Source organism: Lampetra fluviatilis, chromosome 13 (assembly GCF_964198595.1).
Source record: "Lampetra fluviatilis chromosome 13, kcLamFluv1.1, whole genome shotgun sequence".
Taxonomy (NCBI): Eukaryota; Metazoa; Chordata; class Hyperoartia; order Petromyzontiformes; family Petromyzontidae; genus Lampetra; species Lampetra fluviatilis.
In genome coordinates this window covers 7,397,022-7,648,497 of record NC_136287.1, presented here as the reverse complement: position 1 = coordinate 7,648,497, position 251,476 = coordinate 7,397,022, and the positions used below count along the sequence as shown (strand labels likewise).

General features: G+C 46.4%; 12 protein-coding genes across 27 annotated transcripts; 6 read left to right on the top strand and 6 right to left on the bottom strand.

Moving 5' to 3' along the window:
* Positions 1-2,112: 2,112 nt before the first annotated feature.
* Positions 2,113-9,757, bottom strand: PTAR1 (protein prenyltransferase alpha subunit repeat containing 1). 2 transcript variants are annotated; one of them, XM_078862209.1, is made up of 7 exons: positions 9,626-9,757; positions 7,195-7,364; positions 6,813-6,879; positions 6,004-6,108; positions 5,590-5,809; positions 5,133-5,446; positions 2,113-4,615 (listed from the first exon to the last, which is right to left on the bottom strand). In XM_078862209.1, exons 1-7 carry the CDS (start codon positions 9,715-9,717, stop codon positions 4,246-4,248), a joined length of 1,338 nt encoding a protein of 445 aa, XP_078718335.1. In that variant the 5' UTR covers positions 9,718-9,757; the 3' UTR covers positions 2,113-4,245. The 2 variants fall into 2 exon arrangements, with proteins under 2 accessions (XP_078718335.1, XP_078718336.1); XM_078862210.1 differs by having other exon boundaries at positions 4,477-4,615; positions 5,133-5,369.
* A 683-nt stretch (positions 9,758-10,440) lies between these two features.
* Positions 10,441-26,721, top strand: FAN1 (FANCD2 and FANCI associated nuclease 1). Of its 2 annotated transcripts, none has more exons than XM_078862208.1 (14): positions 10,441-11,197; positions 11,709-13,072; positions 13,259-13,399; positions 13,874-14,081; positions 14,527-14,760; positions 15,848-15,979; positions 16,729-16,837; positions 17,984-18,103; positions 21,287-21,451; positions 21,722-21,923; positions 22,129-22,232; positions 23,236-23,430; positions 24,934-25,062; positions 25,527-26,721. In XM_078862208.1, the coding sequence occupies exons 1-14, from the start codon at positions 11,190-11,192 to the stop codon at positions 25,665-25,667; spliced, it is 3,252 nt and encodes a 1,083-aa protein (XP_078718334.1). In that variant the 5' UTR covers positions 10,441-11,189; the 3' UTR covers positions 25,668-26,721. The 2 variants fall into 2 exon arrangements, with proteins under 2 accessions (XP_078718334.1, XP_078718333.1); XM_078862207.1 differs by having other exon boundaries at positions 11,706-13,072.
* A 171-nt stretch (positions 26,722-26,892) lies between these two features.
* BTBD2 (BTB domain containing 2) lies at positions 26,893-41,665 on the bottom strand. Of its 2 annotated transcripts, none has more exons than XM_078862204.1 (8): positions 41,042-41,665; positions 37,282-37,438; positions 36,336-36,441; positions 33,929-34,126; positions 32,976-33,168; positions 32,121-32,208; positions 31,392-31,538; positions 26,893-30,077 (listed from the first exon to the last, which is right to left on the bottom strand). In XM_078862204.1, the coding sequence occupies exons 1-8, from the start codon at positions 41,617-41,619 to the stop codon at positions 29,889-29,891; spliced, it is 1,656 nt and encodes a 551-aa protein (XP_078718330.1). In that variant the 5' UTR covers positions 41,620-41,665; the 3' UTR covers positions 26,893-29,888. The 2 variants fall into 2 exon arrangements, with proteins under 2 accessions (XP_078718330.1, XP_078718332.1); XM_078862206.1 differs by having other exon boundaries at positions 26,893-30,050; positions 41,042-41,664.
* Positions 41,666-60,025: 18,360 nt separating this feature from the next.
* LOC144935493 (uncharacterized) lies at positions 60,026-79,490 on the top strand. The gene is made up of 7 exons (XM_078862199.1): positions 60,026-61,351; positions 63,669-63,719; positions 68,113-68,841; positions 70,482-70,580; positions 73,570-73,701; positions 76,405-76,473; positions 78,350-79,490. Exons 1-7 carry the CDS (start codon positions 60,593-60,595, stop codon positions 78,425-78,427), a joined length of 1,917 nt encoding a protein of 638 aa, XP_078718325.1. The 5' UTR covers positions 60,026-60,592; the 3' UTR covers positions 78,428-79,490.
* A 137-nt stretch (positions 79,491-79,627) lies between these two features.
* Positions 79,628-101,691, bottom strand: LOC144935494 (calcium and integrin-binding family member 2-like). 4 transcript variants are annotated; one of them, XM_078862203.1, is made up of 7 exons: positions 101,083-101,106; positions 100,350-100,803; positions 97,124-97,158; positions 87,327-87,438; positions 84,126-84,273; positions 81,988-82,183; positions 79,628-80,393 (listed from the first exon to the last, which is right to left on the bottom strand). In XM_078862203.1, the coding sequence occupies exons 2-7, from the start codon at positions 100,398-100,400 to the stop codon at positions 80,372-80,374; spliced, it is 564 nt and encodes a 187-aa protein (XP_078718329.1). In that variant the 5' UTR covers positions 100,401-100,803; positions 101,083-101,106; the 3' UTR covers positions 79,628-80,371. The 4 variants fall into 4 exon arrangements, with proteins under 4 accessions (XP_078718329.1, XP_078718327.1, XP_078718328.1 ...); XM_078862201.1 differs by lacking the exons at positions 79,628-80,393; positions 101,083-101,106 and adding an exon at positions 101,643-101,691 and having other exon boundaries at positions 81,821-82,183; positions 100,350-100,747; XM_078862202.1 differs by lacking the exons at positions 79,628-80,393; positions 101,083-101,106 and adding an exon at positions 101,356-101,383 and having other exon boundaries at positions 81,821-82,183; positions 100,350-100,747.
* Positions 101,692-106,010: 4,319 nt separating this feature from the next.
* On the top strand, positions 106,011-129,795 carry LOC144935324 (isocitrate dehydrogenase [NAD] subunit alpha, mitochondrial-like). 2 transcript variants are annotated; one of them, XM_078861884.1, is made up of 12 exons: positions 106,011-106,144; positions 107,522-107,629; positions 109,617-109,688; positions 112,854-112,937; positions 114,170-114,284; positions 115,566-115,753; positions 119,035-119,168; positions 123,359-123,461; positions 124,355-124,419; positions 124,900-124,984; positions 126,211-126,363; positions 129,016-129,795. In XM_078861884.1, the coding sequence occupies exons 1-12, from the start codon at positions 106,109-106,111 to the stop codon at positions 129,094-129,096; spliced, it is 1,224 nt and encodes a 407-aa protein (XP_078718010.1). In that variant the 5' UTR covers positions 106,011-106,108; the 3' UTR covers positions 129,097-129,795. The 2 variants fall into 2 exon arrangements, with proteins under 2 accessions (XP_078718010.1, XP_078718011.1); XM_078861885.1 differs by lacking the exon at positions 107,522-107,629 and having other exon boundaries at positions 129,016-129,791.
* Positions 129,796-132,002: 2,207 nt separating this feature from the next.
* Positions 132,003-135,766, top strand: MSMP (microseminoprotein, prostate associated). Of its 2 annotated transcripts, XM_078862198.1 has the most exons (4): positions 132,003-132,408; positions 132,586-132,684; positions 134,266-134,377; positions 135,380-135,766. In XM_078862198.1, the coding sequence occupies exons 2-4, from the start codon at positions 132,594-132,596 to the stop codon at positions 135,606-135,608; spliced, it is 432 nt and encodes a 143-aa protein (XP_078718324.1). In that variant the 5' UTR covers positions 132,003-132,408; positions 132,586-132,593; the 3' UTR covers positions 135,609-135,766. The 2 variants fall into 2 exon arrangements, with proteins under 2 accessions (XP_078718324.1, XP_078718323.1); XM_078862197.1 differs by lacking the exon at positions 132,003-132,408 and having other exon boundaries at positions 132,461-132,684.
* Positions 135,767-136,886: 1,120 nt separating this feature from the next.
* On the bottom strand, positions 136,887-164,236 carry LOC144935491 (RAB6A-GEF complex partner protein 2-like). 4 transcript variants are annotated; one of them, XM_078862193.1, is made up of 8 exons: positions 163,901-164,236; positions 160,477-160,609; positions 158,541-158,689; positions 147,970-148,053; positions 146,495-146,650; positions 144,469-144,672; positions 142,752-143,057; positions 136,887-140,897 (listed from the first exon to the last, which is right to left on the bottom strand). In XM_078862193.1, exons 2-8 carry the CDS (start codon positions 160,590-160,592, stop codon positions 140,668-140,670), a joined length of 1,245 nt encoding a protein of 414 aa, XP_078718319.1. In that variant the 5' UTR covers positions 160,593-160,609; positions 163,901-164,236; the 3' UTR covers positions 136,887-140,667. The 4 variants fall into 4 exon arrangements, with proteins under 4 accessions (XP_078718319.1, XP_078718321.1, XP_078718320.1 ...); XM_078862195.1 differs by lacking the exon at positions 163,901-164,236 and having other exon boundaries at positions 160,503-160,592; XM_078862194.1 differs by lacking the exon at positions 163,901-164,236 and having other exon boundaries at positions 160,472-160,559.
* Positions 163,695-191,784, top strand: GBA2 (glucosylceramidase beta 2). 3 transcript variants are annotated; one of them, XM_078862190.1, is made up of 18 exons: positions 163,695-163,960; positions 169,407-169,678; positions 170,336-170,427; positions 171,485-171,600; positions 172,601-172,819; positions 173,527-173,775; positions 175,805-175,907; positions 176,707-176,860; positions 177,794-177,919; positions 178,905-179,104; positions 180,264-180,368; positions 181,807-181,914; positions 182,815-182,966; positions 185,539-185,645; positions 186,212-186,354; positions 186,804-186,919; positions 188,332-188,523; positions 190,212-191,784. In XM_078862190.1, exons 2-18 carry the CDS (start codon positions 169,467-169,469, stop codon positions 190,410-190,412), a joined length of 2,595 nt encoding a protein of 864 aa, XP_078718316.1. In that variant the 5' UTR covers positions 163,695-163,960; positions 169,407-169,466; the 3' UTR covers positions 190,413-191,784. The 3 variants fall into 3 exon arrangements, 2 of the variants coding, with proteins under 2 accessions (XP_078718316.1, XP_078718315.1); XR_013637311.1 differs by lacking the exon at positions 163,695-163,960 and having other exon boundaries at positions 169,386-169,678; positions 190,212-190,500; positions 190,950-191,784; XM_078862189.1 differs by lacking the exon at positions 163,695-163,960 and having other exon boundaries at positions 169,386-169,678.
* Positions 191,785-193,536: 1,752 nt separating this feature from the next.
* CIART (circadian associated repressor of transcription) lies at positions 193,537-206,853 on the bottom strand. Of its 2 annotated transcripts, none has more exons than XM_078862191.1 (6): positions 206,659-206,853; positions 202,205-203,189; positions 197,637-197,712; positions 195,703-195,781; positions 195,076-195,175; positions 193,537-194,496 (listed from the first exon to the last, which is right to left on the bottom strand). In XM_078862191.1, exons 2-6 carry the CDS (start codon positions 202,442-202,444, stop codon positions 193,561-193,563), a joined length of 1,431 nt encoding a protein of 476 aa, XP_078718317.1. In that variant the 5' UTR covers positions 202,445-203,189; positions 206,659-206,853; the 3' UTR covers positions 193,537-193,560. The 2 variants fall into 2 exon arrangements, with proteins under 2 accessions (XP_078718317.1, XP_078718318.1); XM_078862192.1 differs by having other exon boundaries at positions 193,537-194,385.
* A 9,858-nt stretch (positions 206,854-216,711) lies between these two features.
* Positions 216,712-232,950, bottom strand: TAF1C (TATA-box binding protein associated factor, RNA polymerase I subunit C). Of its 2 annotated transcripts, none has more exons than XM_078862188.1 (15): positions 232,725-232,950; positions 231,383-231,615; positions 229,355-229,448; positions 228,565-228,665; positions 228,066-228,155; positions 227,777-227,826; positions 227,079-227,302; positions 225,590-225,724; positions 223,937-224,060; positions 223,018-223,089; positions 222,137-222,272; positions 221,177-221,305; positions 220,519-220,723; positions 219,570-219,707; positions 216,712-218,732 (listed from the first exon to the last, which is right to left on the bottom strand). In XM_078862188.1, the coding sequence occupies exons 2-15, from the start codon at positions 231,575-231,577 to the stop codon at positions 217,060-217,062; spliced, it is 3,366 nt and encodes a 1,121-aa protein (XP_078718314.1). In that variant the 5' UTR covers positions 231,578-231,615; positions 232,725-232,950; the 3' UTR covers positions 216,712-217,059. The 2 variants fall into 2 exon arrangements, with proteins under 2 accessions (XP_078718314.1, XP_078718313.1); XM_078862187.1 differs by lacking the exon at positions 232,725-232,950 and adding an exon at positions 232,315-232,567.
* Positions 232,951-233,656: 706 nt separating this feature from the next.
* Positions 233,657-240,156, top strand: LOC144935323 (putative HIT-like protein Synpcc7942_1390). The gene is made up of 5 exons (XM_078861883.1): positions 233,657-233,899; positions 236,626-236,784; positions 238,159-238,263; positions 238,888-238,960; positions 239,815-240,156. The coding sequence occupies exons 1-5, from the start codon at positions 233,804-233,806 to the stop codon at positions 239,904-239,906; spliced, it is 525 nt and encodes a 174-aa protein (XP_078718009.1). The 5' UTR covers positions 233,657-233,803; the 3' UTR covers positions 239,907-240,156.
* Positions 240,157-251,476: the final 11,320 nt, after the last annotated feature.

The window sequence follows — 251,476 nt, the reverse complement described above, 5'->3', positions numbered from 1 at the left end:
CAAACAGTGGACGTCAATCCGGGTTTTGTGTGTGCGAGTCAACACAATAACATCGGAATGACATTTCAATGCGACTGAATCTCATTAAGACTGCTTTTTAAAAAAAGTTATTCATTCAATCCCCCATTCATTTATTCGCGCAGTTTGAGAACGTGGTGCGCATTCGTGATCACCCATCTCAACAAACACGATACAAACAGCACAAACAGGACAAATATTTACAGCAGTACGCATTTGTCCCAGGTCCAATGTCCGCATGCTATACGAATACCTTGTGCACCATTTCAAAATCATCAACAATAACACGTATTGTAAATGTCACGTCAACCTTACTTGGGGGACGTTGTTATGCAGCTTGGCTCTTTGTTTTGTTTCGTGGGCGGCCACGAGACTTGAGCTCGCAGGGGCCAAGAATGCATCAATAGGATGTCGCAAACACCAATGGGCACCCACATACATCCACGCACACTATATATATAGCACCGCCCTTGCGGAACGCATTGCTAAAGTTGGTGCTTTCGTTTTCGAATCCTGTGTGGCTGGAAAGCCAATACAGTTAATCGATTCAGAAATGGAGGTTGGCGTGGTCTTTTGATTCTATTCTTACCGTGCCCTTTACTGCTGGCGAACCAGAATGCTAATTAGCTATCAAGGGCCCTACCTATAACACGTATTAAAATACCTGTATATGATATTACGAGGAAATGTACAATGTTGTATGAAACGCAAATGAGTTGGTAAACATTGCTTGAAGCAAAAGTTTTACGAGAATTAATATTGGTATAATATTGTTGTCGTTCCTTAAGCGTTGTTGGTGATAAGTCGTTCGTTCAGTCCTAGAAGTGAATGAAACCAGGTTGGTGTGTAAATTATAGGTCTCAAAACTGTACGAAATACGTAAAATGCGACTTGCAGAATTTGGATCCAGTGTTCATGATCCATATGGTCTACAGATGCCGGAAGACCGCTTTCAAATAACCAAACACCGCACACTCTTGGTCCGTCACGCGCAGTGACATCACCTATTGCGGCATTGCCAGCGGCCAAGCCGTTAGCGTGTCGTTCCGCCTGACAAAACAACCGATTTCACGTTCAGTAATTTCTTTAAACTTTCACACGAATACGTGCGCGAGCCAGCCACAAGATAACAACGCACGGGAGTAAGTGGCATTCGGACACGTTTGGACAACCGGCGGTTGGCAACAGGTTACACTCATTGCATTGGTTTGGCGAATTATCACGTGTAGGCTTAACGCATCACAATGCCACTCATGAATCGAGTCACATCGATCAATCCCTGAATAGCATCGGACTGTAGCAGTCCTTTGTGTACAGCGACACCCACTGGTGAATGCCTAAACAAACAGTAGTTACTTCGTGTTTCGAGGTCATATCCCCGTGTTGGCATTTTAAACATGAAGGGCCAGCCATCAGCATGTTGATTAAATTTCATCTGGACACAGATTAGCCGAAAAAAAGCGTTCAAGCCGCCAAAAGCAGTGCCCGTATTCGCGATATTAACCGTGTCACCCACTGCTATGGGTAGGTTTAGAAGTAATTTAGCACGCAAAAAATGCACCACCTTAACCATTAATACTGCGTTACGGAAGATCATTGGATATCAGCACCGTAATCCTTGATGAATAACTGGAATTGGCAGCTCTGACAGCTGTAATTTTTTATGCTTTCCATCAATATTTGAAAGTGTTAATACATTAGCTGTCCGTCTGTAAATGCTCTCATGAAGGCCCTATATCAATATCGTACCTGAAAGTTATGCTCTGATTAGGGAGTTTCCCGACAGAAAACCTTCCAAATTGATAAAAGCAAAGCCCCAAAACCAACGCCAAAATAACTATTTGCAAATATACAAATACGTTTTCTCCCAAAGGCGACCCAACAGCATCAGTACTGCAAATACCTGGGAACACGTTTGAAAGTAATACATGCTTTGTTCCGTGTTTGGTTTAAAAATAGAATGTACTTTATTACCTGCATTTATGAAACAGGACATATCTTGTTTCACCAAATAAGCAATGAGTGTCCAACTGGTATTTTAACGTGTAAATTTGACTGCACAATTAACACAAGCATCTACTTAACACCCACAAGGCACAGACGAGTTTTTCTTTTTATTCCAGGCAGTGTTCATGTAAGTAGAAGTGATTGACGTGGTTTCAATAAAAGCAATGGATTCAGAGTTGCATACATTTATTGATGATAAATAATCTACGGACCACATCCAACCATACTTGTGAGTGCAGCATCGTAGTTTATACCGGTTCTAATCGAGTGAAGTAGAGATTCAGCAGCTGGTAAATTTCAAACGTAAGCATCGATAGTCTGCAGTGAACTTGCACTTCTCTTGCGTCTTCCGTTTGGGAGTTGTGAAAAACTTTTTACATGAGGAAAAACATTAAAATTAAGTGTTTTGCAAATGTATCTTCGGCAGTCCTACGGCTATATATTCCGGGTATTGATGCAGCAACGGCGCGTTTGTGTCAGAACATCTAGCAGGCAAAATGGTTGATGGGCATAATTGTAATCATATAACACGTGCTTTTCAATGCAGCTCTAACAAGAAATGTTTTGTAAATGAAGAATGCGAGCAAACACTTGTGACAAACAGGGAAATGTTGCATGCGACAGGCTCCACATTTCAGATCTGGTAAGCGTTGAAGCCTGCCGAGGATGTTCTTCACTAACCATGACCTGTTTGCCAATAGCAGGTAATTTTACATTTGCAAGTGTTGATTTGAGGCAGCCCTTTCAAAAGCCCCATCAGACTTTACTGCCTGTACGGCATGGTTTTCAAACATGGAACACGATTTCATACAAGTACATACATTTGCACGTGTCAAAAGCCTGGACCAAAAGATGTTAATATTATGACAAGATAATTAAGTCAAGATTCTAATTACATCTCCTTAAATATGCGCATGGTCAATGAAGAACGAAATCCAACGATTTGAAATTGTACAAACAGGCCACCCATCAGTGACTATTGTTAGACTGCTGCGGTTAAGCTACATATACAATAGTTCACAACTACTAAAGTGTGCATTTATTTCCTTGACAGTAGTGTCTTGAATCACGAACACAGGAAGACAGTCCAAGGAGGTAGCTAAACTCCACTATTGGGTCGAACTGCCCAATCTCACTCTCCACGGCCATGCAACAAAAAAATAAATGAACTCCTGACACCTCTTTTGCATATTCTGACAGATTTCTGACAGTTGTCTATTCTAATCTTCCAACGCGAACCACATCCTTCAATTAAAATAAAACATGAAAGAATTAAACCAAAGCTGTTCGGTTGGATGTTTTTTAGATTGAGAACCAAGTAAATCTGTCCCCAGTAAGAGCTATAGCAGGTCAAATTTGTCGATGGAGACATCAATACAAATCGAAAACACGAGACCATATCCTCCAATGCCATTTAATTGCATCAACTGTTCAGTGTTCTACAGTTGTGCTGATCAGTATGGATACCTCTTTTGCAAATTTATATATATCCTGATCATACAGCCAATTCAAGCGCAAATACCAATTTTAATTAGATGTTGTACATTCGTTAAAAGGATGAGCTGATGCTATTAAATATATTTTTACCTTTTTTTAATCAAAGATGGTAACCCAGGACTTGAATAAAGGGTCTCAAGAGATGCTGGCTTGCAACTCGTGACTGGGCATTAATCTCTCCTAATCTCATTTACCGGAGATGAGATTTTAAAATCTCACACCTGCACTAACGGCACACCACACACTCCCACAGCACGTACACTTGTTATGTAAACATACAAATAACTTTACGTGAAAACATGACGCTGTGCGCATTTAAACCTAAACCTGTAAATAATTAATTTTAACACGAAGCACAATTTTCTGGATAGTACAATACTATACATCGTGGTATTTTGAATAACTTTAACATTCAGAAATATGCCCAATTGGGGTAATAAGGAGTAACAAACCACATGCAAAAAGTGCTGATGAAATATATCTGCGGCACACAGATGGAGTTAAAAATGTGCCCAACTGACCTGATATTAATACGGACGTGTAACAACGTTAAAATGGAAGCCGTGCCACATTATATCATATCCTGTAAAAAACAAAGTGCACTGCGGGTGCTGAAAATATGCTTGTGTACCGTATGTTTTACATTCTGTTTAGGATTGTGGTGTTGTTTCTATCTACTCAGCAGCCAGTTTAAACCCCAGTTCCCGCACGGGACTGTAAGCATTACTGCTCGCCGACAGACTCGAGCCACCTGGTGTAGGCAGCAGCAGAGCGAGCCTGCAACGAGCCCGGCGACTCCGCCAGGGCCCGCGCCGCAAACGACGCCTCGTCCTGCAAGCTGTACGGCCTCGGCTCGGCCTTCAGACGCTTCGAGCCCTGCCCGTTGGCGCGCCCGCGAGTGTGCGAAGCGCTCGGCGACCCGCCGTTTGCCACACTGCCGCTGCCATCGCCTGCGCCATCCTTGGCGTTTTCACTGTGGCTGCCGGTGCCTTCGTGTTGAGCGCCGCGTGTTTTATCCGGCACCCGCGTACCGCTGGGGCTGGACGACCCACCCTTGCCGTCATTCCGGTGCCACAGATGATACAAGAACCTCCTGCAAATAAAAAAAAAATACGTAGCACATCAACAGTGGGTAAGCTACGTTCATGTCATGTAGCGTCAACAGTCTTGAAGCTCTTGGCACGTGGAACAAAACGTCAGACGTCTTGCCGAAAAACACACAGTACGACTTGATAACACATCGTAGAACTACGATGCAATCTTTGCGCAGTATAACAACCGACCAATTCACGTCTACTGTGAAGACAAAATTGCCCAGAATGAGCCGATAGTCATATTTCTATGCAGGGTTGTGCTCAAATGGGCCATCACCAAACACAATGGTGTTCACAAGGTTATATGGTGGACAGGAGAAGGGACTGCTGCAAAAAAACCCCCTTGCTGTACTACACTCCACGCTTCCAAATACAGTACACGCAGACAGCAGGATGGAGTATCATCAAAAAGACCCACATGGCATGAGAAGGCCCTCATCTACCAGTAATGTACATCAATTGTGAGCGCGTAGATATTCAATAAAGGACCCTGTTCTAAGGAACTCCCTAAAGTACCTGTGAGACCACAGCGTCTCATGGCCAGGGTAAGCAAGGATGAGGTCGGTGCAGAGGTCGAATTCTCGATGGAGCAGCGTCGTCAGGGCCACCGTGTCGCTTTGCGGACCAGATTCTGCCAGGGCGGCCCCTGGGCCCTCGCCGTCCTGCTGCGCCGTCTCTGACAAGGGGCTCACACGGGTGGGGTCCCCGGCGCTGGAGGTGGCGGCGGCGGCCAGCGAGTTCAGCAGGAACTGCCTGTAGTGAAAGCCGCTGTGATCCGAGACGTGCGTCCGTACCCAGGGCTCGGTGGCAGCGAGCTCAGTGAGCAGCGCCTGCTCAGTTACAAATGGAGCAAAGTTCACGGAATATTTTTACAACGAAAATTATTGCTGCCGAGCAGAGTGCTTGTTTGATAATATGCCAAGTTCTATTTGCCGCAAGTGCTAAAAGTGTGCAAGAGGTGGACGGCTCCTACCTTCACACTGCAGCGAGCCACGTTCTGCAGGACCCATATTCGGTGGGACCAGGCGTTGTAGTTGCTAGGGTAGCGCTCGGCGGCAGCGCGGCACACGCTCATCTCCCCCTGCACCAAGTGCCACACAGCCTCCGCTCGCGCCGCCGCAAACTCATCGCCGTCATCTGCAGATGCTCGTGCCCGCTCCTGAGAGTTCAGCAATCTCTGTAATACCCATCGCCTGCCGGGAGAATTGTAACAATGCAGCGCAGTGAGGCGAGGCAGCTGTCGACGCACACCGTCAGCATGCAAGAAATGACAAGGCGGTTTTTGGATTGGTATTCCCGAGCAGCGGTTAAGATGCTTGAGTTTACGATCGACTGGAAACGGAAATGTGCCGTCTGACGTTCACTGATCAATGTAAGCACGGCTAACCTGTGTATCCAGGTCTCCGGGCTCTTTGGGAATTTGGTGAGGGCTAGGCTGCCCAGACGAAGATCCTTCCTGGGCTCCAAGAGATTGGCTGCGATGAGTTCCTTTCTGAAAATACAGTATGTGGGGTTGAATTAGACATATGCATCACAAGGGGAGCATTACACCAAAGGCAACGCATTACTATGGGAAAAAAATCACACGGCTGTGCCTGGAATGACTATCAAGACTGTACATGTTCAGTGTGGCTAAAAAGTCCATAATAACATCACTCTTCTTGGCCCAATTACTAAAAAGTATTTTCCATTTCATCATGACATTATTTTAATTCCAATATATTCCTTCCAATAAAATATTACTACAATTTTGCACCTTTTAAAACATTATGGCACACACATCACAAAAATGTTTGAGTGCACATAAAACCGTGCTGTCTTACAATAAAAAGCAAAGCAGTCCGAAACTCACAATAACTCTTAATTTTGGAGCTTTCGTGACTGCAGGAATTATTCTTTGGTTATTTTGGTAAAGTCACGTATAAAGATAAAATAATAAATTAAATAATAGCATACGACGTTTCGATTGCAACACAAGCAATCATCATCAGGTATCATGAAATAGCAACATAAAATCTAACCAGAAAACTATAGACAGATTTTATGTTGCTATTTCATTATACCTGATGATGATTGCTTGTGTTGCAATCGAAACGTCGTATGCTATTATTTAATTTATTATTTTATCTTTATACGTGACCTCACAATAACTGTCTATTACACATTCATTGATTGGTTATCACTGAGTGTCCTCACCGTACATTCCATGCTGTAGTGCAGTCAGGATTAAGAAGCAGCAGCGTGTGAGTCAGTTCAGCGAGGCCTACGGAGGATACACAGGAAGATGTAAAAGCATTATGAGCAGCCCAACAGAGGAAATGGTAAAAACGAAACTCATATTAGAGTTGGGGGAAAATACCTATACATGGGAATCTGCGAGAGCCACACTCCGCACCTCCGATGAGCACGGTTGGCTATATACGGTGCAAAATAAGTTCAACATACATACATTCACCTCGAGGCAAATTCAGTTGTTTGCAATTGCTCAACAAAAACAGCTTAGAACAGCATATGGAAACCAAAAACAGTACTCTACGAGGGAAAAGCTCCACGGCTGAGCATGGGACACGCTGCTTACCGTCTTGATCTGGCCAAATCTTGCGCTGACGGAAGTGCACAAGTTGCCCGTGCACATGGGGCACCAAGAGCTTGATGCACCAGCTCTCCAGGCCCAGCTTGCTGCCCACCAGCACAACGGGACTGCGGTTGTAGCGAGCCTCCGAAACGGGGATCACGCCAATCTCATCACTGGAGTGGCGGCGGTGGCGGCGGAGAAAAATACGAGGAATCACACACAAGCACAGAAAGGGCGATTGAGCATATTTAATGTTGGAAATCCTCCATATCAGAATATCACATGCAGGCACCCCTACACATGTTTTAGTGTTGTAAACTGTGCTGTTAGTGAGCCCCTATTAAGGCTAGCAAATGTTTTAGCAGTCCGATGTTACCATGCCGCCTCGGCTACGAGACATGTAAATATTTATCTGTAAAAAATATTAATAAGCCTAAAATAAAATATTCAAATTGTGGGTGGAATAATCTATTATTCATAATGTATACTACCTGTTTGAAAATTGTATATTTAGGCTAATGGAAGGAATGAGACAAAAATATCATACATATATGAGAAAATTTAAACATGCCAAAACATTCCTTAATTTTGATCATCACATGCAGACATGTAACATAGACATGTTACTTAAAATTTAGAAATCCCTGGTTTGTAAGTGTCCACAATTCCCACAAATTAACGTATATTATCAATACCCACCCTTGATTGACAACTGCAATATACAACTAATTCGTGCTTTACTGACTCAAGTATATTCAATAAAAAAAAATACCACCTCTGATGCAACCATGGTCCAAATTTGCTAAATCAGAAATTACTAGCAACGGCTAATTAGCAAAAACGATTTTCCCTGTGGGGGTTGACATCCCTGTAAACAAGACATACGCATCTCAGCAGGTCTATAAAACTCAAAACATGCGTTAAATCACGTAATGCCTCTTAGTTGTTACAAATTATGGGGTTGTTTATCTAAATTATTTTTTAAACATAGAGTTTACAACATTGGCTGATATCTTTGAGCAGTTGTGCCTTCTACATAACATGTAGATGCAGTGTTTAAAATAATAAAATAATCTTTGGAATATGACCTAAATGACATGGGCAATGGCAAAACATGCACAAACGGCTACTGATGCGCCATTCATTTAAGCCCTAACACATCCTGTGACATGGCCAAAATTACATTTACGGTGTAAGCACAGTGCGATTATTTCTGAGTCGATAAAAACTACTTGGCGGCACCAATGTGTTTACTTGTAAAATAAAAATAAATGTTTAACCACAAAACCCACGCATATGAACGGTTTTCTGCAATGCTTCCCAACATGCGTTTGTCGAGAATATCGGACAGCGACTCTGCGGAAACCTTTGATCAATTGAACCGGATTTCTCTAAGTCCCTACCTAATATATCACGCTTACTAATGAGCCTTTGTCTGTCGAATTCTCACCTGGTTAAACAATTAACGTTACCTAAAATTTAAATGCCATGACATGGGCCCATCAAGAGAGTCGTGTGCCGCCACCACTTTAGGCGAGGAGTTCGTGCATACACCCATCCGACCTGAGTTAGAAAGCGTTGGCAGTGTTAACTATAAAACCATTTCAAATTGTCATTTTAGTCCTACTCAAGCCGGAGGGCCTACACACCTGCGATGGCATTCCACGTTCTCATGGCAGGGCCAATTTTTATATCAAATCTTCTGGATTTGCTACGCTGTCGCGAATCGCTCTTCGGTCTCGTTATTACATTTCCACGGTGGGCAACCTCTTTTGACCGCAAATCCGTCACCAGTCTCAAGCCCATCTAACTGTGGAAAAGAGCTTCACGGCTCATCGGATTCCTCCAGCTGAAATATTCTGATATTCGCGGTGAACATGTTTCTTGTTAGTCGTTGGTCATGCTGCGACAATGCAACGTCAGACGCAGCATCGCAGCACAGAAAGGCGTACGAGTGAAACCCGCACACACCAGGCGAGTTACGTAACAATGAGAGAATTAAAACAAAGAGTAAAAATAACTGTGGACACGACCCAAGTAGATGGGGCGCCCACGCCTAAGAGCGTCGATTCCACTACTCGCGACTGCCGCACGAAATAGGAATCGATTTCTTACACAACATTGCATTTGAATAAATGCACAATCCACGGTGGTTAAACGCTCTTCACGTACCGTGCCAACCACAATTACCACAGCGCAACATGCACGAACCGATCAAAACTCTTATCGAAACACGAAACCATTCAACGTAAACAAAAAAAAAGAGTCGTAGGAATCGATTCTCGTCGGCTTAACAAAACTACCCGGTTCCAGGGAATCGATACAAACCCAGACCCTATCATCATCACAAGCGCCACGAACGACCACCACGCGACATCAACAGCGACCACGCACGCGATTAAGTGAGGGGGGAAGGCGCGGGAGAGAGACGCACATGGCCGGGTTCTTGCGGAAAGCGTTGCCGATGTCTTTGAGGATTCTCCGCACCAAGTCGCGCGCCTCCGCCTCCTCCTCCGCCCCCGCCATCTTCACAGGCCGCTCGTGAAGTGAACCGCCGGGCCGTGACGTCACCGCGAGTGGGCGGTGATTGGGGGGGGCGTGGTCTCGTCAAAATATGGGCGGGGCTCCCTTCGTCCGAGTGGGCGGGGATTATGTAGAGTGGGCCGGGGGGACTCTTCGGCGAAGTGAGCGGGGGCCCAAGTATAGTGGGCGGGGCCAACCTGTGTAGTGGGCGTGGCCACAAGTATAGTGGGCGGGGCCCACACGTATAGTGGGCGGGGCCCAATGAAAGTAGGCGTGGTCTCATGTGAGTGGGCGGGGCCTCGATGAAATCATATTTTGTGAGTGATTCAAAATATGTATTTACTTTATGTTTAAGTGATTTGTTTACCCTTCATATACTCTGCACTCCTAAACGTGTTTTTGTATTGTTTGTTGTTGTAAAGTTCTGACCCCGTGCGCCTACTGGACATGTGTGAAAATATCTTTATAGCTCATCGGATTTCTACAGTTATAAAAATATACATTTATATACTTTTTCAATTCTGATTTGTTTAAACACCAGCGCAGTGTAACTCACTCGAACTCTTGACGCTGCTGGTGACGTCTCCGCTGTGGGCGGGAGGGTGGGGGCGTGGTGGTGGAGGGGGGGGTGACATGACGTCATAGCCAGCAGCGGCACGCGGCATCATCAGCGCGCGACGTGAAACTCGCGCCAAAAATTACCGGCATCAGAAGCAGTCGGAACGCAGCACCACCTCATCATCATCAGCAGCACTGCTCTGTCTCATCATCATCAGCACTGCCTTATCAGCATCAGCACTGTCTCATCATCAGTACTGTCTCATCATCAGCACTGCTCTGTCTCATCATTATCATCAGCACTGCTCGGTCTCATCATCAGCACTGCTCTGTATCATCAGCAGCACGCGCCAATCAATCATCAGTACTGATCTACATAATCATCAGCAACACGCGCTGTAATACGATACAAGCAGACTGCGAGTGAATCACCGATCAGCGCTCAAGCCGCGATCAGCATGTCACTCATCAGCGCGCCGCAATCAATGATGGGCACGCGGCAATGAACAAGATAATCATCATCAGCACTGCTCTATCATCATCAGCACTCTGTCTCATCATCAGCACTGCTCTGTCTCATCATAAGCAGCACTCCCCTGTCTCATCATCATCAGCACTCTGTGTCATCAGCACTGCTCTGTGTCATCATCATCAGCACTTCTCTGTATCATCATCAGCACTGCTCTGTGTCATCATCAGCACTTCCCTGTCTCATCAGCACTTCCCTGTCTGATCATCAGCACTGCTCTGTGTCATCATCAGCAGCACTGCTCTGTGTCATCAGCAGCACTGCTCTGTATCATCATCAGCAGCTCCGTCTCATCATCAGCACTGCCCTGTCTCATCATCATCAGCTGTAGGCGACCTCGCCAGCAGCTGGAGTTGGGATCCCCACGCCGTCTCGGCCAGACACGGCGATGCCAAAGTACGCTGCCGGGTTAAAAGCGCTACGTTTGTCTTGAGCAAGGGCTGTTGTTTTTGTTTAACATCTGTAGTGTCAGCAAGCCACCGGCCCACGCACCCCGTCTCGCATGCCCTGCCAACCCTTACCGTGTTTACCCCGTAGTCTTGTACAGGGAAATTGAGTTTTCAGGTCCATACGGCGTTACAGCCGTTTCAATACGGGCAAAATATTTTTTTGGTCTTTATTTGTTTGTGTTTCTCCCTTGTGATGGGACTTTGTAGTAGGAATGAACGTGGAGATTTATAAGGGCACGGGGTGACCAGTAAGGTCTGAATTGGTCTGTAATAAGGCACTGATAAGGTGTTGACAGGCATGGGATGGCAGTGACCACCGTTGCACAAACGGTGTCATCGTAGTCCATAACAAAGGGGATGGGGGGGGGGTAGATCGCGTAAATATAAATGTGTCAACAACAAATCTAGTGGCGACTGCACAGATTGACCATGCTGTCATTGCTAATGTCGCTCAGCAGAGGAAAGAAGCGCAAAGCCGCTGGAACTTCGTCACAGGCTGGATCCATACTCGCCTTCTTCCGACCCCGCTCGCCTCCCAAGCAGTTGTGCCAGTCCTCGGGCTCCGAACAAAGCCCGAACAGAGGGGGCAACGGTGGGGAAAGCACTGGACGAAAGACCAAGCGAGCCAGGAATGATAACCATGCTGTGGCAAGGTCGCCAAATCACCAAAGACATGAGGATGATGAGTTACAGAATCCGGATTTGGAGTCCTGCAGATTTGCGACGCACAAGAAGCCTGGAACCGCAGAGCGAGGCAATGGCAGTGTGCAGGAAACACACACCGTGCCACTTGCTGTAAAGCCACATATGAGTCCATACTTCAAGCGGACAGAGGCTGGGCACGAGAGAGAAGAGAGCCAAGGAGCTGCCCATAGGAGGAGTCTGTCCTCCAAGCTGTCTCGGACATTCCTGAGAAGTGGAAGCTCGTCAAAAAGAAGTGTTTGTATGAGGCTGTTTGATGATGATGATGATGGAGATGTTGATGCTGGCAAATGGATGGGAGAGACTGAGGTGGAGCCTGGAGGTCAGCCAAGTGGATCACAGAAAGAAAACGTGAAGGTGGCAGTCGTATGCCATAGGGAGCAATCCCTGGGATCTGGAAAAAGAAGTGACCCCGAAGATGCCTGCATTGACTTGACGGCATCAGAACTTGAATGCAAAATAATGAAGCAGTCGTCCAAACTCAGACGTAGTACAAGGAAGACGATCAATCGCTTCAAAGAAACACTGCCTCCTCAGGGTAAAGAAGTGACTGCTCTTGGCTCGCTAGCTAATATACCTGGAAAAGATGCGTCCGAGCCCGACGAGCTTAGGGAGCCACTGCAAAATTCAGAGACAAAACAAGAAAGTGGGAGAGGAGAGGCAGGCTCGGCAGCCAAGATTACGCAAGTGACAAATAACAAGGGCATCGCGGATGATTGCAAATTAGTACGCACACCCTCTTTGAGGAAGCAGCCTTCGGCAACAGCTCCTTTGGGTACGAAGGCATCGCGAGTGTCATGTGAAACCGGGCCCGGTGTCACAAACTTGCCCAAGGCCACCAATGGCAATAAAGCGAATCAGACATCGAATGAACGTCGATCTCGGCCGTCCGTTGAGAAGGCAGCCCACACGTGGGGAGAGGAGGAGCCTGAGGAGGGCGAGCTGGGCGAGGATGACAGCGAGGACGACGGTGTGTCTGCAGACGTGGGGGATGGGCGCCCCGATTTATACCTCGAGAACTTCCTGACGGTGCTCCGCACCGTGATGAGTCACGAACACGACCGGGTGCTCTTCAACAACGAAGACATGGCCATCATCGACAAATTCCATTCCCTCTCAGGTGTCGTAACGCCCTGCGTCACACGCGAGGTTAATCGTTTTCTTGGGTAAATCTTGAGAAATATTTTAAATAATGTGATTGGGTGCTTCCGCAAGATTGTTATTGCAGCTTCGTGATTGTGCTATATGGTACGGTTTGTAACAACCTAGTTCTTTAAGGCTATACGGGGGATCTTTGTTGTTGCAGAAGCTGCCCAGAAGTTGTACGTGCGTCTGTTCCAGAGGAAGGTGCGCTGGCTGCCCACGGTCACACTCAAGTACGCGCGCATCGCGGCCGACCTCACGGCTGCCCTGGACGAGCTGATAAGCTCGGAGCTCCTGCAGTCCGGTCAGTGCCCTGCAAACCAGGATCCTGCGTCCAGATCGCACATGACCGAGCCACGTGGCATTCAGATTCATTCATAGAGAATGCGGTGTGCGTCATAATAATAGTTGATAAGACTTTAAGTACAAATTGTATTGCACCATTCTAATCGCGGCAAGGCTATGGTGAGGGCGCTGTGTTTCACAGACGTATAATCTGCCAGTAGGTAGTAATGTTGCGATGTGGTTTTACCCAATTAAGTAATTTGTGAGTATTTTTTTCTAAAATGGACCATGACGCTGGCACACGTGGCCTACTCTTAAATGGATTGTGTAGAATGGATGAATAAATTTGGGTTAGCAACAACTTAGGGAGGTTTACATCTAGAAGTGGATAGATCATGGCTAATAATGATGATTTTGCTACTAGGCAATCATTGGTGCAATAATTAATGACTGAGCACCGAAATTAATTGTTACTTTTAATCCTGTTTGACAGAATCTGAGCTGACGGACGTAAGTGAAGCTCTGTCCGTGCTGCCGGCACCTGAGTTGAGGTTGGTGGCGCGGTCCTTTCACGTTGCCGTCGCCGGTGGCGTCCACAGACAGCAGCTGGTGGAGGCACTAGCACGACTCGCACGCCAGCGCTCCGTCCTCAGCCTCATGGGCGCACGTGGCACGGACGCCAACCCGGCCGTTCTGCGCAGGTTCCTGCCCCAACAACGACTCACCACTCTAACATTTTACAACGGACCCGTGCCGGGGCTGTGCCGAGCTAGCCTGGCACGGTTCGGGAGGTGCTAGGTTGTTTTGCTACAGCAGAAGCCGAACCGTGCCGCTGATGTCACACGCAAAAGAAAAGGAGTCGAGTCACATGTGTAGATTACGCACTGACTGACGTCACACGCACTGAGTGTGTCATTAGCCTCGTCCCAGGCCCTCCTTGCCCCCAAAACAGATCCAATCACACACCTTCCTTTAAAAATATGAACTCCTCCATTTCACCTACATGTGAACGCTTGTTCTACTTGTTGTGCAGCGTCTTGAGATGCAGTTGCATTCAGACGATTGCACAAAACCCAAACTGTGATTGTACACGTTTTTTGGCGAGTGTTGTTTTCACGCGTTGCGTCCCTTGTGTGCGATCGCCAGGGCCCGCGAGCGGCTGGGCCGCTGCGTGCGTGTGCGCCGGGCCCTGCGGGCCGTGTTCTCGCGCGCGATGCTCCTCTTCTCGCCGGCCGAGTCCCCGGACGAGGAGGACGCGGCGAGCGGCGGCCAGGGCTCGCTGCTCACCGTGCTCATGGTCGGCATGGCGCGTCTGCGCTTCCCGGCGTACACCGTGCGCCGCCAGACCCACATCTTCCCCAGCCGCGACGCCCTCCTCAGGCACGGCTCGGTCACAGTCGGTCACTGCATTATTATTATTGCTATGCTAAACACCACAAAATCTCGAGAGTTTAAACTAAACAAAGGGGATTTGGTTATTGAATGGAATTATGGTGTCTTGTTTAATCAGAGATCAGTTGTTGACCATGCAGTAGCTTTAAGGTCGAGCAGAAGGAAGCAATGACGAGGCATGGTAGTGTTAATGGCATTGATTAAGAAAATTGCATTGATTATGGTAATCAATTCCATTTTCTTAAAGGCCTTTTCTCCTGATTAATTTTGTTACGTGTTTTGGGAGTGTGGGGGGGGGGTTGTATCCGTGGTTAAATCATGAGCCTGTCTGCTTATATTAGGTTTTAGAATTGCGTGAGTTCCTTGCTTTAAGTGCAGTGCATCGCCTGGCGACCTCTGAGTGAAACGCGCTTTATACGTGTAAATTATTATTAATTGCAATGATCACCAATCCACTGTGAAAGCAGATTAGTTGTGATCAGCAGGCCGAGTATGCAGGCTGCATTATTAGAGGCTCGTCCTGGAAAAAACTTGATAATCTTCATTTACATTGAGATACCCCAAACCAGCCTCATTGGCAGAATTTACAATCCACTTTCGATCGAGACTCATTTTTATTGCATCATCTTCACAAATCTGGCTGTAAAATTAACTTTTTGCATCCACTTAACCTGCATACTCTGAACAAAGCCTAGTTTTCAGACAACGGAATTTTGTGGGTCATCAAGTTTTTAAGGATACCCCTCATTTGTCTGGGAATAAAGGGTGACCACCATGCATATAACAGGTGGCCATAGAGCTGCAGGACTATGTGGTGGGCAGTAGAGGGCAGAGGAGAGTGCAATATTTATTGTTTTATATTTCTGTGGTCCCACATCTTCTGTCTGCCTTTGCCAACCTGCACTGACCAGTGTAGAAGCGATCAAATAACCCCCACAACGCGCACGATGTGGGGAGGCCCTCTAGTAAAGCCATGTCAGTCTGCGTGTGGCTCCATTGCCCTTGCTGCATCAGAATCTATCACACGTGTGCTGCCGCTCTTTCACTCTTATTTGGCCGTTGCCCCTGGTCACAGGTATGAGACCGCCTCGCATAGCCTCAACGAGATGGATCATGCGATGAGCAGCAACAAACTGGAGGATGCATGCAGCCTGTACCGCACCGCCCATGCAATCTGGGACGAGATGAAGCGGAGCTTGGATTTCAGGTAGGGTGTCAATGCCAGCCGGCTGGCGGCTGAGTTTTGCCTGCGGGGATGAGCAACTGCCAGATCCCCGGTTCACAAACATATATCCAAATCATCATCACGTCTAATTCACTCTCCACTGAACAATGCTCTTAAAAACTACTCTTTAGGGATAGACGTTGCGAGTGCTGCTTACCCTATTTTCACCACCAGTGAGTCACTGGGTTACGATTCCAGATCCTGATTAAAATTATTAACCGATAATTTTTGTCTCATGTATTTTTATTTTTAAAATGTTGTGGTCACGTTCGGACACTTTTGTGTGCTCTATTAACCTCAACATTATCATCATCATCATCCATGGTCAATCAACTTCTAGATGAAAGCCTCCCCAAGCCACCACTGTTGTCTAAATATAGCAAGAAAAATTCCATTTAATTTTGTATAAATCGTAAGTAATTGATTCTCCCTAGCGTGATTCGGTGCACATATCATTAGTGATATAATCAATAATATTCGATGCATTGTTGCTGATACCACAGTGATATTCTCTGTCAAATGGTTTTCATGTCTTTGCGAACTACTGCATCTCTTGCAAGAGCTGAAATTTGGAACTGGTTTTATGTTTCCTCCATGTAAATGTGTGCCCTGCACAAAACACAACTGCCAACGCTGCTACGCGGCTTCTCTTTCGGGAGCCGTTTAATCGGCTCCCCTGATTTCCATTTTGCGTTCGCTTAGACGCTTGTTCTCATTTCTGTGGGCGGCAGTCACGAGGAGGCGCTGCCCTTGCACCTGCGCTGCATGTCGGCCGGCTGGGCCTACACACGCATGATGTCACGTGGGGTGGAGATCCTGCAGCGACTGCAGCTCTACTCGGTGTGTGTGTGGACCCCACCCTCTCCCCAGAGCTCCCACTGAGGCGGCAGCCACACCACCCTCCCTTACCACTGCAACAGGGATGGGCCGGACACTACCCACAACAGCTTCATTTCATACGGTCCCAAGCCACATCAGGCAAAGTGCTTGACCCGCAAATTATATATTTCAATCACTAATTGAGTACTGGTGATATGATCAGGCAAACCAGGGTGCGCCGGGTGGGATGTGAGCAGGATGGAAGAAGGCTGGTTATTGAGACAGGCATTGGAATAGTCTCCATGAGTCCGGCGACAAAGGAGAAGACCTAAGAACAGATCGTGGGCTGCTGTCGGGGGAGATCTTGGAGGTGCATATCTCGTGTTGCAGCATCTGCACCATCTGGCAAAGGGTAGAGAGCATCGGCAAGGTTTGGTGGCACCAACGGCTTTGGCCATGATGACATCTCGAGCTTGAATCGAATACTAGAGAGGAATATATTTGACTTAGCAACACTGTTTTAAATGTGAGCACTCTCAGTCACTACTGTTTTTGCAAAGGGCCTCTTTATGCTCGGGTGACATGCTCATTATTTATTTATTATTATTTGATAATGCTGCGTATGTGTGTTAGTGTGTGACCTGCTAAAAACGGATTTAAAAAATCCTATTCAGCCCCCCAGGAATTGAAAGGCCCTCCACCCCTGCTCTAAAATGTTGTCATTTGTTTCCATGAACGCTGGCACACAGACAAAAATCACAGCTTACCACGAGGTCACGCAGCCCATGGGAAATTATTACTGTAAATGAGAAACAGCATTTTAACCAAGATGAAGACAGGTGTAAGCCAATAACCAAATAACTTTGAATGTGCCCGACATGATCAGGGTGGGGCCTGGGTAGTGCTGAGGTGGGTGACCAACATACATAAACAGATGGTTTATTGCAACTATGAGTGCCAAATAGCATCATTGGTGGTTTAAGCAAGAACAGCAATGGTTAATCAAGATTTTGGGAAACAGTATCTTTAGTATCTCTTTCCCCGGCTGCTATGAACAGGGAGGCATTACAATGAAGAGACGGAGATCTCTTCGTCTATCTGGATTTTGCAGGGAGCACGTTTGACAGACGTAAAACAAATCAATCCTGCGGTGCTGCATGCTAACAGGAGGCGGTCGAGCAGCTGCACTCGCTGTTGTCGCAGCAGACGTACTGCATTCAGCGCCGTGGATCCTGGTGGGACCGCCTGGCACTGAACCTGCAGCACCACCTCAAAGACACGCCAAAAGTACGTAAGCGTTACCTCGCCAGGGAGGCTCGATGTTCGTCTGGCTTACTGTGATTTGTCGGTCACACTATGCAACCTGTTTGAGGTCGTCTCCCCTGCAGATTCGTATTGACTATCCATGCGGAAAGTTCTTGAATTTTATTATGATTCTCACTCTGTGATGCATCCATGAAATTGTGCAGCTAGGAATTTATGACTGAAAATTATTTGTGTAGTTTCCATTTTTGCCAATGGAGGAAATGAGCAATAGTGAGACAGATGTGATAAACATTATAGCGATAACTTGACTTTTTTCCACTTGACTTTCGTCGCTTCGCTCTTTAGACCGTTTTCAATTATGACCACATTTCAAATTTCGTCCACGCGGATTTCCTTTTGCGTCCGATTCCATCCCAAACCTTCCACGACGTTCGCACCACGCGCCGTCTTTTTCGTTCAGTCTTTGAATAGAAGTCGTTCAGTGAGCATTTATTATATTTGTCTTTATTCATATATTATGAATATTGTACTTATTTCCGTGATTATACTGTAAACAATTCATAGTTATTTTTGCGAAAACAGTATAATACTACAGTGTTCATAGTTATTTTCGTGATTATAAAACACGTGTACAGTATTCATACTGTGCTTATTTTTGTGATTAATGTCAAATACTTATTTTTGTGCTTTAATATATTCATAATAATGGGTCCTAAGTGTGGTTATAGTAAAGCTAAAATAACCCATGAGGTTCTCAATTTGCAAGAAAAGCTTGACATAGTAAAACTTAATAAGCAAGGCTAAATAAAGGCTCTGCTTTAGCATTCGTCCATTTTTGACATTCGTAGATGCTCTGGTCCCTAACCAGACGAAAGTGCGAGGTATTCCTGTTGAAACATGAAAAAAATGATAAAATATTAATATAATAAAACAATACAATTGTGTACCCCTCATGACAATTTAATCTTGGGAAATTAATCATCACCATAATAATTTTCATCAATCTCAAGGCACTAAAAGAGTTTTGACTTTAAAACCCCACGCATGGCAAACACACAAATCCAAAAGCACATCATCACAATCGGCATCAAGTATAAATGCGTCCTGCATTGGAAGCATTCCCTTGATAAGATATCACCTTCGTATGGAACTGTCCTGCAATGTTTGTGTAAATCACAAACACAAAAACAACACACCCTGCAAGTCAGCGCTCCGCACACACTCTCGTCTCAGATTTCATTAACCACCTGCAGGCTGCTCTTCAATAAATGTAAGGGTATAATAGCGCTTGGTTGCGGAATGTAGGAGTAGTATTTTTTTATATTTGTTTAGCAATTCCACACAGGGCAGTTGGGTGTATTGTTACCTTAGGCAAACCTGACAGTGCAAATAGAAATTATGCCCAAATGTTACGTGGTGCTGGTTGCCCAGAATCCAATTAATTTTCTGCTTGTTTTACACGCTGTGGTTTTCTAAAACATGACTTATTTAATACAAATACACATTTTTTTCCCCGCTGGGCTTTTAGTTATTAAGGTTTCCATTTACACACTCAGCAGAGGAAGTGAATATCAAAGTGTTGAGTCGCGAAACGGCACAGACGCCTTGGTGTTGGAACAGTACACATTGGGTATATTTTAAATACAATTTAATTTGGAAATCTAACGAATCAGCACTTTGTTGATTTAATGTATTGCTACAATCAAAGTAGAGCTGATGTAAATAAAAGTTTGCATGTGGAGGTTTTGAATGCTGCTGAATCCAATGTGATAGCATACACAACAAAAATAATAGCATTTACGAAACAATTTCTAATTTTGGACAACCCAGTTTTTTGGGAGTGGTTTTAAACCTTTTCATTTTAAAATATAATCCTGTGAATGTTTGCAACTTAAGAGCTTTCTGCTTTAGCCAATAAAAAGCGAAGCCCACTTCCAGTTACTGTGTTTAACATAACCTGCGTATAAATTTACCAAATCATCTGGAATATGCTCGATGTCATGAGATCTTGGAAGCCAAGCAGAATCGAACCTGAATAGCGCTTGGATGGATGACTACCCTGGATAGACCAGGTGGTCATAAGATTTGTGGAGCTCCAACGATGGGCAGTAGAGGTTAGTGCACCAAAATGTACTGCTCTACTCAGGGACTCTACTTACGAACATTCCACTTACAAACTTTCAGAGATACGAACAAACTGCTCGTATCTTCTTGGTTCTTTCGGTAAAGTCACGTAGAACCCAGCTTAAATATACGCTGCGAAGCTTGGTGGTGTTCATTCAGACGCTGTCTTTCCGACAGACCTGTTCTTCACCTGAGGACGGCTGCTTGCGTTGTGGCCGAAACGTCGTGAGAATTGTATTTTATTATGTTTTATTTTTATTATTTTATTATTTCCCTTCTACGTGACTTTACCGAAAGAACCAAGAAGATGATTCCCTGCAGTCACGAAAGCTTTAAATCGAAAATTAAACTGCCCGTATGTCCAGTTGCTTGTTCGAACCGAGAGTCGTAATTTTAACCACCGCGCAATAGATGGCGGTGGTGACATCTACATCTGCAGGACATGAACCAATGGCATATATAGCAAATTATACAACTTTTAAAGCCATTACCCATGTTTATTGTACATGCCATACCACGTTTGGAATCGACAGGAGTAAAGTTGGACTTACAAACAAATCGACTTACAAACAGACCTCTGGAACCTAACTCGTTCATAAGTTAAGGAGAATTATGTTTTTTCACATCTGTGCTCCCTGCCTTCACCAACCTGCACTGATCAAGACGTGGTTAAATAACCATCACTAAACGCACATGCCTGAGGATGTCCTCATTGAGCAGTTTATTGATGAAAGGGCTGTACACATTGATAAAATGGTCCTTACCAACAGAGATGAGCAATGCTCCTCGCTCCGGTGAGCAGGTAGACAATAACTGACGCAAAATACAAGTAACTAATTTGCCTGTAACGGAGCTTTTCTGCAAAAAATAAACATTTATTAGTAGCACCGGAAAAATAAAAAGGAACATTTTGGGCAATGGCCCCACTTCACATCAGAGATATGCTTGTGCACCGCTGCTAATGGAATATCACAATTTTTCTTAAATTTTCCCCAAACCATGCTGTTGGCACAAGCACCTCTGCTGTGCCATCGCACTCATACATGAGCCCGACTGACGTGTCCCGTCTGTCGCGCGCAGGCCATTGAGGCCATCCGGCGGGGGCTGACGGACCCGTACGTGCGCACGGGACAGAGGCTTGCGCTGCACCAGCGCGCCGTGCGTATCCGCGAGTCCCCGAGCTGCAAGGCTCTGCGCCACCTGCTGCGGGACCTTCCCACCGTCGAGTACGACGAGGCGCCCAAAGTGAGGACGCGCTCGCAGCGCCACCGAGTTGCCGCACTCCGCAAGTTGGCTCCCTTGGCATGGCACCCGAGTGGCGGTTATTGTTTTGCTGGTTTTGTATTGTCGAGCAGTAAAAGAGATGATTTCTCATTCGTTCAATCATATCTATAGAATTGTATCTCCCTTGGACATTCGCTGACCCAAGCTTGAGGTGTGTGACTCGCAGAGCAATTAACACGATGTCACGACACGTGACGGCCATGTGCCTCTTGATTCTTCGCTCCGTGGCAGGTGACGATCCGTGGCAAGGCCTGTCCCCAGACGGGCATGGGCAAGTCGGTATTCTTGCGGGAGGAAGAGGAAGAAGCCATGGAGGTGGAGGTTGCGGGTGGGAGCAGAGACGGAGTGGGCGCCACCACCACCACCACCACGATCATGTGCTCTGTGGAGGAACTGGCCCTCGCCCACTACCGCTCACAGGACTTTGATCAAGGTGTGAGCTTGCGCTCATGATAAGCAGTGTAACAATGTTATTCTCCATGGAGACCCACTGGGTGTTTGGCGATTGTATCCATATCTATCAATGGACACACAACGAGTTCCATTTCTCTCAATGGAGACAACGAGTGTAGGGTCGGTGTGTCCACTATTCTCAATGGAGACCTAGCGAGCGTTGTGTGTGTGTGTGTGTGGAACAGGGCTGCACGGCGAGGGTGCCACGTTCTGCACGCTGTTTGGCCTGCTGCTGTGGGACGTCATTTTCTCGGGCACTGTCCCTGACGTATTCCTCAACCCCTACCAGGTGTGAGCGTCAAAGTCGAAGTGGCACATTGCACAAATATCCAGCACAGGTGGAGAATGCAGCAGAGTATGTGTGTGCACCTGGGACAGTTATTAAAAGGACTGGCATCAAAATGATGAAATTAAGAGGCGGATGAAAAAACGTTGGTCTGCTTTTGGAAAGTTGAACTTGATCATGAAACACATATCAATGTGCCTAAAGAAGAGAGTTTTTAATTGGCGGGTATTACCGTCTAGTGATATGGATCAGATACATGGGCATCCATGATTTTATTTTACAAAAACTGAAAAGTGGGAGACATAGATTAAAACACACATGCAGGTTTAGGACATAATTTTGACTGTAAGGAAGTGGGCTTGGGTAGGACACGCCACTAGAAGGGCTGATGGCCGCTGGAAATGATGAGTGAGGAAGTAGCAGCTAAGAGAGAGAATGTGCTGGAGAGGATATGCAGCCATGAAGTCAGCTCATGTGGATACCCGGTGAATTGTCAAATCACAGGACTGTGAAAACCAACAACCGCTTGGGGAGGCCTTCATCCAGAAATGGATTGATCTTAACGATGGCTGATGACCCTCCAATAAAAATAATAATTTAATGTGCATCATGAGGCCTCCTTTGCCAGTACAAAAATATAATAATAGGGTTTTTCCCCTTTTTTCTGGCGACAAAACTGAAACCTTTAACAAGGAATCATGTTTACATTACTTGATGTGAATGCTACCAGAAGCCTACTGAGGTGGAGTTGGGTGGCGATTGATGACCATGTCATCACTCATCGTTGCCACGTCATGCTGGCTAGTTTACAACATTTTGGATGCCCAGCGTTTACTCTTTCAGAATAGCTGCCGATTAATCGGTTTGGAAAAATAATTTATTATCCTTTAAGTATAATTAATAGACTAAACTTTTTTCCTGGAGCACTCGGTGCTCTGGGTTGGTAAAGCCCAATGTGGATAAGAGAACTCCCCATAAATCTCTTGTGTGCGGCGTGGCGGGAAAGGGCTTCCCACTGGACTTGTACACGGACGGCTTCTACGAGAACCGGCACGAGCTGCTGGACGAGCGGCTGGCACAGCTACGCGGGGCGACGGGCGCAGAGCTGCAGGAGTTCGTGGTGGCAGCGTGGACAGCCCACGAGGGAGAGGCGTGCGGCCTCGTCTCGTGGGAGCGCCTCATGACCCTCAGCCAGGCCACGGTAACGCGTCGCGAGCAGCCCCATGGAGGGCCTGTCGTGCGCTCAAGCCAATTCACGAGGATGGCGTCACAGCTGTGCGATAGAACGCCACCAGCGAAGGCGTACAATCACCTCTCGGTTATCTGGGCTAATGGAGGTGGGATAGCCCGGATAAAATGAAAATGCAGATAATGCAAAACGTGTAAATGAGGCTATAGAAGTGTATTGTTTATATACGTAGAATCGATTTATTTTCCAAGTTTGCGGTAATGTCGGGACTATTACTGAACCTCCACGAGCAAGGAGCAGCGAATGAGAACGAATACGAGAACCATCGTACGCTTCATCTGCAAACATGATGGCCACGGGTTATTGACTTAACTGAGGTTTTGGAGACTGTGAAGTCTGGCACTAGAACAACCGCCGATTACATAACACTATGAAACACAATTTTTGTTCTTGGGTAGTGTTATTTCGTAATTGCTTATGCCAAAAAAGTACAGACAATGGCTATTATTCCCCGCAAACTTTGCTTTTGTGACCAGGACAGTGATATTTTGAAATGTACCTATTTTCAATGCAAATTTGTGTCTTTTCGTTCACATTAAGTCAGAAAAAAACAACATATGAATCAAAATTTGCATGTATATATACTAAAGTAATACAAAAATAACGACAAAAGATTTAGAATTGAGTAGTTTTTCGAGATTGTTCCTCCCCACAGAAAACTCGGTCTGCTATGGACAGTCCCGCCTGTGGTAGTGCACCTTGGTGTCTAAATCTTTTGTCGTAATTTGTGTTACTTTTGCATAAATACATGTTAATTTTGATTCATGTTGTTTTTTTCTGACTTTGTGAACGATAAAACACAAATTTGCCCGTTTTCATTATTGAAAATAGGAAAATTTCAAAATATCACTGTCCTGGTCACAAAAGCAAAGTTTGTGGGGAATAATAGCCATTGTCTGTACTTTTTTGGCATAAGCAATTACGAAATAACACTTACTACCCAGGAACAAAAAACGAATATGTTAGTGTCATCATCACGTGCCACCTTGGCAATTTGTGTGTAATTACATAAGATGCAGGCAAGCTTCTGTTTCATTGGCAAATAAAATAAATGAAAACATTTGGCTCCGTCAGGCCAAAGGCTTTCTGTATCAATGTTTTACAGCAGCATCCCTTTAAAGTGGCAATGTCTGGACCAGTTTTAACTTTCCAAGTCTCATCAGCTGGGCATAGCTTACCTCGGCCGCCCATTCTTTTGGGGTTGATAGAAACAGCACTGCTGTGGAAGTTAAGTGGTTGTCCCAAGGGAAGTCTTGTCCCTGCCATAAGAACGTGACATTTCCACCACTAGTGCTATCAGGAAACGAGTGCTGCACCAATTTCCAATGGGAACCCGAAACATCACTTCATTATAGTTCTATTGTATTCAAAACTGAAATTCATAACTTTCAACATTAACACAGGTGGGTTTACTGCATGTTCCGATTTTGAGCAATCCGGTCTACTGTTGTGCAGAGCCTAGTGGCGAGCCTGGGCGGGCGTCTCCTGGCTGGTGTTTGTGAGCGTCTTGCCAAGAACCTGCGACACAACCGTGGTGGCCTCCCAGACCTGGTGGTGTGGAGCAGCCAAACCCTGCAGTGCAAGGTGAGAGGTCCTCGCTGGGAGCTGCAGTCACCGCATCACCAGTTCACCAAAAGCTCTCCGGCATGGTTTTGGGTTATCGGGTGTTGCTCCACATGCCGGTAGCTTCTTCAGAATCGTCAAGTAACTTGAGAACACGGTTTGATCACAGGTGGAAAGAATCCATACTCAAGCCAAAATCAAGTGGCAGCTCAGTAGTCCGACAGGGTATTATCTTCCAAGCTACCCAGCCACCTATCTCATGTATGCATTACACTGAACGTGTACACTTGCTTGTATCATAGACACCAAGTACAGGCCCAAAGACCCAAAGTGCCAAGCGGCCAGCAACAAACAGCACTACATTACCCGTTTTAGCACTGTGGTCACTAACATTTCTTTACCCGAATAACATACAGGCAACTTTAGGATCAGCACCACCTTGACAGTTGTATTTCCTCTTTTCCCCTTGCCCACCCTGTGTGCAGCTGGTGGAGGTGAAGGGGCCCAGTGATCGGTTGTCGCAGAAGCAGCTCCTGTGGCTGCACGAGCTCATGCAGCTGGGCGCACAGGTGGAAGTGTGCCACGTAACCGCATATGGAGCCAGGGCTGCCAGACTTGAAAACTAACGTGGCCTTAGACGATTTCTCATACCTTGTTCCCATTCGTATTGGGAACCAACCTGTGCTGACCCAGGAATATCTCAATCTGTGGCCATCCTGCTATTTATGTCTGTGTTCCATGAACTCACTCCCACTGCTCCACCTCGCATCTCCCCCCAGGAAGTTGACCTAAGTGACATCACAATACACTCTTTGCTTCCGTGATGACCCCGTGAAATCACTGTGTTCCATGGTTGGGCAACTCGGTTCTGATCCCAATTAAGATCGGTGTGGCATGAGCATGCCTGTTGCAGAAATGCGAGCTCTTGGGGCAAGCCTGTCCGCATGTGGTTCCTGTAGTCTATGCAAATGAGGTATTGGTGGTCTCTGCTTTGGAGTGTTCCCTTTGGTGCCAGCTGTATCTTGATTTTTAAGTCCGGTGCCTTGAACAGACTTACACCCATCATAAACGAACTTCGTCCTCAACATTTAGCGACCAATGATCCACCATTCCACGTCTTAGCACAAGATGTGTGCAACGTACATTAAATTACACCTGAATGTAGATTTGCACGTCTATATTCAGGTAAGACTGGATCATGAGGACTTGCCTGTACATGATAAAATAATGGGTTTCTTCCAGGTGGTTGCCTTTACAGCAAGATCAATTTGGCTTATTCATTTTTTTACAAAAAAAAATAAATTCAGCTTAGTATAGGTCAGAGTAATAATACAGGAGTGATTTTACTGCCAGTGAACAAGCAACACATAATCTGCAAATTGCAAGGGTTACATTTCAGAATAGATGCACTACCTCTAAGATCATGTTTGCGCCTCTCGTATGGAGTTTAATTCAACATCCAAAAATATTCTTATACAGTGCCATGAGAAGTGTTAACTGTGCAACCCTTGTGTTTTACTATTCAAGCTCAGGGTGAACAAAACATTTCAAGCGCAATTTAACCTGTGTGGGTTATTAAATGTTGATCCAACTCTAATTTTGCATTTGACACGCTGTGCTTTCAGACTAATTATGCTTTTTTTGAGTGCAAAATTGTCAAATCGTGAATGTAAAAATAAGTCGAATAAATGCACTAAAATTATTCTGGTTTTGTCATGTTGATTTTTTGGCGAACTTGGAACTGAAAACGCAAGCCATGTGGTAAACCAGTGCACGTTAAGACTTTCCTCAAAGGCTACGTTGGTGACATACTGCACACGTTGAGTCCGTGCGCTTAGAACTGCATGGATATTTCCTTGTTACATTCTTTATTATATTTGGGATACAGGTTGTCCAAAAAGCCCAAAGCAGCGACAAAATAAAAACAACACAACAGCAACAACGGCGAAAAGACAGTGATAGGATGTCTTCCATTTCTATGATGGAACTAATCAAGCGGAGCGGTTAAAGTGCGAACACAAGTCACAGCACTTGCATACAGCGAGTCCGTCTTGTCATTTGGGAGCCGAGGTGGATTTCAGTTTACCGCATGCAAAGCTTTCATTTGTCACCCCAGAGGAAATAACCAGACACATTGGTAATGTTTTTTATGGTTCTTTTTTTCAATTTTTCTTGTTTTATCAGTTTCTGCCTTTACTGTACAACTCGGGGAGAAAACAAATCAAGCAAAGCATTATACATCACCTTTATCAGTAAAGTGCAGACACGCAAATTTTCTTACATTTTACATATATAATTTCAAGCTTTGTTTGACAACCATTCATGTATTATTTTTTATTATGATCACGTGATAGCTGAAATCAGATGCATTTAACCTACCATCGAAGTTGACATACAGCTGAGTAAATTTTCACTTGTCATCTTATTCCATTCGTGATAATGGGGCTTCCATATTTAATGAAAATCTATAACGAAATGTAAATCAACTGCATGTCGTGCATTAACAATGATGGCCGTGGCCATTAAATAGGTGCGGCTGCGGTACATACAAGCTGGGCTGATGTTCAAGCATAAAAACAAAATAGTACAAAGGCCTGAAAACGCTTAAACAGTCCACAAAGGACTGCAACTGTGCGACACGAAAGCGGCAGGTTATGCGCAAAATGTTAAACCATCGCATCCTCCTAAAACTATTGCTTTCACCAATTTCCTAACCCTACCCTGCTTTTTTGCCATAAAAACGTGCTCCAACATTCCAATCACATTTCTACTTACGAACACAGAAGAAAGCAACATTATATGTACAGGGTCTTTCAAACTGCTAATAAATGTAATTAGAAACTAATTCGCAAATATAGTTGGGCACGAGAACTTATCGCGAGTTTGCAGCTAGTTAAGCCTCTCTTTATAAATCACTGACATTTGGTTGAAAACTTCACAATTAACATCTGCTCAAGCCTTTAATGGACCGCTGTCACTGCACTTTTCCACATGCAAAACTGAACGTCATTAACACGACTGCCGTAATGTGTTGAAGGCAACGCAGCCAACACCTCGTGTGTAATTTTTCATTTTTGTAATGTTTTTACCAACCAAACTGATAAGCACTGTCCATTGATGTGTGATCACAATGACACTGTCCAGGTTTTAGAAAGACCCCAAACTTGCAAACATCTGTTAACACTACGGTTAAAATAGCTTGATTCATAATTAAACTTTTGCAGTTTTAAATAAAATTCTACAGATTTTGCAATGCGGTTTTGTCATCACTCAATCCAGCGGAAATCAGTTATATATTTAAGAGACAACAAATGCAAGAATGAAAATTAAGCTCCATCATCAGAATTAATACTGGCCTTACGTTAAACATCTGCACATTAAACATCTGCACATATTTACTTAACAGCATGGCTGTCTTTTTTTGCTTAAAGAAGGCAGTCCCATTTTAATTAGTTCATTGTACATATAAAACATTTAGGAATAATAATGAATTGTGTGGCTACTTTGGCAGAAGCTTGCACTAATTTTTGCAAGTCCAGTCGTATTTACTGCAATTCAATTGCAAGCAAATTGTGGGTAAAATGTGACAGCGCTTTAACAACCTTCGACTGCAATTATAAAAACAAACTGCTACATTACACGCTTCTTAGAAGACTCGCACCTCAGGATTCCTTTTCATGTTAATTGACAACTCATCGCCTCGCCAAACACTGCTCCATTCCTCCCTACCAGTAACTACTGATGAATTCAAAAATAAACTAAACTCACTAACAGAGCTAAGAGAACACGCCATGAATCTATTACACAGGAAATGGTGCACCCTTGGCAGCAGAGCTCTTCAGTTTCGTAACCCTGTATATGATTGTACGTCATGAGGTATTCCAGATTTACTGCTCTTCGACATTTTCCCAGCGTTAAAACCAGTGTGGGTGGTTGTCGCGGTGACTTGCCACCGAGTGATCCCTTGCTGCGAGCCCAACGCGCGTTCTGACCAGTGTGTAGATTCTGCGCCCCCGATTTGCGCAGGCGCTCCAAGCTACGCACTGCTGCCACATTAAAAAGTCAAGTCAAGTGCAAGAACTTAGAACACCAAGTGCTACGTGAATATTACAGTTTTGGACTGTGGGGGCAGGAATGCACTTCTGCGTGTGATCGCTCAGTGCTGCTCGCACTCACCAGGTACAGGCATTCTAGTGAACCTGCAGCAACCTACCGGCAGCGTTTTGAGAGTGGCAATGTGACAAAGCTGTAGTTGGCGCACTATTTGAGACCTATTACATTGATCGGCGTGGAACAGTGGGCCAAGTACCCTCCACAAAGGGTCTCTAGAGCTCCCCTTAATGGAGGCCCTTCCACCAGCAGCGGCGTGAGTGAGAAATTCTAGCGCTGCACCTTAACCTTTATATTGATCAGAAGACCGGTATAATGCAGAAAGCCACAAAGTCCTCGGTTGGATTTCACGGACGGAACGGTAGCATGTCACAACTCCCCACTCAAAACTCATGAAAAAGCCTCCGCACAAAACTACCGCTTGGAAAATCAGGTAGCGTTTCTACATACGTTAAAGCTCAGCCAGGTTGTCTTGACGCCTGCAACATTGGGAGTTCGTCCGTAATGGCTACCCCGAAGGTCTTCCTGCCTAAAGATCCCTCTCTGGAAGAGGTGGGGGGGGGGGGAATACCGGAAGCGAGAACCTTGGGCTCTTGCACCAATTGGCCGTCCGGCATTAACGACAAACATGGCGATGGAAAATAAACGAATCGTGCTCCGGTCAGAAATATTGAAAAACAACGTAAAGACGACGACCGAGCCAGCAGTAGGATTTTTTTTCTTCCCCCGTTTGGCCTTTACGTGTAGAAGATGATCTCTGGGATCTGACCGTCCTCCACCGACGTGCCATTGTTGTTGCCCGCCGCGTAGCAGAACGTGAAGCAGGTCTTGCAGCCCGTAGTGGGGGACTCGTGGATCACCTTGCGGAGTCCCTTGGTGCCGTAGTGCGAGTCCGGACCCTGAAATATCCACAATGCCATGCAAGCCTCAATAGAGTGCATACATATGCAAAGCAACAGACCGTGCATATATTAGCAGCGAGACCAGATTAAAATGGTTAAGGTGAGGGGCTCATTCTGCCTTTCATAGCAGCAAAGCGGCACACTAATTTCACCTTCATTAGGGGCCATGCCTACAGTAATAGCCCTGCTTTGCTCACCCACAGTGGTGCCCAGAGCTGTGATAAAAGCTAACGCACAGTGCGATAAGCCCATCCACATCTGTCTCGTTACCAAAGTGCAGCGCCAACAGCGAGCACATGCTGCTGCTCATGAATGCATTCACGGGATTTTTTTTTTATCAAAGGAAAATGAACAAATTAATAATCCGGTAACAATTTCCTCACCTGTACATAAAAAAATCCTTAGAACTATGGTATTTTTCTCATTGGTAATCTATGAGTGATCTACGAGGATTAGGGCTTGTTTTATAATGACGAAGGTTAGGAAAAAATTAATTTACCCTCTAATGGTGGTGGATTATTAGTTAAATTGTACATGTGTAGTGGGTTCCACAGAGGCACACACTTCAACTTGGAGGCAACACGTTTACTCTACAATCCCAACAGGGTACAGACACAGGTGGTAACTACCACTATTAACTAGACCACAACGGGGTAACTACATAACCAGGTCAGGTCAGTGACACGGACTGCCCCACGATGCCGAACGTGACGACCGAAGAGCGAAGAGACGTAGCACCACGGGTTGATTTCAGAAGACAGCCCGGATCGGCTTTCGGGACCTCCCTTTTATGCCCCTCAGCGTGGCCTGGCTCCGCCCTCGGCCACGCCCCCTTTCATCCAACTCGAAGGTTCTGGGCCATACATCTTGTGTCCCTCTCGCCACCTTTTGGCCCCCTTCATTATCCTGTCCTGGTCACGTGCCCTCTCGGGTTCACCTAGACTGTCACGTCCTCAACTGCCCTTTCTCTGTCACCAGAATCATGCCCCTAGGGCCCCCTTACATGTCATACATACTCTGGTGCCAGAGAGAGGCTCTAACACGCACAGTTCCACTCTGCTCTCAGTAGCAAGCGCTAAACGCCGTAGTGACTGAATATACGTTACTACACATGTATCACACCGTACGTAGCCAACCGAGAATATTAAACCTTTTGCTCTGTAGTAAAACTTAAAAGCTTACGTTTGCTTAACATATTCTAACATGTTAAGCATAATGCCAGAGACGAAGCGTGCACGTAAGCAACAGCAGAAAAAAGCAGCTCCCCTACTGCTCAAACTGTCTATCAAAGCAGCCGATAATAAATCACGGAATACAGATGAATCGCAGCAGCCATACCTTAAGGGTGGCACAGGCCGTATAGTTGACGTTGGGCAGGATCTCTATGGGTTCCTTGAACATGACACGAAAGGTGTTGGCGGAGCCATCGCAGCTGAAACCTGTGTCGTTCTGCCCCAGAACGGTGTTGCTCTCCGTGTGCAGCATCTGTGAAGGTCCACAGGATTGCATCACCAATGGCATAGCTATCAAGGGTGTAGGCAGTGCAAATAAACCAGGCCCCACTGGCCAAAGAAGCTTAGGTGCAAGATGACCAAGTGTCGGTATTTGCAGATTGTTGGGACTATTGATGATAAAGTTCTGTGGTCAGGTGGGTGTTTGGACGCACCAAGACGCCTTGGCCTACATCGTTGGACATGCGCGAGCGTGTGTGAAGTGCGCCAATGGCAAACGGACACGCGAGGGGAAAGGGGACTGATAAAACATGGGGCCTCAATTCATTCCTTTCACCAGGGCCCATGACAACCATACTACACTACTCGTCACCACCTCTGCGAGCCGCTCAGAAAAAGTCCTTGGAAATCACAACACAATCTACATTTGTTGAGCAAATATTACTTAACATGTAAAAAACTACATCTTACAATACTTTTTTTGTTTACCTGTAGAGATGTCAGATAAGGGGCCGTTTTGAAATTCTACGATACCTCAGTCACAACTGCCCGAGCTCTTGCGTTTAAATTGACATGGGTGTCTGTGTCGATTTTAAAGTGGCTCAAAGGCACCCACCTGGATGTTTACTTGGTAGTCTGTGGGGCCGTGGATGGAGCCATAGAGGCCAAATCCAACGACAAACACTCGCCTGTTCATGGTAAACCTGTAAAAGAAAGGGCACACTTGGTCTCTAGGAGCCCCTTTTTGACAAATTATTCATCATTTGCTGTGTGTAAGTTGGTGAAAGGCAAAAGCTAACCAAGGAAATTTGCAATTGTGCAGCGGTACAGTGGGAAATTTTGAAATAGTTTCATATACTTCATTATTACTAGAGGGGATCAATCTGCTGGGTTTCAATAATTTTAAAGCCATTACAGCTGAAATTTACAGAATCTGGGCTCTCATTTCGACTCAAGCTTTTTGTTGCCATTGTGGCACTTGTATTATCATCCTTAGTGGACTAAATATTTTATTAGAAATAATCAATTCGTACATGCATGGGGGCATGTAGTTGCGTAGTGGTTAGCACATTACTCTAAACCGGCGACTTTAAGTTCGATTCCCGGCTAGAGGAAACCTCATTTAAAGACTCGTACGGACCAGCGTGAAGCATGGTCAAACAACCCCCATGACCAACAGGGCATGGGGAGACCTTCACCCAACAGTGGATTAACAAGACAAAAAGCTGTAATTTAAGATTATTACAAACATGGTTTGATGCATGTATCGTACATGTATTATTTCTAAACAGATTAAGCTAATGATTCATCCCCACTACGATTTGATGAATCACCACGATTTGATTACAAAAATTATCTTTTGTTTCATTTGTACAATCTCGTCTGTATTGTTTTGTCTCATTGTACCAGTGTCCACCCCATGAGAATTGTTAACATTTGGATATCATTTGCACACCCAGTTAGCAGTCACCTTATACGGTCGCTGGTGCCACTATAGCCCCAGCGGCTCTCCACCTGCTGGAAGCGATTGATGGAGCACTCCTTCCCACGCAGGCAGCAGCGCGGCCGGTCGATATAATCAACGCGTGGTTTGGGGTTCACCGTGAAGTGCAGGAAAAGGCTCACCACTTCACGATCGGTGAGGATCCCCGACTGTGCCGGGCCTGCGTGTCAAGGTCGACAGTTAAACAAGGCCAAGGTCTTTGAGATCGCAACATGTGGAAATCATTCCCTTTTTTCCCGCAAGATCGCACAGTTGCTGTTCATTCGAAATGGACTTTCAAGGTCTGCTGTTATAGAGTACGCTTAAATATGGAATTAGGTCTCCCTTTTCGTCGCCAACCTCTGGATGCCACTCCCAGATGCCTGCCTCAGGAACCTAGCCTCCAAACTCAATTATGTACATATCACGCTCATCTAAACTTCCTTTTCTCAATTACCTCGACAATGTTGTCTATTAAATGTAACAATACTGAAGTTTACTACATTATATTATTAACATAATTTTTCTGTTACTTCTCTGTTAAAAGAATCCTTTTCAGTTATGAAAAAATCTTACACATTGCCCAATCAGGCATGCCGTCACTCAGTCTAAAGTTAGCAATGCTGTAAGGCTACACATGTACAAGTTTGATCGGTAAATTTATCTCCTAATTTGAGGAACCACAGCGGAACTGAAAGTCACTTTAAAGCAGGCACACAATCGGCGAAGTAATCGGACTAGGTGTGAAGATTTCCCATACAAGGCATCTTTGTGACCCGGATGAAAGCCTCCCCCTATGCTATGCTCCCCAAAACACATTTTAGTCGGGTAATGTTATGGTTTTTGGGATTAAGGAAAACCCAGACTAGAAAATCTCAATTTCCCTCGCACAAACCACAAATAGCTGACAGCGAGCAAAGAGACAATGAAAGTGGTTATACCAGCAGCGAACTCCTCAATTGTCATGATGGGGAAACGGATAAGGTTGAGGGCTTTTCCCAGCGCCTGCCGCTTGTTCTCGGGCGTGGAAGGCAGCTGCTGCCGCTGGCACTCCGCCTCCGACCAGCGCACAACAGCGCTGAAGAGCCGGCTCTCCCGCAGCCCCAGCGTGTCCCTCTCCAGCACGGCCACCAGGGTATCTGCACGGGGCGGCAGGTGATGTCCTTCCAGTGTGATTGACGCACTTGGCCTTAGTGGCTGCAGCCTGGGCCTCGGAATGCGAGGGGCCCGAAAATATATATATATATGGTGTTGAAATGGCTGAAATGCAATACACTAGCACTGTGATACATCCCAAGGGTAATTTGGTAATTAAAGTTATAGCATCACGATAAATATTACGGCCAGTCATATGCTTAAGTTAATAGTTTTGTTCGTTTTAACTTCAAATTAGCTTTACAAATCATATATCACATGCTTCGCTTGTTTGGTACATGCTGTGAAATCTTCTCCAAGATTATGGAACTATCTTTCATTGGATGTCCAGTCAGAAAAATCTATGCCTAGTTTCAATTCTGTCCTGAAAATGTAGTATTTTCCATCAGGAATGCTGATTCGGAATATGGTTTATAATGATTATTGACTATCTAGGCGAAATATCAAGGGTTGTGATAAAGAGTTACTGGTTTATTCTGGGTTAATTTGCATTGTGAACAGTTTAGTGCAAGCTGGAAGATGTCTAAATGATGTCCATTACTGTAAGGTGCTTCAGAGTTGTAAATATTTAGAGTAAACGTGATTTATTCTTATTATAAACCTATTTGTGCAACTGGTAGTTTTAATTTGAAAGGGATAATGGGCAGCTATGGTTGACACACATTTAATATATGCACACATTAAAATAAGATAACATTTGAAATAATTGAAGGTCCAAATAAAATCTCTTCACCATTGCTTAATATGTTTGTAGAGAAGTGTTGCAAAGTGTTCAATGCATTACTGACCCAGTTTGAGTGTTGATGATTGTATTCAGCTACGTTTTTTTGTTTTCATGTCAATTTAGATTTTTTAAATGAAGCACTTACATTTTTAAATACATATATTCGTAAATGTCAAATAATAATCATGGCTAAATTAAGCTAATACTCCGATAGCAGCTGTAATGTTTCACCCCATTAATCATGCCAGAACAAACCATGCAGAGCAGCACGGTCACTTCCTACACATCACAAAGTCCAATGTGGCAAGATTTCATTACGCTGAATCGTCAAAAATAGGCAAACGATCACGTAAATATAACTGTACTGCTCTTTCATGACGAATACATTTGGCACTCTAAATTATGTGCAGAATACTTCTTTCAGCACTTGCTCTCCGGCAGGGTTTAATGCACCTGCACTACTTTCATTCAGTTCCCTTGGGCTGAAAACAGTTTTTTGCAAAATTCAAGATGAATGCATGACAAAAAAAAAACTGCATTCCAAATTCAATATGGCTCAGATTTGCATTTAAGTTATGCCTGACATATTTATATACTGTGCGATTTAGCGTCTTAACATTTTTCCTATTTGCATACATAAGCAGAAATGTGCACATTATCAATTTATGACAATGATGCATCTGTTCTTGACTCGACCTTGTTCATTAAACACAACCGTTCAGGCATTTTTTTTACCTAATTTGGTGGAAAAAATAGAAAATGGGTATCATCAAAACCATTTACAAGGACGGAATTGCTACTTTGAGATTGTACAAAATGAGCAGTAAAATAAGATACGCTGTCATCAAGGTTATTTACACCATTCGACTATATTTTGCAATCCTGATTGAAAGAATAAAGGTGCAAACAAATGGAAGAGGTTTGAACACCTCACAGATTTGAGGAGTAATTTTAACAAACCGTGAAAATAAATTGCACAAAAAAGGCTGCAAAGCTGAACTTAAAATAGGCAGGGGGAGGGAGGCCTTCATGCAGCAGCGGATGAACACTTTGCTAATGATTTATTTGTTATTACACTTGTTTACCCAGGCAAGCCTGGGTCTAAGGTTTTTTTTAAGGAGGATCCTGCCATGTTTTCGTAGTAAGGAGCAGCTAAGTGTAATCCAAATGCAGTAAATTGAAAATAATGTTTCTGCAATGGAATGTTTGGCCAATACCAGTTACATTGTATCGGATTTTGTTTAGCTATGGGAGGAAACTGGAGAAAACTCATGGAAAACAGCAGGGGGATAACAAACTCCACACAGAAAGGTTCCTAGATTGGGAATTGAACCCCAGACCCTTCTTGCTGCAAGGTGTAAGTGTTATCACTGCACCACCTTGCTACCCCAGGATGATGATGATGAAGTATGTTGAAAAGCACGCACATGTTTAGATTGAGCACAAGTGTACCTTTCCATAATACTTACCCTGATCAATATCTGTAAATCCTTCAGCATGTATAGCATCCGTCGTGTTTTTGTCGATATTTTCCAGACAGAGACTGGCCAGCTGAGGCTCATCAAACAGCCGGGCCTGCCATGATGCACACGCAAGGAACATTACAAGTGGGAATTCCCACTCATTTCGCACAGGTCCAGCAGGGTTGTTGTTTCAGAAAACTCTGAGATCAATCGATGGTTAACGCCGGGGATCAAGCATCACTTGCCCTCTGCAAGCTTAATAAGTGCTTCAGTAACAGCACAAACAGAACTCACTAGATCAGTCTAACTCAACTGCGATTAAACACTTTTCCAGGACCATAACAAAAAACACCTCAATCCAACACGTGATAAAAAATATCGAGCAGGCGGTAGCTGCATATGTATTGTGCTAAAGATGTGCGTAGGTGATTATGAAGACATCAACCCCACATTCTAGTGCGATTTATCCAAGGTGGTCGGATGGCTCAGAGGTCATGGCAACGAGTAGGCACTGCTGATATTCAAGGTTGAAATATAGCAGCCACCTGTGATTAAAAAAGGTTCTCAAGTTTCGTGAGATGGTTTCAGCTGGGTCACCAATAACGGCACAAACAAACACAACAAATGAAACATGGTTCTGCCCTTAATTCGGCTAAATTCCAGCTCTGAAAAAGAAAATATAGGTTTGACTGCAACGTGGCAAACATGACACTCAAACGGCAGAGTGGATGGAAAAGTGCTGCCCCCTAATGTGGACAAGAGGTCAATTTAAGGCATTTCAAATTGCCATTTTCTAATACGGGGGGGGGGGGGGGGGGAGAATCACACACTGTTCTACGTGAGATTTGATTACATTATTCATCTCATTCATGACACCAATAGCACGACTGGGATAAAATTGTGGAAAGGGAACATTTTGTGTTGCTTTCAGTGATGGGAAAGCATGGGGCACCTGCGTGAGAAGCATGAACGCGTTGTCTGCACGGAGGTTCTTCTTGAGGAATTCCACGCAGTGTGCCTCTAACGCAGGAACCGCATACTTCTTGGCCGTGTACAGAGTTGTCATGACAGTTTCGGGCCCGATCTGCACCTCGTCCGAGTATAGGAACCTTCCGGAGCAACACAAAACAAAACGGCACCGGGTGATTCCCAAAGAGCATGGCCAAATCTTCACTTTTTTCTTGGCAAGTGAAGAAGCAGCCTCTTGCTTTTACAAGGTTGACCTGGCAACAAAGAGCAATGGTAGCCAAGCACACCGAACACTTTAAAAGCCACCATCCCCCATTCAAAATAACCGCAACGGCACTAAATAAGGGTGTGGCCAAGCCCAGAGAGTTGCATGATGTGCCACACACGTAACAGCGCCCAAGTGTTTTCAGCCACATTCTCAAATATGCAATGTGCACGCCGAGTGAAATAAAGTACCCCGTTCTTGCCATGCCTATGGGCACGTTTCAATACTGAAAATGGAGGCTAGCTTCTCACCTCCCGCAATCACTATCTTTTTAGTAAGGGATACATTTTATTCCGCAACCAAACACCTGGTTATATTTTCAATTGTGCCAATTTCAGACATCTCATGATGAAATGGCCACATGGTGTGGTCACACGTTGTGTGGCCAAACCATGTGGTGTGGCCATTTCATCATTTCGGTAAATAAGACCCAGACATACAATTTACTACATCATGGCTATGGGCTAAGGCGCTGTTGTAAAAGACCACTGCCCTGCTATTGTCATATCAGAATTTCATTTTCTTCACATATGATAGATGGAGCAGCCCAACTACATGGCCGTACTAGTGACATGCACGGTGTATTGGTGTACAGTCCTTAAGGCTGAAACATTATTTTAAATTACAACAGTTGTGAATCTACAATATAGTGTCATATAACTGTTAGCATACTAAATTAAAACGTAATGAATAAAATAATTAACTAGAAGATGAAACCGTATTGAAGGTTGCCAAAAATCTAAGCCAACTTACTGGAACATTTTACTTGTTCTTGATATGGAGATTATAAATAAGCAACCATTGTATTAAATACTGTTAACAAGTGATGTTGACAAGTGATGCAATGAAAAGGACTTTTTTTATTCACCAGAATGAAAAGGATATTTTTTAGTTTTTCCAATATTTTTTAGTTTTTCAACTAAAAAAATATCCTTATTTTTTTTTTACTATGCAGCACTGCATGCTGGCACTTGACAGACATCCAACGAACACACACACCACGGCCATTTACGCTGGAAGCTTTCATCTCTTCTGTACTCTTTCTCCACAGAGCCTTTCTGCGACTGCTCCAGTCTGCCCTGCAGCAGCCCTGAATTATTTTCCTTACTGCGAAGCGTCCTACAATATATATGGAATTATTCATTAAATTATTTCGTTTTGGTATTACCATAATAAAAATATAAAACAAATTCTATTTTTTTTCTCTCCCCGTGGTGTCCGTCCAATTAAGGGAAACAATGAAACTTGATTTGTCTCCTATTTGACAAAATTTAACTTAATGTAATCATTTTGATTTGTGCTACTTTATTTAATTTGAGGGTAAATATGAATTATATTTAATTACGTGTAATTGCTTTCCAAATTAAATGTGCTATTTTGGATTCAACGGCCACTTAATTCCATTCCAATACAACTGTCATAATGTTACATGCAATGTGTTTGGTGGACCAGCTTAAAAGGCTAGGGGTCATCGCGCTCACCGGTGGGTCAGCTTGCTCTGTCGGCGGTTTTATTCCTGCAAGCGCCTGATAATTTTTTTGTGGCATTACTGAAGCACGTCATCAGCTGTATGGTGACATTAAAGACCCCGTCTCAACACCGTTACCTAAAGCACCGTAATAGTGGAACGCAAAAACCCCAAATATGTATCAAATGTAACTGCAACATTTGGGTAACTACAGTTACTCAATTGTATGTATGCATGTAGAACTTCTTTCGCACCGTACGTAGCTAACCGTGCTAATGCAAATACATTTTAGGGGACCTTCTCTGAAATAATGGACAAATAATACATTGTTATACTGAATCTTTTCAAGGAACATACTGTAGATGATAGACTGTATCCTAACCAAGCCTGCCAACATGCAATACTACACAAGCCCTTCATCTGGTCTTCTTTAATGCATGTGCAAACAACTAAAGACCACGCTAAGTGTGCTACATTTGGAGTGCTATGTACCGAGGGAAAAAAAGAGCATCATGCACACCACATTTAGGAAGCATGCTGAGGTTGGATTGGATTAATATATCAGCTATCCACCACAAAACAGAGAAACGGTTTACACCAGCTGCTACGAATAATCAACTGATAATAAATCATATTATTTTAGAGAGGGCAGCATAGTCCCACTTGAAATTACTTAATTAAAATATAAAAAATAGAGTCATATAACTCCGGTGTATCGAACCCCGAGATGTATTTCCAAGTAACAAAAATAAGCGAAGTGTGAAAATAACGGTTTGCCTCGGGGCACGAAATAAGTTGCATGTCAAGCAAGCAGCTTGTGTGGCCAAATCCACCCCTTAGTGGCGAAACCTGGCAGACGCCCCCAGAACACCTATTAGACACCCTGCACCTGATTGTCTAGAGATACCATCTTCTCAACGATGGGTTTCTGCGTGTATTTCGCTCCTGACGCGGCAGACAACGGATGGAACAATTGATATCCCTTAAAGAAAGCCCAATCAGAAAATAAATGAGAACTCCTTTCAAACTAATGCATTACACGGTGGATGCGCAAGCTGTCAACTCAATATTTTTCTCTTCTTTCTGCAAAATAAAAGCCGATCGTGACAATGACCATTTTGCTGTTATCTGCCACTAGAATGCTGCTAACACGCTCGCGAAATTACATTTTTCCATTGCTCCATGCACGATTGCACACACGTGTGTGTGCGGTGCTAAAAGAGTGCAGTAAATTCTGAGAACAAAAGGCATCAATTACTATTTAGCACCTACTCGGTGCTCGCACGGCTGTAAAATGGTCCAACCCTTTCAAGAAGAAGCATGCGAAAATGCAAAGTAAAACTGCAATGCGAGCCACATTGTGTTATGCTAAAGTCAACAACTGCGTTGGGGATTGATGATGAAAGGCGATGCGCGCACCTGCAATCAATCACTTCAAGATCCTCCCCATCGCATTGCCATTGTTTGCACTGTCCCTACACTCCGCAAAAGCCATTTACACGATTAAACAGTCGCTCATCTCAAAGCAAAGGGAGGTTTTAAACAAAAAGAACCAATAATGAAAATACAATTCAAAAAATAAAATCTACGCGGTCTGGATGCGTGGCGGGGAGGGGGCCGCCGGCTGGGCCGAGTGCCTCGCGCCCCGGCCGAGCCAACCAGGAAAGCCCGAAGGCTTCCCCCCGTGCTTGGCCTCAATCAGTAGCCCGCGTTCAGCATGGAAGCCGTAACAACGGTAGACCACGACGGTAATCCTCAACCAACCTAAGGTGTTGGAGCGCCCAACAAAACCAGAATGAGCGTTTCGTTTACAACTTTCACGCTGCGACGCACACGGGGGTGGGGGGGGGGGGCACCAAATCGTCCGCGATCCGAGTCGCCGAAGCCGGCAAGGCGGCTAGGAAACTGCGGTGGCTCCGCACACGGCTAGGCCGCAGAGACAAAAGCGATGGCGACCGAAGAAGATAAACCCCGACCCCAAATGCGAGGAGACAACCACGAGCAGCTCACTTGAGCAGCGAGAGGAAAGCGGCAGGCTCCACGTCGGGCAGCTCGATCTCCGACGAGGTGGTGGCCATGCCGCCGTTGAACATCGCGTCGAAGACGGCGCTACCCACGGAGAGCACGAACTTGTGCGCGGGGATGCGCTGCGAGCCGAGCCCCTTGCCCACGAGGAAGTGCACGTCGCTCAGCACCTCGTTGTTGAACATGAAGGCGAAGCGCTCCTTCACCGTCGTCTTCGTGGCCTGCCAGTTATACACGGGCTCCCTGTAAATGCCCGAGGCCGCGGCCGCGGCTGCTGCTGCGGCAGCAGCGGCGGCGGCTGCGGCTGCAGCGACTGCGGCTGCCGCTCCTCCTCCTCCTGCTGCTGCTGCTCCTCCAAGAACTCCGAGACCTCCTCCTGCTCCTGCAGCTGCTGCTGCTCCACCACCACCAGCAGCAGCAGCGACACCACCAGCACCACCGCCTCCTCCTCCTCCTACGCCGCCGCCGCCGGGAGCGGCAGCCACGGCCGCCAGCGCGGCCGCTACCCCCGCAGCGCCCGGCGCTGCTGCTGCTGCTCCGACGGCCGGGCCGCCCGCCGCCATGTCCCCTCTGTCCTCCTCCTCCTGCTGCTGCTGCCTCCTCCTCCTCCCTGTCCCCTCCTCCTGTCTTTGTCTCCTCCTCTACCCCTCCTGCTCCTCCTCCTGCTAAATTCCCTCCTGCCCCTCCTCCTCCTCTACCCCTCCTGCTCCTCCTCCTCCATCCCTCCTCCTCCCCCTCCTCCTCCATCCCTCCTGCTCCTCCTCCTCTACCCCTCCTGCTCCTCCTCCTCTACCCCTCCTGCTCCTCCTCCTCCATCCCTCCTCCTCCCCCTCCTCCTCCATCCCTCCTGCCCCTCCTCCTCTACCCCTCCTGCTCCTCCTCCTCTACCCCTCCTGCCCCTCCTCCTCTACCCCTCCTGCTCCTCCTCCATCCCTCCTCCCCCTCCTCCTCTACCCCTCCTGCTCCTCCTCCATCCCTCCTCCCCCTCCTCCTCTATCCCTCCTGCTCCTCCTCCTCTACCCCTCCTGCCCCTCCTCCTCCATCCCTCCTCCTCTACCCCTCCTGCCCCTCCTCCTCTACCCCTCCTGCCCCTCCTCCTCCATCCCTCCTCCTCTATCCCTCCTGCTCCTCCTCCTCTACCCCTCCTGCCCCTCCTCCTCCATCCCTCCTCCTCTACCCCTCCTGCCCCTCCTCCTCCATCCCTCCTCCTCTACCCCTCCTGCCCCTCCTCCTCTACCCCTCCTGCCCCTCCTCCTCCATCCCTCCTCCTCTACCCCTCCTGCTCCTCCTCCTCTACCCCTCCTGCTCCTCCTCCTCCATCCCTCCTCCCCCTCCTCCTCTACCCCTCCTGCTCCTCCTCCTCCATCCCTCCTCCCCCTCCTCCTCTACCCCTCCTGCTCCTCCTCCATCCCTCCTGCTCCTCCTCCTCCTCTACCCCTCCTGCCCCTCCTCCTCTACCCCTCCTGCTCCTCCTCCATCCCTCCTCCCCCTCCTCCTCTATCCCTCCTGCTCCTCCTCCTCTACCCCTCCTGCCCCTCCTCCTCCATCCCTCCTCCTCTACCCCTCCTGCCCCTCCTCCTCTACCCCTCCTGCCCCTCCTCCTCCATCCCTCCTCCTCTACCCCTCCTGCCCCTCCTCCTCTACCCCTCCTGCCCCTCCTCCTCCATCCCTCCTCCTCCATCCCTCCTGCTCCTCCTCCTCTACCCCTCCTGCTCCTCCTCCTCCATCCCTCCTCCTCTACCCCTCCTGCCCCTCCTCCTCCATCCCTCCTGCTCCTCCTCCCTCACTCCCGCCCCCCTAAGTTTCCTCCCTCTGCATCGCTTCGTATCATCCTTCAGACCTCCACACCCTCCCCCTACCCTCCTTTGTCTACTCCCTCCACCTTCCCCTTTAGTCCCAGGGGTAGGTAATCTGCGGCTCTTTTAAGGACCATCTTCTACCAACATGCATGGCGGCTCTTGAAATATTGACGGGTTTTTTTTTTACCGAATTTGGAGGAAATGGCTGTTATTTTGGTTGCGAACCCCTGCCATATTATTCCATTCCCGTCAACCCCTCATCAGTGCCTACCTTATTACAGACCAATTCAGATCTTATTGGTCACCCCGTGCCCTTAAAAGTATCAACGTTCATCCCATAAAGTCCCATCACATGGGAGAAACACAAACAGACAAAAAATGTTTACCCGTATTGAAACGGCTGTACGCCATATGGACCTGAAACCCCAATTTCCCTGTACAAGAATACGGGTAAACTGTATGGGTTGACAGGTACTGTGTATTATCACACTGTCTTTTGCTATCATCCTCACTCCCTCTTCCCCCCCATCCTCCCTTCTCTTCCTCTGCTCCCTACTTTTCCCTGTCTCTCCCTCCTCCCTTAGTCCTCCCTTCTCATTCTCTTCTCGTAGCCCATGAGCCCAGAGTGGATATTTCACTTGTTGGGACCACCTCGGGTGGCATACATTTATAGTGGTCAATTTTTTTATGTGGCCAAAGCAGCGAATGATATAATAACCGTTTGAGATGAGTGGGCTATCAAATAATTCACTCTTATTAGCCCATCAACATTTAATCTGTACATATAAAGACATTACGCTTCTAGGGACAAATAACACTTCTTTTCTTTTCTCTGCGGTCACTGCGGAAGGATCTGTCAGTCAGATCGGTCTGTTTAGCCATGAATGCTTCTGCATTAAAAATGCCATAGTTGCATTAAAAATGCCATAGTTGAAAATATATACAGTGAGGGGAAAAAGTATTTGATCCCCTGCTGATTTTGTACGTTTGCCCACTGACAAATAAATGATCAGTCTATAATTTTAATGCTAGGTTTATTTGAACAGTGAGAGACAGAACAACAACAACAAAATCCAGAAAAACGCATGTCAAAAATGTTATAAATTGATTTGCATTTTAATGAGGGAAATAAGTATTTGACCCCCTCTCAATCAGAAAGATTTCTGGCTCCCAGGTGTCCTTTATACAGGTAACAAGCTGAGATTTGGAGCACTCCCTTTAAGAGTGTGCTCCTAATCTCAGCTCGTTACCTGTATAAAAGACACCTGTTTACAGAAGCAATCAATCAATCAGATTCCAAACTCTCCACCATGGCCAAGACCAAAGAGCTCTCCAAGGATGTCAGGGACAAGATTGTAGACCTACACAAGGCTAGAATGGGCTACAAGACCATCGCCAAGCAGCTTGGTGAGAAGGTGACAACAGTTGGTGCGATTATTCGCAAATGGAAGAAACACAAAATAACTGTCAATCTCCCTCGGCCTGGGGCTCCATGCAAGATCTCACCTCGTGGAGTTGCAATGATCATGAGAACGGTGAGGAATCAGCCCAGAACTACACGCGAGGATCTTGTCAATGGTCTCAAGGCAGCTGGGACCATAGTTGTGGTCAGATGAGACCAAAATGGAGCTCTTTGGCATCAACTCAACTCACCGTGTTTGGAGGAGGAGTGACCCCAAGAACACCATCCCCACCGTCAAACATGGAGGTGGAAACATTATGCTTTGGGGGTGTTTTTCAGCTAAGGGGACAGGACAACTTGACCGCATCAAAGGGACGATGGACGAGGCCATGTACCGTCAAATCTTGGGTGAGAACCTCCTTCCCTCAGCCAGGGCATTGAAAATGGGTCGTGGATGGGTATTCCAGCATGACAATGACAGATGCGGATACTTGATGCACAAATGGAGAATTAAAAACTCTCCAGTGTGCGACTGTGGTCATCCAGAACAGACTATACAACATATAACTATGCAATGCCCGATCCACAAATACGAAGGAGATATTACAGCGATACATTCCGCTGCTCCTGACGCGGTTATCTGGCTTGACCACCTGAATGTGAAATTGCCATACGAAAGAAACCGCCATACGAATGAAAAAAAAATAGACTGTTATTCTGATTTATATGTAGTGACATCGCGTGATGTCACTGTGTAATGCCGGCCCTAGAGAGGCACGGCGTGCGGTGTATTCACATCGCGGACACCACGAGGATGTGGGTGCAGTACCGGCCCTAGAGGGGCTCGGTGAGTGCTGATCGATAGCGCTGGATGGCACCACGTTGGGGTGTGGGAGTGCCGGCCATGGAAATGGGGTTACTAAGGACCGTGGCATTCTGGTAGACCCCAGAGGACACGTGACCGGTTAAGTCTACATAGGGGCTCCAAGTGGGGGCTAGGGGTGGTCACGTGTCAGGGTCGAGATCCTGCTCGAGGATTCTGGAAGGTGGTCGTGGGTGAGGGCGGAGCCAGCCACACCGCAGAGGGACCGGCACTGTTGTTCATCCTGAAGTAACCTTCGTCTACGTTCTACGTCCTACAGAGTCTCCAACACGTGGACCTGGACCCAAGCTGTGGTCCGGTCCGTTGTAGCTAGTTACGATGAGAATAGTGTAGTTAGCCTGGTGGTCACCAGCATAGGTCGTTATTCTGTTAAGGATCAGTTACCCCGTGTGATGGTGTTAATAAATGTGTTGCCTCCAAAGAGTGCGTCTGCAACTCAGTTGAACTCACTACAGATACAATTTAGTTGCATACCTTAACTTAATAACTTAACACAACCAGAATAATTAGCATGAGGGTGAGTGGGCAGCGTCTCGTTCTTTTCTCTGCCTCTTCACGCGTAATCTCGTCGGTGCTGAATCGTGAAGAATCCGGCAACATCCAATCCCAGGTCGGCTTTTGCTACCTTTGCCTGGTTAAAATCCAAAATGCCGATGCAATATTAGTCACGAGGTTTCGTTCTACGCGAGAACACATCACCTCGTGACAGTAACACTTCCAAGTGTAAGAGCATCCCGGTTGAGAATGTGTTACAATGACACAGCCACATCTCATTGCCAGGTGAACGGATTATGGGCACATACTTTTCTAGATAGTTCACTCTTCCAGTTCTCAATGCATTATTACAGGAATCCAAAGATCCATGCTTCAATTATAATCTGCAAATTAATGTTATTTACAGATTACCCTGGTTCTTGGCTCTTCCTGAAGTCTGAATTTTTTACCGCTGAATGGAATCGCGTGTCTAATTCATCCCATAATGTGCGGCATGCCACGTTAGTGTGGTTTTTACATATTACGTGACTATTCTCTGCGGTGTTGTACGAATTACGGGATCTGCCATATGGTCTGAACATTTCGCTTAAAGCATCCCACTCTCTTCTGTATCATCCTCATGCATCATATTTCACGTGGATATTTTCTCTGATGATGTCCTCTTTTCTGCTTGTGTTTTGCTCTCTTTCCTAGATCATCTTTTCTCTGACACCATCTCTCTGCTTTTTGCATCCTCATCCTGGTGTTGTCTTTTGTCATGAATTGCAGTTCGACTTGTATCGTTCTCTCCTCTCGATACTGCATCATCTAACTCTCACACCATCTCTCTGCTTTTTAAATCAGCCTCCTGTTGCTTTCTCTTCTCTTTTCCGAATCTGCCACTCAATCCTTCTTTCTTTGACACCATCTCTCTGCGTTTTGCATCAGCCTTATACTTTCTCCTCTTCACCTTCTCCCCTGCATCAGCCCCAGGCATCATATATCACCCTGCTACTCTTAAGTCTAATTTATCTGACAAACTACAAATTAACTTGCCATATTGTCTATACCACACCCCATTGCCCATGCAACATCTTAAGTTAGTTGTCTTCTCTCTATGGTGCCACTCATACGTAACTCCACTTCTTCTCTTGTTTCCTTCATATTTGCTACTCATCTATTCCTCTGTCCTCCTCTCACCGTCATCCTAATCTTTGACTCCATATATCTGTTACATGCATTTTTCCCAGCTCACCTCCATTTCGCAACCTGCTGACGGGTCTACCCATTTTTACTGCTGGGTTTGAAAAAATAATGGGGCTTTAAGAAACGTGAACATTGTTTCAAATTGTGAGCCAGAATAAACGGAGACCTCTGCATGGTCACACTCATAAATTGTGTGATTCATAAAAACAGAGCTTATGACAGTACATTATTACACACGATGTACCTGTATTAAAGGGATGTATGTACCTGCATCAAAATGATATACAGTACTTATCCGTGTCAAAATGAAATATGTACCTGTGTCAAAAGTTTATACAAGTTCAGGTATCCCTACAGTGCAAACGTAACGCCTCCACATCACCTTAGCAGTCATTACAACATGCCTATCTGTTTTGGTGAGTTCCCTGAAAAGGTTATTCTTATTTAAAAATTGTATTGAATCGTTGTAATATTTGTTCTTTATTATTGTTGTATTGTTAAAAGTGATACGGACGTATATTTTAAAGTTAGGAGTAGACTTTGGATAACTGTCCGAAACACATCTCTATGTTTTGTATTACATTAATGGGAGAAGCCATTCCGGTTTAAAAAACGTAATTTACGCTTGTTGTTTGAAGACCGCATCCCTTTCGTAAATTGAGAGATACCTGTAAGTACATGCATACAAATCGTATTTGTAGCTGAATAAAAAAAACACATGTACGTATGTACCTGCATCAAAAGGAAATGTGTACCTATACCATAAAGGGTGCGTACCTGCATCAAAATTATATAAACACACCTGTATGAAAAGGATACATGTATAAGTACCCGTATCAAAAGGATACGTGTCAAAATGGTATATGTACCTGCATAAAAAAATGATAAAATCTACCGTACATACATATATCAAATGATATTTAACTGCATTAAAAGATACGTGATATATGTACCAAGATCAAAATAATATTGGACGTGCGCGTGCATGAAATTGATATTTGTACATGCACTTAAATGATACGATCTGCCTCAAAAGGATACCGACGGCTGTCCACTCAACCGTATAACGTGGCACATGGTCGACCGTACGTGTATCTGTATGTTGAACTTCTTTCGCACCGTACGCAGCCAACCGTGCTAATCGGAGGTGCGATCGACAGCTTTCGCGCTCCCTCTAGTGGAGGCCCATCAGCAGTGCGAGTGAGATCCTGCAGGGCTCTGTCTCTCTTTGCAGGACCTACGGACGAGGTATTAAACGAGACGGAGCGATATCCAACCTCTCTGCGAGTGAAGTTGCGACCGCGCGAGCGTCGTCAGTGACGTCCGCACGCGTCACGGACCTGCTTGTGACGTCACAGAACGTTCAAAGGCGTGGTTATGGAGCCCTTGTCGTTATCTCTTTCAATGCCATTTTAAAAGTCCAATTGAGGGAACAATGAGATGCTACAAGGGGCCGTATATAAATGACGTCACGTGATTTTGGACGATTTTTGACCCCCCACCCTTCGTCACACGGCGTCACAAAAAGTCAGACCCCCCCCCCTCTCAAATATGACGTCACAAAGCTCTGCCCCCCCCCCAAAATAAAACATGCTTCAAATCGCTTTAAACTATTGTCACTGTAGTGCGTATTTAATGTGGCGCTGCACTCTGATGATGTAGGAGAAAACATTTCTTAAAAGGTATATTTAATTAAGTAGAACGTGTTGGCTACATTTATTTAAAGTTGCGCATTTTGATGTGACGTCACATTTCTACCCCCCCTCGTCACACATCGTCACAAATGTCTGACCCCCGCCCTAGGTACGTGACGTCATTTATGGACGGCCCCTTATCTCTTTCAATGCCATTTAAAAAGTCCAATTGAGGGAACAATGAGATGTTACAATCACCCGACACGGAATAATCACAATTAAGTAAAAGCTAAGCTTTGTACATTCATCAGCAGGGCCGTCCATAGGGGGGTGCGGGGCCCTGGGGCAAATCCCACCGTGTGGGCCTCCCGACGCCTTCAAACTACACCGACAGTTTTACACCCGACACCGTGAGGTCGAAGCGCGGCCACACACCCCCTCCCCCAAGCGCGGGGCCCGGGGCGGTCGCTCTGTTCATCAGTCACCGGGCTGAGAGGATCGACTTCACTGCGCTAGAGAAACCGGTTCAATCGCGGGCGGCTGAAACCGCTTTAATCGTCACCGCTTGGGGGCAGCAACCTGGCGAAATTAACCCCTTGAGCTTTCTCGCCCACGTGCCTGCTATCGTCTGATTGGTCACCGCCATAGACACACCTTCAATACGCGAGATCTGATTGGCTAAACTTCCCGTTTGGCCCCGCCTCCTTTTAACCGCCACGCCTCAAATTTTTTAAAGCGATGACGTCACAGACAATTACGTGCAAAATAAATTTATTTTTTCTAATTAAAGTAAAACATTTTTTTTATCGGCGATGTAATCCGTTCAATCACTGCCAATGTTTTACATAAAAACAATGTTTGACCTCAAGTGTTAAAGCTAAACATGACGTCATCGGAAGTGACGTAATGACACCGAATGTACTGTACTTTTAAATTGTACAGTGCGAAATTCTCACTTGTTAAAGCATTCACATTGTTCTCGTAAATAAAACGAATGCGAATGTTGTATAGCCACGATTAGGAAAAAAAACATCTTACCACGCGAATGGATAGGAGCCGGTTGTACATGTTAAGCTTGTAATTTATTTAAATGTAATCGCCACGTGTGACACGTGTGTTGACCTTCTTTCGCACCGTACGTCCGTATTTGATTTAAAGCTTTCGTGACTTCAGGGATTCATATTATTGGTTCTTTCGGTAAAGTCACGTAGAAGGGAAATAATAAAAATATAGAACATTTTCTTGCTGTTTTTCAAAATTTTCAAATTTTCTTGCTGTGGATTTCACACCTGATGATGATTGATTGTGTTGCAGTCGAAACGTCGTGAGAATTTTTATTGTTTTATATTTTATTATTTCCCTTCTACGTGACTTTACCGAAAGAACCAAGAATACGTGTATTGTTGATCTTTAACGCGGATACATATTTACATCTCATTAACTCGCAGCTTGATATGAAATAAGGAATGTTAAGTAATTCGATATTTTCAATTAAGCCGATTAAAATGCAATCAGGTTCATTAAGATTCGGCTTATTACCGTGATGAGTTTAATTAGGTCTGGGCTTAACAGGGAATCACATTCTTAAAGCTCGAATTAACATGGCATCAGATTAAATAAACCAGATATACTGTGAAATTAGTGATTTTAATTCAGAGTATTACTAGTTTAACATTACCCAGCAATTCTATGTGGCCTTTGTTACTTTGTTAATGTTATAACAGAAATGTTCCACATTTGACACATCTGAAATGTGTAGTGCCTTGTAACGTTATGAACTTATACATTTAAAACGTACTATACATTTTCAGGTCATACTTGCAAAGTCTACAGTGTAAATTGAGATGTGATTACTAAAATGAATCCGTTTCATGAAGGAAACAAAGAAACATCCACAAGAGAACAATCGGCTCATCAGATGTTGGTTCTTTTGGTAAAGTCACGTAGAAGGGAAACAGCAAAATAACAAATATAAAACATTTTTATTTTATATTTATGTTATTTTGTTCTACGTGACTTTACCGAACGAACCAAGAATATGAATCCCTGCAGTCACGAAAGCTTTAAATAAAAAAATCAGATGTTGTCAGTGTGCAAACCTGGTTGATGTTAAGCGCGTCCTGGATGCCCCTAACGTGCAATGCAATAACATCACTCAACATTTGCCAATGCAAACAATTGAATACCATCCCCAATTTGTGGAATTCAGTGCTTGCTAATTAGGTTACACCGAAATCAACCCTTTCCAACAATACTTTATAATAAAAAATTTACCCGTAAAAACAAAGTTTTTCACTATAAATCCTTTATATGCGTGGCGGCTAGAGTCCTCTCGTCCTCTGGCTTGAGATGGCTGCCACCTATGGGTCAGATGATTGCCTGCCACCATTAAGCAATTGGTAATTAAATATAATTTATTTTTTCCTAAAATGTTGAAAATTTTGGAAAAAAAATTTTCACGAAAATAAATTGTCACGCACGACGAGTCTGTGTGCAAAATGTCAGCTCGATTGGATCACGGGAAGTGGGTTAAAAAACGATTGAAAGATTTGCACGGTCGTAAGCGCGCAAGCAAGTAAGCAAGTGAACTTAACATAAAGGATTTAATAAATTACGCGAGGGATGTGTGATAGGCACTTTAGGGCTGAATGTAATTGGTGGTGGAAGTCTTTTGAGTGGTGCCTATGCGTGTCGCGTTCATTCGGCCGCTTCGGCTGATTTGCGGTAACTTAGGAACTCACAGGTTACCCTACAGAAGCAGAACACCTCTCGATTTAAACCACAGTACTGTGTGAGAATAGGGTTTACCCTTTTTTCTGGCAACAAAACAGGTGTTTAAGATTTCGATTTAAAGCTTTCGTGACTGCAGGGATTCATCTTCTTGGTTCTTTCGGTAAAGTCACGTTAAAGGGAAAAAAATATGTTTTATAAAATAAAAAAATAAAACATAATAAAATAAGCAATTAATGGTTTATTTTATTTATTTTATTATTTCCCTTCTACGTGACTTTACCGAAAGAACCAAGAAGAGGTGTCTAAGATGTTAAAACACCAAACTGAAACCTTTTTTACAAGGAATCATGTCTGCATTAACCACAATAATTGTGGTCAGGATGCAAACAAAAAACACTCTGATACTAAATGCATTGTTTTTGAAACTGGTCCACACCAGAGACAGCTTTCTTTGAGCCTCGTCTCAAAACGGTGTTAGACCTGAGGACGCCAAAAGGCGTACACAGCACAAAGACAATGGCACTATCAGAGTAATGAGAGCTCGGGGTGAGCAGCTACATCATGGGACCTCCCTTGCCAGTGCCAAAATATGATAATAGATTTTCCCCTTTTTCTGGCAACAAAACAGGTGTTAAGATCTTCTTGGTTCTTTCGGTAAAGTCACGTAGAAGGGAAGTAATAAAATAATAAAAATAAAACATAATAAAATAATTTATTATGTTTTATTTTTCTTATTTTATTTATTATGTTTTATTTTTCTTATTTTATTACTTCCCTATTATTATTTTATTACTTCCCTTCTACGTGACTTTACCGAAAGAACCAAGAAGATGAATCTCTGCAATCACGAAAGCTTTAAATCGAAATTTAGGTGTTAAGATGTTAAAACACCAAACTGAAACCTTTTTACAACAAATTGCCGTTTTAACAGCTTAACACCTGTTTTGTTGCCCAGAAAAAAGGGGAAAACCTATTCTCATATTTTGGTACAGGCAAAGGAGGTCCCATGATGACACAGACTGCACTTTACATTTCACCGTCGTCCCGCTTGGCTGCCAGTTTCCCCCCCCGCCGCCTCCCACCGGGTTCCAGGCTCGTCTAGACTCCCCCCCTCCTCCCCCCCAGACGCTCAGCGTTCCGCATGCACAAATCTCTGGTGAATTTTGGTCTCTCGCCTCACTGGCCCCATCTGGAAGCCACCCTCCAGAGGACCTTTTTAGCCAGAACAATGGCCCTCCAGCTTGTCTCAATGCGGTGGCCAGAAACAGACTGCTGCACGGTTACTGTGCACAATGGTTAGCAGTGGTTTTATTTTACCATTATGTCAGTACGGCTTACATACTTAACGTGAGCCTGTATTAGACATATATCTTGACATTATGACCCGGTCGACACAAGCCAGGGTTTTGTTTTCCCCCCTCCCCCCTTATAGTTGAAGGCAGATTCGTGTTGGTTAGGAAAGGACGTTGGTTTGTATAAACAATAGATGTACTGTACCGTGCCACCCTCTAAAATAGCTTGCCCAAGGCTGACATCTAGCGGCCAAAAATAAAAACGTGGATGTTGATGGCTTGGCCAGTGAGTGCACAAGCACGATGACAAAACAAACGACTCATTTCGTCAATAACACTGATCTGGAAATAAGGTCTTTTACACGACACGTCCCGTATTATATACGTTTTCCTTTGTAGGCCAGCGACGACGAATAATTTGAGTTGGTTTTGTTATCAAGTGGAACATCCGTGTCACAGCAACGCAATGATAAAAAAAATAAGCCCAACCCAACGTGGTTTATGAATTTCGTTTCAAGAAATGTCAAGTGCATACATGCCTGGCAAAGGTAAACAACCGAGTAATGATTGCAGAGCCTTTTATGGGAGACCCACCTAATTTTCGACCACGAACTGTGCTTGCACAATAATAATGGCTTTGTTTTAAGTAGTACTCAGACGTAAATGTACGAGGCACACATTGACTGTACAACCTTTTTTGCCAATCTACTGCTGGATGAGGGCCTCCCAATGTTGCGCGGGTCAGGAGGGTTATTTTAGACCACATTTCACGCTCTGTGAAAGCATAGGAGCATAGCAGTACAACACTTGGCGTTTGTTACACTTTACAATGCTGCTTGCTCATCACGTAGTCTGGCAGCTGGCTCGATCAACCTGTCGTTCTTGGTGGTCGCCCTTCCAAGTGCTGTACTATTCGAAATTCCTAGTGATTTGGTAATCGGCTGAATGTACACATCGCGGGTGTTCATATCTATAATGGCCTGGCTCAACTTCACGCATGAAGCGTGCTTGTGAATTGAATATAAGACAGGGGCATCTGTACAGGTACAGTAAAACTATTTTATTATTATTATAGAGCAAACAATATGAATGTACAAAAAACAGCCAAGGTGTTAAAAATGTTGATTGCACAGTCTACACATATCATTGATACCTTGATTTCCAATGGAGAAATGGCTCTATGAATGTAATCACTGCGTATTGTTTGGCCGATGATGACAAGTCTGCGATAGTTTCACGGTCAACTTTCCCGGGACACATTTTAACTACGTACAGAAATAAGTCACCAGCAGAACAATTCGTGTTCGCAGTCAAGAGTTGCTGCTGTTAACGATGGGGATCATTTGCGCAACAGCAAACGTGGCTATAGGCGCACAGTCGGCGTTCAACCTCCCCCATGCTTCCAGTGGTCCTTGATTAGTGAATGTCTACGCAAAAGAACAATGAGTGCTTAATTGAAAATCTTGTGATGGGGAATGTCTACGCAAAAGAACAATGAGTGCTTAATTGAAAATCTTGTGATGGCGAGTTGTTGAGACATTACCCACCCACAACCCCTTGCCAAACATAATCACATCTCGTCTCCTTCTTGATTGCAACGTGTGATTTGGAGAACAAAGGTTACCCGGGTGATTCTCGACGAAGGGCGACCTGTGGAAGAGAGGTCTGGCATGGGTGCGGAGGGATGGAAGAGGGGTGGGTGGGGTGGTGCGAGCAAATGAAGTCACATGGCCAACTCATGCAATATTTAAAATAAAATATTCTGGCTTTTCACTCCACGTATGCAGAGGAGAGGGCTTGCTTGTGTCAGTGTCCACGTGCCCAATGTAATGCTCATCAGCTCTGCAAAGCAATCCCGAAATATATGTTTTCAAGACGCTGGGTCCTTGCTCTTGTCGGTATTTTCCAACTAATATAAAATGTTGAACACGTACACGGGGGCATTCAGTGACAATTAGCCACGAACTCCGACTTGGATAATAAAAAATACACGTTTAATTAAGCACGGATCTTTTTTTTCGCCGTCATTTCTATTCTTGAGTGTGCATGCGTGTAATTTATCTCTCTATCTCTCTCTCCAACCGGCTCACCTCTTTTTAATCTATCAGTGGCAGAAACCAAAAAATGCCGCACAGACACACCCCACCACGTCTACTTGTATGAAATTATTCCGCAGAGCGAATCGACTGGGGACGGTGATGGGGGAGGTGGAGGGAGGCTGGCTGGGATGGGAGCCAAGGGGAGGGAGCTCCGAGGGTGAGACAGACTCCCACCATCTCCACCATCTCCCTGTCCACTCGTCCACTCATCCACCCCATCCGTGGATGTGCAATTTTTTCTGCGTAGATTCCCACCCCACACACACACTCCTCCTACCACCCCCCCCCTCTCTTCCTTTCAGCCCCAGACAGTGTTGGGGTCATAGCATAACAGTGTTTCAATCACATCCCTTACAAAATACCAGTCCTTAGCAGAGCACTTGAGACCAAGACCCCTTCGTGTAAGGGAATACGACCTTTCTTATAGCAATTTCACTCTGCCTCTCTCTCTCACGTGCGCACATATAAATATGTAATACGCGTTGAACAACTGCACTGCACCCAAACATTGCATAAATCCGTTCAATCTCACCACGCAGCAATCTATATCCGCCCTTACATACAGTGCGTAAAGAGCACCCATCCATGCACATCCTCGTCTGCACGCGCTGCATGTTAATCAAATCTTTATTTCATCAATGGCTTTGTCTCTCGCGCGTGGAATAAAAAAAAATCCTGTGCACGACACCGATGCGTTGTATATGCATGTGTCTGCGTGTGTCTGTGTGTGTGTGCGATGATCATGATGGGAATGATGATGATGGCTGTGTATGCAAATATATTTCCTTTATCCCTTCTCGTAATGCAACGTGTGGTTCGGACGAAAGCACACAAGAACACAACCACACCACCAACCACTCCTAACAACCACCACCACCCCCATTCCTTGCGCCTCGTGTTTACCTGATACCCAATCGGCATTCGACGCACGCGCGCACACGGATGGGAGCGCACTCATTGTCCACACACACACATCACACACCTTATTGACACACGTACACACGCAGACACGTGAACGTACTCGTTAGCCTACACACACACATAGAGAGAGAGACAGACACGTGCACACAGAATGCATACGACACGCGCGTGCACACGCGCACCACAAACACGTGCGCAGGATGAGAGGCGCACACACGCGCGTTAGACACAATCACAACAACAGCAGATTGCCACTAAGTGGTTGTGCCAGGCTAGGTGCATTTTGCAGCAACGTGAAGTCTGGAAGGCTCGCTGCTGGCTGGAGGTCACGGGACAGACCCAGGTGCTATGGATTGAGCGACTGAGATGACTTGCAGATGCACCACCTGTGCCAACTTACTGCGTTTTATCCGCTCGGTGCTGCGCTCGTTGTTGTGAGCGTTGCTATTATGCCCTCCGTCGTTGTTGGAGGGAGGCTGATTCCAAATGCCCAGTAGCGTCCTTCACGAGCCTTCTCCACAGAAGCCGATCTTGACGTCGCTGGTTCCAGTCATTAGAAAATCGACTCAGCTCCACATTATTCTGTATCGCATTAGCACATCTCTTCTCTAGCCCGTGTCCACTTAGCCCCTCTATTTGGCCAAACAGAAGCTGATTTGGCATGCGGTGGCTCGGCATACGGGCTACTTGACCCAGACAAAGCAGCCTCGCCCGCCAGAAGACCTCAATGATGGGACTGTGTCCAGATCTCTCAAGGATCTGCGAGCTCCTCACACAATCCAGTCTGGTTAAACCCAGGATAGAGTGTTGGCGGACCAGCTTGAATGTTTCAAAACGGCGCAGATGCATCTTCAAAAGGGTACACATTTCGCAAGCATATAGAATGGAGGATATAACTGTGGCCGAGAAGACCTGGAGCTTCGTGTGGAGTGATAGACCAAATAGTTTCCACACAGCGCTACGCAGCGAATAAAAATACACTCAACTGATTCGGAGTGAGACCTCTGCTTCCAAACCGGAGCCATACACATACTGGCCAGGTACGGAAACGTCGACAAATGCTCCATCACTCATGAGGAGTGGAGGAGGTGGAATGTTTGATGACATAAAATACCCAGGCAGGTGCTTTGTTTTTGTGAGACTGATGGCAAGGCCCTATATAGTAGCACGCTCCAGGTTCTTCACCACAATATTCAACTCCTCAGTGACGAGAAAATACTATATCATCAGCATACATAACATGGTTGACCAATCGGGTGTCATCCCTTGATCGCACCAGGGCATCGATCAGCCTCCTATTGTATCTGTAGCAGATGGAAATTTATCTGGTGCAACCATGGAAAGCCTCTCATGGAAAGCGTCTCCAACGACATGGTCAAAGATGTTAAATAGTATAGGGGACAAATGACATCCCTGTCACACCTTAAAGTGAACAGAAAATTACTCCAACTCCCTGTCATGCAGCATTACTCGGACTTGCTCACCATCGTGAAGGTCCTTAATAATTGTGAGCAGAGAGTCAGGGACCCCAAAAGCACAAGAATAACCTAGCGCCCAAGTCGATTGATGGTATCATAGGCCTTGACCAGGTCATTACAGCAAAGATGTAGGTCCTGTTGAAATTTCCCACATCTCTGCTGTAGCAGACAGCCAGGGAATATGGCATCCATGCAGTACTGTCCTGGTCTGAAACCATATTTGGCTTCTACAAGCCGCTCCTCAGCATGTCTGGCAAGGCAATGTTGAATAATCTTTGTAGTATTTTTCCCAGCACACTGATGAAGATGCCCCGATAGTTGTTGCAATTAGTGCTGCCCCCCTTCTTAAAAATGGGACCCACCATGGCATCCTTGCAATCTTTCGGAACCCGTCCTGTGTACCAGATGGTGGTAATAATGTCATATAGAGCAGCCTGCACACAAATGCCATACTCCCTGAGCAGTTCGCTTGAGAGACCGTCTATTCCCAACGCTTTACCTGGTCTCAGGCTCTGGATCGCCTTTCACACTTCCTCAACAGATGGCACGTCAGCCAGCTACTCACAGGAAGGGGCTACTTTTTTCAGTATTTGGGGCACAGCAACCTCATAAGGGTCAACCTCACTATGCCCCATGATATCTGAGCTGAGTAGGTTTTCCCTACTCAAAAACCTCACAGAAATGTTCAGAAAACCTGCAAACATTTTTTGGGGTCATATATCGGATCCCTGTTTTTCCCCTGAAGGATGGTAATAGGTGTAACTCTAAAAAATCATTTTTTGATGGAATTAAAATGTGATGTGTGATTGCGTGCTACTAAGGCAGTTTACATTTTCTCAGTAACCCGCAACCACCACTCATCCTTTCAGACCATGGCTTTCCGAACATCTGAGCGAAGGCTGCGATACGCCTTCTTTTTCAGCCAGGATCTCTGGCAAGGTCTGGACCGTGTACCCAATGTAGCCATTTAAACTTGCATGAGCCACTCCTGTACCTCACCCATTTTCCCTCGGTATCAGTGGGGGGACGATGCCAATCCTAGCTGCAAGTGATGAAAAAAGTATCGCTTGCCAAGTCCAGGCTATTGTGGGTTTGAATGGGGTCCTAGGTGGACACCCATCGTCCCAGTGGAAATATGGCACGTGGATCTTACAGATGACAAGCCGATGGTCAGTGCGGAGATCAACTCCACAGTAGGTTCTGGTGTCAAGGACATGGGCTCGAATTTGCTGCTGTCACTATATAGTCCAGCAGATGTTCTTGCTTGGACCTGGTGTGCATCCATGATGTTGTGTGGATGCGCCAATGCCAGGGCAGCATTTTGGTGATTATAAGACCATGGACTGCACAGAAGTCTAGCACCCACCATCCGTTGTTATTGAGCCCAAGTCTAGCCCATGTCTTCCAAACACCCCGACCTGCATGATAACCCACTCGAGCATTGAAATCACCCTATAAGGCATCTGATTCATCAGCCTTCCATAAACTAATGTTCATCTTCAGTGGGGGCATGGCCAGAATATATCAAAAAGGCCATACAGCTATACTATATGCGCAAACATATATACTTATACATACACGTAAATACTGGTATATAGCTGCACACAAAGACAAAGATCCCCCGTATAGCTTCAACAAACTGTTGAGGAAAGTGCTGTTTGTAAGCACCTATGAAGGCTGGCACGAGGGGGTGGGTGGCCAGAACCACGCCCAGGTTTCTTTGTCTCTCTCGTGGCGATGTTTACACATGGCACCATGTACTTATTTAAGGCTACGTCGACCTAGGGGAGGCCCGGGACTGGTTCAGATAATTGTCACTGGTGTCCCCCGTGAGCGAGGATCGAACTCGGGACGCCGGGTCCGTAGCGTAGCGCGCTAACCGCTACACCACCACTCCCCACACACACACAGTTTGACATACGCGCACACACACACACAGCTAGACATACACACACACAGCTAGATACACTACACACACTACACACACACACAGCTAGACACACACACTACACACACACAGACACACACGCGGCTACACACACACAGCTACAGACACACACCACACACACAGCTAGACACACACACACAGTTACACACACACTACACACACAGACACACACACACGCGGCTACACACACACACACACAGCTACACACATACACTACACACACACAGCTAGACGTACCCACACACACAGCTACACACACACAGCTACACACACACACGGCTACACACACACAGACACACACAGCTACACACACTACACACACACACTACACACACAGCTAGACACACACACACAGTTACACACACACTACACACACACACTACACACACAGCTACACACAGACACACACAGACACACACACAGCTACACACACAGCTAGACACACACAGCTAGACACACACAGCTACACACACGGCTACACACACACAGACACACACTACACACACAGCTACACACACATACAGCTAGACATGCACACACACACTACACACACAGCTAGACACACAAACACACACACTACACACACAGCTAGACACACACACACACAGACACACACACGCGGCTACGCACACAGCTAGACACACACACACAGACACACACACAGACACTACACACACAGAGACACACACACACTACACACACACTACACACACAGACACACACACTACACACACACTACACACACACACTACACACACACACTACACACACACACAGACACACACACACTACACACAGACACACACACACTATACACACACACTACACACACTACACACACACACTACACACACACACTACACACACTACACACACACACAGACACACACACAGACACACACACAGACACACACACGACACACACACACTACACACACACACTACACACACACAGACACACACACTACACACACACAGACACACTACACACACATACTACACACACACACTACACACACACACTACACCTACACACACACACTACACACACACACTATACACACACACACTGACACACACACTACACACACACACGCGGCTACGCACGCGGCGAGACGGACACGCGCACGCGCACGGCGGCAGCAGCGCGCGCGCGCGCGAGGGGAGCGAGGGGAGCGCACGAGCCCGCGCGCACATTCCGAGAGTCGCCGAGGAAACGAGGTCACAAGTCTACAAGTCTCCCGTCGCAGGCTGCCCTCACAGTCTGCCGTCACAGTCTGCCGTCACAAGGCATTGATTTATGATACAGCGGCGACTGGGCGACGTCGTCGTCATCATCATCATCACCATCGTCGTCATTATCATCTTGTACCACCACTAAGCAGCATCACCACCATCATCATCATTATCATCTCGTACCACCACCACTAAGCAGCAGCATCATCATCATATTGTACCACTACTAAGCAGCAGCAGCAGCATCACCACCATCATCATTATCATATTGTACCACCACTAAGCAGCAGCGGCATCAGCATCATCATCACCACCACCATCATCATTATCATCTTGTACCACCACTAAGCAGCATCACCACCACCATCATCATTATCATCTTGTACCACCACTAAGCAGCAGCAGCAGCATCAGCATCGTCGTCGTCGTTAATGGATGTGCGCGGCAGCGAGGGGGCAGGAGGAGTCGGAGGAGGAGGCGGCCGCGGATTCGCAGCCGCCGAGTCTCGTGGCGCGCACGCGGCGGGCTCCGAGCAGCTGGAATCGCGCCATCTCCTCCGCGGCCAGAGCGAGGACGGTGGTGGAGGAGGAGGAGGAGGTGGTGTTGTTGTTGGTTGTGGTGCTGGACAAGGAGGCATGGTTTCTCCACAGTCGTCGGGTGCGCTGGCGCCGCCGCCGCCGTCCTCTTCGTCGTCGTCATCGTCGTCATCTCGCCCTGACAATGACCACGATCCTTACTCGGAACAGCATCAGCAGTACTCGTACCAGCAGTACCAGCCGTACCCGTACGCCCACCCCTATCACCACCAGCAGCAGCAGCAACAACAGCAACAGCAGCAGCAGCATTATCCCTACCCTCGAGTTCCAGGTGCGGATAAGGAACCCGGCATTTGCTGTAGCACCACCACATCAGCTGCTGGCGGCTACATGCAGGGCGAGCGGCGTGCTGATGAAGGTTTGTGCAACAAGGCAAGTCCACACCATCACCACCACCACCAACAGCAGCATCATCAGCAGCAGCAGCATCACCATCAGCAGCAGCAGCATCAGCAACAACATCAGCACCAGCAGCATCAGCAGCAACAACAACAGCAGCAACAGCAGCAGCAGCAGCAAGGTCGGCCTCGTTTGCTGGTAAAGAGGCGTTTGGAGAATGTGAAGGTGTCTCCACCAGCTTTCCTGCCGGGAGATGTGAGTCCCACGCCTTCGATTGCACCCCCCCCAACTCCTGCGATGAGTAGGGGGGTTCTCATTTTCTTCTTGGTTCTTTCGGTAAAGTCACATAGAATGGAAATAATAAAATAATGAAAATAAAACATAAAATAATTCTCACGACGTTTCGGCCACAACGCAAGCAGCCGTCCTCAGGTGACGAACAGGTATGTCAGAAAGACATTGTTCATGGGTGGTGGTTATAAGTAGTTTCGTGTCTGAACAAAGCTGTGAACAAAAAAAATCCCACGACGAAATCCAGCACAGGTGACGGGCAATCGACGTTAACCCTCCTCCCCTTCCTCTTCCCCCTATAGAGTCCATCATATTTTCACCCGTGCGTGCCCTCCAGGTTTCCTACAGGCAAATCGTGATTGTTATTTGTTGAAACGGAACTGTGAAAACAGCCCAAATGCAGGATGCTCCTGGAAAGAATCGTAAGGCTCATTTGAGTTTGTCGTGGGCAAATCAAAGGCATTGGTATTTGATCCAGGCGATGCCTTCAGTCAGCAGTGGATCGATAATGGATGATTTATTATTATTATTTGATGCAGACCCCTCACCGTAAATTTGGCATTCACACTCTCCTGTATAGCATAACAAAAAACCATTGCTTTGCTGTTCCTCTAGCTTTACCAATACCCATAAACCAGGTTTTAACATTAGCATTTGCGCTAAACCTTGCCGAACCTATGCCTAACTCTGTTAGCCCTAAAGCCTTAATATTACACAAACCCCAGCCATAATCTGTCCCTAACTCCATTCTTAACCCGACAGCGTTAACTAAAACCACAGCCCAAACTATGGGCTAAATATAACCTAATTATCATATGCAAATATTGTATTGTATTCGAATTATTAATTATGGCCCAACCTACCTCTAACCTGACTAACCCCCCCAAACCCTGATGCTTAATTCACGGTCGGCTGGAATTGTTTGCAATAATGAGCCTTTTAATTCTGGTGAAGCCCCAGATGGAGGTTCGCAGGAGGGAGAGAGGACGTGGAGGGGAGTGGGAATCACCCCCCTCCACCACCACCTCCCCCCCCCAGTGCTTTACAATGCACAGGGAACATTTTTGGAGCTGGTTTGTAGGAGACTGGGGTCAGGGGGTGCCACTCACGCCGTGCCTGGCTGCACACGAGGCATCTGGTCCCATTGCAAATCGGTTCTGACTGGGAATATAAAATGTATTATGAAAGTGGTAAGAATGCATACAGTACAGATTTTGGTCCATCGCAATGTTGGTTGGTAACATCACAAATGCAAATTCATCTGTGCACGGACCCGAAGGACAATGCCATGACGTGTTTACAATTTGGTTTTCACTTCAGACAAAAATAATAAAAAACACCACCCAAGACAACATAACAGGGCCCCAAAATTGATGGTCCGAGGAGCGGTGGGGCAGTAGTTACGGCACTGCACTATCAACCTCGGTTTGATTCCAGGCCACGGCTAACATCAGTAACGAGTGGCATCTGAACCGGTCCGGCTACCTTCCCCACACCCATCCCCACCTCTCTCCTTCCCTAATCCACACTGACCAGCTTGGGGAAGCATGATCAAACATCACCCACCCACAAGCCTTCATGCAGCAGTAGATTGACAAAGGACTCAATAATTATTGTTATCGTGGTGTATATATATGCCACTGTTATACATTGTAATGCACAGCCCCCCTTAGTCGATGCAATTTATTTTCTTGCGTATGGCCGTAAATATATTCAGGAGCTAAATACCAATCTTAAGGTTTGTGTGCCACGAGAGGGCTTCAGGAGTGAGTTCGTGTATGTGGATGGTAGAGCATAGATAGGCATGCACATTTTTTGCAGTTCACACGCTAACAATACACACATTGTGTGTGTGCATGCATTGCTGTATCTGTGAGAGCGTTTCGGCAATATGCACGCATGTGCCTTGCTTTGCAAACCGCATTTTTGCCGTATAATTGCATGGAAAACGATGTGCACAATGTACATTTGCGTATATATGCATATAAAGGCTAAATATAAGTTGCACATTGTGTGAACGCATGGTATTCCCGCACACATTTGTGTTGTCATTACACACTGTATGTGTACGTTTCTCGCATGCGCGAGTGTGTTCATGATGTTCAGCATATCTAAACCAAACCAGCTGTGTGCGTGTGTGTTGACTTGCGCACATGGCAAATGTCTCGCTCTTCAGATCCGTAGCATGCAGTTTATTATGCATTATGAATGATTTTGTTTACAAATTGTCACCGTTTGCCACAGTGGTTCCACTTCTTCTATTCTCGTTGTTTCTACACAGCCCTACTCATTTGAAGATGAACCTCTCCTCAAGAATGGCGTGGTTACACAGGTGAGATTGAAAATATAAGGCAGTGCATTTAAAATATTGAGACAGTATTCACTGGAATCCGTCTGTGAAATGTCGCTGTTCAGTCTTCCACCCCCCCATCTTGCCCTTTCCTTGTCTACCATCCCTATGGCACATCGGAATGCCTTTTTATTTTTTTCCCAAGGCACCTTCTTGCAGACATTTCTAATTCTACTATTTAATTACTTAATTGTGCAATTATAGATATGTAGGCATAGAACTGGTTTACAGGAACATATGACTACCTTGTGATTTCACATCTATGGTGCACACTACACTGTGCATTGTCTGGTTTTCAATGCCATGCGATCCCAATGCTGACATTACGTTACATATATTAATGTGCCTTCAGCGGCTTCTACAAGACGTGTACCGTCGCCAATAGCTGATTGTGGAATAGCATGCACACATTGAATACGGAGGGCCTCTCTCCCATTTTTCAGTCTGGAGATTTTTCTGATTGAATGTCCCGGGTTGAGATACCAATGTTTTAAGAGCAGTATTTAACGTAATGTCAGGGCAGGACAGGCGTCGCTACTTAAAGAGCGTGGATCCTCTGGGTGCGATCGGTGTAGCGGCGGTTGACCACAATTTCGAAATCGTTCAATAAAATGTCTTGGGCTATCCGAAACTTTTTCCTTGCTGCCGAAAAGGCATGTAGGGGTTTACTGCACATTGTACCAGGTGCATTCCTTGCAGTGGTGCAACAACGTTTAAGCACGTGTCACCAAATCTCATTTGCTGTAAGTGTAGCCCTGCCTATCTTAATGGCCTATCTCGTGGCTTCCTGATAAAGGAATTCATTCATTTGTCTTATCTGGAAGTAATTATTCGAAATTCAAATGCTCGCCATTGAACGTTTTTCCTTACAGTTGTTAAATCTTGGTCTACGTATTGGATGTATGCAATTGCGCTGTTAAGCCCGCTTCATGGTTATTTACAGCGAGGATATTTTCTCAGGCCCCCTCTCACTCGAGAGTTTCAGCAGCCTTTATTTCTAACCAGTTGAGCGTCCAATAAGACAGCAGATATCTTGCAAGAGAGACCACATGAAATGCAAAATAATACACATGTGCTGGCCGTTGACTTATTTCGGGATCTCATGCACAGTGGCATCCGCTGCGGCAAGGAATGCCGTGCACTCCATTTGCAGCTTTCTCACGTGCGGCACATTGTAAAACCGAGTTTGGCCTTCAACCAAAGCGCCTTGCTCTCAGTAGGTAGCAAGCTTATTGCACAGACCACCCATTGACCCACAAAAAAAAATGCATATCCAACCAGAATATCTGTTAACGTTCCTGGCTTATTCACGCAAAATGTTGAACCAAAATTTAGAAGTGTATTTTTTTGGTCCTTAGACTTGAAAACTGATCAGTTTTAATAACTCACATTCGTACTCATTTTAACATTGTCTCCAAATATATGCAGGTTCTGTGAAGAGGTAATGAAAAATAGGCAGTCCTAATTGCAACTGCTTTTCTCAAATTCCCAGAGATTTCTCATTCTTCTGGGTCGGTGATTCAAGCGAACACCACAGCTACGTATAAGCTAATCTGTCCGTGGTGGCTGCTTAAAAAAAGTGACATTACAAATGTGGTGGGCCAGTTTCTTTTCTCGGGGTTTTTGTTTATTTCACCCTGTGAAAGTGCACACTGAATGTGACCGAGCGGACAGTGGGGTTCACTTACTCGGATCTTTTAAGTAAACAGTGCAACCATGGTCATAGCGACAACGGAGGTTCAGGGCAACAACAGCGGCGGTGGGAGCCTCTGGGAAGCTCCCAAGAGCCTTCCCCGGGGCCTAATCCGCCCTCCTTTATTCACGCCAGCATGTGTGCTGACCCCCCACGAGAGATACTGCCCTTTGGCTCGGCAGAACTGGATCGACAACTTTCTGGATTCCGTTAGTTTTTTTGTTCAGTTTTTTTTGTAGGTACTTATATATATATTTTTGTTAATGTGTTTTTTTTTTGGTCCCGGACTTCTTGTATTTTTTTGAAGATATGCATTTATATTAATTGCATCGGGGGGTGGGTGGGGTGGGTGGGGGAATAATATAATTGGCAGGCCATTGTGAACATGTCTTCACGGCTACAGCGGGGGGGGGGGTGGCTTGGAGCAGAAAATATCAGTTGACAAAACTGCATGTTCGTAATTATAGCATACACACAGCTTCAAAACACACATCACCCATCTCCATGAATGGGAGTGTTTTGGAACGCTGTTTGCTGCCTTTGAAATAAATGAAATGTGGCCAGGAGTGTTCCATTTGCCCTTCCCCCCCAATGTCTGTGCATGCGTGTGGTTGTGTAGTTGTGCACTACGAACCCGGCAACCCGAGTTTCATTCCCGCTCACAGCCAATACCATTGACGATTATCTGAACTGGTCTTGGGCCTCCCCTAGGGCATGGTGTTGGCCACCCACCCCTTGATGTGCCGTGCCAGCCTTCAAAAGTATCTTAAGGCTATACAGGGGATCTTTGTCTTTGTTGGGAACAGTGGTACAGTAATGCCCCGATTTGCGTCTCCCCTTTTTATGCTATTTCGCAAATATGTCGTCACTTTATTAACACCACTTCTTGATTTGCGTTGCCTCAACCCAAATTTTGCATCGCTGACAGCTTCATCCATCTTTTCTCGTATCCGTCACCTCAGCCTTCCCCTCAGCCTTCACCTCCACCTACCCTGTGATTTACATCGCGTCGATAATTGTCGTCGCACCTTTCAGGATCGCATCTTCGCCGTAAACCGGGGTATTACTGTCTAGTGGTCAACGCAATTACATCGCGATGATGGTTATCTAGGCTTAAATTCTTGCTATGAAGTGCATCATTAGCAATTACGATCTGAATCTGGTCTGGGCCTCTTCTAGGTTCACTTGGCTTAAAATGAATACCTGGGGCGGTGCGGTTTACATCAGCATTTGGAGACACAAAAGTGGTTCGGTGTGCATAGTTTTGAACACGCCACTCCCTCATTTGCCACACTGGCCTTATTGGGTACTCCCTAGCAGCAGTTTCTCTGACTGGGCATGTAACAAATCAACCTCTACACCTGTGGTGATTTGATGAATTGTCATAATTCATGGTCACAAGTTACTTCAATAGTATTTTTTTATCTCCTACTGCCACTTGATTTTCTGCCACCTATTTTCTGGACTGTTCTGCCTTATTAATGGCATTTAGACTTAAGGTAATTAGCACATACTTAGCATGCAATTTTCATGCAATTTGCGTATTTTGTGGTCTTTATATGTACGATTCAATACACATATTGTGAGCGTACGAATCATTTTTAACCAATCAATCGTCACATTCCCAATGACAAGATATTTTACCGGTAACTGTGGGATGCTTGCTGTCTGGGTGTGGTGACGTGGCCCAGTGGTAGCACTTTCTTTGCTTGTCACAAAGGTTCATCGTTCAAATCCAGCAGCTGCCCTGGTTAACACTGCGGGGTACATTCACCAAAAAATACGTGCCTTCTGCTTCACAGCGGATGTCAAGACCCCGTGACGTCATTCGCAAAAGGAGGCAATCTTGTGCCCAATATGCCAAATTTGAAAATAAATTCCACAAAATACTCGATTGGAATGTATGTGGAAATCATCGGCTCACACTGCCAACATTGGCAGGACCCTAAAAAAAAAAGTCATGAGACTTGGTAAATTTGCTATATATAAAAAAAAAACTTCATAATAAATAATGACATTTTTTCGGTTAGGAATAGCAGTGGGGCAGAACACTGAAATTGGTCGAGGTATGACGGGCATAGTTCAGCCAGCTTTTGAACAGGGAGGAACCAATGGACTCGGTAGAATTATGAAAGTACATCAGACAGTAGAAGGAAGTTTCTTTGTTTAAGCAAGTTATGAATAAATGGAGAGAGTTGGGTCAGTACCAGCAGGAGGAAAGTCAACTGAAGTGGAAGAGGACTTTGTTTACTTGGGCAGTGATGGCCATAACACAGCGATGGCTGCGAGAAGGTGGTCAAAAACCGAATTCCTTTGAGCACGACAGGTGTTCTATCAGCTATGGGAAACCACTTTGGAAGAAAAAAAAAGTGTGAATAAAAATGGTATTTGAGGCATGTGTGATACCTGTTTTATTGTATGGATTGGAGAACTGGACTCTCTTAAGCAGCTTAAGATTACGTTTTTGGAATTTGAGCACAGGTGGATGCTTGGAATTTCATGGCAAGACAGAATAAGCAATGCAGAAGTCTGGAAGACAACATGCAGGTAGGTGTTGATAAGGCCAAAAGACTGCGCTGGGTAGGACATGTGTGATGGATAAGGAGGACTGGACTGAATGTAGAAAGCGCTTTTGCCATGATCCATGGTGACATTTTGGTCATATCTTTATTCACTACTCAGAGCTACACGACCCCCGTGGGATCAGGCGACATGCTGTGGAACCGTGGCAAGGACGACAGCGAGCGTCTCTTCCAGCGCTACCCGAGCGCTAAGAAGCAGTGGGGCAGCACGCCGGCCAAGGGCAAGCGCGGACGCAAGGCCGGCTCCTCGCCCAAGCCGTACGCGCCCAGCCCTGGCCGACAGGGCCCAAAGCCCCTCGGGGCCGAAGGGGACGGGCTGAGCGAGTCGCCTCCGTCTGCGGGGCAGCAGGGGGGCAGTTTCCGCGGCGGTGGTGGCGGAGGCGGTGGTGGCGATGGGAGTGATGAGCCACGGGCTCGGAGCGAAGCACAGGCCGATGAGGCGGCCATGGCAGCCGCAGTGGCTGCTGCGGCAGCGGCCGGAAGCCCCGGAGCGGTGGGGTCAGAGTTCGACCTTGGCTCAAGCAACGGCGGGGCCGCTGCGCTGCCCATGCCGCTGCCGACCAATATGGCAGCGTCGCTCGTGCACCTAAACCGGCTGGTGAATCGCATGCTGCCGCCGCTGTCGCCCTACAGCGCCGGCTCCTACGCAGCGGGGGGGCCCAGCACAGTCGGAGGCGTGGGCGCCGGCGTGGGGCCCGGAGTAGGGCCAGGTGTTGGTCCGGCCGGAGCCGGATTGTTTCTGCCGGGTGACGCGGGGCTTGGTGGACAAGGCTCGGCGCAGCAAGCGCTGTACGCGCACCAGCAGCCGCTCAACGGATTCGCCTACCAGGTGACGGTTCCCGCCCTTGTGCACCGTGCCAGAGCTGAACACTCGCGTGATTCTGGGCGTGTGGGATTGATCTGGTGCATATTTTTGCAAAAGTTTTTACCGTGGATGTGATCATGACGGGTTAATTGGACAGCATGGGATGGTGCATCGATTCACCAATTAAATATAAATTCTTACGCTCAGGATACATGCATCGTATCGTGCATGTTAACGCTTTACGATTTGTGATTTATGCAAATTATTTCAATGATATACTATGGTTATGTTTTGGCTAATGGAGCCAAAAAGACTATACAAATGGGACAGAAAAATGAACTGATGGTAAAGAGGAGACAAAATATAATTGATTCTTGGAACCAGATCTGGAGTCGGTTATAATTATAATTACAGCACCAATCATAATTACATTGTGATTGCAATTCATTATGAATGACACAATTTAAATTGACCGCACGTGTTCTTGAAACAAATGACAACTTCACATCGTGAACCGCTGCACGGACGACATCACTGTATTAGCCATGAGGCCTCCCAAATCTATGTCGTGATTATCACGACAATGACAAGGCCTCCCAAATAATTGCCATGATTTTGGCGGAGGCCTCGCTGTTAATATAGTCCATGGGACCAGACCGCATTTTTTCTGTTCGTCATTATCACATGAAGTGGCTAAATAGAGCTTTGGTGTTTGGTAGAAGTAAGTAAAAATATAATATCATATTTGTAATGTATTCAAGGCAATAATATAAAAAGGTTACCTCACACCATCACTTTTATTTGATTGGCTGATATTTATAATTTGTCCAAATTTCTCCAAATTTCTGTGCTGGTCCATTGGTTTATAGAGTAACGCAAATGAACAGAGTGCTTCGGCAGTGATGCACGAGCGTAAATACGATTAAACCATTTACATTTAAGACAGAATAATATAATGGCCTCATATATCGGACTATTGTCTCTATGCTCTGAAGAAGGACCATTACCTAAAACTTGACTTAAATCTTTCGCGACTGCAGGAATTCATATTCAATGATCGAAACGTCGTAGTTTTTGTTATTTTATTTGAACCTATCTACGTGACTTTACCGAAAGACCCAAAGAATATTACCTAAAACATCAACCTATTATAATCTTTTTCTGTTATGAGGCAGTGTTAATTATGAGAATGCTGTTTGTGTTTTGGGGTTTTTATTTTATATGGAGAGTGCATTCTCCCATGGGAAATTAACAAAGCCTCACCAGGTGATTTAATTCCTTTGGAACTGGAATGTTGCAGACACTTGCGGTTCAAGAAATTGCTTAAACATGTGGTGACTATCTCCTTGATTAGGGATTAAGGTCATGTGCTCCTCCACTTAAACACTGTCGTTCTTGATTCAAGCCTCTGCATGGGAAGCTCTGGCAACCAACCCCAAAAAACTCATAACAATTAAAATTAACAAAAGAATTAGTAATTCCCAGACTATTACAATGCATGATTAAAGCCCCACCACAATTGTAAAAAAAAAATGGAATACATTTCTTTTGAACATTTTAAATCAATATACAGCTAACAAAGTGAAACTAAAATAGTATAAAAATTGGAAAGAAGAAAAAAATTCTCGGAAATGTCAGTGAATTATTGATTTCCTTGCCTGCAGGGCCTGTACGGGTACGGAAGCCCCCTTTACCAGGGCAGCCACAAGGAGATGGTCCCTCAGCCCTCTGTCGACTCCCCTCTTTGCTTCAGCAACGAAGTGGTGAGTAATTGGCTGTTCAGCATTGAGCATGCGTGCATCTTTGTGTGTGTGTGTGTCTGTTGCATGGAGCAGTGGGGTAGTTGTAAGTGCATGATGAACATGCCAATCTGAATTTGTTTCCTGGCATTAGGAAATATACATTAGTGGCGAGCGAAATGTGAACTGGTCCTGGATTCTCCCTTAAAGGATACCGGGTGGGGTGTGTAAGCATCAGAGCTAAAAAGACAAAGGTAGCGCAATGCTGGTGCTGTTCGCACAAGCCCCTCGTGGGCAGTGGCATATTTAATAGCTCTTTGCTAGCAGCACTTGCTCCAACAGTGTATGTAGGCTACGTGGGTGATCGATATCATTGTAATGGTTCATGGTAACCCGGGTATGAATCCTGACCATTTGCAACATTAGTGACATAAGGAATTTGAACCCGTCCTGGGTTTATCCTTCGCCAACTCATTGTTGTTAAATGGGCATCTGGCTGGATCTGGTGCAGGTCATGCTTATCACCTCATGTGGTATGCTGCCCTTTAGAAGATACTCGGATAAACAGCACTTTGCTCAACAGTCTATACAGATATAAGTAGGATCTTTGTGTGTCTACTACAAGATTTAAAGAAGAATATCTCACCAGTTTTGGATTTGTGATTTTATTGGGATGAGTGGTCCAGCATTAGAAGTGGATCAACTGTGATGTACGTTCAAATTTGTCGGAATGTCACACACTCTTTAACGTAACTTTGTTTTTAAATTCAATTCATGATCTAAGTCACACCTGTGAGTGGTATGCAACGGTAATTAAACAAAACACAAAAGGAGCCGCTGGCTCCACAGATTGAGAGGAGCTTTGGTTACGTCTTCGTCTCGTGATCAGAGCAGCTGGAACATGCCCCAGAAGATTGGGCGGTGAGGTGGCCTATTGGTAGCGCGTTCGTCGCTTGTTGCAAAGGTTCATGGTTAGAATCCAGTGGGCCACCCCTTATTATTACTGCGGGGTGTATTAGCCATAATGATATTAATTGTGGTGAATCGCTGTGATGATTGGAGTTTGAAAAAACCCTTGGTCTATAGAAACTCGCTTTCATCGCGCTGGCCGATGCACAAAGACACAGGCAAACGCAGGGCGTGTTTTAAGTCACGGAGGATTTTTTTTGTGTTTTAAATACGTTGCTGTGTATTTACGGATGATGCGCGTCAGTGCGTTGGCGGGTGCAGTCGCGGGGGGCTGCGTGGGGTCGTGTGCCATTAACAGGGTGGTGGCAGGGGTTTTTTTTGTTGTTGTTGAAATATTTAAAGTAGAAGGGTCTTCCAAGCAGCCAAACCCGTTGCGTAATGTGCTGCCCCAAGTCAGGCCGGTGCCTGCTCCTGTGATTGAGGTCACTGGTGGCGAACCACCTTCACATCACGCCCGTTTAACGAAGCCTGGATTCAATTCGTACCGACTGCATAGATCACGGTTTTTCTCACTGGCTTTGTCCAGAGCTTTGTGTTTTTTGTCCTGTTGTGGGGAGGGGAAAAAAATTGGGGGAAAAAGGTCACATCGTGCCTATCGTCGTAACGAACGCGTTGGGCTCACGTGATGCTTCATCTGCACGCACACACACACCACAGAAATGATGTAATAATGCAGAAGTGGACGAGGCAGCACATTGTGTGCTATTTAACACATTGGAGTTGAACGATCAATGTATTGGGATCCCGGCTGCATTGCACGTCCTTTCGAGCAGGACTAATCCATGTCTGTCAATCGCCACGCGGAGCCGTGCTGCGGCAAGGCAGGGGGGACTGCACACCACAACGGCCCTCCGCCGCTCCCTTCCCGACGCCATGACATGCGGGAAAATTATCTGGCCTGCGCACACGTGATGCCGAGATGCTGCGATGAATGTAAAAATTGTGTAAAAAAAATATCCGTTCGTGGTTGAACCGATTGAAGTGGGCCGCGGGTGTGACGTGGCGCTCGTGTGGTCCACATGGGCAGAGTGGCCGCTTGAGCCTTCTGTGTGGATCACGACTGAAACTGCGGGGAGCGTCACTGGGCTTCTGTTAATTGTGAGAAATAACTTTGCATCAAAAATGTTGCTTGGATTACATGAGCAAAATTTAATCGTTTCCACTTTCATGGCCAATACTTGCACTGTGCGACATGTACATTTTTATTTGTCCTTTAAAATTTTACAAGAAACGGTATTTATTGAGCAAGAAAAATGAATTGGAAACTCAGAAATCGTAATTGTGAGTGCCGGCAGTTGACTGCACACTAAAAAATATTGTATAATTGTATTGAATTTAATTTACAGTTTCGCTTATCTCAGTGTAATGCCTTTGGGATAGCTAAACTAGCAGTCGTCATGTCATGGAGCACACTAAACACGGGGCATGTATGAGTGCATCTCGCATTCCATGCGGGAGGCTTTTTGAATCAACTCTTAAATGGTGTTCCAGTGGGATACCCAGCCAATAATCACTCTGGGTTCTATAAAATTAGTACCAATTTGTGCTCATTGTACAGCCTGGTCTCCACCATCGTAACGTGTGATTTCCATCACTATGCAAGGACCACAAACATATGCAAATAAGCAACTGCAATCCTTATTTATTACTAGGTGAGAGCCCATTGAAACTGCAAATCTGTTTTCCAAAGGAGACCTGGGTTACATTAAGCATATAGATTCAAATAGTGTTTCAGTCCATTGGATCCCCCGATAAATATTATCCAGCAACATTTGTTTAAGGATACAAACTCCTAACTGGTTTCAACCTCGTGGATCTTATCAGCAGTGTCAGGCTTTTTAAACAAATGCGGTTGGTTACCTGACGTTATTTGCAAGAGCACTCCACACAAACAATCCGACGCAGCAGCAACATCCTATTGCAATGGGGGATGAGCTCTGCCCAATGCTCGTGTACGCAGAGGAGCACGTCAATGGCTCCTGCCTGAGCATTGCTTCTCGCTGTCTTCCACCTGGCTGTGCTCTCTGCTGGTGGCATGGCACAGCTGAAGCACTACCAGGCGGGCGGGCGCGAGGACGACGTGGCGCGGTTCGCCGGCGTGCCCTGCCAGGGCCGCGAGTGGCTCCACACGCCGGAGCTGGGACCTGAGCGTGACCTGCAGGCACAGATCGGAAAGGCAAGGACTACCATCGCAATCTCCGATCCGGTCGCTCGTCCTCTCCCTCTCTCCCTTACGAACACGCACACCTTCCCTCGCGTATCTCTACCCCCTCCCTCCCTCCCCTCCCTCCTTTCCCTCCACATCTCTCAGATGCACGCAAACCCTTGGGATGGTTCAATTCAATCACGGGCTGACATGGTCTTTAAGTTTACACTGTTGCCACTTGGCTGCATTGCACTGCGAGGTAGATTGTTTCTGTAATGCTGTGTGTGTGTGTATATATTTTTGGTCAGGTTATTTTGCTCGTTATCGCTGCCAGTGTGAACCTCCGAAAGCTGCGATCTGGTTAATTTTCATGCCATCTGCAAGCGATTGCATACGTGTGCGGCGGCCCCTTTGTCAATCAGCCTCTGGGCAAGGGCCACGCTGCACCGTGCGGCCCGTGGGGGGTTATTTGACCACCCTTTGCCACGCTGGCGTCAGTGCGCTTTGATGAAGGCGGGCGGCATAGATGTCGGAGTGTGGTGCAGTACAGCGATTGATTTTGCTGCTCAGCCCTGTGTTGACATCGTAGCCCCCCCCCCCCGCCCCAGGCAATTGGGACGGTTTTAATTTCCGGCTTGTACAAACCGGCACCTGGGACGGCGAGGTCATTGTGTGCAGGCGGGTAAGCTCTTACCTATTGTTGCGGCCACTCGGCCTGAAAGCATGAATTAATGATTTGTAGGGGGGGGGGACAGTATAGTCTTGCATTGTATTCAGTCATTCCATCGATTATTTAACATTTTGGTTCAAACGAGCTGCTGCAGTTAGTCGGGAATAATGTAGAATGTATTTTAATACAGGATGTGTGTGTAATGTTTGTATTTTTCTAATCGGTAAGGCATTCCTGGTTTTCTGTTCAGGAGCTAAATGGCACGAGACTGCTTCATTAGAATGTTTGTGTAGTTTTGCTATTCCTCATTTTTATAGTGCAGGCTATCGTGGTTTACTATGTGGTCCATAGCTGGTAATTGCACCGATATAAAAAATGTAGGCACTTTGCCAGATTGACAAAGCATTAGAAAATATTAAGGGTTGTAGTAAAGTTTGCTTGGGCAGAACACGTCATTCGGAGGCGATTGCCGGTGGTCGAGACTAAAGATGGAGTGTCGGGCAAAGGAAGAAACCCTCACCTGAGGGAAATCCACCACAGAGATGCAGAAATGGCATGAGCTCATGTGCAGGAACTAGATGGATTGTTGCATCGTAGGACCTTGAGGGATGGGAACACCTCGGGGAGGCCTCAGTCTATCGGTGGATTGATTATAGCTGATGGTGATGTGTGTCTGTGTGGGTTCACTACATACCTAATATGCCCGCTCCCCCCCCCAACCTAATCAGGATTAAATGAGCTGTCACGATTCACATGAATAGTTTGACCAAAGAATACACATGTTTGAACTTACGGGGGTAGGTCAGATGGGCCCATGACATACAGCATTAAGGAATCGGAAAACACACAATTTTACGCAATTCATTGCACGTAATGTGAAGCTTAAAATAGTAACCCATGAAATGATGTGTCAATCCTCCGTTGAATGACAGTAATTGTCCAATGGAAATATTCTAACCCTGCAGTAGGAATGTGAAATTGCCACGACTGGCTCATTGCCAAGGATGAACCAGGCGAATTGCCTGTTAGTGAATTTATTGATTCCATGCAGCAGCTGTGTGAATTTCTCACTCCAGATTTCTTGATATTGACTTTTTGCTAATAGAAAGTGCAGCGGGTAGGGCTTGTGCTGTTTGCCAAATGTGCGTACGTATGCTGAACCTCTTTGGCACCATACTGTGCTAATCAGAGGTTACGGGGTAAGTACAAAAACTAAACACAAAAAACTGTTCATCTTGGTTCTTTCGGTAAAGTCACGTAGAAGGGAAGTAATAAAATAATAAAAATAAAACATAAAATAATTCTCACGACGTTTTGGCCACAACGCAAGCAGCCGTCACCTGAGGACGGCTGCTTGCGTTGTGGCCGAAACGTCGTGAGAATTATTTTATTATGTTTTATTTTTATTATTTTATTACTTCCCTTCTATGTGACTTTACCGAAAGAACCAAGAAGATGAATCCCTGCAGTCACGAAAGCTTTAAATCGAAACAAAAAACTGTTCTAAAGAAATGAGTTTTCAATCTTGATTTCAAAGTGCATAGCTTCAGTGGCTTCCTAATATCTGAAGGAAGAGCATTCCAGATGGCTACAGAAGCGCATATGAAAGCGCGCGATGTAGTGAACGTTTTTTGTTCGATGGCTAGCCAAAAGCCGCTGCGAGGATGACTGGAGTTCGCATGATGGTTTATGCTCCTTGACGAGATCAACAAGGTGTTGTGGTTCATTTTTGGCAAGCGCTTTGTGTGTAATGAGTGCGATCTTATGTATTTGTCTGGAAACCGGAAGCCAATGCAGCTTGACGAGCACTGGACGGAGATGGTCAGATCTTGCAGTACCCATCACGACATGTGCCAAAGAGTTTTGTACACACTGCAGCTCGGTAATGTTTTTCCCAGACATCCCGTAGAGTAGTCAGTTGCAATAATTGAGCCTCGTCGATACTATGCTACACGGCACCATGTTGGCTAAATCGCCGACAATCCTGTGCTCTACCACCCATGGCAGATTTGTGCCAGGATGGTGCCATCATGTATGTAACGAAAAATAAACTTGACTTGCAGATGAAGGACGTGCAGCCCACAGTGATGCCACTTTCCCAGGATCAGCAGCTGCCATACTACATGCCACAGGTGAGGAGGCACCTTCCTGGGCTTCGTCTGTGGATTTTTTAATTCAAGGCATGGAAGAGGCTCCTTGGTACAGAGTATGCAATGTAATTCTATGCCTGATGACTCTGGTAAGGAAATAGCTTTTTGGCGTGGGATTGGAGGGTTGTAGGTGGCGAGATATCATTATACACTAATTCATATCCGCAAGCAGCATTTTCAATATATGCATCAACTAAAATCTGTCTGTTTAATGAGCTGGAGGACCTAACATGGGTTTTTTCAACATTACTTGAGTTTCGTTGCACTCTACTATGTGTTGGTTAAAAATGGTGCTGCACATTTCCCATTTTGCCATAATTGGTAAAATGTTTGACAGCCTTGATAATCGAAATATCTAGTTCTGGTTTTTGCGCATAAAATTTATTCTTTTTCATTGTTACGATTTCGGTGAGAATAGAAAAATATAAAGCCGATTGAAACATTGGCGCAAACTCATCAGTGAACATTAAACAAATCGGCAAAACTCAAAGGTAACACACGTTAACAAACTGACAACAGTTAACCCTTTTTAACATGTTGCAAACGATGTTTTTGTTTTCTTGTGACGCTGCTGCAGTGATTAAAGTCTATACCAGTGGCTTATGAGAGCCACACTTGGTTCCCGATCAGCTCAATCGCGGCTCGATAGAAATGCGGCTCTTTTGTAAACAAATAAGCAGACAACATCTCTCCTTCGCATAACTGTTCCTTTTATACTTCCCATCAACCACAATGACTTCTGGGAGTGCATCATTTTTGGCGGCATTGGTTCAATGCAAGCAAACTCTGGACTGGTTTTTGACATGCAGTGTCTTGTCAGCAGTCAGGCTTGCTTCAACCAATGCTGGTGAACGGCCAGATGTTTATAGACAAGGACTCTGTTATGTTCTTTGAAACCCGAGAAATCTGCAGAAGCAGGGGCAGTCTTGAGGCACTCGTCCCTGGTAGCAGAGTGAAACATGAGTACTCCTGGGGCGCTCCTGCAGATTTCTAGATTCAAAACTCCACATCCAACGAGCACAAGTGAACCGGCCATGGGCCCCACCCCCATCCTCCTAATGCCCCCCACTACCACTCTCTGCTACGGAGTAATTTAGCCCTCCGCTTGTGAAATGGTGGTGCTGCTGCCTATGGTCTCTAAACGAATTCACGGAGTGAAAATGCCACCCACAAACTATCCCCACTGTCCACCACCAGCACTCTGGTGTTGATGTTCTTTACAAAATGGTAGAAAACCCATTTTTTTCAAATTCCGTAAAAAAAACTATTTCAAGTGCTGCAATGCACGTGAATACGGGACGGTCCTTAATAAATGACGTCACGAAGCAGTCCTTCAAGAGCCTCGTGCGGCTCCAGAGCTGCAGGTTTGCCGACCACTGTTCTACACTGAGGATTATTCTGAAGATATTGATTTGCCATGCTCATTTCTGTAATACTTTCAAAGGTAAATTGTAAAGGAGCATCCTTGAATTTTTTGTTTGTGCCGCTTGAAGGGCCTCCACTAGAGGGAGGGAACTCTAGAGAGCCCCTCTCGAGGATATATTTGGCCTACTCTTCCACACTGGCGAGATGTTTTGGAAGAGTTGGGAGTACCCACACCTTACCCCACCAGACACGGGGTTTTTTCTCAGCCACATGAATCAAAACTCGAGCCAAAGATGGTGCGTGCATTTAAATTGCCAGTGTAGTTTATTTTTTTTGCTCAGGGTGCAACAATAGCAGCCAAGTTTGTATAATAACCGCGTAAAATACTACCAAAAATCCTTTGTTTATAGACGTTTTTTGTTAAATGTGCGTGCAGTTTTTTTCTAAGACATGTGTTTGTATTTTTTTCCTTCCCTCTCCTCTCTGCCCAAAGGGTAAAGTTCAAGGGTCGGAGGTGAAGACGGGATGGCTGGAGAATGACCTCGTGTCTCCCAGCATGTTTGGGTTCTAAGCGAGCCGTGACGTTGCGCTAGAATAATAGAATTAAAAACCTCTGCATGAAATGCTCCAAAGTTAAGAAGTAAAAACGTAATCAAGAAAAATGTGTACAGGAGGTAAAACAAATACCAATAAAAAAAATTACCCAGACCGATCATTGGCATGGCTGTTAAAGGTCGTGCTTTTTAAGAAAAATGTTAGTACTTTCATTTGTTTTTGTACAATTATTTTTTGAGATGTGACATTTTTTGTTTACGTCTCTTACCACACTACCTGAAAGTATTATTTGTAAGCGTGGTTTTTTACATTACAGTTATGTGCAGAGTCACCGATTCGTTGGCGCAGTGAGAAAACTCTTCATGGGTATAACGATGACGACGACCACGACGGGAGCTTTGCGTTTAAAGTAAACATTGGGGTCACGAGTCAGTGCCGTGCGCCGGATCATGCGAGCGCGGCTGCACTTTCCTCGCAACCTCGCCCACCTCATTTCTAGACGATGAAGCCATTTTTTTTAGCAACTCACGAAACAAGTACATGCCGCCCGTGAAACCTTCCCTCCCCTCTCTCCGTTCCAGTGGATGGTTGTTGGGCTCATGTGTGTGTTTTTTTAAGTTATGTTAGATATTTGTTTTGTCCTTTTTAAAAAAAAAGCTTAGGAACCACTTCCATTAGACACTCGCCCTAAGCCCTGACAGCTCTCGCGTTGTTCTCATCTAACGCGCGGTAACTGTTTTTAAAAGCGTTTGTGTAGCTGTGTTGGGTGTACGCTTTATTTTTTAACAAAATAATGATTTTTCTGTCCGTGTAAGTTAAGCCTGTATAGTAGATGGTTCCGCGGTTAGTAAAAAAAAATTAGATTAAAAAAAAATTAAAAATTAAGCGATACAAATTGTTTTCTTGTGTATCCGTGCTGGCAGCCTATTTTTGTATCGTGAAATAGCCGAGGTCTTTGAGTTTGGTGCACGTGTGTGTTTTGACTTTGTATCCAATAATATTGTACGTGCACAGGGTCGCCTGTATTTCAGCCTTGCAAGGTATGTTCAACATGCCAACGTGTACATGAAAATGCGAAACCACATTCAAATAAAATCTGTGTTAAGGGCCAATTCCATAAACGGAGAAACATGACTGTGTGTGCGTGTGTTTGGTTTTGGGCCTCCCTTAGGTAGACTCAGCCTTAAATGAGTGTCTCGTGTGCTGCAGTGTGTAAACATTGGCACTTGGGGATACAAAGATGGGCGGATCATAGCGCTGACCACCACCACCCCCTCGTGCGCTGCGCCGGCCTTCATATACATATGTGCCTGTTTGGTTTGCCAAAGGATGGCTCTGATTGCATAACAAATTGCTAAGGATGAAACATTACGATATTAAAAGTGATTATCATTATAAACATTGTAGCATAAATGTCCACGTAGCCCTTGGTGATTTACATACTCTCAGAGGTCTTTATGGGCAGTGTAAAAAAAGAATATTAATTGATTATGCCTGCTTGAGTTTTGAAGGGACGTGAAATGGATTTGGGGTCATTCGGGAACCAATCCCGATGGTGTTTTTACAAGCTTTGCACGCTACAAATAGGCCAAAAGCTCATTATAAAAGATAAAATCTGAAATAATCCACTCGTCACAAAGCACGATTATAAAAATACACCTTGCACGCGAGCACGCAGACGTAGCCCTTTTTCAACGATTTGCTCCTTGCTTTTTTTTGCACGGTATTTTCTGTTTCCCCCCCCCCCTTTTTTTTGTAAAGCTGCACAGTTCCATGTGATCAGACGGGACGGGCGGGCGGGCGGGCGGGGTTAACAATCGCAAATCGCAATTAAGTGTCCTCCACGCTGAGTTCTGGCGCAGCAGGTGAGATGAGTCCAGAGCGTCGCCCCACTCCTGCGCTCAAGCTTGTTGCTGCTGCTGCTGCTCTTGGGGTTCTTTCCCCCCGATCTCGCTCACAGTCATATTCTGATGTGAAAAGTGCTGCAAAGGAAGCGATACATCCTCACGTAAGTGACCACGAAGCTCAACTCCAAACAACAAGCATGCGCACGTGGTACCGTACGCACCTTTGTAAAAAATAAAAAATGAAAGCTATAAGTGCAGCCCTGCGATTGCTCTTGTCAGTGATGTTGGAAGGGCCTCCACTGGAGCGAGCTGTCGAGAGCCCCTCTAGAGTCTAGAGGGTGCCTTGGCCGACTCTTTTATGCTGGGCAGTCATCCTGGAAGAGGTACCTGTGCTTTAGCTCCCCACGTGCTTGCCGGCCGATTAACAGTGGGTGGGACAGAGGCAGGGGAGGTTTAAGAAACTTGATATATTGTTCAATGGCCACGCCGGGAGATCGAACCCGGTGACTTTTCGATTGGAAGTCCAGTGAGTTAACCATTACATCGTGGCATCGTCTACCTTTGTCGTGCGTCATTTAATACAACCTTTTTAATGTAAACGTAAACAATATAGTCCAGAAAAATCTACGACTGTCTGGTTGATAAATATAAATCTAGCATTTTTGATACCAACGAAGGTCTGCAGGATGTTGCACAGGATTTTTAAAAAATGTTATTTCAATAACCTTTCATCCTCGGGCCCCTGCAGGGGACACGCCAATTTAAAAACCACCTTAAAATATTTGCAGCAAGTGGACACATATGTCTTGGGATGCCATTCGTTACAAATGGAAATTTTCTTTCCCTCGATAAACCATCCATCGTTACAGCTATGAAACACGTTCAACCATGTCGCCCTATCTTTTGCTACATCTTGACAGCAGACTGCCTACAGAATTAATACCATCATCACCTGCATAGTCCCGATTGCTATCTTCCGATGGCCTTTCGTAAATTACCGTATTTAGGGTAAGATTACCGGTGTAGAACTGCTGACGGATGGGCGACACTGGCTTACAAACGTTCCCCCATATATTAACCACAATGCAGTGGTTGATATGTTGACAATCGCGATTCTAATCCAAGAACAAATAATACGATTTTCAAGGACCTGGAGTGTACCAGCAATCATACTCGGATAATCCCACCTTTAATATCAATTACTTTGTTCTTCCATTGGTGGTAAACAATTAATATTACAATAACACTTCAGTGTCGTGCAGCTTCGCAGAGTAATGTGTTTAGCCTTTTATCAATTCCGTTAGGAATGGTCTCCCCATGCTTTTCAGTCATGGGGGTTGTCTATCCATACTTTGCTACACTGGGAAGTGCGGATTGGTGCAGAGGAATCACAGAACCGGTTCAAATATCACTCGATATATGAATCGAACAGGACCGCTACATCAAAGCGGTGAACAAAACTGTAAATTTCAATGTATAAATGGCAGTAATACGAACAGAGATGCAACGGCATTAACTACCATATAACCTGAAGGGTTTATCATCGTGCAACAATCCTGCGTTTTAGCCATTATAAAGCCGTTTAAAACGAAAATAATAATAATCCTGAAGGCCCGGGCTAAAGCCTCTAATGCCCCGGTGTAAATCCGCAAAGGTGTCCGCACACACCGCACGCGCGTGCGGTGTGACGACCGCCGAGATGCTGGGTTCCATAATCCGCGCGAGCAACCTGAGGAACTCGGGCGCCCGTGAGATCATGTTCTCGAAGTCGGCGTACGACAGCTTGTTGTCGCAGTCGAGGTCGGCCTCCTCCACCACCTTGTCGCAGACGAGCGTCACCTCCTCCTCCGCCAACTCGTCGCGCGTCAGCTTGTTCAGCGTCACCACCAGGTCCTCCTTGCAGATGAAGCCGTCTGCGTTGAAGTCTGCTTTGGGGAGAAGGAGGCGCTGTCAAGGGGCACACGTCCCATCGTGCGCCCGATTCGATCGGGCAGCTTGGTGGGGGGGGGGTGTGACCGTTGCGTGCGTAACGTCTCGCAGGACGGACTACTCTTGAAACTTCGAATATGAAAAAGCCCCAACCTGCCCAGCGACTGTCGCTCACGTAATCACGCTGTGCTCTGTCCAATTTACCGGAGTTAATATACCTGGCCGCGGCGAAAACATCAGCGGCGAGCGACGTCCGAACCAGTCTTAGGGGCCCCTCTCCCCTTCAACCCACAATGACCAGCATTGTGAAGTATGGTCAAACAACCCCCGTGACTCGCATGGCATGGGGATGCCTTTATGCAGTTGTGGCTTGATAAAGGGCTGTTTAATTTTTAGTTTCAACATGAACCCGTATCTATGCATTAGCTATAGATTGTAACCGGCACTCACAGCCCAATGTCCTCTATGAACTCGGTGGCATTGCCTTGCATGGGAGATATGGTTGTTAAGCCATTAGCACGGTACTAATCCAGGGGTCCTGTTACAAATATAAACAATTATGGGTTATCTTAAAACTATTAATTAACTTTATAATCAGGCATGTATGTATGTTGAACTTATTTCGCACCGTACGTAGCCAACCGTGCTAATCGTAGGTGGGGGTAAGCACCCGCCAAGAACACACGAGATCTGAGTTAAAATAAACACGTTTAAAAATAAAATAAAGAAGATAATTTGAATTAAAACACACATAATACCGACACATTTAGAAAACGTAAACACTGATTAAGAATGCAGCGATCGTACGGATTGGAAATCGGTGTTGTTGAGAGACGTCGGCAAATCTTTGAGCGTGACGAGGATAAATCTGCGGTCGTTAGGATCGCTGTGCGGAGGAGAGGGACGCGTCGCGAAGCTCCGAGCCTTCGGCCCGAGGCCATCGGCTCCGTGGCCGAGAATCGCGCGAACGCGCGGAGTCTCTTGAAATTCTCCGCGTGTCGCCAGCGAACGGTTAATATGGATAAATGTGATAATTGTGGCAGGAAAAAATCCCCGAATTAGAAATGCCCTGCGGAGAGCACTGTCTATCACGCGGCTCCGGCGCATATTTTATACGCAAAAAAAAATGCAATATTCATATAAAATAATTGTGTACGTATATTTTCCATCTATAAATCTTAGACGTCGCGACGTGTGTCCATCCATCATTCCTTCATCCATCGACAAAACACTGATGTCTTTCATAGTCTGTTGATTTACCTGTCTCTAGATTTCTGTTAAATCGTCTATCGATAACAATAATTTAGTCACGTATTATTTTGCTGTGTGCAATATTCCATGTAAGGTGCATGTATTCATTAACACGCCTTTATCGTCACACGTTGTATTTGGGGCCACACAAAAATAAAAATGACTGCTGTGATGTCTGGATTGAAATCCATTGTAATGATATTGCCATGATGTCACTGAAATGCTATAACGGCGGGTTTAACTGTAAATTTCAAGTATATATATACACACATTTCTTAATCATTAACGACAAGGCCCGAGAGCATTGTACATGCATTCTGGTGGTCACATGACATGCATGCAAGGCATACGGATGGGAGTGGTGCCTTCTCGCTATGTGTGAGCAGCACACCTCTGCCTGTTGTTATTTCTGGTAATGAAGCTTCAAACTGCTGCTATCCAATTCAGGTCACGCCCTCTAAAAAGAAAAAAAATCTCCCATTTTGGAAAAGGGAATATTTTAGTTGCTGATTTCTCGTGCAATTGCTTATCCTCGAACGATTTCGGGTTCTCTAGCAATGAGCAAAATGGCAAAGCATCTTTCAGTGAATTAACGGCATTATGATAACAGCAGGGGTGCCTGATTATCCCAGCCGTGGGACCGGCGTGAGACACGATAGGATCGTGGGGCTGGAATCAAACGCCCACCATAGATCTTGAAGGCGTAGTAGGCCTTCAGCTCGCGGGGCGCCATCTCACTGAACACGGAGAACATGTCGACAAAATCGTTGAAGCTCAAGTTCCCCGAGCCGTCCTCGCTGAACACCTCGACGATCCGCTGCTTGAACGGATTCTCCTGTTGGTCACACGCGAGAGAGAGAAGGCGGTTGGGTCAGTTTCACTTCTGTCTTCTCCATTCATTCTCTTCCCTACCATTAATCATCTCTCATCCATTCGTGTCCTGTCACCGAGTTAAACTATCTTTTCAATACAATTTTGCAAAGGCAGAGAGGCAAATTCTGAAGCAATATTGACCGTTGATATTTTTTTTATTTGGCAGAGTGTGATAATCTGGATTGTTTTTACATGCTAATGTAAATCGAATGGTAATGCATTTTAAAATATTGACCAAATCACCCAGAATGCACCCAACCTCACAAGATGTCGGAGGTTAAGTATGGATGAGCTCGGATAATGTTTGGATGAGTGACCACTATTCATGAATGGTGCTATAGTCTGCAGGGCTACGTGGTGGACAGCCAAGGGCAGTGCAACAACATATATAGTTGAACAGTAATTATCAGCTCCCATGTCTATGCTCCCCAACCTTTACAACCCACATTTACCAGTATGGTGAAGTCGGGTCAAATAACTCCCATGATCTGCCTAGCATAAGGAGGGCCTCATGAAGTCGTGGACTCCCAAATGGAAATTACACGTGCATATATTAATATATACAGTATTTCAATTTGGCAATAAAACCAACAGATTTTCTTTTGAGAACTATTTTTTTAAAAAATTATGCTTAAACTATCTTCTTGGTTCTTTCGGTAAAGTCACTTTACAGAAAGAACCAAGAAGATGAATCCCTGCAGTCACGAAAGCTTTAAATCGAAATATGCATAAACTAATTTGATATTTTGTTGTGCACACATTGGTGATTGAGCTAAGACCATCAGCTCGTTACACTTGGAAGCCTGCTTTACTGACTGGTGGTTGTAGCCCAGATTTTAACTCAGGATCTCAGCGGTGGCAACTTAATGCTGGAAGCCTCTTGCCTCGTAGTTTTCCTTCTTATTCCACATCTCACCGATATCGCGGCATCCCACGTTTTCAATTAACGTTCGCCGACAGAGTTTTCAATGGCACATTCGTTCACCCTGTGTTTCTCAGAAACGATAATGCTAGCCAGCTGCAGACCTGCCGTTGAAAGGAAAAAAACACAGAGACTCTTCTAACCTTCACCGTAACCTTTCCACAGGGGTACCCACTGGGCTAAAGCGAGGGCAATCCATTACGAGTCACACTCGGGTCCGCCGGAGAAATGCGGGCGCTAAGTTCACGCCCTGCGATGCCCTCCCGTCGTCGCTGCCACCACCGTCCTTGTCAAAGCAACCGTCTCTCGACGTTTACACCGAAAATGCCGACGAGAGAAATTCTCGCAATGAAAACAAACGCCCTTGTTTACAGTCAAGCGAGAAGACAATTGGTTGTAACATTTGGAAAGAGTGCAAATGGGAATTTAGGTTAAAACTAATGCAAAGGAACGTACAATTTAATTACGTCCGTCGGTGAAATAAAAAAAAAGACCTCCATTCAGGCTGCGACGTGTGTACGATGTAAAGGCCATGGGTGAGCGTGGCACGGCGTGCCTGTGGAAATGACCTTGTCACTGAGTCTACGACCGCATTTGCGTTTCAATCCATCAGTCACACACGCCACTCCCCCCACGTGTGTGGATCGTTGCCACCAAATCAGCCTGAATGCATCTGATCTGAATGTGCCGAATATTCACTGATGCTAAGCATGGTTTAGCCTAGTTAGTACTAGTATGGGAGACTGCCTGGCAATGCTAGGTAGCGTAGCCGTGGCATGTAAGTCCGGTCAGGAAATACAGCAATGGATTGCTGAATCTGTCTCTGCGGACCTCTGAGTGTTACACCCTCATATGTTTGTTGGGTGTTCTTCCAAGTACCCTGTTTTTTCACCCTAAATAAAGCCAAATGCTCATTCATGGAATCAGCCAAATTTCCCCGTGCAGGCATCGTCAAGAAGAGTCTTGATGCTTTCTTGGGCAAAGACAGGGAATAATTAGAATATATTTAATTGCATTACTCACATTTAATTTAATGTATCTAAACTTAATGAAAGTAGGTTTTTTGCAATAAAATGTAGTAGTCACTTGGCTACATTTCCATTTTATGACCACTTAACAGCCCAATCATTAACAACACCTGGTATTCCCAGGCAGTTTCCCATCCAGTTGTGAACCAATCTCCCACCTGCTTAGCTTATGCCATGTATACATTCATCCGAATAAGAAACGTCGTTTGCATGTCAGTCACAGCACTTTTATCGTAGAGAGTCGAGTCAGGGCTCATTCTGACAAGAAGTAACCAAACATCTATGGCATTGATGATGAGCTACGCATGACCTTTGACATTTGTCCGAGGTAAACATTTTACCTAATTTTGCAATTATGCCACCACTAGAGGGCAGCGGTGACTGGGTGGTGGCGTGAGTGGACAGACACTAAGGAGGCCGAAGGTCACTCAAACAAAATGTGGATTTGGGTAGCCCCGATGTCAAATGTGACCAGATGGTGGAAGATTACGCCGGATAAAGCTTCAGGTCACTCATGCAATACAGTTTTATGAATGTTCGTAATTTCGAAAAATGCTCATCCTGCCCAGAGGACAGGCTGCTGCTCACGGTGAAAACAAACATCGCTGCCGCCGAAGATGTCCCCCGATTTGTTCCCACCAGCAAACACTTCTTCTTGGTTCTTTCGGTAAAGTCACGTGACAAGTTACGTGACAAGTCACGCGACTTTACCGAAAGAACCAAGAAGATGAATCCCTGCAGTCACGAAAGCTTTAAATCGAAATTCAGCAAACACTTGTTCCGATTTGAGGTTAACGTTATGGGCTAGGGTAACTTTGTTTACAATAAATAAGGGGAGGTACAAATATTCACGTTCCCCAAATAGTGGTTCCCGTGGGGAACAACAAATTATTGTTTCTCAAGGAACAAGTATTTCTGGGGAAACATCTATCCTCTGACCACCTGCTCGGGAATAGAGATACGCGGGGATGCGAAAAACAACAACAACAACAATAAAAACAACAACAACAACAAGACCCGGGTCGCGTTGGGGTCACAGTGCACGGCCGCCGTGCCGCTGATCACCTTGAGCTCGGGCATGTTGCATATGAGCTGCGGCGGGAGTTTGATGTCCGGCTCCTTGGTGTAGTCCATGGGCACCAGCTGAGGCGCCAGCTCGTGGTACCGGGCGTGCAGCCTGCGGCGAGACACACGGAGACGCGTGGGGATTGCGAACTCTCTCGTTACACAATGATCACTGCATCGAAGCTGGACCAGCATTGAAGTGAGAAAAAATGTTGCACGTAGAAGAAGATCTGTTGCAGGCAGTGATGAGAAGGAACTGGCACTATTTGGACATATATGTCGGATGGACAACAACAGGAACATTTAAAAGTGTGTTCTTCGGAAATATGTAAGGAACTGGAAAGAGAGGCATACCTAATAGAGAAGGCTTGACGACATAACAGATTGGTGCCAGAAACATTTGCACTACTTGAGCATATTGGCACAAGAAAGTGAAAAGTGGTATGGGCTATCTGTCCATGGATCGTGATGTTGATTCTCGTTTTTGTTAATTAGTTTTCCGAACGAAATCACTGTCACTTCTAGATTTGAAGCTTTCGTGACTGTAAAGTCACGTAGGTAGAAAATCTAATCGTAGCCTCCCAGTCCACAGCCCGCCCACACACTCACCATGCCTCCCTCCCTCTATCCCCCGCGACTATATAATTCTTCGTCACAGCCATCTCTTAGACACACTTAAGCGGTTGCACTTTCGCTACGTTGTCCCCAGCTGAAGAAGGGCGCTGGTGTTGCGCCCGAAACGTCGTGATTTTATTAAGTTGTTTTCATTTATTTTATTTTTTACCTACGTGACTTTACCGAAAAAAACATAGAGTAGTACTCTCACTTGCCGTCTATGACGACGTGAAGATGATCACGTGCATTTGGTGGTCCAGAGCCAGTGGTGAAAATGTCCACGTCGCTATAGCAGAGACCAGTCCATTCGTAGGACAACGGCTGTGGACTTCCTACACTGTGGTTTAATTGCATGTGAGACCTGCAGCCCACGTGCTCAAGTAAATGCATTCATTGAGTTGATTTCACCACGCAGAACGATGTGCATTGTGTGTACAAAAGCGATGCGCCTTATGCAAGCCATGAGCTAAAAAAAACCGCACGTGTGACCGTTTTATCGTTTCAACCGCCGACTCATGAAGATGAGAAAACAAGTAAACCCGTAAAAACTAAGTTTTTCACTAGAAATCCTTTATATGCGTGGCGGCTAGAGTTTTCTCGTCCTCTGGCTTGAGATGGCTGCCACCTATGGGTCAGATGATTGTCTGCCAGTATTAAACAATTGGTAATTAAATATTTAATTTGTTTTCCCTAAAAAATTTTGGGAATTTTTTTTCACGAACATTAATTGTCTCGCACAACGAGTCTGTGTGGAAAATGTCAGCTCGATTGGATCACGGGAAGTGGGTTAAAAAACGACCGAAAGATTTGCATGGTCGTAAGCAAGCAAGCAAGCACGCAAGCAAGCAAGCACGCAAGCAAGCAAGCAAGCGAACTTAATATAAAGGATTTAAAAAAACACGTTCCCACCAGGCATCAGTGAAACAAAGAGACAACTGTGGACCGGTTTCATTATTCTTAGGGCTCATTAGCACAGTGATCAATGTGCACTGCTGGCATATGCCTCTGGGAGCCTCATATATGGAGAGGGTTGTATCATTTACACTGTGCGAATCCCATTCTGTTGTGATGGGTGTCTCGTCATTTACAGATTTGAATTATTCGTGATGGTGGCAAGAGTCCATTGAGGTAATTTCTTAAATCAATGTATTTGCGTTATCTATGTAGGTAAGTGAGAACCTTTTGAGATAATTTGATAGGCATTGTGTATTCTATAAAATTAAAAATATGAACAGGGGAGAGAATGTCCCAGTAAATGTTTACTTTTAATCACTGAATAAACAGGTGAAAGTCCATTGAGATGTCGGGTTTTATAAGTTGCAAATCCATAGAGATTCATCATTGATTAATTTAACAGGTGAGACCCATGTAGAACATATTGTACGCATTCTTTACTGGTGGGGTGAGCCACTTGTGGACATATTAGAGGTGTTCTAGAAGGAATGACATTATGAAAATTGGAATTCAGATATATGCTTATAAATTACAAAAATATCAACACCATTTTTCTATTTGGGCCCCGAAACATTATTGCGCAGAGGTTGATTGGTTTCACTCACAGGGCAGGCTCACAGCCTAAAGTGCTCCATTGCCCCAAGTCTCGCGCTAAGCACTTACAAATACGCGACGATCCCCATCCTCGATGAACCAAGTACTTCGCCTTGCATGGGGTCTGATGCTGGAGCCCATATGAAGTGTACAAAGCCCACCGAATGTTACGAAATAATAATTTTTTTTTTAACGCCTCTGTCAATCCACTGCTGGATAGAGACCTTCCCCACGCCTTTCGGTCAAGGGGGTGGGGTGTGCGGGTGGTTGTTGGGCCACAGTTAACCGCGCAACTCGGTATTGGCTGGCGAAAGGACGGATTATCTCCATATATATCTCCGTATATATAAAAGGCAAAGTTGTGAATATGTGTGTCTGTTCAAAATGTTTAGCGTACTTCCCGGCATGCAACGAACTGGAAATTTGCCATTTGGGTACTTTCCAGACTGTACACCATGCACAAATGATAAAAATACACTTTTGCTTTTGGGGCGAGAGCTCAATAATGCATTTATTTTTTGCACGGCAAGTGAGCTGTGACGTCACATCTGTCACGTGACCCGCGCACGTGGAAGCGTAACGCGTTGTAGTGTAGCGGATAGCGCTACGCTGCGCTACGAACCCGGCGACCCGAGTTCGATTCCCGCTCACGGCCACCACCGGTAACGATTATTTCAACCGCTCCTGGGCCCTCCCCTAGGTCGACTCAGCCTCAAACGAGTAACTGCTGTGGTGTGTGAACATCGCCACTGGGGAGACAAAGGCGGCCCGGGCGTGGTGGATCCAAGTCCCGGGCGAAGCCGGGTAGTACAGCTAGTAACTAATAAACGACGCGCCCCGTTGCAATACTGATCTTGGGGTGGGTGAGACCCGGCCGTGTTTTTGCGACTTCGTTCTGAATGAGCGCTCCAGGATTGCCGCTGCGCCCCAATAGATTGTGTGCACCGTCGCGAGCCCTCCCTGCCACGCGCGCCTCGCTCACCGAGCAACGAGAATTAGGACAGCGTTAAATCAAAAGCCCATTTTCAGCGGCGCATCCTCGCTGGGTCATCAGAGGTCAGGTCGAACACGGTCGGTACACGGGCGATTAAGGCGGACGCGCAGGTTCGCCTGGTGCAAAGATTTGGAGGGCAGAAATGGCTTGCTGGCTCACTCGCTATACCTCTCATTCATTCACTCACTCACTCACCAACTGGCTTGGTCATTCACTCACTCGCACATTCACATGCACACACTTTCACTCACTCGCACGTTTAACCTCACTCATCCGCCCGACTATTTACACAGACACTCCTTCACTCACTTATTCATCACACACTCGGTCACCTACTCAAACATTCACCCACTCACTCTTCATTCACCCACTCACTCATCTACACATTTTCCCACACAGTCATTCGGTCGCTCACTCACTCACACATTTAGCTAGGTAATAATGAGATAATTAATTGGTTTACTTATTAATTCAAGCATTCTTATTCATCCACTCACATACCTGGGCACACATGTGAATGTATACGCAGATGCGGATACATTGAGAACGAACGGCTTTTGTGTTGTCAACCTTGGGTTCAAACAAAGAATATACAATCTTGATTTGAAGCTTTCATGACTGCAGAAATCCATACTCTGGTTCTTTCGGTAAAGTCACGTAGGTATAAAATAAAATCAATCACGACGTTTCGGGCAGCAGGCCATGCTTTCCCACCTGATGACGGACGCTTGTGTTGCGCCCGAAACGTCGTGATTTATTTGATTAGATGTTATACCTACGTGACTTTACCAAAATAACCAAAGAGTAAAGAATATCCAGCAAAACATTCCCAGTGAAAAATACAAAAATAAAATAGTGAAAACCCCCCCCCCCGTTACTAAACAACGTCCCTCATAAAAAAAAGATAATGAACGCGAATTAACTTGCCCAGTCAGGCTGGGTCTGAATATGGGGCTGCCTCCACTCCACTTTGGGTTGGGATGTGAACTCGAGGGCTCATGCTCTAGAGCCTCGTCATGCAACAAACCGAGCCACATCTCTGCCTTAATAAGAGTGGCCCGACTCCACTCTCTAAAAACGATTAGGAGAGCTTTGTGTTTAGTAGTAATAGGTTTTTACCCTTTGAACTGGAAAAAACTGACACCTTTATACAAGGGATCATGTTTGCAATAACCACAACACAAGCAGTCAAAATGCAAAAAAAATAACCAACTTTGATAATGATAACGCCTTTTGGCGTCATCTTGTCCAACACCAATGGAGACTAGACTCTAAGAAAAGCTGTCTCGGGTGTGGACCAATCAACTTCAAGGACAGTGCATATCATTATCATCATCAGAGTTGTTTCTTTTTGTTTGCATTTTGACTGCTTGTGTTGTGGTTATTGCAAACATGATCCCTTGTATAAAGGTGTCAGTTTTTGTACCAGTTGAAAGGGTAAAAACCTATTACTATATTTTGCCACTGGTAAAGAACGTCTCATAGTGTATAAGCTTTGTGTTTGTTGCGGCGCGGTCTGGCGCGGGGAAATGAAGTAATTATCGCATTAATAGCGTCCACAGACCGTCGCGGCCGCGGCTGCGTCAGCGTTTCTTGGGACATTTTGCACAAAATTGCGAGGATGCCTTAATCAAGCGACGGCGGTAATAAAAGGAAAATTGAACGTTAGTCATTGCCCAGAGCTCCTGGCTGACAGCCTCTCGTCAGGAGCGCTTCAGCATCGTAAGCCGTAATTATTGGCACAGATCGTCCGTTCGAATGCTTACATTTTTCTCTGTGCTGTGTTTTCGGGCTGTTCCGTGTGTTGTTCGGCATGATGTCGTCCGACGTTTTGGTGCACGTGCTGACAGCTTCTTCAGGAAGTGAATTTAACATTTACATATTCTCACCTGATATGTAGCAGTTGTAAGGTGCGGGCAAATAATACTCAGTACTTATTGCTATGCCCGGGAAATATTATCTCTGTCCTTGCGTGTGTCCGTCAGTTCGAAGGCACTTCACTTTGTTTTTTCACGAAAACTAACGAAAACTCGAAACCAATAACCGTGAAACTAACCACACAGCTCACCAAGATCAACTTTCAGATCTGTACCATTTTGAGGAAAGATCGGCAATTCGGCACTCTTCACGAAGAGTTTTTTAACATGCATTAGATAGTGTGCACGTTGGCGAGCCATCAAACAAAGACGGTCACTGCATCGCGCACTTTCAGATGCGCTTCTGCGGCCGTCTGGAAAGCTCTTCCTTCCGAAACTAGGAAACCACTGGGGCTATGCAATTTAAAATATAGGTTGAAAAATACTTTTCTTTCGAACTGCTTTTTGTGTTTAGTTTGTTGTCCTTTCCCCGCACCTCCGATCAGCACGGTTGGCTACGTACGGTGCGAAAGACGTTCAGCGTGCATAAATACATGCCTACAGGAAACAGAGGCTCACTTTAAAAAAAGCCAGCATACCAGTCGATTATCTTCAAACCTGCCTCTATTTTATTTGCCACACGACGGAGTTTCTCACCGACCGGAGCTGACATTTGTCTGATTATATTATCAGATGCTGCTGGTCAAGAGAGCCACACTCAGGTCTTCATCGATACGAACATTTCACCTACAGGGTGGGAGGTAAGTCCGTAACCTCCCGTCTTTAAAATCTTATTGTTGCTCGTAGAGGCAAGGGTTGAGAACAAAACTTCGCGTCCACCCTGCGCTTATTCTGTGGACACGTGCGGGGGAGAGCAGCTAACGAGAAACAGGACAACGTGTTTTTGGCAATGAGAGAGGAGGGTGGGGGGGGGGCATGGCTGGCTGGCTGGCTGGGGAATGATGTAATGAGAATGGCTGAAATCCAACACGCGTCTGTAACATATCATTCCACCTTCATTTACCTCCACGCTGAGCTCACTTACAGCCCTGCCAGACTGAGCGACGTCGCCGTGTCTGTGATTATTGTGGCTGGTATTACTTTGTAGCGTTTGTCCAGGAAAGCATCAAAGTTTTAGCGGGTTTTTTCTTCCATCATCAGAACGATCCTGCTCTGGGCGTTTAGTCGTCTTTGAGTCACGTTTGTTGCCACGTGAAAATCGGTGTAACCGAGACAACCTCAGATCTACGAGGGGATAACACTCACATTTGAATCCGCCCTGCAGATAGGTCCGCAGCCTACTTGCTGTACTGCCAGTAAATATGGAACGTTATACCAAGGTTGATCCAACGGCTCTAACCACATGCCAACGTCGCGTGCTGACTGGGCTGTAACCGACTGAAGCTCAACCATCTCCACTGGCACTTAACTGCGTTTCGCACAATAAAGTAAGACACTATGGGTGTCCCACACAGGCCAAAGCTGCTGTTTGTGGGCATGCACATGATGCGCCACGCGTGTGCATCACGATGAGGGCGAGAAGGGGGTGACGAGCGCATAGACAATGCCCTGAGCCCCACAGCTTTGACCACGCTCTTGCGGCGTGCTCCTTGTGGCGCACAGGGACAGCTGCCACTTGGGAGTCCCCTTGGCTAGGCTGCAGAAGGCCTTGGAATATTCGAGATGAGATTGTGATGCAAAAGGCACTTTGAGTGGCCGAGGCATCGAAGCGAGCGCCCTAAAAATACGAACCCTCACCCGTTGCCCCTACGAGGGTGGCTGTCGCGGCAATTATTCGCATAAAGGTGTCTTCGGCCACCTCAGCTGTGCGTGTGTGTCTGTATGATGGTGAACTTCTTTCGCACCGTACGTGGCCAACCGCGCTAATCGGAGGTGCGGCTGGCGCACGGCTTTGCACGGAGCGCCAGACCGCACAGCGTGTTCGACCCGCCCTGGTGTCGCATTTGACCGGCGCTGCCACGGGGATTTGTGCAAACGAACAGCGAGCGGAGTGCGATGCCCTCATCGGAAATTTGACCCCGCCGCTGCTGCTGCTGCTGTCGTCGCTGAATAATTTAAACTCGCGGAAATGATAGCGGCCGCCGCTTATTCAGCACGCGCCGGAGAAGAAAGAATTGCATACACGCCGAGAGAGGATTTCTGAACGTCGGACAGGTAAGGCTTTCAGTGTTGTCGGAGGAGTCGCGTCGAATGAACGTGGATTCAACTGCTTGGTCGCCTTTGTCTTAGCGAGTTTTTCGCCCTCTGTGATTGAGGGTGAGGTTTGTGGGAACCCCGTATATACCGCGGCAGTAGAAAAATGTTCTCGCTTTTTGAGAGTCAACAATGCGTGACTTTGGTTTTGCTTCGTCAGATTCGATTGATTTTTGTTGTTGTTTTCAATTCGTGTTTTGACAGACGGAGGCTGAGACATTCCCTAGCCAAAATCGTTGTCGTAATATCGTGGTCACACTCTGATGGGGGATATGACTCGGCCCGTCTAAACGACTCTAAAAGCATATTTATTTTTTCTTTGAAAAAAAAATAATCAAAGCCCGGGTATTATGTCTGCACAATCACCCTCCCAGTTGTGTTGTTCTGTCGTGTTTAAGGCCTAACACGGAATTATTACACACGGGACGGAGACCAGGAATTATTAGTTACGAGGTTTTTTTTGGCGTCAAAGTGTGCAATTGCAAAAATCAATTTTGGTGAAAATGTCTCACATTGAGGCGGTCTGCAAGGACAAACCCTCGCTTAAGCCCCCCAGGCATCCTCCCCGAGTCACCCGGATCGGCTATCTCCACGTGGATTGAAAAGCATCGGAGAGCAACATTTGCAGTGATCCGTGGATTGTGCTTTCAATCTCGGGGTTTGTTTATGGATTTCCCGAATGCGTCGACGAGTGCTGAAGGAGGCTGAAGGGGGCTGGAAGGGGGTGAGCCCCCTCCCCCCCCCCCCCATTGTTTTGCAAATGTTCATAGTCAAGTAAAACTAATGTTGGTTGGAGGGTGCTCGACAAAATGCAACAAAAAGATGACGATTAACCAAGGAAGCTATGCGCGTCGCAGCCTTTCCTTACACGAGCCAGAGCAGAATGCACGATCGCTGAGCGTTCACCACTTGTTTAAAATGAGTTTATCGTTGATGATGTTGTCGTTCTCTCCCTCCCCCTCCATCAGGCGACAGCCAGATTTGTATAGAATCCTCCTGTTTCGTTTCTTAAATCGAGTGGTAGATGTGATGACAACATTTGTGAGCAACTTCAATTTGAGTACGACGCGAAACGTCGTACTCAGCTTGTAAGTGTTGTGGCTTGTCTCTCCAACACACCGGTGTTGCTGTGCTAGTAACGAATTGGCAAGTTCTGTTTACGCGACAAACCTTACTAATTGGCGGTGTTGGGTGGTGGCGGGTTTAACGACACATTTATATATTTACGCGATCTAACCCAACAAAAAACTGTATTATGGATGCTATTAGTCGCGGAAGCCTGTGTGTTAAACTTTGATCACTGTATGTATCTACATGTTACATTCGTGTACACTGTTCATAGACGATGTAATATGCAGCCTTTTTTGTCAATGCTGCTGCTGGATGAAAGCCCTCCCAACCATGTGGTCATGAGGGTTATTTGACCATACTTCGCCACACATTGGTCAGTGCGAGTTGGTAGGAGGGGGTGATCAGGACTGGTTTAGATATCACTCACCACTGATGATAGCCGTGACCGGTAATCAGGTTGAGTGGTTCAAAGGGCAATGCTCAGACCACTGTGCCACCACTCCAGATAATCCACAAGTTGTAAATCATTGATTCTCACATCCACAGTTCAATACAAGTGGCATGAGCTTAGTAAACTATATTCTGCAGCGAATCGATTACGTCTCGTTTTTACCCAGCTTTACAGATGTGTCAAAGTTACCACCTAATGGGTATCACAAACGTACATATGAGTCACTGCAAATGAGAAACATGTCCCCTAAAGATAAAGGTACAGCCCTGCAATTGCTTGCTCACGCCACTTGCTGTCGGAAGGGATCCCGCTCGAGGGAGCTCTAAAGAGCCCCTCTTGAAGGTGTTTGGCTTCTACACTGCCCACACTTGTGGGAATGCATGCACGTTGAACTTCCTTTGCACCGCACGTGGCCAACCGTGCTAATCGGAGGTGCGGGGGAAGGACAATAAACGAGACACAAACGGCAGTTCTAAAGAAATTAGTTTGCAACCTAGATGACTAAGAGTGCATAGCTCCAGTGGCTTCCTATTATCGGAAGGAAGAGCATTCCAGACGGCCGCAGAATGGCATTTGAAGGCACGCGATGCAGTCACCGTCTTTATTGGATGGTTCGCCAAAAGCCACTGCGAGGATGACCGGAGTTCGCGTGATGGTTCATGCGTGATGATCAACAAGGTATTGCGGTCCATTTTTGGCAAGAAGCACTTTGTGTATAACGAGTGCGACTTTTTAAAAGGTGGGAAGAGGTGGGAAAATCCACGCTTCATCCCACCACACTCGACCTTCCAATTCACCAACTGGTGCACGCACCGGTGCAGCATCGGACGCCGTTGTGCACGACGGGACCTGCCTGCACTCTACTACAGACAGCGTTTAAAGCCCACGTCTACAGGAGCAGTGATAGTTATCTTCACAGGTGTGGACACCGCCTGCCGTTAATGAAGCCACCACGTTGGTGGGCTTGAGAGATGGACGTGAGGTTACGATGGGTGGAGGAGGTGCGGCGGGGGGGGGGGGGTGTCTTTCCCACGAATTGGGCACTCACCTGAGAATTTCCTTTCTTGTGAAAAACGTACAGTCCTGCCGACACAAAGAACGGCGAGAGAACGGTTCAGACATTAGCCAGCAGCGTCGCGATGGCGCGTGGGCATCGACGCGCACAGGCGAAAACAAAAAGAAAGAGTCCGATGTTAACAATTTGCAAAGCGAAACCAAGTGCATTGGAGAGGATTCACGTGCGCCTCAGAAATGCAACTACGCAGGGAACTACAGATGACAGTGACTGCCAAAAAACGCCTCGCGTGATTCGTTGTTATGCTGTGATATTCGACGCTTTATATATATATATATTTTTATTGCACTTTGTTCTATTTAAATTTAAATTTATAATGTTTTATCAGATGAGTGCTCTTTGATTATTTTGCAAGGATACGCGAGCGACCTGACACTGTACAGTAGTTATGTAATGGGAATCAGGCCTATCATTATTGAATGACCACTTTTATATTTCACTCAGATAAGTGAGATTTGGTGCCTTGGCGCTGCCATTGATTTGCCCAGGAAGCCTCGCTCAGTCTGAAGACTTTTCCACGTGGGTTCGGCATGAGAATGGTTGGCCAATTCCATTCGTGAGTGTTCGTCTTCATGTGGAGGGAAACCGGAGGGAAGTCTGGACAATATCCACACATCCAAGGGGTGACGCTCAGCACTACCATCTTCTGGATGACTCGCAGCCCCCAAGCTTCCAACAGCTGGAAAGCCCTGGCGGTCACCCATCCGAGTTCTAACCAGGCTCAACCCCCTGCTTAGCTTCCCAGATTCGGAATATCCTCCACGCCTTAGCCGTGTGTTGCGATGGGTGGTGTAGCAGAGTCGCTGCTGTGTGGTACCCGGTGCTTCCAGACCCTGTTAGGGGTTGTTGCTATCTCATCCGCTCTTTGATCCGTGGAAGGTACCTCTGAGCAGAGGTGGGACAAAGTCATTGTTATGCAAGTCCAAGTCGAGTCGCAAGTCATCAAATTCATGACTCGAGTCTGACTCGAGTCCAAGTCACATGACTCGAGTCCACATCTCATAGGTGGGACAAAGTCATTGTTATGCAAGTCCAAGTCGAGTCGCAAGTCATCAAATTCATGACTCGAGTCTGACTCGAGTCCAAGTCACATGACTCGAGTCCACACCTCTGCCTCTGAGCATTACGACTTTTAAGAGGCAACGTCCTTTGCCTGACGATGGTATTTTGGTTCATCCCATAATGCAGAAATCTGTTTAAAACCCTCTGATATGTCTCAAATCATCTTCATATCTCCACATAAAACAATAAAATGTGTTTTTATCCCACCAGCCGAATGGCTGGACTCCTGGACTATTTCTATCCAGCAGCATTAGTTAAAACAGCAGAGGAAAACACTGCCAGTTTGCAAAATGTTATTGGCAAAAGTACTTCCTCTAAATGGCAGGGCCCTGAAATGGAGATTAACGTAATAATGGAGTTTAATGAATTTACTTATGTTCGCTCCATGACAGCATTTAGAAAGTTTTTAGTTTACTAAAAGTGAGATAATTCACACCAGTTTTGGCATAAATACTTAACATGAACACAGACGCTGTCTCCCCGACAGACCTGGTCTTCACCTGAGGACGGCTGCTTGCGTTGTGGCCGAAACGTCGTGATAATTATTTTATTATGTTTTATTTTTATTATTTTATTAATTCCCTTCTACGTGACTTTACCGAAAGAACCAAGAAGATGAACACACGCACAGACAAAAATCATTCATCTATGATCATAGAACAACGGCATGTGTCAGCAGGAAAATGGTCTTTTAAATGCTGCTGCGTTGTCTGGTGCTATTATTGATCAGGTTGCACTCTGCTGATGAGATTCAAAAGGTTGAAACCAGTTGGGGTTTGTCAAATGCTGCATTACAACTTGTTTCACCACCAGAAATCCAATAGGCTGACGGTTTTTGTGTATATGTAAGTACGGTACTGTACAGCTCTTTTGTCAATCCACTGCTCAATGAGGTCTGCCCCAGACCATGCAGGTCGTGGAGGTGATATCACCATAGCTCACCACACTGCTCAGTGCCACGTTGGTTAAGACAAATAGATGTGTGAGCATAGAAACATAGTGCCGCACAACAATTGAACACGACCTATCCCCGCACACGAGAACACCTGTTGGTGACTGCCCAACCAATAACTATCCATGCTCATCCCTGCTTATAGCTGCCGAAATCTGACGAGATTGCGTGAATTGCGGGTGATATGGTCATTGGAGTTCGCCAATGTATTTAAACGCGAATCAAAAGTCTGTGCAGGGACACGAGGGGCCTTTGCTGTGAATTGGCGACTCGGAAACGGAATTTCACCTTAACCGCCGCATCACAACTACACCGCAAAGTGGCAGCGTACTGGAGAGATTCACATTATTCACCACGCCGTGCCAAATAAGAATTGCACGAGCGAATTCACTCTCATGTACTCGATAACGTAGGCAAAAAAAAAAAATCCGTCAAGCAATTCAACGCAACTGCGGTGGGAGCCCCGTTTTATTGGTGTGACCTGCAGAGCGAGCGTTCTGTTTAGGGTTGACCAGTGCGGGTGGGTTTTTTTGCGCAGCTGTTTTGTGTGACGGTGTTGATCGACGTGATTGGGACAATTGGGACGTTTTCCTTTCATGGCCGTAACGAGATGCGACAATACGAATGAGAATAGAACATTGGGTTGGCAAGAGTGATCCACGGTGTGATGCATGCGGATGGTGCTGATCGTGATGACGGTGTAGTGCTCTGTGTTGACGACGGTGATGATGATGATGGTGGTGGTCAGAGATGGATGATAATGACCATGGCAAAGGATAATGGTAAAAGTGTCAGGATTGTGCCTGCTGTTGTTTTTGCTGCCGCTGACGATGTGTCCATAGTGCGCCAAAAGATAATGCTCGTGATCATTGTCAGCGTCATTGTCGTGATGATCACGATCATCATCACAATCATAATCATAATCAATTCATAGTAAAAACATTTTGGGTTAAGTTCGCGTGAATATAAATGTGTCGTTAACCCATCACCACCCGACCCAGACAATTCGTAAGGTTTATCACGTGAACACAACTAGTCGCTACTTCAGCACTCCGAGTGTGTATCGGCGAGGAAACCCACAACATTTACAATGTGACCATCACCACAATCAGCATCGACATGACAACGACGCTCGAATAGTGAGCGGGGCTATCGCGATCACCTGCCGGGGGGGGGGGAGCTCACCTGGTAGGCGTCTAGTTGCTCCTCGGTAAAGATCGTCTGCTTGTTTCCCATGCCCGCCCCTCCTCGCTTGCGCGGCCCCGCACTCGGGCAGGGGACATCACACGGACGAATTCGGCGCCCCCCGGGGTAGAGGGGACAGCGGTGGCGGCAACCACGGTGGCGACAGACGTCGGCGAAAATGGAACGGGTTGCTGCTGCTGTGGCTGCTGTTGCTGCTGTTGTTGTTGCTGCTGCTGTTGCTGCTGTTGCTGCTGCTGCTACGGCGACGGCGGTTGGATAAGCCCACCGTAGCGAAAGCCGCTACCCCATCACGCAGGGCGAGAGGGACGCGGCGCGCTCCGGGGCGAGCACTCGGGACACCTGAGCCGGTCCACGCCGCCCGCGCCTCCTTCACGCTCCTGCGCCGCGCACAGCAGAGATGAAGTTACACCGGCGTCGTCTCCTCCTCCTCCTCCTCCTTCATTATTTATACCGCGGAACAAAACAGAAAGAAGGCGCCTTTGATGTTATGTAAGTCTATATTTATTGCGATGCGCAACAGGAACGACGAGAGCAACACGAGCGCGCGCGTGCATAACAACAACAACAACAACAAAACAACCCATCACAAAACGACTATCGTAGGCAACAACAAAAACCTCCCCCCCCCCCCCCCAATAAAAAACAACAACATTTCCTTCCGCGAAACTTTGGAGTTGAGTTGACGCGGTTGGTTGGGACTGCTGTTACGCACGTCGTTGTTGCGAAACGATCCGGGTTCACTGCCCGCTCCGCGGCGCCCTGAGCTCCCGCATTGCGCTGCTGCTGCGGCTGCACGAATCGTGCGGTGCCCCGCGCAGCGAAACTGTTGCGCTCCAAAGATCGCCACCCCCTCCCCACACACACACCGCGCCCGTCCACCCACCCACCCCGCTCCTTCCCCCATGGTGTGTGCGCAGCGTGGTGGATCCCACACACCAACGCAATGCTCACCCACCCCCCCACCCCTGATCCATCCCTCCCTTACCTGCCTTCTTCATACAGCCATGGCCCCCGCCCCCTTCCCTCTAGATGTTCTGCAATCACCGCCGGAATGAGACACGATCCCCTTTTTACGCTTGAAAGACCACGCTCGTTCATCTTAGCCGCACACGCGTCTACGCACGCGCACACACACGCGCACACACACGCGCGCACACACACACGCGCGCACACACGCACGCGCACACACGCACGCGCACACACAACAACAGCAGCCATTCGCCACAAAGTGGCGGTGACGCATCCACAGCGATTGTGTCAGGCTATGTGCACCTCGAGGCCACGTGAAGTGTGCAAGGCTCGCTGCTGGCAGGAGGAGGTCACGGGAGAGCCCCAGGTGCCATGGAGTGAGCAACAGAGATGGCTTGCAGGTGCACCACCTGTGCCAACTTGCTGCGTTTTATTCGCCCGGTGCTCCGCTCGTTGTTGTGAGCGTCGCTCCTCAGCCCTCCGTTGTTGTTGGAGGGCAATTTCCCCCAACTGCACACACACATGTGCGCACGCACTCGTGCACGCACTCACACACACAAAGATAAATATCTCCCTACTGCGTGACCAGACTGTTGGGACAAGTGCAATTAGCGAGCATCTGTGAAGACCAGCACGGCACACGAGGGGTTGGGTGGCCAGCACCACTGCCGCCCGCTTTTATCTACTACATAGTGGCGATGCTTTTGGACACATCGCACGAGGTACTTATTTGAGGCTGAGCATACCTTGGGGAGGTCCAGGACTGGTTCAGATAATCGAACTCGTGGCGCCAGGTTCGCAGCGCAGCGTGCTCACCGCTTTCTTATCGCTGCCCACGCAGACACACACGTGCACGCACACGTACGTGCCTCTACACAAGCACACATGAACAGGCAATCGCATGAACAAACACACATGCACATGCATGCAGAAGTGCATTATACGCGCGCATAGATGCGCACGCATCGCTGATGCAAAATGTACGCACGCTGGCAAACGAACGCACGCAGACACACTTGTGTGCACGCACACTCGGTCACGTGCGGGCAAAATTCACTCTCTCGCGAGTAGCCATGTGCTCGAGTGCATAGGCAAACTTCCAGACACGTGCAAACATGAGCACTCACACGCACGCAAGTGGACACAATCTCGAATGTACACAACCTCGCACAAGCTTACAGAGAGAAGACAAAGAGACGCCCCGCGTAGCCTTTGTAGACTGACTTCTGGGGCAAGAATTGTTCGTGAGCGTCTGTCAAGGTCTGTACGGTGCACGGAGGTTGGTGCGACCAGCAACGAGCACGTCCGCCTTTGTCTCCCCAGTGCTGATGATGGTGTCGCACACCGCACGGGGTGCTTACACGAAATTCTGAGCCAAAAAAAAAACTCAGAAGAGGAGAGTCCAGAACAGATCGAGATATCACTGGCGACTGGCGTGAGCCGTGGGGCCGGGGGAATCGAACTCAGGTCGGCGTGTTCGTAGCGCATTGCGCTAACCCCTGCGCCACCGCTCCCCGCGCGTACACGGCGCAATCTCTGCTCGAAGGCGAGCGCGCCTGTAGGCAATCAACGGGCACGCGACGACAGAATACCAAGCGAAGAAGTGATGAGCGAGATCGAGTTGCCTGTGCGTCCTAACTCATCGCACGTCGGAATATAATGAGCGTGGCCGAGGCTGTAATGTGCGTACGTGTATGTGTGTTGAATTTCTTTGGCGCCGTACGTAGCCAACCGTGCTATCAATCGGAGGTGCGGAGGCGGGATAGTCAATGGGATGGGTGACCACCGGTGCATCGATAGGGCAGCGGTGTTCGAGACAATGGGGCTACGTTGTGAGCAACGGAGGATAGCCCAGGCTAAACTCCACTGTTGTAGTGTACGTCCGTGCTCCCACGTCGATGTGCTCCGCGTCGTCGCCATCTCGAGCTGTCCTGCGCGCTGCTGAAGCGTGGTCAAGGAACCCTCACGCGGCGGTGGAAGAACCACGGATGGCCACGCACGTGTTCGTGAGTGAGAGCCGTACACGGTGGGGCCGCGGTGCTCTACACAACATCGCCGCCTGCTCTCAAGTGGCATCATGCCCGTGCGTTCTGCAGTGCGGCTATTGAGACTCTGCGATGGCAAATGTGTGGTTGAACTTTGTTCGCGCCGTACGTTGCCAACCGTGCCAATCGGAGGTGCGTGGCCTTGCAATTGCTTGTCCACTCGACCGCTGGCGGAAGCGCCTCCACGAGAGGGAGCTGTAGAGAGCCCCAATGGAGGATGCTTTTGGCCAACTCTTTCACGATGGCCAACGCGACCTGGAAGAGATGGCAGTCACCAAGCACGTTACCCTGCCACACGTGACCTGCGCGCCGATGGGACTCAATTGCGGTGAAGCCATTTATAGTTCTGGGTGGACATTGTTCTCAAGTGCCCTGCCGGGAGATGGAACCGGCCACCTCTGGATTGCAAGTTGGGTGAACTAACCATGACCTCACGGCCAGTATCGTAGCCTATATATTGTTCGGTACAGTGTTAGTCACATGGGGCGGTGGTGCAGCGGTTAGCGCACTGTGCTGTGAGGTGTGAACTCGGCGGACCTGTGTTCGATTCCTGCCCAGGGCTTACGAACACCTGGCGGCGAGTGATGTCTGAACCCGGCACGAGCTTCCCCCATTCTCCCCACCACTCATGGGCCCGCTCTGACCAGTGTGGTGAAGTATGGTCAAACGGCACGCACGAGAGACGCGGCGTGGGAAAGCCTTCATCCGGCAGTGGATTGAGAATGGCCTGTAAAGTGGCCTCGTTCTTTTTCTGTCTCTAAATATTCTGTGTGCCATTTATGTCCATGTTGGCTAATTTGCAAATATGAACTCTGTGTGGTGGGCGGACAGATTTCGTCAACGAATTATACACACCGTAACACTCATTAGATTAATGGGTGGGGGTGGCCACGTTTAAAAGTCACTTAGACTTGTGAGCATCATCATACACATACAGCTCGTGTTGTCAGCCCACTGCTGGTAGATGCATATTTGACCACACTTCACGCTGGTCAGTGCAGTTTTGCCCTCTACTGTCCACAACGCTGATTACGCCTGTGCTTTGCGCGTGGTGGTGACCCATCTAAGCACACTATTCAATTAACACAAACACGCAACACATTCGTCAATAACACTGTCGCCTTAAAAGGAAGATATACAATAGGTGACGTTTCGGTCTCGATCTTATCAGAGCAATGGCAAGACTAGGCGCCTTCCCGGCGATTTGCTCATTGACAAGTGAGCATAAATGAAGAAAATGTATCATCACCACCACGTCGTTTATTTATAACAGAAGCGAGCGAGCCCATTGAGACCACGAGTTTTATGTTCAAAGTAGACCCGGATCAAAACACATGACGGCAACGCATGTGACTGCGGATTGTGATCTACGGCAACATCACCACCACCCCCTGAACGTGCCAGATCTCGTGGGATCTCAGAAAGCCAAGCTGGTTTGACCCTGCTTGGTCCTGTGCTTGCTCGGGAGATTCGCCTGGGCACACAGGAAGCAGGTGTCGTAGGCTCGGTCTGCCGCGTGGCCAGGAGATGGCGGTACTGAAATTCGAATTGAATCTAAATGTTGGCCGAGTGTTTTTATTTTGCGTTTTATCCCCTCGAGTGCGCGGTAGGGGTTTTCCGTGCAATGTCTTCTCACACGAAGCCACTCATTGACATCTCAATGCAGGACCTTCCTGAAAAAAACCCCAGAGTAATGAGACTTTGCTGGGTTAATAAGCAAGGCTTTCCTGGGTAAATAAAGGACATTACTATGGTCATCCAATCAATCCTTAGTTCCTCTTCCCCACGCTCCCCATTTAGAGGCAACTCATCTGGGTAGCTAGGGAAGCACTCAAGTCAACGAGGTCACCACGGACAATGCCATTGATGCTTGTTTGACCATACTTCACCACGCTGGTCAGTGCTCCTCGGGATCGATTCAGATATCACTTGCCACTGACGTTAGATGTGGCCGGGAATCGAACCCGCGTCTCCGGGTTTATTGCACAGAGCACCAGCCGTGACGCCGCCACCGCCCTACGCTCGTGTGTGTCTGTGCCTGTGTGTGTAGGTCGACTCGGCCTCAAATGAGTAGCTGGTGCGGAGTGTAAACACCGCCACTTAGGGAGACAAAGGCGGCCGGGCGTGGTGCTGACCACCGGCCCCCTCGTGTGCTGCTGCTCCCTATAACAGCACTTGCCCCTATCGCCTGTCACAGACTCTACGGCGCGATTGTTGATTTTGTATGTCTATTTAATGTATGTACTGTATATGCACGTGAGACATTGCATGTTTGCATGTATGTAGAGCTTCATTTCAGCCGGAGCTGCCCTGGGCTGAGCTCCGGCAAAAAATATCCCTCCCCAACTGACTGTCGTGACTCCAAACAATATCGCCACGAGAAGTTGTCCCGCAGTGCGTTCACCGCCCCTCTCTGTGAACCCGCCCATTCATTCCTTTAATCCGACCCATTCATTCATTCTTTCTTTTCATCCGCGCAACCCTCCCGCTACTACCGCCACCAACCACACTCATTCCTCTGCCTGCCGAGACCGCTTTGACCAGAGCGGATCTCACTCACTCACTCCTCCTCCAATCGAGCCGGGGCCGCCGTAACTCCAAAGGGGTGGGTGGGCGGGCGGGGGGTGTGAAAGCCACACACACAGACACGCGCACAACACACGCACGTACACAGGCGATTCATCATCACTTGGGTGCGCTCGAAGCTGGGACGATATAGCCGGCATGGCAACGCGTGTAATTTTCAGGAAGCTAAGCCAGGTAAGATACAAACACAGCCATCATCGTCATCATCGATACGCTCGCGAGAGACCTGGCAGCTCGCTGGCCGGGGCTTAGATCGCAATTTGTAATTATTCCTGGACACAGATCCGTGAAATATCGACGTGCATCGTAATTGTTTATCGCGCGCGCGTTGTTGCTCGTGTGTGTGTGTGTGTTCCGTGCCGGCTCCGCTTCGCAGGTTACACAACAGCGTGCCGCGTGACTCACGTGCAATGGAGCTACAGTGTCCACGTGCGTCCCAGCTAAATCCGGAGAATTTCCGCGTGCGTCGGCAGCTAATCCGTGCCCCCAAATGGGGATTACTCAGAACGATGCCCTCGTTTCGGTCAGACGCAGACGTTGATGCATGCCCAGACGAGCGGGGACGAACCCGTCGTCGTGCGTGTTGAATGGGCGAATTCACTCTTCTTTGGGAAGGTCAATGTATTCACAATTGTCATGAATTCATTGTTAATTCCACCACCGCTTTTGTGAATTGGCGAGTGGAGAAAATTGGCATTTGAGTTCGAAGCATGCGGCAGTGACTAATGAAATAATGAAATAGACTTCCGCAAAATGTTACTTTTTCCGCGCCAGTCTCGCCAATCTCTCGGCTTTTGAGAGGCCGTTCATTCATTCATGCGCCTGGCATTTCGGCGTTGGTGGTTTAACGCGCGGCGCTTTCGACCCAGTCACCCGAGTTCTGTTCCCGGCCAAAGTTTTCATCACTGGATCTCTGAACCTCTTCTGGGCCTCTCTTCACCCACTCGCACTGGCAAGTGCGTTGAAGTTGCGATCAAAGCGACGACACCGCGTGGGGAAGGCTTCCATCCAGCGGTGGATTGATATGGGAACTGGAACTGCGTTGCGCAGCGGCACTCGTTTCAGCAGGCAAGCTGTAGGGGTGGTGTTGAACCTTCAGGGTCCCAGTAGTCCGCCTTGTTAGACGACTGCTGCTGGGTTGCCACTGTGCATGACGAGGCCGCTCATTATATACAAGACTGGGCAACTAGTCCACGTAAAAAAAGTAATATATATTTAAATTCGCATACCGTATGTACGTTGCTGTTGGGTATTATGAGTAAATAATTCTCCATAACAACGCTAATGAGTTTGTATACAATATTGATTTTTTTTTTGTGTTGAACAGGGCATCGCACTTTTTGATGGAGTGTGCCTGCCAACAACAAAACACCAGTTCTCGGCATTTGTTCAAACAAACCGGACTGCTGGTGAGACCCACAAGGTCGAAAACGGTCCAGTTGTTGACTCGCTTAAACGAATTCTGCAGGATAATATTGTTCTGGAAAAGCCAGTTAGTCACTGGACTAAAATATGTTTGTATACGTGTGTTCGTGTCTGGACTCTGTATAGAAACTGCGTGGCTTTGCGGCCACGTGGTTGAACAATGCGCGGTATCCGTGGGTACGAAGACCTTCCCCCCCCATCACCCCCCATGGTTCACCATTAAGATCAGCAGAGGTGATTCATTGGTTACCCTTTATTATGCAATGGGATTATCACCTACCGGGATTGGCAAACGCACCCCCAACTTTTACTTTACAACAGAGGCGGAAACATGCGTCTTAGAATGTGTTCCCTCCACGATAGAGGATCAATAATCTCCTTGGTTCTTTCGGTAAAGTCACGTAGAAGGGAAGTAATAAAATAATAAAATAATAAAAATAAAACATAATAAAATATTTTATTATGTTTTATTTTTATTATTTTATTACTTCCCTTCTACGTGACTTTACCGAAAGAACCAAGAAGATGAATCCCTGCAGTCACGAAAGCTTTAAATCAAAAAGGATCAATAATAACAATGATTAACAGTAGTCCTGTGTAGAACCACTGTTGTATGAGGGCCTCCCCATGAGGGTTGATTGGCCATACTTCACCACGCTGGTCAGTGCGGGTTGTGTAAAGGGGACGGGCCAGTTCGGATATCACGCGCCACTGAAGCCAGTTAATATACATGACATTACAGAGACTCGTATAGTACGGTATGCAAACCATAATGAGGGTTTATCTTTGTTAAAATATGACACATGCGTATCACGTTCGCATACACGCTTGGTGGCACGTTTGTTAAGGAAATTAATAATACAGTATTCGATCATTTACTTCAAGAAAAAGGTCAAACTGGCAGATAGCATTTTTAAGGAACTGTAGTTTGTGAAGGTTGCAGACAACTTGAGTGCGAGTTGTGGGTTGTTCAGACTGGTTGACAAATGGCAGAGGCGGGTACAGCAGCACCGTGGCTGCGTGCTGGTGTATCTGACGTTCACCTCGCTCACTTATCCCATAAGCACCCGGGTCTGTCCCGTGACCTGTCAAGGCGAGCCTTCGACAATCCACGTGGCCTCAAATCACACCTTGTTTGGCGCAAGCTCTTTGCGGTGACACGCTGTTTTATTGGTTTCATTGCCACACTCTCATTTTATTTTTTGGTGATCCCCCCAAGTCACTCTTGCAAGTGAGACTCTCATCCTGGTCTCTGGAGTTCTCAGCTGGTCAATCAAATTTGAAGTTGATGCCACCGTCACTGAGTGGCGGATGCCGGCTGTTGTTGTTGTTGTTGTGTCGACTCGTCTGAGTGTGTGTTTGCATTGTTTATTAAGACTAGGTCTAAGAAGCTGTCCATAAATGACGTCACGCACCTGGGGGGGGGGGGGTCAGACATTTGTGACGATGTGTGACGAGGGGGAGGGGGGGTTGAGAAATGTGACGTCACATCAAAATGCGCAACTTTAAATAAATATAGACAACACGTTCTACTTAATTAAATAGACTTTTTAATAAATGTATTCTCCTACAACATCAGAGTGCAGCGCCACATTAAATACGTACTACAATGACAATAGTTTAAAGTGATTTGAAGCATGTTTTATTTTTTGCGGGGGGGGGGGGGCAGAACTTTGTGACGTCATATTTGAGGGGGGGGGTCTGACTTTTTGTGACGCCGTGTGACGAAAGGGGGGGGGGGTCAAACATCGTCCAAAATCGCGTGACGTCATTTATGGACGGCCCCTAAGTCTATGCGTGTATACGATTATGTATGAGAGTGTCTGTGTCTAAGAGTGTGTCTGTGTCTAAGAGTGTGTCTGTGTGTGTGTGACGAGTGGCCACAACTAACATCAGCGATGAATGAATATCTGAAACGGTCTTGGGTTTTCCCTAAGTAGACTCGGCCTTAAATGAGTGCCTGGTGCTGTGTTTAAATGTCAGCAATGGGGGCACATTGGCAGCCGGGCATGGTTTACGGCCACACCACTCCCTCATCGGTGCGCCGTGTCGCACCTCCATAGCTGACAGCACATGCCCCAAAAGTCTGTGTCGGCTACACGGGGGATATTTGTCTTTTGTGTGCACCGATGTGTCTGCGTGGTTCTCTAAGTGATTGTGCTGGACTGGCCCAGGCCGCCGTGACTGCGGTTGACCATGAACACTGTGCCTACCTGTGCAGGTGACGCGACTCCCGGCAGCGACGATTCAGCTCCAGCACCGACCCTGCGGCGAGCGGGCCTATAGCCAACAGGTGAGGGAGGCACTTACGCGCGCACACACACACACACAGCGCGTGTGCTGTGTGTGTGTGTGTGCCGTGCAAGTCTCGGCGTTCCCCCTACAGTCACCGGAGACATCAATACACATTCACCCATGGAAACTTATACTCCCACCTTCCCTGGAATATATATCATTAATTAGTGCTATCTTCTTGCTTCTTTCGGTAAAGGCACGTAGAAGGGAAATAATAAAATAAAAAAGGTTCGATTTTTATTATTTCCCTTCTACGTGACTTTACCGAAAGAACCAAGAAGATGAATCCCTGCAGTCACGAAAGCTTTAAATCGAAATTTAATTAGTTCTTGTAATAATGATGCATTTGGAGTGATTTGTCAATGCGCCGCTGGATGAAGGCCTCCCCCACGCTGTGCCGGTCCTGCGAGCGACGGTGAAAAGTGTGAAACCCAATGTCCGTTCGGACATCACTCGCCACCTGATGTTAGCCTTGGTTGGGAATCAAACTCGTTGGCCGGGTCATCAGCGCAGTCTGCTAACCCCTGTTCTCCATCGCTCTGTAATCTGAATTTATGCACCTCGAGATATGAAGATACAATCGGACGACACGATCACAAAGCAAAACAGATGGTGCAGGTGTGCTACACGCCACACGCAGGCAGGGATAATTGAGGAGACGCGTGTGTTAATGTCATCTTAGTCGAGTCAATGACAACCAATGGAAGTTTAGTCAAGTCGGAGTCTGTGGATTTCTTGTAGTCCTTCTCTGAGTCGAGTCAACTAAAGCAGTCAAACATTAATCCACCGTTAGCTATTACATGTCCATGTGAGGAGTGCGCAATCCATCTCCCCCCATTATTATCAAGTCAATCATTCAGTGAACCCAGTGGCAATTATTTGCTTCTTCTACTTCAGTGCACTGCTTCCTTTAATAACATTAGGGAATTATCTTTGTCTGCATCCCAACCGCGAAGTTGATTTTGTTGCATCCTACGAGGCCTTTGGTGGGCGGCAGTCATAGTCATTGTCCCCTCCGATTAACACGTTTGGCTACGTACGGTGCGAAAGAAGTTCAACATACATCACACTTGATGATTTTTGTCCGCTCTTTGTCATCATTGACAAAAATTTAATGAACGTCTTGAATAACAAACATTTCCGTCACAGCACACACAGCACACACACAGCACGCACGCACACACACAGCACACACACACAGCACACACACAGCACACACACAGCACACACACACAGCACACACACAGCACACACACAGCACACACACAGCACACACACAGCACACACACAGCACACACACACAGCACACACACAGAACGCACACAGCACACACAAACGGCCACAGTCATTGTGACCTAACTGTTGAGACCAGGCATATTCCAGGTGATTTGGTCATAGGCTTTCATGGACGTGGATAAGAGTATGATAAACAAATGGACAACAGCCATTTTGTCACCAAAAATGTAACATCATATACACGCATCGGGCAAAAGGCCTTTCAAACAAATGTGATCCAGTGGCATTGATATAATCAGGCAAACCCAGAACCAGTTTCAGCTTTCCTGTTCATGTAAGAACATCAAGCAATCGAGGAAGCATTTGTTTAAAAGGCCAGACATTGCCCGTGAAACTCAAAGAAGTCGAAACCGGTCCAGAGTTGTTATGCTTGAACAAATGCTGCTGAAATCTTTAATCCGAAGGCCCATAGGCCCGACGCAGACCAATGTTAATCCATCGTTTCAACACCCTCCAGCCAATTTGTCCCCCATTCAATCACGCTAATTTGGCGCACCCACAGCACTATGCCTCTCGTAATCTGTGGCTGCCCTTCAGTGCTGAAAGAAACCGTCCGGCGTGTCCACGCATATTGGTCTCCATGGGAATAAAAGGTCAATGGCAACGAGAGAAATAAGGGCAATTGGGACACCACAAAGGGCACGTGGAAGTCAGCGACGGTGGGATTGAGGAGGACACTCGGGGTCGCGAGAGGGCGCGCCGCTTGGCCCGGCTGCACGTGACATTCCAGTAGCACGCGGGCGCCGGTTGCATCTGGACGGGAACCGTGAGCCCTGCAGGGTCGTGGCTGCTGGCTCCGGCGACGCGACCTGCGGTGTGTGGAGCCTCGATGACGCCGATGGACGGTTGTTTGCGGGTCTGCAAAAGCCACCGTAGGCAATTATGATAGGCGATTTTCTGGTTCCGATAAGAGGCGAATTCTGGGGCAGGGCAGTGATGCTCGTGATGAACATGGGGGCCGAACGCAGTGTCCCGTAAATAGTTTGTGCATTTATTGAAATGTGCAGCCCTTTGTCAATCCACTGATTGGATGAAAGCCTCACCACAACCCTCGTGTCACGTTGGTGGTTCGGGTTGTTTGACCGTAGTTCACCAAAGCGAGCCTTGGTGAAGGGCAGGGAGCCCGGATGTCGCTCGCCACTGGTGTTAGCCGTGGCCAGGATTTAAATTAATTAAAAGTTCAGGCCGTTGGATTTGTAGCCCAGTGCACTGCTTGCTGTGCCAACGCTTTTCTGCCAGCGCATTGTTATACAGATTCATGTAGAAGGTGAAGGTTCTTGCCTATACAAAATCTGACACGGCTGGAGGCCTGGCTCGGCCGATGAGAGTCAGAAGGTCATAATCGATCAATCATTTGCTGAATAACATTGGTGTGGAAGGCCAAAAGGTATATGGACAAACATATATTGAATGTAAAGTGGAAGAGACACAGTATGTGTTAAGTAAGCAGGGGCACAGTGGTAAGCGTGCTGTACGATGAAGCCCGATTTCTGTCCAAAGCTAACGTCAAGGGCTCCTCTTCACCATCTCGTACTGAGCAGTGTGGTGAAGTATGGCGAAACAACCCCCATGGCCGATGTGGCGTGGGGATGCCTTCATCTAACCAAATGTGAGCCCGGTTCTATACGTGTTAGATTTAACGCCTGATAAGTATACCGTGATTGACTTAAGCTTAGTTGCGGTTAATTGTCAATCATTGCTTAGTTTTTAACATCATTCAGTGTTGCTAACCACTACGCTATCATTCCCCACATGCACACGCAGAGACAAAGAGACCATGCAAACGCACACACGCACACACGCACACCGCCCCGAGTTTTTCTTTGCTGAGAGTGACGGTGGCGTGCGTCTCTCTGCCGCTGTCAAGGTGCGGACGGTGACGCTTATTCCCGGGGATGGCATCGGACCCGAGATCTCCGACTCCATCGTCAAAGTCTTCGAGGCTGCAAACGTGCGTGACCTCAAGGGATTATCGAGCCTGTGAAGGCCGGGGCGGCTCAAGCGTCAGGCCACTGAGCCGGCAACGTGATGATTCTTCTTGGTTCTTTCGGTAAAGTCACGTAGAAGGGAAATAATAAAATAATAAAAATATAATATAATAAAATAATTATCACGACGTTTCGGCCACAACGCAAGCAGCCGTCCTCTTGCGTTGTGGCCGAAACGTCGTGAGAATTGTATTTTATTATGTTTTATTGTTATTATTTTATTATTTCCCTTCTACGTGACTTTACCGAAAGAACCAAGAAGATGAATCCCTGCAGTCACGAAAGCTTTAAATCTAAACGTGATGATTGGCTAATTCGAATCTCGGCTTTCGCCACCCGTGATTAAAACGTGCTCTCAAGTGGTTGGTCTCAGCCTGCTCACCAATGACTGCGCACAAAAATATAAATCACGTGTTGAGTTGCACTTCATTTGGCTAATTTCCAGCTCTGAGAATTAAAAATGTTAATTTCGATGACATGTGACTGAGATTTCTAAAAAACAAGGCGTGTGGGATAAAAAAGTAACTTTAAGGAATGTCAGAAGGAATTTTGTGATGCCACCTTCCACGGGCTGTTCTCGAACACCGGGTGATGCGCTGCTCTGTAAGAGTTGAGAGTAGATTCCTCATCTTGTGGCATTACACCGTTCGGACATTTTTAATGAAGTGATCTTTAAAGTTGTTCACATTGACTTTCTGAAATATTAAAATCTTTACTCGAACTGGGCAATAAACATTTAATACCTCTCCCCACTCAAGTTTATCCATAGGATAACCACCGTTGACATCCCAATAATCGGTACTCCCTTTACCAACCGTGGAGAGATGATGGGCTAACTTCACACCAGGATTTTGACTCTTGTACCTTACAGTTGTGGTGCTGGGTGCATGCCATACCTATAATATTTTTGCTACATTTCTAGAGTCGGTAACAATTACATCAAAATGGCACTAACTTACATTCATAACTTATTTTTCTTTAACCGGATGAGAACTCAAGAGGCGAGTATAGTGTCAATTGTAAAAAATGACCTGGAATGCTGAGCATGGGTTAAACATACAGGAAGCGATGACAACGGTGTCACGCAATGACACATGAACATAGAGCAAAAGCAAAGCGCGTTCCTTCCCCGTGCATTCCTGCGGTGTTGCCGCGGAAGGCGTTGCCACTGAACTGCGTGCGGCTCCTCCCACAGGCCCCGATCCAATGGGAGGAGCGGCAGGTGACGGCCATCAGAGGGCATTCTGGGAATTGGATGATCCCCAGCGATGCCAAGGAGTCCATGGACCGGAATCTCATCGGACTCAAAGGTGCGTGGCCACGGGAGCGACTCAGGTCTCCCTTGTGCTTCACGGCCTGGTCCCCAGCAGCAGCAGAAGGGGCCCTCTTTGGCAGTGGTTTTTTTCGTGGTTATTTTTGCATTTTGATAGTGAATTGTATTGCCTGGAGAAAATCTGTGCTTGAGAGGCACTCGAATTCAAATTCTACACAGATACACCTCATAGCCAAAGTAGGGCATTCAATAATTGAGTCATTGATTAAAATATATTTTAGTGTTCACGATGCTTATGTTGTATCGTGTGTTTAATAATTATCTTTTAGTTTCAATGAATATATCTTGTACGTGACTGGTTCATGGAAAACTTGCATCTACTACAAAATTTTTTTATGTTGCACAAGAACAAAAAAACAAACAATTTCCTTACATTTTTCCCAATTTTCTTCTGATTGTTTCAAATTCAAAGGTAATTTGTTAAATCAGATGACAACTCAAGAGACCATGATGGTCTCAATTTGCAAGAGTTACCTGGATCACCAAAATGACCAAAAGGAAATCAAATGAAATAAAGTACGGCAATGAAGAAAATATAAATCAGAGCAAAAACAACTGTGTTACTTGAGAACAATATTTGCTATTGACATCATGCCATGAGACAATCTGTCACAGGGCAGTACATCAAACCATGTTGGAGGACAGCCAGTCGGATGAGCTATCAAAAACATCGCTGAGGTCCCTGCAAGTCACCTTGTTTATCCACACACCAAGGGGTGCAATTTGCCACATGCCTTCCACAGAGAGAAATGTTTATCACATGGCTTTTATTTTTATTTTCAGCACAGAATTTTATTCCATAACTTCGTGGGAAATCTAATTTAAAGTGATGAGTTTTTTTTTTCTTCTACAGCCACCGGTGACTGGACTGAGACCATCAACTTGCTAAATTTGAGAACTTGGTTTGATACCAGATGTCTTCTGGAATTGGAACTCATAATCTCATCGGTGTCAGCTCAATGCCCTGGCCACCTGACCCATCCAGCCACCTATGAGTAATCAATTGTTGAATGGAATCATGATCCCGAATAATGAAAATGGAATTGCAGATGAGATGGCATGGGGGCGGGGGCGGGAACGAATCATCTCTTTGTCTGAGCGAGTTCTGCAGTGAACTCAAGACGAAAATCTTCTGTAAAGCTTACAAAGCATAATCATAGTAGTTTCACGATAGCCTTTGCGCTATAAGAACAGTGCAAATAGAAGAAAAACAAGCATTTTTTTCCAACTATTATTTAATTGTGCCCCCCTCTCTCAGGTCCGCTGAAGACGCCCATCGCCGCGGGCCATCCCTCCATGAACCTGCTGCTGCGCAAGACCTTTGACCTCTACGCCAACGTGCGCCCGTGCGCGTCTATCGAGGGCTACAAGACCCTGTACAGCGACGTGGACCTGGTGACGATCCGCGAGAACACGGAGGGCGAGTACAGCGGCATCGAACACGTGGTGTGTGACGCGACCACCACACTCCCCGCACGGCGCACTGCCACAACAACGCAGCCCATACCCCATTCCGCACCCAAACTCGCCCTTCACCAACCCACACCTCCACACGCCGCACTCAATGCGCCACCGACCTCGTGACAGCATCCGTCTCAGTTGGCTGTCGTTGTCCAGAGGCGGAACGCAGCCACCTTCCTGTGATGGAAGCCATGTGACCCTTGAGAAGAGCCCTCCAGCTGACGCGTGAGCGAGCAGTTGCGGGGCTGCACTTTCACCCTTAAGTATCTTCTCATGAAGGAAACCAGTTTGTTCACAGAACAATCACTGTTGATTACACTGGCAATTTACTCATATCCAGGGTAATGTGAAGAACGCTCTTGCCACATCCTATTATGCACATTTATCCGCCGAAAAAAATACTCCTGCTTTCCACACAGTTATCTACGGATGAAATCGGATTCTATAATTACTTCCTGATGACTCAGGAAGTGGCAGCACCTCCGATTAGCACGGTTGGCTACGCACGGTGCGAAAGAAGTTCAACATACATACATGCGACTCCTCTTATCCGCAGAATAATACAGATAATAGGATGAGTTTGGTGCTTCTGGGAGACCCCTTTGAGATGCCTCTCATGTTAAACACGGAGAAGAGGATGAACCTGTCCACTCTCCCAGGCGACTCCTATTGTCTGCCAAACAATGCGGATAATCGGAAAAATCCATCCGTGGTTAATAGGACGTTTTTCTCATTTATTGAGGGCACAGATAATATGGGCCTTGGAGAAGAGGTGTTCTCTGTATCGTTAGCTCAAAGCGATACTACTACACTGACCACAGAGGGATGATTTGCCGAGTCAGTTCAACAGGTTGTCGAACTTCTTGATTCTTTCGGTAAAGTCACGTAGAAGTGAAATAATACAAATAAAACATAATTCAATAATAATCACGACGTTTCGGCCACAACGCAAGCAGCTGTCCTCAGGTGAAGAACAGGTCTGTCGGGAAGACAGCGTCTGAATGTCTTCCCGACAGACCTGTTCTTCACCTGAGGACGGCTGCTTGCGTTGTGGCCGAAACGTCGTGAGAATTATCTTATTATGTTTTATTTTTATTATTTTATTATTTCCCTTCTACGTGACTTTACCGAAAGAACCAAGAAGATGAATCCCTGCAGTCACGAAAGCTTTAAATCGAAATTTAGGTTGTCGAACCTTAATGGGAGGGGGACGCTCTTCCACAGCACATCCCAGCCTCCTTGCATCCGGCTCCTTGCAGATTAAGGCCATGTCCCTGGAGAAAACTCACTCAGTACGAGAGGAGATTGTTCTGTCGTAGTGGACGTCGGTCTGTGACTCTCTGTACTGCCAACGTGAGCTCCGTATGAACCAATCATAAAACGGATTCGTGCATTTCTAGTAGCAAAATATGGTAATTCCAGACAACACAATACATTTATGACGGATGGGTGCACACAATGTATTTATATATTTACCGTGTCACTATGGATACGCACGTACAGTGTATAACATATGTAAGTGCGAATTCTTTGCAGGACCCTCCTGAAAGCGAAAAGCTCTGGGAGGCTGCCCTGGGTAAACGAGCAAAATAAATAAAACGAATTATGTTCATAGAGAATATGCATCATAATAAATCACAGCCCTTCGTCAGTCGACTGCCGGATGAAGTACTATACTCTTAGTTTTTTCAGTAAAGTCACGTAGGTAAAAAATACAATTACAAATAATGAAAGTAATAATAGAAATAAAATAATAAAAATCACAACGTTTCGGAGGCAACACAAGTCTCCGTCATCAGGTGGGACCGTCACAGCTAGATTTGCTGTATCGAGTGAGGCAGGGATTCCAAGATGCAAGTTCTTAAATACAAGTTAAGGGGGAGGAGGGGGGGAGGAGCTTATCAGAATGTGGTAGCCAATGAATGGAACGTATTGGGAGGGGGGGCGGGACTTAAAGAGAACACGAGGTGTACGTGGACGTGTTTATGCACAAGCCCCTGTTGGTGCACATGATAACGTATTGGAAGGGGGGGGGGCTAAAAGAGAACACGAGGTGTACGTGTACGTGTACCTGTTTGTGTGCAAGCCCCTGTTGGTGCACATGATAGAAGATAAAGTATTCCCCACGCCGTGTCAGCCATGGGGCTTGTTTGGCCATACTTGACCACGCTGGACAATGCTGGGTTAAGTGACGGGCGGAGGGGTGCCCAAGACTGGTTCAGACATCACTCTCTGCCAAGACTCCGAACTCAGGTCGCCGGGTTCGTTACACAATGTGTACATGGCCCCACACCCCAATCACCGTGGACGTGTGCACGCAGACTCTGTGGCTATTGAGCTTGAGGCAGTGCGAGGCCTCGGCTCAGGTTACTACCTGTGCAGTTTTTGTCACAGGACATCCTCCGCTTTCTCTTTGTGGTGGCTGTCTTGGAGAATACATAACTCTTCCCGAGGCATTCAAAGTCACGGCCTTTGTCAGTGGCGTAAAAATTGCGCCACTCAAAAGGATGCATTTAAACGGAGTTCTCTCCTCAGCTGGTGTTGTGAGATATTCTTCTTCTTCCCATGATGTGTCCAAGTGTTTTTTTGTTTGCCTAGGAGGTGGCAACCCTGCCAGCCAATGAAATGCAGAAGTAGTTTCTCTCGTGCAGATGCGGTCACGTGGAGACTCTTTGTACAGAACTTGACAACTGGGAGCGTATTGAGAGTCTACGGGGCGGAGGCGACGGCGCAGTGGGTGTAGCACTTGCACTGTGTGACACAAAACATTTAATCTCAATCCCTGTCACGGCTAACATCAGTGGCGAGCGATATCTGAACCGGTTGTGGGCACCCCCCTGAAACAGCCCACATTGACCAGTGCGGTGAAGTATGGGTCAAAAACCCCAATGGCTGATTATTTATTTATTATGGTGTCCCCAACATCCATAACGGGGGCAGGGAATCTCTAACTGTCAAAAAGATGATCCCGTATAAACCGACCTGCAGTATAAATGTGTCTTGCTACTAGGCTCCTACCACATTGAAAACCGACTCAACTGTTCAAAGCGTTGCCCCAAACGTGGAGACAGCCACAAGACAATTATGCACGCACATGTTGCCCTACCAGCTTCCCGTCGGCTTACATTCTGCTAATGAAACACAGACAAAGCGAACCGCACGTCGGAATAGCAAAATTTTGCAACTTTCAAAGAAGAAAAATGTATATCTATCTATCTATCTACATCTAATCCTGCCCGGCCGTTTGTTCGCTTGCTGTGCTGAAGATCGTGGACGGCGTGGTGCAGAGCATCAAGCTGATCACGGACACGGCAAGCAGGCGCATCGCCGAGTATGCCTTCGAGTACGCGCGCGCCAACAAGCGCAGCACCGTGACCGCCGTGCACAAGGCCAACATCATGTGAGTGCACGCGATCCCACCCCGTGGCCACGGCGGGATTCAACCGCAGGTTCACTGCCGTCACACGGAGGGACGAGCCTTACGAGGAGACATGATGAGGAGGAGGGAGATACGAGGAGGAGTAAGAGGAGGGTGAGCAGGAGGAGGAAGAAGATGACACGAGGAGGAGGGAGAGAGGAGGGGGAGTGGAATGAGGTCGACACGTGGGAGACGCTGGGAGGTGAAGGGAGACGCGGGGAGGTGCGGTGAGGGTGGAAGTGTTGTCCAAAGTCCACAGCCTTGTTTACGAGCGGACTGTCTGTCACCGGGATTGGCTGCTGTCTAAGCACCATATTGTGTAGTCGAACAAGTTATTTGTAGAATGGATAGGATGGACAGAAATGTGGCCATCCTATCCATTATAAAAAAAAATGCGACTGATTACTTCCGACAACAGGCAGTTACAGTCAGGATGCTAAAACGCATTGCATCAATCAATGTGAGAAACAATAGCATTTTGGAAACGGTAAGTTGCTCTAAATTTCGATTTAAAGCTTTCGTGACTGCAGAGATTCATCTTCTTGGTTCTTTCGGTAAAGTCACGTAGAAGGGAAGTAATAAAATAATAAAAATAAATCATAATAAAATTAAGGTAAGTTGCTCACCGCGAAAAAAAATTGGAATAAAACCACGCAACATTCAAAATCGGAATGGGTTGAATCATTTTCTCCTGCCGATTAACGGAAGCTCGTTGGTGCGATGCTGGCGACGTGAGCTGCCAAGTCGCTCACGAATTGCTCTTCGTGGCGGTAGAATGCGTCGCTCACACGAAGGGGCTCTGACAGCAAACACGACGTCACAACAGCTGTCGACACGTCCAACGTCCGCACCCGTCGCTTGTAAATAGAGTGCTGTCCGACTCGTACCGATTGCATACGCAGTCATGTTGATTATAGTGTACGATGGCTATAAGTGGGTAAAAAAGAAAACAAGAAATTAATAGAAGTAATAATAGAAATTAATAGAAATAAAATAATTAGAAATAAAATAATTATTACTTCTATTAATTTATTTTTTTATTTTTTACCTACGTGACTTTACCGAAAAAGCCTAAGAATCCTTGCAGTCACGAAAGCTTCAAATCTAGAATTAGGCTATAAGTGGTTTCCCACGACCAGAGATTTCCACTTATTAGTGTGGTGGCTCAACGGTAGGGTAGAAGGCTCCGAGTTCGAATCCTAGTTTGGCGGTTGACTCAGCCCATCGTCCGTCCGGGCATCGATAAACACGAGTACCAGGTTAAATTTCGATTTAAAGCTTTCGTGACTGCAGGGATTCATCTTCTTGGTTCTTTCGGTAAAGTCACGTAGAAGGGTTAATAATAAAATAATAATCAGGTGAGGACGGCTGCTTGCGTTGTGGCCGAAACGTCGTGAGAATTATTTTATTATGTTTTATTATTATTATTTATTATTTCCCTTCTACGTGACTTTACCGAAAGAACCAAGAAGATGAGTACCAGGTTGTTGCGAAGGCAAACGGTGATTGTCTGATTGAGAGACTAACCCCTGACATAGTAAGGATGAATTTCTACGCCAGCCTCAAGGCTGCAAACTGGAGATGAGCACCTAGCAGGAAATCACTGTCACTTCACTTCTGTCGGTGACATTCATCGCCTGGGACCTGGGCTTCAGATTGGACTCTTGCTTTTGCTTTCAATGAGGATTGCACTTTTTAATTTTCTCCAGATTGCTCTGCAAATAAGTGGACTTTTAATTTTTAGGCCACGAATGCATTTTTTGTTATTTATCACGCAAGTTTTTATTTTATTTGTAATGGCCAATTTATATATATTCCTCTCTACAGTCATGATGAGGCAATATTCTGAAATTTAAAATGTTCATATTATCACGTTTTATTACAGTACGTAATATAACCAGGAGTGGATGGACGTTCGAAATGCAAATGGTAACGATGGAATATAAAGATGATGGCCAATTCATTTGTATTAGTTTGACATAATCCGCTACGGAAGAGTGAAATGGGAATGATCGTCATCAGCCACGATCAACCCACTGCTGGTTGGAGACCTCAAGCCATCGCAGTCACTCACGGCTTTGCGATGTAACAATCCACCTTCGTCGTACCTGCCCGCCAGCTGATTTGACTGCTCCATCTCCACGGCAACCCACCTTTCAGACGTGTCCCAGAATGGGAATGATTCCATGGAACGTTCAGTGATTAGCATTCACCCTCGACTGCCGCTATTGCTGCTATTACCACGACTACTGCTAATGAGAACAACATATGGTTCTCAATTGTCATTTAAATACCCATTATAATTCCCATGACTATTCTGCCCACTTAATTTTTCTCACAGTGTGTAACATTGTTAAGAATGCTAATTATTTACCTATCGGAGCTCCACTGAATCTGAAGACTTTTTGTTCAGGCGGGTCCTGCTGACACCGGAACGTTGGGACAATTTAATGAATGCGCATTTACCGTCACGAGGGAGTCAACCGGAGTCACCCAGAGGGAAACCCACCACGACGATCAAGGGGTGACTCTTTAACGCCGCCACCTTGCCAGGTGCAAGCTCTAACACCCGGCTCAGGCTTGCCGGCCCTTCCCATATCTGACGACGTTATCCATCGGGGTGATTCACTGTTCGCAAAGCCGACAGCGTTTGAAACAACAACAACAACAGAGGACACGCAAAACTGCTCGGGCGGGCTCTCGGCTCGTTCACAGCGCTCCGCGATCGCAATCACCGGGAACGACAACGTCACTGCGACCCCTTTTGTCCGTGCTCCCCTATCGATGTCCGTACAGCCGGGCTTGCTCTCCGATGTGCGCAAGCCGGGCATCTGCCAGCTGTGCACACTGTTTGCCTGGCGTGGAGGAGGGGGGGCCCAGTGTTTGCCAGCGCAAGGAATGAAGATTCATGACCCTGCTGTCACCCGTTTTCCCTGCCGTGCGGCGAGCCGGGCTCATTGCCGTGACTCGCAGGCGCAACGAAGCTCGGCCATGAGCTGGTTCCGCTTTTGTGGATACTCCTGATTTGACTTGATCCGTGTATTGCGCTGCTTGCAGCGGCATTATGCAGCTATGCTAAGGTGTAGCCAAGCAATGATTTACCTACACCCCCTCCCACCCCCCCGTTGTCCTGCCAGCGATTTGATGCATTTTCACAATTCGGCAGTTATGATTTAATTCAACAATTGTTTCCGTCTCTTCGCCTCATTTGTAGCGTCTCATTTGTATTTTTAAGCTTGTATTTCTGTTGTCTGCTCGATTACACTATCATACGCTCCGTTAGCCTAAATGTAACGTTAGAATATGATGTTGCATACATTTTAAAATGTAATTGTCGCATGCACTAGTCTATGCACGTATTGTAAGGAAAAATAATCGATTTTAATTTAATGATCCATCGTTACACGCCTACTACGCAGTGTTATCACAGCCTTACAATGTCTGAAGAAGCAATCGGTTTCCTGCTTAATGATTTTGGTTCTGTCTTCCTCTGATACATTTGTTGATAAAACAAGCGTTGTTGATCAGCAGGTATTGCGCTGTTTCCTCAGAGAAAATAGGTGGCATTGATCCAAGAGCGCATATCGGTGCACCACAAATCCTGGACCGGGTTAATTCTCTACTTGAACCGAATATCCACTAAACGAATTTTGTTTTAAGGGGTGGCCAGGTGTTTTGTGTGTGTGTGTGTACATGTGTGTACGTGTGTGGGCGTAGTGCCGGCCACTCAACCGTTCATGTGCCGTGCCGGCCTTGATAGGTGCTCACTAACAGCACTTGCCCTGACAGTCTGTTAAAGAGGCGGCAGGTTGTTGTTTTTTTCCAATGCAGAAGCTGAGCCGTATCCCTCGCGTCACTAACCCTATCAAGTCAGGACGCACGTAGACAAAACGGTGATAGGATGTCTTCAGAGCACGCTAACGTCTGTCACGTGTAAAGAACGTGTCATTAGCCCCGCCCCTGGCCCTGCTTGGACTCGACCCAGATTCAGGTGTTTACAGAGGTCGCCAGCCTATTGGTATTCGGCTCGGCCTGGTAAATAACCAGTGGAAAACTAACCATATTGTGTGCCCCCCCCCCCCCCCCCGCGTGTGTACCTGCACGTGTGTGCCGTGTCTGGTTGGCTGCGTGGTGTTGTAAACTCCCTCTGTTGTCGTCACCTTTCCTGGCAGGCGCATGTCGGATGGGCTCTTCCTGCGCAAATGCCGCGAAGTTGCAGAAAACTACAGGGACATCGAGTTCACGGAGATGTTCCTGGACACCGTCTGCCTCAATGTGAGCGTCCCTCCAGCGTGAGCTCCATGGTCCCGGCTGTGGCCATCTGTGTCCTCGCCGCCCGCTCCGCTCGTCCATCGCGTTGCGAGCATGCGCGGTGCAAAATAATATACGGCACAATCGAACGCCTCTCATCCGTGGCCCTATTACCCATGACTCCCGATTATCTGCTGGACGTATAGGATCTGTCAAAACCTATATTATCCACACCCAGCTTCTTTGTGTTATCCATGCTCGTATGTTTTCCTCTCCCCCCCCACCCCCCTAATTTGTGAAATGGAAGCCGTTCCCAAAATATGGAGGGAAAAACCGGAAGACGCGGAGAAAAATCCACGCGACCACGGGGAGAACATACAAACTTCAAATATATATACGTCAGGGTTGAACCCATAACCTCCTGTATACCAGGCGAGGGAGTTAACATCTCGGCACCGTAGCACCCTACTGTTATTGTTGATGCAGTTGCACCAACTCTAACATGAATTGCCCTTCGTAGAAGTGTCAGAACAAACCGTGTGAGTCAGCTTTTAGTTTTAACAACTTTACTTTAACAAAAAAAACAAATATGAATCGCAAGCTTAGTTTATTGGTGGGTGAGAAGGTTTGTTGAATAAACTCCATTGTTGCAGGATAAACGAGAAGTAATGCTTCTTCGCATATCGGGTAACTTCTCTTCTCGTTGAGCTTCAATCCTGAAGGAGGGGGGAAGCGCGGGGGGGAGGGGATGAAACCTGAGTAGCTTTTGTCTCCTCTGCGCTGCTGAAAAAAATCCAAACCGTTGGCATCTAGGAGGAAAAACGAATGAATGAAAGCGACTGTTGTTTGGTGGTTGTGGCGGTGGTGGTGGAAAATAACTTAAAATGAATGTCGTCCCCATGGTGACGTCGCCACAGATGGTGCAGGACCCCACCAAGTTCGACGTGCTGGTCATGCCCAACCTGTACGGGGACATTCTCAGGTGAGCGGGGACAGTGCGGATTCAGTCAGACACGTGCCCAGCCTGCCAACTCTGACGCCGTGTGGAGGCAAGCCCCACTTTTATCCTGTTTGGACGTGGCAGCGCTGTGCACTTTGACCTCTATATATATAAAAAAAAACGTACTGACTGTACATTTATTTTGTCGTTAATCGTCCCCCTATCTCGATTGAAAACTGATTTTCTAGATTGAAAACTCGTTTCTTTAGAACTGCTTTTTGTGTGTTTAGTTTGTTGTCTCCCCACCTCACCGCACCTCCGATAAGCACGGTTGGCTACGTATGGTGCGAAAGAAGTTCAACATACATACGTAAATTTTCACCCTTCTGTTACTCCCAACATGGTAACTGCTCCCATGAACTTCACTCATTGATTCCGCTGACTGCTTCCTCTCATCCCTGTGCTCAGCGACCAAAATAAATGTTTGTTCGTTTACGTATTTAATTCCCCGTGTGCGCGCAGTGACCTGTGTGCTGGTCTCATCGGAGGGCTCGGGGTCACTCCCAGTGGCAACATCGGAACTGGTGGAGTCGCCATCTTTGAGTCGGTAGGTGGTGCGTGCCGGCCGCCTGTCCCCCAGTGCCTCCATCGTCCCCGTGTCCCGTTAGTGGCTCATGAAACACATTCCTGCTGCGGAGGGAGCTGGTAGGAACGTTGGGTTACTTGGTCAATGGCCAGGGTCAACGGCGGCGTGGTGTATTCCACAAATATGGCCGACTGTGAGGGCGGGCACAAGCCGGCGTTAGTAGGTTAAACGTTGAGTTTTATAAGGGCACCACGGGGTGACCAGCCCCTCCCCACCCAGCCCCACCCCTCCCTCCCACCCCCCATCCAGCCCCTCCCTCCCCATCCAGCCCCTCCCCACCCTCCCCTCTCCACCCAGGTCCACCCCTCCCATTTTTGGATGCACGACAGACGGACGGACACAATAATCCCCTGTGGGCTGGTGTAACCAGGAGGTTCCTACCAGTATAAATGGGCGTTTGTGTGTGGATACTCGAGGAGAATGGTCGTGTAGAGGTTAGTGCGCTGCGCCACAAAGCCCAGTGACCTGAGTTCGATTCCCGCTCGTGGCCAACACCGATGACGATTATCTGAACCGGTCCTGGGCCTCTCCTAGGTCGACTCAGTCTCAAAATTAGTACTTGGTGTGGTGTGTTAACAACAGTTCCAAACGCTACAGGGTAACCCCGGTGACATGGGTTCAATTCCCGGTCATCCACAACACCAATGGCAAACATGGCATCTGAACCCGTCGCGACCCTGACAGACGAACGGCGTTTGTGGGCCGTTTTCAAGTGGCAGGCCTCATGTGACTGTGGAGTGTATATGACATGAAGTCACGGCCCATAATAATCTTCATTTGTAAAGCACCTTGCATACCACAAGGTTCAAGGTTGTTTGCATGAAGAGAAGCAAATATGACTATAACAGTAAAATAATCACAAGATGCCAGAATAAACTCAAAGGTTAATATATATTTTTAAATTAGGTCTGATGCCTTGATTTAAAAGTAGTCCCTGCGAGTTCCACTCTCCTGCCCTCGTCATCCGGAACTCTCTCTCCCGCCGCAAGCTCCCTCTACCTTCACGAGTTTGGCTCCCGGTCCCGCGCTTTCTCAGACGCACGCGAGGATCCACGAGCATCCCGTGCTCCGTGCCTCCCGAGTTGGCGATCGGACGACGGCTCGTCGTCCATCGCGCGACATTTGCGGGCGATGTATACGGTGACTGCGAGTCTGTTAACGGGGACCCATGCGCGTTTCACCTCCAGGTGCACGGCACGGCGCCGGACATTGCCGGGAAGGACCTGGCGAACCCCACGGCGCTGCTGCTGAGCGCCGTGCTCATGCTGCGCCACATGCAGCTGCAGGAGTTTGCGCGCCGCATCGAGGCCGCCTGCTTCGACACGATCCGCGACGGCAAGGCGAGTCGTTTTTATTAAAACATTTTTTTTTCTTATTCATGAGCCCAAAAAAACAGGAGTCGCAGAGGGGATGCATTCCACACTAGCTCCAGCCACAACCTCTTTTTGAGAAATTCCCCACCAAATGGGGCCGAATTAAAGTCACCCGGGTTCACTACCCTGCAACGGGAGGGATAACGGCCGGGAGGAGTGGGTTAACTCGGGAAGGGGGAGAAAGCGGAAGAAAGGAAGGGAGGGGGGATTTAACCGAGTCAGGGGGGGAAGGAATATAGCCGAACCAAACATAATAAAAATTAAATGATGTAAATGCGAGTTCTGGGTCAGCCGGTGATGTTTCTTTCCCCCCCCCCTGGGTTTTAATCGTGGTTGCTGGGCACAAGGCCCACAAGTCCCGAAACGACGAGTGACCAGCAACAAACGGCACTGTTGAAGCAGTAATAGATAATCGTTACGGCATTCTCCAGATGATAAGATGCCCCAGAAAGTAAAAAAAGGACTCTCAAACTATGCCATGCAAATCTGGTCTCACACGAAAGCCACCCCTACTGGATCATAAGAACTCACAACTTTTGCTTTAAAATTACAGGGCGGCAGGGGGGGGGGGATGACGTCTCATAATAATCTGAAGTGTATGGTAATATATGTCTTTGAGTTGAGCAAGGTTATGAAAATATACGCTGGGAGGAAAGAGGCCGAGAGGGTCAGTTAAGAGGCACGAGGGAGCTGCCTCCGAGTGCCTCTCTGCTGAGCTCAAATCAATCAGCTGCACTTTGGTGGCACAGGGTGGAGTGATGCACGAGCAAACGCTTGTCGCCGTCCTCATCTTTGATCTTACTTTAATTTATATAGCGCAAACATTTCTCATTCTCTGATCAGCGCCTCGGTTAAGGCGCCTTGGTTAAGGCGCTGACCGGAGAATTAGCATTTTGTACGTTTAAACAGTGTGATGAGATTGAGGTGAGTTGATGAGAATGATGGTAGCGCATGATGATGATGATGATGCGTGATATAAACTATGATGACAACGGGTGGTTGACGATGAGTGAGTACGATGAATGGGTAGGCAAGCTGGGAAGAGGGAAGGTGTTAGTAATGGGGAATGGAAGGGGAGTTGGAGTTAGCGAGGGAAAATAAGTGTGTGTTTTTAGGGAAGAACGAAAAACAGTGAGTCAGGATAATTTGTTTTACGTGTAGGGGAAGTTTGTTCCAGGGGGCCAGAAGCGATAAAGAACGGAATCGTAAAGAAGGACTTTACCTGTAATATACAATACAATTTAAATACACAACATAATTGTAATATACAATTTAAATATACAATACAATTGTAATAGACAATTGTGGGCGTCTAAATGCAACTGCATCTCGAGACAATGTACAGAAACAGTGCGCATAGTTATTTTGCAGAACCGGTCAGTCAATATCAAATACAAATTAATGATGATTTTGAATAATTTACCCAGCAATGCCTCATTGGGTCTCCAAGATTTTGTTTTGGAAGCATCCTGCAGTGGGATGTTTGGCCAATTCCATTAAAGAGTGTTTGACTAGTGGGAGGAAAATCAGAGTACCCAGAGAAATCCGGCACATGTATGCATGTTGAACTTCTTTCGCACCGTACGTAGCCAACCATGCTCATCGGAGGTGCAGGGGAAGGACAACAAACTAGACACAAAAAGCAGTTCTCAAGAATTGAGTTTTCAATTTAGACTTACTAGTGCACATAGCCCCAGTGGCTTCCTAATATCAAAAGGAAGAGCGTTCCAGATGGTCACAGAAGCACATCTGAAAGCGCGCGATGTGGTGACCGTCTTTATTTGACGGCTAGCCAACAGCCGCCGCTGCTACGAGGATGACCGGAGTTCGCGTGCTGATGGTTGATGCTCCTTGACCAGATCAGCGAGGGCTACCCCCCCCCCCCCGCGCATTCCCCGGCTTTTGGCGAGCCACCGACAATAAGCCGTCGCTGCATCGCGCGCGAGAGGGGAAGCGCGCAAAGAAACTACCACCATCCCCTGGCCGCCTCTCAACTCTGCCTCGCCACGACATCGAACGGCGCTATCTGTTAGGCGCACGCCGTCAACTTGCTTGCTGAGAGTGTCAAATTGATTTGGCCACGGACACCCCTGCGATGGTCCCCCTCCCCCATCGGGATGGCTTTGATGTGTGCACGCGAGCCAGCGGGTGACGACAGCGCCCAATATCTTCAGCCCCACGCCCCAGCGGAACGCAGCAGGCCGAGTTCTGAGCGCCCCGCGCGAGTGCCTGATTAAATGTTTTCATAAAAAACAAAAAAATCGCTTTGAAGTGAGGAAACGCCAGGATTTCTTCCTGCCATCCATTTTCGGGCTATTTGGGTTTTCTCCCCTCTCTGTCCTCGCGTGTATCCTTCTCACTATTTCTTTTCTCGTACTCGTTACCTGCTTTTTTTGGCCTGCTCCCTATATCGCAGCTGGAGATCGCCACGGTTATGTGCGCATGGCGTCAAGGCACCTCAAAGATGTGATGCGTACCCTGGGGTGCACTGCACTGCTGTTGAATATATCGATAATAATAATAAAATAGCCCCGGCACCATACAGGAGGGGCCCATCGTTCCTCGGTAGCCCAATGGACAGCGCCGGCATACTAACGATGACTCCGTCTCTCTCAACAGGTGGTTACAGGAGACCTCGGTGGCCATTCCAAGTGTTCGGAGTTTACCGAAGAGATCTGCCGCCGGGTGAAAGACCTCTAATCGGCACAACGTTCTCTATTTATTTTTGTCGTTATGCTGCTTTCTACCGCTATGGCAACTACGTGCTCAGCATTAGCGCTGAAGGTGCAAACAAAAAATAAAAACCCAGTCTGTTGCACAATTATTTTGCACTCGTATTTCCGCTGTTGCATTGTTAGAAATTCAAAAAGAGTGGTGGCGTGCGTGCGAGTGTTTAACGCATTGCTGCCAAGGTCAGACGGCTCTCGCATTTTAACGCCTGAAAATTAACCGCACGCCGAGATGGGCTGCCGTCTGGCAATCGGCAGTGGCAGTGACGATCGTGGATGTAACGGCGCAACTGATGATGCAAACGTGTATTTTTTCTTGGTTATTAAGAAGCGGTGCTGATATTCACTTCCTATATGTAGCGCACACACACACGCACACTCTCACGAATCCACGCACGCGCGCGCACGCACACACGGTGTCATTATATGTGGACAATCAACTTGGGTAGCGACTTTAATTAGATGTCTGTGCATTTTCCCGAGGGTGCTCCCTGTAGCGCACAGAGCATTTAAAACAAAAATTCAGATACGTATGTATGTGTATGTACGTATGTCCGCACAAGGAACAACACTTTTTTTTCCCTGGTACACACACAGAGATCTATTTTCTTGTCATGGTTGTACGATATATTTAAACATATGCCTATATATAAAGCAAATACCGAGCAGCACATGTACACTATTTACTTGAATAAAAAATATGCACGTGGTATGCCGTCTCACGACTCGGGTTCTTGATCACGGTGTCTGCGTGCTCGCCTCCGTCGAGTCCGTTTAAGCCGTCAGAGCTTATCGTCGACTGGAGGAGGCTCGTGCGCGAGGCCATTACAAAGATTGTTTCGCGGTCGGCCACGGCGCTCGCGCCTTCTATTCTCCCGCGAGTGTTTGAGGAGCGTTATCTGCGCTTGCCTAGCTGGGCTCGTCTTTAAGCCGTTTAAATGATGCATCGCTGACATTATCTCGCAGTGGAGCCGCTCATCCCACGAATGCATAATTCATTGCTCGCGCAACCACCATGGCCGCCCGCGTACGGCGGAGCCGGTAATGAGCGCGCCACTCGGGATCTGCGCGAATTGTGCGCGCGCGCGCGTGCAAGCGCTCGGCACGGGCCCTGGCGCGAGGAACGAACGCGTCAAACGCCGCAACGTCGGGCCAACGTTGGCCCTGGCGTTCCATATGTTTAACTGGGACCACCACCTCCACCTCTCCGTTGCAAATTTCACCTCCTCTTCTTCGTAGCCCGGTGCCTGTGGCTCCTCCGGCGAGTGGGCCCCGGTGCAGTTGCACCGCCTGCACACTCGATATCTGCGCCACTGCACGCACCGACGCAAAGTGCACGCTGTGCGTGCTCTGTATATGCAGCCTCATTGTCCTGTTACTACTACGATTATTGCGTTGCAAATGTTGCCGTTTGATTTTGTTTTAAAGGTATAATATTGAAGTTCATGTTTACAATATACCGCACCCTTGATTTCGGCAATAGTGTTTTGAGTTTAATAATGGTGTTATTTGCTCATGCAGTGGTGTGGCTGTCTTTAAATACGTGGCTTGGCACCAGTCGACTATTTTCACCAACGGTCGAAGGTTGTGGCTAAATAAGATTACAGTAACGTTAAACATATTTTTCTAACGCATAGTTTCACTGCAGAATTGACACTGCATGATATGTTTGAAGGTGATGGATGACCGAGTTTTGATTGTAATTAGGCGTATTGATGATTTTAATTAACCTGTGCAATGAATTGTACGATGAGCCACCCAATGGGAGCATTCAGAAGCTAAATGCACTGATTTTGCTATTTTTATTTGAATAATTGTTAACACAAAACCGTTCACATCAGAAAGACATATTCAACAGTTGCTGCGAAATCATTAATTGTTCTGTTTGTATGAGTGACATGATATTTGACCAAATAATTACTGATTGAGGGAGTCGAGTGGTAGTATAGCGGTTATCACACTGCACTCTACATTCGGACATCTACATGGTGGCGAGATGTTCACTTCCTCGCTTGTTCTGCAGGAGGTCGTAGGTTCGATCCCCACCCTGACGTCTGCATATTTGGAGTTTGCATGTTCTCCCCGTGATCGCGTGGATTTTTGTCCGGCTCCTCCAGTTTTCCCCTCTACATTTAGAATCAACGTGTGTTTAGAGTATTCGGCTGCTATAAATGGCCACGTGATAAGCCACTTCGTTGAGCTATCATTTGTGGCCAGGTCGCTTCTAGAAAAGAGCTACATAGCTCAGCGAGCCTTACCTTTGATTCCTGGCTACGACTAACGTCAGTGGTGAGTGACATCTGAACTGGTCCTGGGAACATATCTCAACATTTAACCAGCGTGGTGAAGTATGGTCAAACAATCCAAATGACTGACATGGCATGCAGAGACCTTTATCCAGCGGTTGATTGACACATTTCTGCAAATTATTAATAACAAAAGAAACAGCCAAGCTAAATAATAAACGTTCGTCCAAATACAAAATGCCCTTTCAAGCTTCCAAGTTAACTATCACGCTCTTTGGCGATTTCACTCAGCAACCTTCGTATGAACACAACATTATTTAGCGATGCTGCTGCTGCGTTGGAAGCGATGCACACAAAAAACTTCAGCACATTCGTCAATAATACTGCCTTAAAAAATTTACATATAAATTGGTGACGTTTTAAGAAAATGGCCCATTCTTCACGGCACATCAGAACACCGTATAGACAGAACGTGTCTAAATGAAGCCGTTCATTAATCAAACAGACAACAGCGACAACAACAACATCAACACAAAGCAGACACGGAGAAAAAGATAGAAACGCGGACACGGAGAAAGATTCAAAGGACAACGGTGACATTCGCAGAGCCTAACGGACAATGCTGCTCGCCGCCCATTGCACGAGGCTACCACGAGACCCCATTTAACCTTCAGGGTTGAGCCGACAAAGCACGCGTGGAGACGCGGGGTGGGTGGTGGGAGCGAAACTGTGTGAGCTTGCCATGAAAAATTAACGACCCTCGCCAATGACGGCCACAGAGGAGCGGCGGGCAATTACCGCGAGAAGCCACCGCGACTGCCGCGTGTGTGTGTGTGTGTTTAACCGGTCGGGAATGCGCGCACCTAGACACGAGTATCATCCCCTCTTTTCATGTCGCTTTATCCGCGAGCAAATCCGTCCTGGGGTGATGTGATGGGGGGTGCGGAGAAGACATCACCGGCAAGACAAAGGGGACACAAAACAAAACAAATGAAAGAGACCCCCCCCCATCCACCTCTCCCAATACCCTCTTGCCGGTGATTACTGTCCTTTCATTGTGATTGCGCGAGTGTGTGTGTATATATACTGTCGATGTGCACGCACAGGGGTGTGCAGAAGCAAGAGGTGGCTGTACAGATACCGAGCAAGTGTTGGTTGTCTCGCTACTGCTGCTGTGCGCGTGCTGCTGCTGCTCTACCTTGCTGTGTGTGCAGGGGTCACGATGGTGCTGAAGGGACAGCTGCCGGTCTTGGCTTTGATTGGAGCCCTCATCATCCCCTCCGCGCTCAGCGAATGCTTCTTTGACGCTAAAGGTGAGACACATCGCTGCTGTCCCCACGGCGTGCGCCGCGCCAATCGTGAGTGGATTTAAAACCGTTCATCGGGAGACTATTTAAAAATGTGTCTTTTTTTTTTTTAAACCAGTGCCCCATGGTGTATAGTTCGTGCAGTCAGTCTCCAACTCGTATTCACTCGATCTGACCGCACTAATTTATGCCATATAAAGAAGAGCCACTGTCTGAAATAAACGTCGCAAAATTGTCCGTATTTTCTTCCTCTTAAGGCGCGCAGTGTTATTGGCAAACTTGTTGAGTTTATTTGTCAGTTTAACACGTAGGCATTCGCGACCAATAGTCTTCATAAAGGTTTTATGGGTTAGATCGTGTAAATATAAATGTCTTTAACCCACCACCACCATAGCCAATTATGAAGGTTTGTCACTTAAATAAAATTAGCTACGACTGCAGCACACTGGTGTGTTGGAGAGTAAACCCACAACACATTCAACTTGAGTACGACGTTTCGCGATCTGACAAATCGCACGACGAAACTGGTTGTAATCACCAGCGAAATGTCGTACTCAAATTGTAAATGTTGTGGGTTTACCGTGCCGGGAATTGGAGTCGAACCTGCGACATCTGCATGGCAAGTCCGATGGGGTAATTGCTACACCACTGGAGTATACTTATATATTTGTCCATTTAAAAGGTAAAAAAATACGCTTATTGCTTGGCATTTCTATATGTGCAGCAAACCGGTGTTTTTAACTCGTTTTTTTTCCTCCACTAATGCAACAGCCGTAGCTAAGTGTGCAGTGGTTAAATTCAGCCGGAACAGCCCGCGACGCTGATCCGGGAATTATTTTGGCCACATCCATCTCACCCTGCTTCGTATCGGGAATAGTTCACAAGCACCGACATTGATATTGCCTAAGCAATTCGTCTAATTTTACCCTAAAATGAAACAAACTCACAGAGAAGCGAGGGGAGTTATACTCATGAGAGATTATAAAAAAAAACGTTGTTCTGCAGAACAAGTGGCATGTTCATAGAAATGTTGAGGTCGATGGTAAATTGCAAGGGTTCAAATTGGGTATTCATAATCGAAGACACGCTTGGTGATTTGTTGTTAATAATCTCATGAAATACAAATATTTCGGATGCCACGATTACTTCATCATCCGTGGCATTATGATGATTTTTTTTAATATAAAGAAGCATATAACTAGAGGAAGGGGGCACATCTACATTATACTCGGGGCTTAATTTCTCACTCGGTAATTCCCGAAACGTTGTTAAGGCTGGCCTGGAGTAGGCATTATAATCGGCGTAAGCCTCTACCACTATAATAAAAGATAGTATACACACGCCTATGCATCATAATATTATTATATTATTGTACCCTATATTCTTATTATACTCCCATGCACAGGTTTATACTCACATTACGAGGATAAAATAAGGCGAGACTGATGTGGCGTATCAAAGTAAGTCCCGGAACAGCGTTTCAGACTATTCCCGATTAACTTAAGCACTGGGTGTAGACTCTGACGGATTCCGCTTGTGTCTCGTTGCTCTGTGTCTGGTTTTCTCGTGCTCTGTGTGTGTGTGCAGCCGTGTGCGAATCGGAGGGCGAGCATTACCAGATGGGGGACACGTGGCTCGTAGCCGACCGCTGCCTTCAATGCACCTGTCTGCACCCCTTCGGAGTGGGCTGCTGCAATATGTGAGTCGTGGCAAGGCACGCGAACGCGCGCGTTTCAGATGCGCTTCTGCGACCGTCTGGAACGCTCTTCCTTCCGATGTTAGGAAGCCACCGGAACTGTAAACTTTCAAATCATCTAGATTGAAAACTCATTTCTTCGGAGCTGCTGTGTGTGTGTGTTTAGTTTGCTGTCTTTCCTCCCCGCACCTCCGATTAGCACGTTTGGCTACGCACGGTGCGAAAGAAGTTCAACGTACACACACACACACACAAACACACGTCATCCAGGCACACGACCTCGGGCGGGCTTCACGGAAGCGCGCTGCCAACAGCAACTTGCTCCGACAGTGTCCACGGGGATATTTGTCTTTGACCTTTGTTTATGTGTACTGAACTTTATTTGTGCACGTCTATATGCGTATGCGAGTATGCACGAGCTTTTGAATACCGTATGCGTATTTACGCGAGTATTGTATATGTGTGCGCATATATTTATGAGTACCCGATAAACGCGTGGCCGCGTGGGGTACACGTGTGAGAGCGTACACGTGTCCGCCCATGTAGAGCGGCAGTGCATAGCGCACAGCGCTATGAACCCAGCGGCCACCCCAGTTCGATTCCCGCTCACAGCCAACGTGGGCCCTCCCACAGGTCTTCTAAGTCTTAAATAAGTGCCTGGTGCGGTGTGCTAACATTAGTATTGGGGAGGCAAAGGCGGCCGGGAATGATGCTGGTCACCCACCCCTTCGTGTTCCGTGCAGGGCTCAATAGGTGCTCGCAACCAATGCTTGCCCTAACAACCGGTCAAAGCTCTATGGGGAATCTTTGTCTTTGTGTTCGCCCATGGGACCTAAACCGTGACATTTCACGGGCGATTCTGATTCGTTACAAACAAAACGCAACATCAAAACCTGTATTGCTGTGCGTCTGTTGGAGGTGTCCGATACCTCGAACCCCCAGTCACGCCTCTAACCTTCTCACCCCCGCACCACTCCACGTTCCTATGCCGTGCCCCTCCTCCAGCGAGCAGCAGCCCATTGACTACCCGGAGTGGTGCACGGCTGTGCGGAGGCCCGGCTCGTGCCGCGTGTCCGTGGTGATGAAGGCGAACCGCCGCGTCTCCTGCGTCTACAAGAGCAGCTGGGGGGCCCGGCCGGGAGAGGGTGGCCAGGGTGGGGCATCGAACCCGGAGCCTCCCGCCTCGGAGCCATTCCTGGCAACCAACGAGATCCCGGAGCCATTCTGGCGCTGAGACTCTTTTTTTTGGTCGCGTGTGCGGGTATTTTTGGAACACGGCTGGCTTTTGTCGGTGCTGTAGGCTTGCTCGAATTGGCTGCATTGTGGACTCAAGATAGGCTTGCTACTCGTTACGTGTTTACCAGCATCGTCCTCTTTTTGGGGTACGGTAGCTGTCCTGGAAAATATGGAATTCTTCCCGGGACAATAAGTAATGTTTTTTTTGTCAATTGCGTATAATAATACACCACTATAGACAATGCATTTGCATGTAGTTCTCCCCTCCTCCAGTATTGCGAGATATTATTCACACGAAATGTCCCTTTTTTACCCCAATTGGCAACCATAACTGTATCTAGATTTGAAGTTTTAACTGTAATAGTGTGGATTTATTACGGACACTGACGATGATTATGCATTTCAATAATCCCCTTTATTTTACTCACTGAGTCTCAGGACACTTGGTCATATATTTGGGAGGAAACTATATAATCCACAGATATCCGACGCATGCGGAATGTACATCTGCAGGTCGTTTGTCAATACACTGCTGGATGAGGGTCTCCCCACACCGAGGGTTACACGCTGCGGCAAAAGCCATTGCTCTGTTGTTGCACCACCTTCAGCCCGAACTTACCATTGTGGTGAAGCATGGTCAAATATTCCCCCACGACCAGCACAGCGTTGGCTCTCATCCAGCAGTTAACAAAATGTGTATATGTACATTGAGAGCGGGCAGGATCAGTTACAAACGATTTCTGTTCATCGATAACCTCTGCTCAGATTTTATGTAAGATGTCATTGGTTCATGTTTGATCATTGCTGTCCAATCTTGCTTAAATTATCTGATAAAATATTAAAGAACCAAACATGCAGTGTATCGGAACTGTATTAGATTATTGACAAAAACAATCATTGCCCGATCTGCAATTCTAGCAAGCCTATACATTAACATACATAGTCAAAATGTGATATTTTAGCCATGAGAATGTGTGTTGTTATCACTGACTATAATGGGTTTTGATTCAACTGCGAATTCTCAATGTAAGTACCCGGTTGCATGAAATTTCACTATAATCTACACTTGACAGATGCTTGAAATTAAAACATTGCATACACGGGATATTTAGTTTCTTTATGAGAGCACAGTAAGTTAGTGTTTCACAATGTACACCTTACATTTGTAATAATGTAAATCCACTGCTGGATGAATGTCTGCCCACGCCTTATCGGTCGTGGGGGTTGTTTGATCATACTTCACCAAACCGTCAGTGCGGGTTGGTGTAGCGGAACGGAAGGGGGGGGGGGGATGGTGCGGGGGTGGGTGTCCAGGATCGAATCCGATATCACTGGTCAGTGATGTGAGCCACTTGCTGGGAATCAAACTCAGGGGCTGGGTGAGTAACGCAGTGCGATACCCACTGATGCCACCGAGACAGAAGGGGCCATTAGTCACCAACGGGCAATGACTGACGTGGTGAAGGAGGGCACAGCAACAAACCCCGCAACAACCGAAATTTGTGGTGAGGCATTCAGCAGTGCATTGACAAAGGGCTGTATATTGTTAATTTGGGGAATACGTATTAGATGGCTGCTTTTGGTGTCACACCAATGTAGTAACACTCACGATGAGGGAAGGGCTGAGCTCAATTAACCCAATGAACAGATAGCAATGAGTGGCCAGTTAATGAATAATTAGCCGGGCCTGATTCACCTGAACCTGTATTCTTTACAATTTGACAAGTGTTTAATGGAGCCAATTAAAATCCAATCGCTCTGCACGGAGCAAATGTCTCTCTATAAACTACCGTGTCCTGCGTCTTGCTCTCTCGCGTATTGCACGAGCCCAGGTCTGCCTTGCTCGCGAGATGCTGGGCTAAGCAAAGGAACCGACGTGGCTCGTGAAAAGCAAGCAGCTCACAATGGCTCTGCAGATGCGTGGGATAGTCACAGTGGGACGCCGCTGAAGGCATTGTAAACGTACATCGGATAAATGTATCATCATCATCATCATTCGGAGAGCTCTTTGTCAAGCCACTTCTGGATGAAGGCTCCCAAAAGTTACAGTTACGCCTCTTCGCTCCCTGTGGAGCATAAGGCCGCAACAAGCCCACGCCATGCCGGACGGTCTTTAGCAGCTTTCTCTGCTTCACACCAAGACAGTCCCATGGTCTTTAGTTGGGTTTTGAATGGTGCGTCAAAGGCTCCCAACAACGTGTCGATTATGGGTGTTTGACCATACTTCAACCAAGCTGGTCAGTGCAGGTTGGCAAAGGAAGGGCCCCAGGACCGCTGACTCACACGCACTTGAATTGGACCGATTTCTCCCGGAACTAAATTTGATGGACCGCGAGAATTGTAAAAAAAAAGGACCGTTTTTAATATACACGCGAGTTTAGCAGCTCGGGGTACATTCTGCCGGAGGGAATTCAGGCCGGGCCTCAAGAAGCGAAATCGTCTGGGAGAATTCGGGCTCCTCAGCCCACGGACGTGTGCGGTGTGGGAGGAGTAACTTGAGCTCTGTGGTTCACGGAATGGGGAACTCGTTTCGGTGTTTTCTGTCAGATATTTTTTCCATTTCTATTTATTGGGGAGCTTGTAGTTGCACCTGGTGTCGAATAGATGTTCGCAAAGTGGACAGGTGTCCATACATTGACTCGCAGTGCAGGAGGGAGCCTGTGTGTATTTCCCCACGTCGGTATTTTACGCTGACCGACGTACGCAACCACTGGCAGAGCCCCGGTAACATTAGGATGTATCATATTCACCGCTTAACGCATGTCCGCTACCATCAGGGACTATTAAACGATATTGCGCACCCGTGGGGCTGCATGTGGTGCAACTGCCTTTGGCACCATTATGCTGTTCGTTGATGTGGGATTCATTAAATCTTGTCAATTACGCCGCAGTAATGGCACAACGCGTGTATTATTGTCGCGCGTTACAGGCGGGCCCTTTAAAATGTGACACATTTTACCACCACATTGCATCTGTTACAGTGCCGGAGCAGTCACACTTATTTAAAACGCAAACAATGTAGACAGGCACGTTGTGCTGTTTAATAAAAAAAAACGAATACAAGCTCAATTGTGTTGAGGCTATAATTGTGCGGTCAAATTGCAAAACCATTGCAGGATGTCTGAATAAAACAGTCGAGCAGCGGTTCAAGCACTGCGCTGTGAACCCGGCCGTCAAAGTTCAATTCATTGCCACGGATCATGTCGGTGGCGCGTGACATCTTTGAACCGGACCAGGCACCCTCTATTCCTTCACCAACCTGTACTGACCAGTGTGGTGAAATATGGTCAAACAAATCCAAGACCGGCACTGTACAAAGAGGCCTTCATCCAGTCGTAGACTGGCAAAAGTCTGTAAATGATTTGTTTCATACTAATGCAAACAACAATAATAATGTAAACACTATGTCTGTGATAATTGTATACTAATACAAACAATAACAATGTAAACAACACTATGTCTGTGATAATTGTATACTAATACAAACAACAATATTGTAAACACGACGTCTGTAATGATGTGTGTTTAACTTGAATAGTAAATAAAATACACTCTCATGACAATACTTTCGAAAAACAGTCACAATAACAAGTCAAAAGGTATAACTGTTCTGAGCAATGATATCTGGTAATCCAGCAGTATGTGTTTAACGAGGCAATTTGTGCTGATGAGATGTAGAATTTTGCTTGCTTAAACAAATGCTGCTGGATAATACTAATCTGGAGGGCCAAGAGACTAATTGGCTATGAAACATTTCATTTTCATGTAGACAGATGGACATTCCTATGATTATTTATTTGTGTTATTCTACTCTAATATTTGATACAAACTATTGCAATACATTGTTTTAACTTAATTACAGTCCTAACTCAGAAAACACATGTCCACTTTTTCATGATCTAGTAAAACTGATCATAAAATTCCACGGTCTCAGATGTGCTCAGATGTTTTAATCCATTCTGGAATGGTGGTGATGGTGCATCTCAAATTTCGTGAACGTGTAAAAAATACGTATTCCGTAAATGAGACATTTTCTAAAACTATGGCGAATGACTTTCAAATATGACACCACGTAACTGTTATTATACTACTAAATGTTTAATGTTCACTATAAGGTTGCCTAATTTGTGAAACTGCCCCGAATCAACATTCAAACTATAAATTTTGTCAATTTAACAAATACTCAAACTCCCTGTTCACTTGTGCACTGTCTCCTGGCTAATTTGGCCAAGCACATTACACTACAGGTCGTCAGTCAGCCACAGGCTCTGTGGACACAGTAACAGAGGGCCTATGACCACATCTAAATTCCCAATTCCACCGAGTTCCACAGACTGTGACCCAGTGTCAATCACGTCCCACATTTTTCCTGGGGCTATGCAAAGAAGCAGCCTCCAGCGAGCTGGCCTCACACCCGAGGGAGCAAATGGGTATCCTCAGAGCTGACAACGGGGACGAGTGGCACGACCGATAATCGCTTGATCGGCACTTCTTTTACAACAGCATGGAGCGAGATGGCCGAGTGGGTCAGGGGTCAGCGTGCTGTGCCGTTACCGCTGAGATTTTGGGCTTGAATCTGGGTTTTAGCTCACTGTGATGAAACCAGCTTTTAAAATTTTGAATATTGATGGTCTTAGCCTGGTCACCAAATAAATGGACATTTTTTTCCCGTCATGTTACATCTGGGTTTCACTTAGTTTGTCAAAATTTAAGCTCTGGAAATTATAAATATCAATTTTACGGCCACGCAACAAACATTAACTCGTCGTGTTGCATTGTGGGAAAGTGCGCCACCTAGTGTGAGAATTAGAAAATAATCATTGAGATCTCGGAAAGAAAGTTATTTGAAAATCTGCTTTTGCAGCCCGTTATATAACGCGGGATGATATACTTCTCCACAGGAGTTCTGAATGGATGGGACATCACGCCGTACAATGTGCGGTACAACCCCAAAACAGCATCGGAGGGCAGTCCAGCACAAACGCTCTTTATCTCATGGCATAAAACTGGAATAATATTGGGGGCCAAACAAAGAGAAGCATGGATCAAGGCCCCCTTTACAGAAGCATGGAGCCATACGGCTCCACAAGCCAGCCGCTGCGAGCTGTCAGGGGGTCGCAGGGCAGCACAGTGATGGGCAGGTCCCAGCTGAGCGTCTCAGCGCGGACGCTTTGCGCGCCGCGCCACACACAGCCCAGACCGGGCGCGGATCCGCGCTGCAGCGGCGGCACAACCTCCGGCTCGACGGCCACCACGAACTGGAAGTGGAGCCGCCACCGCACGCTCACTGCAAAGTGGTGTTGAGCCATGGCAAACAGAGTGTCACATGCCACGGATAAAAACTAAACGTAGAGTTAAGCGTCGTAAAGAGCAAACGTCGCAAGAGCAATGTTTGGCAATTCAATATGAATATATATATAAGTGCAGCAATAAATGTAACGTGGATTTATACAAGTGAAATCAATGCAATAAAGTGCATTGGAATACGCAGAATATGTAAATACGCATTGTAAACGACAATGTAAAATTATGGTAAAATATAAAAAGAGAACACGCACTCGTATTGATATGAAACACGGTTGGGGTCCTTGCTGTTACATTACTCATGCTGTGACAAAGCTTCACATGTGTTGAACATCCCAGGACATGTCCTTGGTGTACATCCACAAGATAGACGTATTATTTTGCTCTTGTTGTTGAAAGATTCTTCCTTTAAATTTAATTATTACATTCTGTCCCCCATAATTTGAGAGTGTGTGTTTTGACTAATGTGTTGTGAATCACAGTAACTGTGTGCATCGCATTCTGCGTACTGGAGTGGAACACACGTAATTCACAGACGGCAGCCGTCGCCTTTCTTTTTTCAAACGAGTTCTTATAATGATGGAAATAATTACATGGTGTGTGCACACAGGACAAATTAATGATAGTTTCTGGGCATGCTATTTCACAACTCTTTTTTGTGAAGTGGCAGAAGGTAAAAAAAATATATATATAATAATTAGGTTCAATTCATTGAAATAATGTGATGCATCAGATATTTCTTCAGTGCTGCCTTGCTTGATGGATGATGTTAGTGATGACGGTGATGTTTATAATTGTACTGTGGATGGTATGAGGTTAGAACTATTAGACAGAGTGGTTCAGCAATGAGGTATGGATGACAGGAAATATATTCATTCAAACACATTACTCGTGACAGCAACATTAATAATAATTGACTATGTTACACTGTGGCAACTGCTTCTTGTAACATTACCGTTCTATTATTGTTCTTGTAATGAGGTGGAGTGGTGGCCTCGTGGTTTGAGTACTGCACTAGGAATCCAGAGGCCCAGGATTTGACTCCTGGACATGGCTAATATCACCCATCGGCACTGACCAACGTTGTGAAGTATGGTCAAACAATTCTAGATTTGAAGCTTTCGTGACTGCAAGGATTCATACTCTTAGTTCTTTCGGTAAAGTCACGTAGGTATAAAATGAAATTAAAATGAATAAAAAATAAAATAATAAAAATCACGGTTTCACCTGAAGACGGAAGCTTGTGTTGCCTTCGAAACGTCGTGATTTTTATTGTTTTATTTTTATTAATTTTAATTTAATTTATTTCCTACGTGACTTTAGCGAAAGAACTAAGAGTATGGTCAAACAGCCCACAGCACCAACACTGGGTGGAGAGGCCTTCATCCGGCAGTGGTTTGATTAAAAAAAACCTAAACCCTTTTATGATTGCAATTTTTAAATAATGTAATTTAAGTAATGCTTATTAAACATAATGCGCAATTATTAAGATAACGCTGATGTGTTACGTTTATAACAGGTGCGTTTGTTTTACGTGAAGAGAATATTGAGGTCTGCTTTGCGATCTATACATGAATGGCAAACATAAAACTGCGTTCTGTGCTGTCATAATTGATTGTGGGGAACGATTAACACGTAAAGACACAAAGGTCTGATCGACGGTCAGACGGACGGTCGCACTGAGGGCCTGATGGGCAGATGGACGAACGGATGTACAAACAGGGAGACGCACGGACAAACAGAGATACGGGACAGACGGACAGACAAAATAGGGAGATGGGACAGGTGGACAGACAAAGGGACAGACGCATGGACGGACGGAGCGACGGGCGCTCACCGAGGGGCGAGCTGAAGCTGGGCGGCGCGTGCAGGGGCACGGGGAGGGCGGCGTGCGTGCGCCCCGTGTGCAGGCACAGCTCGTGGTGCGACGCGTGTGTCACGGGCGCCGGCGAGCGGTGGCGCTGCTGGCATGTCGAGGCCTCCACCCTCTCCTGCGCTTGCAGCAGCACGGAGAAGTGCAGGCAGCGCACCTCGCCCGCCGAGAAGTCGATGCTGCAGGACACCTCCTCGCCGAGCCGGTACGCGGTGCGCGCCACGCTAAGCCGCCCCACGCCGCCCTGTGGGCTCACCACGTTGAGCGCACCTGCAACACGCGTGCCCACCAATACCCCCCCAGGCAGGTGTGTTAGTGCTGTTAGCGGTGTTGCTAGCACAACGACCGACCCGCCTTCGTCTCCCCAGTGCTGAAGTTTATTGTGGTTGAGTTGACCGAAAGAAAGGGGGGTACGCAGGACCAGTTTACTCGGCACTGATTATAGTATTGAACTGTTGTCGCTGGGTTTGTAGCAGTGCGTTAACCTTAATGCCAAACTCGTACACACACACACATGTACGCACACACGTAGACATATTCTGAGAAGTTAGGTGGTGCTTCGGTTGACATTTTGGGTTAACCTGCATTTGAATCCAAAACATGAGGTCGATTTTCAAATCGGTAATTTTGTTCGGACATAGTGACCCCGAAAATTGCCAAGCAGAAAGTTAATCACGTCCGATCCGTTGGAATATGGTTACAATTTATGCCCATCAACCAGTTACTGACTCAGTCACTCACAATCAGCTGTTTTGTATTGCATATCTGCCATAGTTGTATGAGATCAGTTTATATTATGGTTCTTCACATTACAAAATTTATTTTCAATTATTAGGTATCTATGTACCTTGCTGTTGGGTCTGGTAGGGAATGCCGCCAATGCTTCCTGAATAAAGGTTCAAGGGATGATTTAATCTGTTCACGGTTCAGAAATTGATTGGTAAAAAAACAAAGCACATGCAGCTCGTTTGTTAATCCCCTGCTGGGTGAGAGCTCCTCCGTGCCACGTGCATTATGGCGGTTATATCACCATACTTCACTTCGCTGCAGAGGTCGCAACCGGGTACCCGATACCCGTACCCTACCCGATACCCGGCTACCCGTACCCGGCCGGGTACGGGTACGGGTAGCCCTTTGCGACCCTGGTGCGGCCGGGTACGGGTACGGGTAGGCCATGAGTCACTGGTGAGTAGCCGTTTGTTACTCATTTCGGGTAGGGTACGGGTATGGGTAGGGAACGGCTACCCGTATCCGGCCGGGTACGGGTGCGGGTACCCATTTGCGACCCTGGTGCGGCCGGGTACGGGTACGGGTAAGGAATCAAAACCCGTTTGCGACCTCTGCTCCGCTGGTCACTGCGGGTTGGTGAGATTGCAGATCATCGATATTAAAGCGTGGTTGAGTAGAATCATGGATTTTGCTGCACTGCCCTCTGATAACAAAGCAGACCCGCAGCAGCCTGCAGCACCAGTTCTATGCATTGTGGTCAACTTTCCAAGCACCATCGAGGCTCAAACCCTGCTTCGCTTCCAACGTCGGATGAGATCATACTCATTCTGGGTGATTTAGCCATAAGCGTTTTTATCACCATGGTCAGTGAAAGGCATATGTACACACAAACACAGATACAGGCATGAGACGCACAAATATTTTGCTTGTCGTGTACTGCATCCTCACGTACATGGGCGACTTCGAGATGTGACTTCTGCGATCAGATCGATTGCGACATCGATGAGCTTGCTGCCACCTTGCTTGTCCGAGTCCCACTCCTTGTCTTTGCCATCGTCACCGTCATCATCATCATCGCCATCTCCGTCGTCCAAGAATGGGTTAACAGGTGCCACCGTGCCATCGTCTTCATCTAGGGGCCGGTAGTCCAGCAGTCCTGCCGTTCGTCCCACAATCGCAGGGAGATGCTTTGTCTCATTATTGATACGGACAAAATTAATTCAACATCAACTTAATTTGTTAATCATGTTGGGCTTCCAAGTTCATTGGAAATCCTTACACGAGACTCGTTCCCAGAAGGGCCCTGCTTTGGAATGTTTGGCAATTCAATATGAATCAATACCGATTCAGAACAACCCAGAAAACCTTGAAATCAATCAATGGCTTGCTAATTGCTAGAGTACTACTTAAGTACAATTTGTTGGATGCCTTCCTATAATTAAGTTACGTCATGAAAAAAAACATGTTAACCCACACGATATATTTTTAAACATAACCCATTCTAGCTGAATTGGAAGATTTTACAATCTACTTTGATAGTGCACTGAGGGAGGTTAAAAACATTGCTCATATATGTTTATGAAAATATTTACCGAGTTCACGAATTGGCTGACCTGATAAAATTTGGGGGAGGGGTGGTGGAAATCGCATCCCCTCACACCGACGTTTAAAAACCAAGAACGGATAAATGTTCGACTGTGACGAGACTTAAGAGAACGACCACTTGAAATCCACAGAGTGGGACTAAACTTCCACGGGTCGTCATCAACTAGTCTAAGACTACGATTTAAAAAATGCTGAGTTGAAAGCCAACGAATGCATGCCATATTTAGGGGGGGGGGTTATCATGAGAACAATTTTGAAAGGGCCTTGCTGTTTATTTGTTTCTTTACACTGCATTTGCATTTTTGCCTATGGTTTTCATAAAAGCAGTTTCTGGTCAACACAAGACTAAAGTAATAATGATTTATTTTTGATATAGTGCCCTATAGCCAGAGCATCTCACAGTAGCAGCTGTCTCTCGTGGGCATAAGATGACTCAGCATCTGACCTAAAAATGGGTATGCCATGTGGGGGCGATGCACGATATGGATAATCCCAATTGAGTAAATTAAGGTAACACTAGATAGGATTTATATGCTCCATAATAATGCCAATGATTCATTTTAGTTATGCATTCCTATATAATTTTGTGTCAAACTAGGACCCATAACCTTTAACATCTGGCAGTTCACCAGCATTTATTCAATAAAAACTGACTTTGCTGATGACAGTGTATTCCGACACCAGTGCAGAGTTTGCTTGTACAGTACTGCATCAATGTTCACCTGAAGACGGCTGCTTGCGTTGTGGCCGAAACGTCGTGAGAATTATTTTATTATGCTTTATTTTTATTATTTTATTACTTCCCTTCTACGTGACTTTACCGAAAAAACCAAGAAGATGAATCCCTGCAGTCACGAAAGCTTTAAATCGAAAAATTTTGCATCAATGCTGCTGAAATTATTCACGTCCAGAAGGTCGTGGGCTGAATGTACGTATGTGTGTGTGTTGAACTTCTTTCGCACCGTACGTATCCAACCGCGCTAATCAGAGGTGTGGGAAAGACTGGCTGTGTAAAGGGACAGATATATAAAGGAGCTGTATCGTCTGCTTATCTACAAGGACGGATTCTAGATTTGAAGCTTTCGTGACTGCAAGGATTCATATTCTTAGGTTTTGTCGGTAAAGTCACGTAGATAAAAAATGAAAATTAATAAAAGTAAAATAAAAATAAAATAAAAATCACGACGTTTCGGAGGCAACACAAGCGTGACGGAGGCTTGTGTTGCCTCCGAAACGTCGTGATTTTTATTTTATTTTACTTTTATTAATTAAAATTTTTTACCTACGTGACTTTACCGAAAAAAACCTAAGAATATATCTGGATGGAGGCAAGGGCGAGGGCGGTGGCGAGGGGGGAAGGAGGATGCCACCACCTTGGAGCACGAGTACGCGGAACGGCACGCGCAGAAGCGCGGTGGCGTGCGTGCCCTGCAGCCGCTGGCAGCCCACGGAGAGGCGATACGCGTAGCGCACGGCCTGACCGTTCAGCGACGGGGGCGCGTCCGCGGGCAAAGTCTCCCTGTACACGACTGCGCGCCGCCGCGCGGGCAGTGCACGGGGAGAGTGGGCGCAGGGCAGAGTGGTACATTTCACGATCACATTGGTCCCTTCGGTCGTAATTAAATTCAATTGTAAGCCCAGCTTTCGTTTGAGCAGGTAATATTGATGTGCAGTATTATTGGCATGTTTCACGGCAGGAGAACAGCGAGGGGCTAGGTTGGTACATTTCACAAACACGTTGATTCCTAGGGTTGGATTTTAAATAAATGATACACGATTTAAGTGGGTGGTGAGTCGTGTTACCTTTGCAAGGGAAATATGGGGAACCAACCTTGTGAATAACGCAGTAGGCCATCACAGATTCTTTGATATATTTGTAGGATATTATCATCAGCAACAGCAGTAGCAGCAGCAGCAATAACAAACGTATCACTGTTATAATCACCACCAATAGCGCTTGTTTCAGCCCATACAAACATATCACTGAACAATTGCAAATTTGATATGTTCCTCCCCATGAATACCCCAAAACAGCACTGAGACACCGCCTGCCTTGCCTGTTGATTTACAGTTGATATCTGACCATCATAATCAGAATTGTTTTCTGAAATGATCACCATATTATTAAAATACCCCCCAAAACCCACATCAGTGTCCTGTTGTGTTTCTATTTAATTTATACCTGATGATGATTGCTTGTGTTGCACTCGAAACGTCGTATGCTAGTATTTAATTTAATTTATTATTTTATCTTTATACGTGACTTTACCGAAAGAACCAAAGAATAGTGTCCTGTCGTTTTAACAAGTGCCCTTGCCCTGCTCAGTCAGCAGCGTGCCCTCTTGCGCCGGTAATGACTCAAACCCTTTCCAGCGGAGTTGTAAACTTAGCGATTGCGCCGCTAAATTGAACAACATACATACAACATTTAGCATTTCTCTGGAGACAAATACTGGCATGAGGACATTATGCAGATTTAGCAGTGATTCTCGGTATGTATTAAGATTATTTTGGATCAATTTACTCTGGGTAATTGCTAAATTGTCAAGGAACATTGTCCCAGTCTCTGGAAGGTACATCGAGTGACATCTCGTCATATTTTTAGGGTAATTTGGAGGTGGTAACACTGCTTTCCAGTTAGAACTCTGGCCGTGAAGCAAGAGAGACCCAAAACCACTGTGAAAAGTCAATGCCCCTTGTTTGTGCCTCTCATCTCCTCGTTTACGGCTCTGGTTTCCCCTCTTTTGGCCCCATGTGCTCGTATTTAGTTCCTTGCACACTGCATCCTCTTTGTCCCCACACAGATCTCTAGGGTCCCCCATTCGCCCGCACAGATGACCCCTCTCACAAGCCTTGCTCTCCCCTGGAGCGAGGCGTAGGTCACAGAAGAGGATCTTCGGAGGAGTGGAGAGAACGCACTGCCCCCTCTCTCCTGCCAACGGCAAAACACAGCAGTAATAAGCTGAGCTTGTCGCAAATGTCATCTATGGAAATGCATCATCATCCTTATCATCATCAACAGCCAGGAACAATCCACTGCTGGGTGATGGCCTCGCATCTCACATGGATTGAGCTTGCTTGTGTAAAATGTTTGTTATGGGCATTAAGCATCATTATCATCATCATCATCAGCCATAATCAATCCACTGCTGGATGAGGGCCTCTCCATGCAATCCCCCACGGGATGAGCTGGCTTGACACAAATGTAGCGACGGAATTTCTGCAAGTGTCATTGAATAGGTGTGATGGAGTGGTGACATAGTGGTGAAAGTACTGCACTATGAATCCGGAAACCTGAGTTCAATTCCCAGCTACAGCAAACATCGGTGGTATTATCTAAACCGGTCCTGCCCCCCCCCCCCCACCGCCTTCACCAATCCGCACTCTACCAGGGTGGTGAAGTATGGTCAAACGACCCCGGTGTGGGGAGGTTTTCTTTCAGCAGTCGATTGACAAAGGGTTGAGAACTGAATGCATAAAGTAGGCACTTAAATCACAATTACTGCACGCTAAAGCACAGTTATTAATATTATATTCTTGGTTCTTTCGGTAAAGTCACGTGAAATCCACAGCAAGAACATTTTCTTGCTTTGGATTTCACACCTGATGATGATTGCTTGTGTTGCAGTCGAAACGTCGTGAGAATTTAATTGTTTAATAATTTATTATTTATGATTTCCCTTCTACGTGACTTTACCGAAAGAACAAAGAATATGAATCCCTGCATTCACGAAAGTTTTAAATCAACAGTTGTTACTGTCAAGTTTTGCAACCGTTAAAAATGCACACCATACTTCCCAATGTATGGTTGGTTACAGTATGAGCCAGAGCAGAAATTACTTCCACCTAAGGTTGAAAAACTTTCGTAGCATGATTTATTAACATAACTAATGAGAGTGGATCACTTGATAACTCACTCATTTCAAATGGTGATGGCAGAATTCACTTATTGGTCACGTCAAACAATTGTAACCACTAAAGTTATGCTAATTCAGGAAGGCAACCGACAAGTGATATATGTATGCTATTAAACAATTCTGAGATTTCAAAACACAACATAAGTTCGGTAGAAATAGTTTCGTTGCACATCCCGCTTGGCTCACCAGGGCGCGTCAGTGAGTGCTGTAGGAAAGTTACCTTGTAAAGTGCAACGTTGACAACGTTTTGTAATTGTGCAACACACAGCAAGCAATTAGTACAATGTTTCGTGGGATGTTGTGGTCAATTTTCCTGCTACGTGTTGTAACCCTAATGTGCAAGTACATTTCGTGCAGACGAGTAGAGCGCTGAAAACGTCGGTCGGTAAATTTGTACAGAGTGCAACGAACCATGCGCTCAACATTTTTATTTTATTTTACCAGGTAAGGCCCAATGAGCTATATATATTTTTTACAGAAGTGACCTGAGCACACATGATAGCTCAGCGAAGTGGTTTATCATGTGGACATTACATTTTATAGAAGGCAAATTCGTTAAACGCATGTTTCTAAATGTGGATTAAAATCCACACGACCACAGAGAGAACGCGCAAACTCCAATTATACAACCGTCAGGGTCGGCATTCAACCCACGACCTCCTCCATAACTGGCGAGGTAGTTAATACCTCGCCACCACGGCGCCCTAAACATGCAGTCGTGTAGTCACTTAAAACATGCAGTCAATAATGTAACATTAAAAACATATTCAATAGAAGAAAGGGAGTAGACCACCACTTCACCAACCTGCAATGAACAGTGCGGTGAAGTATGGTCAATCAACCACGAAATTGTGTGGGGAAGCCCTCTTTCAGCAGTGAACTGCTAATGCTTATTTCATGAAGATTGTATGATGACGGAAATAATTCACAGCCCATACTTCACCGTGCTGGTCATGCTGGGACGGTGTAAGAGGTTCCCAGGACTGGTTAAGATATCACACAAAACTGATGTTAGCCATGGTAGGGAATTTAACTCGGGTCACTGGGTTCATAGAGCAGTGCGTTAAGCACTCGGCCACTACTCCAATCCATTTCTATAGTGCAGGGCTATCACAACGGTGGTCATTTTCACAGATCATTACAATGTGCGGCACCTGGGTTCTTCACCTGGTCATAAGCAAAAGCCCTCTGCCTATTTATACATTTGAAGTATTGGAAAATGACGGCAGGAAACTCCTTGACGGGAACACACTTCTTTTATTAAATCTTGACTCGTAACAATACAACGCGTGGCCTCTCTTCTCACAATGCGCTTCTCTTGACTCTGGATTCTGTGCTGCCGGCTCTCTGTGCCTCGTGTAGACTCCGCGCCTCGGCTACACTCCTCTCTCGCCTCGTGTAGACTCTGCGCCTCTGCTACACTCTCCACTCGCCTCGTGTAGACTTCGCGCCTCGGCTACACTCCTCTCTCGCCTCGTGTAGACTCTGCGCCTCTGCTACACTCTCCACTCGCCTCGTGTAGACTTTGCATCTCCCTCTGGCTACACCGTATGCATACTCGGCTCGTGTAGACCTTTCTCTCTCGCTGGCTACACCGTATGCATACTCGGCTCGTGTAGACCTTTCTCTCTCGCTGGCTACACACTATACACTACTCAGCTCGTGTAGACCTTTCTCTCTCGCTGGCTACACACTATACATTACTCAGCTCGTGTAGACCTTTCTCTCTCGCTGGCTACACACTATACATTACTCAGCTCGTGTAGACCTTTCTCTCTCGCTGGCTACACACTATACATTACTCAGCTCGTGTAGACCTTTCTCTCTCGCTGGCTACACACTATACCTTACTCTCTCGCTACTCTCCATTACTCTCCTCTCCGGGCTCTATCTCTGCACCTTCGTCTTCATTCTTAGATGGTTCCACTTCTCCCCCCTGCTCCTCTGTGCATCACCTTATATACCCCTTCTTCCCGGGAGACGGAGCGGATGCGGACCTCAACGTCGGCACCGCTCCTCAGTTACCCAATCCCCACGCGCTATCCCTACGATCCGGTTCCGCTCAGCGCGTGTTTCCACTCCCCGACCAATCACACCGCGCTGCTACCCGATCACTCCCTCTGGGCGCGTCACCGGCACACAGCCAATCAGCAGCACTACCCCCACCCGCGCACTGACGCCTGCTCCTCCCCGTCAGCGCGCGTCACCACACACACACCCGTACATACGCGCTGGCACACGACATATACACCCAGCGCGTATCACCACTACATCACCCCCTCCCACATAGCTCGCAGCCGGCCCGGCTGCTAACAACAACCAACCGCGACGATAAAACGACAACCAACAAAAAAAAACCCCGTAACCCCCCGAGTGTGCCCCGTAACATAACACAACAACAACAACAACAAGAATAACTATGTACAGATTGACAATGAACCCGAAAAGTCAACAATAACACGATACGAGCAAATTCGAAACGAACGCGCCCCACGTCCCTGCGACTACACGCAGTGACGAGGCGCTCCAACTGCCCCGACTCCTCACGAGGCAGGTCATGCAAAGTAGCACGACCTGGCGCGAGTCCGTCTGGCTGGTCCATCGTATGGGGCGGGACACTGACGACCGTCCGGCGGTTCCGGCTGCTCCAGACGGCGCGGAACGGGCCTGAAAGGGCCGGCCCCGCCGCGGAGATCCGGCCGCCGGTGATCGGCAGCTGTCAGTTCCGAGACACCTGGGAGCAGATCAGGCGAAGATACGTGTGGATCAGGCAGAGACATTTCCCCCTCTGGGTCGCCGGTCACGTCACACGCCCGGCCATCACGACACAAGGGGAGGCCATATGGAGGCGAGAACGGTTTCAGTCGGGAGGGGTGAACGTACCACCGGCGCTTTCCCCACTTTATCTGAACGCACTGGGGCCGTGCAACGCGCACGACCTCCACGGGTCCCCTCCACGGTCTCAACAATTTAGGCGACGTAGCCAAGGGTGCCTGAGGGCAATGCAGCCAGGCCCTGTCACCTGGTTTCCATTCGTGCATGGACACCTTCCGTGCCCGCAACCGTTCATTAGCAATTTGGCGAGCCCGCGAATTAAGCCGCGCGGCCTCCCTTGCCTCTGTCAGCTTGTGAATATTAAACTTAATATGTTCTGCCAAATTAGAATTAGTTCGTGGAGCGGACAGGCCAAGTTGCGTTTCTATTGGCGGGTCAGCTTCCCGACCGTACATCAAATAGAATGGGGAAAACCCCGTAGCTGCATGGGGGGCCATTCTATACGCGGCAAGGACTCCCGGGACCTGCAGGTCCCAATCTACATGTGCCTCGCACACCTGCTGGCACAGCATGGAAGTCAAGGTTTTGTGGAGTCTCTCCACCATCCCGTCAGTCTGCGGGTGGTACGGGGAGGTACGCACCTTCTTGGTACCCAACAGATCGCACACCTCTTGCAACAATTTACTCGAAAAATTTTTACCTTGGTCGGTCAGCAGGCGTTCGGGAGCCCCCTTGTCCAGGACATAGCCCTGGACGAAGGCATCCGTCACAGCCGCTGCCGACTGGTTAGCGAGAGGCCACGCCATAGGCCATCGGGTAAAGTATTCGACCCCCACTAACAAATATTTATTCCCTCTCGGCGTGACTGGGAAGGGCCCCAAAATATCGAGTGCAACGAGCTCGTTGGTACGCGAGACCTGAATAGATTGCAGCGGTGGATTAGCTGCCACGGCCGGTGGTTTACGCCTGGCGCACTCAACGCACCCCTTCAGAATATGCACCACATCACTTCCCATTCCCGGCCAGTAATAGTCACGCTGAAGCAGGGCAAGCGTCTTATTAACTCCCAAGTGCAAGAGGCGTTCGTGTGCCGCCAAGACAACCCTCCCCCTCACAGCGGAAGGCACCACGAGTGCGTTCCGCCGGGACAAACTGTCCCATTTCAATAACACGCCCCGCTCAAGTACATAGGAGCCGGTACGCTCCTGGTCCCCCTCGGGACCCCCAACCTTGCGGCGCAACGCTAGCAGCGAGCTGTCCGCCATCTGGAGGCGGCCCCATTCGCTGAGCGACAGCGAGAGCAGCGAGTCCCGACCCTGAGAGGCAGTGGAATCATCCCCGATCGGTGCGCCCGCTGTCGCAGCCAGTGCCCCCATCTCCCCCGCAAGCGTCGGTTTACAGCGCGCCGATCCCGACAAACACGCGCATTCATCACAAGGCAACAACCGCGACAAGCAATCGGCATTCGTGTGTCGCAACCCCTTACGGTACGTAGTCGTAAACTGATAGTCCTGGAGGACTTCCAACCAACGCGACAACTGGCCCGAGGGCTGGGCGACCCTCAATGAATACTGTAGCGCCGCGTGGTCCGTTCGGACTGTAAAGTGACGACCATAAAGATATGGCCTAAACTGCTGCACAAAAAAAACAATGGCAAGCAGCTCGCGACGGGTGACACAGTAGCGCTGCTCCGCCGGAGACAACACCCTACTACCGTAGGCGACAACTCTTTCGACACCCCCAACGACTTGGGATAGCACCCCCCCAATGCCCGTGTTGCTAGCATCCGTGTCCAGCAAAAAGGGACTGGCAAAATCGGGATAACACAAGGGTGGGGCACCCACCAAGGCGTCCCGGAGGGAGCGAAACGCGGCCTCCTCCTCCGGTCCCCATTTGAACTTCACTCCCTTCGCCGTTAGAGCGTGCAAGGGTTTTGCAATAGTGGCGAAGTGCTCAACGAACCGCCGATAATAAGAAGCAAACCCGATGAAACTACGCACGTCAGAAACGGACGTAGGTGTCGGCCATGAACCGACACAATCCGTCTTCGCGGGATCGGTGGAGATCCCCGAAGAATCGACAATGTGACCCAAGTATCTAACGGACCTACGAAGGAGGTGACATTTGGCCGGTTTAAATTTCAACTTAGCCGATCGCATTCGCAAGAACACCCCTCTCAATCGCCGGAGGTGTTCCTCAAACGTTTTACTGAAAACAATGACATCGTCCATATAAATCAAGCATGTATCCCACTGCAAGCCCGACAAAACGAGCTCCATAAGTCGCTGAAACGTCGCTGGAGAGGAGTGAAGTCCCATGGGTAACCGGTTAAACTGGAACAGCCCCCCTGGAGTCCGAAATGCTGTCTTAGGTTTCGACTCTTCGTCGAGCGGCAACTGCCAAAACCCCGATAACAAATCAAGAGTCGAAAAATATCGCGCACCAGACAATGCATCGAGGGACTCATCCATCCTGGGGAGCGGATACGCGTCAGCCACAGAGATCTTATTCAGGCGACGGAAATCAACGCAGAATCGCAGGGACCCGTCCTGCTTCTTAACCAGCACAATAGGCGCTCCCCACGGGCTAGAGGAGGGCGAAATAATATCGGCTTCTAGCATATCGTTAACAGCCGACTGAACATGTTCCTTCTCCACGGGACTCAGTCGGAAGGGATTTAGCCTGACCGGCGCCGCATCGCCCGTTTCAATGTGATGGTGCAACAAATCCGTGCACCCAATGTCATACTTATGTTTACTGAATACATCAGAGAATTCAATGAGCAACTCGCGCAGCGCACCCAACTGCGCCGCCGACAAATCGTCCGAGGCGGCACATAACGAATGGACCCACTCAAGGTCTTCCCTTGGCTCAACGTTCCGCGCGGGGCTCGAGCCCACCTGCGCAACCAACCCATCATCCCCAGGGACCTGCGCCGCGTGAGCCAGCACGGTGCCCTGCGGAATGACAGCTGGTCGCGACCCCGCGTTCAAAACCATCACAAACGGATCCCTGTCAGCCCGCACCAAAGTGTGAGCCACCGATAAATCAAGACCCCCGACAGCCTTGTTAGAAGGACCCAAAAGCATACTCTGTCCCGAAGCCTCCCTCACCCATGGTTTCCGCAACCGGAGGGGAATCAACATCTGTGAACCCGGGGGCACTTGCACTGTCTGCGTCGCCACCGCTTGTATCGTAGCGCACGCCGTCCGAATGTCAGTAGGGCCCGTCAAAAATGAAATCCGGCGACCCGATGGCAGTTCAATGCATCGTTGATCGATAAGAATTTTAATGGGCATTTTAGCCAAAAAGTCAGTGCCCAAAAGACACGGAACTGCCAAAGAAGACGAAACGAAAACGGGTCCCGACAATTTGATATCTCCAATGCAAATGGACGCCCTAACCTGACCGATAATGCCCAACGATCCCCCGTTAGCGGCGTAAAATGGCACATCCACTGGAAGCAGCGGACGACATTGGACCGGAAGAATATTATAAATGAGGTCTGATATAATAGTTGCCGATGCCCCCGTGTCCACTAACACCCTAATCTCAACCCCATCAATAGATCCCGTAACAACGGACGAACCCGCCGAAGCAGCCACAATTCTATGCCCCAATTCCGCCCATTCAATGTCTCCCTGGTCCCGGCCGAACCCCCCTCGCCGAACCGAATCCCCGAACCTTAACCGGCCCTCCTCCGCCGCAACGCGGCGTCCCATGTGTGCCGAATAAACAGGCCGAGCGTGTGAGGTGCCGCGACTTGCCGGGGATTGTAGAGATGACTTGGGCTCTCGGTCGTCGTCCAGCCGAGCTCCCATGGCGCGCTGCCGCGGAGCGCGGCACCCGGACGCCACGTGGCCCCGGAGGCCGCAGTTATAGCACGTGACGAGGGTCGGAGTAGATCTTGGTTGCTCCGACTTTCGGCCCGATCGCAGAGGCGACCGGGCCCCCGGCCTCCAGTCCCCTGGTCGTCCCGTGGCGAACGCCTCCTCTCGTGGGCTGACGACTTGGGGTTCGGCGACCACCAAACCCGGGGCTGCGACGACAGCAGCGTTGCAACCAACGCCTTGCTTCCGTTGTAGGGCCTCGTGCGCTTGAATACTCGTGGCGACTCCCAAAGAAGAAATATCAATCTCGTCAGCTGTGTTGATAGGGACCCCCAGGTCCTGCGCCAACTTGAGCAGCTGCTCCAAAACCATCGCGTCTTGGCCCTCCTCATCCATCCGAGGGAACGCAGCATCAGCAAGAGCCAGCAACGCCGTGCGATAGGCCAGCGCGGTCTCCGTGGCCGTTTTCCGTCTTGCGTAGAACTGATGGCGGCATGTAGAGGGAGGCCCGTAGACCCTGGCCAACAACCCCAGCGCATCCTTCAGCGTGGAGCGGTCCGACTTCCGTGCAGCCCTGAAGGCCGCGAGCGCATCGTCGTCCAGCATGGCGGGCAATGCCCGCAGCGCCGTAGCATCGGACCACGCTGACATCTCTTGATGGGCCAAAAACCTTCGCTGAAATTGGCCCCAGTCTCCGCCTTCCGCCTTGAAGGCTGACAACGTGGGCAGGCGCTGCTGAAAAATGAAGTCATCCGCCTCGTGGTTCCTCTCCGCCTGTCCGTCGGTGTCTAAGATGGCGGCTCCAGCAGCAGACGTAAGATGGCGGACCCCCTCGCGCGCTGATGACGTCGATGCGCGCGCTTGGGAACCCACCACCACGTGGCGCTCGCCGTTCCCGCCAAAAGTAGGCCCAGGCGCAATGGCGGGAATCCCCCATTCGTTTTGGCGGGAATCTGCGGGGCGACCTTGTAAAATGTCCCCCACCGTCCCCGCTCCTCCCGACGAGCTGATCTCCGCCAAGATGGACGCGGCGGCGAGCAGCAGCTCCGCCAGTCGGGAGTGCGCCTCACGAAGCCCGGCGTCTGTCCCCGGTCGCTCGGCCGGCGCCGTCGACGGACCCTGCAGCGTGGGCAAGTCCTCTTCCTCACCCCCCGCCACCAGCGGCCCCGAGTCGTCCAGGTCTTCCTCGCGGTCAATCCCGTGGGTCCTACGGGTCTTCCTCGTCTCCATACTTGGAAGCCCGTTTCACTTCTGACGCCAGATGAAGTATTGGAAAATGACGGCAGGAAACTCCTTGACGGGAACACACTTCTTTTATTAAATCTTGACTCGTAACAATACAACGCGTGGCCTCTCTTCTCACAATGCGCTTCTCTTGACTCTGGATTCTGTGCTGCCGGCTCTCTGTGCCTCGTGTAGACTCCGCGCCTCGGCTACACTCCTCTCTCGCCTCGTGTAGACTCTGCGCCTCTGCTACACTCTCCACTCGCCTCGTGTAGACTTCGCGCCTCGGCTACACTCCTCTCTCGCCTCGTGTAGACTCTGCGCCTCTGCTACACTCTCCACTCGCCTCGTGTAGACTTTGCATCTCCCTCTGGCTACACCGTATGCATACTCGGCTCGTGTAGACCTTTCTCTCTCGCTGGCTACACCGTATGCATACTCGGCTCGTGTAGACCTTTCTCTCTCGCTGGCTACACACTATACACTACTCAGCTCGTGTAGACCTTTCTCTCTCGCTGGCTACACACTATACATTACTCAGCTCGTGTAGACCTTTCTCTCTCGCTGGCTACACACTATACATTACTCAGCTCGTGTAGACCTTTCTCTCTCGCTGGCTACACACTATACATTACTCAGCTCGTGTAGACCTTTCTCTCTCGCTGGCTACACACTATACCTTACTCTCTCGCTACTCTCCATTACTCTCCTCTCCGGGCTCTATCTCTGCACCTTCGTCTTCATTCTTAGATGGTTCCACTTCTCCCCCCTGCTCCTCTGTGCATCACCTTATATACCCCTTCTTCCCGGGAGACGGAGCGGATGCGGACCTCAACGTCGGCACCGCTCCTCAGTTACCCAATCCCCACGCGCTATCCCTACGATCCGGTTCCGCTCAGCGCGTGTTTCCACTCCCCGACCAATCACACCGCGCTGCTACCCGATCACTCCCTCTGGGCGCGTCACCGGCACACAGCCAATCAGCAGCACTACCCCCACCCGCGCACTGACGCCTGCTCCTCCCCGTCAGCGCGCGTCACCACACACACACCCGTACATACGCGCTGGCACACGACATATACACCCAGCGCGTATCACCACTACACATTTATAGTCGACAGCCTGTTCACAAAGCCCACCTATGATTCTGATTCTGCATGAAGGGCTGCAACCTGTGTGTGTATTAGGGCTGAACGATTTGGGGAAAATATCTAATTGCGATTTTTCTGACAGATTGCGATTTCATTTGCGATTAAATTTTTTAAAGTCAAACTTCAGTTCAATATTCACTGTGTAATAGATTTAAAACATGTGATGGAGCATTACCACATGAAACCATCAAAATATTAACTACTCTATATATTATAATGCAAGGATGAGAACTTAAAAGACATGAATTGCTTCCAACATGTATTTATTAAAATGTTTTAATTGAAATAGAACAATCAAACAGAGAACAATTGTTATGTTAAATAAATACAATTATAATAATAAAACAATTCCAATAAGAAGGTAATAGGACTTTTCAAATCGCAAAAAAAAATTGCTAATCGCATTGTTTCAAATTGCGATTTCGACTTGAAATCGAATAATCGTTCAGCCCTAGTGTGCATACGACAACAGACACGCCCTGGGTGGGGCTGGAGTGGTGGCCGTGCGTGTAGCATGAGCACCTCGGTTGGGCACGAAGGCAGTTTCGCTCATGGCCTGGGAACCGGGGATTCGAGGACTCGACGGAGGAAGGGCCACGTGGACCTCGCTCACGAGCATCTGACAGTGGAGCTGCACGCTCGCCCATGCCAGAGTCTCACTGCTGCTCTCACTGTTGGCACAAACGAACACCAGTCAGTGCCCCGACCTTTGAGAGCCGAAGCAGATTTTATGCCTCTCGCTAGGATTTCATTTCCCACTGGGTCGGTGGTAGACTGGAGGCGGAGGCTAATAAAACGTGTCTACACGCACGGCTGGGCTTTGGTTCTTTCAAAGTCGTGCTTGTAAATCCCAAAGGTGTCTTTTCATTTTCACCTCCATGTTAGAGAAACAGCACATTTACCGCGTTCTGTTGTAATCTTCGGAAAATATAAGTGCAAGCGAACAAGAAAAAGTGCTCAGATATTCTGCCCGCTTCTCAACCTGTGATCTGAATTGTGTGTTATCAAGTCAGCCAAGCAATGGTTCACCTTTTTGGACTGGTAAACCGTCATGTATGTCAGCAAAAAAAATTAAGTTTTCCACACTTAATGGCATTATATTCCACTATGGTTCTGAGTCCGTGCCTGTGTATTTGGCTCTGAATGGAAGTGGCATGCTACTAGCAACCAGGGTCATAATGAGAGATATCGTGGACGTGGTTTGTCAGGTGAGGACATTTTCTAGGTTGCTGCCACTCCCCCTCTGAACCTCCAATTCCTTAGGGTTATGGGGCCTCCAGAAATGTAAAAAGAATTAAAACAATGAAGGCCTTTTTCGAAAGAAGGAAGCTACGAGTTGCAAATGTGAATACATTTACAACAAAACATTTTTACATTTGAATGGTGGTGGTAGATAAACCTGAAAAGCTGGTCCCGTGGCAGTTGCATAGACTAGTTTTAAAATTGGAATTTTACAGAGGAAAAAGTACTCTGAGCCTTTTGAAAGTGAACACTTGCTCGTCTATGACTCTCTGTCAATACGAGTGTGGATTTCGTAAGAGCTGCTGTGAAGGCAGGTGTGTGCCTTTCGAGTGTGTGCCGTTCAATATGTTTAGGGCGTTATTTACAGTGGTGGCATTCAAGTCCAGCTCAGGGAGTTGACGTTGGCTCAATGTGTTTTTTATTGCAACATGCCGCAAGTGCGACTGAGATAATAAAATACAACGATGGCTGGCAACGTAATTTAAAAACAACTCGCCTCGCCATACCCGTGGGGGCCGAGTATCAGAAAACATTCGGTTCCCTGTTGCCGCTTTGAGCCGTTCACAAACCCCCCTTGATCTTTGTCAATGGTAATTACGTATCGCGCTGGGAACAAATCTCTACATTTACAGGCAGGCAAACGGTTTTTGTGTTACCGATCAAAAAGCTCCATTTAAAATGAAGCCACACGGGCTTATAGTTGTGCTGAAATCTCTAAAAACAAAGGGATGCTGTCAAAGGAGAAACAAGTCATGCTGCACTTAACCAGCGGTTTCACAATTCAACCCACGTGTCCATGTGATGCACTCAACGGATGTGTGCGTTAAATGGCAAAATAATTAACATATGACTCGAAAACGGAAAAAGTTAAATTTTTAAGTAAATACAGTACAATGTGTGGTTTGAGGACTTAAAACGAACCCTTGGGCTTAATACTACCCCTAGCCTTGAGCTTTCCAGTATATACTCTATCACTAGCCCTACCCATGACCCCAACAACACCGTAACCCATAACTCCTACCATAACCCTAATGCACATGTTTAATTTCATTTGTTTTCATGTAACTGAGTTAACTCGTACTGTGTAACAGGAAATGAGCAGCTGTGCTGGCCATAATTCCACGAGTTTCCTTGTGGTGAGCTAACTGCGTTTTGCAGCCATGGTGAGAGGAAATATGGTTGTTGACATTGTAGGTCGAGTTTTAAGTCACCTCACCGGCCGGCTGAAGAAGGAAGCCACACCTCGGGGTTGGTGAAGGTCACAACGCACTCAAGAACCTCTCCGGCCAGAAACACCGGCCCTCGTGTCAGCTCTGCCACCATCTCAATCATGTCTGGCCCCGATCACACTGCAATGCAACGACACACGTTTAGAAACACAAGTTCAATCGGTTGTTCCATATAGTCCGCAGTGAATAGCTGCCAACCGTCCTGGTTTTCCCAGAATTGTCCCCTGTTTGTGGTAGCCATCCTGGAACATATGTAAAGTTTTCCTGGGGGCATTAAAGGTCCTGTTTTTTGCCATTAAAGACACACTTATTCATAATGAAGGGTTTTTGCTTATTCATAATATAGATTTTGCCAGAATTGGCAAAATAGCCTGATGAAGCTGGTTGTAATTCCCAGTGAAACGTCATACTCAAATTGTAAATGTTGCGGGTTTTACTCGCAAACACACCGGTGTGCTGAAGTAGTAACTAATTGTCACGTTTTGTTTACGTGGCAAACCTTCCTAATTGGCTCCGTCGTGTGGTGGTGGGTTAACGACACACTTATATCTAACCCAAACAACCCTTATTATACTCTTTGGATCTTTCGGAAAAGTCACGCAGGTAGAAAAAATAATAGATCACGACGTTTCGATCGCAACACAAGCAACCGTCATCAGGTGTGAAACAAACACAGCAGGAAGACTGCTGACATAGGAGAAAGAGTATGGATTCCTGCAGTCACGAAAGCCTCAAATCAAGATTGAACTCTTATTATGAATAATATTGGTCGTGAAAGCCTAAGTGTTAAAAAATACACTTATTTTCCATGTATTTTAAAACACAAGTTGGGTGTGTGTCTTATAATCCGGTAGATGTGTGTGTGCGACTACTGTATATAGTTCATAATAGAGGTTTTTGGGTTAGATCGCGCAAATATATAAATGTGTCGTTAAAAAACCCGCCACCACCTGACACAGCCAACTAGTAAGGGTTGTCACGTAAATAGAATGTGGCCAATTCGTCACGAGTATGGCACACCGGTGTGTTGGAGAGCCAAGCCACAACATTTACAATCTGAGTACGACGTTTAAATAGTTGTTTTATTGAAACCGGGCACACTTTTTGGGTGCTTCTTATATGCTGGAGCATCTTACAATCCAGAGAAATCAGTAATGATACACTGCTCAAGACAATTGATTTACATGCAGTTCTCCCCTTCTTTGGCATTGTGAGATATTCTTTAAATGACCTGGTAAACCCTGGTCACAGTGTGTGTGTGTGCTTTGTATGAAAAACCAGAGCTGGGAAACTCCAAGCTTCAAGGATTGCGTTGAGAAAGGTCACCTTTCCACGTCGATCTCCTGCACTCGCTTGTTGGCACTTACTATATTTTTTGTAGAATAATTGCTTTGCTGTCTCCCTTACCCTGGATTAAGGTGATTGAAGGATGCTTCAGGAGCAATGCCTTCAATCACAACCTCCACTCAATGGGAGTTCGCTCTTTTCCTGCTGCTGCTCACATGGTCTCCGTCTAATTTTTCTAACTCTCTGTGCAAATTCAAGTTTCGGGTCAAGAACTTTCTTCGGATTCTGCAAATGTGGACACTGACGCCGGCACCTAATGACCTAGGGTGCCGCGGTGGCGAGATGTTAACTCCCTCGCCTGGTATGCAGGAGGTCGTGGGTTCGGTCCTCTACCCTGACGCCTGTATATTTGGAGTTTGCACGTTCTTGCTGTGGTCGCATTGATTTTTGTCCGGCTCCTCCAGTTATTCCCTCCACATTTATAAACATGCGTTTCGAGTATTTGGCTGCTATAAATGTCCACATGATAACCAATTTCGTTGAGCTATCACTTGTGGCCAGGTCGCTTCTGAAAATGAGCTATATAGCTCAACGGGTCTTACCTGGTAAAATTAAAAAAACATTTACCCTTGAAAATGACGTCATGGGATCTTCAACGTCCACGGTGAAGTAATAATTAGGGCGGCCGCCGGATACGAACCGCGACCCTCCGCAAACAAGCCGAACGTGCTACAGCTAGGCCATGCCACCGCTCAAATATCTTCCCACTATGAACGACAATTTGGTATAAAGTTGTTTTACAGTGAGGGAATGACGCTATTTGTTGAAAACTGTCCAAATCGATCAAAAAGGGTCGCCCAAACCTTGCAAATGTAAAAACGTGTTTTTGGACTGACAACTACTCGGTCGGCTTCCGTAATGCTATTTAAATACTTTCGCGGACAATCCCATGCTACAGAATCCATGCGTATTCATGATTTTTGTTCGAGCCAACGTCAACTCCCTGAGCTGGACTTTAATGCCACCACTGTAAATAACGCCCTAAACATATTGAACGGCACACACTCGAAGGGCACACACCTGCCTTCACAGCAGCTCTTACGAAATCCACACTCGTAATTGACAGAAAGTCATAGACGAGCAAGTGTTCACTTTCCAAAGGCTCAGAGTACTTTTACCTCTGTAAAATTCAAATTTTAAAACTAGTCTATGCAACTGCCACGAGACCATCTTTTCAGGTTTATCAACCACCACCATTCAAATGCAAATATTTTTTGTTGTAAATGTATTCACATTTGCAACTCATAGCTTCCTTCTTTCGAAAAAGGCCTACATTGTTTTAATTATTTTTACATTTCTGGAGGCCCCATAACCCTAACCCTAAGGTGATGGGGAGCGGGGAGATGAGAGGGAAGAGGGAGGAGAGAGTGTGGTAACAGAAAGATAAAAAGACAGAGAGATCCCTAACCCTAACCCTCCCTAACCGTTCCCAAACCCATAAACCACAACCCCCCACCACATTAACCAAGGAATTGGAGGTTCAGAGCGGGAGTGGCAGCAACCCTGAAAAAACCGCGTTCACGATATCTCTCATTATGACCCTGGTTGCTAGTAGCATGCCACTTCCATTCAGAGCCAAATACAACAGGCACGGACTCAGAACCATAGTGGAATATAATGCCATTAAGTGTGGAAAACTCAATGAATGCGAGGTGGTACGGTCCAGACATTTCACTCTCCACCCCCCCTATCGATTAGCGCAAGTTGGTATCGCCCAACGCGTGGAGAAAAAAAAATTCATACGTCACCGCACTATACATTTCTTAGCACGCATAGGCAACGCCCGCGGCGGGTCACGTGACCGCCTCCTCCCCCTCCCTTCCTCGAAACTCGTTGGCAAAGGCGCGCATGCGTAGTGGGAAATCTAAACCGCCGCGACTCGCCGGTAACGAATGCAGCGAAGAGGATCATTAACGCCGCCCGCGCGATAAGAAAATATACAACGACAAGCGACACGAGGCTCGTTGATGCTGGTGAAAGCGAGCAATTGGCGGTGCATTCAACAGCCGTGCGTGTGCGTGCGTGTAGAAGCGAGTGGAAGGAAAATTTTTAAGCAACGCTTACCGCTCGACAACCACCACCACCACCCCAATGCCGCCGTCTCCTCCTCCTCATCCAGCTCAGGTTCTCGACAGGCGCAACTCTCTCGTTTAACGAACTCTTTGAGGAATTGATTAACACTGTTAAGTTAACGCGGCTTTTTGGTTCAGCTAACTGTAATCTATGCTCGTTTAACGCGACAAACTGTTGCTTTTTTCTCCTCAGTAATTTCCAATTGCTTGTTGGCGCTTGTGTTGTTACTATTATTGTTGTTGTTTGTTGTTGACGCAAAGTCGTTCGCGGTTCGGAGTTGACGGACGTGGCCACGTCTCTACAAGCGCCTTAGGGGCCATCCGCTCAGCGCGTATGAGGGGGGGGGTAGGAGGGGGGCGGGGCGGGGGGGCATGGAGGGGCGGGGGGGCATGGAGGGGGGAGGGGCGGGGGGGCATGGAGGGGCGAGGGGGGGGTAGGAGGGGGGCGGGGGGGCATGGAGGGGCGAGGGGGGGTAGGAGGGGGGAGGGGCGGGCATGGAGGGGGGCGGGGGGGCATGGAGGGGGGCGGGGGGGCATGGAGGGGGGCGGGGGGGCATGGAGGGGGGCGGGGGGGCATGGAGGGAGGGGCGGGGGGGGCATGGAGGGGGGAAGGGGGGCGGGGGGGTAACCCAGACGCGTCCGCTTTGCGTATTGGGGCGGGGGGGGAGTGAAGCCTCGGTAATAATGTGTCTATATTGTTGGCCTTCAAATGAGTTAGATAGTCCGGCGGTGGACTATCTGTTTGCTTAAACACGTTAATATGATTAATCCTGGATCGTTTCTGCGTGGATTAAATATGAGCCGTTCTATAGGATTCGGGGGGGTGTGGGGGTGCTTCAGGCGAACGTACTCAGGTGGAGGGGGGGGGTATGAAGTCCGCGTGCCTACAGGGAGGGCGGCAGGGGTCAAATTTTGACAGATTTTTGCGTTCCTACTTAATGGATGGCCCCTAACTCGTCCACTCCGCCACCTCTCACCGCCTCCCCCCCCCACCTCAGCGTGTCCTGGACAATTATTAATAATTAATTATTAAAACAAATGTGTACGTCTGATTGCACCTCGATTCAACTCGCGGTTCTTGGGGCAGGTGACACGTGCCCGTGAGTCGTCCGTCTGGAGTGTTGCTGGCTCGGTGGTAGTTAGTGGGTGAGAGCCCCCTCCCCCCCTCTCTCTCTACCCCCACCACCCTGGGGGTTCTAGGCAAGATTCGCGTTATAAATGTGCACGAAGATGCAACAGCGAGTCATGTCCCCTTCTCACGTTCTCTTCTCACGCTGTGTGAAAATGCCTGAGGATCTTGGCTGCTGCTGCTGCTGTGAGCGTGAGGCTCACAGTTCTGCAAAGGGGGGGGGGGGGGGTCGTGGATGTGAAGCGGAGTTTTAAAAGAGGCGGAGATGTGGTACCAACCTGTTTTGTTTCCCTTATGTTTAATTTTCTAAATTGCGGCGGCAGACGAAGCCCGTGGCTGCCGGGGAGGGGGTGGGGGGGATGTCTGGCAAATGTGTGGCGTGTCTTGGGAGAAGATGCTAAAATTAAATGCAATAACATTTTTATTTATACAGCGTCGAATTTGGAGCTTATTTTGAAGATACTGTACTAGAAACAATGAGCATGTTTATTTTGTTGAGAGGCGGGCACTCATCTTGAACCTGGATCTGAACAGCGGCTGTGGGGGAAGGCAGTTCTAGACAGCGGGAGCAGCAGAGGAGCAAGGGCGACCGCCCACTAAGCAAAGGTTGACTTGGGGATTCGATAGGAGGCCATGGTTGCTATATCAGAGAGTACTTTTGAGGCGAGTGGAGCTTTACAAATGAGGACTAATAGAACCCGGTTTTGTTCGTCCGGGTTAATGTTTGAACCATTGCTATGGTTAGGATTACGGAGTGTTGGGCTTATGGATTATGCTGTCAGGGTTATGGATGGTGTAATTCCAGGGCTAGGGCTATGGTTAGAGCAGGGTTATTTCAAGAGTGCTAAGGGTGGAGTTGTGGAACAGTACGGTACTTTCTACACGATGAACCAGGCGACATGAGTTCAATTATACTCTTTGGTTCTTTCGGTAAAGTCATGCAGGTAGAAAAAATAATAGATCACGACGTTTCGATCGCAACACAAGCAATCGTCATTTTGCTGAAGCAGTTTCAGCTGTTTTCTTGCTGTGGTTGTTTCACCTGATGACGATTGTTGCGATCGAAACGTCGTGATCTATTAATTTTTCTACCTGCGTCACTTTACCGAAAGAGTATGGATTCCTGCAGTCATGAAAGCTTCAAATCAAGATTGAGTTCAATAATGTTCTACCGTTTATATCAGAAGCGAGTCATATTTGTGTTCACAGGGTTCTTTTCAGGGCAAGAGTCGTGATAGTTTTATGGTTAAGGCTTGGGGTCAGGGTTGGTATGAGGTCGAGCTATCAATAGTGCTAAGCTAGTGTCAGCGTCAATGGCTTAGGTGAGAGGTTGTGGTTAGGATTAAGGATAGTTAAGATGGAATATCATTAATGCTGCAATTATTTGTGAGCAAAGTATCTTCAGCGAGACTAATACAATATTAGTAACGTGTTTCTTCAATAAAAGTGCACTGAAGAAGTCAAATACATTATTGTGTTTGACTATGTGGAAACAACACAGATCATGTTTTTTTCAGGTTGCACTATTTTCACAACAACGTTTTGGCAACATCCCCATGTGCATGACTCTTCTCAATTTTCATGCCAAGGCTGAGCCTGGGTGTAGCTCTCTAATCTTCCATCTGAATGTCAACTGCCACTGGCTCATTTAAATTTCCTCATTCTGTGTATGTGCGTGTTTTAATCGAACACTGTAATCAATATATACATGGGATTGGGTGTGGTGGTATAGTGTTTCATTTTGCGAGCGACCAGGGTTTGAACTCTGACAATTCACATCACTGCTTTTATTTCTAGCACTCACTGATTTACTCTTGCCGATCGGTGGTCAGTCGCCTCTTTATTGTTCTTATCGTGCAAATACTACCAAGGTTACTGTTCCTGTGAATTTCACTCTGATTTCTTCTCCACGATGCTGAGCACCTGGTCTTCCAGACTTGACTTTTATTTCATCCATACTCTATTGAATTAGCATACTGCGGGTCTCCTTTTGAACGTTGCTCATTTCAAGAAACGCATTAACTAATTTCTACTTCACCTTCAATTAAGCTGTTTTGTTTGCTGGCCGCTCGGCATTTTGGGGTTTTGGGCCTGTGCCTTGCAACTGTGCCAACTCGGCTTCAGTACGTAGTGTGCTCCAACATAGCATAAGGTTACCTGGCTCCACTCCGTGTATGATGAGTCAGACTTAATCAGTGGGCGTTGACAGCATTTGGTTTAAGTTATTCAGGCAATAAGAGGGAGGGCGTCTTTGTTTTAATATAATTGGGGCAGGAATTGATTTTAGTTGGTTGCTTGTGACACGCTTGCACAGTCTACAGTAACGTGAAACCACAAGCCTCAGTGAAATCGGGCCAGGTTACTTGGTGTGTAATTTGAGTCACTCGCCGTAAAAGAACAGGGCTTTTGAGGCGTGATCTTTGCTTGCTTTGGTTCATTTTCTTAAGTGATCATTCCATTACATGGAATCCACCCGTGCAGGCAACCCTACTACCCCCCTTCTCACTGGTTTCACATTCATAATTTGCATCTTATACCCCTCCTCTCCTTCTACGCAGCCCCAAGTCACTCAGGCTGAAAGACGTATTTTGTAAGCGTTGATTTGAAAGTAGGCACTCTGCACTTTGTGTTTATATTCTGAAACCGTTATATTTATTATTTTGAGCCATGTCTCATATTCAGATAGTAATCTTTTTTGCATGTGAGAAACATTTCACACCTTTCACACCAAGGCAGGTGTTTAGTGAGCATGTTGGACAGTTAGACAAATAACCTTTTTCAGATCCTTCAGCAAAAACATTTGTCAGAGAGGAGTGCACATCGATACAGCTGAATGGTGTGTGCATTTGATGCTCTTTCAGTGTCAGTAATTTTGTCAATGAAAATTATGATCACCAAATGGGACAATAGAAGAGTAATTTTGTCTGTCCCGCAGGCTGTATTGGGACCTCTTCATGTAATGCGAGTAAAAGTGGTATTTGATTATACTTCACCACACTGGTCAATGTGGGTCGGTGAAGATGGGGAGCACAAATGGAAGGGCATTGGAGTACAATACAACAATTGATTTCTTTGCACTGCCGTCTGCAGCGCATCACATACCCCCACATCCTATTGTTGCACATCCAAGCACTATTCATTCTTAGCTCTGCTTAGCTCCCGGGATCTGATGAGATCGGATGGTTTGACAAAAATGTAACTCTCCTAATACATATTGTCCCACAATAATAAATATAGTGGGCTCATTTACATTACAAAGTGTGTTAACTTCAAGCTTTATTTGAAGCTTTAGTGACTGCAGGAATTACTCTTTGGTTAACTTCCTACAATAGGGATGCGAAGTCACAAAAAATCCGCCACCATCATTACCACCACAGCGTTATACATACACTTATAATAGGAAACATGCACTGGGATAATATATTTGGTGGCACTCTTTATTAAAAGCACACGGAGAGCATAAATAGACTGACTACAAGCCGAAGACAGCACTTTACATTGCGATGTTTTAAACACTGGGAAATTTGAAGAAGGTTAACATGGACAGTTTTGAATTGACGTGGACAGTTCGTTTTCCATCGGCAGTTTTGTTTCCACTCCAGAACAAATACCTCCAAAATGTCGGCATCATCGCCGCTATTGTTGGGATACTTGCTGCATCTAAAGTAGCGCCTGTCTCTCGTCTCTTGAGCTTCCCTTTCAGATTGTTTCCTATTTTCACATTGATTTTGTTCTTCTTGTAATGCCATTTGACTGTGACTTTTGTCAGCTTGCCATTTTTTGTGAGTGCGATGTTGATTTTGGATTATGATTTTTTGCCCACGTTTGTCACTTGTTTGTGGAATTCTAAACTTCTACTTTCCCTGCTCCTTTATCTGGATTACAGAAATTTATCAGTTTTATTGCCAATGACACATGCTTGTAGGTACAAATGCTTTTTTGTTTCTCCTCGGTGTTCCATTAAATTTAACAGCCTTGCAGTTTGCTACAGCCGAGTAAATTATTTACCATGAGCTAGCAGCCAGGCATTTTCCATTACCGGAGGGTAAACATTGGGTGGATTATATATAACAAAAAAGACCTTAAATATAATTTAAGTAAAAACAAACTTTACTCTACAGAACCTCTATTTCCTTTGTCAAAATTCTAATGTTTGAGACCCTACCAGTGGTAAACCAGTTTTACTACATTCGGTAAAAGTGACATAATAACTGGCACGGAAAAAATTGAAGGCCAGCCCATCGCGTTGCTGCTGATTGGTTACAGCGTTATTTATTTTTAAAATAATCTTCTCTTTATTACCTTCCCTATTTAGTCGCGTGACATAATTATTTTCACCGCGCTGCTCTGCTTTTTTTTGCTTGCTCAGTAACTCGCACGAGGGTTCGTGGCGACAACTCGCGGCGGCCGGCAAGACGTGGGAAGAGGAATGGCTTCGGCATCGGTTGCGGCTGCTGTGGGTCCCGACAAGGAGGAGGCTCCCATGATGCGCGAGTACGGTGGGACCACGCGGGGCCGTGGCGTGCCTGAGGATGGCTGGAGGATTTGCCTGAAGCACGAGTTCACCGAGAAGAGGAAACCCTTCCACCTGCAGAACATATCGCCCAAGCAGGTCATCGGCTTCTTTGGGATGGGGTTGAGGTGAGCGCTTTACTTTCTTCCGTCGGCTCTTGCCTCACAGGTTTTATATTCACTGGGTGCATTATTCAGCTTCATCGTGAATGGTTAATGTTTTGGGTGTAATTCAAAACTCAAAAGCGGAAAACCACTTTACATTTAAGAATCTTGATTTAAAGCTTTCGTGACTGCAGGGATTCATCTTCTTGGTTCTTTTGGTAAAGTCACGTAGAAGGGAAATAATAAAAATAAAACATAATAAAATAATTCTGACGACGTTTCGGCCACAACGCAAGCAGCCGTCCTGTCGGGAAGACAGTGTCTGACACTGTCTTCCCGACAGACCTGTTCTTCACCTGAGGACGGCTGCTTGCGTTGTGGCCGAAACGTCGTGAGAATTATTTTATTATGTTTTATTTTTATTATTTTATTATTTCCCTTCTACGTGACTTTACCGAAAGAACCAAGAAGATTTAATAATCTGTTTTTACGTGACAATAAGAACACGCGACTGTATATTTATTTTATATATAGTTCGCCACATTAAACAATAGTTAACACTTAATTTTTGTTTATATTTTTTATGTGGTGGGACATCTATGAAGGAGATTTATTGTCTGCTTATTTATTTTGTTACTTGTGTTAGCGACAATGAAGCTAATGGTTATTTGTTTTACGTAGGTACTTGTGGTTTTACCAGAAGAAAAAGAGGGTAGAAAAAAAGGCTCCGTTCATCGATCTTTTCGACTCCCAGCCATTACGACAGATTTATGGTACGTACGCAATGACACCCACATGTTTTTTTAATGAGCCGCTATGGCAACTAAGACGGTTTGGTCTTGAGATTGGAGGCCTCTGGTCTCCCAAATTCGTATTGTAAAGCAAGAAAGAAAAGGATTTACAATCTTGTACCTCGGACAGACTTGTGGCTGTCTACTTTATTGTTGCAGCACTAAAATGTGTTGGTTTTCTTTTTGTGTCCAGTTGCTTTAGAATTCTTTGTGATCATTACAGGATAACAAATGGACCTTTGCAAGCCAACCAATTTCATTCTGAATAAATGCTGGGCTTGTTTTAAAACAGCATTTAGAAGTCTTATAGTGGGATTAAGCCTGGTGGTCAAAGTCCAAGATATGTTTTTATAATTCTTGGAACTAATTCTCATAACATTCCTATGTTGTCAAAGGACTGCCTAAGTTTCACTTCAAGGCCAACTTGTGAAGTAATCCTGAATCATTAGAGTGGAAATATTTTATTCACACCCAGTGAGTCTGTTTCTCCAATCACAAAGATAAGTTGTGCAATGTACAGCCTGTTGGTTTAACTGCTGCTTTTGGTCAGGAAGTTACACCCTAAAGAGTAAGGTTCAGAATTATGTTTTCTTTAAAGATGTTTCTTTTGCTGGTTTAAGAAAATATCCCCTGAATTGTGACTAAAACCGCTTCATAAAACGTGTCTTTCTTATTTTATATTTAAAGGTTGTGAAACTATTAAATGTGTTTCTTAATAGTAAATATAACAATACTTTAAATTTACAATTAACTCTTTGAATCGATAACTTTTTTTGACCAATGCATTGGCTTCAACAGTACATATATTTGTTTTGCCAACTCTAGGTCTGAATACTTTAATAAGAGAAAAAAACTGGCAAAAGAGGTTTAGCAAATCTTTATTCTCCTCGAAAAGAATATCGCAGCAGAAAAGTGTAAATATATATGTTTTATGTAAAGCCATTGCTGTGAAAAGATGTGTACATAATTTAATGAGCATACTGAATGCTCGTTATCAGTTATCAGTAGCAGTGACGCGCGGTCATTGATGTGCCTCTAGGCGTTCCACTGGGTGGTATTGGAGGTGGCTGCATCACAAGGGGATGGAAGGGGGGATTTTGTCGCTGGAATCTGCAGCCCGGCCTCTACGCCTACGAGACCATCTCTGCGGACCAGGTGCTCTTGCATTCACGCTCGCTCGCGTACACGAGCGCTTGTTTCTTCACACATTTCAGGCGGCACTCAAAGCTTTACGAGCCATTGAACAGGAGGACCTTGTACTCTGCCACTAGAGTAATAGAAATGCAAAGTGTTGGCAAATGGAGAGGAGGCTAAAGTGGCCCAGGAGGGTAATGCTGGTGGGTTCGAATCTGGGTTTCAGCCATTTCTGGTTCAACTACATTCTCAATTGTAGTGAGTTGATGACAGAGTGAAACAACTTTTTTTTGCCCCTGGGTAGTGAGTTTTATTTCCTCATTGCTTATGCCTCAAAAGTACAGAAAATTGTTATTTTCCCCACAAACTTTGCTTTTGTGACCAGGACAAAAAAGCTAAGTTAATAATCCACTCCATCAATAACACTGTAACATTGTTTTTGTTCCTGGGTAGTAAATGTTATTTCCTAATTGCTTATGCCTCAAAGTACAGAAAATTGTTATTTTCCCCACAAACTTTGCATTTGTGACCAGGACAGTGATATTTTGAAATTGACCAATTTTCAATGAGAAAACGTGGTGTGCATTTGTGTCATTCCATCACGTAAAGTCCTGGTCACAAAAGCAAAGTTTGTGGGGAATAATAGCCATTTTATATACTTTTTAGGCATAATCAATTACAAAATGACACTACCCAGGGACAAAAATCGTGTTACATAGTGTGATTATTGCCTGATCACAAATGACTGCATAAAAAAAAGGCGACATTCAATTAACGTTTTCACCTCATTGGCATTTTTCAGCTCTGGAGAAGCTTGTGAGAGGGTTGATCACCTGTGGATAAGAAGCAATTGAATGGCCTTCATCAGTGGCTCTCGTGATGCCGATAGCACATCTGAAATATAATCGGCATAAAAAAGAAAAACAATTTGGCAAACAAAAAAAACAGATTTTGTATTCCCCTTTCAGAGCAAGTAGGTAATTGTAAATATCGTTATGTATGTGGACGCGTGTGTGTGCAGTTTACGGTGTGCGTTCGGCGGAACGGGCAGACCACGTACCAGCAGGTGCTATCCCCAGATCAGCCTCACTCGCTGCAGAATTGGAACTGGGGCTTTTGCGGACGCTTCGCTTACTACCACGCGCTCTACCCTCGTGCCTGGACTGTCTATGAGCTCCCGGGGCAGGGCATCACGCTGACCTGCCGACAGATCTCACCTGTCATCCCCAATGACTACAAGGTTGGTCGCTTGCACACAGCCACCATTCCATGTCCGTTATGGAGGCAAAAATATATTGAGCCCACAATTGAGGCAGTGGTTCGCACACCCTAGGTCAGGGGTCGGCAACCTACGGCTCCGGAGCCGCATGCGGCTCTTTACGGGCTGCTTCTTGACGATATGTACGTATGTACAGTATGTACTCAGATGCATTGCGGCTCTTGAAATACTGAATTTTGTACCGAATTGGAAAGAAATGGCTCTTCTTGTTATTTTGGTTGCCGACCCCTGCCCTAGGTGCTGTCATTTTCTATAATAAAGATATACATTCTAAGAAGGCTATTGCCAACAAAAATCAAACCTGTAAATCACGAGAATGACTCATCCTAATAGATTAGAAAAAAGTTTAGTGAAAGGGAGGGACAGACGGTGGTCACCTCCAAAGGACGTGTGGGCTGCTCGTTATAACAGAGAAATAGTGCAGGCCATAAAAGCACAAGCTTTAAACAACACCGAGAAGTGTCGTGTTTTTTGCAGAAAGCACAAATATGTAAGTTTAAAAAAATATTTTGGAGATCATTGAGGACATCCAAAATGTTTCTAAAATATATTGTTCAAAATTAAAGTATAAAAAAATATAGCAACCGATATTCCATGACTGTGCCCAGTTACGCGTTGCGAGAGTGGGAATGTTTGTTCACGAACACGTGTCTTTGAACGGCTGCTAGGACTCAAGCCTGCCCACAGGCGTGTTCGTGTGGGACATAGAGAACCACGGCGAAGAGGACGTGGAAGTGGCCATCATGTTCACTATGAGCAACAGTGCAGGCCGCAAGCATGATGGCAAGGAGGGCCACTGGAATGAGCCGTTCCACACGGCGGGTGAAGGCGCCAGCGACGGTGCCGTTTCCGGCGTCCTACTCCACCACAGCCACCCGACCAATCCCTACACCATGGCCATCGCCGCCCAGCACCAGGTTAGCCGTGCATTGGATTCCGGTTGCCGAACGAATACATTATAAGGTCGCACTCATTCACACACAAAGTGCTTGCCACAATTTAACCATAATACCTTGCTGATCTCGTGAAGGAGCATACATCATCATGGGAACTCCGGTCATTCCCACAACAGCTTTTGTCTAGCCATCAAACAAAGACGGTCACTGCAATGCACACTTTCAGATGGCCTTCTGCGGCTGTCTGGAACACTCTTTCTATATTAGGAAGCCACTGGAGCCATGCACTGTTAAATCTAGATTGAAAACTAATTTTTTTTAACTGCTTTTTGTGTTTAGTTTGTTGTCCTTCCCTCGCACCTCCGATTAGCGTGGTTGGCTACATACGGTGCACAAGAAGTTCATGCGTACAGCACTATGGAGCAATGTTTGGTTTTTAAGCTAGTGCAACGATGTTGTTATCGCATTCTAGGAGCTTCAGCAAATTCCCGAGGAGAGATTGCGTGTTTTCAGTATGTTGGTGCGTTTTTTTGTTGTTTTCTATCTAGTGTTTGAAGTCTTTATGCATTCGCTCTAACTGTCCGTCTATCCGTAACATTAGGGGGGTAGTTCAAATTGGATGATCCAATTTGAACTAACCTTTTATGTAAGTTGTTTTGTTAATTGGGATTTATCCAATTGAAAACTGGCCAAATTGATAAAAAAGTTGCACTTTGAGACACAGACCAGCATAAAAAATACTAGTTGTGAGGATGTAAGTGTTCATAATAAAGGTTTTTGGGTGAGAAAGCGTTATTATAAATGTGTCGCAATCCTCCACCACCCACACGGCCAATCAGTAAAACATGTGTCATGTTAACAAAACGCCAATTAGAAGAGTCGATTCACTCTTAAAACACACTTTTTTATTGATTGGCCGTGTCGGGTGGTGGAGGGTTGCGACACATTTATAATAACACGATCTAACCCATACTGGTCGTTAAAGCCTACGTGTTCAACTAAGGATGCAAGTGTGTTTGCTCTGGCAGCTATCGATTGGAAATGAAAATGTGTTTAGATAGATCCATTCCGACTAAAGTTCTATGGATACCTTGAGATATTTGTCGAGCCATGACAGCAGTGTGAGTTCTGTACCATGAATACAGCATCGCTGATATCCATAGTTCAACACTCCATATAGAGTCACTGACATAATTTTTAATCATTAACAAAAATCCAGGCTTGTGTTGGAAAGTCTGTCCCACGCAGGTTAGGTAAGTATTGTGACATTGGGGTTCTGATTTTTGGGTTCGTCTTCTTGCAAGGATCTGGTGGTTCACGCTTCTGTTGCGTGGGTGGATTGGCTTTGGTAACCGTACACATGGGCTGGGTTGACCACATGCATGAGATTAAGGAACCACTTGGGCTTGAACTTTAGGGAGCAGGGATTTTATCATGTTAGAACAAACATGTTTTCTGTGCCTTCGGCAATGTTTGTATTCTTAGCCTCTCACAGTCATGCCCATGCAACTTTTTAGAAATTCAAAAGTGCATTGCTTACTTGTACCAATTACTTTGTTGTTATCAACCTTGTTTCTTGAATAATGGTTGTATATGTTACCATTGTAACTTTGTCTTTCTTAGTTTGTGTATTCTGTTCACCATGGTTTGTAGTTGTAGAGTTGGCTCGAACAGTGTAACTGTCTGTAGCGCCAGGAAAGTTGCCGCCACACTGCTTTCTGCGAATATTGTGTGTTGATGTCAAATGTTTGCTTTGTGATCGGTTGAAAAGACTTTGCGTTTTCGTTGAGTAAGCATACGCATAGGACAAAATGTCTGCAAACAAACATCTTGCCATTTTAAGATTTAAAAAGTTGCCTGTTTGCCAACCGTTCATATTTGCATTGCTCAGTAAATGGTATGAATTGCGTGCACACCATGTATGTTATTCTTTTGTTTACAATTAACTAGAGACGTGATGAAACCATAATTGCATTGTTCTCCCAGTTGTCATAGCACAAACTTGCATTTGGAAATGTAATGATAAGCTCTTGCTCCTTCCTCCCCACAGGCAGGTGTAACTGTGAGTCACTTGACAGAGTTTGACCCCAAGGGATTGGGGGCGGAGGTGTGGACAGACCTCATGCAGGACGGTCGTCTCAACTCGCCGCAGGGTACTGCACTGCACCAGTTTATAGCCACGCAAGCCCTCCTTTTCACTTTCATTACATTGTTAAGTTGCACCGATGCAAACATTTTCAAGATGATGTTGAGGATAATTGGTAGTAGTTCTTGACAAAAATCTTTGACTGCATGAGAAGGGAAATAAAGAAAATTGCAATGTTTTGCATCGCTGACTAACTTCGTCATACTCAGAAAACACGATGCATGACGTTTAACATGTTTGAACAGTTTTTCCAGTTCCTATTGAAAATAGATATTTTCATGGTGAAAAGGGGAAATTAAAATAATGAGGGATTTCAGGCTGTAAAGCCAAGCTCACACATAAAATGTTATCACTTTTAAAAGTACTTTTCAAAGGTTTTTACATTTGCAGAATTATCTCAAAACATTGATAGCCCTGCATCACTTTTAATACTAACATGAATAATGCGTATGAATGCAGAAGTTTGGTGTGTTAAAAAAAGTTTTCATTGCGGTAAATGTAAATTTCTAAACTCTATATTTGTAAGCCTGTGGTTTGTCTCCCAAGTATTTTTTTTTGCATACGAGAGCTGCCTGCAATGAATGGTAAGGCTTTAAAAATGTTCCCCCCCTAAACAAAAAGCAGGCAACTTTAACATAGTTGATGTTATCCACTGGCCACTGTCACAATGGAATGTGATATATCTCGAGTTGCTTAAGCTCGCATTGGAATGTTTGTTGTCAGCAGGTCAAGTATCTCTTTGCATTTTACCTCAAAATTGTATCCGCTTGTGCCCGGTCCCTACTTTTGCACCATGCAACATGCAGGCCCCAGCAAGCCCACAAGGAGCCGGCAGGAGGTTGCCGCCGCAGTGGCATCAACCGTCTCCGTGATGGCTCGCGGGAGCGCACAAGCGGAATTCTGCCTCGCTTGGGACATGCCGAAGATGCGTTTCAAATCAAAGGAGCGCGAGTACTGCAGGTACAGTACGTCAGCGATGTTTGTTTGTTTCATTGGGACGCTCTCATTCTTTGAGCATGTTGAAAGCTTTAATCCAAAGGGGTCAAAGTATATTGCACTGTTGACACTCTTCAGAGAAATGCATTAACCTGGCGTAGCACCTTTTCATGTATCCATAAGAATCTTGTCTAAAGGAATGTCACCATAATGTTGCCTCAAAGAATGTCAGAAGGGTGTGGATCATGACTGGCAGTTGACCCAACCAACTATTTCCTAACTCCCGAGGGATGCATAACTTGCTATGTGCCTACGTGACACGACAGTCATGGTCTGTTCTCAAACTGTACTAACGTCTTCGTTTCTGTGGACTGTAGTAAAAAATCATGCCTGTGGCCAGGGGATGGCAATACAGCAAATGGCTGCAAGCTGATCAGAGCGATTGAGTTGTATTCTGTTGTATGCATCAACTTTCATGGGTTTTCTTTGGCTGCTTTGGCTTCCATAAAAGGAATTGCCCAAACATATCAATGAATGCAGTCTCGAGTCTCAGTGCGATAAATAAATTACATCTGTATATTTTTCCCTGATCAAATCGCCCAGAATAAGGCCCAATTTCATCAGACCTCTGAAGTCAATCGTGGTTAAGCCTGGACAGTGCTGGGATAGGTGATCACCATGCACAACAGGTGTTAGAGGCTGCAGGGCTATGTTTTAGACAGCAGAGGACATTGCAACAAAATCCATTGAAATACTGTATTTCTGTGCTCAAACCTCTATGCTTCCCACCTTCAACCCACACGGACCAGCTTGTTGAAACATGGTCAAATAACGTCCGTAGAATGGGGGAGACTACATCCAGCAGTGGATTTACAGAGGGGATGAACGTGTACATTATTGATTTAACACCGCCTGCCTTCACCACACACTCCTGCGTGCGTGCCTCGGTGTGCACAGGCGGTACACACGTTGGTTTGGCACCGATGGGCAGGCTGCCCCCAAGCTGAGCCTTTACGCGCTCTCTCACTACAAGGAGTGGGAAGAAAATATCGAGGCCTGGCAGAGCCCTATTCTCAAGGACACGTGAGTACCAGAGCAAGGGGTTCAGGCAGAAGAGGCATTGATTGATCAAAATCAATGCCATCATTTCAAGAATTAGTGCACCCTTATGTAATAATTCCTGACACTACAATGAAATTTTGCAAGTTGGATAATTGAGTTTTGCATAATTTGGCAATCGGGTTGGATTGCAATCCCAGATACACAGGTGAGGTGCATATTCCATTGGTGGTAGTATAGGGTGTTTAGAAATTAAAGATTTGCTTTTTAATAGTCGCAGCATCATTAAATTCAATGATGAAGTACTTTATTAATTGCTTGTCTTAATTATAGATGTAAAATTTTCATGTTTTGTATTATTATGTGAAACCCTGCTGCGATTTATTGAATTTTGTAATATTTATTCGAAGTGCGCAATTTCTGCAGCAAATAATAATGATGTAGCACACTGCATTTTTTTGAAAAGTAAAATAGTTATTAAATCGATGCAGTCATCACATCGATGCGTTTATGAATGCAGGTTAGCATGAAGCACATGATCTAGAATTAATTAAGGTTACGGAAATGCAGTTAAACCTTGCACCTAAATAAATGTAAGAACAGCATTATTATTAAAAGTCAAAGTAATTGTAAAGCTCGGGCTATTTTATATTTTCTACTGCAGTAATTTTTTTAGATGTTATGTCACAGTGGTCATAGCTCTTGTGATAAGCACATGGCTGGACAGATTAAAACGAGTAAAAAATAGAAAGAGGAACTTTTTTCTTCGTATCAAGATGAAGTGACAGAAATTTTTTTGCTAAATCAAATTGTCAACAGTTCCAATTAAGAGTGCAGTTAATAATTGCTAAATTGTCATATCGAGCATTCACGCCACTTAAAGCCCCTTCCCGTGCATAAAAGTAGCATCTGTTGAATAGAAGACCTGTTAACTGCTGACTGACTGTTCATGCTCGTGAGGGAAATTATTCAGGCAATGCCATTGTGATGTCCACTTGCTCGTGCGCAGCTCCCTGCCAGCCTGGTACAAGTCAGCCGTGTTCAATGAGCTCTACTTTGTGACGGATGGAGGAACCGTGTGGGTCGAGGCTCGTACGGAGGAAGCACCCAAGGGGTGCGACGACAATGACGTGCGGCCAATGAACGGCACGTCGCCGCTGCCCTGCAACGAAACGCTGCTGGAGTACGGCCGCTTCGCCTACCTCGAGGGTGCGTCGGCACAGTTTGGCATAAGCGTGTGTGTGGTGCTGCCGTTTGTTTCACGTTTTTTATTTTCCTGGCATGCCTGCAAGGTCTTGTGGTAGGGTTTTGAGCTGGGTGCAGTGGCTCACGTTGCACATTTGTGAAACTCCCAAACCCACTGGGTGGCTACGTGGTCAGGATATTGGAATGCAAGGAGATTATTGAATTTCTCTGTGTGGAGCTTTGAGTGTTATCCTCTCCAACTCGTTGTTGTTTTTTCCTGTCGGGTTCTCCCGTGTTTTGCTGCAATGTCAAAACGCTCATTCATGACATTGGTGATACTTCCCAATGCAAAATCCTGCTGAAAATGAGTCTTGGTACTCGGTGCTGCTTTACTGAATGATGGACATTATTATTAACAAGCCTGTGTCTGCATTGACAGTTCACTATCAGATAATTCCATGGGCACATGATGATTAGGGGTAGCTGCCACTGCCCACTTCTCGATAGTGTGGCGAGCCATATGCTGTGTGCCCTTAATATTCTTCACGGGCCCACTACCCTGCTCGACATGGGCCTCTGGGGCATTGTGAGGGGATGCTTTAGCTTCATCTTAAAATGGCTTAGTGCCACTCATGTACCACTTGTAAAGCCACACTGTGTTTATTGACATACGATGCCATCTTAAATGTTTTAACCTCCCCACTTGTGAACAGTGACGAGGTTGCGAGGTGTTATACTGGCTACTTGTTCCTCACAAACATTTTGAATGCGGGGACAACAGCATGTTGGTACAGAAATGTACATCTTTAATACCCTTCGAAATCTTAACTTAATTTTACCTTGCTTCTATGCTTTATGGATCATTAAATGTCAGTTTTATATCTGAAACCACACTCCCAGAAGCACTCAAAAATGCTTCGACATGAATGCGAATGATAGTTTCGGGGATACGACTGGTGACCGTTGACGGACCAGCAGGCCGTAACCTTGATTGCTGTTTCAGTGTTTGCCTGCACAAAACATACCGATATTGGCTTTTGCACCCATCACTGTGAGACCGGCAATAAAGGCCCTGGTGTTTACCACGGCATTTATAAACCATGCCTGGCTATGCCTGCCAAGACTAGTGCGTCCATCTTGTGCTGTAAATGTTATTATCGCGGTTTGCTGTGTGGTTCTGCAGGGCAAGAGTACCGCATGTTCAACACCTACGACGTGCACTTCTATGCCTCTTTTGCGCTGATCATGCTGTGGCCACAGCTGCAGCTCAGCCTCCAGTATGACATTGGTGAGGGATCTTGTTATGGACTGTAATGTAAAAATGATGTTCATGATATGTAAAAGCTCTGAAAGAAGATGCAAACTAAAAACGCATGTCAACTTGTAGATACATACCTTGGCTGTGTTTCCGAGGCTCCCTGTCAGAATTGAAAGTTTATTTTATGTTTTAATTACTTTAAAGTGAGGTGCTCCATTATCGCACTCCAGTGATGTCACTGACTGCTTAATACATTTCAGCACGTCAGTGCTGTTTGTTGGATTGCATATTCCTTTAAATAGCTTTTAAATTTCATGTTGATAATTTTTTGGCCTTTCGTGCACTTTATTATATTTTTAGAGTGCTATAAATCTTGCTTTTTTATCGTTAAGTTGCGTCTTAATTCATATCGTATGCATCGTCAATGCAAATGGCTACATCTGTTGGAAATTATCTTTCAAGAAATTAAGGGAAGAAATTCATAAACTGCTTCCTTGTTTTAAAAAAAAATGGAACGAAAGCACATTTTAACGTGGTCTTTAAGCTGCTACATGTTGAGGTCAAGTAATTTAAAGGCACAGAGTGACAGAAGGGTGTCTGAAGGGTGAAATCCATCTTTTTTTACATGAAACCACAATCACTATGCTGCCCTTGTCATTGACATTACTGTGTGCTTATATACCCACGTGTGTGAATGTGTCCAATAGTGTAGCCATATATAAAATTATTGGTCATTGGAAAACAGCCACAGCTTTACTTGAAATGGGCATCCTATAACTGCAATGTAGAATAGATTGAAGTGTGGGGACAACTGTGATATTTAAGTTTGAATACAGTGACATGGATGTTAGTGATGCTACTCGTGACGTTTCATAGCTGTTGCTACAGAATTGTATATGTAATGATTTTGCAACAATATTTGATAACAATTTGTACAAGCAGCTAACACCTTTAGTTATAGGTGATTAAGAGGCTTTGCACATGCTGCCCCCCCCCTTCCTCGCGATTCAGTTTTTTGCCACAAATTAGGATGACGATTTTGTTCAAGAGTTGATTAATCTTCTTGCCATTATGGTATTTCCAGGATCTATTGTTAACTGCAGTGTTTACGTAACGTGATTACGTACAATATAGCGATTGAAAATAATGCATTCTCACACGCAGGGTTCAATGCGTGAATCGGTCATAATAATTAGCATTGCTGCAGGGAGACAATGGAAACTCGGTTAATAAATATTAACAAAATAGCCTGCAGTAGCTGCTTCCTATGATAGTTCTTGAAATTGATTTGAATATTACTTCTGAGATAATAACAAAATGTTTCACATTCCAAAAGCACACATTAACTCAATTCATTAAGTTCCTGTCAAGTCATAGTTAATTATCTTAATAAGCTATAATTTCGCGTGAGTGTAAGTGTTTTGTCTGTTTGCTTCCACCCCCTGCTGTCTTGTCATGTTCACTCCAGCGAGTGCGATTCTGGCGGAGGATACCCAGCAGAGAACCCACCTGATGAATGGAAGCCGCTCCAATGTGAAGACCAAGCATGTGGTCCCACACGACGTTGGAGACCCCTGTATGTTACAAAAAAAAAATCCACTTCATGGAAAACACAACGCAAGGAACGATCACCTATGTCAGATGATTTTTGCCGTTACGCACCACTTCTCTGTGTGTCCCATGCTAACAAGGGTTTGAGGTGGTCTCTCTTGATGCGGGTTGGAAGCTGCGGCATGGCTTTCAAGTGTGCCGGCTGTACAACTGCATCGGGGCCCATGGGCAGGAGAGTCCCAGATGTGCAGGGCTATAAAGAGTGGGGGGGTGGAATTTGATAGTGGGGTGCCCATTTCATTCTCTGCACCAGGCCCCATGTGAATCGCATGCTATGCTACTAGTTTGAAGATTCATTCAGAAAAAAAATTCACTGAGTTTTAGCAGTGCCATGATAGAGCCCTCTAGTGGTACTCCATTGTGTATACGTTGTACCTTTCTATAGCAGGTGGAGGATTTTACAATACATTTACACCACCACGTGCGAGTTTATATTATTAATCGAGGTGGAAGTCAGGAGGGCATTAGGAAAATGCAAAACAATAATGACTGCACTTATTTCCCAATCCATTTAGGTTTCAGATGTGAATATGCAGTATATTATTTACAGGACCAGATTCGAACTTCTGCATTTACCATGGTTCAATGTTGTTTTGGTAAACACAATAACAAGATCTCCTGACTGTTTGGGATTGGAACCTCCTAAATAATTTCGCTAGCACCCATTTTTATTTTATTACGTAAAAATTTTGCTTAAGCAATTGGCAAAATACAAATTTCACGAAATTTCGTCAAGCCAAACCGTTTGTTTAATTGTGGCACACAGAATGATTTTCTGTGTCGTGCAGCCAGCGGTGTGTTGTACTTTGTTCCGTCTGCCACACCAGCTGGCCCCTGTCTGACTCGGTGCGCTGTTGCGGTGCAGACGATGAGCCCTGGGTGAGACTGAACGCGTACCTAATTCACGACACGAGGGACTGGCGTGACCTCAACCTCAAGTTTGTGCTGCAGGTTTACCGTGACTACCACGCAACTGGAGACCGCCGCTACCTCGACAGACTCTGGCCAGTCTGCAAGGTGAGCTGCCCAAATCGCAAATCTCTGTGTTTGAATGGGTTGTTGGCAAGTAACATTTCACCCTTCTTCTTTCTGTTATTTCATGAATTGTCATGATTTGCTGTCACGATTTGATTCTCAAATTATTTCCACAGTGATACCTCCTATAGCACTGCCTCTTATGATGCTGTTTTGTTATAACGCTCTGTGTCCTGGAGGGAAATGCCTGCGTGGATCAGCCCATATATGGAAGAAAGTAGGCGTGTTGCCCGTAGGGGTGTATCTTTGCCCATATATGGTCTTGTGGCACCTGCAGGGAGGTGTCGATTGCATTGATTTTGTTCATAGTTAATCCAATAGCCTCGTTAGTATTGACTTATTGACGGTTAATCACTGCATCGATTCATGGCTGATCCATGGATCCGGTAATCCCATTGTTTAGTACCGTTTAGCCTCCTGTGGAATGTGTTAACAGCAGATGGTTAATCCTATGCAAGTTCTGACTGAATGCACTGCTGAGTACATAACTTCTTGCATTTAAAAAAAAGCCATTAAAAGTTATCACTTTTATTTATCTAATGCTTTTATACATTTACCATGTGCACAGTAGAATTGTTAAGGATTGTAATTAATATAAACCTCCTGATTTGATTTAATGCACAGATTATGAGTGTAGTTGATTTGAATCTTTGCACATTTACTGTGTGGTTGTGTGCCACCGTGCGGCGATATGCACCGGGCTTTTTGCTAGGAAGGCAGTGGTCGGCATTGCATGTACTTGTGTCGTGCTTATTGCGGCGTTATGGATCACTCTGCCAGGGGAAGTGGTGGTAATTAACAGGGCCTTATGAAGCAGTGTTAAAGATTAGGTATACAGTAAAACCTTGGATTGCGAGTAACTTGGTCTACGAGTGTTTTACAAGACGAGCAAACATTTTGAATAAATATTAATTTGATAAACGAGCGAGGTCTTGCAATACGAGTAGTACGTGTATACGCTTTGTCTGCCGAGCATCACGTGATCACAACTGATATAGGAGTGCTTTGATATACGAGTGCTTTGGATTACAAACATTTCCAGAACGAATTATGCTCGCAATCCAAGGTTTTACTGTATATTGAAAATGACTGAGTCAATTTTTTTCTCTATTCCCAATTTTAATTAATACTTTATAGTTAGGTCAAGCGTAATGGTTGTATGCATTAAATCCATTATACCTGTACGTCTGTTATGAAAGTCCTTTATGAGTTTGTTTCCCAGTAACATCCAGCAAAGAGCAGGTGTTTTACAGCAATGCTGATATTAAATCCGAAGTTATCCTTAATAGTTAGATTTATGTTCAAGTTTAATAATCTATTTCACTTTCTTCAGCTTTGCTACAGTGCTATTATGTCAATTGAAAATTATACAATGAATGAGTCACAAATGCTTTAACCTTATTCTTTCAAATAACTGTCAATGCGCATTGCAACATGGGCCCCGATGTGACCACAGTGCCAAAAATCATAGTTTGTAAGTTTATACCAATCTTATTATCTTTTGTCTCAACACAGCTAAGTGAGGTGTACACAATCCCTGGGTTAAAAAAAAAAAATATATATCAGAGCTCAGTATTTCATGTGGTTTCCACTAAAGTCAGCTCTCATTCCGAGAGTGCATCATTTTCTCTTTTATAAAACGATCAGGAGGCTCTTAATCTGTGTCCTTTAAGCCCCCTAACTGTGACAAGGAGAGAGAAGAGCGTTTACCCTTCACAAAACCTTCACCGAGCTTTCAATTGCTACTGCGCTTGGGAAGTTTCCCTTATCACTCGGGTTGCCTTGATCTCATTTTTCACGACATGATGTGAAACGGTGTACATTTTCATGATGAGTATTACGATGTCAGTTTCCCATAGCTATGTAATTGCGTTTCTCTTTTTCTTAATTGTATTCCTTTTGTGCTTTGCGGTACTTCCATTATGAATAATGATTACTTAAAGGTTCTTCAGCTGCATTTCACTCACACATAATCCTACTGCCACGATTTTCCAAATCTTAAACTTTACAATCCAGTATGCTTTTAACGCACGTGCTGTGAATTTCACGTTGAGTAATTCATGAAATGTACTCCTACAATAGTCTAGGATTAAAATTGATATGTCAACTTTATTCAGATGTGACAACACGTGGTTCATAGGTAATATAGCTATTTGTTTGTGAAGTTTATATCTTGTGTTGTTTTACAAATGTTTTGTTTAGAAATTAAATGCAAAAAATAAAATTAAATGAGCAGACATGTATTGATATTTTTCTAAATTTGTGATACGGCAGAAGTCGGCCGTTGAGCCGATTGGTTGTGTACAAACTGCAGACACATGAAGGGTATACGTATTGTGTGTGTTCATCTGTTTTGACACAAATGCGTTTTTTCTATCATACAATGTATGGTTATATCGCCATATCACTGCAACTCTAATCATCAGACTTAATGAGATGTGACAAGAATACGATTATTGTACCCAATTAAATGTAAGGCATTCAAGAAGTTAACAAATGTACGTATTTTTCTCTCCTGTCTCTTGCATTCGTGTGTTGCAAAATCCCTAACTAGATTGTGATGAATTCCGAGCTTGAGTTTGACGCTGATGGCGATGGATTGATCGAAAATTCTGGCGCTGCAGATCAGACTTACGATGGATGGGCAGTCAAAGGAGCCAGGTGGGACTTGTAGAACCCATGGGACCCTTTTGTGATCAGCTCTGTTTCATTAATGCCTTCATATTGATACTTCCTCCTAATGGAGAGGTGATATCATTGTACATACATTTGCATGTAAGTTATTAATGTCTTTAATGAATCCATACAAGCTACTCCAAAAGAGGTTTACGTCATTGATGCAAGTAATCTCTTTTGCGGCACTGTGCAAAAAAAAAATCTAAATTCGTGCCATGATGGTAAAAACATTTTTCTTGGATTTATAAGTGTGCAGTGACACATGCTCTTGTTAAAATATGGAAATAACTTGTGAGATGAAGTGTTTACTTATGAGCCTAATGCTCTCGAACATGTTTTGCATTGCAAATATCAGAAAGGGCGATTCCACTTCTTGTATGAGTGGGACCCGTGATTGATTTGGTGTAGCTTTGTAATAGTGGCTGGGGCTGATGGACACGGGATGCCAGCTCATCATGTGTCCTGATAGAGCCTCCCAGAAATTTGGTAACTTACATTTATACGATTCTGTTGTCCATGGTATCCTCTCTGTGCTGCCCTACCCATGGCAGTGCCTACTGCGGGGGCATGTGGCTTGCCTCCGTGTGCACCATGCGGAAGATGGCTGACATTATGGGTGACTTGACCTGCTTCAACAAGTACGATGACATCCTACGCCGGGGCAAGAAGGCCTTTGAGACCAAGCTGTGGAACGGTGGGTGGGTTGGGTGACCTTGAGAACAAGCTGTGGAATGGTGGGTGGGTTAGGTGAGCTTGAGAACAAGCTGTGGATGGGTGAGTTTGTAAAGTGACGAATACATTTCTTTGAACTGTTAGGCTTGTGCACAGTGCTGCGAAGCCAGTTTTCGAAGTCGGCGGTTTTATTTCCACAGCCACCAAATGTATTTGTGCGACCTTATCAAAGTGCCACGTGTGCTCTAGAGGGAACATTAAAGAGCTTATGATTCCACACAAAAGTAGGCCATTGTACAATCTTTTGTGATCTCGTCGAAATCTAAAAATTAAGATCAATTTGAATATAAACTTACTATGCACGTACAGGTCTGAATATTCTTTACAAATGAGAGCCTGACATTTCAATAAGATCCCTCGATGGAATTAAAAGTGTAAATTGACACACAGTTTGTTTTTCTCCCAATGCAGGCCGGTATTGGAAATATGACAGCAGTGGAGAGTTGTATTCGGCAAGTGTCATGTCTGATCAGTGTGCTGGCCAGTGGTATCTTGGAGCCTCCAATCTGGGTGATGGAGAGTACGAGGTACGGATGTCATTACCTTTATACTGCACAAACATGTTCCAGTACTCCACTGCTCTGGGGTTCATTCTGTGGATTTGGTATAAAGGTCATGGCCACTTGGGAAAAAAGATAAAACGAAGGTTAGAAACTTCCTTTGTAGTTGAATTAAAGCAGAATTTAAAATATGACTCAATCTAAAACATATATCCGTTAGATGCATACCAACGTGGTCTAATCATAGTGATGTCACATTGAAATGCATGGGAGTAATTTTTGCAGTGGAGCTCTATAATAGGTCGAATTAACTCGTGTTCGACCATCTGCGATGCACTTGCTAGTTACCTATCTATAAGATAAGATATCACTGTATTCTGAGGCATCTTCCTTTAATGAATGGAGGAGGACCAGTTGCCAAGACAGGCATTCAAGTGGTTCGGTGACCTTGGGGAGGACCTATTGTGCAGCAGTTGTGGGTTCTGGCAAAGGGTAGAAACGTGTTGGCTCGGTGAAGTGGAATCAATGGATTTGGCCGTGATGTAGGGATGGCTGATTTCAAGGGTTTTTGAGTCTATTCCAGATTCTATTCCGATTCCAATCCTTCTCCCTTCCCTTAAAACAACTGTTCTTACAATCCTTTATTTTGTTGTAGAATGTATTATTGCTGAATTAATGCAATTCAATAATTAAGTGATGAAAACTAACTATATACAAAAACAGAATAAACATTAGCTGTAGGTTCTGATTATTTTATGGTTCCTGAATGATGATCAAATACTTGAGGATACCTACATGTAAATGCATTGAAAAAAAATACAATTATAATATTTAAAAAATAGCCAGTAAATAATCACAATTCGCACAATGATAACTATTTTATAAAAAATAAACAATGACATAATATCAAATCTAAATATTGTTTAAATGTAACCAAAAAAATTATCACAATTCACACAGGAGCTATGGTGGCTGTCTCCTACAGCCACCATAGTTTATTAAAGAAATAGTCATGTTGATGTTCGAGTACGGTAACTTTTAAATTAATAAAAAGCAATTGTGTAATTTCAATGAAAATTATTGGAATCGATCATGGGTTTGCAGTCGACTCCATTTCCTACCAAAAGTAGAAATGGTTTTGAAATGTTAAGGAATCAGGAATCGATTGTTCTTGAATCAACTCCCCATCCCTTCCCATGTAACATCTTATCTTCATCCTTGGATGCATTTTAAGTGAATTCTCAGCAGAGGGAGCCCGTTGTCTTCTGTAAATTACATTCAAAGCCTGGCAGGCAGAAACATAATACTAATCTATTACCTTTAACCATGAATCGATCAACAAATGGGAGCCTAATATTTCAGTAAGTATAATAACGGGTATAAAAGTATTTTGCTTCAGTGAGCATAATGTAATTCAGAAGCGACTGTACACTCCTCAGGCATTTCCCAAAGATCAAGTGCAGAGCGCCCTGCGCACGATCTATGACCTCAATGTCATGAAATTCTCCGGCGGAACTATGGGAGCAGTCAACGGGATGATGCCCAACGGCACGGTGGATACCACCAGCGTGCAGTCCATCGAGGTGTGGGTGGGCGTCGTCTATTCCCTGGCTGCTACCATGATCCAAGAGGTGCGTGTGTGTGTGTGGATGTATGTTGAACTTCTTTCGCACCGTACGTATGCAACCGTGCTAATCGGAGGTGCGGGTACGATAACAGTACCACCACAGGAACCACCACTGTTACTTCTAATAACAGTACGACCACAGGAACCACCACCACTGTTCCTTATAATAGTGCCACCAAAGTAACCACAACTGCTTATTGTAATAACATTAATAGTGCATGTGTGCTTCTGCGCCGCACACTTTTCAGTTCCTTGGCTGCATGAGCAGACCTATAGGATTCCTATGATGCTTTTTGAACAAGCCATTGGTACACTGGACGAAACACATACTTGTATTTAGTGTTGTAGAAGGGTGTACTTGTATAAATAAGTCACACGTTGGATGTACCTGACAAAATATAACGGGATACTTACGAATGTCGTCAAATCTCGGAAGGCAAGGAGAGTTGAGCCTGGTGGATAGTGCTTGAATGGGGGACCACAATGCAATGCCAGGTTGGTATAGGCTACTGTGTGGTTACGTGGCTACACAATCTATTTTCATACCGTGCTTGCTCTGCTCCGTGTCTACGCTCCTTGCCTTTATCAACCCACCCTGATCGGTGTGGTGAAGTTTGGTCGAATAACCCCTGTGACCCGCATGGTGTGGAGAGGCCCCACATCTAGCAGTGGATTGACAATGAGGATGTACATGTGCAAACAAGGCAAAAAAACAAGAAGAGACATTTTTTTCTTATTGGGTAAAAATCTAAATATTACAAGAGCCGCAATGCACGTGAATACGAGATGGTGGTTCTTAATAAATAATGTCACGCAGCAGTTCCATAATAGCCGTAGGTTGCCGTCCCCTGACTTAATAGGACAGGCTCAATGTGATTCTTTCACAGACACGTGTCTGATGTTTTGTGATTAAATGAGTGTAAGCTTGTTTTTATTATATTTGAAAATGCTATTTATTGGCAAAAAACAAATGGTGCATTTTAGCGTTGAGTCTTTGTTTATGCATCAAATAAGCATTCTGTTTTTGTTTTGTTGTAATTGAGTCAATTTTTGTGTGAATCAATCCTTAATACCATTTCGGCGTCGGTGGTATAACCTGTTTCTTTTGGTTTGAATATGAGAAGTAAAATGGGGAAACTATATGTCTCATTCAGTTACATTTGGAAAACCATTTCATAAGTACAATTACATCAACGTTAACTGGAATACTTTTCAAATATAACAAATAACTATAAACTCTGAAGCTGCAGTTAACATAAGATTTGAATCGTGACTTTTCTGGGACCAAGAAAACGGGCACACCATGGGGACGCCACTTGCATGGGACACTTCAAGTTCAAATCTTTGATGTTCGGTATTGACTGCAAATGTCGTGGAATATGGCAGCAAGAAGGAAGCAATGGCGATATTCATTGGAATCGATGGCATTGTCCTTGGTGACCTTCTTCAACTTGAATTTAGGAGCCGCCTCAGCCATGCTGAGGATCTTCGTTGTAAATGGAGGGCACACGTGGAGGGGGTTGGAGGGGGTGGTGGGCGTCCGGGTTCTGCTGTTCATTAGAAGCTCACCTGCCTTCCCCCCCCCCGTATAACCACCACTGCAGTTGGACTGCAGTTGGCGCCGAACGTCTGCTTGTGGCAACGTGTGTACAAAGCACCCAACAAGTGAGCGGTTGTGTTGCGCGTTTCCAGGGCTTGACGGAGGAAGGCTTCAAGACGGCCGAGGGCACGTACCGCACAGTGTGGGAGCGGCTGGGCATGGCTTTCCAGACGCCCGAGGCGTATTGCGAGCAAGATGTGTTCCGCTCGCTCGCCTACATGCGGCCACTCAGCGTGTGGAGCATGCAGTGGGCGCTCGAGCGACGCGCGCGGAAAGATCGGGACGTCGCGTGATGCTCTGCCCAGCAGCGGCGGCAGCGGCAGAGACAACAGCAGAACGTCGCAGCAGCAGCAACTCCCCCAAGTCTCTCTTGACACTAAAGTGATCAAAGTGCAAACGCGTTTACAGTATTTAATTGGGATAGACAGATTTGTGTTGATGTGCATGTATTCTGGGAGTTCAACTACTGGGTTGGGTTTTCTAAAAACCTGAGGGCAAAATAGGACTTGTAAATATATAGTGAGCATGGGGATCGATCTGTATTTAAATTCTACTTTTTTTCTCACCGCTACACACACAGACTCTATTACATGTAATTGTCGTGCATATATTTTTTTTAAGATTTAATTTTATTTTGAATACACTGTATGACCAGGCATATTTTAAAATTTAATTATGGGATTGTAAAACAAAAAGTCACTTTTTTTTTTTAAATGAACGTACTCTATGGTGAGTTGCAGTCGCCTGTTATAATATAGGAATCGTAGGGAATACAGTCAATTTGAAGACGAGCATGAGAGCAACATTCAAAACAGCGTTTTTGTTCTCAGTGGTGTCACACGCAAGAGGACACCTCGTGCAAGTGTCCAGACCGCGTCTGTCTGCTCAATCGTGAAGATAACCTTTGATGAAGTATTCTGTGCACGCCGGACTGCAACACTTTTTGTGGGTATTAGTTTATACATTCTATGCATTATTAATTAAACCTCCTGACCCTTCTCACCCTTGAATACGACGACAGTATATGGCAGGACAGCGCGATCTTTGGGGGGGCTAATGGGGTCATGATGCTTGTTGTACAGTGGAATAATTTCGTCTCCAGTATTGTGTGCAATTATAGTGTGTTCTCATGGGAGGGGGCTTTAAATCAACGCAAATTGTGATAAGCATTCTGTTGAAAAAAACAGTACATCATGTTTACATATAATTTCACCATTTATTCAACAGGTATTCATGCACTTGATATACAGAATTTTAATATTTATATATAAAAAAACACTGTCCTCTTAAATAATTTACGTAGTTCGTACAATTGCCGATCACGTGGCATATGTTTTGTGTGTGCTCCCACCAATGTCAAGATAGTAATAGAACGGGAAATACCGTGTTGCTTTGGTTAGCTGCCCGGATAGTTGTTGTCAAGTGGCGAGCGGCTCACCACTTATCCCTGTCGGGGCAGTTCTTTAAGGATATTCACAGATCAGCCAAAGAGGAGCCTTCAAATGGACCAAAAATAGTAATTGTTATTCTTCAATGCTGATTGCTATTTTGTCAGGATCATTGTGTTTGTTTATTTGAAATGTTTTATTATGTTTGGTGAGACAACAAAAATTGGTATGGCCTTGAAAGTGTTGTAACAATATTAAATGAAATAAAAACGAATGAGGTATTGGAAGAGCGTGACAACTTGTTTAAATGTGCTGGTGTAGTCTGCAGTGGTTCGAGGTGAATGTTTGTCGTGGAGTCGTGGTTTTGCTTTACCCATTGCTATTTAGGGCACTGAAATGCATTTCTCAGGAAAGGACTGATGAAGAGACCATTAGTTCAAGGGAAGTGCTACAATGAATGAGCCCAGAAGGACATACATGAGTCATAGGAGGCAGTATAGGTTTGTTCACGCTGTAAGTTTGCTATGTTACGTAATTTTATACTGGTAGGAGCCTCCTGGTTACACCAGCCCACAGGGGATTATTGTGTCCGTCGTGCAGGGAAGGGGCTGGGTGGGGAGGGAGGGGTCCGGGTGGGGATTAGAGGGGCTGGGTGGGAAGGGTGGGGAGGGGCTAGGTGGGGTGGGTGGGGAGGGGCTGGTCACCCCGTGGTGCCCTTATAAAACTCAACGTTTAACCTACTCACGCCGGCTTGTGCCCGCCCTCACAGTCGGGCATATTTGCGCAATACACGACGCCGCCATTGACCGAGCAACCCAACGTTCCTACCAGCTCCCTCCGCAGGAATGTGTTTTCATGTACTGTATATTTATAAAATGAATGCTTGAACCCTTACATCACCAGAAAGCGATATACTTTACTTATAAAGGTATTGGCCTATTTATCCAACTAGGTTTGAACATATATAAGAATGCCTGTGTCTCCATGAGTTTGCTTAAATGTTGCTGGATGGATTTCTGTTCAACGTCTTTCACACGGTCGCCAGGCGCTAATCAGAGGTGTGGGGGAGGGGACAAATCCTCACAAAAAGCAGTTCTAAAGAAATCTAGATTTCAAAGTGCACAACTCCAGTGGCTTAATCTTTTTGAAATATTGGAAAATAGGCTGATGGACTTGATTACAATTTTCATTAGAGACACAGAATGGAGGAGTTGATGGTATTTGCTTTTACCGACAGCTCCACGGCTAAGCACAATGAATCTTGATTACAACTCTAGTTTTAGTTGAGTGGTGATGAATGTTGATAACTGCAATATCAAAGCCTCTTCAGTAATGAGGCTATTGTAAACAGATGTCTTGTACAGAGTTTGTAGACAGACGGACTATTAAAGTGTCTAAAAAAAGATTTATTTTCACTTACGAGTTACAGCATATCATGAAGGCTGCACCCAACACGAACAATCCACAAATTTGCATGAACACCGGTGCAGCTAACATGCACTAATCTTTACCTGTTGCACCACATCGAATGTTCAACTATAAAATACGGAACCATTTTTTTCACAATTACAAAGTCGTTTAAACATGCAATTCTGAAATAGCAAAAGTACATTTGTATTGTCCACGAAGAAGCAATCGTCAAATCACATTCACAAATGTCCTCTGCACTTGGCTCACCAGCAGTGTATAAAAAGTTAGGAATAATGAAAATATGACTTGGTAAGACGATAACACATTTTAAAACAAAACAGTGATAACTTTTACCGTGCCATTTCGTGCAGTATAAATAGACTACACTACGGCCAATAATATAGCACTGGAAGGGTTACATTAATCTAAAACTCCATTAATTCACGAAAATTCAGTTTTTATTTCATATGCTGTTGATAATACGATTTGTATGAATATAAAATGATCGGCAAGTGTAAAAAAAGGTTTCACATCAAGATGATTGCCACTCAAGGCTTCTGAGATACCGGTTGCATAAAAGTAGTTTTAAAAAAATTTGAGAAAAAAATATTGCTACAACTGCCGTATTGTGTTTAGCAACCTGTTAAATGTTGTTCCCACGCTCGTTGGGGGGAGATGGGATTTCGCATTTTTGCCGTGCCATCTTGAGCCGTGGCACGACAAGGGTTCCAGGTGCTACAGACTCTGCGGGCTTTCTCTTGCGATTCACGCTGCCGTGCATGCCCCCCGAACGCTCGTTTTCCATGAGACTGGAGGTCCCTGCGTCTTCCTCCTCTGCCACCGCCGTCTGGTAGCAACTATTGAGGCTGAACCAGTCGCTTGGAGCTGGCGCCCTGCGAGTATGCGAGGCCTCGCGCTCCTGCTGTTGGGAAAAGCGTGGCAACGAGTGCAGCCCCACTGCGTCCTGGCCCACCGCTGCTTCAGCAGTAGCAGCAGCAGGTGCCTGCTCCGCCCAGAATTCTCTCGGTGCTACCAAATCGCGTGCCTTGGAGGACGGTGATCTTGTGCCCTTGCGTCCGTCTTGGGGGTGGGCGCAGTCTGCGACCGGTCGGTGATTTAACGGGACAAAGACGTCGGCCGAGCTGGGGGAAGCGCTGGCGTGGCTGGGCGAGATTCCGTGAGATGTGCGCGGCGATGACTCCGCACTGCCCAGTGACGCGGGCAGGCTGCAGTACCGTCGGAATTGCGCGCCGGAATCGGGCGGCACGTGAGAGCCCGTGGCAGAGTGAGCGATGCCACCAGTCGACGTGGGGTACGATGCCTTCTCGCCGAGCGCCGGGCACGTGATAGGGGCAACGTGCATCCACGTAGGGCTGGTTGGGGGCATGCCCTTGAGAGCGATTGTGCTGTCCTCACTGTGATCCTGCTGTGGGTCTTGTGCCGTCACAAACGCCAAAGCCGCATTGCTCTGCAAGGTTTGGCAGTGGTTAGCGATTGTTAATTTTGGATTTGGGCTAGTTACATCGCCGTTTAGCTTGTCATGGGGAAGAGTTCTTGAGTCAGAAGCAGGGTGTACATTCTGCAAGCAAACAAATTAGACTTGTAAGATATTGCCATCACAATCGATTGTCAATCATCCACCGTCATCAGTCATCCATCATAATCATCATCAATGATCAGCCATAGAGTTATAGGTCTCAAGAGTACATTACACAGAGTTACCCAGCTTATCCTAAGACTCGATTCTGTCTGAATAAAATGTAATTCGAATGTATGCCCTGACAACAAGCCATGATGATGAAGAAGTCGATTAAGTGTATGAAGAAATTAACCAACCACTAAAACATTGACTCACAATAAGCCACTTTCACAGGACATCTTCACAGGACTTTTTGTTGTTGATCGAATTCCAAACAACAAAGGTGATTCCACCCCCCCACCCCCGAACTAATTTCGTGCAATCGGACTGGTCAAACCGGTAGAGTAACCGAATATTCAAATAATCCGATATCCCAGCACTATCCGTCTATCATCCTGTGATCCCAACCGGCCAGCACACCGCAGCTGTCGAGAGTGAGACCCGCGCGTTTGCATTCAGCTGATAAGAACCCCAAAGGGCGGCGTTTCTGCACGTACGTGCAGCCCTGCAATTGGTCACCTGCAGTCGCTCGGCGCTGGTTGATGGCTGAGGCTTTACCTTGGGAAACCAGGCCTTGAGCATCATCTCCACCTGCTGGAGGGTGGCCAGGTACTTCCCACTGCAAGGACAGGCCGCCACGACCATTGATACAGCAGCCCACTCTCCCATGCAATAGTTTACAGTTAAAGCAGCTCACACCAATACAAGTGCCTGTTGTTAATAAAATAGCACACCCTCAATGCAAATGACAGCCGTTTTTTCATTGCACTGTTGGATGAGTGTCTCCCACCCCATGCCATGTCAACCACGGAGAAGGCGTTTGACCATACTTCTCTACGCCAGTCAGTGCGGGTTGGAGGCTGGGAGCATAAACGTGGAAGCATAATACAGCACAGCAATGGATTTTGCTATAATGCTCTCAGCTGTGCGCAATGTTAGCCCACAGCAGCCTGTAACGCCCATTTGCGTGGAATAGCTTAAAGTGAACACGGCCTTCCTGTGGTGCCACAGCGCACCGATCGGGCGCCAGCATCACCCACTGGATGTTCCTTGTGAGTGCCGCTCAGTATGGGTTGTGAATTTATTAGCTCTCACGTCAGAACAGTTCAGACATTACGGAGAAAAATGTTAAATAAATAAACTTACCCCATGCCTGGGTTTTCCAGCACTCCCACAATCCTCTGTATCCGGTCAATGGCAACGTTCTGCTGCAGACTACTGAGCCCTGGAATGTTGAGAGGTTCGAAAGAAAAAGAGTAAGTCACAAAGACAGGGTAAGGAATCATGAGAGCAGCTGACGAGAAATGGGCATAAATAGCCACAGAGTTTCAATTTAAAGCTTTCGTGACTGCAGGGATTCATCTTCTTGGTTCTTTCGGTAAAGTCACGTAGAAGGGAAATAATAAAATAATACAAATAAAACATAATAAAATAATTTTCCCGACGTTTCGGCCACAACACAAGCAGCCGTCGTCAGGTGAAGAACTGGTCTGTCGGAAAAACAGCGTCTGAATGAACGTTCATTCAGACGCTGTCTTTCCGACACATGAGGACGGCTGCTTGCGTTGTGGCCGAAACGTCGTGAGAATTATTTTATTATGTTTTATTTTTATTATTTTATTATTTCCCTTCTACGTGACTTTACCGAAAGAACCAAGAAGATGAGCTACAGAGTTGATGCGGAGAGATGACAAAAGAAGCAGAGCAACAGAAGAGATTCATCATACAAAACCAAAGAGTACAGAGGTCACTCATTGACTGGAACAACGGAGAAAAGGAAGGGATGGAAGGAAATGGGGGAACCCTTTACCCAGCAGTGGGAAGTTACTCGCTGATTTCAACAACAGAAAAACATTTTTGTTTTATTCCGGGATTCAGTGGTTTCATAATCGCATGCACGTGGTGAACTGACCTCTGCATGGGAGTTAATTTGTTTTGCCACTTTAACATTTTTATCTCGATTGTGCTGTAGATGTCAATTAATGAGACAAATTATTCATTTATATCTCTCCCAAAACAATGCATTCATTGGGGGTAAAGAACAGCTCGGGGTATTGGTTATCACAGGGGGCTATTTCTGAAATCCCTTCAAGCGAACTCTGGTCTACACAGTGGAGGGCAGCACTTTTCGAACAACTCTGCTACTTTTTTGCGGCAGCTACATACTATTAACACTCCTTCCCTTTATTAGTGCTACCCCTATCCCCTCCCTTTGATGCTACTAGTCCTGCATAATGCACGGGCATAAGTAGTACTAATCACATACCTGAATTTCCCATAAATATGGCCATAAATATGCTAAATTCTTCTTGATATGCAAATTATTTTGTCAAGGCGCCCTTCCCCCCCCCCTTCCAGCCCAGCTTAAATATACGCTCCAAGCGTGGTGCTGTTTCATTCAGACGCTGTCTCCCCGACAGACCTGGTCTTCACCTGATGACGGCTGCTTGCGTTGTGGCCGAAACGTCGTGAGAATAATTTTATTATGTTTTATTTTATTATTTTTATTGTTTCCATTCTACGTGACTTTACCGAAAGAACCAAGAAGAACAACTCTGCTACTGACATTCTAATTCTCAAAGCTGGAATTGAGCAAAGTTGAGTGCAGAACGAACATTAATGCAATGCTGTGTTTTGCCTGCAGTCATTGGTGACTGGGCCAAGGCCATCAACTCGTGACTCAAGAACGCGGTTTTAACCACAGGGCAGCCGCCTGAATTCGATCCCAGCGGTGCCAGCTCAGTGGCTCTGACCTTGGAGCCACCGGGCCACCTTATCTGTACAGGAGCTTAAATGAAAAAACAAATCTCTCCTCAAGCTCTGGCACACTGTGGCAGTCACACATATATTGGGAATAGAGAGAGTGTTCTGGCCAGACAGGTTGAATACGAACCACATTTTGGATCGCAAACGTGTGATGAAGCCGCCTGAATAAATAATCATGACATTTGTATGGGAATTGTAATGCAAAATAAATGCGGTAGTTTGGGGAAATGGCTGCCTGCATAATGCTAGGGATAAGTTCTAAAGACACAACGTTTCATATTATGCTCCGTGTTTAGTTAACATCAAGGGCTCACCTTTCCCGTAGCGTCCGTTCTTGAGCCCGTTCAGAATGGCTGTGAGAGGCTTGATAAAGCCCTCCAGCTCTTTGCACTGTCAGCACATTGTAGAGAGGCATCGGGTCAGGGGAAATGGTTCAACAAAGACGACACTACGATTCCTCCATTGGATCAACACGGATATTTCCCTTTGTTAATAGCAAATGCAGAAAACGTACATTGATGTGAACACGTGCTCGTGCCAATTGAAAGCTTCCTGTCAGGTGAATGAATGGCCCCGTGTACTCGGCGTCATGACGGCGATTTAGTCCAAGTATCGGTAAATCTCAGGGTACACTTCGTCTCAAATACAAAACGCGCACAGGTTATTCCATCACTGGAGGCTTTTGTGTCGGGCTAAAATTGAAATGAAATATATTCGTCTGGCAACTTTGCCCGGACTCATTTCTTTCGAACTCCTTTTTGCCTTTAGTTGGTTGTCCTTCCCCCGCACCTCCGACGAGCACGGTTGGCTACGTACGGTGCGATAGAAGTTCAGCGTACGTCCGCGGCGGAGTGCGAGGAATGAATGCAGCGGCGGCCGTCTGACGGCACCTACAGCCTACAGTTGCCTGATGATGTAACTCACCCCCAAGGGCCGCATTATCCCAGTAGCAAAAGTAGCGACGTATGTAGATACGGGCCCCGCAACTTTAAAGGGCCCCCGCGCTAAATGCTTTAAAGCTATCAATTCCGGTTCAGTGGCTCTGCACTTGCTCTATTACTATAGTACTATACTGCCTTCAACTTTTAGGAACGACGACTGGGTGTTTTAGGTTAGCGATTTGCGTATTATCTGGCTGTATAGCAAATAGAAAAATACAATAACTTTTCTATGCAAGTAAAAAAATTGTGTTTAAATATTTAAGTGTTTTTTTTTATTTAGGGCCCCTTTATAACATATGCTACAGGCCCCGCACTAGCTTAATCCGCGACCCCCCCCCCACGTGTTGCCTTCAGTTGAGGTGTAAAGGTGAAGGGCGCAGCAATGCAAATTGCTCGCTCAACGCCACTGCTGGTGGATAGGGCCTCCGCTCGAGGGAGCAGCTAGAGAGGGCCACGTGGTTCTGCCACGGTCACGTGGTTCTGCCACGTCCGTGCTGACCGCGCGCGTTGAAAGACGGGTGGCACCGAAACCCGCACTTTAGCCCAGCGCATGCAACGCTGCCACTCGATGAACTGCGGAGCACCCAATCCTTCCCGTTGGCCGAATCGAGCAAGCGACCCTCTGGGATTGCAAGCCCAGCGTTGCTGCAAAATCTTACACCAAAGCTGAATCTCTACGTACGTTTCTCAGTTTCGTTTTTTTTTTAAGCTAAAACTGTGGGAGTCCATCGCTCTAGACCGGGGGTGGGGTTGGTCGGAAACCGAAATATCAAGAAGAGCCATTCGGGTAACAACAACAAAAAGAATGTCATATTTCAAGAGCTGCAATGCCATGTGAATGACGTCACGAAGCAGTCCCTAAAGAACCGCGCGCGGCTCCGAAGCCCGATACCTCTCTCTCTGTGCGGCAAACCGGTATTAACCGGTATTAACCGGTTTCCTCCCCCACCCCACTCCCGTTACCCCCCCCGCCCATCCGATTTGTAATGCAACACAAATCGGATGGCAACGCAGACAACGGTGATGAACCCAGTTAACCCATCCATCCCTCCTCCACGCCGTCGCGTGCGCACGCGTCTTGGCATCTCGCCAGCGAGGCGCACCAATCTGTCGCTTCGAGATCTGTATTTTAATCGCTGAAAGCACTCGCGGCTGGGGTTGGTTGCATCGATGGCGAAACACAGACGGGAAGAGCTCTCTCTCTCTGTGCGCATTAAGCCCGCAGGCACAAACACAGCGGCCACGAATATTACACTCCAGTAATATTCGTGTTTTTTAAAATTTACAAATATTTCACTGGTGTCTCGATCGTAATTTGCAGGTTGATCTTGCCGATACTGGTATTGTGCTCTGAAAAAGGGTAATTGCTCGAAACGTCGCTGACTATATACCAGAGGTGGGACAAAGTCATTGTTATGCAAGTCCAAGTCGAGTCGCAAGTCATCAAATTCATGACTCGAGTCTGACTCGAGTCCAAGTCACATGACTCGAGTCCACACCTCTGCTATATACCTTTGTTTTTTAAGGCAGTGTTGTTGAGCCCTTTGTTAGCTGTGCTTGTGCGCCACTGCCAACGCAGCAGCAGCAGCAGCACCACCAATTGATGTGTGATTACCATATTGAGATGTTAGGACAATTTTACGTTGACTGTGTTTTTTTTACATGTGCTGCTCTGAGAATCTGGAGAGAACCCAAAACTGTATTCAATATCGGCAGTGTGGTGAGTAGTGGGTGAGTGTGTTGCTGTTGTTGTGACCTGCAGCGTGGTGAGTAGTGGGTGAGTGTATTGTTGTTGTGACCGGCAGTGTGGTGAGTGGGTGAGTGTATTGTTGTTGTGACCGGCAGTGTGGTGAGTAGTGGGTGAGTGTATTGTTGTTGTGACCGGCAGTGTGGTGAGTCTATTGTTGTTATTGTTGTGACCGGCAGCGTGGTAGCTGAACAGTGTGGATGAGACGAAACAGTTCAGTCGGTTTGATCGCGGCCTCAACCTTAACATGGGTGGAGGAATCGGTGAGCGCATGCATGCATGTTTGTGTGTGTTTCCCCCCTTCTATCTGGCTGGCTTCAATCGCCTCCTCGGCTCAAGAACGTATTTGTATTTGACATTGGGTCTATACGCATTCCATCTGCGAGGGTGTGGGTGACGGGAGGAGACCTTGCCCGCCTGAGTCATTTGATCCACGCGTTTCGTGTCTCTATATTTCACGCCGATGGCACGAAGGGCAATCACCCGACTCAACGTAACGACACGCAACACACGCAATAACATTCTCTAACAGCAGTAATCCGTTTAACACGTCGGCTTTCGCGACCAATACCATCCATAATAGAGGTTAGATCGTGTAAATATATAAATGTGTGATGAAGCTAGTTGTAATTACCGGCGAAACGTCGTACTCAGATTGTAAATGTTGTGGCTTGGCTCTCCAACACACCGGTGTGCTGTACTAGTGACGAATTGGCCACGTTCTGTTTATGTGACAACCCTTACTAGTTGGCTGTGTCGGGTGGTGGCGGGATTTAACGACACATTTATATATTTACACGATCCAACCTCTATTTCATCTGTAATCGAATGTCAATCGACGACAAGGGGAGAATAGTTTCGGTGCTTTGTGTGTGTGTTTAATATCTATTGTACACACACAGTACACATAGACGTTGGGGCCCAAGTGCTCTTTAACGCCCACTGATTGAGACCGGCACGGCACACCAGGTGAGATTGGTGAGGCTGACTCCATGCCCAACCGTTTTTGTCTCCCGAGGATTGATGATTGACACACTAACCCACCAAGTACTCATTTTAAGCTGAGCCGACCTATATAGCTCAGTTGGCCTTACCTGGTAAAAATTAACCCGTAAAAACTAAGTTTTTCACTATAAATCCTTTATATGCGTGGCGGCTAGAGTCCTCTCGTCCTCTGGCTTGAGATGGCTGCCACCTATGGGTCAGATGATTGCCTGCCACCATTAAGCAATTGGTAATTAAATATATATTTTTTTTCTTTCTAAAAAGTGTAAAATTTTGGAATTTTTTTCACGAAAATAAATTGTCACGCACAACGAGTCTGTGTGCAAAATGTCAGCTCGATTGGATCACGGGAAGTTGGTTAAAAAACGACCGAAATATTTGCACGGTCGTAAGCGCGCAAGCAAGCAAGCAAGTGAACTTAATATAAAGGATGAAAAAAATGTTAATTTAATATTAGCGAGTGTCTATTAGACAACGACTTGATGGTTTCAGTCCCACAAAGCCCTCCCCAACCGCCTTTGTATCCCCACTGCGCGATGGATAGCTGGTTCGGGTCAGCAAGAGGTTGCTACTCGTGGCTGGTTAGGGGTTGAGCCAGTGCTTGTGGCAAGTTGACGAATTGGTTATAACGAGTATTCATGGCCGATTTGCAAGTACTCAGTCCGGGCTAGAGAGTTTGCCTGCCTGCGTGGTCTCTGCTCACACAACTGCTGGGGCATTCTTCTCCCCATTGCAAGAGGTCGAAAATTATTATTTTTGGCCGCTTTGTGTTAATCGCGTGTAAAGCGCCACCAGTGCCCATACACAAAATACACACCATCACAACCATCAGAACCATCACCATCCCAACCATCATCACCCTTACAATCATTGCAACCATCACTTCCATCACAACCATCACCATCACGACCATCACGATCATCACCATCGCACCATCACAACCATCACCCTTACAACCATCGCAACAACCATCACTTCCATCACAACCATCAGAACCATCACGACCATCACCATCGCACCATCACAACCCTTACAACCATCACAACAACCATCACTTCCATCACAACCATCAACCACCAGAACCATCACGACCATCACCATATCCATCATCGCAACAAACAACAACCATCAACTACTATCACCACCACCACCATCATCATCATCACATATCCTCCAACGTGACATTTACCTTCCTCGCGAACAACGCATCCACTTGCTCGGATCCAGCAGACGTGGCCTCGGCCCCTTCCTTGACGAGGCCGCTGGGGCCCGCGGAGCCCCCGGGGCGACGGCCGCCGTCTCTCCCGTCCCTCTGCCGGGCCCGGAGGGAGGCCGCACAGCCGGGGACCTGTGACGGCCCCGAAGCCGGAGCCGGGCCTCTTTCCCGTGTCTCCGTCTCACCCGCGTTGTCCATTGCCTGCCTCTCCATCGTCCTATTGTCTGTTTCTGTTGTCTCTCTCTCTCTCTCTCCTCTTGTGTTGTCTATATCTATTGTTTGTCTTGTCCAAGCTGGTGTTGTTGTCTAGATGTATCTATGATTGTCTGCCTCTGTTCATTTGTCTCTCACAGGGCGCTATGGTCGTTGTGCCTCGTCTTGTTCGTTGTTGTCTGGGTCTATGGCCCTCTCTGTCAGTGTGCCTCTTGTCAATGTATCGTTTGTACCTCTATTCCGCCTGCCCTGTCTTCAGTGCCAAAGCAGTACTGGGTATCTGGTTATGTGCCACAGCTGCAAATGATAATTTGACTGAACGGACGTGTGTGTGTGTGCATACGGCATGTACAATTATTGCAGCCTAAACAGCGTTGTAATTATCACGTTATGGAATTATGCATGTATGTATGTATGCACAATGATTACTTCCCAGGGACACGCAGTGCTGCGACAATGTGGTACCAATTGTCGGCGTGTCCGCTCTAATATTCGGAACCTTCCGACTGCGGTAGTTTCCGAGGGGTTCCTTACGCAAATGTATTTTTTTTCTCCCTTAAAACATTGTCATGTCGTCTGGACATACACCGGTCAGGTGTGTGGCACTATATGACTGTGGTCCTCCTGCCTTCCGAGCTAACGTTTGTCTCCATGCACAGATCACGAGATAGAGAGAGAGATAGCTGTTGCATCCACAGAAGCGCTTAATGCCACCACGAGAGTTTTGGACTTCCCGTTGCACATCCTACAAACAAAAGACACGCACGCACAGAGACGCGCATCCCCAATAGACTGCTGTGTCAAGCTGGGTGATGACGCTGGCACCACGCCCGAGACGACCTCGCGAGTGTCGTAGTGAGCACACCACGATCGCGTGCTCATTTACGGCTGAGTCGACGAGAGGGTAGGGGGGGGTGGTGATGGCCCAGGACAAGTTCAGAAAACCATGGCTGGGAAATAGAACTCGCTTCTCACGACTATTATGGTGCCGTGCGTGAGAACGCAGCTACAGACACTTACCACACGAGTTCAATGAAATAATTGGTATCTGGCAACAAAACTGACACCTTTTTACAAGGAGTCATGTTTGCATAGACCATTGTCTTTGAGTTGTGCGCCTTTTGGCGTCATCTGGTCCAACCCATGTGAGACTAGGCTCTAAGGAAAGCTGTCTCGGGTGTGGACCAATCAACTTCAAGGACAGTGCACATCAGAGTTATGTTTTTTGTTTGCATTATGACTGCAGGTATTGTGGTCTATGCAAACATGACTCCTTGTAAAAAGGTGTCAGTTTTGTTGCCAGATAGAAGGGTAAAAAAACAATTATCATATTTTTACTGGCAAATGAGGTTCCAATGGTGTAAATGCTTACCCCGAGCTCTCATACTCTGATGGTGCATTGTCTTTGAGTTGTGCGCCTTTTGGCGTCATCTGGTCCAACCCATGTGAGACTAGGCTCTAAGGAAAGCTGTCTCGGGTGTGGACCAATCAACTTCAAGGACAGTGCACATTATCAGAGTTATGTTTTTTGTTTGCATTATGACTGCAGGTATTGTGGTCTATGCAAACATGATTCCTTGTAAAAAGGTGTCAGTTTTGTTGCCAGATAGAAGGGTAAAAACACCAATTATCATATTTTTACTGGCAAATGAGGTTCCAATGGAGTTCAATGTAATTCGACGGGGAAGGATGTTCACACGTGACACACCAGTGCTTAATTTCAAGTGGAGCGGTCCGAAACACTGTTCGGGAAAATTAACGTGGCATGCCACGTGCATCTCCCATTATTCAGCATTTTATTTCTATGAACAGATTTGTAGGTTTATAATGTAGAAAAATATAGGATTCTCATCGATGGATAGGCGTAGCTTGTAGTACTCTCGTGATAGTGCCTTGTGGCGATAATCCCTACTCCAAGTCAGCCTAGCAGCGTTCCGGAAGGTATCGAGTGATAGATTAAGCCCTGAGTCACGTGCAATACCGAAAGGCGATGTCATCTGCGCCGCCAGACTTTGCCATAAAGCAATTGTTCTTAAATACAGGAACAACATTTCCCTAACGTGCACGGCCAACATTTTTAAAGAATAAAAAACCCCAGCATGGATGGGTGGGTCATGTCAGCACGACCCCTCCATCCCTCTCCAACACTGCTGGCGAGGCCGTCTACGTGCCAAGACTAAACCCGAATGACATATACCTCGGACGCGGTAGGTATAATGTATCTTTAGAGGCAGGCGTGATGGGAAGAGATACTGTACCAGCGTCCATGCGATGATGCCTATCGCCAGATTGACACGCATGGGGTCTGGGCTTTGTCGTGGATGCAACAACCCGTGAGTTGCTACGAAGCCCTCTCTTGCTCCCGGCTTGCCCTGACATCGCTACGAGGTGTCAAACGCGTGGACACGCGCACGCATTGGCACCGGGGTGAAAAGTAACGCGACACAACTTATCACGCAGCCGTTGGCGTGCGCTTCGCCAGTCTTGCTCGGCCGCCGATGGCGATGACGGATGATTCTAGATTTGAAGCTTTCGTGACTGCAAGGATTCATACTCTTAGGTTTTTTTCGGTAAAGTCACGTAGGTAAAAAATAAAATTGAAATTAATAAAAGTAATAGTAAATCTAGCTGTGACGGTCCCACGTGATGACGGAGACTTGTGTTGCCTCCGAAACGCCGTGATTTTTTATTTTATTTATTTTATTACTTTTATTAATTTTATTTTTTACCTACGTGACTTTACCGAAAAAAACGAAGAGGATGACGGATGAGTCAGCGCAGCCACGATCCCCGTGCCAGCCAGCAACGCAGACACGTGGCCACATCGCCACCGACATCGATTGACGCGTGACAGCCAGCGGTTTGGAGCTTTTACAATAATGTAATTGCTGTCTTGATTTGAATTTTGTTAATTTGCAAGCCACGTGAAGAAGGTCCTTCCCACACCGTGTCGGTCTTTGGGGTTGTTCGACCCCGTTGTACTTCGCCATGCTGGCGAATTGTGCGGGTTTTAAAGGTGCCCCACGTCATCCACCCCCGGGCTGATTGGGATGTTGGCTGTGTCTGACTGGGGATCGATCTCGTGTCACTGGGTGGCTTGCGCGTAAAACCACCGTGCACCTGTAGAATTATATTTGAAGCAATGCAAATTGACCATCGTTTGAAATATAACAGCGAGTTGTTTCAACTCATGGTTACCTTACTATTGCAGCAGTGTTGAATGAAAACATGAAACTGGCAAGGCTGTGTTCCAACCATCGAAAGTTGAACTCAACTGGCATCGAGGTCCTATCAGCTGATGACGAAATTTCGAACCAAAACCAATATTTTATTCAGCAGCAGTTATTTCAGCAAGCAAACCCCTCGACCCGTTTCGGTTTTATAAGTCTCATCAGCAGCGTGTGGTATAATTAACAATGTGTTGTCGGCTGTACATGTATTTTTAACCCAATCTTTGGCCGCGCTCCAAGCACTTGAAACTCTTTCAGAAAGGCAATCGTTCACTCAGGCGCTTGAAGCGTTGCAAACAGAACCACGGATGTAAAGCGTTGATATAAATATAAAAAAGCGTTCTTAATACCTAGTTGCATGCCAGTCTTAGGGTTAGCGAGCCCCTTGATGCAAAATTTGCACGTGAGGCCTTTAGCGACCAGTCCTACCTACCCACCGTGCACTCTGCGTGGCTGTGAATATATTTTGCTGGAATTCCAATCGATGCACGTTGCTTCATAATCGGGACGTTTGTGATGACACTTAAGTCTCCAGTAATAAAACAAACAATGCAATCGTATTCAAAACACGTGCATGTGAGGGATTGAAACACGTCTAACAAATCGTGATATTTAAATGTAGGAGCGTTGCTATATTGGTCCTTAAACGTAACAACGTGCAATGCACGATAGAGACACGTGTAAATATTGTAGACCCGGACAGCTGTTTGTTCAGACAATATCAATAGTGTCATTTAGAAAAAAAGATATATAACAACCATGCACATTATATTGCATCAATAGTACACAACTGTGCCAATACATGTTTTTAAAATCGTCCCCACAAGCCTTCAGATTCTCTCACACCAACGCGTTCCGAGGATGCTTTTTAAAGCTAAACACAAAGCATTTGCTGTCGACCAACCAGCTGGAGTCAGCATACAGCACGGCACACACACACACAGACAACGGTGTCACATCAGCTGCGAATGTCATCCTGCTTACCGTGATTGTGTCTGCCAGCCAGATGCAAGTTCGAGTAGCAGCTGCTATCCGGTATACATGTATATTATAAAAAAAAACCACGGTAGCTTTGGAGAATATGACCAGGTTCGTGTGCGAGCGAGACAAAGGCAAGTTGGGCTGGGAAGGGCACTTGGCATGTGCGCCTGCATGTGTTGTGGTGTGCGGTGGGCTGGGTTTCGGTTAGGGGAGGGGAGTCGAGTGTGTGGCTTGGATTTCACCGCTGTGTGATAATTATGGAGGGGAGGAGTGGAGGTTGGCACTGTAGTGGGGAGCGGTGGCGCAGTGGTTAGCGCGCGGCGCGACGAACCCGGCGAACCGAGTTCGATTATTATCTGAACCGGTCCTGTGCCCTCCCCTAGGTCGACTAAAATTAGTACCCTGGTGTGATGTGTGAACGTTGCAACTGGGGAGACAAAGGCGGTCGGGCGTGGTGCTGTGCTGGCCACCCACCCCCTCGTGTGCCTTCATAGGTGCTCGCTAACAGCACTTGCCCTGACAGTCTGTGAAGGCTATAAGGGGCGTCTTTGGTACTCTCGTGGTGGTGGTGGTAGAGGAGGGGTGCGGCTGTTCTTTGTTGTGGTGGACGAAGTAGGGGGGCTGTGAGTTGACATCACGTCCAGCAGCAATGAACAGACAAAGGTTCAACAGACTGTTGGGGCAAGTGCTTTTTGCGAGCACCTATGAAAGCCGGCACGGCACACGAGGGGGTGGGTGGCCGGCACCACGCCCGGTCGCCTTTATCTCCCGAATGGCGATATTTGCACATCGGACCAGGTACTCATTTGAGGCTGAGTCGACCTAGCGGATGCCCAGGACCGGTTCAGATAATCGTCACCGGTGTTGGTAGCCGTGAGCGGTACTCGATCCGGGGTCGCCAGGTCCGTAGCGCAGCGTAGCGCTAACCGCTACACCCACCGCTCTTTCACTCGCATGCCCAGCATCCCAAGCCCTACAGCACCAACCCCACCAGTCCCGCGCCCCCCCCCAACTCAGAGCAAGGAACGTCCAATCTGGCTGCCGCCCGGCACGTGTCCTCCCTCATGCCCATCGGAGCTGCGAGGAGCTGGCGGTACAGCTTAGCGTGCGGTGTGTGCCTGAGCGGGCACGCAGAGGGTTGTGCTCGCTGCACCGGGGTTGGGTGGGGAGGGGCTGTGTGGGTTGAGTTGACATTACAGGACCTCGGAAGAGACGCGCGAGAGTTTTACACATTTTTAAAATGAAACTTTTACGAGTGTTGGCCACGGCTCGGGGAGTGGTGGCGGTGGTGTAGTGGTTAGCGCACTGCGCCACGGACCCGGTAACCTGAGTTCAATTGCCCGGCCGTGTCTATGTTGTATCTGTATCGGCTCAGAGACCCTTCCCTGGGTTGACTCGGCCTGAAATGAGTACTGTACCTGGTTGGGTGTGTACAATATCGGCATTGTAGAGACAAATGCGATGGGGTGTGATGTCGGCGTTGATGTGTGCGCGCTCTAACAGAACTTGCCCCAGCAGCCTGTGCAGGCTTCACGGGGGATCTTTGTCTTTGCTAACAATACCTACCCCAGTTACGGGGTGCGATGTATTTTGTGATGGGTGGTTGCTACATAACTGAGTCTGACTCTGCAGCTCACACTTCCAAATCAGGAGACCCTTGAACATCGCGGGGGCGACGTTGTTGGAAAGTGCCGCAAATTCCAAAACCGCGATTTTCAATACTTCACGGCTTTACCTGTCGACAACCTTGTCTGTAGAGCCCCCCCCCCCCCCCCACTAGAATAGCCACACTCGTGTCCGTATCGTGTGGAGCAGCGGCGTCGCACTGCAAACCCAGCCACCTGAGTTCGATTCTAAGGCCGCGGATAACATCAATGGAGAGTGTTTACTGAACCTGTCGTGGACCTCCACAAGAGGCCATTCAGCCTTCAATTAATGATCACTCAGCTGTGTGTGTAAACGTCAACATTGGAGAGACACAAATGACCGGGCATAGTGTGTGCGTGTACCTTTTCGTCCTCAATGGGTGCTTGCTAACAACACTTGCGCCAACATTCTACATGGCCAAACGTGAATTTGTAAGAGTCAAACGGGCGAGTCTACAACGTGATAAATACGGGGGCGCTGCAACACCATTATATTCGCGGGGGGCACACGTGTTCACAACAGAACAGACATTGCAGCCCAGGTGCCGGCCCATGTGACTGCTGTGTGATCTGGCACGAGGAAGGGCGTGGTGGCAACGTGACATTTGCACGAACACAATTTTAATATCTCTCCAGTGACCAAGGTCATCTGCCTCTGCGAGGAGGGGGGGGGGGGTACATGCCCCCCCCCCCCACCGCTACTGCTCATTTGAGGGTGGTGGAGCCACCTTGTAGAATGTGATACTCTGATGTGCAGCTCTGTCATCCCACTGCTGTATAAGGAAGGGTCTCCCCACACCGTGTCGATCATCGGGGTTGTGTGACCATACATCAACACGCTGCTGGTCAGTGCAACTTGGTGAGGTGGTTACCCAGGAACCGTTCAGATGTCACTCGCCAACTGATGTCATCCGTGGCCGAGAAGAGAACCCATATCGCCACGTTCGTAATCCCATTGCGCTAATCACTGCGCCACCGCTCTCCATCCTGGCCCACCGCGTATACGCCTGTATATTAAAATCGCCACCAACGCATTGGCATGCAGCAGGGAGGGAGCCTCACAGAGGAGAGGGGGTCAAGGAGGATGGGGTGGAGGGAAACGGGGGGGGGGGGGCGAGGAGGGGGCAGAGAACCTGAAAATAGGAGCCAGTGAGACGGGGATCTCACAGAGGGGACAGATCCGCGGGGAGGGAGCAGCAACACGTGCACGTGGCAGGCCACGCGACCAGCCACGTGTGCACGTGGCACACCATCGGCGCTCTTGCTTATGCAATGAGGGGGAGGGGCGATGTGGTGCGATTCACAGCCTCCCATAGGCTCCGTTACGTTGCCCTCTCCTCCTCTCTCTACCCCTTGCCCATCCACTCATCCCTCCCATCCGCGCTTCCTCCCCCCGCTCCCATCCATGACCACCTTTCCTCCCTTCTTGCATCCGCGCCCTCTCCCCCCCCTCTCCTAATCCACGCTCACTCTCCCACTTGCCCCCTCTCCCAAGCACGCTCGCTCCTCCACTCGCATCTTCGCTCTCTGCCCCCCCCTCTCTAGCGTACACGTGCCTCTCTCGCCTCTCACGTGATGCATGAGCACATTACAATACTCCACTTGCATAAATAATAATTTATATACAGTACCGTCTATATTAACCCACTTGTCATCTGATGCAGCCGTATATGAATTATAGTACTCGGATTCGTCTTGAATATAAGTTTCTGTTTCAGGAGGTATACATTATTTATAAATGTTTAGTTGATGTCACGAATATATTTTTTACATTTCAGTAAGCAGTCCTTTCTCGAGCAAAAAGCATCACCATCATCATGACTGCCATAACGCTTCACCACGGTCAATCATTATGACTACAACCATCATCACCATTCCTACATTACATTATGATCAAAATGCATTATTCCAACTAACACCATCATCATCATTTCCATGATATCCATCTTTATAATCGCCATCCATTACCATGCATCACGAAAACCATCAATCATCACCACCACTTTTACTATGCACCATTCATTATTTTTTCGAATCCATTATCGCCCGTTTCATTCATTATGAATCGTCACCACCACCACCATCATAATCGCCATCCATCACGACCATCACCTCCGCTATCAACTGCCATCCACATTCACCATTCACATTCATCTTCCGTGCAGCACCGAGTGATTGACCAAGCACGTGCCGAGAGACAGGAGCGAGTTGCATGGCAGCAATGTCGCTCTCATCGTGCAGACGGGCGTTGTTGGATTTAAAAGCGCACGGGGGTAAGGTTTGGTGATGCTGATGGTGCAATGTCCTTAACAAAGGTCGTCGCCAGAGAAATGCCTTTACAACATCGACATTCCATTCGTCACATTTGTTTTGAGGATGCAATGTTGATTAATCATAAATAGGGTTTGTAGTTTGTGTAGTCACGTCTTGAGACGAGGTCTTGTTTAGGCATTTAGACGTGCATGTAAATCCAAATTGTATTCTCCAGGATATATAATGGCAAGGTTCGCGCATTTGCCACTAATGTAGGGAGCGGCTTCGGACGCGGTCACATTTAGACGCCTTGTAAAAATACATAAAAACACACGCATGTATGTTGAACCTCTTTCGCACCGCACATAGCCAACCGTGCTAATTGGAGGTGCGGGGGAAGGACAACAAACACCTCCTGATGACGATCGCTTGTATTGTGATCGAAACGTCGTAGTTTTTTGTAAATTTTATTTTGACTAATTGGAACCTATCTACGTGACTTTACCGAAAGACCCAAAGAATATGAATTCCTGCAGTCACGAAAGCTTTAAGTAAAGATTTAAACACAAAAAGTAGTTCAAAAAATATATATTTTTCAATCTAGACTTAAAAGTGCAAAAGCTCCAGTGGATTCCTAATGTCGGAAGAGCGTTCGAGACAGCTGCAGAAACGCATCTGAAAGCGCGCGATGCAGTGGCCGTCATTGTTCGATGGCCACATTGTTAGGAATTAACGAACGTGGGGCCTCGTGTCCAACCCAACTCATCTGCGCCAAGGTAGCCGAGGATGAGACCCCCCCCCCCCCCCGAGTTCTCTTCGTAGCCAAATCCATGGCTACGTGGCCCTTCTCGACGACACGTCCCAGATTATCCCTGCATATGAGGATCGTTTAATGTTCTGCCCTCACAACTACCGTCGCAAATCAAAGCACTAATCTCACCTTCCCACGCTGTCCACCCCCTCCCAGTCACGCCCCGGGATCCTAAGCCACGAAGTTAGGCGATAATTATAAATAATAATGTTTAGTTGTATATATAGCTTAGTCGGCCATGCAAATTGCATCTCATCATCGCTAAGTAACCACGGAAAAGCCAGAAAGGAGCAGCCTGGCGGTAAGCCGGCGCCGACAATTGCTCAAGCTCTGCGATCCTATATATATATGTACACTTACCCAACTAATGATTGTTTAGACGTGTCGGAGGGAAAAACCGGAGCCCCTGGAGAAAATCCACACGTGCGAGGGGACAACACCCTATCCCCCAAACGGAAGGAACAGATCGAGAGATTAGTCCGCACTTTTCTGCACCGCATTCTCCTCGGTGAGCCAGAGGATGGCTCCTAATCGACGGCCACGGGAATGGGGGTTTCGCGACGTGTGTGTGTGTGTGAGAGCCACCGACCCTTGCTGCCTCCGCACTGCTGGATAAAAGGCCACGTGCATAGACACCACCGCCCGGCAATGATGGGATGTCATCGGCAGCGTGGGCGTGGTGCATGATTCATTAAACGTGTGGGCTTCATAAATAAATAATAAGTAGCGTCGTCGTCGTCGTGGAGAATGAGTAACAATAAAAGTAACACGTGTTTCATGATGTTACGTATCATAGAATTTTGCATCGAACTAGGACCGGGTGGTAAGAATGGTGGCGGTGGCGATCGCAGTGGCAATGATGGTGACGATGACGACCACGACGGGAGCAGTGAAGATGATTTTGTCGGTGACGTTGCCGGTGATTGTGGTGATAACGACACGAATGTCAATGGTGACGGCAAGGTTGACAGCGGTGACGGTAGTGATTACGGAGGATGACGACAATGACAGGGGTGGGGTGGAGGGGTGACCCCTTGTGTTGTTGCACTCTCCCGGATAAGGTCCACGTGGCCATGATTGCGGTGAGGCCGTAATGTTTAATTAGCTGATTAGAGCATTATCTGGACGTAATGCGCTTGCCTTAGAGTGCCAACCAAATCCTCATCCACTGAGAATTAGAGGCATTTGAATGCACCTCACCAAACTCCTCTGAGTATTAAGGAATGCTTATTGATATAAACTTCACATTCGTGGTGTGGATGAGTCTTGTCCATAGGGCAGCCACTAAATTCATCGTATGTTGCTGTTAAATTCAGCCATTCCGCCTCTTAAGCCAACGGTGGTGAGGTTGATTGGTCAGAATTTGATCGGCGTATTGGCCACGTACAACCAATAGCTTTGTAAACGTGACAATATTGTTGGCTGGTGGTGGTGGAGGGTGCAGGACAATAATTTTGGCATAAAAAAAAATCCGTGGCCGAAATCAAAAACAAGTATGGCTCAATCACACTATATATAGAAATGTGTTTGCTAACTACGTTTTTTAAAGATATCCTGCTGGGCTCCAAAATCTAAGCAAAGCATTTATTACTTACACGCTCGACGTATTACAATTGTGCTATGGCCTTCGTGCATCGCACGGATAATGGAATGCTGGCAGAGATTTTTCACAGAACGATAAAAAAAAATCCTTCCTGTTGCCTTTTGTGTCCTTTACAAAGTAGGGGGAGGGTGGTGCAGTTTCCCATATGCTCTGCAATGGGATTGTTGTATGACAGAGCTGGAATTAAGTTAAATCAAGAGCAAGCCCCAAGTTCAACATGTTTTTGTGTGGCCATTGGTGACTGCATGGGGTGAGATTATCAATTCGGTTTAATTACGGGCGGCTGCCCAGATTCGAACCCTGGATCACAGTGATACTTGATGTAGTGCTCTGGCCTTGGAGTCATCCTATCACCTCTGCCAAAAACACATTTTAAAATACCATCAAAATGCCTACTATAATCACCCAGGAATGTCCGTCCTTTACGTGACGTCACTCCACATCGACCAGCCCCCCTAATTAATAATCATGAGCAGGTGACGTCCTCTACATGGACCCCCCCTCATTAATAATCATGAGCAGGTGACGTCACTCCACATGCAGCACCCTCCCCCTTCATTAATGAGCAGGTGACGTCACTCCACATCGAACAGTCCCCCTCATTAATAATCATTAACAGGTGACGTCCTCCAAATGGACACCCCCCACTCATTAATAATTAGCGGGTGACGTCACTCCACATGGGGGGGCGAGGCGCCTCCTCCCCCCTCCTCGGCGTCAACCCACAACCCTCACTGCACAGGCAGAACCCTCACGTCACGCGATCTCCGTAACGCTGTTGAGACATCGAAGTAAAAAGGACGTCACGATGAACAAGGGATTTTAACCTTAAAATGAAATAGGTCTGTGTCACCGCGCCCTTACAAATTGCACACGGACGGATGCAATGAATATCACGTCGCGGTCTGCTTTTCGCTTGCAAGTTTCAGATTTACTGCAATACACGGGCAAAAAGGCTAGTTTAGTATATAATTATTGTTGAGCGCATTTTAATGTAATGTTTTGTGTAAGGCTGATATTGACGTTTTATCACAAGGGTACGATATATTGCTGTTTGATCCGCATCTCCCTTAAGATGACCTTGACCTTTGCCAAGGTGGCCGAGGATGAGATTCCCGAATCCCCATAGCCAAATCCACGCTCACGTGGAACTTTTTGACCACACCAAGAAGAGCCACACGCCCCCCGGGGAACAAATCCAAACCTGGTTTAGATTCACGAGAATGAACAAGGCGGTTCTGCGGGACGACCCGAGACGTTTCTCCCAACGCGCGTGCGATCTTTGCTACAACGTGCACAGCGAGGATGACATTTCAGCTGGGCTTGTTGGGGCCTTTTACCCTTAACAAATGAATGTAAAAATAAAACAAACACATGGTCTGGTATGCCTTGGGAAGATTTCGACGACCAACCATTCCTATATGAACCGGTTGTTTTCTGAAACCAACAAGCGCAAAGATGCATTTCTAAATGACGCGTCTCCGTGTCCGTCACTTCCACGCACGCCACCATATTACGTGGCACTGTCACGCTGCAGTGGATCTCCTTTTACTGGTAGGAAACCACCTGGTTCCACCAGCCTACAGGGGATTATTGTGTCCGTCTGTCGTGCATCCAAAAATGGTAGGGGAGGGGCTGGGTGGGGCTGGGTGGGGAGGGGCTGGTCACCCCGTGGTGCCCTTATAAAACTCAACGTTTAACCTACTCACGCCGGCTTGTGCCCGCCCTCACAGTCGGGCATATTTGCGGAATACACCACGCCGCCGTTGACCCTGGCCATTGACCGAGCAACTCAACGTTCCTACCAGCTCCCTCCGCAGGAATGTGTTTTTGATACAGTATATACAACATAGAAACGTGTAAATTGCGATTCGGTGACATAAAGCTTATGGGTGGAGAACGTGTGGATGAAGCAGATCAGGATACCGCGATGTTTATATCATAAAGCTTACCGAGAATATGTATCTCCATGCATGAGAAACTAAATAAGAAAATTCATTTTAAAAAAACGTTACATCCATGTCAAGTATTACAGTTGGAGAGGAACGCGTGCTCAAAAGCGTATTTAAATACGGCACGGAATTGTATTATTCGCTTAAACAAAATAACACTTGTAGAGCCAACGAGCCTTCGATGCCATGTAGGACCCATTGGAAATCATACAGAAATGACAATCTCGGACAGGTTTTCATTCTTAGTGCTCACGAGTGAGCTGCAATTGCTCGCACACTCACGCACGCCAAAGTTGGGCGGACTGGATGCTCCAGCCAAATAAACCGACAAATAAAAAAAGTTTAATTCACTACAGAGATGTTGCTCAACCTAATAATGAGTTACTATTGGATTAACACGTGACGTGGGAGGCTTGCAGTGGCTGCATCAGCACTCTGTCGGAATATATTGGTCATCAGTGTGCCCACGGTGGACGCCGCACGGCTCGCAAAGCCATTCACGTCATGAACTTCAAACTGTTCGTCTGCAAGTCGGTCACGAGACATTTTCATCCTGGAGTTGAGCAAGGGCTTATTCTAATTGAATGAAACGGGAAGCTATGGTATCAATGATGAAGCATATATACACAGTATGAGCTTAGACGTTGCTCTAAAACACTTGACAGGATCATCCACCAAAATCATATTTTGGTGTTTTATGTCAACTTTCTTTCCATTCTTAAAACGTTTGTTTTAGCGTTGAGAACAGTTTTGCAAAATCAGTAATTATGGTAATAAGTGGGGGGAAACGTGTGGGAGGGAAGGCAGGTAACATCGGGGAAGGGCGGAGGAATACAAAACGTGACATGTCACGCGCATCATCTCGTTTGTTAATATCACACCATCATTTGTGAAGCCTCGGGCTGAGCTATGAATGTATTTCTAAAAAACGCATTCCCTTCTATGCATTCATAATCCATATCAAGTGGAATTTGCGGTGCACAATCCCAGACGATAAGCATGTAAGCCGAGCTGGGGTAAACCCAAGAGAGGTTTAAAATCCTTCGGGAGGGGGGGGCTTCTGTTTGTCTGGGGCCGATGTTCGACACGGAGTGGGCCCCCACGGTGCGTCGTGCGCGTCCTCTTATGGACACAAACGCGCACTGCGAGGACGACATTGGCACATTTGCCCTCAGAGAACCCACCCACCCACACTTGAAGTTGCAGGGACCATCACCGCCAGTGGTGGCGATATTTGCCACACATTGCGCTCCTTCCACCAGACCCTTGAGCCGTTGCAAATTCGACACCGGTCCTTCGCGGACGGCCCTCCACGATCGCACCTTCGCGATTGTCCGGGCTCGAGGTCTTCCCCCTTGGTCGCCGAGTTCTTGGGTGCCACTCCAATGCCTGACCCTGTAACCTGTCCTCCTCCACCATCTACAGATGCGCCACCAACTGCAAACTCCTCGTCTCGATTACATCTAGAACGCTTCCCCCCCCCACCCCCAGCAGGTTCTCTTTAGATCTTTCAAGTTAATTGCTATGAAATTCCTAGTATCTTCCCCCCTTGTGCCTGCTTTCAAAGGCCAAAAGATAATCTTTGGGTTACTCAGCAATGTGCAGGCTATGTATGATATCCATCGTTTCCCCTCTGCCATGGTTACTTCATAGTTTCCTGGTATGTGTTTTGTGAGGCGCTGTGAGAGATGGAGGCATTTAAGTGCCTAATAAAGGCTAATCCTCATTCTTAGCGGTAACATCATAATAACATCCCAACGGAAACTCTGTAAACACACGATGTGGTTCAGAAATGCACGCTTTATTTTTAGTATAAACATAATTTTAATTCTTAAATAACATATGTACATGCATCTACCATGACCCAGAATGCATCTGAAACAGATGCAGGTAATTAACTGACATCAGCAGGCTAGGATTCATCATTGATTTATTGAGTTAGACGGTGTTAGGTGTAAAATTTTCAACTCCGCGGTTTAACCAACGATCGTGTAGGCCGTAATGCACACCATTAACGCGCTAGCGAATTTAACGTGATTTTGGTGAAACGAGTTTACATTAAAACTACACGTTTACAAAAGTGACGTCACGCCTTAAATGGTCTCGCGTGCACGACGTCGCGTTGGTCTGGCCGTGCTTTCAGAAGCCCATGGTGAACCTCTTCTTCTTCTTGACCAGGGAGGCCGCCGACTGCGAGGACGGCCTCTGTGGCAGCGGCGTCGAGGAGCTGCCCTGGCTGTTGGAGGTGACGATCCACGGCATGGGGGAGCCTCCTGACGGCTGGGACGAGAAGCCAAAAGGCAGTAGCCTGCTGCTCGCCGGCCGCGAGACAGCGGCATCAGCCTCCTGGGATTGGCCGTCCACGCCACTCGAGGGCTCTTCCTCCCGCTGCAGGCCGTCGCCCGGCGCTGGTCCGAGGTGCTGGGACGAGGAGGGCTCTTTCTGGAGGGAACTGAGCGAAGGCGACAACGGCTTTTGGGACTGCCTCTGCAGGTCAGAGGCTTGAGCCGGCCGCCTCGCACGGGAGAAGAAGGGTGTGGATGACTGGGACGTCTGCGACGGGCTCTCTCCAAAGAACGTGTTCGTCCACAGTTCTACTTTGTCCTGCACTGCTGTCTCTGCGAGCGATTGCGGTGCCGTCTTGGAAGGGTTCTTCTTCAAGATGGAGCTGGGAAGGTTTTGGCTCGATGCCCCCAACAAGTAGGGCCTTGAGTTGGAGGCAGCTACATGTGCGTCATCCTCAAAGAGAGAGTGCTGCGAAGAGTCGATACCCATCGCAGCCGAGACTCGGGTGTCATCTGTGAAATGACCTTGCAAGATGTCAGGATCCAATTCTACCTCATCCGGGTGGGATGACCGAGAGAAAAGGTCAACTGAAGTAAAGCTCTTCTCAGAGCAGCTCATGGTCTCAGAGAATTCGGTTGCCCACTCGGACGCGGTGGACGAGTAGCTGCCCTGGAGGCGTCGGTGGCGTCGGCCGCGCAACTTTTTCACCCTCCGGCGCTGTCGAGCGTCCCGCGCCCTCCTCTTGGACGCTATGCCCAGCTTCTCCTCCCACCACTCGTGCCACTCACCGTTCCATGCTGCCGTCAGGCGGCTGCTCAGCTCGTCCTTCGCCTCCGCGTCCGCCACGGGCTTGGGGAATAATACCGGTTCCTCTTCCTGTGGCAGTGACAGCACAGGCAGCAGCAGCTGCAGCGAAGGCTGCGCCTGCAGCTCCTCGCTCCTCTCCTCCTCGGTGCTGCCCCTGCCCGCCGTGACAGCAACCTCCGCGCCCGCCGCCACTCCGGCTCGCAGCTCGGCTCGCACCAGGCCGACGACGATGCTGCTGCTCAAGTCAGACGGCTTCTCGGGCATCCGGCGATGCAGCTTGACTTGTTGGCGTCTGGCTCGGTGCGGCGGCAATTTGCCTGCCGCCCGCCGCTGCAGCAACAGGAAGCCGGAAGCCCACCGCTGGCAGCGCTTCACTTCTGATCTGAGAAGATCCGCACTTCCATCAGAGACAACTTCTCCTCCTCCTCCTCCTCCTGTCTCACTGTCCGCGACCGCCGAGTCACTCCCGTCGCCCCTCAAATCTAGCGCCTTCGTGCCGCCGCTCGGTGGCGGAATCACCCTGCGAGGCGTGTCCAGCATCGCTGGGTCAGGTGGGGCGGCATTGTGGGTCGCGGAGGGCGGCTCGGTCGCGCAGTCGACAGCATTCGCGGTTCCAGGGGCGCCGGGCCGCAGCGTTTGGTAGAAAATGTCGCCGGCTACGGAGAGCTGCAGCACCGTGAGGCGGCCACAGCTGCCCTGGTGTGGAATGGCCGTCACCCCTGTGAGAGGACACACCCACACGCGAGGTTTCGCTCGTATGCAGCCACCTTTTAAAGGTGCAATGGTGCAGCACTTTGTCAATCCAGAAGGGCTTCCCAATGGCATGCGGGTCATATGGCGTATTTGAACATACATCGCCACACTGGTTAGTGTAGGGGAGCAAAGACATGGGAAATAATATAGCACAACTATGGATTTTGTTCTACTACATTCTGCTCCTCACAATTTAGCCCCAAAATAGCTTATAGCACCTGTCAAGCATAGTGGTCACTCATTCAAGCTCAAGCCTCTGTGTATGTTCAACTTCTTTCGCACCGTACGTAGCCAATCGTGCTAATCTTGCTAGGTTTCCGAGGTCTGATGCGATCAGGTGCATTCCCAATGATTTGGTAATAGTATTTAAGGTTAAGTAAAACAAAGATTAATACATTTTCAGCCCTTTGCTAATCCATTGGTAGATGAAGGCCTCCCCGTGCTGTGTCAGTCATGTGTGACTGCAATTCACATCTCAATTTGAGTGCGGCTGGTGAAATTGCAGGGAACCCAGGACTGGTTCAGAAGTCACTTGCCACTGATGTTGGCCGGAACTGGGAATCAAACTCATCGCAAAGCACTCACCACGACGCTCCACCAGCTCCCATCTACATAGCACACACAAACACGTGTATCCACACACACGTGCGCACAACACCATTCGCCACGAAGCGGCGATGACGTTACCACGGCGCTTGTTCTAGGCTCGGTGCACTGTGAGGCCATGTGCAGTCGAAGGCTTGCTGGCAAGAGGACATGGGACACACCCAGGTGTTATGGGTTGTACACATGCACGCACAGACCTGCGCCTGCGGATTCCAGTCTGCGCCGCAGCAGGTGCTTCTGTTGAGGCAGCAGTGGTCGGACGTGACCCAGCCACTCGCTTGCACACGCCAGCTTGCGAGGCAGCGAGGTGGTGCAGCACGGCTCTTGACCACCACCTGCAAACACGCAGCAATAAAGACCATATCTTAGGGATGGGTTTCAAACTTTCAAGGACAAGTATGCTCGTTTACTCAGGAAAGCCTAACCAAGTCTCATGAGGGTACTAGCAAGTTTTCGCCGTAGAGGGTGGTCATTGCTGTGTAGATTCCAACTGAGTAATTTGTGGGCAAGTTTGGACTATGATGCCAGCACACAATAGCCCACTCTTGCGAACGACGCCACGAGTTCATAAACGTCCAATGTGGAGATGGTGCTTATCTATATGGTTAACGCAGCCGCTGGAATTGAACCTTTGCAACAATCGGTGAACTTTCGTCAGATCTGTTCCATTAAGCAATCACTTTAACACAGTTGTATGCAAGCCAAAGTGATGTCACCTGCACAGATGGAACTTCATGCAAGTGAAAAATCCCTTCCGGTGACGTCATATACATTCATATAAATTGAACACAATTATTTTTTTCAGATCGTGCAACATTTTTAATGTACGCACAACTTTTGGATCTTAGATTCATACGAAAATCGGGAGCCCATCCCTACAGTACATAAGCAATGTATGAGCATATTAATATGTTCCCAGATTTCAAGTTTACACACTGCATCAATCACTTTAATCATTGAAGGCCGAATAATCGGTTCAGATTGCACACGCCACCGACGTTTGCCGTGGCCTGGGATCGATCCCAGGTCGCTCGGTGATTAGCGCGGTGCACAAACCGCTAGGCCACCACTCCCCACATTTACATACACAGACACGTGAGACACTCTAAACACAAGCGCAGGGTGGGCCGTGCGTGCTGGGTTTACCCGTGTACGACAGCATCAGCAGCTCGTGCTTCCTCTGCGTGCCCAGGAGCAGGTGTTGGCGCTGACCCCCGGAGGCGGCGCTGCTGCCGATGCCGCCGCCAGGCCCATGCGTGGCGTGCGCGAACAGGGGAGGACAGGTGAGGCCGTGGTTCCAACGCAGCATGGGCAGAATGGGCAGCCGCTCGTCCATGAGGTACGCCGAGTACTGCCGACGGCAGTGGCATGGATGCGCAGTCGGAAAGGAATATTACAAGCGACGTTTTGGGCCATGGCCCTTATTCATACCAGAAATGCCGTTCTATGGAGAATGGCCTTTGCCATTTAACCCTACTTCATATAAGGGCAAAACATTATGTAAGTTTGAACATTGTCCAAACTGTAACGTTATGCAATTTGAAAAAATATTTTATGACGTCAAATCACGCCTCGTCAAATTACTGCATGTTGGTATTATTTAACTGAATGTCACAGTAAAGTGAATGGCTGGTTCAGTGGTGTATCGTGGTGTGAATAGGCCCCGGTGTAAGGAATAAAATGGAAATCTCTCCCTCCTACCCCCCTTTTCAATTTCCCCACTCTTTGCAGCCTGGTGCCGGGCCCCTCCGGTTGGCCAGGTGAAGAGCACCTGCACGGCTTGACCGGGGCACATGCCTCTAACCTGCGTCGTCACCAAGAAGTGGAAAGGGTTAACCGGGTCCAGGTGCTGGCTGAGCACGACTCGTTCTCCCTGCTGGCATCCGGCCGCCTCGCCGATCCGGAAGAGCGATGTGTTTCCCGCTCGACCAATCTGCCGGTGCGCACCGTGAACAAAAACAAAACAAAAATAGGTTATTCCAAAACCGCCTTTTAAATCCACGCGCACAGCACAGTCATAATGAACACAAGGGTTGACAAATCACTGTTGAGTGGCCAAGTGGCTGACTGGGATTGAGCCAGTACTGCTGAGATCCTCGGTGTGAACCCAGACAACCAACGATGATTAAATCAGCGTTTTGAGATACGGTGAGATAATGCGTAAATAAAAATTGTACTTTTGTTTTGTTTGGGATTCTGAATTCCAGTCACCAATGAGAAAAAATCCATCATATTTGATTAGATTTTCATTTGACTTTGTTAAATCCAGCCTAAGTGGTAGAGACCTACTTAAGTGACTTTATAAATAGTTTTGTGATGTCATCTTCTGGGGATATTTTCAAGCACCAAGTGGTTGGTCTTTTTTTTATCATGGTTACTGAGCACAGGCCCAAAATACCAAATGGCTACAGACAAGGCTATTGAATGAATAATATAAAATAATTTAATTGAGGAAGATTATTAAGAACTTGGGAAAAGGAGAGGATGGGAGGGAATTCCAAGTGGAGTGGTCCGAGGGAAGAGGCAAACAGACAAGTGTATTGACCTGCAGTGTGGTGGTCGAACATCGTATGGATGAGATGATACAGTAAGTCTGGTAGACCAAGTTTTCAACATGGGCGAAGGAATCATTGAGAGAAGTTAATTACCAGCCACGAGAGTTCCAATTGGTGAAAATGTCTACATCTGCATAGACATGATGCTGACAGCACAACTGCAATATAATTGGGAGGGGAAAAAAACATTAATAAAACCCCATGCTGACCCTGGCGTCGGTGGCATCCACGCCCGTGCGGTCGGCGTACGTGATGACGCGCGGGTGAGCGGTGAAGTGGCACCAGCGCCACTGAGATTCGGCATCAAAATGCAGGTTCCTGGTCTCCCTCCGCACGCTCTGCAGGCTGCCGCCGAGCGAGACGCCCGACAGCGGACACAGTTGCCAATCGCACAATCACACACGGCGCTCCGGACAAGCTGCATACCCCCCCGGCATTCGAGGCGTCAAATTGCATTGAGAAAATCTATCGTCAAGAACCTCCACCACCACACACAGCCAAACAAACGGTCACGTGTGCAAGTGTTTAACGCGCCAATTGTTCTTGTTTCAGCTCGCTCGCCGGTAAGTTGATAAACAATCCTCACAAGATCGTCACTTAATTTGAAACTACATCAAATATCATCAGGACAATATCCAGTAAGTTAGAAAAACAATACAGGAAGTCAGAATCTGACTTGTGAGCTCAAACAATAATGTCAAATGCTCGTACACGTGACAGTTAAATAATTTGGCCATGTCAGGTGGTATAGGGTCTGAACGACACAGATTTGGTCAGAGCATTGTGGTCTAACGCGAACATATATTACGAATAATTTCGGCTGTTAAAATAAACGTTAACTCAGAAAGTGTCATAACAGGAGGGTAAATGACTCAATGATCCAAAACCTTATCTCGAGCACATCGTACAGAAATGCCTTGAGGACGCTCAAATGCTGGCAGTAAACTGATAAGTGGATTCACAATAATTAGTGATAATTTTTAATTATAATCACACGTTCATTTAGATGCTACTCGACAAAAAGAGATAAAAACTGTATCCTTCCCGGCTTTTGAAGCAATCACCAAAGTGAATTCGCTATTTCTCTTGCCTTTTTTGCGCGACCCAGAGGTAGACGCTGCCACTTTCGCTGGCAACCAGCAGCTCGCCGGGGATGTGGGGGCTGCAAACCAAGCAGGCACAACGCGATCATTAGTCACCGATGCATAGAGGTGTAAAACAGAGGTAATAATAAGGTACGTCGGTTAAAATACATCCCTGTGCTCATTATACAGGCATCAAATCGTGCGCGTAAGAATCGATTAGTTAAGATTTGTGCAAATTATACACGAATATACACTTTGGATAATGTAACAAATTGCACAAAACGCGACAGAAGATACAAATGAGAAAGCCAGGACAAACCAGACCTGGGGTTAATGACAATTGTAATCTTCTTCTTTTGTATAATGGGAGAAGCTTATAATGGGACGTCTAGTTTGGCGATCCACTCGGTGGTTTGCCGAGATGCCAAGTGGAGAAATGTAGTGCCTCCTACAATAGATCTCAGTTGGCAGGTCGATAAAATACGTTCCATGGTCTGGGACTCATGGTCAGTCAAGACGGGGTCATCCAACCGTCTGGACCAATTGTAATTGTGTAATTAAATGCAATTGTAAATTATTTGTTTAACAATGCCACCGTAGTGTTCATTAATTTCACTGTCATGTCAGTTAATGCTTCTGGAATTGTAATTATAATTGACCTCTCGTTTGGTACAAACGAGACAGTACAAAAATAGCCAGAGCAAACTGAACAACAGTTCAAGTTGACACAGGCAAAACGCACGAAAACAGGCAAAGTACAAACAAAAAAATAGCAAATGACATGGACAACATCGGGAGATGGAAAATCCGAACGAGGTAGTAGTACAAATGAAACAAACAAATCGATTCTTGAGTCGTGGCTTGGGGGAGGGATGGGGGGGGTGGTGTGAATCGTGATACCCTAACCAAGAGCCCTTGCCTGACCTGACGGTCAAACATGTTGCGGGTTCCTCCAGCTGCACCACCTCGACGCACTGCGGCCGCAAGGGACGCTCGCCACCGGTCTTCCACAGCCCGCAGAAGTAATCCGACCGAACACCAACAAAAACTGCACACGGGAAATCATCCCCACCACCCCACCTCCAAAGTCAATGAGAGGTTGATGCCTCTCAGTTACTGTTACCGCTGTCAGGCATTCTGTTCGCTCTGGCTGTCCATTACTCTTTGAGGTAAAAAAAGGAAACGTCACGGAATTAAGAATCTTGAGGAGTGTATTATCATCCAAAGGAAACCTTCTAACATCCAGAGAAGACCGACAGATTTCCCAGGACAGCAGCTACCTAAAAAATAAAGGACGATGCTGTGATAACCAGGACAGGTGGCAACCCTACAGTCCCACTGCCAAGACTCTTCCCCTATTTAAGTCGCGACTGAAGGCCGTCCTCATCTCTCTCTCGCTCTAAGGAGCGTTTTTACTCTCACCTTGAGCACTGGCGTCGTAAGGTGTCGAGTCATTGATCTAAATTCTTCAGTTCACGCAACATTATGCAGAAAATTGCGTTTAAGAACTCGTGTTTTTGATTCACAATCGCCGCAGGCAATGGGGCTCATGTGATTCATCCAGCCACCCCTGTAAACTAAAAACGCCAGTTACAACATATTCTTCAATTTAATAATAACCTTTGTGACAATTAATCAAATCAACGATGGCGAGTAGTTACGATCCTAATGATTACACCGTCTCCTTTGCCTCCCTGTCTTGTGGCTGCCTACGCCTCGCATCTTCCCGCTTTCCCTTCGCCTGCGACAAACTATCGCCCACTTTTTCTGGACAGCATCTCAAGCTGCGGTCACATTTAGACCGCGATATAAATCCACATTGTATTGTATCCTACTCCTTAGTCCCTGCTTGCTGTCAAAAGAAAATCGCTCTTCAAATGTTCGCAATATATTTGTACCCCCCCTTCCTCCCTCACCTCATTTCAACATCATTTGAGATAGGGTCACATATAGGCATCGCGGACCCATCTTGCATTTGAATTGCATTAGGATTGTATTGCACGAGCAGTGCGTGTACACTAGAAAGTTTGAAGACTGCTGTATTTACGATTGCTATTTGTATGCCTCTACGTTTTGCTGACCCGCCCATGCTGAACATCTGTGAAAAAGAACTTCATAGCTCATCAGATTTCTCCAGTCAAAATAAAGATTCTAATTCTGTTTTACCCAGGTCTCCCTTCCCTTGACGAGACATGTATTGTCAACACGCTGTCACCCAGTTGTAAATATAGTATTACAGTAAAACCTTGGATTGCGAGCATAATTCGTTCCGGAAACGTGTTTGTAATCCAAAGCACTCGTATATCAAAGCACTCGTGTATCAGTTGTGATCACGTGACGCTCGGCAGACAAAGCGTATACACGTACTACTCGTATTGCAAGACCTCGCTCGTTTATCAAATTAATATTTATTTAAAAATGTTGCTCGTCTTGCAAAACACTCACAGACCAAGGTTTTACTGTATTTTCATTAAGCTCAGTTCCACGTTTACCACGGTCGCAATTATCATCGATGCCGTCGCGCGACTTGAAAACCGCCGCACATGAATTGTGACGAAATTAAAATGTAGGTCTCACCTTCTTGTCGAACAGAACTGGTAGTGATCTGACGAATGCCTCCTGCGAGATGGAACTTCACGGACGGTTTTAGCATCTTGATGCAAGACGATTGACATGCTTTCCCCTCGCACTTCTGCGCAATTGTCTGAAATGCTGGAGAACCAACAAATTAAGGGATTTTTAACAGATCGTACTGTTATTGAGCAGCATATTTAGAAATGTAAACATTCAAACGTGGCTTTCAAGATATTGACCATTGATTGTTAAATGTCTGCGAGTGCTGGGGAAACAGAAGAGCTGCCCTCAAAAAACCAAACTAGGTTCGGTCCCGGCCTGACATTTGGCAGTTCTTTTTTAATCTTGAAGCTTTCGTGACTGCAGGAATCCATACTCTTTGGTTCTTTCGGTAAAGTCACGTAGGTAGAAAATAAAATAAATTATGCCTACGTGTATAGTTTTATTTTATCTGCAGTCGAGATGCAACCAGCCATCGTCAGAAACAGCATTTAAAGGTTTTACGTTGCTCCTTCACCTGATTTACAGCTCATGCCAGGGCTCTCTCAGATAGGTTCTGCATGTGTAACTCATCATAAGGTGTGGTTGCTGCTCTATGATAAACCAAAAAACCCCATTTAAATAATGGTTATGAAGTCAGATAGACTAGTCTCTACTCCGATGAAGGTGTAATAAATTGGTACAAGGAGCACCCAATGTTAACCTGTTTAGCTTTTAACCTGTCCCAACCCCATGCACTGAGCTGGACACTTTTTACTGATCATGAAATAGCCCTTGTCTATACTCTTTGGGTCTTTCGGTAACGTCACGTAGATAGAAAAATAATTGTAAAAATTCACGACGTTTCGATCGCAACACAAGCAATCGTCTTCAGGTGAAAACATACAGCGGGAGAACTGCTGAGGCAGGAGAAATATAGCGGGAGAGCTGCTGAAGCAAGAGGTTATATAGGTTTTCACCTGAAGACGATTGCTTTTGTTGCGATCGAAACGTCGTGATTTTTTATTATTTTTCTATATAAGCGACTTTACCGAACGACCAAAAGAGTATGAATTCCTGCAGTTACGAAAGCTTGAAGTCACGATTTAGCCCTCGTCTAGCTTTGAATAACGTATTAAAATAATACTAAAAGTATATGAGCCACTCCATGACGTGACATGCTGTTTTGGCAGATAGAATAGGGTGATGAAAATCCAACGAGGTGATTGGGTGGCTCATACCTTGGCAGTGCACCGAACCGTCACTGCTAAGATAGATGGTGGGTTCGAATTTGGGTTTTAGCCAATCATGATTAAAGCGACTTCTCACGTGTAGTGAGTCGATGAGTCCCAGTCCAGTCCGCAAATGTGCACACATAACCCCCACAATTTTAAATGCGTTTGTTCCACTTCATTTGGCTTATTTCAGCTCCGAGATAAAAAAACTGTTGTTTGATCGCCAAGCGACGAACACTCGAGGCCGAATGAACAGAGAACGCTTGCACTCAGGATACAGAGGGTGTCCATGCAGCTGCCCGATGGGTAAATGAGGAGCCCGTGCTTGCGAGCCCCTAACAGCGGGTGGTAGTGGAGGCAGCCGCCCGTGCACGCTGCATCGAAACGCTCCCGTGACCGGCGCTCCCGAAGCTCCTCGCGGAGGCAGTGAGCCAGGACGTGGTGGGGCACCTCCCAGAGCGCGTCGCCCAGGAGGTGAGCGATTTTCTCCCGCTTCTTCTCCCTGATATCCGCCAGACGCAGCAGAAACTGTCACCAGTGTTGGCCGCATTGATTGATTTCTTATTACATGGCCAATGAAAAATAAATTTACCGCCGTTGTTTTATGGAAAAAAATATTTGTCGTTCCTCCCCCTGTAACTTTTGAACTAGAAGTTGCATAAGGATGAGTAATGTATAAAGAAACATTATATGCAAAAAAATATCCATTCCAAATTGCACTTTTTTTTCTTCAGGAAAGCGAGATAAAGTATTTTAGCCAGTGGTCGGTTGGTTGTGATTATTTACTCGTCATGGACTGCTGTATTTGAATATTTTTTTATAATCGTCATTACTATTGGATTTAATGATTCCGCTTTTAACTCAAAAAACGAAACTCAGTCGTTGGATGATTGTGAGAACTGATTTTAATCGATGAAGCGATCGATGTATCGTTACAAAAGTCAGCTGCAGCCAGTAAAATAAACCTGCGACCTACTTCCTGTAGCTCAACATGCGTCCAGCAGCCACCTGCTCCCCAGCCTTTGGCTGTAACAAAAAAGACACACATTCACCGCCACGGAACCATATTTTAAATGAATAAATATTAACTTTAATCATATACAGCCCTTTTATCAATTTCTTTCTGGATGAGGGCCGAGTCCAAATCCTGCGCGTCGTGGAGGTTATTTAACCATGCCTCACCAAATTGGTCAGTGCAGGTAAACTGTCATCAGAGCTATTATCATATATATTGAAATGTGCCACAAGGATCCAGCTAGGCTCACCGTGGTATTGCTGAAGTTGAAACAGGGCTCCAGGAGCTTTCCCATGGACAGGAACGCATCACGGGGATGATCCATGAAAAAGTTGCTCATCTGCAGAGACGACATAGTTAGCGGTGACTCGCGAAATGCTGACAAACAATTCAAATCAAGAGTTTGCCTTGGCAGAGGGGTGCAAGCACCAAGCATGTAACGATGCAGAGATTCATCCATTTTTTTACTTTCGTAATCATCCGCCATGCCCAATCCTTTGGTTGAGTTGATTTAGTCATTCCATCTCCTTGGCAGAAGTCCTCTCACAAGCCTTACATATGCATCAAATTTTGTGTATAAATATATTATGTATAAATAAGGCAAACTAGAGGCTAATGGTACAGATGAGACGAAATAAAACTTTCGAGAGACAAAATAATTGAGAGGATACAAATCAAAAATATATTCTTGAACATATTCGTAATGAGAGACTGAAGATCAGGGACAGTGTTCCTAAAAAAACATTTACCTGCTCGATGAACTTGTACGATTTAGCATGGTAGGCCTCTCTCTTTCCTGGGCCCATCATTTCCTCATTCCGCTCGTCCTCGAAGTCTGGGATTGTGCACACTTGCAGGTGACAGACGACACACGCAGTGCGGTGAGACGCCAGATCGGACATCCCACACATCCGAGATCCTTCTCACGGCCTTAATTAAAATTTAATAAAAACAATGCAGATGTAAGAATAACTATTTATTTTACTTTTTTAATATAACATAAATTTACCAATTTTTTTTAACTCCACCTTTCACATTATTTGCACCAAGTATCATCAACAGTGTAACAAACTCGAGTGTGACCACAACAACGGGCTAAGCAATCATTACTCATAAACCATAATTTTTGCATGACGAACACTGAAGAAAAGCGTGAATGGATTCTGCAATGCTTTCCAATGTGTGTGTGTCCTCCTAAATATCTATATAAAATTAATGTGTACTACTTGCTATTACACTTGAACCTTTAATGAATAGAACGAAACAAAATATGAAAAGCACATAACGAAGCATGGAGAGGTGTATGCTTGGAGTTACAATGAGAGGGTCACGTGTATTAGAGAACATACACGGGGGACAAAGCCATCATCATAACCGTTAAGATAAGTAGACTTGGCAGAACATGACGCTGGAAGGGATGAAGGCTGGTGGGCGAGAACAATGGTGCAGTGGCATGGTGAATTGTTCCTGTGCGTCCTAATGGGTTCAAACTCCGTTGAAAATTAGGTTGCTCCTCCCCCCGCCGCCACATTGTGTTACCTTCACTCGGAGGCAGGAACGGCAACGCCACTGGCTCTACGGGTTCCCACTCGACTCCGTGGCGTCTCTGAGAGACCCATCTCGGCTGCTGGCCCTGCTCACAATGGAGACAGAACATTGTCAATGCCACAGTTTAAATTTACCTAGACTGCAAAAACATTCATCGCTATGAATGAAACTGCGCACACACAGATAAATATAGACAAAGCACAAAACAAACACAAAGAGGTGAAATTAAGCGGAGTGAAATTGACCAGGTTGAAAGGGCAAGGCGTTAAAGAGCCACCTCGAATATTATGTAGAGATTCAACCTTTTTTATGGCAACAAAACAGGTGTTTAAGATGTTAAAACACCAAACTGAAACCTTTTACAGGAATCATGTCTGCATTAACCACAATACTTGTGGTCAGAATGCAAACAAAAAAACATACTCTGAAAATATATGCATTGTCTTTGAAACTGATTGGTCCACACCAGAGACCGCTTTCTTTTGAGCCTAGTCTCAAAACGGTGTTAGACCAGAGGACGCCGAAAGGCGTACAACCTTCAGCCTAGTTTCAAGATTAAACCTAGTCAGAACTGACGTCGATTAAATAATGTGGACTACAGACTTACCTCATTTAAATATTCAGACCTCTTCCAAAGAAACTGGAGAATTACTGCTTTTTAAGGATATGCAATGGGGCTATGCTGAATTAAACGGATGTGCAGTGAGACTGGTCTTGTTAATAGACTGTGGCATAAGAATGACCTGATGAGCATGGTTGGCTCCGTACGGTGCGGGAGAAGTTCAACATAGATACATACTACAAGACGACCGTGTTAAATTAAGGAAGGCAAAGAGAAACCACCAACTATTTGTCGATTAGGCTCAAATAACTCAGGAGTTGTGATATTATGACAATGAGCTATCGATCTGCCCTTGAGCACAGAACCTAAGCCGGGGGCTGTACTGTCACAACAATCACACAATGTAGCCAAATTAAGTGGAGAAACACATTTAATACGGTGGGTTTTTTACTTGCAGTCACTGGCGTCCCAGCTGATACCACCATTAACTCACTGCAATGGAAAACTTCGTTTAACAACAGGCATCTGACTGGATTCGAACCCAAGATCTCAGCCGTACCAATTCGGCGCTGACCTCTGAGCCACCCACCCACCTCAGGACTGACCTCTTGTAGAGACGTATGTCCACTATTTTTAACTTCTGCGTACGTAGCCAACCGTGCTAATTGCAGGTGCGGCGGGGGGGGGGGGGGAATGCAACAACAACAAAAATTCGTGCAATGCTAAAAACACGTTCCTTCGGAGTGGGCAGGTAGGAACTTGGTTGGACAGCGCATTCGTGCACGACAGACAAATATGCACGACAGACAGACAAATAATCCCTGGTGGGCAGTGTGGAACCTGTTGTTCCTACCTGTATAAAATATTATTTATTTCTGTCCTACGTGACTTTACCGAAAAAACCTAAGAGTATGTATAAAAGATTGACTTTAGGTAGCCAGGCAGCCAGCCAGGTAGCCAGCCCCCTTAACTATCGGCCCCTCCCATTTGCTTAGGCCCCTCCCCTTACCCCCCTCACTTAGGCCCCTCCCCTGACCCTCCCTCCCTCAAGCCCCTCCGCGGACCCCCCCTCCCTTAGGCCCCTCCCCTTACCCCCCCTCCCTTAGGCCCCTCCCCTGACCCCCCCCCCATATCCTTAGGCCCCTCCCCTGACCACCCCCCATATCCTGAGGCCCCTCCCCTGACCACCCCCCATATCCTGAGGCCCCTCCCCTGACCCCCCATATCCTTAGGCCCCTTCCCTGACCACCACCCCCCATATCCTTAGGCCCCTCCCCTGACCCCCCCTCAGGCCCCTCTCCTGACTCCCCCCTTCCTTAGGCCCCTCCCCTCTCCGTACCCGGCAGTAGGTCTCCACCAATCAAAGAGCTGTTAATATTATATATTTATTTATGCACGACAGACAGTCAAAGACAGACAAATAATTCCTGGTGGGCAGTGTGGAACATTGTTCCTACCTGTATCACCTCGTCTAAGGGACGTGCCGTGGAGCGCGCTTCGTCCACAGGGGTCTCCTGCCTCTGCACGGGCCCCAGCAGGGACCACGTGCCGGGCGTGAGGCGGTGGTCCGCCGCGGGTCCCGTGTTGTAGTGGGTGGGGAAGAGGCTCGATGGGAATGCCGTCAAATCGCAGCCCCCCCGAGGCCTCTCCATGCCCAATGGTTCTGGGGCTCCCGACTTCACGTGGGAACCTGGATCAGAGGGGGGGGGATTTATTTAAGCAAAAATGTTGATTGCTGTGGGTTTCCCACCTGATGATTGCTTGTGTTGCGATGGGAACGTCGTGATTTCGTTTATTTTATACCTGCGTGGCTTTACCGAAAGAAACAAAGAGTATGAATCCAAAGGTGTTTAACAAAAATGCTGTTGATCCCATAGAAGGTACAGAACAAAAAAACCCAATTGTGGTACAGTACTTCTATGCTGCCACATCTATGCTACCCGCTTTCACCGACCCGCACTGACCAACGTGAAGTATTATGGTCAAACAATCCCCATGATCAACAAGGCGTGGAGAGGGCCTTCGTCTGGCAGTGGATTAACGTGGGGCTATGAAGTATTACAATACAGCACTTAGTTTCACTGCAGTGCAGGAGTAGGCCAGTGTGCCGGCGTCATATCCAAATTATAAAATTTAACAGCAAATTACTGACAGGGGATGATGCAGTACGGAGCATTTATACAAGTAGGAACAACAGGTTCCACACTGCCCACCAGGGATTATGTGTCTGTCTGTCGTGCACGAATGATGCAGCACGTAGCATTTATCCCACTCCCCGCGCCCTCCTACCGTAAAAACTTGACAGAACCCTCCTGAAAGAGAGTTATGAGATGCGGGGAGGCATTTCTGGGTAAGCAATCGGAATAATACAGTGCAGTACTGTACTCACAACAAAGATCCCCCGTGTAGTCTCAACAGACTGCTGGGGCAAGTGCTGTTAGCGAGCACCTTAGAAGGCCGGCACTGCACAAGAGGGGGGTGGGTGACCATTACGACGCCCGGCCGCCTTTGTCTCCCTCGTGGCGATGTTTACACACTGCACCAGGTACTCATTTTAGGCCGAGTAGACCTAGGGGAGGCCCAGGAGCGGAGTATTCACGACACCCACGTTGCCTTCAACAGCACCGCATCACCGCTACGCGTGCTACGGCGAGCCCTTTGCAATCAATCCTCACCGAAATATTCATTTTAAAAACGCGTTTGGTTCTCACGTGTTACGTCATACGTTTTACTCAGAATCGAACTTTGATTCGGCTGCGTTTACAGGAGTATAAAAATGAAAAAAACTCAAACTTTTACCTTTCAAATCGCTCGCCGACGACAAAAATTATAATTCCTTACATAAGCTTCGTGTGCGCGTGTGTTTTTGTTGTATAATCGTAGCAATCTTATCATTCTCGTCCCATCAAACTCAGCGGCCACCTTCGGTCGTGATCTCGAACGCGGGGTGCCAACCACCAGTGTCCCTCTCATGACGTCATTGAAATACTTTCGAAAATTCACGGGGGTGGGGAGGAGGGGGTGAGAAGGAGGGGGCGGGGCTTTTCTCCTTAGGTAAGATGGCCGACGGAGTAAGCGTCCCACTGTGGCAGCTACTCATGGCGGCCATCTTAGGCAGGGATCTCGAACACGGGGTGCCGACCACCAGTGTCCCTCTCATGACGTCACTGAAATACTTTCGAAAATTCACGAGGGGGTGGGGAGGAGGGGCGGGGGCTTTTCTCCTTAGGTAAGATGGCCGAGTAAGCTTCCCACTGATTGGCAGCTACTCATGGCGGCCATCTTAGGTGGGGATATATATTACGCGGGGCACCTACCGCAAGTGTGGCTTTGATGACGTCATCAAATGCTTTCGAAAATGTACGGGGGAAAGGCGGTGGGAGGGATTATTTCGCCCACCCCTACCCCCCCTAGGTAAGATGGCCAACGGACTAAGCTTCCCACTGATTAGCGGCTACAAAGGGCGGCCATCTTAGGTAGGGATCTCGAACGCGGTGTTACCGCCTGCAAGCGTGACTTTGACGACGTTCATCTTCTTGGTTCTTTCGGTAAAGTCACGTAGAAGGGAAATAATAAAAATATGATTTTATTAGTCATGTAGAAGGGAAATAATAAAATAAAAATGATTATAAAGTATTATTTTATTATTTCCCTTCTACGTGACTTTACCGAAAGAACCAAGAAGATTAATCCCTGCAGTCACGAAAGCTTTAAATCGAAATTTGACGACGTTACTGAAAAAAAAACCCCTCCCCACGCAAGATGGCCGACGCCGTAACTTCCCACTGCTTGGAAGCTACCGGACGGCGGCCATCTTAGGTAAGGAGAACGATCGCGAGCGAGAAACGCCGCGGTGGTGAACGTGACAGGAGCTTAAGATGGTGCCAAGTCGAGTCGCTGTGTCCTTGGCCATGGTCTTGGCCGCGGGACCACGGGCAGCAAGAGCCCACGGCCTCGCTCTGGGTGTTTGCCGGGTGAGCTCTCGACCCACCCTGACCTGAGTGGAAGTCGTCAGTGAACAGAGATGTCAAGACGGGCTGGCGGCGACGGTGGCGGGTAACTAACATGCGTGTGGTCAGGGACTTTTAAGAGATATACAGGGACACGGGGAGAGACGGATAGACACGGAGGGCGAGACGCACGTGAACAGAGAGACACACAGAATGAATGAACAGTGGCAAAGAAATGCTGTGCAGAGTGTTCGGCCGAGCTTGATTTGAGCCGGAGATATCCCCCGGGCTGAGCTCCGGAAAAAGAAATGTCTTTACCTACACACCCAACCAGACGTGCACACACACACGACTATAAACACGAGGTACAGACACGTAAATCGCTGCAATCCACAGAGGTGGCACAGTCGGGTTTTTTTACAATCGGGTTTAATTATCCTTTTTTTTATTAAACCCGATCATCTGAGATTGGGAGAAATCCGGTTTAATTGGTTCTAATTGCAGAACCGCACTTCGCCAACTTCTCAACGATGGGCTTCATCCATTCCAAGCTAAGGAACTCACTGGCGCCCACGATTGTGGAGAAGCTCGTGTTCATTAACACCAACCTGCCCGCATTCTACAATAGCAGCACCGACGATGAAGCAGCCTAAGCCTTGGATCAGAGTTTCGTATTCATTAAAACAGGTTTTAATTCCCCAAAATCGGGTTTAATTGTATTAAAGAAAAAACCCGATGTCTGCCCACTGGAAAAATCGGGTTTTTCCCACCCATGACGCCTCCACAGAGAAACGGGGACATCGTAAACTTGCGCCCCTTCCACGTGCGTCCAATACAGGGAGAGAGGTCACGAGAGGTCACGTTGTAGGTGCAGTGGCCACGTTAATTACTGTGTGGGGTTCATATTCTTGGTTCTTTCGGTAAAGTCACGTAGAAGGGAAATAATAAAATATAGTTTTATATTTATTTAATAAAATATTGTTTTATGTTTATTTTATTATTTCCCTTCTACGTGACTTTACCGAAAGAACCAATCATAGGAATCCCTGCAGTCACGAAAGCTTTAAATCAAAATTTTACTGTGTGGGGGTGACACTGCACGTGTGTGAGTTTGTGTTATAGCATGGAGCGGTGGGTGTAGTGGTTAGCGCTACGCTGTGCCATGAACCTGGCCACTCAAGTTCGATTCCCACTCACGGCCAACACCAAGTGACGATTATCTGAACCGGTCCTGCCCCCCCCCCAAGGTCGACTCAGCCTCAAATAAGTAGCTGGTGTAGCGGTGTGTAGTAAACAAAGGCGGCCGGGCATGGTGGCTGGCCACCCAGCCCCTCGTGTGCCACTCTGCCGGCCTTCCTAGGTGCTCGCTAACACCACTTGCCCCAACAGTCTCTGTTACAGGGGGATCTGTGTCTGTGTTCACCTTTTGTCGAGAACTGTTTTTAAAATGTATGATACAATGAATGAATTGGTGGAACAGGTAACTTATTGTCATGTGATGCGTTGGTCTGTTCAGCTGATTCACTAATACGGGTACTTTGTGTGAATGAATCAAGAGTTTTATTGTGAAATTCATGATCGCTGTTACCTTTCTCACCTTGAACTTGTAAATTTTCTTCAATTCCCGTGAATAACATACTTTTGGGCCAGTGGCTCTTGCTTAGTTGTAAGTAAAGGTGACGGATGAGATATGATTATATATAACAATAAATAGAAACGAGAGGGTTGGATGCCCTTGAAAAACGTGATAACCCACAGAAGGTCACAGCCCAGAAATAAGTGATTTGTTGAGAGTGGGGGCTGATTAAGTGGACGAAGTGAAGTTTGATTATTGTGGAGGGGCATCTCTGGGGAGTTCATGCCAAGAAAAGAAGTGTATTCTAATGTGTTGGAATGACTCCAACATGGGTTTATCTTAAATAGCTGAATTAAGTTTTTGTTAACACAGCTTGGTTGTCAAAGTAGCAAGGCCAGAGTGGAAAAAATTATGGATTATCCTGAATAATTTATATGCTGTAGTCTTTGGCCATGTCCATAATAATCATAACTTATGTGATAGTTTTATGGATTTACGGAACTTTGACATGAGTAGGAGGATATTGTTACAAATTAAAAACAGTTGACAGTATCTTCTTGATTCTAGATTTGAAGCTTTCGTGACTGCAATGATTCATATTCTCAGGTTTTTTCGGTAAAGTCACGTAGGTAAAACATTAAAAGTAATGAAAGTAAAATAAAACAAAACAAAAATAATTTTATTTTTATTTTTGTTTTGTTTTATTTTACTTTCATTACTTTTAATGTTTTACCTACGTGACTTTACCGAAAAAACCTGAGAATAAGTATCTTCTTGGTTCTTTTGGTAAAGTCACGTAGAAGGGAAATAGTAAAATAATAAAAATAAAACATAATAAAATAAAATTCTCACGACGTTTCGGCCACGTTTGTGTTGTGGCCGAAACGTCGTGAGAATGTTATTTGATTGTTTTATTTTTATTATTTTATTATTTCCCTTCTACGTGACTTTAACGAAAGAACCAAGAAGATGAATCCCTGCAGTCACGAAAGCTTTAAATCGACAGTTGACAGTTATTTGATTATGTAATCGAATCGTGACCCCGAATTGTGGGGTCACCCCCCGCCCCCCCTCACCTCATGACTTGACACCTTAACCGTTTGACATTTAAATATCTTTTATTTGCTTCATTGCAATTGATTTATGTTTGTAACGTCTATGGTGTCTGACATAGGCAGCAGGACTGTCTACATTGGGGCCCGGCCATGACGAGGTGAGCAGGGCAAAGTTGGCTGCGCAAGAATGGGAGAAACACGGCATCAACAAACCGACGATCTTCTCCAAGATCATCAGCCGAGAGATTCCGGCTGACATCTTACATGAGGACGACATGGTGTGTCTGCTACATCTTGAATTGTAGTATCTGCTGTGATATTTTTTTGGTCTATCACCATCATCAGCCATGCTAGAATTTTTTCAGTTTTCTGATTCATAATTGATTATTGGGTTAGGCCATATTATATAGCCAAACAAATAGTAATGTGTACAAGCGTTAAGCACACCGATTATTATTATTATTTAAGCTCGTCGGTAAGTTGAAGAACAATTATCACATCCAAATGTAGCAATTTTTATACGAAGTTTTGCTTGAAACTGCGTTAGGCTTCTTCAGCAAAATCCAAGTCAGAATGTTTCTATTTTCTATTGGTTTATGCAAAGCCTTATTAAATTTCACTATTTAGACTAACAAAAATAGTGCTGATTTTTAAGGTCAGTGAATATATGAAGTTGTTGAATTATACATGTTGATAGTGAGGCAGCCAGGTGGTCTCTGGGGGACTAATTAATAGAGTCAAGCATTTAGCTGACACTGCTGGAACCCGGGTTAAATTTGAGGCAACCACACCCATGGTTATCCTGGGCTTTCAAGCTGAACCTCGACGCCAATGACTGCATGTGTAGCGGCATCGTTGAGCGCTGTGCGATTATCACTACACGCAGCCTGTAGTAACGGCCCCGGGTCAGCAGGGGGCGGAAGGGAGGCTGATGGAGATGAGTCGGACCGTTGGGCCAAGGTAACCCGCAGGGTAGCTCGTGACCAGAGGTGCAGACCCCAGACCCCCAAGAGGGGGGCTGGGGGATGACGTCACACTCCAAGCCCCTCCAGATGGTTCCAGAAGGGAGGAGTGGTTAGGGGCGGAGTGAGCCAGGAACTGGGTATAAAAGCTGGACCCCTGAACGGGACCGGCAGTTGTCGTCCACTCGAAGATCAAGAAGCTGCCCTGAAGACCCAGGAGCCAGAGCCGAGGACCTTGGCTGGGTCGGGTCAGTGTAGCCTCCCTAGACCCCGATAGTGGAGGACTCGATAGAGATTGGTCCCGAGTTTATAGGGCACGCTAGTGAGGAGGACGTACCTCCCTAGTGTAGCGGGTGGAAGGGGCCGTACCCCTTCATGTTCTGTATTGTTATCTGTAAAATAAACGTGTTGCCTCTAAAGAGAAGTCTCCCTTAAGTTTGTACCCACTACACGTGTAAAAAAATATTGTATTAAATGTGCGTTTTCCCGTAATTCAGATGGTCACAGCTCTGCGAATTAAGAAAGTTGGTTTGATAGATAGATGATGCACAATCTTTGTGGCCATATAACAAGAGTGCAACTGGTGTGGAAGAGAAATATGTATACATTCTGATATGTTTATTAAATATATTTTGTTTGCTGCTGTACTGTCAATGCATTGACTTATAAATGTCTTGTTGGTGAATGCAGTGTCTGGCGTTTCGCGACATCAGCCCGCAGGCTCCCACACATTTCCTCGTCATCCCCAAGCTGCGCATTCCCCGCATCAGCCAGGCACAGAGCCAAGACACCCAGGTCTCTCACCATTTATCTTGTGCAAAATATTAAATGAGGTCATGTATTGCCTGTGTATTTTTGTCAAGACTAATTTCGCCACATTCGGGTTAAGAGAAGCATTCATGAGGCACTACTGATCCTAACCACAACATCTAAAACCTAACGTTAACACCTAACCCCTGATCATAACCATTAACTCCCAGCCTATCCTCACCCTAAACTGTAACCTCTAATGCAAAACCCTAACCCCCACACAAATAGCAGCGTCACTTAATATTTTATCAACAGAAAGATATATATGGGAATTGGATAGGACCACTAACAGGGCCCAGGATCGGTTTAAATATCACTTGCCACTGATATTATTATTGGCCGGGAATTTAACTCGGGTGCCTCGGTTCAGAGTGTGCTGTGCTAACCTCTGCATAAATGAAAATGCCCCTGTTATATTCTATGGTTCTTTCGGTAAAGTCACATAGATAGAAAAAATATAATAATAAAATTATAAAAATAAAGTTCATAATTATGATATTTTTTCTATCTACGTAACTTTACCGAAAGAACCATAGAAAATGAATTCCTGCAGTTAATGAAAGTTTTGAGTCAAAATGTAACTGCCCCTGTTATATATGTCTCTTGCAGCTTTTGGGTCATCTTCTCTTCATTGCAAAAACCCTGGCAAAGAAGGAAGGGCTGGATAATGGGTACAGAGTTGGTGAGTAAAGACACATTTCATACATCAACAAATACAAATTATTTCAACTCATTACCATAAAAGTACATGGTTTTCCATCAGTTATGAAAATGACCTCTGGGGTATAATTGTGGAACTTAAGTGTTTTGTTAGAAATATTTTCTTTTGCAGCTGCTGTGTGAGAGCATTACCAGGCCCATCATACAGTTGAACATTCATGTGATTAGCATAGATGGGTTTTATTCTTTTCTTCTTGTAAAATATTTCTAGTCAATGGCACTTAGTTGAATGAAACCTTTTAACGCTGCTGAAATACTTCCCCTGAATGTTTATGCTTTCAGTGTACCGTTCTCTTTACATCTTTGATACGTATATTTCCATGTGTACTTGAAAAATACTGTACTACTGTGGGGGTATAACAATTGCCCTGCTCGTGTGTGCAATGATTTCTCACTATTCAGGATTCTAATTCAACTAAATAATTTCCTTTTTGAACATTAGTTGCAGCAGCATCAAGTGGTTGGAAGAACTATGCGATCCTGAAACATACTGTATATATATTAATATCAAATAATCGATTCTTACACATGTGCTTTTATTGGTGTATTGTGATCTTAGAAATTGGTATTAATTATGAATTAATCCATTATTACACTCCTACTATATATTAAATCTGTTTAATCGGGATGCAACAATGTATTGATTCATCAGTGATTACAATTAATTATCAGGCTTACGATGCGTGCATCGAATTAATCGAATCGCTGTGGCGGTGAATACTTTTCCGTCTCAACTGATGTATGTTTACGTGTGTGTGTATATGTTTCTGAATATGGTAAAGGGTCATTCTTGTGTGTGTGTGGATTATCTCGCAGTGATCAATGATGGACCGGATGGATCTCAGTCTGTCTATCACCTGCACGTGCACGTTATTGGGGGCCGTCAGATGCTGTGGCCGCCTGGCTAACTGCGACCCCCCACCGTCTTCCTGTGAAGAACGTTCTCAGTAGAGAGAAGAAATAGCTATTTTTGGTAATATTTAATTAGTGTTGGGAGGTTGTACAAAATGACCAAAGAGTTGGGGTATGTCTCTTCTTGTTTGTTGGATTGTTGACTTGATTGGTCGGGGTGAGAGATTGTTACTGGCAAGGAAGATATATTTCCTTCAAGGGGGCTTGCATAAATATTCAAGGAATAAAGTTTTTGTTTTAAACATGTCTGATGACTGTTATCAATTACTGCACATGTATAACTGAGCAGCAATAAATATATGCCGATTGCATTGTACTGCCTTCACATATACAATGACAAATTATAATTAAAAAAACCTATACATTATATGCATTTGAAATTTGTATTTTTTTATGTTCTACCCACGATTGGATGAAGGCCACCCCTATGCAATGTCTGTCGTTTTTTTTTTTAAACCATATTTTACTATCCGAGTCAGTATGGGTTAGTGAAGGTGGGGAGCGTAAATGTGGGACCATAATGCACTACAACAGTGGTCTTTGCTGCACTACCTCCTATTGCCCACAATGTCGCATCGCAGCACCATATATACTGTAGTACAATTGTCATGCTTGCCTATAAAGCAAGTTGTACCGTAAGTCTTCGTGATGGAGATATAAGCATGGTCCAGATTCTAATACTGTAATTTTATTTTGGGCAAACATTAAATATTCCTGGATTAGTCGTAGAAGGCGATGCAGGATTTTACTGAATACGGGTAATTTTGTACTGATTGTACACTCGGCATTTGGGGAATGCTTGTTTTTTGTTATTGTTTTCAAACGTCAAACAGCATTCAACTTTGGCGACCTGTACGTTTCACCAGGAGAGGGCAGCCTAACTTGTCATACCATACATCCGGAAACAGTCGAAAGCTTGACAGCACAACAGCAAAATCCTACATTTTGATAAAAATAGGTATATGTACAAGCTGGACCTCCAGCTTGAACATGTAAATAAAATAAGCCTTCGTGTGACCACTTGATAGCCAATCAAACAAACCAGCTGTGCAAAGTCATCAGTGATGTTTGGCAGCGCTTCTAATTTGACCTCTGTGTTTTTAGCTTGAGTTTATTTTTGCGTGCTAAGGTCGAGGGTAGCACTTAAATTGTTTACAAAATGGTCTTGCTTGTTTACAAGAACGAACTGTTGGAGTATGATTGACTAATCTTCTAATTTGGGATGTAATTCCCTGGCTCTTGCTGGAATGTAATTTAATTGCTAATGTGAGACGAACAGATTAACATTTCCCATATGTCACGTGTTTCAACTTCAACGCACTCCGTGGAATGGGTGTATTTAGATAATGCCATTATAAAATTGCCACTGTTGGCTTCAAGCTATCCTCCCTTGAAGCAAATTCTTACGTGTATTTGAGATGCCATAATTTACTTTCCGAAATATAGAGTTATTTTCTAAGCCTTGTTAAAATAAAATGGATATCTTTCCCCATTGCATGGAGGTGGCATTTAATAAAATATTGCAATAATAATGTCGAGAACAGTCCACTCTTTTTCCTGCAGGGGAAATACATGGCATTTGAGGTCATTGGTAGCATAACTACAATTTGATGTTCCAGGTATTTTCTAGAGAAACTAAGTGGTCCTTTAGGTAATTTGCGGATTTGTTTAAGAGGACCTTTGGAATGAAGACAACTCAGTGCTTCTGCTAATTCAGTGTCACCTTTTTCGTGTAGCAGTTACACACTAGTGTTATCCATTTTTTTTTAATGTATAGTCGAAATACAACCTTACCTCCCGATGAAGAATTGCATTTGTATAAGTACAGTATAATAATGAACACTGCAGTAGAGCATTTGGTGATACTGTTAAATAGTGACATCAATATTGGCATGCGAGGCCTCCAGACGTGTTGAGGGGTCAGGAGGCTGAAGGGGAGGATGTGCTCAAAATACTCTATTGTCTCTTTAGTAGTTCTAGAATCACGTGCCATGTGCTAGCACAGATGTGCATGACCAATTTATTGTGTGATGACATTTTGGAAGGAAACATTCCCTCCACTGAGTCACGTGGTACAAATATAAGCGTGCAGCCTTACAATTGCTTGCTCACGCCACTCCCGGCGTAAGTCTCTGCTAGAAGCTGCAGAGAGCTCGTATCATCATCATAGGCTATCCCTCGCAATCGAGGATGATTGTTTTCCATAGAAAATTTGGATTACCTCTGGGTCCGAAGATGGCTGAAGAGACTGATCCTGGATTGACAGATTCTGCCGCAGCTCGGGCACATGTGTCCAGAAAGAATTGTGCCTGGAACTGGATTAGTAAGTTGGACTGCGGCGTGCTGTTCCCGCCGCTCCCACTTTTCCTCTTCCTGTTTCTGCCGTTGAGTTTGGATCCTTGAAATAGACTCTGTCTCCATCTGAGGTGACCCTGGGCAAGAGTCTCCCATGATTTGGTGTCGATGGTGCACTTCATGTTGGCCTTGAGGACATCCTTGAAGAGCTTTCTCTGCGCTCCTCACGACCGCACATCTCGACGAAGCTGGAAGTAGAAAACTTGCTTCAGTAGTCTGGAGGTGGGCACTCGGATGACGTGGTCGGTCCAGCGAAGCTGGTATCGAATAATCATGGCCTCAATGCTCGTGGTCTTTGTTTGTGAGAGGATGCTGATGTTAGTGCGTCTGTCTTCCCACCTGGCTTTAAGGTCCCAGTTTGGTTGAAGGGAAAAGTGTGTAGTGTATAGTCGTGTATAGTGTAGTGTATAGTACAAGATGGTGGTGAGGCTGGTGCTGTTGTATGGGGCACAAGAAAGAGGGCTGCCCAAGCTATGGCAGTCACAGAGACGAGGATGTTGTGGTGGATTTTGGGTTTAACAAGGAACGACAGGGTGAGAAATGAACAAGTGAGAGGAAGACTCAAGGTGGTAGAAATCACAGACAAGATGAGAGAGAAAAGGCTGGTGTGATTCAGTCATGTGGAGAGACAGCAGGAAAATGATGTGGGTCAGCAGGTGGCAAGTGATGCAAGTGAAAGGAAAGAGATCAGGAGGAAGGCAGAAAAATAGGTGGTGGTGGCGATGTGGTGCGATCGGACCGTGGTGGCCCGAGGAGCGGAAAGAGAGATGGCGCAGGACAGGGCTGTGTGGAGAAGGTTGGCAAGGACAGCGGACCTCACATGAGTGGGACAAACGCGTGGAAGAAGAAGAAAGGCTTTTGTGAGGTCATAGAAGGCCACGTGGAGAGGTTTGTGTTGTTCCTGACGTTTTTCCTGCAGTTGACGGGCAGTGAACATCATGTCAGTTGTGCCTCTCGATAGCATGAACCTACATCGGGATTCTCAGAGGAGTTCGTCAGCAATTGGCATAAGACGTTTCAGGAAAGTTCTTGCAATGATCTTTCCTGCAAGCCGATCCCCCTGCAATTTCCACAATCGTATTAATCTTCTTAAAGATTGTCACAATCATTGCAACCCTGAGGTAGTTAACCCATGGGTGGGGACAGGTATGCTTATTATAATTGCGGCCTATACTTGCCATGCCACAGCTTTTCGAGAGGAAAAGCATTGCCATCTGCATTCCTGACCATACCCTGGTGGTGCTGTCTCAGATGAGTGGACATTTCAAGAATGCTCCCCCCCCCCACCTCGTTTCTTAAGCACCATTCTGCCAGACGAAGTAGAATAAGTGGGAGTGTCCACAGTTGAACCAACTACAGTAGACACAACCAACCGATCGACCTAATTTGTGGTGTACCAATTTATACTGCCGGGCGGACAGACATTGGGGGGTGGGGAGGGGTGATGAAATGTTTTTTTTTTTATATAGTTTGAACTGCCATGCCCGGAAAAGAATCTAATCGGTCACCCCTGGATTTTAAGTCATCATTGAGCCATGGCAGATCAGTGACAAAAAAAAACTAGTGGGAGGTTTGTTGGTGCGAAGGATGTCGGTGCTTCCTACAAATCATGAATGCCTCCTGTGTCTGGGCTGCACAGTTGCTCAACAGCAAATGCAGTTGCTGAATTGTATATTGAGCTTCTTTCGCACCGAATTCGTGAAATCACCACCGGTGGGTGTCTCTTCTTCAAGCTGATTTGACTGTTCAGCATGTCCCAGTTTAAGACGATCCTGTGTTTCAAAGTAAGCTCTGGTGTTTGGTATTCAATACATTGTAAATTGACCTAAAATGTACCGCTAATACTGTATTACATTACACTTGTCATTGAAATCGCCATAATACATAAGAACCCTTTAAAAAAAATAATGGTTTGTTTGCTACTAGATGTCTATGACTGTCATGGTAAACTATTCATGTCAATTCAATATTGATAATTTGTCAACTTTTTTACAGTTTTCTCGGAGAATCAGTTTGAAGTGGACTGCAATCTCCAACTAGAAAGTCAATCTCTCACTCCTCTCTCTCCTCTGAAGGAGGGCAATTGCCCCAAAACGTTAGCCTGTTGTTTATTTTACATAAAACACAAAATAATACTGGTTGCCATGGCGGAAAATATACGTCGACAATAGATAAGCTGACAATGTCACCATATATGTTTTTCCACATCAAACTTTCAGAATTTTGATTTAAAGCTTTCGTGACTGCAGGGATTCATATTCTTGGTTCTTTCGGTAAAGTCACGTAGAAGAGAAACAATAAAATAATAAAATGCATTATTTTTAGTTTTAGACTAAAATTTCTTAAGGTGAATTATATATTGTGTGCAATCTATATATTTTCGATTTAAAGCTTTCGTGACTGCAGGGATTCATCTTCTTGGTTCTTTTGGTAAAGTCACGTAGAGTTCACTCTAAATCCTCGTGCAATCTGGTTTAAAAAAGTTTTTTCAAAGTACTGTAATGTCAAATCAAAACTGACTACATCATTCAATTGCTCTAAGGATGGCGTCGGCACATGAACAATCGTCTTTGGTACTGAGCCACCAGTCTGCGGCTATTCAGATTTACCACGATTAGAGTAGAGTTCACCTCCTCTCATCCGTGACCAAGTGAGGAGCGAACTTCACGGATCATATTTGTAGTCTAACCAATAAACACCCTCTGGTAGGGAACGCCCAACTTCCGGTGTGTGTCTATGAGTCTGTGTTTATGAGCCAGCATCTTGCCTGTTGAAATTGCATCAGTGTATCCGTTCAGGTTGAAGGTGACGCACAGAATTCCTGGTTATTAAGTAACCAGCGACAAGTCCAATATGTTTTGTGATCTTATCAGTGAGTGCTGGTGAAGCAGTGTGAGCCATCGCCGATCCATCCGGTGGGATGTTTGCACGTTGCAAAAGAGTCATGCGCCAGACAGGGCGTCAGGAGTGACTTAGGCGTCAGAGTGGGTGGGTTTCAAGAGCTTCTCGGCTCTTAGGGCCATGTATGGGGTACTCTGACCCATCTGAGCAATAGGTTAGAGCGTCAGCCTTAAGCTTGTTTAGGGTACTCTGTGTTTAAACAAACACAGCCATCGCATGTAAGGGAAGTGTGCGATTTTATGCGGCGTGCCTCATCTCTGGGGGAAATTCCAAAACTCCCAGTGTTTAGCCAAAATTCCCCAAATCCAATCGGAGTTCATTCTCTAGTTTACATCTGCGATGCCGCCAGCAACAAACATGTCATTGCAATTGTGAAGAATTGCCCATTTGAGATGGTGGGTCCTTTCAGGTGATTCCAGTACTCTGCTACAGAACTGTTGCAGAGTACTGGCGAGATGCAATCTGCCTCGCCGAGTATGCAAGGAGATCGTGGGTTCGATCCCGACCCTGATGCCTGCTGTATATTTGAAGTTTGCGTGTCTCTCTCTCCCCGTGGTCGCGTGGGTTTTTCTCCGGGTCCTCCTGTTTTTCCCTCCACATTTAGAATCAACATCACGCTTTTCGTTTATTTGGCTGCTATACATTTCCACGTGATAAGCCACTTCGTTGAGCTATCAATTGTGGTCAGATCGCTTCTGAAAAAGGACTATATATATCTCAGTGGGACTTACCTGGTAAAGTAAAAAGAGTTGTCTAGTTTAGCAGTGCACACACGGGATTTGAAGAGCATCATCTCAAAATGCTGTACAATGTAGACGTGCGAGCACACCTTTGGGAACATTTAAGCATATATATTAGGCTTAATAATAATAACAACAGTAAAAAAATACACACATATATACACTACTGTCACCGAGAGGAAAAAAGAATATCAACATCTTGGCTGTCAGCCTTCTTGAGGAAATGTGTTGAGTTTTTTTTTGTTTCTTGAGGGAAGGTCAGTCGACTGACAGACATTGAGGTTTCCCTTTAATCTTTGATAGTAAAAAAAAGCCCGTTGCTATTTTTTTAATGATTTTTTTAAAGCAATAACAATACATTGAGATATATTGTATATATATTAGCTCGCTGAAATAGCTACCTGATGGTATGTACTGTATAGCCTATGACCAAATCACCTCGATTTGACCCTCTCCTCTCGTCTTATCCTGGAAGTTAAGCAGGTTTAAGCCTGGATAGCGCTTGGATGGTTTTGACCACCTCACACAGCAGGTGGGTATAGGTTGCTGCGCTGCTTTGTGGTGGGCAGCAAAGGGAAATGCAAGCACAATCCATAACTGTACCATGATCCCAACACCAATGCTCCCCATCTTCATCAACCTACAATGAGCAAAGAGTACGGACAGGCCCTCATCCAGAACTGGATTGACAGAGGCCTCGCACGTGTATATAAGTATATAGTTTACAAGAGAAGGTACAGGCAAAATAGGCTACTCATGTTTATGCATCGTTTTACAGTTTGTTTCGTAACGTTCCCTTAATTTGGAGTGCACTTTTACCGAATCATTGTCGTCTTTCCGAGACCATTACATTTCAATAACAAGTCTAAGGGTGGAGTGTTCACATCTGAGAGGAACGACCGAAAGAAGAGATATAGCGGTGAGATGAGCTCATGTGGAAGAGTAAGATGGATTGGGGAATTATGGGACCATGGGGTGTGGTGACGACATGGGAAGGCCTTCATCCACCAGTGGATAGAACATGGCTGATGAAGGGGTTTTTGGAGATTAAAATGAATGTAATAATTGCACTGTGACGAGGTGTAATTTCAATACATTTCTGTGGAAAACTCCAAATACTGCACTCGGCCGGAAATAAAATTGGCGTGTTTTGCGGATTCCTCTTGGCTACTACAGGGGAACAATTGCATCATCACTGTTCTCACTTGGGGTAGCAATTTTCTGGTAACCCATCCAGTTCCCCATTGTCTCATGCAAGTTGTGGTACACTAATCTCAAAAGAATCTCTAGCCGTGGCCTTGGTCATTTATTCCGGATGATGCAAATATGTACTTCTCATTGAATGTTGCTTTCCACTTCTGCATTTTAACACAATTACGTGCGACAAGTTATAAATGGAATAACTGTTGTAAGGATACAGTTGTAAAACAGTACAATATGCGAATATAGGCCAAATATAGAAGACAAACCCTGAATAAAGTTATGAAATGAAGGTGAGCGAGAGCATGATGGAGTGCTTTTGAAAACAAATCGTAAGTAAAATTACTAATAAACCTAAACAATAAAGTTATCAATCAGTGCATATTGCCGGCTGTGACTTGTGAGACATGGACTCTGACAAAGACTGGAACTGTGGAATACCAGGTAATTTTTGGGCTGTTGGATAACTTTCGATGGTCTGCAACAGGACCACAGCTTTTATTGAGCATTTGAAATGCTCCCTTTGCAGCTGATCTCTGTGGAGCAGGGGTATGATCTGGGTAATGTTCTCACAGTGAACAAGTAAGACGGAAATAAATCGAAGGTTCTTGCTGAACTTAACATGGCGGCCCCTACGTATGTTGGTGAAAAAAGACGACGCATTTTGTCCGATTCTGTAATCCTAGTGTCAGTGCGGCTGGTTCCATCACAAAGCGGTCATCTTCAGTAGCGATCTCTCGCATTGTCTCTCTGGTCCTCCTCTCACCCTTCTTACAGACGATGCCCATTGCTCCTTTCCCATCCTCGCGACACGACAAAACCGCTTCAGCCTCCTCTTTCTCAGAGTCTGTACACAGAGGTACAGTATGATGAGCTCAAAGTTCAAGCTACTCTCTCCTTTAAATCTGATGCCATCTCCGCGTCTAGGCACGGCGCGTGGATATAATAACACTTCAGTTTAACACGTCGGCTTTCGCGACCAATATCCTATAATAGAGGGGGTTTTAGGTTAGATCACGTAATATATAAATATATATTTACGTTAGATAACGTATATATATAATATTTACGTGAATATATATTTACGTGATCTAACCCAAAAAACCTCTATTATGGATAATAAAACATCGTTTATTTCTTCTTAGTTCTTTCGGTAAAGTCACATAGAATGGAAATAATATTGATGTTTTATTTTTATTATTTTATTATTTCCATTCTACGTAACTTTACCAAAAGAACCAAGAAGATGAATCCCTGCAGTCACGAAAGGTTTAAATCGAAATAGTTTATTTCCCCACATTTAACGACGTGTTATATTGACGTGGACTGCACTGACTAATTTTTTTTGCTATCAATGCCAGAAATCTTGTGTATGAGATGCAATATCATGAAATGTAGTGCCATTGTAGAGCTGTTATGTTTTGTTTCTTCTCACGTGCAAAGTTTGGCGATGTTTGTAAAAGAGAAGAACACTCAATATACGGTACGAAAAAAATTCAAGATACACACATAACGGAAAAATAGTGCAGGCTGGAAAACCATAACTTTCAAAGATCACACCATGAAGGCGTACAAAGAAGCATTCAGTCTTCTTGCTTTGTGGCCCTCTTGTCTGAAGTCACCATCAAAAATAAATGTGAGCACACGTACACAACTGTGGACCGGTTTCACCCTAACAAGGACAAAAATATAACCTGCCCACGGTTTACCTTGTCATCAAGTCAAAGTCACATTTGCTCAAATTTATGGTGACCGAATACAAAACGACCCGGTGCATCCCTCTCCCCCCCCGGAAACTGATGATGTGTTTTTTTAATCTTGTTGCATACTGCACAAACGACTCAGTATTTAAATGTTTTTCTTGCTTTTGGGTGGGTGTTCTTGGCGACGTCCTCCCGGAGAGCGGCGCGGCCTGCCCGCCCACTCGGTTGCCAAGGGGCGAGGGCGGAACGACGGCTCGGGTGCTCAGAGCTGCCGGCCCGTGCAGGGTTCAGGGTTCATCCGACGCCGTTGCCCCACAGTGGCTCCCATTGTCATTGGCGCGGGCTGTGCGGCTTGTGGGTGTGTTATGATTTGTGAAGTTATTCGCAGTCGCCGTTGTTTCCACGTTGCTGCAAATCGCCGGGCGATCGCTGATTTTTGTTCCACCCCCACCTCATTTTCGTGTGTCGTTTGAGCGTGGCCCATCCACGCGGCAGCCCTCCCGTGTAAACATGACAATGTTGGGCCAATGTCGCTCTGCGTTTGGGACCGTTGGGCCAACATTGGCCCGCCGTTGGCCCAATGTTCCACGTTACCTGGGGTCTACGCTTAAGTGACGAGTGCCAGGTACGTACATGCTCGTCGATTAAATCATTTTTTTGGTACGGTTAATGATTGCAATTGATATGCTCATGTTTACTGTTAGGTTAATGATCTGAGAGGGAGTGGGTAAAAGCTGAGCACGAGAGACTGAGCAGGGTGGCACAAACGAGACAAAAAGAATACGTTCTTTCATTGAATTGCGACCCTGAATCATAACAATTCATTGAATCCGCGGGGCAATCCGGGGATTTGGGCGAACTGGTACGTGCCTAATGTGTGGAGACAGCACGATCGTATCTTTTGCCCGTGTGCGTGCATGCGTGTGCGTGCATGCGTGTGCGTGCACTCATGCACACATGTGTGAGTGGTGATGCAGTGGTTGGCAAGCGACGCGGGTTCAATTCCTAGCCATGATCATCGCTGGCAATTGGCATCTTAACTTAGACAGGGACATCCAACTGCATTGGCACAGGCTGAGTTTATTAGCGAGTGCAGTCTGGGAACATCAGCGTTGGGGAAACACAGATGGCGGGTAGTGTTGTTGGTCCCACCACTGTAAGACTATTCTTGTAGTTTTACACAACAGCCATACCCCTGTTTACGTCGGTGATGCGTTCCTCAAAGGTGCAACGAATATCGAAACGGCATGAATCAAAGCAATTTGCGTGGCAGGTGGAGGTGAAGGCCGAGGTGACGGATACGAGAGAGTGAGGATGATGCTGCTGTCTGCGACGTAAGTGGGCTGAGGCGACGCAATTAAGGTCGTGGTGTTAATAAAGAGACGACGTATTTGCGAAAAGACGTAAATCGGGGTATTACTCTACTTTCAAAGGGGGGGAGCGGTGGCGCAGTGGTTAGCACATAGAGGCCGTCCATAAATGACGTCACGCGATTTTGGACGATTTTTGACCCTCCTCACTCGTCACACGGCGTCACAAAAACGTCAGACCCTCCATTAAATATGACGTCACAAAGCTCTGCCCCTCCCCCCCCCAAAAATAAAACATGCTTCAAATCGCTTTAAACTATTGTCATTGTAGTGCGTATTTAATGTGGCGCTGCACTCTGATGTTGTAGGAGAAAACATTTATTAAAAAGTCTATTTAATCAAGTAGAACGTGTTGTCTATATGTATTTAAAGTTGCGCATTTTGATGTGACGTCACATTTCTCAACCCCCCCCCCCTCGTCACACATCGTCACAAATGTCTGACCCCCCCCCTAGGTGCGTGACGTCATTTATGGACGGCCCCATAGCTCTGTGTACCCCACTGCGTGGTTTATTATTCCCGGCCACACCTAACGCCAGTGACACGTGACATCTGAACCGATTCTACTGGGCTGGTACTTCACACACCCACAATGACCAACGTGGTGAAGTATGGCCCTCACCCAGCAGGGGATTTACACAGGGGCTGTAAATGTAGTTTTGTTAATACAGTATTTTCACGAGTGCAAATATAACACAGTTCGTGCATGTCTACCGTTTAATGAGTTTCGTCTTCTCTGTTAAACTAATATCCCCGCAGGTGGCTTGCAATGTGTGTTTTCAGTAATTCTTTGGAGACATACAATTAGGCTAGTTTCTAAAACACATTCCTGCGGAGGGAGCTGGTAGGAACGTTGGGTTGCTCGGTCAATGGCCAGGGTCAACGGCGGCGTGGTGTATTCCGCAAATATGCCCGACTGTGAGGACGGGCACAAGCCGGCGTGAGTAGGTTAAACGTTGAGTTTTATAAGGGCACCACGGGGTGAGCAGCCCATCCCCTCCCCACCCAGCCCCACCCCTCCCATCCCCCACCCAGCCCCACCCTCCCCACCCAGTCCCTCCTCACCCTCCCCTCTCCACCCAGCCCGACCCCTCCCATTTTTGGATTCACGACGGACGGACGGACACAATAATCCCCTGTGGGCTGGTGGAACCAGGAGGTTTCTACCAGTAACATCCCCGCTGCTGTCCACCCAGCAGTATTCATGGGTACTCCACATTCCATGCGGTAGGTCGTGTTGGGTGGTATAAAGTATGGGTACTCTCAGCTTTCTTTCGAGTCGTCTGGCCCTGAGTGG

Excerpts from the sequence above, each read along its gene's own strand:
- PTAR1 (XM_078862209.1), bottom strand. The coding sequence starts at position 9,717 with ATGGCGGGGGCGGAGGAGGAGGCGGAGGCGCGCGACTTGGTGCGGAGA. Across the intron at positions 6,109-6,812 it reads ACTACAGCATGGAATGTACG|AAAGGAACTCATCGCAGCCA; the intron begins GTGAGGACACTC and ends CTGTATTTTCAG. Across the intron at positions 5,810-6,003 it reads CCGGAGACCTGGATACACAG|GCGATGGGTATTACAGAGAT; the intron begins GTTAGCCGTGCT and ends TTCTCCCGGCAG.
- GBA2 (XM_078862190.1), top strand. The coding sequence starts at position 169,467 with ATGGCTTCGGCATCGGTTGCGGCTGCTGTGGGTCCCGACAAGGAGGAG. Across the intron at positions 180,369-181,806 it reads CAGCCTCCAGTATGACATTG|CGAGTGCGATTCTGGCGGAG; the intron begins GTGAGGGATCTT and ends TGTTCACTCCAG. Across the intron at positions 181,915-182,814 it reads ACACGACGTTGGAGACCCCT|ACGATGAGCCCTGGGTGAGA; the intron begins GTATGTTACAAA and ends GTTGCGGTGCAG.
- LOC144935491 (XM_078862193.1), bottom strand. The coding sequence starts at position 160,592 with ATGATTGAGATGGTGGCAGAGCTGACACGAGGGCCGGTGTTTCTGGCC. Across the intron at positions 158,690-160,476 it reads CTTCCTTCTTCAGCCGGCCG|TGAGAGCAGCAGTGAGACTC; the intron begins GTGAGGTGACTT and ends TTGTGCCAACAG. Across the intron at positions 146,651-147,969 it reads TCCAGGGGAGAGCAAGGCTT|TCGTGTACAGGGAGACTTTG; the intron begins GTGAGAGGGGTC and ends GGCGGCGCGCAG.
- MSMP (XM_078862198.1), top strand. The coding sequence starts at position 132,594 with ATGGTGCTGAAGGGACAGCTGCCGGTCTTGGCTTTGATTGGAGCCCTC. Across the intron at positions 132,685-134,265 it reads ATGCTTCTTTGACGCTAAAG|CCGTGTGCGAATCGGAGGGC; the intron begins GTGAGACACATC and ends GTGTGTGTGCAG. Across the intron at positions 134,378-135,379 it reads GGAGTGGGCTGCTGCAATAT|CGAGCAGCAGCCCATTGACT; the intron begins GTGAGTCGTGGC and ends CCCCTCCTCCAG.
- LOC144935323 (XM_078861883.1), top strand. The coding sequence starts at position 233,804 with ATGGTGCCAAGTCGAGTCGCTGTGTCCTTGGCCATGGTCTTGGCCGCG. Across the intron at positions 233,900-236,625 it reads TCGCTCTGGGTGTTTGCCGG|GCAGCAGGACTGTCTACATT; the intron begins GTGAGCTCTCGA and ends TGTCTGACATAG. Across the intron at positions 238,264-238,887 it reads CACAGAGCCAAGACACCCAG|CTTTTGGGTCATCTTCTCTT; the intron begins GTCTCTCACCAT and ends TGTCTCTTGCAG.
- LOC144935493 (XM_078862199.1), top strand. The coding sequence starts at position 60,593 with ATGGATGTGCGCGGCAGCGAGGGGGCAGGAGGAGTCGGAGGAGGAGGC. Across the intron at positions 63,720-68,112 it reads AGAATGGCGTGGTTACACAG|AGCTACACGACCCCCGTGGG; the intron begins GTGAGATTGAAA and ends TTCACTACTCAG. Across the intron at positions 68,842-70,481 it reads TCAACGGATTCGCCTACCAG|GGCCTGTACGGGTACGGAAG; the intron begins GTGACGGTTCCC and ends CCTTGCCTGCAG.
- LOC144935494 (XM_078862201.1), bottom strand. The coding sequence starts at position 100,400 with ATGGGAAACAAGCAGACGATCTTTACCGAGGAGCAACTAGACGCCTAC. Across the intron at positions 87,439-97,123 it reads ACAAGAAAGGAAATTCTCAG|GCTGCACGCCCGGTACCACG; the intron begins GTGAGTGCCCAA and ends GTCTCGCCGCAG. Across the intron at positions 82,184-84,125 it reads CTACGCCTTCAAGATCTATG|ACTTCAACGCAGACGGCTTC; the intron begins GTGGGCGTTTGA and ends TCCCCAAAGCAG.
- BTBD2 (XM_078862204.1), bottom strand. The coding sequence starts at position 41,619 with ATGGCGGCGGGCGGCCCGGCCGTCGGAGCAGCAGCAGCAGCGCCGGGC. Across the intron at positions 31,539-32,120 it reads ACTACCAAGTAAACATCCAG|ATGCTGCACACGGAGAGCAA; the intron begins GTGGGTGCCTTT and ends GGACCTTCACAG. Across the intron at positions 30,078-31,391 it reads CGGCCTGTGCCACCCTTAAG|GCTTGCATGGCATTGTGGAT; the intron begins GTATGGCTGCTG and ends CACTCTATTGAG.
- LOC144935324 (XM_078861884.1), top strand. The coding sequence starts at position 106,109 with ATGGCAACGCGTGTAATTTTCAGGAAGCTAAGCCAG. Across the intron at positions 114,285-115,565 it reads GAATCTCATCGGACTCAAAG|GTCCGCTGAAGACGCCCATC; the intron begins GTGCGTGGCCAC and ends CCCCTCTCTCAG. Across the intron at positions 119,169-123,358 it reads GTGCACAAGGCCAACATCAT|GCGCATGTCGGATGGGCTCT; the intron begins GTGAGTGCACGC and ends CTTTCCTGGCAG.
- FAN1 (XM_078862207.1), top strand. Across the intron at positions 14,082-14,526 it reads AACCCGGCCGTTCTGCGCAG|GGCCCGCGAGCGGCTGGGCC; the intron begins GTTCCTGCCCCA and ends TGCGATCGCCAG. Across the intron at positions 21,452-21,721 it reads AGTACGACGAGGCGCCCAAA|GTGACGATCCGTGGCAAGGC; the intron begins GTGAGGACGCGC and ends GCTCCGTGGCAG.
- CIART (XM_078862191.1), bottom strand. The coding sequence starts at position 202,444 with ATGGAGAGGCAGGCAATGGACAACGCGGGTGAGACGGAGACACGGGAA. Across the intron at positions 197,713-202,204 it reads ATGCGTTGTTCGCGAGGAAG|TGCAAAGAGCTGGAGGGCTT; the intron begins GTAAATGTCACG and ends ATGTGCTGACAG. Across the intron at positions 195,176-195,702 it reads CTGGAAAACCCAGGCATGGG|TGGGAAGTACCTGGCCACCC; the intron begins GTAAGTTTATTT and ends CTGTCCTTGCAG.
- TAF1C (XM_078862188.1), bottom strand. The coding sequence starts at position 231,577 with ATGGAGAGGCCTCGGGGGGGCTGCGATTTGACGGCATTCCCATCGAGC. Across the intron at positions 229,449-231,382 it reads CCTTAGACGAGGTGATACAG|GGCCAGCAGCCGAGATGGGT; the intron begins GTAGGAACAATG and ends CATTGTGAGCAG. Across the intron at positions 221,306-222,136 it reads TGGATGCCACCGACGCCAGG|ATTGGTCGAGCGGGAAACAC; the intron begins GTCAGCATGGGG and ends GCGCACCGGCAG.